The sequence below is a fragment of the Tasmannia lanceolata genome, unplaced genomic scaffold (genome assembly GCF_043159265.1).
Source record: "Tasmannia lanceolata isolate RefF3 unplaced genomic scaffold, GAP_Taslan_0.1 ptg000037l, whole genome shotgun sequence".
Classification (NCBI taxonomy): Eukaryota; Viridiplantae; Streptophyta; class Magnoliopsida; order Canellales; family Winteraceae; genus Tasmannia; species Tasmannia lanceolata.
In genome coordinates, this window is record NW_027518714.1 from 31866212 (window position 1) to 32135857 (window position 269646).

General features: G+C 39.6%; 5 protein-coding genes, 1 long non-coding RNA gene, 1 other non-coding gene and 3 pseudogenes across 11 annotated transcripts; 4 read left to right on the forward strand and 6 right to left on the reverse strand.

Annotated features, from left to right (window-relative positions):
• Positions 1-66674: 66674 nt before the first annotated feature.
• LOC143860700 (transcription factor bHLH128-like) lies at positions 66675-85599 on the forward strand. Of its 3 annotated transcripts, none has more exons than XM_077371482.1 (6): positions 66676-67205; positions 69844-70166; positions 83511-83642; positions 83991-84056; positions 85086-85154; positions 85374-85599. In XM_077371482.1, exons 1-6 carry the CDS (start codon positions 66836-66838, stop codon positions 85434-85436), a joined length of 1023 nt encoding a protein of 340 aa, XP_077227597.1. In that variant the 5' UTR covers positions 66676-66835; the 3' UTR covers positions 85437-85599. The 3 variants fall into 3 exon arrangements, with proteins under 3 accessions (XP_077227599.1, XP_077227597.1, XP_077227598.1); XM_077371483.1 differs by having other exon boundaries at positions 69847-70166; XM_077371484.1 differs by lacking the exons at positions 83511-83642; positions 83991-84056; positions 85086-85154; positions 85374-85599 and adding an exon at positions 70859-71026 and having other exon boundaries at positions 66675-67205.
• A 3193-nt stretch (positions 85600-88792) lies between these two features.
• On the reverse strand, positions 88793-118076 carry LOC143861394 (uncharacterized; annotated as a pseudogene).
• LOC143862652 (uncharacterized) lies at positions 92589-97728 on the forward strand. The gene is made up of 4 exons (XR_013240420.1): positions 92589-92867; positions 96914-96994; positions 97153-97210; positions 97378-97728. It is a non-coding gene; the product is annotated as an uncharacterized LOC143862652 (long non-coding RNA).
• Positions 118077-118750: 674 nt separating the features above from the next.
• LOC143862069 (uncharacterized) lies at positions 118751-125281 on the reverse strand. The gene is made up of 9 exons (XM_077373064.1): positions 124444-125281; positions 124290-124343; positions 123862-123935; positions 120972-121041; positions 120780-120857; positions 120488-120667; positions 120263-120399; positions 119801-119890; positions 118751-119729 (listed from the first exon to the last, which is right to left on the reverse strand). Exons 1-9 carry the CDS (start codon positions 125102-125104, stop codon positions 119352-119354), a joined length of 1722 nt encoding a protein of 573 aa, XP_077229179.1. The 5' UTR covers positions 125105-125281; the 3' UTR covers positions 118751-119351.
• A 1797-nt stretch (positions 125282-127078) lies between these two features.
• On the reverse strand, positions 127079-132545 carry LOC143861395 (secreted RxLR effector protein 161 pseudogene; annotated as a pseudogene).
• Positions 132546-138907: 6362 nt separating this feature from the next.
• LOC143862272 (uncharacterized) lies at positions 138908-145438 on the reverse strand. 2 transcript variants are annotated; one of them, XM_077373281.1, is made up of 9 exons: positions 145013-145438; positions 144440-144493; positions 144005-144078; positions 140887-140930; positions 140586-140765; positions 140372-140496; positions 139900-139989; positions 139562-139826; positions 138908-139463 (listed from the first exon to the last, which is right to left on the reverse strand). In XM_077373281.1, the coding sequence occupies exons 1-9, from the start codon at positions 145208-145210 to the stop codon at positions 139450-139452; spliced, it is 1044 nt and encodes a 347-aa protein (XP_077229396.1). In that variant the 5' UTR covers positions 145211-145438; the 3' UTR covers positions 138908-139449. The 2 variants fall into 2 exon arrangements, with proteins under 2 accessions (XP_077229396.1, XP_077229397.1); XM_077373282.1 differs by having other exon boundaries at positions 138912-139826; positions 140586-140759; positions 145013-145436.
• Positions 145439-156323: 10885 nt separating this feature from the next.
• On the reverse strand, positions 156324-158657 carry LOC143861877 (uncharacterized). Its single transcript, XM_077372831.1, has 5 exons — positions 157717-158657; positions 157557-157610; positions 157128-157201; positions 156720-156809; positions 156324-156645 (listed from the first exon to the last, which is right to left on the reverse strand). The coding sequence occupies exons 1-5, from the start codon at positions 158411-158413 to the stop codon at positions 156382-156384; spliced, it is 1179 nt and encodes a 392-aa protein (XP_077228946.1). The 5' UTR covers positions 158414-158657; the 3' UTR covers positions 156324-156381.
• A 19674-nt stretch (positions 158658-178331) lies between these two features.
• Positions 178332-204563, reverse strand: LOC143860440 (uncharacterized). 2 transcript variants are annotated; one of them, XM_077371087.1, is made up of 7 exons: positions 204357-204563; positions 196724-196846; positions 195860-195942; positions 195094-195264; positions 180138-180248; positions 179094-179160; positions 178332-178973 (listed from the first exon to the last, which is right to left on the reverse strand). In XM_077371087.1, exons 2-7 carry the CDS (start codon positions 196842-196844, stop codon positions 178696-178698), a joined length of 831 nt encoding a protein of 276 aa, XP_077227202.1. In that variant the 5' UTR covers positions 196845-196846; positions 204357-204563; the 3' UTR covers positions 178332-178695. The 2 variants fall into 2 exon arrangements, with proteins under 2 accessions (XP_077227202.1, XP_077227201.1); XM_077371086.1 differs by having other exon boundaries at positions 196724-196855.
• On the forward strand, positions 193947-194065 carry LOC143862821 (5S ribosomal RNA; annotated as a pseudogene).
• A 36365-nt stretch (positions 204564-240928) lies between the features above and the next one.
• On the forward strand, positions 240929-241035 carry LOC143862779 (small nucleolar RNA R71). Its single transcript, XR_013240488.1, has one exon. It is a non-coding gene; the product is annotated as a small nucleolar RNA R71 (small nucleolar RNA).
• Positions 241036-269646: the final 28611 nt, after the last annotated feature.

A 269646-nucleotide genomic window follows, 5' to 3' on the forward strand; every position in this document is an offset into this window, starting at 1 on the left:
GATGAAGTGTCACATCTTTGAAATTTGTTTTGAAGTGTGTATACCAACCCTCCTGTCAAAGTTGGTAAGTCTAACTATGTCAATATCAATTCTAAGTATGTTGTGTTTATTGGTCTCTCTCATTGTGAGCCAGTATCCAGTCTCTTGTTGAATTTGATGGAGAGCCTATCGTGGCGCGTCAAAAATCATTAATGTACTTCAAACATTCAAAGCAAGGAACATCTGATTCCAGTGTCGTCAATATTCTTGCATATGTTCACTCTTGGATCTAATGTTAATAAACAAATTAAGACACCCTCCTCGGATGAGGATGCCGATGAAATTCTCCTCGAGATTTGAAAGATGATCAAACGAGAGGAAGAGTGTTGAGCAAAGCCACTTGAAGATGAAATCGATACCGTGGATAGGGGTATCGAAATCCGAAACTCAGGAAATAAAGATTGAAAAAATCTCCCAAAGAGCGCAAAGAATCGATAAACCTATTTAGAGGGTTCAAGGAAGTGTTGCTTGGTCCTATGAGGATAAATCAGAAGCATGCCTTGGCACTGTTCGACGTAAGTCACCTTCAGCTTCAGACATCAGGTTGAAAGAGCGAAAATTTTGAATGAAGAATACCAGACATCAAGTGGAGTTAATGAAAAATTGAGAGAAGACTTTCGGACAACAGAGTCATGAGCATAGAGCATGAGCCCCCCCAAAAAGAAAAAAAAAGAATACTTGGGCTATACGTTCCGATGGAATTTCAAGTCAAAGTAATCAAAGAGTAAGGGCATTCCCTCATTTCAAGTGGAAAAAAGGAGAAAAATGAACAAAAAGAAAAAAAAGATAGAATCCAGAGAAGAAAGGAGAAGCGAGCATGCCCCACGTCAACTCTTCAAGAACGTCAGAATCGCAGGAAGCGGAGTTGATAAATAGATTGAAAATTTCAAAATCTTCAGCATTCAGAGAAGACCCAGAGTCGTAGAATCCCGAATATCAGTGCAAGATCCCAAAGACAAAGTGGGAATTCAATCAGTCGAGCTTGCACAGTGCAGATGAAGTCTTGCCAGGAAATGCCGCCAGACTCCTCAAAAAAAAAAAAAAAAAAGAGAAAGAGAAAAAGTTCAAAGCCATTGAACCTTAGCCATTCAAGAAGCTTGTATGCCAAAACATCAGAAGGCCATCCTTGGACGCCTGAGCCTTAAATGCCAAAATCCCAAGTTTAAAAAAAAAATCCTTTTGCAAACACCTTCGAGCCTCAACAAAATCAAACATTCTTTTCAAACACCCACAAACCAGGGACATTTTCGTCCGAACTACGTCTGACCTGAACCCTTTCTACATGGTACGTAGGCAACCTGATCAATTCAGGTTCGGTCAACCTTTGAAATAAAAGTCAAATTATTCCCTTTCAACCTTTGAGTTTAAAAGCCAAATCTTTCGGTTCCAAACCCCAGCGAACTACGCGGACCTGATCCTCCATTTTTGGAGTACTTAGGCAACCTGACCAATCCGGGTTCGGTTGAAACTTTGAAATCCAAAAGAAATATCCAACCCTTTTGAACCCAAGCCCGCCTAGAAAGTCCTTCTGGTGAACAAGCAGAGGTTCAAAGTCAAGAAGAAAAAACGATGGAGTCTGAAGACCCACTAGGCTGAAAACCCGAGAGGGCGGTCTAGGCAAAATTTAGGGTCATTCACCTGCTAAGTTGACAGCTGAAAAGTCGGCTTAGGCAAAAATTAGGGTATCAAGCCCGCTGGATTGAAAACCCGAAATGGCGAACCAGGCAAAAGTTAGGGCAAGCGGTCCGTCAGATTGAAAACCTAAAAAAGCAATCTGGTCAATGGCAATAACTTCCAACAAAAAGCGAATCATTGAGATGGAGAAATAGTCTTCAACCAGGGTAAAATCTCGGAGTCCAAGTAGTGCCAGCAAACTTACTTTTACAGTCCTCTAAACTAGGGGCATTGAAACCGAGCAATCCGAGAGGGATAATACCATGACATAAACACCGAAAGAGGAGAGTAGTGCCTCTTGACACGGTCTTCGAAATACTCTAAGAGTGGCTAAGCCATACCCTTAAAAAATGACACATCAGATCCAAGAATGAGTCGAAAGTGAGTCGAGTCCTTCGAACAACAAGAATCTTTTTTGATTGAGTCCTTGGAAATCTGTTCCTCTTTCATATTTGTGTTCCCTTTCCTTGCAAAGTCCAAACTGTCGGGTGCTGGAAGAATGGGAGTGTGTCCTCCAAAATGCGAAGAAAATTCAGAGTAAATCCTGGTTTAGGTATCAGAAGGGGCGGGAGACATCTTGTTCAAACCTACCAGAGACCTTAAGCCTCCAAAAGTGAGCAATGCGAAAGAAGGGATTCTCAGACTCAGCCATCATGGTGATTGTCCTACTCTCTCCACACAAAAAAATGTGCAACCTTAAGCCTTCATGAAACGATGCATCTTTCTTCAACCATCATTGTCCTGCCTCCTTAAAACTCCTGTCATGGAAACACAATATACTAGGGGCATCTTTTATGACTTGCGTCATAAAAGATGTCAAGCACACAAAGGCAATCAGTAATAATGTCTCCAGCAAGTTAGGATAAGAGGAGTACGAGCACATCTCAAGCCAAACCTCTAAACTCCTCAGCTGAGTCCACTCTTCAGAAGAGTCAAGTCTCCAAGAAAATCAGTTTCCCTAGCGGAGTCTAGAATTTGCTCGCGCAGCCTTCAATCTCCAGCAGAATTCAGTTCTCTCAGAAAAATGGTCAATACTCAAAACCTCGGCAAGTTACCTGTGTCTGGTTCTCAACAGAGATCGCGCACTCCTAAAGTTCTCGGCAAGAGACAATCAATCCTGTAATGGAATCGATCGAAATCTCGATTTCTTGAATCAAAATTGTTCCTTCTTGAGTTTCGTGTTCTTAATTCCTAGAGTGGTTTGATCATGATGATTGTCTAATCATTCCGCTTTGTTGATCTGTCAAGATGCTGTCTCCTCAGATCCCAATTTAGGTTTGATCATGATGCTGTCTAATCATTCCGTTCTCTTGATCTGTCAAGATGCTGTCTTCTCAGATCCCAATTTAGGTTTGATCATGATGCTGTCTAATCATTCCGCTTTGTTCATCTGTCAAGATGCTGTCTTCTCAGATCCCGATTTAGGTTTGATCATGATGCTGTCTAATCATTCCGCTTTTTTCATCTGTCAAGATGCTGTCTTCTCAGATCCCAATTTAGGTTTGATCATGATGCTGTCTAATCATTCTGTTTTGTTGATCTGTCAAGATGTTGTCTTCTCAGATCCCAATTTAGGTTTGATCATGATGCTGTCTAATCATTCCGCTTTGTTCATCTGTCAAGATGCTGTCTTCTCATATCCCGATTTAGGTTTGATCATGATGCTGTCTAATCATTCCGCTTTGTTCATCTGTCAAGATGCTGTCTTCTCAGATCCCAATTTAGGTTTGATCATGATGCTGTCTAATCATTCCGCTTTGTTCATCTGTCAAGATGATGTCTTCTCAGATCCCGATTTAGGTTTGATCATGATGCTGTCTAATCATTCCGCTTTGCTCATCTGTCAAGATGCTGTCTTCTCAGATCTCAATTTAGGTTTGATCATGATGCTGTCTAATCATTCCACTTTGTTCATCTGTCAAGATGATGTCTTCTCAGATCCCAATTTAGGTTTGATCATGATGCTGTCTAATCATTCCGCTTTGTTCATCTGTCAAGATGCTGTCTTCTCAGATCCTAATTTAGGAGTGATCATGATGCTGTCTAATCATTCCATTTTGTTGATCTGTCAAGATGCTGTCTTCTCAGATCCTAATTCAGGTTTGATCAAGATGCTGTCTAATCATTCCGCTTTGTTGATATGTCAAGATGCTGTCTTCTCAGATCCTAAATTCAGGTTTGATCATGATGCTGTCTAATCATTCCGCTTTGTCGATCTGTCAAGATGCTATCTTCTCAGATCCTATTCAGGTTTGATCATGATGCTGTCTAATCATTCCGCTTTGTCGATCTGTCAAAATGCTATCTTCTCATATCCTAAATCAGGTTTGATCATGATGCTGTCTAATCATTCCGCTTTGTCGATCTGTCAAGATGCTGTCTTCTCAGATCCTAAATCAGGTTTGATCATGATGCTGTCTAATCATTCCGCTTTGTCGATCTGTCAAGATGCAGTCTTCTCAGATCCTAAATCAGGTTTGATCATGATGCTGTCTAATCATTCCGCTTTGTCGACCTGTCAAGATGCTCTCTTCTTAGATCCTAATTCAGGTTTGATCATGATGCCGTCTAATCATTCCGCTTTGTCGATCTGATCAAGATGCTGTCTTCTCAGATCCTAATTTAGGTTTGATCATGATGATTGTCTAATCATTCCGCTTTATAATCTCCAAATCCCTGAGTGGCTTAATTAGAGGCTGTCTAATCATTCCATTCTGCAATTTGTGAGAGTCTGTCTCACTATCCCTTGAGAGTCCATCTCAGTTTTCTTTTCGAGAATTGGTCTCGTCAATTCATCTTATCATTCCTTGTCGATGAGAATCTGTCTCATCAACCCATCTCGTCGCCCCCTTGCATCCCTTTTGTTTAAAGCCTTGGGCCAGTCAAAATGTGTTGTCTGCTCGGCTTTGGCATTCGTGCGATACACACTCTGCCAAAGAGGGGCATCTGTAGACACCCCATTTTGACTAAGCCCTAAAAAATAAAAAAATTTGGAAAATCCCTGGGCAGCTGGGCTCGGATCAGTCCTCGAGTGCAAATACATATATATATATATGTAAATAAATAAAAATAAAAAAAATTAACAACTCAGGGCTCTGGGGTTAAATCTTGAATAGTTCGAGACCGTAAGTGGGCCCCCTGAAGTTTCGTCGAGATTCGACAGAATTTTGCCTGGGTAATGGGGTTTATTTCGAAAAATAGTGCAGAAGAGGGTCGAATTAGTCAAGTCGGGGGTACCCTGGGCAGAGAAAAGCCAGTGAAAAACTCCAAAAGAGGTTTGTCCCTGGGAAAAAGAAGGAGCGAAATTCGTGCACTCATCAAGGTTGGGTTTTGGTGCGCTTAGAGGGTATTGGTGTGCCAATATCTCCCCCCAAAACCTAACTATATATGGCAAAGAGAGGGGAGAGAAGCCCAAATGTTCCTTTCACCCTCATTAAAAAAAAAACGAGAGAGGGAAAAAGCTTGAGCCGCTGCCTCCACCACCACCTCTCCCAACTCCGGCCACTCTCCATCTCCTCCCTCCATCTCCTCCACTCATCTGCCAGTTCTCCACCACCATCTCTGCCGTTTCCCCTAAAAAAACCATCATCTCAAACCCATATCCACCGAACCCACCTTCTTCTCCGGCAAGCCTACAACCTCTCCATCTTCCTCCTCCATTCCTTTCTACCACCGCCTCCACCATCCGAACCTCTCCACGGCCAATCACAGCCGCCCACCTCCATCGGCCACAACCTCCACCACAACCCAAAACCCATGTTCGAAAAACCCACCATATCAAACCCATTTTCTGCCATTTCCACCTCCAATCCACCCACAACCACCTCCTCCTCCATCTTCCCCTTTCTCTGCAAATCCCACCACCATCCGGCCTCTTCCTCCACCCATTTCATCAAAACCCATCTTCATCTCCTCTTAAACACCATTTTCTGCAAACCCATTTCAAATCTTCATCTCAGACCCATCTCCACCATCACTCTCCTCCATTTCCGGCCCTACCACCATTTCCACCTCCCGAAACCCACTTCGATTTTTATCTTCTCTGCCATTAAAACCCCCTATTTGTATCAAACCCATTTGATGCTCCCCCATTTTCGTCAGCAGAGAGAGAGAGAGAGAGAGAGAGAGAGAGAGAGAGAACAGAGAGGGGGAGGAGAAGGTGCCGCCGTCCATCCTCTCTGCAACTTCCGACCACCATTCGAATCTCCTCCATTACAAACCCTCATTAAACCCTTTTCTGTTTAATTCAAAAATCCTATACCCAGCTTTTCTTGCCTTATAAGCCTAAGATCCGAGGCTCTGTTACTTAGATTTGAGCGATTGGAGAGAAGTTGTTGGTGTTTGCAAAGAAGAAGGCTTAGAGGCGTGGATATTTGGTAATCTCTAACCTATTCTTTGTCTCTTTCATCACATGCCATGATTTTGGAAGATGAAATTTCAGTTTGTGTTATGGATTCACTCCCCCTTTGATTCTCATGAAGATCTTTAGATTTTTGTAGTTTTACTTTAATTTACATGTTATAATCCTTTCTTGCTGGAGGCCATTAAAGCCATGAACGCTTCTTGTTGGAATCATCCCTGTTGGAAATCTGTCTCGGGAATTTATTTCATTGTCTAATTTCGAGTAATATCTGGAAGAATGTAATACAGATCTAACCTATGGTTGTTCGATCAGTTGTTGATAGAGCATGAGCTTCGTTTAAGTTCTCTTTCATTGCCCTAATATCTTGAAATGTTGAGATGATATACTTCCGTGTGGTTGAAATTTGCACGATTATTTCCATTGTCTTCTTTTGTCTGAGCTATGCTATTTGATTTGATTTGTTTATCTTCAAAGATAGGGCATTATTTCTAAAATGAGTTCCTTGTGTTAATGACATTAGTTTTGAATGAACCATATTATACTTAGGCTATGACAGAATGCTTCTTGAGCCAACCCCTTCCCTTCCTGCCTTGGAGTCTTCGCAGGTGAAGGGATTTCTTCCTCTTTAGAGTCAGTCCTAGAGAGCTTAGGAGTCAGTCCTACCACCCTAGGGTTTGGGAGTCTGTCCTACCCTTGTAGCGTTTAGGATTCCGTTCTTCCATCTTTCAGAGTCAGTCTTCAGCACAGGAGTCAGTCCTTCAGTCTTTCCGGAGTCTGTCCTATCATCATAGGGGTTAGGATTCTGTCCAACCTCTCATCAAATCACGTGATTTTTATCTGCTCTCGCAAGGTATAGGATGCTGTCCAACCCTTGCAGAGTCGTGATTCTGTCCAATTCCCCCGCAAAGCATAGGATGCTGTCCAACCTTTGCGGGATATCAGGAGTCTGTCCTCCCCTTGTGATGATAGGATTCTGTCCTCTTGTGTCAAAAAAATAAAAAACACTTCAAAACATCAAAAATCTAAAAAATCTCAAGTCATTAGAGTGTAGTTAGGAAAATCTGAGTCCGAACTACGGATGGCTTGATCCCTAGCTGAGGGTACGTAGGCAGCTCAGGCGTGCTGCTGGCATCCTGAGTCCAGTCACCTTTTTTTTGCAAATATCTTTCATAACTTCAAAACTTTTATAAGCTTCAAAATCTTTCAAACCTCTCAAAACTTCAAAGTTTCTTCAAAATAACCTTACCAGCAATTTTCAAAAGCTCTTCCCATAGAGTTAGGAGTCTGTCCTAGGCGTGTGGGGTGTCTTAGAGTTAGGAGTCTGTCCTGATTGTGTTGCTTTGCCGTGTCTGGTCGTGTGAGTGTCCCTAGAGTTAGGAGGCCTCGAGTCGTGGTCGGCTAGACACTTAGTCGAGCCGATGGCTAGACTAGGACGCGCTTAGAGAGCCCATGGTTTTTCTTAGGACACACAACCTAGTCACACATAGGGTGTAGGTTCCACTTGCATTAGTTAGGGCATATAGGGAGTCCTAAAAATTACCATTCACTCGAACTTAAGTAATGGCACAAGAAGCTTTAAAAACTAGTCGAGTCTAGTTGATCGAGTCTAGGATAGCGGTCCTAGAAGGTTAGGCATTGTAGTTTAGCATAGGTCGCCGAACTACGTTGGCTCTGATTCTTTCCGAGGCCGGGATACGTAGTGCAGCTAAGATGGATGGCCATCTTGGTCCGAGCCAATTATCGCATTAGAGTCTAGGGTTTGTCATATTGTATGTTTTGCTGTGTTTTCTTACTCTCCTGTACAGATCCTATACCTTTAGCTGTAGCATGCATGCGTTTGTCCACCAGAACATAGACACCAATTAGGCATGACACTCATAACCTAGCTATTCTTAGGTGTCATTTCTTTCGTTTCCTTTTTGTGTGTGCTTCTTATTGATCTCCGAGACATGCATGATTAGCTAGACGTTATCTCGAGGATATCCGTTCCTATTTCGCATGATTTTTGCCCAAAATTCTTCAAAGTTAATAATAAATGACATAAGAGACCAGGTGCTTGCACTTGGGCGAATTGGGGGCGCTTAACCCCTTCCCCATTCGTCATCAGGCACAGACCCTTTGTATCTCTGGTTATCTGTTGCGACAGAGCACAGCATGGGATCCAGGGCCCACTTCCTTGGATGGCGACTCTTTCTTTGTTCAAGGTGCGTCTCGAATCCGGGCTAGTCCCCGAATCGAGAGGTATCTCACTTTACATCGCCGCTCATGCTGTGAGAGGCACTCTTTCGAGAGTTCCTTGGTGGAGCTCTCCTTCGCGTGGACGATCTTGAGACTCGCGCGGGGGCTCGTCCCCCCGCCTCTCTCGGATCGGGGTCCACACCTAGTTACACATAGGATGTAGGGTCCACCTGCATTAGCTTAAGGCTAATCAACTTGCATTAGTTAGGGCATATAGAGAGTCCTAAAAATTACAATTCACATGAACTTAAGCAATTGTACAAAAAGCTTTAAAAATCAGTCGAGTCTAGTGGATCGAGTCTAGGATAGCGGTTCTAGATGGTTAGGCATCGTAGTTTAGAATAGGTCATCAAACTACGTTGATTCTGATTCTTCCCGAGGCCGGGATACGTAGATCAGCCAGGGTGGATGACCATTCTGGTCCGAGTCAAGTATTGCATTAGAGTTTTAGGATTTGTCGGGTGTATAGAGTTGAATTGTGTTGTGTGTTTTATTGTGTTTTCTTACTTTCATGTACAGATCTTATACTTTTAGCTGTAGCATGCATGTGTTTGCACACCAGAACTTAGACACCAATTATGTATGACATTCATAACCTAGTTATTCTCAGGTGACACTTATTTCATTTCTTTTATGTGTGCTTATTAATCATCTCCGAGACATGCATGATTAGATAGACGTCTTTTCGGAGATATTCGTTCCCATTTCATATGACTTTCTCCCAAAACTCTTCAAAATCAATAAGTAAATGGCATAAGAGACTAGGTGTTTGCACTTGGGCGGATGAGGTGTTCTTCGGACCTTCCAAATTCATAACCAGGCACAAACCTTCTTTTTATATCTCTGGTTATCCGTTGCAACAGAGCATAGTATGGGATCGAGGGCCAATTTCCTTGGATGCCGACTCTTCTTTGTTTGAGGTACGTCTCGAATCTGGGCTAGTCCCCGAATCGAGAGGTATCTCACCTTTCATCGCCACTCATGCTGTGAGAGGCACTTCTTTCGAGATTTCCTTGGTAGAGCTCTCCATTCATGTGGATGATCTAGAGAGAGACTTTCTCGTGGGGGGTCGTCCCCCGCCTCTCTCGGATCAGGGTCCACACCAGGGGGTAGTTATTGTCCACTCCCTGTAAGACTCAACTCGGTAGATGTTGACTTGGAGAAAGGATTTGCACATTTGATGTAATTAGGGGTATGATGATTTGACGGTTATCTTCAGGGTTACGTCTCGATGGAGGCCACTGACTCAATGCGATTGTAGTATTGGCTACAGAGCAATGATCGTAGTCAGGCCCACCTGTGAGTTCTGCAGGATCTACAGTTGAATCCTTGCTATGATCCAACTCACTACTCGATTGACCTATTATAATCTATTAGATAGACGTCCCGCATTTATTTAGTTGCTTACACGAACTAGTTTCATGACATTGGATGCATTGAAAGGATATACACAATGTATATAGTGTATATACACTATGGGATACATTGGGAATACCAACATGGATAAGTATCAACCATAAGGGTATTTTGGGAATATCATAAATTATATTGGAGCATTAATCCTAATGGATATGATTGGATTGCATTAATTTAATTGGTAATTAAATAAGAAATGAAATGGTAATTTGAATTGGATAAGTGAACCCACATGGCACGAATTTGGGTGGGATCCACTGCCACACGCCCCATGTGGTGTGCCATTATCAATTTGGAATTCAAATAATTCAAATAATATTTAGAATATTATTGCTTGATTTGTTTTCTCAAATTAAAGCAATACATGTGAAATTGGAAAGAGAGAGAAAGAATAAACAAACCAAATTAGAAACTTGGGAACTACATGGGCAACCAAGGGTTGCTTGCAAAGCAAGAAAACCCTAGGTGGACATCCCACAAGGGTTTCCATAATGGGGTTGGCTTGCCTTGCCCAATTGGAGCTTCCAATTGTGGCTAGTTTCCATATTTTGTAAGATTTCTCTAGAAACTTTGGATTGTGCATATGAAAATTGAAACTCTATAAATACAAGACATATGGATGGAGTTTTCATGAGCTCTTCCATAATCCCATGTGTTGAAAATTGGTAGAGGCACCCCAAAGTCTTGCTCTTCTTCTTCTCCTTCAATTCCATCAACTAGTTTTGTCTTTTTTAGATCAAAGACAAACATACAACCAAGCTCTATTGATCTAAATACATATTTCCACATTATAATCTGATTTAGATCAGGTTATAAAGTGAACAAAGAGTTGTACACAAGATCTTTTACGCAACAAAAGGAATCCATCGATTCAACTTGCGGTTTCGCATCGATTAGATCGCCGGTGAATTTTCGAGGAGTAGATCAAGCGGACGAGTTCTTTTCTACATAAAGGTATTTATATTTCTGTTTATTGAATCAGAATAAAATCAATTAGTCCCTAGGAATCCTAGGTTAGAGCAAAAATTTTGTTCTACAAGGTTTATTCTTCTGCAACGTGTAACAATTTTGCTCGGGGTTTCACATCCAATCTAACAGTATGCTGGGCTTATGCATTGTGATGAAGGCTTGAATGTCCCTCTCGTCAAATTGTACCTAATAACTCGTACCAGGAGCCCTAGCGTAGGGGGAAGTCCTATACATCATCGTTTTAACGCCACCACAAGGGGGGCGTGCAAAAAGGTAGTGCTTTCACATCAAATGGAGCCGTGACAAACAGCAATCCGGCTGATGAAATCCCAGGCGCCACCCATCCGTCCCAAGCACTAGTCACTCCCGAGGGTAATAGGTATGCAAAACATGGTGTGTGCAATGTTTAACATAAAATAAATGGGTGTAAGCCTAGGTGCCTCCCGGGGCATTTTTGCACAATCTGGTGGCAATTTAGAGCATTGGCTCAAGCAATCCCTGCAGAACAAGCGTATGGTACTGACAAGTAAATCTAACGCTTGTTTTATTTTCTCTCGTTAGGAGCATCCGCAACTTGCGAAGTGCTCATAATTTGCGAGTACCCCTAAAAGCTACATCGGGTTAAGGATAACCCTAATAAAGGCGGAAAAAGTCAAGTTATTTGATTGAATTTTTTGAAAATGCCAAGTCAAGTCAATATAGAGCTATAACCTTTTGATTTTCAAGTAATGCGGTCCCCAGCAAAGTCGTCAGTCTGTGGGGGCTAGTTCTTTCCCGTGCGCGCTGGGGCGGCGGGAGATCACCACATCGGGTACTCAAGGAGTGTTAGTTGATCTGCGTTTCTTGCGAACTCAGGACCACGATCCGGACTTCGCAAGAAAGAGAAACTCAGAGTCGCCACCTAGGTTAGGGCCCAGGATCTATGTCTGTTCTTCCGATTAAAAGGGGATATGTATCCGAATTTCATTTGGGGAACAGTAACCATAGGGATTCTTTTGCTCTGGGCCTAGAGCTTGTTATTTTGCTCTGTTTGTTAAGGCATGGTCCTTACAGATATCTGGGTAAGGGTTATGGCTACAATCGGGAAAGGTGTTTGGCACCCCTCTTGCTTGGATAAATCCAGTCTCTTGACTTGATTTGGCATTTTTGAAGAATTTAATCAGGATAACTTATCATATTATCCTTTATTTGGATTATGCTTAATTCCAGAATGTAAATAAAATGAATTTACAAAAGAACGAAAATAAGCAGTAGTTCTCCTGATTTTATGCTGTGGTATGAGTCTCAGAAGATCTCGCAGCTGACCACAATCAGGTTAACTTAAATCAAACAGAAAAGACAGTACATGAAGGAAAAGAAACTTTGAGTTTATGATTCTCTCCGTTTGTACAACACCGTGGAGCACCAGGGCTCTTGTCTCTGTCTCGTTTGTCTATGGTAGGACCGGAGACAGAGTGGTGGGATAAGGAGAAGGAACGTAGCCCTATTACAGAGAGGAGAGGGGTTTATGTTACAGGATTTAAGACAAAACAAGCCCTAAACCCTGTAACTACCCTGCACCGAGTTTTGTAATGAAATGCAGAAAGCCGAAAAATAAATATAAATTTACCGGTGGAGTGAGAGAGCTTGTCGAGAAACCTGCGGCGTAACGGTGCTGATTAGACAAGAAGGCTCCGGGTTTTTTGAGATTTTGGCAAAATAACGGTGCTGTTTGGGCGAAGGAGCTTCAGGTTATTCGATATTTCGGCAGAACAGCGACGTTATTTAGATAATATGGCCTCGTGTTCTCTGAAATTCAGCAAAGTAACGGTGCTATTTGGACGAAAGGACGTCGGGATTGCTGAGATTTCGGTAGAACAACGGTGTTATTTAGATAATAGGGCCTCACATTCTCCAAAATTCAACAGCACAATGGCGCTATTTGGACGAAGGGACTTCGGGATTGCTGAGATTTCAGCAAAACACCGGCCCTATTATAGAAAAATAGCTCGTAGTTCTGCGAAATTCGACAGAATAACTACGCTATTTGAAGGATGTCGCTCCGAGTCTTCCGAAATTCGGCAGAATGCCCGACGCCCAGTGTGAGCTACCTAAGAATCTCTCTACTTTCTCTCTTTTAAAGCAAAGAAACTAGGATTTTCTGATATTCAGAATGATTTTTGAACTGAAAAACCAAAAAAGGGAAAAACTTAGAGGTTAGAAAACTAACCAGAGAGATTTTTAAACCTTTAAAATCTAATTTTTACTCTTACCCCCGTCCCCCCTATTATAGGCGGTCGCCTCCCAAATTCCTAGAGTGCGAAATTTTCACACTCTGCGAAATTGGGAGTTATCCCAATCGCAGGTTGCGAATTGGGAACTGACACTGACATGTTAGTGTAAATATCAGGTCGACAAGATTTTGGAGAATATGATTTTTTGTCCTTTTTGGCTTCGAAAAACGCAATTTTTCATCTCTTTTGACGGGTTTTAGGAAAGTTTTGGCGGACCGTAACTCCTACATTTGGACTCCAAATTGCACGCGGTCATATCCTTTAGATTCCTCGTTCCGAGGAGATTCCAATGAACCTAATATCGGCGGTTTTTAGAACATGAAGTGTTTTTGGGTAAAAACGAATGTTTTTTACTCAAAGCTAACTTCTCAGTTGAAAGGCCGTATCGAAATTGACTGTTTGGCTGTGCCGTGGAAGGCGGGATACCGTATAAAGACGGGCTTTTGTTTCACCTCAGGGGTAAAGTTCATTTTTGAAAAATTATTCTAGTTTCATAACCTAGAGAGAGATTGAGAGAAAGACTACATGTGCTCTGGGACTCGTCGTGAGACTCTTCCTAGCGACAACCTATCATTAGGTTCCACCTTGACAAAATTGGGTGTCTACAATATCATATTTTGCATATCTTAGAATGATGTCTGGGTATGGTGGGAATGTTAATGCCGAGGCATGAGAGGTATTGGAGCCATTACTTGCTTCTATATTTGTATATTGATACATAACATTATGACTTGGATAATCCCTTATTTTCCCCTTCATTTCTGAGACTTGCCTAGTCTCTTTGCCATCCCATTCCTTTTCCCCTTTCTTTTTTGAGACTGACTTGGTCTCTTCGAGATATTTCTTTTTTTTTGCATCCTCACAAGGCAATGATATGGACACATGGAGCCCATCGTTTACGGGACTTGTTTAGTCTCTATAGCATCCCCTCCTTCCCCTTTCTCTTATAGGAGACTTGCTTAGTCTCTTAGATGCCTTCTTAGACATTTAGTTATTCTATTTATCATTGCAGGAGCAATGATAAGGTTACTTGGAGCCCATCTATATGTCTAGGAGACTTGCCCAGACTCATTAGCACCTCGGTTGTCTCCTATTCTTCTAGAAGACTTACTTTAGTCTCATTAGCAACTTCCCTTAGAGTCATAGTTGAGGAGTATGTCCTTTAGTTTAGGAGTCTGTCAGTTAGTCTAGGAGTATGTCCTTAGTTAGGGAGTCAGTCCTTTAGTTAGGGTTCTGTCATATAGCGTAGATATCCCCTTACTTAGAGACTTGCTCAGTCTTATTAGATTTTGTCATCTTGGGATCTTATCATTACTTGGGTCTCTAGTTCACTTGTTTAGGGATTCCCCTTAGGCTTCAGGGATTCTGTCCTTTAGTGTTGACATTCTGCCAGGCTATGGATCACGGAGTGTTGTCTTATAGGTTCCCTTTAGCTCAAAGGGTGAAAATACTTTTAAATACAAAATAACAAAAATTTAAAAAATCACAAAAAACTAAAAAATACTAAAAACGTATTTCGAAAAGCTGTTTTCGAACTACATTGGCTTGATGCCTTTTCATAGGGTACGTAGGCAGCTTGGGTCCTCCCAAATCCAGTCAAACCTTTTAAGCAAAATTCTTTCAAACTCTTTCAAACAAAAAAATATTTTCACAGCGTATTTTCAAAGTTAATAAAACGGTTTCCGAAAAATTAAGAAAAAAAAACAGTTTTCAACCAATAACAAGGAAGAAAAGGTTGTTGTTGAAGGCACTATGAAGTCAACACTCTTACGAGAGTTGATTTCATTGGACAGGTTGTAGGTAAGGACGATTGCCCTCTCGAGCCTATAAGCCCCTTTTCTTCCGCAAACTCTTTTTACTGATTCTTTGATTGGTTTGTTGATATGTTTAGCATTGACTTGTCTTGATTATATGCTTAGTTATAGCATTATTATTGCTCTGATTACATGCTTAGTTGTACCACTATTGTTATTTGATCACATGTTTAACTGTAGCATTTTTATTGCCTTATTCATGTGCTTAGCTGTAGTATTGTCTATCTTTTCATGTTTTGATACCCTGTGTAGCAGTAGCATTATCTGTTTTTATATGCTTACTCACATACTTAGCTGTAGCATTTACCTGCTTATTATCCCCTGATTATCTGCTTATATGTAGCTTTATCTGCTTGTCTTATCTTCTGATTATCTGCTTATTATCTCTTTATCATCTATTGATGTTATATATCTGCTTATCTGCTTAGCTGTAGCATGCATGTGCTTGTTTATTACTTTCTTAGATGAGATGAGTTAGGATATAGTGGAGACAGGTATCAAGGTTATCTGATTTTGGATTGGCACTAGTCTTCTCCGCCTCCCCATGAGTAATGTGAGGATATTTGATTCATATTCTGATGTATATGGCCTGTATATTGAGAGGAGGAGACGGCGGACTCTAGTGTTCATTCCAATGTCAGGTGATACTGATATCAACCTTCCTTAGGTCATGGATGATTTGATTTTATTTTGTAGATGTGATTGCCTATCCCCGAGCCATGCATGCTTTAGATAGGTCGTACTTCTTGGGGATGTAGGTTCCCATTACATGTTTTCGCTCAAAATTCTTCGTAAATAATAAAAGTGGCATAAGAGACTGAGTTTTCTTGGGCGAGTGGGGTGCCTAACACCTTCCCCACTCGTAACCAGGCACGAATCCTTTCAGTTTCTAGTTATCCGTTGCACATAGTACTTTATGGGTTTCAGGCCTAATTCTGGATGGCGACTCTTCTTTTCAGCTTCCCATCGGATCCTTTGATCTGTGGAGGGACATTACAGTCAGGTACGACTTTGTTCCGAGTTCTTACTCTGAATCAAGTGGTATCGCATACGTCATAGACTCATGCTATGAGGACACTATTTGAGAGAGCATTGCGAAGCTCTCCAACTCATGTGGAGATCGAGAGGCCGCAGGGTCTCATCCCGCCGCTCGCCTCAAGATCGGGTCCCACAATATAATTTCACTTTTACTTTATGTTTTACACTGGAGAGTGATATATTCACTCTCTCTTTTACCTGGGAGGCCCCATCTATTGTATTTATGAATTCTCTTGTCTAAATAAGTGGTTGTCCCTCTGAACCACTATTTGGAGCTTCTGAACCACTATTTATTTTGTTTGAACCACTATTTTGACCCTCTGAACCACTATTGGACCTATTTAGCCAGTTTGAACCACTATTTAGATAATTGAACCACTACTTAATTAGTTTGAACTATTGTTTATAACCTTTAAACCATTAGACCTATTCAAACAGTGTGAACCACTATTTAGACAGTTGAACCACTATTTGGAATCTCTAAACTACTATTAGACCTATTCAGATAGTTTGAACCACTATTTAGAAAGTTTGAACCAATATTTAGACAGTTGAACAATTGTTTGGAGCCTCTGAACTACTATTAGACATAGTCAGACAGTTAAACCAATATTTAGTTACTTTGAACCACTATTTATAGCCTCTGAACTACTATTTAATTAGTTTGGACCACTTACTAAATAGGTCTAATAGTGGTTCGGAGGTTCCAAATAGCGGTTCAAACTAACTAAATAGTGGTTCAAATTGTTTGAATAGGTCTAATAGTGGGTCAGATGATCTAAATATTTGTTCAACAAAGTGGTTCAAACTTTTTAATAGGTCTAATAGCGGTTCAAATGCTCCAAACAATGGTTCAACTGTTTAAATATTTGTTCAAACTGTCTAAATAGTGGTTCAAATTGTCTAAATAAGTCTAATAGTGGTTCAGAGGCTCCAAACAGTGGTTCAAACTGTCTAAATAGGCCTAATAGTGGTTCAGAGGCTCCAAACAGTGGTTCAAACTGTCTAAATAGGCCTAATAGTGGTTCAGAAGCTCCAAATAATAGTGCAACTGTCTAAATATTGGTTCAACTATCTAAATAGTTGTTCAAACTATTTGATGCAAGAGAATAGTGGTTCAAAGTGTCCAAGAGTGGTTCAAAACGATAAATTAGTTGTTCGAAGGGACCAATAGTGGTTCAAACTGGCATATAATGATAAATTAGTGGTTCAGAGGATCCAATAGTGGTACAAAGTGGCACAAAACGATAAATATACTAGATGGGGCTATTCCAAGTAAAAAAGTGGGCGAATATATCACTTCTCATGTAAAAAGGGAAATGATATATTCGCCCCTTGTTTTTACTTGGAACAACACCCTATAGTGCAAAGGAGAATTCATAAATGCACTAGAGGGGGTTGTCCCATGTAAAACATGGGGCGAATATATCATTTCCCCATGCAAAATGTAAAGAAAATTTGAAATGATATACCTGCCCCCTATTTTTACTTTGGACAGCCACATATAGTGTAAAAGGAAATTAATAAATACACTAGAGGGGGCTGTCCCGAGTGAAAAATGGGGGAAAACCTATCACTTTCTTGTGTAAAACTAAAGAGAAAGTAAAATGATGGTTGAAGATGACTTCAAGTTTAACAACGGTATTTCGGTCCTCAAATAGCAAATGTCGGTATAATTTACCCTTCTTTGGTCATTTCGAAAACACCCCCGACCCCATATTTTTTTGCAAAAGTCATTTTTTTGTCATTTTCCCAAAGGTTTACCAAGCATGCCGTAAAATAAATCCTTTTGGCTCAATTTCTTTCAACCTAAGCGGAGCCTAAAAACACATTTTACTCTAATATTTACTCTATTTTTTACTCTTAAAATGAGTAAAATATTTGTTTCACGGCGCCTAATAAAAACAGGGGATTTGCTAGGAACTGTCGCGCAAGGCAGTTTGCGGTTGGGCTGTCACATGTGAGAGCAGCGACATGAGCTGAATTAAATGAATAGATAAAATCTAAGCCTTTGTGGCTCTCTCACATGCGACAGCCCAACTGCAAAATGCCTTCTGGAATGGTCCCTAGCAAATCCCTAAAAACATTTTAAAGCTGATAATTTTTACACCCCCTAGTCTAATGAATCAGATCACACATGGTATTGAAGCTGGACCCACTGGGTTGCCCTAAGATGACCCATCATATCAACGGTCCGGATAACCAAGCTCATATGCCACGTGTGAACTTAATCATGGACCTTTGCTAGACCTAGCAAAAAGTGACCCGGACTCACAAGTCCACTTCTCCTGCCCGTACTTTACGGGTTTGGGTTACAAAATTAGCGGATCAAATGCTATTGGCACGTGAAATCTGACCTTTTAGTATAACAATATATTAAATTTTATTTAATTAAACTAACAATCAATTAAATTTTATTTGACACAACCTAGCCTAACCCGTCAAAACTGGCTTAGGCTGGGTAAACCCGCAGTTGCCCATGGGTGGCCGTAAAAACCCAAATGATCGAGATTTTAAATGGTGTAGGCCTTTTTAGTCTTGTATTTTTCAGAGTGTATTGTACGGATCACATCATAGGATAATCTAAACCGTCCATGTGTGATGGAACACAATATAAATAGATTGTGCCCCAAAAATTATTCCCATTGGCTGATCCTAGTCCTCCGATCTATAGATGTTTCCATAAATAATAATATGTAATTCCTCCATAGATCAGAGGGCTAGGATCATCCTATGGAAATGATTTTTGGGGCATGCCCGGGCCACCCCTTTGCCGGGCCTACCTCTTTTAACGTTTGCTTTGCTAAGTATAGTGTTAGCGGATCAAATGCTATTGGCACGTGAAATCTGACCTTTTAGTATAACAATATATTAAATTTTATTTAATTAAACTAACAATCAATTAAATTACTTCGAAAGGACAGCTGCTTTGGACATTATCGCCCGGAACTGTACACTTTCGACTAGGTTTCAGAACTGTCCTTTTTATTCGTTAAATTTACCAACATGGCCTCGTCCTTTTAATTTCATCATGTGTTCTTTTGCAACATTACACGGTGTGCACCTTTGTTTTTTCAACTTTAAACTATTTGAAAAGGGTGTATTGAAATAATACAAGGGGTTCTAAATATCAATTCAACTATCTTAAAATATACAATAAGAATCCTATCTGGATACAGTCACTATCGGGATCAAATTCTAATCTAATTATATATTGGGTCCCACAAGTATGTGTACTTAATATGGGAATTGCTAGGCAATTTCCCCAAGAGCCATTCCACACCTCACTTTTGCTAGAGAGAACGGCCGCACAGGCTTACTTTTTTAGAAGATCTTGTCTTATTCAGCTAATTCATTTGAGCCCGTGTTCTCTCTTGCAAAAGTGAGCTGCAGAACGGCTATCTCCAAAATTGCCTAGCAAATCTCTTATAAAATAACTGCTTTGAAAAATTAATGCTAATTTTTAAGAATTTGCTAAGAAGATATCTCATTAATAAAAAAAATGAAATTGCAGTGTAGAAACACCCAATTACTGACAAGAAAATGTCTTCAACAACCAAACTCATTAAAAAATTCATTAAAAATACATTCTTTTGTGAAACTGAGATTCAAAATTATTTCATTCATGCGGAATCTCCATATGTGTTCCACCAACGAAGGGATTCTACATAAATAGGGGTGTAAATAGATATTCGAAAATTCGATTACCGTCCGCATCCGAATCCGTTTAAAGCGAATATTATCCGAATCCGTTTCAAGCGGATATTATCCGAATCCGTTTATGAGATATCCGACTCTTAGCGGATGCGAATCTGGTAAATGGTATATCCGATCCGTTTAACATCCGAATCCGAGAAGTAAATCCTTTTTATTTATTATTAATAATATCATTAATATTTATTTTTAGTAATGACACACTATCTTTTGTTTCTATAAGAAAAGTGAATATTCTTTTTAGAAAAATAAAAATAAAAACAAAAATAGTCCAAACCCATTCCATCATATACAAAAAAAAAGGACAAACCCAAAGACCACTACCAACACTATCATCCATCCCCATCCCCATCCCCATCGCCTCCCTCTCTCTCTCTCTCTCTCTCTCTCTGCCTTTGTTTTAAAAGGAAGAAGATGATCTCATATATTTTAGGGTTTGAGAGTTAATTTTGTGAAGAGAATGTAGAGGTCTAGTTTTAGGGTTTGTAAAATTCATTCAAGTAAGTAGGAGAAAAAAGATAAAGTGCTGCAATAAAATGTTCGAATTTACCGGATAAATGGATACGGATAATATCCGAATTTGAACAATATCCGACGGATACGAATTCGGTAATAGATATTAAATATCCGTCGAATCCGAATCCGAATCCGAATTCGGATAGTGTATACTGTAATCGAATTCGAATATAGCCATATCCGCTCCAAATTCGATCCGTTTACACCCCTATACATAAAGAGAGACGGGTGGCAATATCAAAAAATTGAGTGGTAATAATGTAATAATGTAATAGCGTTGCTCCTTACTCAAACTTTGTGTTTAGTGGAAGAGTAATATTTTAGTATTATGAAATTAAATAATAATATATTCTCCGCATTCATTGGCTTCGGTCGTGCATTGTGGTTGAAAGGGGCGGAGCTAACTTGTCAGATTTTGATTGGCTGATTCTAATCTCCCAGACTTTCTGAATTTATCTTGCGTAGAACTAACGGAGGGAACCAGACAATCGGTTAAGTACCGTCATAGAGAAAGAGAAGTGTCAATGTTGAAAGAAAGCCCCATCTTTTTTTGATAATTACAAAGGGAACCACTGCTCTTGGCCAAGCAGTAAATGACAAAATATAAGAGAAATGACATAATTACCACCATCTAATGAAAAGAAAACTCTGCTTAATAATTACATTGATATTGTGAAATGATATTTCCGGCCTCCTTTTCTCATTTTAACCCTGATGGGGATGAAAATAACCACCCAATCGGAGAACCCCACGTGTAAAAGGGCCCTCAGATGCTAAAAGGGCAGCAAAGTAATTCCTCGCACTCAACAAGAGACCCCTGTAAAAAGCGGTACTTTCAGATCATTGCCACCCGCTCAAGGGCAATATGGTAATCATACCATAAGGGAAATTACAAGTTAGCTCTAGCGCACCCAACCACTATAAATAGGGGTAAAATCCAAAAGGTAAAGGACACGATTCCCAAAACTTACTATTTTGTATTGAGTTTCCTTATCTGTTGTTGTCACTGACTTAAGCATCGGAGGGCCTTCGTGGAGTACCCCCTCCGTGTTGCTCTTCTAACCGTTCTCTCGTGTGTGTAGGACAAGAAACGAGGACAAATCAACGGGGCGGGTCGGGGCCGGATGTTGGGGTCCCCTACCCCTTCCCCTTTGCGGGGAATTTCCCCCCTCCCCTTCCCCTCCCCTCTGCGGGGATGGTGGGGAATCCCCCTCCCCTCCTCGCGGGGAATATCTAATCCCCTTCCCCTCCCCGCATCCTTCGGGGACAAAATCCCCTCCCCTCCCCGCCCCGCCCCAACATCACCCCCTCTTTAGTCATTGATACACTAATGCTGGGTGTCCATAATCAACTTGATGCAATTTCAATATATAAAAATGTTATAAACTAACATACTTATAGACGAAGGAGATATATTTCTTACTCTTCAGAAGATAGCAAACCATCCCATAAGTTGGTCTATAACATACTTATAGACCATTGGTCCAAGACCACGGCGCTTTGATGATCCCAACCATCTCATAAGTTTTTAGATCAAGTGGTATCATAGCCACTTTGAGTACCCAACATCCAAACCCCATTTTGGATCATTAATTTTGGGAAATGTTATGAGCACTGCTGTATTCTGATGATCGCACTCCTGACTTTATTAAAAGTAAGGTATGGCCCGCACCATAGGATGATCCAAACCGTCCATTAGATGGTGCACACCCTAAATAGGTTGCGCCCAAAAATTCATTTCCTTAGGTTGATCCTAACCCTCCGATCTGTAGAGGTACTGAATGATCCTATTCCTCTATACATCGGAGGGTTAGGATCAACCTATGGAAATGATTTTTGGGGCACAACCTATTTAGGGTGTGCCCCATCTAATGGATGGTTTGGATCAGCGTATGGTGCGGGCCATACCATACTTTTAATAATAAAATGCAATTTATTTTGGCTACCAATGTTGGCACTACGATTTTTTGATAATTGCATACACTCAGCTTGTCTTTATTATTTCAACATCTGTCAAAAGGTTATTATAGTTCCCAAAATGCTCTCAGAAGCTAATTAAAATGAAAAGACAAGCTAAGTTTATGTTTGGGGGAATCTTGTAGCCGATCCATAGAGTTTCTAGTAGTTTTCCTAAAAAAAACACTTAAAAATATACAAAAAAATGGTATTGATTAACGGGGCAGGGCAGGGCGGGGACAACTCCATCCCCTTCCCCTTCCCCTCTCAAATCGGGGAATCCCCGCCCCAAACAGGGCGGGGCGTGGCGGATCCCCGCTTTTTTGGGTGAAATTGACAGCCCTAGCTTCGGTCGTGCATTGTGGTTGAAAGGGGCGGAGCTAACTTGTCAGATTTTGATTGGCTGATTCTAATCTCCCAGACTTTCTAAATTTATCTTGCGTAGAACTAATGGAGGGAACCAGACAATCGGTTAAGTACCGTCATAGAGAAAGAGAAGTGTCAATGTTGAAAGAAAGCCCCATCTTTTTTTGATAATTACAAAGGGAACCACTGCTCTTGGCCAAGCAGTAAATGACAAAAATAAGAGAAATGACATAATTACCACCATCTAATGAAAAGAAAACTCTGCTTAATAATTACATTGATATTGTGAAATGATATTTTCGGCCTCCCTTTCTCATTTTAACCCTGATGGGGATGAAAATAACCACCCAATCGGAGAACCCCACGTGTAAAAGGGCCCTCAGATGCTAAAAGGGCAGCAGAGTAATTCCTCGCACTCAACAAGAGACCCCTGTAAAAAGCGGTACTTACAGATCGTTGCCACCCGCTCAAGGGCAATATGGTAATCATACCATAAGGGAAATTACAAGTTAGCTCTAGCGCACCAAACCACTATAAATAGGGGTAAAATCCAAAAGGTAAAGGACATGATTCCCAAAACTTACTATTTTCTATTGAGTTTCCTTATCTGTTGTTGTCACTGACTTAAGCATCGGAGGGCCTTCGCGGAGTACCCCCTCCGTGTTGCTCTTCTAACTGTTCTCTCGTGTGTGTAGGACAAGAAATGAGGACAAATCAAGATTGTCCATCCGCTCTTCACCTCCAGCTCAACCTAACCAAATTTTGACCGCAACAGATTGGCGCCATCCGTGGGACCCAAGCATAAAAAGTCTCTATGGGTCCAGAAATGGCAGGAGCTCGGAGAGGTGCACACACCAGCTCTACTCGGGGGGCACGGTCAAATCCAGGAAGCAGAAACACCAGGCAACGTATAGCATATCAGATTGTCATCCCTCCAGAAGAGGACCGATCTAAACAGCTGCCGATTCAACCTCCGCCACCTGCCACCCCGACAGCAGAAGGCAAACCTAGCTGACCAATACAGGAGTTTGGCCTAGAACTTTGCCGCCCAGGCATGGCCAGATAGCAGACCTCAACAATCACATAGGACTTCTAATGCGCGGGCAGAGGAGCCCAGGCGAAGAAGCCGCCACTCCCCTACACCAGAGCGCCGACAAAGAAGATTAGCGCACTCCATAAACTCTGCAGTGGCGTGAAGAAGTAAGAGGTAACGGTCACGGTCCGCAGAATGCTACCCTCGCGAAGAAGTGCATTCCAGAGGACAAGATCATCAGAACCATCACCGACGGAGAAACTCGAACAGTCAATCAGGGTCGAGCTCAAACAAGCTTCGGGTAAATCCTCATAGAAGAGATGAGAAAGAGCATGACCGAACCAACAACGTAGATCAGAAGCTGGAAGAGTTCGATCACCGTCTAAAGGACCTTGCTAAAGAGTCCTCCTTAAGGTAGAGAAGATCCTTCAGCAACAAACCTCCGTTCACTGAGGAAGTTCTACAGGCCGTAGCACCACATGGGTTCAAAATGCCACAACTACCGTAGTACGATGGCACAACAGACCCAGTGGACCACGTCGAAACATTCAAAACAATGATGCTCATTCATGGCGTCTCAGATAATTTTATGTGTAGGGCTTATCCGGTGACACTGGTCGGAGCAGCTCACGACTTGTATTCGAGCCTCCAGCCAAGCTCAATAGGATCTTTCGAAGAGTTCGAGGATCAGCTGGTTAGGCACTTTATCAGCAGCAGAAAACCCGAAAGACAGCAACATCTTTAATGACCATCAAGCAAGGCAACGACAAGTCACTGAAAGACTTCATCACCAAGTTCAACAGAGAAGCCCTCCAAATCCTGAACTTGGACTCGTCGGCAGCCATGAACGCTCTCCTTTCGGGGGTGAGGTCTGCCGATTTTAGGATGTCCATCGCTAAGAAAGCTCCCACCAGCCTTGTCGATCTCATAACTCGGGCTGAGAAATATATAACGGCCGAGGAGACACTGACTACGCTTAATCTCATCCCTGAAGTAGACAATGAGATTAAGCGCAAAGTTCGGGAAGAAGAGAGGGGTACGTCAGCCCAAGGTCAGAAAAATCGGAGAGAGGACAAGTACACCCCCTCAATGCTCTGAGGAGTCAGATACTTATGGCCATCAGAAACGAGCGATACCTCAAATGGCCTGATAAGTTATTGACTAATGGGAGCAAAAGAGATAAATCGAGGTACTGTCGTTATCACAGAGACCATGGGCACGATATCGACGAGTGCTGCCATCTTAAAGAAGAAATTGAGAACTTGATAAAGAGGGGACACCTCAGAGATTTCATAGAAAAGAAAGATTGGCCAGCGTAAAGAGAATCATCTCGCAAGACCTCGGAACGCTCAAGTCCAGTGCATTCAAAAGCTCAAGAGCAAAGAAGTCCCACCAGAGAAGACTTGTCCCCCACAGCCTGATGGGGTCATTAACATGATAGTGGGTGGCCTAAAGGCTAGCGGGACCTCTTCGTCGGGACAGAAAGCGTATGCAAGGCAAGTTAGTTCTGCTCACCTCCTAGGAAAAAGGCCAAAGACAGACCGGACCATATCCTTCTCGGACGCAGACCTCAAGGGAGTTCTTTTGCCCCACAACGATGCAATGGTTATCGATATGATCGTATCCGACCTCCTCGTGAAGAAAGTATTGGTGGATAACGGGAGTTCGGCCGATATCTTATACTATCATGCATTCAAACAGATGGGCATCTTGGAAGATCGTCTGAAGCCTTTCGAGTCCCATTTGTACGGTTTCTCTAGAAACATCGTACCAGTCAAAAGTTCCATCGAACTCCCTGTTTGGATCGGCAGCACCCCTCACCACAGTTTTGCGATGATAGAGTTCTTAGTGGTTAAGACCCAGTCCGCTTACAAAGCGATCTTAGGGAGGCCCGGGCAAAACCTGCTAAGAGCCATCACTTCAAAATACCACCAAAAGATGAAGTTTATCACCCCTGAGGGCATCAGAGAAGTCAGAGGAAACCAGATCGAATCCAGGGAGTGCTATGCAACGCTCCTGAAGGAAAACCCCGCGGCCGAATCACTCCCAATCGAGATGTTCGACCTAAGAGATGAGGCCCAAGTAATAAGAAATGAGTCAGTTGAAGACTTAGAGAACATTATGCTCTTTGAAAGTGGAGATGGAGAGAAGGTCGTCAGAGTCAGATCCTCACTTCCAGACGACCTCAAGACAAGCCTGATCAAATTTCTAAGGCAGAATTCGGATGTGTTCGCTTGGTCACCCGCAGACATGCCGGGGATCAATCCAAAACTGAGCATCCATAAGCTCAATGTCGATCCCACCTGCAAGCTAGTGAAGTAGCAAAGAAGAAGTTTTGCACCAGAGAAGCAGAAAGCTATAAGGGAGGAAGTCGAGAAACTGCTCCAAGCCGAGTGCATCAAAGAAATACACTACTCGGACTGGCTGGCCAACGTCGTTATGGTCAAAAAGTCTAACGGGAAGTGGAGGATCTATATTGACTTTATCGACCTGAACAAAGCATTCCCTAAGGACAGCTACCCCCTCCCGAAGATTGACCGGCTCATTGATGCCACATCAGGACACGAACTACTCGGTTTGATGGATGCCTTTTCAGGATACAACCAGATCAGGATGTGCGAAGAGGACATCCCCAAAATGGTGTTTTATCATGGACCAGGTCTCGTACTGCTACAAAGTCATGCCCTTCGATCTGAAAGACGCTGGGGCGATGTACCAATGGCTAGTTAACCAGTTATTCAGAAAACATATCGGACGTAATATGGAGGTGTATGTGGACGAGATGCTCGTCAAGAGTCTTCATGCCAACCAGCACGTCACCGATCTAGAGGAATCGTTCAAAGTATTAATGCAAAACAACATGAAGTTGAATCCAACCAAGTGTGCTTTCGGAGTAAAGGCAGAAAAATTCCTAGGGATCATGGTTAGCCAGAGAGGCATTGAAGCAAACCCGAAGAAGATACGAGCCCGTGCTAGAGATGAGCTCACCAACCACTATCAGAGAAATTCAAAGGCTCATTGGACGGATCACCGCTCTTGGGAGGTTTATTTCAAAGTCCGCGGAGAAATGTCTCCCTTTCTTCAAAGCTCTGAAGGGGGTTAAGAATTCTCCGTGGACCCAAGAATGCCAGACCGCCTTTGACGAGCTGAAAACGTATCTCACTTCACCACCTCTACTTAGTCAACCAGAACCCGAAGAGCAACTCATTCCTTATATGGCCATCACAGCAAACACCTTGGCCACCGTCCTAGCAAGGGAAGATAGTGGACGGCAAAAACTAGTCTACTACTTCAGCCGGATACTCCACGACGCAGAGCTCAAGTACCACAGGATTGAGAAGATAGCCTACACGTTGGTAATGGAAGCTCGTAAGCTGAGACCATACTTCCAATCCCACACCACTGACGTCTTGACCGACCAACCACTAAGACAAATATTGCACAAGCCAGACAGTTCTGGAAGATTGGTGAAGTGGTCTGTAGAGCTTAGCGAGTTTGACATTTGCTATAAACCACGTCCTGCCATTAAGGCTCAGGTATTAGCAGATTTCTTGGCTGAATGTAGCACACTGAGTGAACCCATTGGAAGACAGGAAACCAATGCTCGAAGGACCAACAACAGAGGGGAAAGCACCTACCTCCCAAGGACCGAACTCGTACCGAGAAACGAGCCACATAGATAACAGCGATTGTGGCACAGTGTGGGAGCCGGTTTTTTTCCCGTGTTTGCGCAGGACGATAGGGGATCACCACAATCAGGTTATACAAAGAGGGATTAGGGGGTGTTATTTGATCTGCACATCTTGCGAACTCGGGACCGTAGTCTTAACTTCGCAAGTTAAAGAAACTCAGAGTCGCCACCTAGGTTAGGGCCTAGGACCCGTGTCTATTCTTCCAAGAAAATGAGTAATGACTCAAATTAGGTTGGAAGAATAGTAATCAGAGGTTCCTTTGCTCTGTGCCTAGAACCTTATATTTTACTCTGTTCGCTGAAGGCATGATCCTTACAAATATTCGGGTATGGGTTGTGGTTACAATTGGGGAAGGTGTTAAGCACCCCTCCTGCCCGGATTAATCTGGTATCTTAACTTAAATTGGCATTTTGGAAGGATTTAAAGTAAAAGGATTTGATTTTGTTTCCCTTGTTAGATTAGGCTTAATTCCGAATATAAATGAAGTGTATTTATGAAAGAAAAAAAAATGATTCTTAACCTGATTGATATTGTAAGTTGCTTACGGAAGATCCAGACATCGCAACTTGCTCACAACGTGAGTTAACTTAAATCAAACGGAAAATGACTGTACAAAAAGTAAAACAAAAGAAAGATAGCAGGGTTTATATAAGTTCAACGTGGGCCGTAGAACTTATTCACCACCACATACCTTACTTTCGTAAAGCACTAAATGCAGAAAGTAAAAGGAAGTCAGAGGGAATAATGTCTCAAGCGCTCGGCCGTAGCGGAACAAGTCTCTTTGACACCTCAACCTCGTACCTTACTTTGAAATGTAAAAGTACAGAAAGCAGTAAAGTGTTAGAATTAGTAAAAGGCAGGTAAAGGGGCTTGACATCTGGACGATGAAACCCACCCTAACAATTTCGTAAATGAAAGCAGTAAAGAGCTAGAATTAGTAAAAGGCAGGTAGAAGGGCTTAACATGTGGACGATGAAACCCACCCTAATAGTTTCGTAAGTGAAAGCTGTAAATAGCAGAAAGTAGTAAATGGGCAGGTAGAGGGTCTTGACATCAGAAATGATGAAACCCACCCTACCCGTTTTATAAATACACAACTGAAAAATAAATGGATTGCATTATTTACATTTTTTAGGGTTTATCCTTACCACTTGGAGAGTTGGGCAACGTAACCGCGCTTGTTTTATGAGGGAGGCTTCAGAGATTGCCAAAATTTTGGCAGAACCACGACGCTATATTGAGAATAGGGCGTTGAGTTGTCTCAAATTCGGCAATGCTACCGCGCTATGTTGAAAAGGAGCCTTGAAGGCTGCAGAGAAATCAGCGGCACAACGGTGCTGTATAGCCGAATTGCCTTTGAGTTTGTCGAGATATCTGTAGAAGAACGACGCTACTATGGAAAAGTAGCTCTTAGTTCTGCGAAATTTGGCAGAATAACGGCGTAAAAAAGAAAAGACGCTCCGAACCTTTGAAAATTCGGCGGAGTGCCAACGTCCGAAAAGAGCTACCTAGTGTTTATCTACTTTCTCTCTTCTAAAGCAAGCTAACTAAGGTTTCTGTCTGATTTTCTGCAGGGGTTCAGGGTTTGAAAAAAGGGAGAAAATACACCGGGAGAAGGTGTATACACCAAGAGGGAGAGAGAGAGAGAGAGGTAATGTGTAAAAAAACCTTTAGCCCCTCCCCTACTTATAGGGTAGGGGTAAAAAATATCTGGTTCGAACCAGATTTCTTCTCAGACGAATTCAAATTCGTTTGGGACAAAATTGAATTCGTTTGGGACGAAATTGAATTCGTTTGGGATGAAATTTGGGATGACACCATCCCCATAAAGGTGGATTATGTCGTCCCCGGTTCCCGCGTTAGTTCTTCTCTTCTCCGTTTTGTTTTGTAGTGTTTTTTGTCTCTTATCGATATGTTCGATCGTCCATATCTCTTCTGATTGGACTCCGATTCTCACGTGGTTAGGTCCGTTGGATTCCTTATGTTAAGGGCTTTCCAATGAGCCAGAAATCGGGTGCTTTCGGGAGACTGGGTGTCCTTTGGATGCCAAAAGAAGGTTTCAGACCAAAATTTAACCTGCTGATTGGGAATCCTGTGTGCAGACGGGCTTACCGGTTTATGTCGTAAATGACGGGCGTTGTGTAGACAGGCTTCTAGTTCGACGAAAAAGGCATTTGCATTATTAAAACAGGCTTTCGGGTGGCGGTGGTTTCGTCTCTTATCAATGCATTCGGTCGTCCATATCTCTTCCGATTGGACTCCGATTCGCACGCGGTCAGGTCCGTTGGATTCTTTGTGTTCAGGATTTTCCAATAAATTAGAAATCAAGTGCTTTCGGGATACAAGGTGTCCTTTGGGTGCAAAAAGAGAGTTTCGGATCCAAAGTTAACCTACCGATTGGGAATGCCGCGTGTAGACGGGCTTACTGGTGGATGTCGTAAAAGGCGGGTGCTGTGTAGACAGCCTTTTGGTTTGCCGAAAAAGGCGGTTGCTGTGTGGAAACAGGCTCTCTGGTGGTGGTGAAACAGCTTTCAGAAATAGTTTGTTGCCCTAAAGAGAGATTGAAAGAAACACAGCTGGTGCTCTGGAACTCGTCATAAGGTTCTTCCTCGCGTCACCTATCACTAATACTATCTTGACAAAATTGGGTGTCTATAGATGCCCCTCTTTGGTAGAGGGTGTGAAGCACCTGAATGCCAAAGTAAGGAGATAACAAAATTTTTTCAATGAAGGCTAATGATAAGCATGCAAGACTCACATCGGGTCCTTAGGCGTGCAGCCCTCTCTATGGAATCTTGCTGTCAGGTCATCGAGTGGAAACCTCTCGTTGACGGTTTTGGGGCTTTTAAGGTACGACCGTCAGAATAAGTCCTGGGATGAACGTTATTACTAACAGCTGGGAGGGGTATCGGGAATCAGGTTAAGGACACCTGATTTGGGGAGGGAACTCGGGGGATGTCATTTTGACATCCAGTTCGGACACTGATAACAAGAATGCCAAAGCGAGATCTGTTGATTAATACGATGGATCGTACGTAAGATTTCGATACGACACTATGTTTTAAATAGTGTCTGATTTTGATGAGCTACAGTGTATAAATGGACTTACTCGGGCTTTGATTTGATTTGCATGATCATTGTAGGAGCGAAACACTTTTGGTTTGGAAAGTGATTTGTGTAAAACAACAAACGCTTCCTAGAGAGCTACGACGTTATAATGGGTTTGATCGGAATTGGCTACCGTGTGATATCGGGTTCAAATTGGGAGGTTAATGCGTCATAATGGGTTTAACCTTGGAGAGCTAACGCGTCAGAACGAGTTTGCTCAGATAGGATACCACATGGAAACGGGTTTACGCTGGGTGGTTTGAAAAGGGCTACCGTGTGTAGACGGTCTTACCCTTGAGAGTTAACGATCCGTAACAGTTTAACTCAGATTCGATACTATGTGAAAACGGGCTTATTCTGTTTTGAAAAGGGTTACCGTGTTCAGACGGACTTACCCGGGAGAACTAACGCGTCGTAACGGGTTAGCTTAGATTAGATACCGTGTGGAGACAGGTTTATTTTGGTTTGAAAAGGTTACCATGCGCAGATGGATTTCATCGAATTTGCTGGGGAATTGAGTTGTGAGTTTATTCTGGTTTAAAAAAGGGCTACCGTGTTCAGACAGACTTACCCTGGAGAGCTAACGAGTCATAACGGGTTAACTCAGATTAGATACCGCGTGAAAACGGGTTTATACCTGTTTGAAAGGGCTACCGTGTTCAGACGGACTTACCCTGGAGAGTTAACGCGCCATAACGGGTTAACTCAGATTAGATACCGTGTGAAAACGGGTTTACACTGATTTCAAAAGGCTACCGTGTTTAGACAGAGTTACCTTGGAGAGTTAACGTGCCATAACGGGTTAACTCAGATTAGATAACGTGTGGAAACGAGTTTTTTCTGGTTTGAAAGGGCTACCGTGTTCAAATGGACTTACCCTAGAAAGTTAACGCGTCATAATGGGTTAACTTAGATTAGATACCATGTGGAAACAGGTTTACACTGATTTGAAAGGGCTACTGTGTTCAGACGGACTTACCCTGGAGAGTTAACACACCGTAACGGGTTAACTCAGATTAGATACCATGTGGAAATGGATTTACATTGGTTTGAAAGGGCTACCGTGTTCAGACGGGCTTATCCTAGAGAGTTAACGCGTCATAACGGGTTAACTTAGATTAGATACCATGTGGAAATGGATTTACACTGGGTTTGGAAGTATTTCGAAAGACTTTTGCTGGGAATGATGCCTCATGAGGCCGTTGCTGGTTTTGATTGCTTGATTTGGTTGCACTCTGTTGTGGACGGGGGTACAAACTTTATTGGGGGAAAAGTCTGCTGGGGATTTGATTGCAAACTCCGCTGGGGATTGGGTACAAAGTCCGTTGGGAATTTGGTTGCAAACTTCGCCGAGGATCTGAATAATTTGGGAGGTGTAGACACCCCATTTTGACCGTGCCCTGCACCTCCATGTTTTATGCTTAACTTCTTCAAATCAGTGTATTAGAACCCCAAATTGCACCCTAGGTTAGCTTAGGGTCCCACCAGGGTCCCTGTAAATTTTCGTCACAATCCGAGCCCGTTTGCTTGGCGAACGAGCCAAGACGATGTCGGGGTGCAAGTTTAGAAGGGTGGCGATTTAACCAGAAAAGGGGTTGTGCTGGAATCTGAAAATGCAGTTCAAATTAGCCATTTTGGGTTGTCCAGAGAGATATTAGGGGTATACTGATCAGTGTGTAGCAAAATTGGTTAGGGGGGGGAATCTTTGGAAGCTTCCTAGATATTTTTAGGGTTTTAATCCTGGCCATTGAATGAAAAGGGATTTTGAAGGGTTGAGATCAATTCTCAAGAAGATACTTCGCATAAATATTTACCCCTATTTTCTGCTTGGTCCCCCCCTGCTGGTATAAAAAGAAAGTATAAATATACTATAGGTAGTTGTCCAGACTAGAAAGGGGGGGGGCGAATATATTCCTTTTCTTATTCGCCATCAGTGTTGCCTGGACCCCCCTTTTTGTGCGAAAAAGGTATTCATAATTACACTAGAGTGGGTTGTCCATTAGGAAAGAGGGGGGAGGCGAATTTACCTTTTTCCTCTCTTCTTTAAAACCCATCGAGTTAGGTTTTTTGAGAGGAGGGGAAACCCATTTTTGAGCAGCCGCAAGAGGGAGAGAGAGACCGAGGAAGAAGAGGGTGGAGAAAACTCATCTCCTCCACTAGCCGCCGATCATCTCCACCATCTCCGGCGAGCTACCGTCAGCCACCTCTGTTGCTGCCTCCACCACCTTTTCCCAGCCACCGACTCCAATCGGAGATCCGACCACCGGTTAGCACCACCCTTTTTTTTCTTCCTCATTTTCTTCTTCTTTTCTTCCAACAGCCACCTCCATCCCCACCCTCGAAACCCCTTCTCTTCTCCCAAACCCATCTCCGGCCGATTACTCCTCCACCGACACCACCACCTCCATTAAAAACCTCCACCACCACCATTAGACCCTCCATTGCTCCTCCATTAAACCCTCTATATCTCCACCATTCTCAGCCTTCCCCCGTTTGCACTTCTCGAAATCACCCAAACCCATCCCAAGCTATCCATTGCCGCCATTTCCATTCCTCCAAACCCACCTTGAAACCCATCTCTACAACCCACCTCCGAATCTTATCTCGTGTCTAGCAGCCCAGCAACCAAACCCATTTCACTCTTTCTATGAACATATGTACCCCCAACCTGTTTTTCCGACGTCCCCTGTACTCTCCGGCAATCCCAAATCCTCTGCAACTTCCGGCAATCTTGTCGGAATCCAATCGTGCCCATCATCAATATCCGAAGCTCCCAACCTTATAGACAAGCGTGTTTTCCAGCAAAACCCAACGATCGGCCGGCGTCATCGGGATCCATATCAACGAAAGAGTCCGAAATACAGAGCCTCGTTCATCCCTGTTTGGGCCTTCAGGTAATATTCTTCACTCCACTTGTATTGTGGAAATTTGAGCGGTTGTTCGCCTTTTTGCTCGGAATTATGGCATTAATTTACGGGTTTGGTGTTAATTTCGTTTTTAAGTCCAATCTAATGCTTAATTTTCCTTGATGAATGGATTCTCAAGTCAGCTGTATTAACTGAAAAAGGCAAATCTTCTGATTTTGTTAGTTGGCCCCAGGTCGTAAATATAGTAGGGTGATTCAATTGATTTCCTGATTGATATACTTACAGGTTTGATCTTACTATATTCCGAATTTTTTGCTTCTCGGTTGAATTGATTGGTTGTTTTCACCTCTTGAAAAAAAATAAAAAATGGTTATGCTATTAAAATTTAGGATTCTCTTTCGATCTTAATTCTTTTGATTTTATCTAAGAGGAAAGGTAGCGCATGCTCGCCGGTTTATCAAGTATAATTTCAGCTATTTTATTTGAGTTTTGAGATTTATAGTTGAAGAAGAAATGCGAGGGGTATCGAATGGAGTTTCTGAGTGTTTGCTTTGTGTTTGAGCCCATAGATGGAGAATTTTCCTTTGGTAAATCCACTTGGCAGTGGGAGTGTTAGCTTATAGCCCATTATATATATCTCGATCACTTCAATTCGGGGCCATCTGCAAGTTTTCTCTAGTTCTATGTCCGCATGCATGGGTCTGTCTGTCAGATTGCGAAGCAATGGGCAATTTCTTAGTCCCATGATTATGGGTATATGAGCTTGTTGTCATTGAATTACCGAATTCGTAGGTAGTTACCTTTCCAGGAAAAATGTTTTGAGGACCCAACAACTTCATTTTAGATCCAATTATTGGTCTCATGTCCGTTTGATGGTACGAATGTGAGTGGGCCAGAGGCAATTACCTACCCCGGGTATGATCATTTCTTTTAACTTAGAAAGGATTCTCTTCATCAGGTCATTGTCAGGGTTTGGCATTATTATTGGGATTCAGAAATCTACCCTCGGGTATGGGCGATGAAGGCGATAGCCCAAGCCCATCTTCAGGGGACTCGCTCAATCCAAGTAGCGCTCCCCTCTTTTGTTTAGTAGGCCTACCCAACCTTTTGGATTTCTCTTAACCATTTAAAAAAAAAAAAAGAACCCTTCTCTGGGCTATGATAAGGTTACTTGGAGCCCGTCTTTGTGTTTCGTGGCTCACCATTCTTGCACTTGAATCTGCACAAGTTGATGCCCCCTGTTATGCACCAAAATTTATAAAAATCAGAAATATCATTGCATGCATTTGTATAATTTGTTAAAAATCTAAGCTTCTTCTTTTATGTTAAGTTTTTGAGTTAGGTTCTGAAGGTGAATGGACTGTTCAGGTGAGACTATCTTGAAAGCTTATCATACTTTTTTTTTTTAGTTGAATAAATTGTTTAATTGAAGAAGGAAATCAAATGACTACTCTATTCGATGTTATCGACATGAGTACTGTTTGATTTCAAGGCGGTTTGTAGAAATATTATCATGTGTATTATGATATCAGATGATTACTTTAGCATCATCTGATTTCATCCCCATATTGGGGTGGTATTTGTGGTTGGGCATAGAAGTGTTTGATATTGTTTTCTTTTACTTTATTAGGCTATCCAGCGGCTGGTCTGGACTAACTAATGTTGTTTATCATTTTATGATTGCTATAGATTGTGTATTTTTTTTATTTTATTGAAAATTCTTCTTTGCTTAGCACTTGATTTATTTTTATAAGAATAGAATGGAGTTTGCGATCATCTGGTAGCCTTTTCTTCTCTCTTTGATAGACTAACACAGTCTTACAGATTTTCTGTTAAATTTCCTTAGATACTAGAATCCCCTCTCATTGCGAGGGCGATGAAGGCGCCAGCCCAAGCCCATCCTTAGGAGACTTGCTCAGTCCAAGTAGCATACCCCTCCTTTGTATATAGGAGACTTGCCCAGTCTCATTCTCTTGCTAAACCTCCTCTTTGTGCGTCGTTTGGTTTTGGGAGAACACCCTACTCGGCTTGGCTTCATACCCCTATCCTATATGGGTATCTGGTTGCACATTTGTTGCACCCTAGGGCTAGGTAGCTGTCCGGCCCGGCTGGGTGTTTTACCTTTGCCAAATATGCGCAGGGTCTCTTATTCCTTTTACGTCATTTGTGTCTCGGAGACAAGCCTTGTCTCCTGTAGAGAGTTTCCCCTTTAGGAGGCTTACCTAGCCTCATGTTAGAATAACCCTTCCTCCTGGCGAGTCTTTGACTCATTTTTACCCCTTTCTTGGTAGTGTTTTTAGTGAGTCTCTGACTCATTTGTGCTCCTTTTTTTTTTAGTGTGTTAGTTAGTAGTTCGCCTTTAGATTTGTTGTCATTCATCCTTGTTTGAGACTAACTCAGTCTTATAGAGCCTTCCCTGCTTGGGATCTTAGATTGTTTTCTCTGTTCTTGGGGCACTTCTTTACGTGTTGTGGTTTGTCTCTTTGAGACGCTAGTTGCTTATCCGGGGTTTCCCCTTTTGCTTTAGGGCTTTGCCCTAGTTTGTGGTATTACTTGCGTGTTCCCTTTAAGATTGAAAACATTTAAAGGTCCTGAGCATTGGAAAAGCTTTAAAATCCAAAAACATTAGAAATTTAAAACTCAAAAACATTTGAAAACTTTAAAAATATCAAAAACATTTAAAAATATAAAAAACCTTAAAAAAATATAAAGTGTTGAGTGTTTCTTTTAGAAGCGTAGTTTGAGAGTTCGTCTTCGAACTACGTTGGCTTGATCCTCTTCCACGAGGTACGTAGTGCAGCTTGGGATCTTCATCCCAAGTCCAGTCAAACTTTTGAAAATAAACTTTGAAAATCTTTCAAAAACCTTTGAAAACCTTGTTTTTTCCAAAGATCTTTCTCTAGAGTTAGGAGTTTGTCCTAGATAGAGAGTTTTAGAGTTATGAGTTTGTCTTTGATGTGTTGTGTGGTTTGTTTGTGTTTGTGTTAGAGTTAGGGGTTTGTTGCGCCTCCGTCCGGTCAGTTGGCGATTCACATCGCCGACTGATGACTAGGTCTAAGATGCGTTAGCAATCCTATTGTTTTCCTTAGGGCACACAGCCTAGTTACACGTAGGTTGTAGGAACCACTTGCATAAGCTTAAGGCTAACTTGCATTTAGTTAGGGCATATAGGGTGTCCTAAAATCTACAATTCACTGGAATTTAAATAACCGTTCAAGAAGCTTTAATAACTAGTCCGGTCTTTTAGATCGAGTCTAAGATAGAGGTCTAGGTGTCTCAGGCATCCTAGCTTAGAATAGACGCGAAGAACTACGTTGCCTTGATTCTCGTGGAGGCGGGGATACGTAGGCTTCTTTGGATGAATATCAGACCATCCGAGGACTCGGGCTAAATCGTTTTAGAGTCTTAGGATTTGTGGTGTTGTTATATTGTATATTTTGTTGTGTTTTATTACTTTCTTGTACTGATCTTATACCTTTAGTTATAGCTTGCATGTGTTTGCACATCAGAACTCAGACACCAGTTAGGTATGTCACTCAGAACCTAGTTATCATTAGGTGCCATTTATTTTGATTCTTTTGTGTGTGCTTATTTTCATCTCCGAGACATGCATGATTAGATAGACGTTTTCTCGGAGATGCGTGTTCCCATTTTATATGATTTTCTCTTGAAACTCTTCAAGGTTAATAGTAAATGGCATAAGAGACCAAGTGTTCGCACTCGGGCGAATTGGGGGCGCTCTTCGGACCTTCTCCATTCGTCATCAGGCACAGACCTTCTGTATCTCTGGTTATCCATTGCAAACAGAGCATTTGTTTTGGTTCCATGGCGTGTCCATGGATGGCGACTCTGAGTTATTTTCGGATATATCTTGGTTTCGAGCCCTGGCTCCGGATCAGGATGTATCTCTTTCCTTTTTATATCGCCACTCATGCTATGCTGTGAGGGTGGCATCCGTTTTCGAGAGTTCCTTGGCAGAGCTCTCCTCCATTGTGGAGATCTTAGAGGATTGCAGGAGGGATCTCGCGTCCCTCGGCGCTCGTCCTCGGATCGGGTTCCACAGGCTGGCGACTCTGCTGGGGAGTTCTTGAAACATCGCCTAACTCTATAAAAATGCCATTTTTACTAACTTTGAAGAAATTTGAGCTAAAATCATTTTAAATGGGAGCTTTATCGTTAGAATCCAGGGGCACCAGACAGGTGCGTAATTAAAACGAGGGATTCACACACTGCACATCATGCATTGCCATATTTTTTATTTCTCTCATTGTTTTTCATTGGTTTTCATTATTGGCTCCACGGGATAGATTCAATGCGTGCATGACTGGGATGTTACTACATCCTGATGGTACTGTTGAATCTATTTCCAAGCTATGCGCCAGCGCTGCAGCCGTAAACACTCGGTGCACTTGTGTTTACAGCAGCCGATGAGCAATGAAGCATACTATGTATAACACTCGGTGCACTTGAGTTATACATATTAAGTATGTTTTATACGCATAGTACCCATTAGATTGAGTCCGGAGCCCTACTTTGTTTTATATATTATGTATGTACGTACTGACTTAGTGAAATCCAACTAGGAAGTACCCGTGTTTATATATGTATATTGCATTCATATGGGGTTGAACATGTGTTGCTCACACATGTGGAGCCTAGAGTTAGGAACTTTGTCCCATTAGTAGACTAGGGTAGCTCATTTTATATGGCTACAACACGGTCCCAGTACACTCATCAGTCTGTCTTGAGTCGAGACTTCCTTGACTCCGCTAGATTAGAATTAGGGCTGGTGCCCCTGGTTAGGATATATGTGTGTATATATATATATATATACTGATTATGTGTATTAGGGCTCTCCTCTTAGTTAGAGTTCCTTATTCCCTTCAGTTGGTTATATCCATTCCTTATTCAGATCTAGATCTAGTCAGTGGCTTTTTATCGCTATTACCTTGGTCAGGCTTAGTCCTTGATCTATTGATTTTAGGGGTTTGACCCGTTGTTGTATATTCTCACCTTTGGTTTGTCTATCAGTTGATCATCTTTCTCTGATAACCACCGTTATTCACATATCCTTTGGTTGAGCTGTGGGAATCCTTTGTATAGCCGTTATGTTGCGGGATTTTATCCAGGCAATTTTTGAGCATAACCGCTATCTCTTAGAGTTAGGAAAGCCATGAGTTTACCTTACCTTACTTTCTTGTCTAGCGCCGTTATGCTGCCGGATTTTATCCAGAATAATTTTTAGCATGACCGCTATCCTTTAGAGTTAGTTAAACCATGAGTTTGCCTTACCTCGATCTTCTTGTATAGTCGTTATGCTGACGGATTTTACCTGGAACATTTTGAGCATAACTGCTATTCTTCAAAGTCAGGGATAGACCATTGAGTTTGTTGTATCGTGATCTTTTTGTTTATTCCTATTTATTCATTTGTGGATTATCGTCAGATTCTTGACTTTTGTCATAATCTATTTTTTGATCTTTTGTGCATATAACTGATTCATATTTTCCAACATGGATTTACCTTTCTTATACCTTGATCATTGATGGATTAACTAAATCTTCCCTATCTGTCGCGAGTACAAGATTATTGCTGAGGTCCAGACTCATTTAGATTAGGGGTGTTTATCATTCTTAACTTTTTCATACCTCAAAAGAGAGCAGCCATATCTCGAAAAGACTTAAAGGGATAAATTGAAGGTTCCTTAAGATCCTGTTGGTGTAGGTCATGTTATCAATGCCTACCTTTCTTTGACCTTCATAGATTGACTTACCTGTTTTGTAATTCAAACATGTTCAGGATTATTTTTGTCTCTATTTGTAGAGGATATTTTATCTCCGTTATCATCCATTTAACTTAGTGTTTTAACTTCCATTTCAGTGATTCTTAAGGTGAGCAACTATCGTTATCACCCTCAAAAGAGATAACCAATTGAAACCTGCTTGGTCTAGATCATCTTCGATATCTAGACTTAGTTGATCCTCTCATTACATCGAGAATACCTTTACTCTCTTTGTCTGAGTTGTCTGAATTACCAGAGGTTCATTCAATGGCTGACCCAGTTGATCCTATGATAGCCATTCAAGAGATGCTGAAAAATCTTACTCGCGACATGGCAAGCATGAAGGAGGAGATGACCCATTTAAAAATTCAGAATACTGACAAGGCCCCCAATTCTAGAGAGCCGATATCCCAATCTCCTCGAGTTGCGTCTCCAGATTCGAACAGACCAACCGTTTCACCATTTGAAATCAATTTAGAGGATGGGCAGTATGCTGAGGAACATTGTGTACCTATTTTCAGTAAAGAAAAAGAGATGTATGACAAGTTAGAGAAGGAGATGTACAACAAGTTCAGAAAGTTGGCTCAAGATGTAGAGAATATGAAATCTCTGAGACCAAAGAAGTTCGATATTTCTGAGTTTATGATTCCCCCTGAGGCTATTCTGCCACCCAAATTCAAAACCCCTGACTATGATAAATATGATGGGACTGGGTGTCCTCGGGGTCATGTAGGATGGTTCATAAAGCTTTCCCAACAACATGGACTCAACCCCGAGCAGATGGCACAGCTATTCCCAGTGTCCCTTGTGGGAATTGCAAAACAGTGGTTCTTGCGCCTGAAACCTGAAGAAGTCAGGACTATGGAGGCCATAGCAAACAAACTTGTCGAGCAATTTTCAATGGAGGACGGAATAGAGGTTACAAAGAGGGATTTGAAGCAGTTGAAACAAGGGCCGCAGGAGACCTTTACCTCTTTTATCCGACGATGGAAAAGAATGTTAGCGCAATTGAGTCAGACACTCTCAGAGGCAGATCAAATCAAGCTGGTAGTAAAGAGCCTATCCTCCGAATATTTTCATTTCATGGCACCTCAGCACTACCCAAGTTTTGATCATCTGATAAAGACGGGAACTCAAATTGAAGATGCTTTGATAAAAGGCCTGAGGTCCAAGACTTTATCTGATATTAAAGAAGGGAAAAGACCTATGGTCGAGCTAAAGGAGGTACATAATGTCAATTCTGTTAGGACTCCAGCCAAAACAGTATTGGAAGGGGAAGAGACATCAGAAAAGAAAACAAGAAAATTTACTCCGCTTCCTTGCTCGTTATCCTATCTTCTCAGGAGATTGATCAAGGACAACAAGATTGAATTGCCTGAACAAAGAGTCCTCCCTAATCCTCTGCCCAAGAATTGGAGAAAGGATTTATTTTGTTCATATCATCGTGGCTCGGGTCATACGACTGATAAATGTTATACTCTGAAGCATAAAGTGCAAGATATGATCGATGAAGACAAGCTCACTATTGAAGAGCCTTTCGATGTTCATGCTGTCCTGCCGCTAGCTTCGATAAATGTCATTTCTACTGAAGGACCAATCTTGGACCCTGCATCTCTCATTCACCCTATTTCTGAGACCCAACTGATCCCATCAAGCACCCGATCTGTAGAAGAATCTGTTGAGAAGACTACACTTGTCAGAATGGAAAGCTGGATGGTCAAGCTCTTTGGTCAGATGGCTATGCTAACTGAGGAGGTGAGGGAGATGAAAATTCAGATGCAGCACTTGTCCATTAACTCCAACTCTGCTCCAAAGCAACTTGTTGATATGGGTACTATGACAGAAGAGGCCTCTGTTCAGAGTTTAATCCTTGATAGATATGTTGATTTGCATAACGGAAAAAAGCCTTACATTGCTCCGAAGGAAGTTAGAAGTGTTAGACCTTCTCGACAACCTCTTAAGCAGGCTTTCATTGCTCCGAGGGAGGTTAAGAATGTTGGACCTTCTCACCAACCTTTAAAGAAGCCAGTGATAGAGGAAGAAAAGATGGGTCAGAAACGAGAAAGAGAATTCACTCAAATGCCTTGTTCTCTTATAGTCATCATGAAGAAATGGGTCAGTGAAGGTTGTTTGAGGCTTCCAGATATTAAACCTGTGCCTGTACCATTCCCCAACAATTGGAGGATGGATCAATACTGCGAGTATCATAGAGGCCCGGGTCACCTGACAGAGAATTGTTTAGCTTTGAAACATGCAATCCAGAGCCGGATAGAGAAAGACTCTTCTGCTCTCGCTGAAATCTATGCTTTTGTGAACCAGGCACTTGAACGAACCATTCAACCTCGCAAAGACCCCGTCACTTATGTCACTCCAGAGCCAGAGAATAAGTTGAAGGGAAAAGAAAAAATGTCAGAGTTTGAATATCTTGAGAATGTTGAGGCAGAGAAGGTGCTGTCACCAGCAAGTTTTCAAAGACAATTTGGGCCAAGTCAACAGGACTTCAGAGGACCACCCTTTCCAAGGTTTCTGAACCAGGGTCGAACTCCTTAGCCAGCATTATCATGGAGGAAGGCGTGCTGCTTGTGATCTTCAGTGCCAATTCCTTGCCTATGTTCAATTGTTATGTCTCAAGAGTCTTATGTCAAGTATCTTGTTTCAAGATTTGTATTTTGTTAAGCTTTTGAAAGTTGGTGAGTCGTGTAGTGTCAATGTCAAAAAGAAAAAGAAAAAAAAAAGTGTTGTGTCTGTCAGTCTTCTCATTGAGCCAGTATTCGGCCCATAGAGGCATGTTTGTGAGTCATCAATGTACTTAAAAGTTTTCAATTCAATGAAAGTTTGATTTCATTGTTATCAATGTTATTTTGATTCACTCTTTGGATTTAATGTTTAAAACAACTAAAGACCCCCTTGTCGGATGAGAATGCAGATGAAATTCACCTCGAGATCTGAAAGATGGTCAAACGAGAGGAAGAGCGTCAAGCATAGCCACTTGAAGAAGAAATCGAAGCCATTGATAGTGGTATCGAAATCCGAAACTCAGGAAAGATGGAGTGGCAAAACTTTATCTCCCGAGGAGCGCAAAGAATTGATAAACCTGTTTAAAGGGGTTTAAGGTAGTCTTGCTTAACCCTATAAGGATAAACCAGGGGAATGCCCTGTCGTTGAGCAAAGCAAGACTTCATCGTCTTTAGACATGCAGTTGAAAAGTGAAGATTTTAAAGAGTGAAACATCAGACATCCTGTGGAGTTGATGAAATATTGAGAGAAGGCTTCCATGCAAGGAAGTCGTGTTATAAATTTGAGCCTTAAAAAGAGCAATTGGGCTGCATATTTTCAGTATGATTGCAAGGTGAAACATTTCAAGAGTAAAGACATTCCACATGTTAAAAAAAAAAAAAAAAAAAAAAGAGACAAGGAGTTGTGGAACTTTGAGCATAAATTTAAGATCTTCGAAATGGGAGTGGAGCACAGTGGTTGAAGCTTTGCCTGACATGCCGTCAAACTCCTAGAAATTTTTTTTTTTAAAGTCTTTTAGCCTTAAGCAAAAGAGCCTGTACATCAAATACATCAGGAGGCCATCTTTGATAGTCTGAACTTTTATAGCCAAAATCCTAATGTTTTAAAATCCATTTGTAAACCCTTTGGGCCAAAAAGTCAAATCAAACCATATTTTTTCTAACCATTTTATAAACCCGGGGCATTTTATGCACCCGAACTACGTCGGACCTGATCCCCATTTCTTTAGGGGTACGTAGGCAACTTGATTAATTCAGGTTCGGTCAAACCTTGGGATAAAATCCCTTTCAAAATTTTGAAGCTAAATGCTAAACCATTCTTTGAAAAATCCCAAAGCGAACTACGCGGATCTGTTCCTCCATTTTTGGGGTACGTAGGTAGTCTGGCTAGACCAGATTCGGTCCAAATCGTTTGAACTTTAAATATCCCACCCTTTTGATCCCAAGCCTTCCTAGAAAGTCCTTCTAGTGCAAGCGAAAGTTGAGACAAGTGGTCTTTTAGACTGAAAACTTGTAAAGCAAAAGTTGTGACTTCTTTTGAAGAGAGAAATCAAGAAGATGGAGAAGTAGTCTTCAAACAGGACAGGATCCCGGAATCCGAGAAGTGTCAGTGAGACTTGCTTTGATATCCTTTTTAAATTAGGGGCATTAAAACCGAGCAATTCGAAGGGGGTAATAACCATGACGGAAATCCCGATGGAGGAAATTAGAGCCTTTTGGCATGGTTTTCGAGAGTACTCTAAGAGTGGCTAGCCTTACCATAATAAAATAACACATTTTATCTAAGGGTGAATCAAAAGTGAGTCAAGTCCTTTGAGTAATTTGAGTCTTCTTTGATTGAGTCTTTGAAAGTCTTTTTCTTATCTTTATCATTTTTTCTCTCAATGTCCAAAGCATTTGGCACTGGAAGAGCGAGAGTACATCTTTTGAAATGTGAAGAGAATTCAAAGTGGATCCTGGTTAGGAATCAAAGAAGGGCAAGAGACATTTTGTTCAGACTTGCCAGAGACATCAAAGCCTCAAGTAGTGAGCAATGAAAGACAAAATTCTCAGACTCATCCATTGTGGATATCCTTTTACCCATATATTAAAGAAAAAAACCATGCAAGCTTAAACTTTTCTTACCTATCCTGGTTTTACTCTCTTATGAATCCTGTCATGGAAGTAATCATACTAGGGGCATCTTTTATGACTTACGTCATAAAAGATATCAAATACAAGATAATTGAGATAAATATTTTCAGCAAATAGAAGCAAGAGAAGCTTGAAAGCTCTTTTGAATCAAATTCAGAAATTGAACTCATTCTTTGAAAGAGTCAATGTTTCGGAAAATCTAGTACCCAATGGAGTCTAGAATTCACTTTTGCAATCTTTAAATCTTAGCAGAATGCTTTTCCTCTTTTTAAAAGAGTCAATATCCAAAAATCCCATCAAGTTTTTCGAGTCTGGTCTTCAGCAATGATCATGCACTCCCATTTATTCTTGGCAGGAGATAGCTATGCTATCAGTGAGCTCGATATAAGATCGATAAACCCATCAATCATGTTTGCAAGCCCTTTGGGCCCAAAAAAATCTTTTTCTTTGTTAAACCCAAACAAGGGGCATTTTTTTTAAGAAGAAAAAAATCTTTTGCTTGTTAATCAGTGAGGTGCCAAGTAGTGGCCTGTTTATTTGTTGCTTGGCGAGAAGTAGTTTCCCCGTTGATTGAAAGTTTCGGGCGAGAAGTAGTTTCCCCGTTTGTTTGGAAGATCGGGCGAGAAGTAGTTTCCCCGTGGATTTGAAAATCGGGCGAGAAGTGGTTTCCCCGTTGTTTGGAAGTTCGGGCGAGAAGTAGTTTCCCCGTTTATTTGGAAGATCGGGCGAGAAGTAGTTTCCCCGTGAATTTGAAGTTCGGGCGAGAAGTAGTTTCCCCGTTGTTTGGAAGATCGGGCGAGAAGTAGTTTCCCCGTGGATTTGAAAATCGGGCGAGAAGTAGTTTCCCCGTTGTTTGGAAGATCGGGCGAGAAGTAGTTTCCCCGTTGATTGGAAGATTGGGCGAAAAGTAGTTTCCCCATGATTTGAAAGTTTGGGCGAAAAGTAGTTTCCCCTTTGAATTGAAAGTTTGGGCGAAAAGTCGTTTCCCCTTTGATTTGAAAGATCGGGCGAGAAGTAGTTTCCCCGTTGATTGAAAAATCGGGCGAGAAGTAGTTTCCCCGTTGTTTGGAAGATTGGGCGAAAAGTAGTTTCCCCGCTGATTTTAAGATTGGGCGAGAAGTAGTTTCCCCTTTTGATTGGAAGATTTTGGAGAGAAAAGTAGTTTCTCGACATTATGAAGATCTTTTTTTTTGGAGAGAAAAGTAGTTTCTCATTTTTTTGAAGTTTTTTTGAAGAGAAAAGTAGTTTCTCAAGGGCAGAGTTTTTGGAGATAAAAGTAGTTTCTCAATTATTTGAAGTTTTGGGAGAGAAAAGTAGTTTCTCATGAATAGAGGTTTGGGAGAAAGGTAGTTTCTCGTGTTTATGATGTTTGTCGGAAAAGTAGTTTCCTTTTGATTAATGATGTTTGTTGGAAAAGTAGTTTCCTTCTGGTTTTGTTTGTTTGAGAGAAAAGTAGTTTCTTTTGATTTAGAATGCTTGTTTGAAAGCAGTTTCCCCATTGTTTTGATTGCTTGAGGTGAAAAGTAGTTTCACCAATATGATAGGTTTTGTCGAGTTAAGAGTTTCAAAAGAGGCCATCTCATTGAGATGTACCAATTGCAGAGTTAAGGGTCAGAGAGAGACTATCTCCCTATTGCTTGCAGTTTTAGAGTTTTGAAAAGTCTTTTTGTTAGTTTACCTTTGTTTTCAAAGTCAAAACCCAAAAATAAAAAAAATAAAAATTGCTTTGCTTTGTTTTCGGGTCGATCAAAATGTGTTGTCTGTTCAACTTTGCCATTCGCGTGTTGTACACGCTCTGCCAAAGAGGGGCATCTGTAGACACCCCATTTTGACCGTGCCCTGCACCTCCATGTTTTATGCTTAACTTCTTCAAATCAGTGTATTAGAACCCCAAATTGCACCCTAGGTTAGCTTAGGGTCCCACCAGGGTCCCTGTAAATTTTCGTCACAATCCGAGCCCGTTTGCTTGGCGAACGAGCCAAGACGATGTCGGGGTGCAAGTTTAGAAGGGTGGCGATTTAACCAGAAAAGGGGTTGTGCTGGAATCTGAAAATGCAGTTCAAATTAGCCATTTTGGGTTGTCCAGAGAGATATTAGGGGTATACTGATCAGTGTGTAGCAAAATTGGTTAGGGGGGGGAATCTTTGGAAGCTTCCTAGATATTTTTAGGGTTTTAATCCTGGCCATTGAATGAAAAGGGATTTTGAAGGGTTGAGATCAATTCTCAAGAAGATACTTCGCATAAATATTTACCCCTATTTTCTGCTTGGTCCCCCCCTGCTGGTATAAAAAGAAAGTATAAATATACTATAGGTAGTTGTCCAGACTAGAAAGGGGGGGGGCGAATATATTCCTTTTCTTATTCGCCATCAGTGTTGCCTGGACCCCCCTTTTTGTGCGAAAAAGGTATTCATAATTACACTAGAGTGGGTTGTCCATTAGGAAAGAGGGGGGAGGCGAATTTACCTTTTTCCTCTCTTCTTTAAAACCCATCGAGTTAGGTTTTTTGAGAGGAGGGGAAACCCATTTTTGAGCAGCCGCAAGAGGGAGAGAGAGACCGAGGAAGAAGAGGGTGGAGAAAACCCATCTCCTCCACTAGCCGCCGATCATCTCCACCATCTCCGGCGAGCCACCGTCAGCCACCTCTGTTGCTGCCTCCACCACCTTTTCCCAGCCACCGACTCCAATCGGAGATCCGACCACCGGTTAGCACCACCCTTTTTTTTCTTCCTCATTTTCTTCTTCTTTTCTTCCAACAGCCACCTCCATCCCCACCCTCGAAACCCCTTCTCTTCTCCCAAACCCATCTCCGGCCGATTACTCCTCCACCGACACCACCACCTCCATTAAAAACCTCCACCACCACCATTAGACCCTCCATTGCTCCTCCATTAAACCCTCTATATCTCCACCATTCTCAGCCTTCCCCCGTTTGCACTTCTCGAAATCACCCAAACCCATCCCAAACTATCCATTGCCGCCATTTCCATTCCTCCAAACCCACCTTGAAACCCATCTCTACAACCCACCTCCGAATCTTATCTCGTGTCTAGCAGCCCAGCAACCAAACCCATTTCACTCTTTCTATGAACATATGTACCCCCAACCTGTTTTTCCGACGTCCCCTGTACTCTCCGGCAATCCCAAATCCTCTGCAACTTCCGGCAATCTTGTCGGAATCCAATCGTGCCCATCATCAATATCCGAAGCTCCCAACCTTATAGACAAGCGTGTTTTCCAGCAAAACCCAACGATCGGCCGGCGTCATCGGGATCCATATCAACGAAAGAGTCCGAAATACAGAGCCTCGTTCATCCCTGTTTGGGCCTTCAGGTAATATTCTTCACTCCACTTGTATTGTGGAAATTTGAGCGGTTGTTCGCCTTTTTGCTCGGAATTATGGCATTAATTTACGGGTTTGGTGTTAATTTCGTTTTTAAGTCCAATCTAATGCTTAATTTTCCTTGATGAATGGATTCTCAAGTCAGCTGTATTAACTGAAAAAGGCAAATCTTCTGATTTTGTTAGTTGGCCCCAGGTCGTAAATATAGTAGGGTGATTCAATTGATTTCCTGATTGATATACTTACAGGTTTGATCTTACTATATTCCGAATTTTTTGCTTCTCGGTTGAATTGATTGGTTGTTTTCACCTCTTGAAAAAAAATAAAAAATGGTTATGCTATTAAAATTTAGGATTCTCTTTCGATCTTAATTCTTTTGATTTTATCTAAGAGGAAAGGTAGCGCATGCTCGCCGGTTTATCAAGTATAATTTCAGCTATTTTATTTGAGTTTTGAGATTTATAGTTGAAGAAGAAATGCGAGGGGTATCGAATGGAGTTTCTGAGTGTTTGCTTTGTGTTTGAGCCCATAGATGGAGAATTTTCCTTTGGTAAATCCACTTGGCAGTGGGAGTGTTAGCTTATAGCCCATTATATATATCTCGATCACTTCAATTCGGGGCCATCTGCAAGTTTTCTCTAGTTCTATGTCCGCATGCATGGGTCTGTCTGTCAGATTGCGAAGCAATGGGCAATTTCTTAGTCCCATGATTATGGGTATATGAGCTTGTTGTCATTGAATTACCGAATTCGTAGGTAGTTACCTTTCCAGGAAAAATGTTTTGAGGACCCAACAACTTCATTTTAGATCCAATTATTGGTCTCATGTCCGTTTGATGGTACGAATGTGAGTGGGCCAGAGGCAATTACCTACCCCGGGTATGATCATTTCTTTTAACTTAGAAAGGATTCTCTTCATCAGGTCATTGTCAGGGTTTGGCATTATTATTGGGATTCAGAAATCTACCCTCGGGTATGGGCGATGAAGGCGATAGCCCAAGCCCATCTTCAGGGGACTCGCTCAATCCAAGTAGCGCTCCCCTCTTTTGTTTAGTAGGCCTACCCAACCTTTTGGATTTCTCTTAACCATTTAAAAAAAAAAAAAGAACCCTTCTCTGGGCTATGATAAGGTTACTTGGAGCCCGTCTTTGTGTTTCGTGGCTCACCATTCTTGCACTTGAATCTGCACAAGTTGATGCCCCCTGTTATGCACCAAAATTTATAAAAATCAGAAATATCATTGCATGCATTTGTATAATTTGTTAAAAATCTAAGCTTCTTCTTTTATGTTAAGTTTTTGAGTTAGGTTCTGAAGGTGAATGGACTGTTCAGGTGAGACTATCTTGAAAGCTTATCATACTTTTTTTTTTAGTTGAATAAATTGTTTAATTGAAGAAGGAAATCAAATGACTACTCTATTCGATGTTATCGACATGAGTACTGTTTGATTTCAAGGCGGTTTGTAGAAATATTATCATGTGTATTATGATATCAGATGATTACTTTAGCATCATCTGATTTCATCCCCATATTGGGGTGGTATTTGTGGTTGGGCATAGAAGTGTTTGATATTGTTTTCTTTTACTTTATTAGGCTATCCAGCGGCTGGTCTGGACTAACTAATGTTGTTTATCATTTTATGATTGCTATAGAATGTGTATTTTTTTTATTTTATTGAAAATTCTTCTTTGCTTAGCACTTGATTTATTTTTATAAGAATAGAATGGAGTTTGCGATCATCTGGTAGCCTTTTCTTCTCTCTTTGATAGACTAACACAGTCTTACAGATTTTCTGTTAAATTTCCTTAGATACTAGAATCCCCTCTCATTGCGAGGGCGATGAAGGCGCCAGCCCAAGCCCATCCTTAGGAGACTTGCTCAGTCCAAGTAGCATACCCCTCCTTTGTATATAGGAGACTTGCCCAGTCTCATTCTCTTGCTAAACCTCCTCTTTGTGCGTCGTTTGGTTTTGGGAGAACACCCTACTCGGCTTGGCTTCATACCCCTATCCTATATGGGTATCTGGTTGCACATTTGTTGCACCCTAGGGCTAGGTAGCTGTCCGGCCCGGCTGGGTGTTTTACCTTTGCCAAATATGCGCAGGGTCTCTTATTCCTTTTACGTCATTTGTGTCTCGGAGACAAGCCTTGTCTCCTGTAGAGAGTTTCCCCTTTAGGAGGCTTACCTAGCCTCATGTTAGAATAACCCTTCCTCCTGGCGAGTCTTTGACTCATTTTTACCCCTTTCTTGGTAGTGTTTTTAGTGAGTCTCTGACTCATTTGTGCTCCTTTTTTTTTAGTGTGTTAGTTAGTAGTTCGCCTTTAGATTTGTTGTCATTCATCCTTGTTTGAGACTAACTCAGTCTTATAGAGCCTTCCCTGCTTGGGATCTTAGATTGTTTTCTCTGTTCTTGGGGCACTTCTTTACGTGTTGTGGTTTGTCTCTTTGAGACGCTAGTTGCTTATCCGGGGTTTCCCCTTTTGCTTTAGGGCTTTGCCCTAGTTTGTGGTATTACTTGCGTGTTCCCTTTAAGATTGAAAACATTTAAAGGTCCTGAGCATTGGAAAAGCTTTAAAATCCAAAAACATTAGAAATTTAAAACTCAAAAACATTTGAAAACTTTAAAAATATCAAAAACATTTAAAAATATAAAAAACCTTAAAAAAATATAAAGTGTTGAGTGTTTCTTTTAGAAGCGTAGTTTGAGAGTTCGTCTTCGAACTACGTTGGCTTGATCCTCTTCCACGAGGTACGTAGTGCAGCTTGGGATCTTCATCCCAAGTCCAGTCAAACTTTTGAAAATAAACTTTGAAAATCTTTCAAAAACCTTTGAAAACCTTGTTTTTTCCAAAGATCTTTCTCTAGAGTTAGGAGTTTGTCCTAGATAGAGAGTTTTAGAGTTATGAGTTTGTCTTTGATGTGTTGTGTGGTTTGTTTGTGTTTGTGTTAGAGTTAGGGGTTTGTTGCGCCTCCGTCCGGTCAGTTGGCGATTCACATCGCCGACTGATGACTAGGTCTAAGATGCGTTAGCAATCCTATTGTTTTCCTTAGGGCACACAGCCTAGTTACACGTAGGTTGTAGGAACCACTTGCATAAGCTTAAGGCTAACTTGCATTTAGTTAGGGCATATAGGGTGTCCTAAAATCTACAATTCACTGGAATTTAAATAACCGTTCAAGAAGCTTTAATAACTAGTCCGGTCTTTTAGATCGAGTCTAAGATAGAGGTCTAGGTGTCTCAGGCATCCTAGCTTAGAATAGACGCGAAGAACTACGTTGCCTTGATTCTCGTGGAGGCGGGGATACGTAGGCTTCTTTGGATGAATATCAGACCATCCGAGGACTCGGGCTAAATCGTTTTAGAGTCTTAGGATTTGTGGTGTTGTTATATTGTATATTTTGTTGTGTTTTCTTACTTTCTTGTACTGATCTTATACCTTTAGTTATAGCTTGCATGTGTTTGCACATCAGAACTCAGACACCAGTTAGGTATGTCACTCAGAACCTAGTTATCATTAGGTGCCATTTATTTTGATTCTTTTGTGTGTGCTTATTTTCATCTCCGAGACATGCATGATTAGATAGACGTTTTCTCGGAGATGCGTGTTCCCATTTTATATGATTTTCTCTTGAAACTCTTCAAGGTTAATAGTAAATGGCATAAGAGACCAAGTGTTCGCACTCGGGCGAATTGGGGGCGCTCTTCGGACCTTCTCCATTCGTCATCAGGCACAGACCTTCTGTATCTCTGGTTATCCATTGCAAACAGAGCATTTGTTTTGGTTCCATGGCGTGTCCATGGATGGCGACTCTGAGTTATTTTCGGATATATCTTGGTTTCGAGCCCTGGCTCCGGATCAGGATGTATCTCTTTCCTTTTTATATCGCCACTCATGCTATGCTGTGAGGGTGGCATCCGTTTTCGAGAGTTCCTTGGCAGAGCTCTCCTCCATTGTGGAGATCTTAGAGGATTGCAGGAGGGATCTCGCGTCCCTCGGCGCTCGTCCTCGGATCGGGTTCCACAGGAGGGAAAGGTCGACATCTTGTCGATGGATTGAAGAATTGATTCTGAAGGGGATGTAAACATCTGCCGACAGATCGAGATTGATCATGATTGACCCATGTTTTGATAAATCCATTATCAGGTGAATCGTTATGGAAAGGATTTTGCCATTTCCCGGCTTCACAGGGCGATTGATCGATCTGCTGGGTGAGAGATGTCCTGCTGTAGAACCTTGACTCTGCTGATGAGAAGGAATGCTCTGTAAGGGAGGCTTTGAGTGGCATAAGATTGCCTTTAGGATTTTCTAATAGGGGGTAGACATCGGTATACTCAGCTGGGGAGAAAACGGGATGCTCGTGCGTCCCATATTGAATTTGGCACGACGCGAGACTTGTTTTAGAAGTGGTTGGGTTCCGCCAGGAATGATTTAGGATGCTCTGGATTGTCTTCAAGAGTTTCAGAATTCCAAAGCAAAGGTTTAAGAGGCGGTTGATGCCCAAAGAATGCCCTATGCGAACGTCGCGAAGAAGGACTTGCGAATCCTTGTTTATTGGGGAGGCCTGATTCTGCTGAGTATACTCCGAAAAAATGCTATTTGAAAGACCTGGGGACTACCCAGAGAGTTGACTTGATCCAAAGTTGAAAGGTTGGTGGAATCCGCAGACGAAATGCAAGCAAAATAGGTGCAAAACGGTGAAAAACAACCGAATTGGGGGGAATATTCCCAAAGTCGGGGGAATATTCCCCCAAATTCGTCTCAAACGAATTGGGAATTCGTCTATGATGATTCCCAATTCGTCTGGGATGAAAATGGGAGGGTTGTACGGGTTTAAATACCCGTACAACCTTCATTTCTTTCATTTTCTGACGATTTGAGTTGGTTTCTCTTTGAGGTTTCTGAGGTTTTTTTAGTTTTCTTCGCGTTCTTCATGAGGTTTCTGAGGTTTTTGAGTTTTTTTCAGATATGGCGTGCCGGCCTCATATTCGGGGGAGAGACATTGGGCGGGAGTCCTCAGGGGACGAGGAGAGGGATTACGCTCCATGGTACCGGGGTACCCTTCTGAGAGGTACGGCCAGACACATCTCGTGGTTGTTTCGCGACGGAGAGGTATGCTCTTTGAACTTAGCTTTTTATAATTCCTAGGCTTAGGAATATAGTTAGCTTTTGGTGCTCTCAGTAGTGTAGCTCTTGAGTCGTTTCTCGTCGCCTTTGACACAGGCTCTTCCTCTAGATCCTCTAGATCGCCACAACGTGAAGGAGAGCTCTACCAAGGAACTCTCGAAACTGTTGCCACCCTCACAGCATAGCATGAGTGGCGAAATAAAAAGAAAGAGATACATCCTGATCCAGAGCCAGGGCTCGAAACCAAGATATATCTAGAAATAACTCAGAGTCGCCATCCATGGATACACCATGGAACCAAAACAAATGCTCTGTCTGCAACGGATAACCAGAGATACAAAAGGTCCGTGCCTGATTACGAATGGGGAAGGTCCGAAGAGCACCCCCAATTCGTTCGAGTGCGAACACTTGGTCTCTTATGCCATTTATTATTAACCTCGAAGAGTTTCGGGCGAAAATCATATGAAATGGGAACAATCCTCAGGAGTCGTCTACTTAAACATGCATTTCCTGCGGATAAAGTAATAAGCATGCACAAAACAAAATGAAAGATGTGCCACCTAAGCATAGCTAGGTTATGAGTGACATACCTAACTGGTGTCTAAGTTCTGGTGAACAAACACATACATGCCATAGCTAAAGGTATAGGTTTGCACAAGAAAGTAAGAAAACACAACAAAATATACAATATAACAACACAACAAATCCTAAGGCTCTAAACGATTTAGCCCGAGTCCTTGGATGGTCTGATGTTCATCCAAGGAATCCAAGGAAGCCTACGTATCCCTGCCTCCACGAGAATCAAGGCAACGTAGTTCTTCGCGCCTATTCTAAGCTATGATGCCTAAGACACCTAGACCTCTATCCTAGACTCGATCTAAAAGACCGGACTAGTTATTAAAGTTTCTTGTACGATCATTTAAATTCCAGTGGATTGTGGATTTTAGGACACCCTATAAGCCTTAGCTAAATGCGGGTTAGCCCTAAGCTAATACAGGTGGTTCCTACAACCTATGTGTAACTAGAATGTGCGTCATAAGGAAAACAATGGGATCACTAACGCATCTTAGACCTAGTCATCAGTCGGCGATGTGAATCGCCAACTGACCGGACGGAGGCGCTCCTAGCTAGGACAAACTCCTAACTCTAACACAAACACACAACCAGCACACAACAAAAGACAAACTCCTAACTCTAAAACTCTCTATTTAGGACAAACTCCTAACTCTAGAGGAATATCTTTGGAAAATAAGGTTTTCAAAGGTTTTTGAAAGATTTTCAAAGTTTATTTACAAAAGTTTGGTTGGACTTGGGATAAAGATCCCAAGCTGCACTATGTACCTCGTGAGAGAGGATCAAGCCAACGTAGTTCGAAAATCGAACTCTCCTAACTAAAACCTAACACTCCAAATGATTTAAGGGTTTTTAATTTTTTTTTTAAATGTTTTGATATTTTTAAAGTTTTCAAATATTTTTGAGTTTCAAATTTCTAATGTTTTTGGATTTTAAAATATTCCAATGCTTTTGGATCTTTAGATGCTTTCAATCTTAAAGGGAACACGTAAGCACAACCACAAACTAGGGCAAAGCCCTAAATCTAAAGGGAAAACCCCGAACAAGCAACTAACGCCTCAAAGAGACGATCCACAACAAGAAAGTTAGTGCCCCAAGAACAGAGAAAACAATCTAAGATCCCAAGCAGGGAAGGCTCTATATGACTGAGTTAGTCTCTAATGGAAAAAGTCATAACTAATAACACTAGGGAGGGAGTACAAATGAGTCAGAGACTCTCTAATAACACTACCAAGTCAAAGACTCGCTCTAAAAGGGGAGGCCACTCTAACATGAGGCTAGGTAAGCCTCCTAAAGGGGAAACTCTCTATAGAGACAAGGCTTGTCTCTGAGACATAAATGACGTAAACAAGGGTTCTGATGAGACTGGGCAAGTCTCCTATATACAAAGGAGGGGAACACTACTTGGACTGAGCAAGTCCCCTAAGGATGGGCTTGGGCTAACGCCTTCATCGCCCTCTCGGAAGCGGATGAGGGTCACGGGAACCGAAACAAAATCCGCATGCTGAAGCAAAATCCGCGGGAAGAGGAATGGGGAAATGACGGTGGGGCTGTGAATAGCCTCAACACAAATGAAGACCAAAATCTGATGGAAAGTGAGCTGATATGGTTGTCCTCACATATAACAACACAATTGCAAAATGCCATTCGCAGTGGACGCTAACGAACCTCCTTAAAAAAAAAAGAGATAAGGAAAGAAAGGGATGAGGTGGGGCTGCAATTAGCTAGATACCACGGGTTAGCTTCATCTGAGAAATGATGATGATGCAGCTCTCCCAAAGTTACCCCAACTCAATCCGCCTAATGGTATTCAAAGGATTGCCAAGTGGCTCTTACTGCTCCTAACAGGGATTAGCGCAAACTACATTCGGAAGTAGTAACAACACACCAGATTCACAAGCCAATATTGAAAGAAAAGAGGGTAAAGTTGTTGGATAGAGAAGCGAGAGTAACACTACTATGTTTTGATATTAACACTACGATCTCTGTCATCCATATAAATATTAAAACCTGATTGAGCTAGATAGGAAAGTGGCATGAATACAACCATGTCTTGACATTTAGCACTCCCATGCTGTGACATCAATACACTAGCCAACAAACAAGTTTAGACTCTGATAATTTCTTTTAGACAAAAAATAGCTTTTTTGAAGCAAATCAAATAAGCATTTGAACACATTTCAGCTAGTATCATTCAGTCATGCATAGGAAACTAATGGGAAATCTCGCATACATTACAACAACATCATCCTCAAGGGAGCCTATCTATGCTGTATGAATTTAAGGCTCCTTGAGCAACCTAAGGGTCATGGAAGATTAGTTAGGACAGTAGAAACACATTTGGCTTGTGCAATTATTCAACATGATAGTGTCTATATCATCAGCTAAAGCAATGACATGGGCCACACCCTGTTTTGATAATCGCATACTACCATTACAGATCAATGTGCTTCATGACATTTTCTTTAGGAACTAACTGCAACAGAGAACAGCAAGCAATTTGTATGCAAATAATAAAGCCTTGGTGGTATCAGTAATTCGCATATGAGGAAAAGAAAAGTTTTCTAATTACTCAAGGACAATGATTCAACTAACTCTTTCACTCCACAAGATTATTAAACAGCCTACTGAATAGAGAAGCCTAACTCTGGCCATGGAAACAGACAATAAAGATGGTCACGGAATAAAAAGCAATGGAAATAAGAAACGGGAAACGAGCATCATCCAACAAGCAGTGGACAGAAACAACCATCATAGAACCCACATTCTGATTAACGAATTGAAAAGATAGAAGATCACCTTGTGTTGGGCGATGGGTTTGGATGAGGCAAGTACGGTCGGATTCCGGCTCGATCCTCGCCGGAATCAATGGAGGTGGCTGAGATGACCGAAGCTCAAGATCTTGCTGGAATTAATGGTGATTTGATGGCCGGAGCTAGGGATGGTCGGAATCTATGAGATTTGGCCGGAGAAAAGGGGTTTGGGTTTTGGAAGTGGTGATTGGAGGTGGTTAGAGGTGGGGAGATGATGATGGCTGCTAGGGAGGTGAGGATTTGGGAGGTGGGTTTGAGAGGGTTTGGGTCGGATTTAATGGTGGCGGCCGGAGATGGTGGAGGTTGCTGGATTCCGATGGGTTTGACGGTAGAAATGAGTTTGGGTGTTGCAGGTGGTGGGATAGAGGTGGAGGTGGTGCGGCTGAGATGGTGGAGGTTGCCGGATTCCGATGGGTTTGAGAGGGTTTGGATTAGGGGTTTGTGAAAAATGGAGGTGATCGTTAAGAATCGCAAGGGTTTGGAGGAGATAATGGTAGGAAGGAGAAGAAGAGGGAGGAGGTGGGTGGAGGAAAAATGGTCGGTGATGGTAGCTTGCCGGAGATGAGGCCAGAGGTGGAGGCGATGCTCTCTCTCTGCTCTGTGCTGCCTCCTCTGTTTTGAACGAAAATGAAGCTTTTTCTCTAAACCCTAATCGATTTGGGTTTTAAAGAAAAAGGTAATGATAAATTCGTACCCCCTTTTTTCCAAAGGATAGCCCTCAATAGTGTAATTATGAGCATTCTCTTGCACAATAAGGGGGTGGTCCAAGTAGAAAATGGGGCAAAGATTCCCCTCTCTCTACATGATCCTAACCCTCTAACTTGATCCAATGGCCCTTACTCATTGCTTGTAGAGGAAGCAATAGAAATTTCCAACAATGCCCTCTTGTACATGGGAAATGACTTATTTCACCCCCCGAACTTGCACCACGACACTGTCTTGGCTTGTTCGCCAGGCAAACACGCTAGGATCTTGACAAAATTTTACAGGGACCTTGGTGAGACCCTAACCTAGCCTGGGAACAAATTTGGGACACTAAAACACTAGTTTGACAGGGTTTCTATCCTAACGATTCTATTAGGGTTCGGTCAAAATGGGGTGTCTACCGAGAGGGTCTGTGAGAGACACTAGGACTAGATGGGAGGCCCTAGACCCCCAGGCTCAGGCATATATAGTGGGGACAGGTTTAGACAAATTTGCCTACACCGATTCTGAGGGGCTGGGCACAGGCTTTTTGTTTGCTCTCGCTGAGAGATGGTGGGAGATGACCCACACTTTCCACTTCCCGATCGGGGAAGTCATGATGACTCCTACAGCCTTTTATGCGCTGACGGGACTCCCGATGGGAGGAATCCCCATTCAGCTGACCGATGTTTCAGAGGCAGATGTGTAAGCCCAATGGTTTCCACCATGGCATTCCCATCTTATTTTGATGATTCCAATACACAAGTGATTAATGATCACTAATGTGTTTGATTGTCTAAGTTATAGATCATTGGTGTTAAGACAACATTGCTTGGATTGAGGCCAAGAAGATCTCATTGGATCACATCATGAAGGCCAAAGACATCGAAGTCCAAGACAAATGAAGACTTGAAGAATCCATTGAAGATCAAAGTCATATTAGATTGTATTAAGATCCAATCCTAGTTTAGGATTTTGAAAGGCATAATTAAGTTAATCTCACACACCTTAAATATATAAGAGATTGTCCTTGTGGTGTTCCAACACCTTGGAACCCTCATAGCAATCCCATCTTGATTGAGAATTGGAAGCCCAAAAACAAGAAGTGAAAATCTGCTCAACATAGGCTTCTCGGAGCTCCGAGCTCGGAACTCCGAGAAATCCTCGGAGCTCCGAGAAATCCTCGGAGCTCCGAGATTTGGTCCAGTGGACTTTTTTCATCTTCTGTTTGTATTCCCGGAACTCCGAGAGAAATTCTCGGAACTCCGAGAACACTAATAACGGTCAGATTTATATCCGTTGGTGTTTTTTCCAGAATTACCACTATGCCACCAAACGGTCATATTTGGGTTTTTCTATATATATGGGCATTCTAAACTTCAAGATGATGAATCCTAACACTCTAAAACTTCATTTGAACATCCAAAGAGTGAATCAAACTTGATTATGCCTCTCATCCTCTAAAGCTTAGGATTTGGATCATAGGCTCAATTTGTACATCTTCTGCAATTCTTGTAAACCCTTGTGAGGGATTTTTTTGTTCTTTCTTTCTTATCAAGAACTTTGTATCGGGCGAGTGTTCGGAGAACCGTAGCCCACTCTCCGTGGTGAAGATTGCCACCAAGGTTAAAGGTAATCGAAATTTATAATCGGCACCGATCTTCGCCGAAGTTAAGAAGATCACATAGTGAAGCCATCAATGGGTTTGGTTGGTGGAGTGGAGTAGGCCTCACGTTTGGAGAACCGAACCACTTTAAATCTCGGGTGCAATCTCTCTTACTCTTGCTCTTTATTTGCATTTGCACTTTAGATTTAACTTGTGTGCTTGAATTTTATTGTTGATCTCTTAATTTCCAAAATTGGGTTTGAGTTTTCAAAAGAGTTAAAACTTGTTAGAAACCTAATTCTTCCCTCCTCATTTGTTGCCAATTCGGGACCACCCTTGTAATTTCAAGATGTCAAAGAGGTTTTAGGAGTGCCAGAGCACGATCATTTGGACCAGGATGGTAGACCTTCACATGCTTCCTTGCCGAGGTTCCAAATGAGCCGATTAGATCACTGGCCCATCAGACCAGCAGTTCCAGGGGATACTACTATTGCCAGTTGGCGAGGAGCTTTGTTATGGACCTTCTGGGCCGCACCCTGTTTAGCAACACAGGGAACACAGTCCGAAGAGAGTTCTTGAGCATCATCCACGACATTGACAGGCTTGCAGAGTATGACTGGGGAGGAGCGGCTTACACTTATCTGATCCGTGAGATGGATGCTTTGTCACGAGATAGATCACACTCTTTGTGTGGTCTCTGATACATCTAGGCGGTACACTTCCATCCCTTCTCTCTTTAAGTTTGAAAATATTCTAGCTCCTTCTTTTTAATTCATTGTTTATGAAATGAACTGTTTAAGCAACTGAAATGTTTTCTGATAACTTTGAACAGGCGTGAACTTACGAGTGCTTCGGCCTTCTTGCTCCTATACCGCATCCGACGAGGGTTTTCTTTTCAGTGTAGAGACGCTGGACAATAGGGGAGACAGGATCACACGCTCTGTACTCGGCAGATCAGGTTCGTCGGGCTATAGACCGGATTCAGCTGGACACCGTGAGTACTTTAAAGTGCTTTTATTTTCAGTGCTGCATCCTCTCAATTTGAATTATATCCAATGATCCTGATGCATGGCTTATGACTTGGTAGGTTCGGTGGAGACCCTTGGATGATCACCCAGAGATCATGAGAGATGCCACCATCCTAGCAAGGGAAGATATTGGACAACAAAAACTAGTCTACTACTTCAGCCGGATACTCCACGACGCAGAGCTCAGGTACCACAGGATTGAGGAGATAGCCTACGTGTTGGTGATGGCAGCTCGTAAGCTGAGACCATACTTCCAATCCCACACCATTGACGTCTTGACCGACCAACCACTAAGACAAATATTGCACAACCCAGACAGTTCTGGAAGATTGGTGAAGTGGTCCGTAGAGCTCGGCGGGTTTGACATTCGCTATAAACCACGTCCCGCCATTAAGGCTCAGGTATTAGCAGATTTCTTGGCTGAATGCAGCATACTGAGTGAACCCATTGGAAGACAGGAAACCAATGCTCGAAGGACCAATAGCAGAGGGGAAAGCACCTACCTCCCAAGGGCCGAACTCATACCGAGAAACGAGCCCCATAGATAACAGCGATTGTGGCACAGTGTGGGAGCCGGTTTTTTCCCGTGTTTGCACAGGACGACAGGGGATCACCACAATCAGGTTATACAAAGAGGGGTTAGGGGGTGTTATTTGATCCGCGCATCTTGCGAACTCGGGACCGTAGTCCTAACTTCGCAATTTAAAGAAACTCAAAGTCGCCACCTAGGTTAGGGCTTAGGACTCGTGTCTATTCTTCCAAGAAAATGAGTAACGACTCAAATTTGGTTGGAAGAATAGTAATCAGGGGTTCCTTTGCTCTGGGCCTAGAACCTTATATTTTACTCTGTTTGCTGAAGGCATGATCCTTACAAATATTCGGGTATGGGTTGTGGTTACAATTGGGGAAGGTGTCAAGCACCCCTCCTGCCCGGATTAATCTGGTCTCTTAACTTAAATTGGCATTTTGGAAGGATTTAAAGTAAAAGGATTTGATTTTGTTTCCCTTGTTAGATTAGGCTTAATTCCGAATATAAATGAAGTGTATTTATGAAAGAAAAAAAAAGTGATTGTTAACCTGATTGATATTGTAAGTTGCTTACGGAAGATCCAGACATCACAACTTGCTCACAACGCGAGTTAACTTAAATCAAACGGAAAATGACTGTACAGAAAGTAAAACAAAAGAAAGATAGCAGGGTTTATATAAGTTCAACGTGGGCCGTAGAACTTATTCACCGCCACATACCTTACTTTCGTAAAGCACTAAATGCAGAAAGTAAAAGCAAGTCAGAGGGAATAATGTCTCAAGCGCTCGGCCGTATTGGAACAAGTCTCTTTGACACCTCAACCTCGTTCCTTACTTTGAAATGTAAAAGTACAAAAAGCAGTAAAGTGTTAGAATTAGTAAAATGCAGGTAAAGGGGCTTGAAATCTGGACGATGAAACTCACCCTAACAGTTTCATAAATGAAAGCAGTAAAGAGCTAGAATTAGTAAAAGGCAGGTAGAGGGGCTTGACATCTGGACGATGAAACCCACCCTAATAGTTTCGTAAGTGAAAGCTGTAAATAGAATAAAGTAGTAAAGGGGCAGGTAGAGGGGCTTGACATCAGAAATGATGAAACCTACCCTACCCGTTTTATAAATACACAACTGAAAAGTAAATGGATTGCATTATTTACATTTTTTAGGGTTTATCCTTACCACTTGGAGAGTTGGGCAACGTAACCGCGCTTGTTTTATGAGGGAGGCTTCAGAGATTGCCAAAATTTTGGCAGAACCACGACGCTATATTGAGAATAGGGCGTTGAGTTGTCTCAAATTCGGCAATGCTACCGCGCTATGTTGAAAAGGAGCCTTGAAGGCTGCAGAGAAATCAGCGGCACAACGGTGCTGTATAGCCGAATTGCCTTTGAGTTTGTCGAGATATCTGTAGAAGAACGACGCTACTATGGAAAAGTAGCTCTTAGTTCTGCGAAATTTGGCAGAATAACGGCGTAAAAAAGAAAAGACGCTCCGAACCTTTGAAAATTCGGCGGAGTGCCAACGTCCGAAAAGAGCTACCTAGTGTTTATCTACTTTCTCTCTTCTAAAGCAAGCTAACTAAGGTTTCTGTCTGATTTTTTGCACGAGTTCAGGGTTTGAAAAAAGGGTGAAAATACATCGGGAGAAGGTGTATACACCAAGAGGGAGAGAGAGAGAGGTAATGTGTAAAAAAACCTTTACCCCCTCCCCTACTTATAGGGGAGGGGTAAAAAAAATATGGTTCGAACCCGATTTCGTCGCAAACGAATTCAAATTCGTCTGGGACGAAATTTGGGATGACATCATCCCCATAAAGGTGGATTATGTCGTCCCCGGTTCCCGCGATAGTTCGTCTCTTCTTCGTTTTGTTTTGTAGTATTTTTCGTCTCTTATCGATATGTTCGATCGTCCATATCTCTTCTGATTGGACTCTGATTCGTACGTGGTTAGATCCGTTGGATTCCTTATGTTAAGGGCTTTCCAATGAGCCAGAAATCGGGTGCTTTCGGGAGACTGGGTGTCCTTTGGATGCCAAAAGAAGGTTTCAGACCCAAATTTAACCTGCTGATTGGGAATCCTCTGTGCAGACGGGCTTACCGGTTGATGTCGTAAATGATAGGCGTTGTGTAGACAGGCTTCTGGTTCGACGAAAGGCATTTGCAATGTTAAAACAGGCTTTCGGGTGGCGGTGGTTTCGTCTCTTATCAATGCATTCGGTCGTCAATATCTCTTCCGATTGGACTCCGATTCGCACGCGGTCAGGTCCGTTGGATTCCTTGTGTTTAGGGTTTTCCAATAAATTAGAAATCAAGTGCTTTCGGGAGACAGGGTGTCCTTTGGGTGCAAAAAGAGAGTTTCGGATCCAAAGTTAACCTATCGATTGGGAATGCCACATGCAGACGGGCTTACTGGTGGGTGCCGTAAAAGGCGGGTGCTGTGTAGACAGGCTTTTGGTTTGCCGAAAAAGGCGGTTGTTGTGTGGAAACAGGCTCTTTAGTGGTGGTGAAACGGCTTTCAGAAATAGTTTGTTGCCCTAAAGAGAGATTGAAAGAAACACAGCTGGTGCTCTGAAACTCATCATAAGGTTCTTCCTCGCGTCACCTATCACTAATACTATCTTGACAAAATTGGGTGTCTATAGATGCCCCTCTTTGGTAGAGGGTGCGAAGCACCTGAATGCCAGAGTAAGGACATAACAAAATTTTGTCAATGAAGGCTAATGATAAGCTTGCAAGACTCACATCGGATCCTTAGGCGTGCAGCCCTCTCTGTGGAATCTTGTTGTCAGGTCATCGAGTGGAAACTTCTCGTTGACGGTTTTGGGGCTTTTAAGATACGACCGTCAGAATAAGTCCTGGGATGAACGTTATTACTAATAGCTGGGAGGGGTATCAGGAATCAGGTTAAGGACACCTGATTTGGGGAGGAGCCTCTGAGTCAGGTTAAGGACACCTGATTTGGGGAGGGAACTCGGGGGATGTCATTTTGACATCCAGTGCGGACACTGATAACAAGAATGCCAAAGCGAGATCTGTTGATTAATACGATGGATCGTACGTAAGATTTCGATATGACACTGTGTTTTAAATAGTGTCTGATTTTGATGAGCTACCGTGTATAAATGGACTTACTCGGGCTTTGATTTGATTTGCATGATCATTGTAGGAGCGAAACACTTTTGGTTTGGAAAGTGATTTGTGTAAAACAACAAACGCTTCCTAGAGAGCTACGAAGTTATAATGGGTTTGATTGGAATTGGCTACCGTGTGATAACGAGTTCAAATTGGGAGGTTAATGTGTCATAATGGGTTTAACCTTGGAGAGCTAACGCATCAGAACGAGTTTGCTCAGATAGGATACCGCATGAAAACAGGTTTACGCTGGGTGGTTTGAAAAGGGCTACCGTGTGCAGACGGTCTTACCCTAGAGAGTTAATGATCCGTAACAGTTTAACTCAGATTGGATACTGTGCGGAAACGGGCTTATTCTGTTTTGAAAAGGGTTACCGTGTTCAAACGGACTTACCCGGGAGAACTAACGCGTCATAACGGGTTAGCTTAGATTAGATACCGTGTGGAGACAGGTTTATTTTGGTTTGAAAAGGTTACCATGCGCAGGTGGATTTCATCGACTTTGCTGCGGAATTGAGTCGTGAGTTTATTCTGGTTTAAAAAAGGGCTACCGTGTCCAGACAGACTTACCCTGGAGAGCTAACGAGTCATAACGGGTTAACTCAGATTAGATACCGCGTGAAAACGGGTTTATACCGGTTTGAAAGGGCTACTGTGTTCAGACGGACTTACCCTGGAGAGTTAACGCGCCATAACAGGTTAACTTAGATTAGATACCGTGTGGAAATGGGTTTACACTGATTTGAAAAGGCTACCGTGTTTAGACAGAGTTACCTTGGAGAGTTAACATGTCATAATTGGTTAACTCAGATTAGATAACGTATGGAAACAAGTTTATTCTGGTTTGAAAGGGCTACCGTGTTCAAATGGACTTACCCTGGAAAGTTAACGCGTCATAACGGGTTAACTTAGATTAGATACCGTGTGGAAACATGTTTACACTGATTTGAAAGGGCTACCGTGTTCAGACGGACTTACCCTGGAGAGTTAACACATCGTAACAGGTTAACTCAGATTAGATACCATATGGAAATGGATTTACACTGCTTTGAAAGGGCTACAGTTTTCAGATGGGCTTACCCTAGAGAGTTAACGCGTCATAACGGGTTAACTTAGATTAGATACCATGTGGAAATGGATTTACACTGGGTTTGGAAGTATTTCGAAAGACTTTTGCTGAGAATGATGCCTCATGAGGCCGTTGCTGGTTTTGATTGCTTGATTTGGTTGCACTCTGTTGTGGACGGGGGTACAAACTTTATTGGGGAAAAAGTCTGCTGGGGATTTGGTTGTAAACTCCGCTGGGGATTGGGTACAAAGTCCGTTGGGAATTTGGTTGCAAACTTCGCCGAGGATCTGAATAATTCGGGAGGGAAAGGTCGACATCTTGTCGATGGATTGAAGAATTGATTCTAAAGGGGATGTAAACATCTGCCGACAGATCGAGATTGATCATGATTGAAACATGTTTTGATAAATTCATTATCAGGTGAATCGTTATGGAAAGGATTTTGCCATTTCCCGGCTTCACAGGGCGATTGATCGATCTGCTGGGCGAGAGATGTCCTGCTGTAGAACCTTGACTCTGCTGATGAGAAGGAATGCTCTGTAGGGGAGGCTTTGAGTGGCATAAGATTGCCTTTAGGATTTTCTAATAGCGGGTAGACATCAGTATACTCAGCTGGGGAGAAAACGGGATGCTCGTGCGTCCCAGATTGAATTTGGCACGGCACAAGACTTGTTTTAGAAGTGGTTGGGTTCCGCCAGGAATGATTTAGGATGCTCTGGATTGTCTTCAAGAGTTTCAGAATTCCAAAGCAGAGGTTTAAGAGGCGGTTGATGCCCAAAGAATGCCCTATGCGGACTTCGCGAAGAAGGACGTGCGAATCCTTGTTTATTGGGGAGGCCTGATTCTGCTGAGTATACTCCGAAAAATGCTATTTGAAAGACCTGGGGACTACCCAGAGAGTTGACTTGATCCAAAGTTGAAAGGTTGGTGGAATCCGCAGACGAAATGCAAGCAAAATAGGTGCAAAAAGGTGAAAAACAACCAAATTGGGGGGAATATTCCCAAAGTCGGGGGAATATTCCCCAAATTCGTCTCAGATGAATCCCAATTCGTCTGGGACGAAAATGGGATGGTTGTACGGGTTTAAATACCCGTACAACCTTCATGTCTTTCATTTTCTGACGATTTAAGTTGGTTTTCTCTCTGAGCTTTCTGAGGTTTTTTTAGTTTTCTTTGCGTTCTTCGTGAGGTTTCTGAGATTTTTGTGTTTTCTTCAGATATGGCATGCCGGCCTCATATTCAGGGGAGAGACATTGGGCGGGAGTCCTCAGGGGACGAGGAGAGGGATTACGCTCCATGGTACTGGGGTACCCTTCTGAGAGGTACGGCTAGACACATCTCGTGGTTGTTTCGTTTCGTGACGGAGAGGTATGCTCTTTGGACTTAGCTTTTTATAATTCCTAGGCTTAGGAATATAGTTAGCTTTTGGTGCTTTTAGTAGTATAGCTCTTGAGTCGTTTCTTGTCGCCTTTGACACAGGCTCTTCCTCATATGGTTACGAGAGGGTCTGTGAGAGACACTAGGACTAGATGGGAGGCCCTAGACCCCCGGGCTCAGGCATATATAGTGGGATCTGGTTTAGACAAATTTACCTATACCGATTCTGAGGGGGGGGGGGCACAGGCTTTTTGTTTGCTCTCGCTGAGAGATGGTGGGAGATGACCCACACTTTCCACTTCCCGATCGGGGAAATCATGATGACTCCTGCATCCTTTTCTGCGCCGACGGGACTCCGGATGGGAGGAATCCCCATTCAGCTGACCGATGTTTCAGTGGCAGATGTCAGAGAGGTTTTAGGAGTGCCAGAGCACGATCATTTGGACCAGGATGGTAGACCTTCACATGCTTCCTTGCTGAGGTTCCAGATGAGCCGATTAGATCACTGGCCCGTCAGACCAACAGTTCCAGGGGATACTACTATTGCCAGTTGGCGAGGAGCTTTGTTATGGGCCTTCTGGGCCGCACCCTGTTTAGCAACACAGGGAACACAGCCCGGAGAGAGTTCTTGAGCATCATCCACGACATTGACAGGCTTGCGGAGTATGACTGGGGAGGAGCGGCTTACGCTTATCTGATCCGTGAGATGGATGCTTTGTCACGAGATAGATCACACTCTCTGTGTGGTCTCTGGTACATTTGGGCGGTACGCTTCCATCCCTTCTCTCTTTAAATTTGAAAATATTCTAGCTGCTTCTTTTTAATTCATTGTTTATGATATGAACTGTTCAAGTAATTGAAATGTTTTCTGATAACTTTGAACAGGCGTGAGCTTACGAGTGCTTCGGCCTTCTTGCTCCTATACCGAAGCATCCGATGAGGGTTTTCTTTTCAGTGTAGAGACGCTGGACAGTAGGGGAGATAGGATCACACGCTCTGTACTCGGCAGATCAGGTTCATCGGGCTATAGACCGGATTCAACTGGACACCGTGAGTACTATAAAGTGCTTTTATTTTCAGTGCTGCATCCTCTTAATTTGAATTATATCCAATGATCCTGATGCATGGCTTATGACTTGGTAGGTTCGGTGGAGACCCTTGGATGATCACCCAGAGATCATGAGAGATGCATATGCTTATGCGAGGAGCAATACTCGGAGGACGGTGGCATTTGTTTGCCACATGAGACTAGCCATCTATCTTCCTGACAGGATCGCCCGACAGTTGCTAGGGCACGGGAGTCGGAGGATTCCCTACGATCCTGCTGGCAGTTTGAGGACTATAGACTGGGTGCCTGAGGCTCGGCGAGGGGTCCTATGAACACAGGGATTTATCGTCCCAGACGACCACTTCTGGTCAGGAGACTACAAAGCTTGGGCCTCTGTTTAGTTGATGAGTAATTTGGGCTTTATTTCTATGTTATTGATTTGTTTTCAATTTCTTTCTATTTTGGGGTTTACTTTTTTTTAATGTCATTCTATTTTGGGATTTATTTTTGTTGTTTTACAGTTTTTTCTTGTATTTTTTTTTTAATTTCTTTCTATTTTGGGTTTCTTGGTTGTATATTTATTTAATTTTTGTTGTATTCTATATTTTTTTTATTGTTAATTGCTCCCTAGACATTTACTTAAGACATTTAATTATTTTTCTCGCACGGGTCTCCAGCTGGTTGTTCCTAAACATATGATTTTCCTTCAGAAAAACATATCTCACGACTGGGCAATTTCGTCATTTCAACATTCCAAAACAATTTAGCTCGTGGCAGAGAACTCTCGTAATTTCAAGCAACTTCCGGGGCAAATCATTCACCAAGTAAGGATAAAGTAGCATAAATCCTCTGCACATTTCCACAACAAAGCAAAACCAACCACCAAAGAAAAAAAAAGAAGAAACCCATTAATTCCCAATTTTACCCCTCCCCCTTCGTCTCCTTCTCCTCGTCTTCCCTCCATAGACAAAACCCAATCTCCAAAAAGCACGGAACCAGCAATACATGTACACATCTCAGCGGCCCATGGGGTCAGGCCTGTCCCGCTATGGATCCGCCCCAAGCTCCCTCATCAAAAGCCTGGTCGATTCCATTGTCTCCGAAGAAGAATTCTCAGCCGTTGGATCGGAAAACATGATGGGCAGATTCTTCTCAGCCGATTCCTCGTCCCTCACGGCCGAATCTAGCTGTAAGACTGCCAACATGTCGCCCGATCTCGAAGGTGTGAAGACGGGTCTTGAGAGATCCTACGGCTTAAATCAGATCTCAGTTGGGGATTTCCCAACGGCTAGTAATTTTAAAAGTGGGCCTTCTCCGTTAATCAGGCACAGCAGTTCTCCTGCTGGGTTTCTCTCCAATCTCATGATCGATAACGGTTAGTTTTTTTTTTTCTTTTCTTTCATTCGGTCATTTTTTTTTCGGGTCTGATTCACTGCAAAAGTCGCTGGATTTAGTTCAGGCTGGAAAAGGGGGTGGAAATATCATTTTGGTTTCTCTTTTTTCTCTTTGCGTTGTCTCGAAATATCGATTTTTGCGTTTCGTTTCGTTGTTTGACCGAAACAGTTGTGTTTTCTGTATCGGGGGGGCGAAACAACCTATGGTTTCAGAAGACCAGCTTGAGAAGTTGAAAACCATGTCTGTAGCTGGATTCGGCTCTGGCCCACCACGATTACACTTTAGGGAATTGACTTCATTTTTATAAGATGCTGATATTTGCACTAACATGTTTTGATAATTAGGCGAACTTACCTTGTTTTTTGATTGGGTAAGCGAACTTACCTAGCTTTTTTAATTGGCTGCAGAGAGCTTTGTGGGAATTGTAATAGCTTAGAGTTGATTAAATAGTAAAAGGACAAGGTGACTCTGTCTCATTATTAAAACATGGTAGTCCGAATATCAAATGACGAAATTACCCTTTCATTAATTGGAAATAAAAATGCTTGAGTGCTTGACTTATGGGGCGACCTCATTGTAACATAGTAACACAACGCGACGTCCTCACTACGGCCCAGTGGGTCCCATCTTTGATTAATCTGAACTGCCCTCTTTGTCTTGCTTTTGGATACGAGCCCTTGTAGAAAACGGCTAGGAGGGCCTCACCATTGGATCCACGTCATTCTTGGTGCATTAAAAGTGGCCCTTGTATACGCTTTTGTTTTCACAAACCCAGCTTAAGTCAATTTTCAAAAAAAATAGTGGACCTTGTAGCCCTTTTCTACAAGTGCTCCTGTGAGTCAAGTATCCCTCCCTAAAATTGAGACCAATAATTGAATTTTAACATCAATAATATGTGATTTTTATTGTTGGACGTGGAAGGTCAAAAACTACATATAACCCATGGTTCGAATTCAACGACTAGAAATGCACGTTATTGGATGTTATAATTGAGTGATCAGCATCATTTTTGGGCCATTGGAGATCCAAAGCAAGGGATAGTAAGTGAACGAATCAGATTGGTCAAATAAAAAGGCTTTTTGCTAGGTAATTTTGCCAAAAATCATTTCTCGGCTTACTTTTCTAGGAGAGAAAGCCATTTAGGCTCACCTTTTGGCAGATTTTGTCTTATTCTTTTAATTTATGAAAGTTGGCTTGCTTTGTGAGCAATTGCCTAGTAAATCCCAAAGAAAGACTCTAAAGCCATGTAAAATGCTTAATCCCTATGTAAATTTATTGTAGATTTACTCATGGTTTTAAATTTCGGCCGAAACGACGTTTCGGCCGAAATATTTCGGTTTCGGTGGAAACCGAAACGAAATTCACTATGAGTCGGAAAAGTACCAAACTTCGCCGAAACGTTTCGGAAATTTCGGTGAAACGTTTCGGTGAAGTACAAAATTTCGGTGAAATTTAGGAAATTTCGGAAATTTGGTGAAACGTTTCGGAAATAGGTGAAATTTCGGTGAAATTTTTACAAGATTTCGTCCGAAATTTCGTACCGAAACCGAGATTTAAAACCTTGGATTTACTTTTTCAATGTACCTTAACGAGTGCCCCGTTAACAAAAGCCTTTAAAAAAAAAAAACGGAAATTCATTTTGCTGGGATTCCTCGAAGCCGCTCCGCTGGTCGAAGGCTTGGACCAATCGCAATTCATCACCATCTTGCCCGCTTCCAATTGATGATTGGCTAATATATAAGTGTTGACCTAAGGCCCTTGGGGCTCGGCTCTGAACCGTACGTGAGCTACCCCGTGCGGCTCTTCCTAAGAACTCAAAGCCCCCCCCCCCCCCCCCCCCCCCCTCTCTCTCCAAATTATATCTATATAATCTATTATATATAGGGAAATGATATCTGTGCCAAGTGTTTCAATAAACATGCGCTCCACTTGTTTGTCGTGTAGCATTTAAAGGGTTTTTGAGAACTGTAATATCCTCTGAAATCCCTTTAAATACTACACGACAAACAAGTGTAGCGCTTGTTTATCGAAACACCTTGGCGCAGATATCATTTCCCTATATATAAGACAAGACAAAAAAACCACCTTAGAAAAAAGCCTTAGATCTACACTTTGTTTGAGAAAAAAGACTCAAAAGCCATGTAAAACGCTTAATCCCTATGTAAATTTATTGTAGATTTACATTTTCAATGCACCTTAACAAGTGCCCCGGGGCACTCGTTAACAAAGCCCTTTTTCTAAAGGCTATTCGTATTGGCACTACCATGTTTTAATAATTGCGCTAGCTACTCTTGTCTTTTATTATTTAAACAGCTGTCAAAGGTTATTACAATTTGCAAAAAGCTTTGAGAAGCCAATTAAAACAGAAAAGGCAAGCTATGTTTGTGCAATTATTAAATCATGGTAGTGCCAAGATCAGTAGCCTTTAAGTAAAGCTTTTCTACACATGATTCTAGATGACTAATGGGTATATATTTGATTGATTAGGTTTCAAATAAGACAAATTGACACGGTAGAAAATTTTATGATTTCTAATACCAATTCCATTTGGATTTTGGTAAGGCTATCCTTTTAGTCTCTTAATGGAATCTGATGGATATCTTTTGGTAAATTAACAGCAGGTTTTTCTGCTGCCAGAGGAATTGAGAACAACTTGAGCTCTCATGATGGTGGGCATGGAATAGCAGGACGCGGAAGGTTGAAATCTCAACTGAGCTTCTCTGGACAGGATTCTCATTCTCAGCTCTATGACATCGGAGAGAGTGTCGCTGGCTGCAATGCTCCTGATGATACTGCCGGACAGTCTTACATGTCCGGCAGCTTTCAGATGGGTTCTTGGGACGATACCAATTCCATTGTATTTTCTCCTCCTCCTCCAAGTAAACGGGCCAAAGATATCAATGGAGACATAGTCAGTACTATCCATAACTTGGATTCACAGGTATTTTAATGATCCATGTAGACGAACCCAACTAGTGTCAGGATTAGACTTAGTCAATTTGAGCCGGGTAGAACCCTTCACTTTCTTCATGAAAATTTTCTAAAGGATTCATTAGCGGACCCCAACTAGTTTGGGACAAAGGCTTAGTTGTGAGTTGAGTTGTATATATAGAGTAATCTATGATTGCATATCGGTTATTTAATCCTAACATCTGATAATGTGTACTTTTTGTTGCTGAACATGAATTGTTTCTTCTTTCCTCTTTATGTTCGCTTTCTCCTCTCTTTTTTTTACTCTTGATTGAGCTCTTTGGCCTGTGTTTTTCACGGTCTGTCCCAAGCCAGGATAAAGGAGGAGGGTAGCAGCCAGCCATAAACTTTGCCACTTGTCTATGAAATGAATCCTATAGAAAATCTGCATGAAAAATTCTAAAGTATTCATTAGCCGACCCCAACTAGTTTGGGACAAAGGCTTAGTTGAGTTGAGTTGAGTATTGAGCTCTTCCCATTGAAGAAATACATTAAGATCATGGTAAATAAAGTTTTTCAAGACTCAGCATGAAGTTTTTCATGAAGGCTGAGGTGCATTGATTCAGAGATCTGATATTAGTTGCTGAATAGAAATGTTGTTAGATTATTTGAAGTAGTGTCTGCTTACCAAATATCTAATTTATTTCTCCTCCATGAGGTTTTTTTAGCCTACCCATATTTCCCTTTGAATCTTCCTGCTCAACCGTAATCCTAACCTTTTCCTTCCCATTTTTCTTGCAACACACCCCGAACCCATCACCCCATCATTCCTATATCTTGCTAGATACTTTTTGGGTTGTAGTTAGACTTTATTAAATAGTTCTGTTTTTTTGTTAGACATGCATTGAGATATGATTTCTATCATCGATTAGCTCATCTTTCCTTTGATTAGAATTTATTGTTTACACTTTACTTGGATGAGCTGATCTCTATTGATGATTGTTTTTAAAAGCCCTTGATCTTTATGAAAATTCTAGTTGCCAATCGATTATTATGTGTTGTGCATTTTATTGTGGGAATGTATGTTGCTATTAGTCTAAATTAAAAATCATTCTTTAGCTCCAAGGCTCCCAAAAAATAATTTGTGTACCCTAGGTTTGCATCATATAATTATCTGCTTGTCCTATTCACATGAACTAGAATGAGTTTGAGTGAGTTGTTAACCACCAAACTAGTTCATTCACAGAGATTAAGGGACTTTTCAACTCATGTTAGGAAATTACGTTTATGAAATATAGCGAGTAGTGGTTGGGCCAAATGAAAGCCCTACTTGGCTTAATTCAAAATGGCACATTTGATCGAAGGCAATGTGACGGCCAAAAATGTCTTATGCCCAAAGGTATTGAGATTTCACAAGCTGTTACGACTTTTTACTCTTGGCACTGTGATAAAGTTCTGGACAGGACCGTTGCTTGTTGCAATCTTAGCTCAACAGATGCGATAGGACTTTTAGTAAATTCTTAAGATAATTTGAATAAACATATGGATAACATATTTTTATTTGGGATTTTTATAATTTTGAATGCTTCATCTATATCTTGTGAACTCTCGCCCATAGAGACATTGACCAGGATGGACTTCAAGAGATGGAAACATGACCTAGATACTGTTTAGGAATCACAGATTTCGGCGTGGCACTGAGAGTGGATGAGCCTCCCAAACTCAAAAAGTATAGCTCTCATGATATAAATTCCAAATGTGGAAAATGGATGAGAGTCAATAACTTGTGTCTTCTGATCCTGCGAAGGTCTATGTCAGAGGCTATTAGGGGAGGTATTCCAGTGTATGATAGGCCCAAGGATTTACTAGAGGTCGTGGGGCGGAAATTTGTTGAATTTGAAATCTCTGAGACAAGGACTTTGATGAATACCCTAATGAGCATTAAATATGATGGAAATATGAGATTGAGCACATCTAATGAATTATAGACGTAGGGTTGAAACTGAAATCACTGGGAGCGGACATATCCGACTCATTCATTTTGCGTTTGGCTCTAAATTTACTCCCCTTAAATTTTGGACAGCTTTAGGTTACCTATAATGCATTGAAAGAAAAATGAGAGGTGAATGAGTTGATCTCCATATCCATTCAAGAGAAGGAATGACTGAGGCGAGAAAGAGGTGAGAGTGCACATCTGATACACCATGGGCAAGGTAAGTTCTTTCAGATAGAAATTCAAGAAGCCCTTCCATCTAAGCCGCCACAAACTCCTAAGATTGAGGAAAAGAAAGTAATTAATTGTTTGTTTTGCAAGAGGGGGAGGGGGGGTAGATGAAGTTGGAGTGTCACAAGTATCTGCCCTGGATAAAGAAAGGAAAAAAATCATTGGTAATCTCTTAGTCTGTTTTGAATCCAGTCTTGTGGCCGTTCCTTATGTATTAACATTGGTTCGTCAATTCATGTGTGTCATTCCTTGCGGGTCTTCATAATTCATAGGGTTGCAACTAGCGAGTCTTCATAATTCATAGGGTTGCAACTAGCGATGAAGTCATTGCCTACGTAGGAAATGGTGAAAAATCTGGTGTAATGTCGATGGGAGTTGTTAGGATTAGGTTGAGTCCAAGTTGGATTTTAGATTTAAAGGACGTTGTTCTTGTACCTTCTACGAGAAGAAATCTTATTTTACCATCGAGATTTGTTTCAGTTAGATAATTCTATGTTATTAAGGGATTTGCTAGCGTCCATCGCAGAAGGCATTTCGCGGATGGCCTGTTGCATGTGAGAGCAGCCGCATAGGTTCACTTTTTAGCAGATTTTTGTTGGAAGGGTTGTAACCCCTGGGCGAATTCGCTACGCGCAGCGGAACTAGAAATCACGTAGAACAAAAATTTTCTCACCGATTCACCCGTTAACCCAAGATCCTAGGGTCTAGATGATCTGATGGTGATTCAAATAAAAATATGACATAAAATACCTTTGTGACTGACCGTAATATCAGCCTCTACTTGATCAACTCCTCGAACGGCCACGATCGTTCCGAACGCCACAGACCCCCAAGTTGAACCGATGGATTCCTCCGAATAGCGTGAAGGGAAATAGAATAACTTTTATTCTAATATGTGTGCTGATCATATCAGTACCATAGATGGGAAAAACAAAATTCCATGATGGAGCTTTGGTGTTTTGTTTTGTTTTCAAAAAAAACAACTAGAAGTGGAAAAATAAAAGAGAGATAAGAAGTAAATACTTGGGCGATTATGGGAGAGAGAGGAGAACGAATGTTGCAACCCAAAAATCAGTGTAAAACGTCCATAATTGTTTAATGTATAGTGTTGTGCTATTTTTTAGAGTCCTATTATTTCTCCTTAAAACTAGCTCAAATAGAAACCTAGCTTTTTGCCTTTTTGAATCTAACTTTTAGCAAACTCCAAATTAATAGCAAGTGTTGGGTGTGTACCCATAATAAGGTTGGACGTTTTCTCTTTTTGAAAATATTACTTTTGTTTGCAAGTCCAATTCCAATAAATCTCCTAATAACTCTCCAATATTCTCTCAATCTTTACTTTTCCTATTTTCTCTCCAAAGAGAATATTAAATAGGATTTAGTTTCCTTTTAAAATACAAACACTAATACATCAGAGTAGAAAACGTTCTTCCTACCTTGGGTTGGGCGTTTTTGCATGTGGGGCCCACCCCAATGCAAAAACGCAAATCGTTTTTCCACTTTCCAAATTGAATTCCCGTTATAAAACTGCTGACCAATTTTCGACTTATCTTTTGGGCTACTAGATGGTCGAATCTAGAAAAGTCATAAACTACAAAGTTTTAGCCCTTTAAAAGTTCTTCGAAACGAGTACTTACACTCATTTTGGCCAAGAGATGAGAGAGAGATGATTTTTTTGTAAAACGAGTCTATAAGGTTGTTATTTTATTTTTCTAATTAAATAAACTTATTTCCTCTCATCCAATGGGATAAAAGCTCCATCCATAATATTCTATAATTCTCAAAATACCCCTAAGTTAACAATTAACTCTTTGGGTATTCCAAATGCATCCTACAGTGTGTATACAACAAAGGAACTACATAAATGTTCTCCCTCGCATCAAATGCGACGAATCTAGTCCATCCATGCAATCTAGTATATGCGGGACCCTTATCCAAAGGATATAAATGTGTCATTCGAGTTGTGAGTGGGATCGTTGCAAGGATCTGATAGTCAATCCTGCAGAACCCAATCATGGGCCCCACTGCGATTTTGCTCGGTAGTCAATGACTACAATCGCATTGGACCAGTGGCCTCCATCGAGATATAACCCTGAAGATGACCGTCAAATCATCGTATCCCTAATCACATCTAATATGTGCAAGTCCTTTCTCCATTCTTCATCTACTGAGTTGGGTCCTACGGGGGTGGGACAACTACTACCCCCCTGAACCCACTCATGGTATACCTTCAAGTCAAGCAGTTAGGGCCCACAAATGCATTTGTAAAATTATTTCAAAAACATGTTTTAATAAAACATTTAATAAACCATGTATCAAATCCGCTTGGCCAAGCTATTTTATAGGCCTACTAAAACTGTAGATAATATCCCCTTAAATGGGGCGAAGAATTCCATGTCGGGTGTCCCTCTTAGCCTCGTGGGTTTGTCCAAGACTCCAGTACTACCCTCTGATGACCCATAGAAGGATCATGGTTAGATAGACCAAGAATCTAGGCCGGGCCCACAAACCAATATGACCCCTCAGGTCTAAAGACATGTGAAGGGTCCTATCTGTTAGAATAGCCTTACAAACTAATGTCCACAAGCTATTCTGATGCAATCCAAAAATTTGGACGCTCTTCATTGTGCAGCAGCGGATGCAAGATTGATAAATGAAAAAGGGGCCCTTCGAACACCATCGTAGGGAATAGGATACTTCGATCACCGTCGAAGAGGATGCGATTTATTTCGATCCTGTCGAAGTCGAGTTTCTCAGAGCGAAACTAGAAAATACTCCTGCAGGTGCTAATCCAAGCAACCAAAAGTTCTCAAAAGCTTAAAGGCAAATTTCATTCAATAATCCAAAGTCCATTACAATGCTTACATAACAAATATTTATAAGAAAAGAAACCCTAAAAACTAACTTAATACCCAAGCAATTAATCATAGCTGTCCATCTAAAATAACATAACTAAAACCTAAAACTTGACTAAAACTTACCTAAAATAGTAATCTCATAATAAACACTCACCTAAAACTGCCTAAAACTGTCTATAACTTAGCCAAATCAAGTTTAAATTGCGTAATCTCGGGCTCTTTAGATAGGTATTAAAAATACCAAAATCAAGCTAAAAGAACAAGATTTGATGCCCTAAAAAATACTACAAATAAAATGACTAAAATACAAATTAAAAAATAAGAAACTTGTTCCATGCCAACAAACCGAACTGTTCTTTGTGATTTCCGTCCGCATCATACTCTCCTATTTCAAAAAAACTCTCCCTCGAGTTTTAAAGTGTTGAAGAACATTCATCAATTGAAACTGTCGAACATCAAATCTTTCTTCATAATCCCGAGGGGAAAATATAATCTATCTTGAACTTGAACGGCTTGAATTCATAAATATTCACTGTAGCTTTCGGCACAACCTCCAATAAAAACGGATCAATATAATTTGATGAAGAAATTGATATAATATTTTTCCGTTCGCCCATCTCTTCAACACTATCAGATCTAATTTCTTTTGTTTCTCCATTAAAGATTTCATAGGGCGCATCAATTAATTCTTCAAGTGATTCACTAATCACGTCGTCACCATCAAAAAATAAATTGCTTATCATCTGTACTTTTAGCAAGGATTAAAAATCTGTCTTCTAAATATTCATCATATATTGGTGGTGAGTCCTAATTTATGATATCTTCCTCTAAGTAATAAAACGATTTTAAGTCTAGTATTACCTCCCAATCTTGGCATTCGACAACTCTTCTCTGAAGTGATCGAAGATAATCTGTAGCCATAACGAATCCACACAAACTTTGCTACCAAATTTTTTCTTCAACCCAGGGAGGAGTCAGCTCTGATACCAATTGATGAAGTCCAAAAATCTAGACGCTAGTCATGTGGCCGAACAATATTTTCGTGAGATTGTAAAGTTACATGGTATTCCCAAGATCATTACTTCCGATCGGGATTCAAAATTTATGTCACTTTTGGCGTACACTTTGGCGAAAGATGGGTACTAAGCTGCAATTCAGTAGTTCTCATCATCCACAGTTGGACGGACAAACTGAAGTTGTTAATCGATCATTGGGAAACTTGTTGAGATTGTTGGTGGGTGAAAATAAGAGAACTTGGAGTGGTGATGTTTTGGCGAGCTGAGTTCGCCTACAACAAATCAAAGAATCGATCAATTGGTATGAGTCCATTTGAAGTGGTGTACGACCAGAATCCAAATAGCCCATTGGATTTAGTTCCTTTACCCGTGTCAGATTGTTTTAGTGGGGATGCAAATGATGTGGCCGAATATATCAAAAAATTGCATGAGCAGGTTCGAAAGAAGCTTTAGGAGAGCGATAAAAAATACAAAGAAGAGGGTAATAAGCATAGAAGGCATGTGGAATTTAAAGAACGAGATCTTGTTTGAATCAATAGCGCAAAGAGCGGTTTCCAAAAGGCAAGCATGGAAAGTTGCAAGACCGAGCCGATGGATCGTTTTGTGTGCTCAAGCGTATTGGTGAGAATGCTTAGAAGCTTGATCTACCTGGCGACATGGGAGTTTCCGCAACTTTCAAAGTGGCTAATTTGGAAGCATATCATGGAGATGATGGTGTCACTTGTTCGGGGTCAAGACATACCTGAAACAAAAAAAGAGTCGCCATCCAGGGAAGTCGGCCCTGGAACCCATAAGATACGCTGTCGCAACGGATAACCAGAGATACGAAGGTCCGTGCCTGATTACGAGTTGGGAAGGTCTTAGGCATCCAGCTCGCCCGAGCGCACTCGGTCTCTTATGCCATCTTTATTAACTTTGAAGAATTTTGGGTGAAAATCATGTGAAATGGGAACGGGCATCTTCGAGAAAACATCTACCTAATCATGCATGACCCGATGATGGAAATAATAAGCACATACAAAATCAATGAAAGAAGTGTCACCTAAGCGTACCTAGGTCATGAGTGTCATGTCTAATTGGTGGCTAAGTTCTGGTGGGCGAACACATGCATACTACAGCTAAAGATATAAAGTTTGTACAGGAAAGTAAGAAAACACAACAAAATACACAACACGATTCGACACCACACACGATACGACACGACAAACACACACGACAAGACACATCAAACAAGACTCTAGACAATCTAAACCCCCTCTCACACCATCCTAGAATCTAAGGGGAAGAGCTTTTCGAAAACATTTGATTTTTTAAGAGTTTTTCACTTTTTTTAGGGTTTTGAATTTTTAATGATTTTTAAGGATTTTTGGTTTATTTATATACAAAATGGTGAGAAATATTTACAAAATGGTGACCGGACCTGAGATGACAACCTCAACCTGCCTACGTACCTACCCCGTGGAAGGGGATCAAGTCAACGTACTTCGGTTTGAACTATCCATGTCCGCTCAAACCGAAATCTAGGGCTACCCTAGGAGATCCCTCTGAATAGGGAAAAACACATTAAACACATCAAATTTATTGGGCATCTTTTATTTTCAGTCTTTTAACTTCCTAAAGTGGAAGAGGACATGCCAAAGAAGACTCTCCCATCATGCACCGCATGAGGGTCCCTTGAGGAGAGAAGACACGACAAATGGTCACTTACAGAAGGGATCTCGACACCAGACCATGCAAGGAATGGTGGTTCCCTCATGGAGGGATGGAAGACTCGACAGGACATAATCGGACTCACATCTAAGAGAAGAGTCAAAGCAAACATGTGAATACATGTATCTCCCAAAAAGTGGGAGGGAATCATCAAACATATAAGAACTTGTAGGCTCCCTCACGGAGGGGGATACTCTAGACAAAGAATCCTAAGGAGAATGATCAAACCAGCCCTATGAAGATAAAATCATGACCAACCAAATGAAAAAAAGAGTCAAGGTGATCGATAAAGATAATCTGACAAGGCAAGGCAACATGGATGGAGAAATTCTCCATAAAGATATCAGCTTTGGTAGCCAAAGGAGAATGGATATACTCTTATAGAGTAGAATGAAATCAAAGAAGAGAGAAATGATGTCTCAAAGGAAGAAGAGACATGGTTTGTCTCGGGAGTGGAAACTCATCTAGATATGATTTGGTTTTATTAAGCTTAAGACCCTATGTGACCATGAGATCTAAGTTATATAAGCTCAATTTCAAGTCTCTATTGCAGCCTCCTAACATCTTTTAGTTAATCATTTCCACATTTTTTATTTCAGTTTTGATTTCCACTTGCATGCATTTAACATTTTTGCATCACAAAGCATTACACAGAGCATGGAATTCAAGGCACCCAAACATAGCAAGACTCAAAACAATTAACTTAAGAATGAGTGAAAGCATATAACATGTATGATATCAGAAACTAAACTCAGATCATTCAAAGAATTTAATTTCATGCATCACAAACTAGGTTAAGCATGAATCAAGCATCAAAAGTATGCATTTGCATTCTACATGGAAGCTGAAAATTTGTATGGAAAATTACACTATCCAAATGGCAAAGCTAGCAAAATTTATGCACATCAAAGTTGTAGGGGACACCTCAGGGAACATTTGATTAGTTATGCACATCAGCCGGTTCTCACCGAAAGTTGCTGGAAAATGGTAATCTTTGGGCTGATTTCATATTTCATTTATGCAGTTTTGTTTTGAAAAGTTCCAATCTTGTTTTGCAAAACAGAGAAACCAAAACACATTTTTAGGAAAAGTGTTCAACACCAAAGTTTGAGGAAATTCATTGAGGAAAACTTTCTGAGTTGACAACTCCGGCTTAGTTTGGCAGGAAGTGGCCGGAAAACGGCCATCTCCGGTCAAGCTGCAAGCTGGAAATAGGGTGTTTTTGGCTAAAATCTTAAAATGTCATAACTGTTTTTCATTCATTGCCCAAATTATGGCCAAATTAGGGCCATCATATGTCAAATTGAAGGTCTTGGAGTGCTCTACAACCCTATGTGGTCTATTCCTTTCAGATTTGACCGAAAATTGCGAAAAATGGTGAAAAACAAATCTGGATAGCATGTAATTTTGAGGTTTTTCAGTACATTTCAAAACCAAAATTCACATCTAAGAAGCTTAGCTTTAAACCTTTGCATTACATATGTTTCAAAACTTGAATCAATGAATATTAGGCTCAAATTCCAAGATTAAGATGATAGAAATGAGAAAAGTCAAGGAGATTTCCCATTGAGCCTTTGAAAATGGCCGAACTAGTAAAATCGCCATAACTTTTTCATTTTTAACCCGATTTTAGCTTCAAATATGTCAAATCGAAGGTCTTGAAAAGCTTTACAACTTTTACGTGTATCACTTCTGCAAATTCTAGCCGGAATTTAGCGAAAAAAAAACAAATACAAATCTAGACAGCATATATTTTAACATTTTCAACATCTTACAAGAGCATTTCACATCAAAACCCTAGATCTATCATGGATTTCACTAGATATTCGTAACACATCAGATCTAAAGATTTTCACAAAAATCTTTCAAGAATTCACCATTTTAACCTAAATTTTCAGCTGAAATCTTAAAATTAGCATAACTTCTTCGTTTCTTTACCAATTTTGGGCCATAATATGTCAAATCGAAGATCTCATAATTTTCTACAACTTTTTAAATGAGATTTTACTCAAATCTGGCCGAAAATTGATGAAAATGGGCAAAAACTATGCTGGACAGATGTGATTTCGCCATTTTTGCATCAACATTCAACTAAAACTCAAAATCCGTAGAGAATTTTCTTAGATCTTGTTATTGGACATGATTTTAGACATGTTTTGATGAATTTTAGCCTTAGGCTGTTAGATCTAACCATTTTCATGCTTATTTGGCCTAGATTTGTCATTTTAAGCCAATTTTCAAGAGAAAACTTAAAATAAACTCAAAATTTACCAACCTTGTATGAGAAACTTCAAATTCCAGCAGCTTTTGAGTAGCTTTAAACCACTTTTTAAAGAATTCCAACAGCTCTTGGACTCTTCTCTTGGATCTCTCTTTGAAAGCTTTTTCTCCTCCTTTCTCTCTCTAGATCTCCTTCTTTCTCTCTCTAAAATTCTCTCTCTAAAACTCTAGAATTCTCTCTCTCTCTCTAGAAAACTATATCTCTCTCTCTAGAATCTTCTCTCTCTCTAGAAAGCGCTTTCTCTCTCCCTCTCTCTAAAATAAGTTAGAAAACCCTAATTAGTCTAAAAATGAGAGGTTGGTCCTCTATTTATAGGAAAAACCTCTAATTTTTTGACCCAATTAATTACTAGAGCACCCCCAATGGTGGATTTCAACTTGTGTTTTTGTTAAAAAGTGGTGGTGGTCTTTATAGAAAATGATAATTAGATTAGCTGGGGATGATTCACCCCCCTCTGGAGGTAGCTTACATGCTAAGCTAAGGTGCTCCTCTATCTTGGCTAACTCACCCTCCTTTCTTCTCTAGTGTAAAAATTGACCGAGTAATTGGCTAATACACCCCCTATTTACACTATCATTCTAACTACACTTGTCTTATTGGGCAAACTTCCACGGATTTCGACGAAATTTTGCGAAGACCTATGGGGGACCCTAAACTACTCTAAGGTGAAACTCAAAGCTCTGGATCACCAACTGGATGGGGTTTTTGGTCAAACCAAGTCAGTTAGGGTTCAGTCAAAATGGGGTGTCTACAGACTCGTAGGCCAGCCTTGTCAAGCTATTGTATGGCATATTTGCAAGAAAATGTTTGTCGGAAGACTGTTAAGAGTCATCATGGCAATGTTTGCTAATTTCGACTTGGAATTTCATCAGATGACTCAACGAAAATGCTTATATGCTGCAACCATTTGCAAGTTGAAGAAGTTAATTTATGGGTTGAAACACGCTTCGAGGCATTGGGATTTAACATTTGACAAAATGATAGCATAGTGTGGATTTGTTGAGAATGTAGTTGATCAATGCATATATCTCGAGATCAAGAGGGGCAAATTCATCTTCCTAGTTCTATATGTGGATGATACCATATTACGTCGCAGTGATACGTGGTTGCTCCACGAGACCAAACGTCTCTTATCAGAAAATTTGGAAATGAAAGATCTTAGTGAAGCTTCTTTCGTTCTTTGGATTGAAATTCATTATAATAGGCAACGTGTCTTATTGGGATTATTACAAAGGGCATATATAGGTTGTATACTTAAACGATTAAACATGGATAATTATTCATCGAGTGATGTACCTATTGGAAAAGGTGATAAATTGAACGAACATCAAAGCTCGAGAGACGATATGGAAAAGCGTGCAATGGAAAATAGTCCTTAGGCGTCAACTGCAGAAAGTTTATTGTATGCACAGCTGTGTACCAGACCCGATATAGCTTTTGCATTAAGTGACCTTGGAAGATTTCAGTCAAATTCAGTTTTAGAGCAGTAGATTGTGGCAAAGAAAGTTTTACAATATGTGCAGAGAACGAAGGATTTCATGCTTACATACTGCAGAAGCAATGAAGATTTTCAAGTGGTGGGATATGCATTTTTGGACTTTGGTGGTTGTACAGATGTTCTAACGTCCACCTATGATTACATAGTCATATTAGATGGAAACGTCATTTCTGGGAAAAATGTCAATCAGTTACAACATTGTTCGCTAAGGCCCTTTTTGTTTGGGATTGTGGCAGCCGATTGTGATTATTGGACTCAAAATTAATGTAATTTTGAGTCCAATAATCACAATCGGCTGCCACAATCACAAACGAATTGGGCCTAAGCAAGCAAAATTATTGCTTGTTATCACTGCAAGCAGTGTGGCTAAAGAATTTCATTGCATGCTTACAGGTCATAGACTCCATTTTCAGACCCATGGTAATCTTTTGTGTCAATAGTGCAGCAATATTCTACTCAAAGAATAATAAAAGGTCATCAAGTTTGAAGCACATGGTCGTGATAGAAAAGAACAGAGGACTTACTATGATTGAGTACATAAGGATTGAGGAAATGATAGCTGATCCTCTTACCAAGGCTTTTTCGAATGTGGTTTTCAATACTCATGCAACGGGCATTGGATTGGTTGAATCCTTTGATGTACTTGGTTAGCGGAAGTTGTTCTTTTGATTTTGACATATTTCAATAAATAACAAGAACTATTTGTAGGCTGTCACACTTCCGGGTATGTAGGCATCTCTTAAAGTTACCTAGAGTGGAGCCATTTCAGTTTAATAAAATTATTTGCATCATTCTTGAATATGCATTATCATGGGATAATTATGTGAACATGGGATAATTATGCGAATATTCTTGATTAAGGAAATAAAGCAAAAGGAGACTTGAGATTGATCTTAAACATGACAACTTAAGGGGATTATGTCTTTGAGTTTCCATTGGGATATTATGCTAAAAGGCATAGAGTCTCATTTGATAAATAAGGGCTTCAGGTTTGAGGCATAAGGGGTTTCGTGAAAAATCATAATGGATGACCATTATTAGATTTAACGTAAACGATCACAGAGTACATTATTTTCATCCTAAACGTTCCACGTTTGTAGGCGATCCATGTGACTGAGATCACCAATAATGGTGACTATAATAAGTCATACATTATTTGATAGGAGTATTGGCCTCTATAGCTCATCATTGGGATCTTGTTAAACAGGATCATAATTTTATGATGTTATTCACATTAACCTTTGGCATAAAGTTTTTCTATATAGATATGTAGTAAAGTTAATCATACGGTCAATGTCTTCCCAAGTGGGAGAATGTGAGACCTTATGTGGGCAACCATTAATCTTTGATCAGCGGTCTGGATTGAAGAGAAATATTAAGTGTGAAATTACTAGATTTACCCATTAATTAAGTGATAAGTAACGGTTAATGAGTGATCAATGCATCTTAAGAGTCCTAATGTAACATGGATGTTTTAGTGTAGGCCAGGTTAACTACATGAGGATTAGTAGTTAATTAAATTGATCTAGATCAGATCCACTAATTGATTAAAGTTATGTTATGGGTAGAACACTAACCATTGGTTTCTGTTGTATGTGATCATAGCATTCTAGATTTACAAATTATGAACTTGAATATGATTTGAATGCCCTGATCCTAGATTCTCTTTTTATTCCTTTCAATGTTTATATTTGTACTCTCTGTTATCTTAAATTTCAGAATATTACATAAATTTTAATTTATCAGTTCTTCTATTTTGTTTTCCTAAAATGGTTTCGGTTTTATCAGTTTAGCCTACCCACAACTTCCATGGAGATGGCTACTGTGGAGAAGCTCTTTCAAATGCAGCAAAACTCTGTCCCTTGCAAAATTCGTGCAAGACGTGGCTGCGCCACACACCCACGAAGCATCGCTGAGAGGGTAGCAATATCAAAGCATATGAAGTTTACTTACATATGAATATGAATATAAATATCAGTCTGCATTCTTACAGCACTTATATCCATATTGTATCCGGGGAATGATATTTCCACCCCCTTTCCCAGCATTTCTACCCCATTTTGTGTCCTTTTCCTGAAATGACTTCATTTTCAAGGGCAGATATCCTAAAGGGGTTAGAAAGAGTCACTTTTAGGGAAAGACAAACAAAAGAGTGGAAATATCATTTCCTATTGTACGTACATTGATAAATTCCATGGATGTATATATACATTTATGGATGTAACTGTTTATGTATAGCAACCTATATTTTCTTTTTGACATGTACAGGATAGAAGAACAAGGATTAGTGAAAAATTGAGAAAGATAGAAGAGCTTGTGCCCAACACAGACAAGGTAATTTTTCTATTTAAAAAAATCAGCCTTAGCATTTCTCATATTATAAATGATTGCAGTTTCATCAGGTCAGAAAAACAAAAAAGTTTTGGCAAAAAATTCATGCTTTCAAAGCTACTCAAAGGTTATTTTTGTATTAAAAATATCTCCAATGTCTAATTGTAATTTTCACATAAGTTGAATTTAGTGACTTGAAATACTTTTAAAAAGCTAAGGCTCTGTTTGTTTCATATTGTGACAACCGATTGTGAGCCCCCCATTCAATTATTTGCTCAAAATTGATTGTGAGCCCCCAACCTGATTATTGGCTCAAAATTTAATTTTGAGCCAATAATCGGATGGGGGGGCTCTCAAGCGGCTGTTACAATCTGAAATGAACAGGCCCTAAACTTTTTGGCTAAATCATGATTCTCGCTGACTGATCAGAATATGTTTTACAGATAAGTGGTTTATAGTTAAAATCCCTACATTCAATTCCATCATACTTTGTTTAAATCTCTACAATCACATTATGAAAATATCAACTGTCTCAAATGATTTCCATTTGACTGAGCTCCATGCCTATACAGTTCTTTTGTATATATTTTGCTCTGTTAGCAGATAATTTACAACCATTCTCTTCATTGTCCGGGACATCTACTTGGGACTTGTAACCATAGTTTCAAAACTCTCTTGCATTATTGTCAACTCGCCTGAGTTAAGTAATTTGGTAATTTCTTGTCAGAGTCCGCATTTTTCCCTACAGTCAATCAAAACTCCTTTGATTCTCCTGAACCGAATCCTCAACCATGGTCAGCCAACTTGCCTAGGATTTGCTTTGGCTGTGTTTTGACCCTCATGCATTTTGAAACTACACTTGGAACAGTCGACGGGAGAATTTTTGAAACAAAGGGAATAGGTGTATCAACCCAAACAAAACCAAGGGTTGTGAATATCAGCTTACCTGTGCTTCTTGCATTTTACATTTGCCACTTGAATCATCATCTTGACTGTACATTTGAGATTTCCTTTGAACGGAACGTTTTGCAGCAAACAAACACGGCGGAGATGTTGGATTTAGCAGTTCAACACATCAAATTTCTGCAGAACCAGGTTCAGGTGTGTGTCCAAAGTATTGTTCGTTGACAGAAACACTCTTAAACTTCTCGTTATGACAAAAACCGCTGCCTTTCTGTCTAAAACTACAATAAATACCATAATTTTTCAACATTAATTCATTGGGAATCTTAAAGATCCATTCTCTAGACTTTAGAGCTGTTCAACGCTGCATATTTTTGAAGTATGATCGTCCTAAAACATGATTTTCTCTTCCTACAGACGCTGAAACAAGATCTTGTGAATTGCAAGTGTGAGAGCAAGCATGCAGTGGAAAGATTTTGAAGAAGAATGGGGAGATGAGTAAGTCAGACTAATGAAGGAACTAATTTGTATACATACAAGGAATCACTTGTTTCTGATTTTATTGGCATGGAAGGATGGGGGGGTGTGTGTGAAATTTTTGTTCTCAAGATAGAGCATGTAAAAGTGATTTTGGATTCTCGTCTTTTTATTTCATTGTGTTGAGAAAATCCGCCGGGCAATCCGATCCGACCGTGCACAAATATAACGGAAAAGTAAAATAAACAAGCAAATCAAGCCACAAGATGAACACCAAGATTTTACGTCGTTCGGCAAAGCCTACTCCACGGGCGAGAAAAACGATCTTCCACTATGAGAAAAAACAATATACAAGGATTACAATGGATTAATCACAAACCCACAAACCCGCAACCATTTCTTTGCTTCTCAAACCTAAGATCGTACCCAAGAGAAAACCCCAAGAGAAACCCAAGAGAATACCCCAAGAAGAAAACCCAGATAGAAAACCCTCTATTCTTCTTCTTCTCCCTTTGTCTCTTTCTCTTCACTTCTCTTTTTCTTTTTCTCTCTTTCCCTCTCTTGATTTTTCCACACTCCAAAGAAGAAAGTCACTTCCTCTTTTTAGTTGTTTCCAAGAAATCCAAATAAGATGGTTACTATCTTTGCCTCTTGCCTTCCCACCCAAGCCACCTACGGTAGGTGGGAAATAAGGCAACTTTCCAACAATTTTCACCTCGGCTTATTTCCCAGTCACCTGAAGATTTTCTGTTGATGTCTCCACCGGTTCACTATTACCACAAACCACCATTGGCCTTTTAAAGTACCAGCTACACACCCTCGAATCATCTTGGTTCTGACTCCTCCCTATTCGATCAACACGACCAATGCACATGTGTAGCTGTCAACCCGTTGACTCATCTAGTCAACCTAGGAGAGGGATCTCGATCCATCCTCCCCAATGTAGGTACTGTCATCCTCTCACCATCGTCTGCAACTTGGAAACCTGTCTCTGCATCAACTGCGAAAGAGACCATATGCGTGCGCACGCCATTACTTTGTTTCCATCTAGCCATTGAGATCTTAGGAACACTAGTCACCGTGTCCCCAATCAGACGATATAATCCACCACACTTCTCTCATTTCATCAGAACCATACAGCCGCGTGTGATTTTCATGGCTCCACCTGCAGCTGAAAACCTGCAACCCCTGGAGTCCAACCGGCCAAGCGATATTAGATTCTTCCGTAGCTTTGGGACATACGCCACACCACCCAAAGTACGAACCACTCCATCGAACATCTTGATCTTCGCCGTCCCAACTCCCGTGACGTCACAAGTGGACCCATCACCCAAGGACACTACACCAGCCCTTGTCTCTTGGAACGTATCAAAATATTCCCTCTTGGAGCATACATGAACAGAGCAACCTGAATCTAGAATCCACTCATCATGGGAAGTGTGATTACCTGAGGAGACTGTGAGAACGTCTCCAAACACTTCGCTCTATTCTCCCGCCACCACAGCGTTCGTAGCACCATTGTCCACCCGGTCAGCTTGCTTTGGACAATCCCGCTTAATGTGGCCATATTCCTTGCAATGGTAACATTGCACACCCTTTCCGCCGACCCTGGATCTTGACCTCCCCTTTCCTGATCCCCTGTCAGACGACCTTCCTCTTTGATTCCCACCATGAACAACCAACTCTTGTTCTTCGTTACACCAAGAACATGTTTCTTCCGCACCTCATTCGATAAGAGCGATGCCGTGATTTCCTCAAACTTTATCGTATCCTTACCATACAATAAAGTCGTCACCAAGTTGTCATACGAATCAGGAAGTTTGTCTCTCTCTTCACTTCTCTTGATGAGTGGATTCTATATTCAGGTTGCTCTGTTCATGTATGCTCCAGGAGGGAATATTTTGATACGTTCCAGGAGACAAGGGCTGGTGTAGTGTCCTTGGGTGACGGGTTCACTTGTGACGTCACGGGAGTTGGGACGGTGAAGATCAAGATGTTCGATAGAGTGGTTCGTACTTTGGGTGGTGTGGCGTATGTCCCAAAGCTACGGAAGAATCTAGTATCGCTTTGATACCACTTGTTGAAAAAATCCGCCGGGCAATCCAATCCGATCGTGTACAAATATAACGGAAAAGTAAAATAAACAAGCAAATTAAGCCACAAGATGAACACCAAGATTTTACGTGGTTCGGCAAAGCCTACTCCACGGGCGAGAAACACGATCTTCCACTATGAGAAAAAACAATATACAAGCATTACAATGGATTAATCACAAACCCGCAACCCTTTCCTTGCTTCTCAAACCTAAGATCATACCCAAGAGAAAACCCCAAGAAGAAAACCCAGATAGAAAACCCTCTATTCTTCTTCTTCTCCCTTTGTCTCTCTCTCTTCACTTCTCTTTTTCTTTCTCTCTCTTTCCCCTCTTGATTTTTCCACACTCCAAAGAAGAAAGCCACTTCCTCTTTTTAGATGTTTCCAAGAAATCCAAATAAGAGGGTTTTTATCTGCCTCTTACCTTCCCACCCAAGCCACCTACGGTAGGTGGGAAATAAGGCAACTTTCCAACACATTGTTTTAGACCTTAACTAAAATTCTAGCTTGAGTTCACATCAATTTTTCGGGTTTCTATCTGCCTCTTGATGTACATTTTACTAAGCAAAACGTTGTCTGCTTTAATAAGGGCATGAACCAGGCTTTCGATGTTTTGAAATAAATTTTTTTTAGTGAAATTAGTCTAGCCTAATTCAACCCTGGAGTTCATTATCAAATCAATTAAATCCCACAATTGTCATTATATAACTTTCCGGCCTCAAACGCCAAGAAATGTAGGGTCTTTTCAGCAACCATTATCCACTGTAATTCTTTCATTAACCAGGGCGAAGGATGAGGATTTTCTTTTTTTAGAAAAATCATGTTGGCAAACATGACTCGCAAAGCCCACTGCTCCAAATCCCATTAAAATAGGGCGGGAGAATCATATTTCCACCCATTTTTTTGAAGATTTGTGGAGTTGCTATGGGAGATTGTGATTCTCCCGTTCCTTCCCACGAATCCGAATAGTTGCCGAACATGCCCTTAGAGTTCAAAGACAGTTTCTAGCATTAGTAATGTTAAAAAAGGATTTGCATGTTTAGTAAGATTAAAAAGGATATTGTGACCAATTTATTTAAATCCTGGTACTTAGGTTTCAAGATCCCGAGTAAAGAATTTAACATAATTGTTCCAAAAGGGATCCATATTCATTTGCAAAAGTCCTTGCAGATGAAAGAATACATATAGTTCTCAAGAACACATCCATTCAGTTAAAACAAACTTTGATAAACATCTTTGATACAGGTATCAATGACTACCCTCCATAAAAACATTTCTTGATATTTCAAGGAGAGATACCCTATGAAGTCGGTGTTCAGCACACATTGTTAAGCAATTGAAAGACGAATTCCAAGCCATGCCTGTTCTAAGACTTTGTTTGGATGGATTGAATCGGCATTTGATACTGATTCACTATAGCATTGTGTTTGATTCTCCATCTTGGGGTGGTCTCAATGAGCTGATGAGGGCTAGCCTTCTCTCCTGTCTAGTCAGCTTACGAAATTTGCTAACTCTCAGTCTAGCTATGTCAGCCTCTTCATCAGCAGTAATCTCCCTTACTACCACTGTTAGCCTACATCCGGGTCGCACCTTAACCCCACTTCTCCTTTTGGCATGGTAAGAAACTCTCTTTTTAAAGAAGCCTTTCCCGACGAATGCTTCAGCTGTGGGTGAAAGAAAAATAAAGAAGAGATGGCAAGGGCAGAACAATCAGCATTTCCAGTGAACCACTAGTATAGAGTCAGCTGGAGAAAGAGGCACAGAATGTAAATTTACCAACAAGAAGATGATCTGGATCCAACCCATGATTGTGGCTTGCATTTGCACGAGCCGAGTTTATAACCTGCACCAAACAAAAAAAAGGTTCAAAATTGAAAGCTCTGTGTTGAAATTTTGCAACTGGAGGAAAATAAGGTAGCAAAGATTACAAAATCAATCTTAATTCATAGTGAGCCAGAAAGCATCTATGTACAGAAAACTAGAAAGGGCAATTTTTTAAACCACAGGGAGCTCAAGAACAGACGAAATGATCAGATCTGTCGATCCAGGCATTGACCATAAGGCAGCCCAAATATTGTTGAGAACACCCTATTCAGATGATCATAAGGCCCTTGATCCATCAACCCTCATTTAGGGTCTGCCAAGAGAAGCTAAACCATTGACTTTTGTACTCATTTATCTTATGCGTTGAATGATCAGTCAGGATGGGACCAATACTGTGTGGGTTGCCTCAAGATGCTGTACAAGATCAATTGCCTTGATCAACATACCCCCCCCCCCCCCCCCCCCCCCCCAAGAAGAAGCGAATTGTAAGAAGAATATAAAGTGCCAAAAAGAAGCAAATAAAATGTGAAAATTGAAATTTAGGGGTTGAAACATTTGGGTTAGCAAAAGAAATTGCAGACTAGGGTTCCTATTATTTATTTTTCGACAAATATGTTCTTTTAGAGCAGACTATATTTTTATAAATATCTTTGAGTACTTTCGCGTGTCATTCCTCTGATGACAGCCTGTGTTCAGTTTAGTTGTGTGACCGCCAAGAAAATATAGTGATCATGTCTAACATTTGCTATATGCCAAGAAAATAAAGTAGTGATCATGTCTAACATTTGATATATCAATCCATGAGGAATGAATAAAGTGTCACATCTGATAGACAGTTTTTTGCAGTACGCTTCACTATTACTTGCAACTGCAAAAGTGCATCTTCAACACATTCCACGAACCAAAGCAGCCACCAAATTGACCTTCTTAAGACTCTAAAATTATCCAGCATGTTAAAAGGAATTAGTTGCATAGATAAAATAAGGATACTCAGGAGTAAGACATGGAACAGAATAGGCATACGAGCAAACCCCGGCCTTTCAAAAAACTTGCTGCATTCTGAAGTACTATATATTCTCATAATCACATTTCAAAAAAAAAAAAAAAAATCCTAGAGATGCATAATTTTCAATGGGGTAGAGTATTATTATGATACAATTTACTTGAACAAAAGTAAACCGTAGAGGGTGAGGAAGACAGTTTAAAACCACGAATTGACACATCAACCTTGTAATTCGTGATACGAGTCAAGACAAATCTAGCCATATTGCATAATCAAAGCTACAGACAGTTTTGGATTTTCCTTTTCGTCTTCCTCGCTCTCGTTCCTACCTCAGTGGCCTAAGTGCATGTTTGGCGTACCGTTTAAAACACCGTTTGGCGTTTGAAACACCGTTTTGGAGCCAAACGGCCGTCTGGGAGTGTTTGGGTGCGCAGCCACCGTTTGAAACACCGTTTTGAATCCTCAAAATGACGTTTTGCAAACGGAGGTGGGAAGGTCCGTTTGCAAAACACTGTTTTGAACGGAGTTTTTAGGTTGTGCGTTTTTACGTGTTTGCCCTCACCAAAACCCATTTTTACATGATGATGCTTTTATGGGTCGGTTCGGGACCGCATTCGTGATGAATTATGTGCTGTTTAAATTACTCATTGTGCCACTTTTTAAATTTATTTTTTATGACCAATAGTATAACTATTTATGGCAATGATGTTTAATTTTAATTATGTTTGAATGAGATCCTAATGACCTTTTAATATTGGGCCTAATGAGAGAGTAGTTGAGTTACATTGAGGCCAACCAAACAATGCCCTTTTTGGTCAATTTACCACTAAAACTCCGTTTTGGGGTATTTTGCAACCAAACACACAATACCTCCGTTTGCCGTTTAAAATGCGGTTTTGATCTGGCCAACCAAACATGAAAACGCCATTTGGCAAAACGCCGTTTTGAACCAGAACACCGTTTTGCAAAACGGCGTTTCAGAAGCTATTTCAAACAGTATGCCAAACACACCCTAAGCCCTTCTCAACTTCCTCACTGTTGTTTCAGCTTTACTTCGGGGGCCCAAGCCCTTCTTGTCTTCCTGGAATCAAGCTTTTTGATTTCGTTTTTTTTTTCCGCATTCTTAGTCTCTTTGGGGTTCACCCTCAAAACTCCTTCCTTCCTGGAGTGAAGGTGATGGATCCTCATAAATTCCAAAGAGCCCTCAGGTGGTACAAACCTGAAGGCTTGCGAATAACTACTAGGACTTTAGGAGCTCAATGGGGCCAAATCTGCACATCCATACAACCATCCATAACCCATAAACAGCTGAAGAAACATTTAATGACAAAATTTCAGCACAAATAAAGTATGTACTGAACTGTAGACAACAAACCATCAATGGAAAATACTTCTACTTCAAGCAGTTATCGAACATATCAAATAAATAACTCAAGATGGGATTTAAGGCTCAAATAAAAAACTTCATTCAATGATTCATTGCTATCCACAACAACAAATAAAGATCTAGGGCCCCTAAGATTACTAAAAGATGGTAGAAGGCTTAAAAGTGGCTAGGGTAATCTACTAGTAAGGTTCCTAAGGGTTTCAAAGTATGCAAAATCTCACTGATAAACGCAACAGTCCTTTCACTTTGAATTTTGCTAGCAAAGAGGCCCAGAGACTGGGGGAGAAGCCCGTGGTTGCATTCCAAAACTACGAACAGCGGCAACCTCTCGAAATATTGTTGATGAGGAGGATTTAAGAGGAGTACAGAAGAAGAAAATAGTTGGAGACGAGGAAGAAGAAAACAAAGAAGGTAGGAGTTGAGATATTCAAGAAAGGAGAAAGATAGAGAGGGTAGCGAGGGCGAGAGAAAAATGAGAGAGACAAAGAGAATGAGAGAAATCAGAGAGAGGTATGAAAGACAGATAGAGAAAGAGGAAGAAGAACAAGGAGAGGAAAGAGGGAGAACTCACCTTGTAGAGGGTACGAAGGAGAGAGATAGTGATGCCATAGGGCGTGTTGGAGAAGGGAGGCCGTCGGCTCCTCTTTTCTTTCACAATGTTTTAAAACTAGGGCTCTCTTCCCCCATATCTCATATATATATATATATATATATATATATATATATATATATATATATATATATATATGAGAGAGAGAAGTGTTTCTCCGCAGCTGCGCATATAGCTATCTGCGCACTAGTTTCTTAAAATGCTTTCTATTGGTTATAAATGCGGGTCCCAACATTACGTTAAAATTTAGCAAACATTTACTAAAAGACAGTCGAGCCCCCCTACTTTTAATGTAGGAAAAAAAAATGACGTTCGTATCCTGTTTTGAAAACAAAATTCAATCGTGTGTGTCTCTCTCTCGAGAGAGAGAACAATAAAACCCAAACGAACAAAAAAACCCAAACGTAAGCTAGGGTTTTTTTAGGTTCTCTGGTTCTCCCTCTTCCCTCTTCCCTCTTCGTCCACGGTTCTTCTTGTTCGTCCATCATCTTCTCCACTCGCAAGGATCCAAACCAAGTAAGTTCAGCGATTTTATTTTCTTTTCATTTTTTTCCTAAATCTATTTTTCCTTTTAATCTATTTTTCTTCTTCACTTGGGTTTCTAATCTATTTGTTTTTGTTTTCCTTCAAAACCCTAATTTTTGGGAGTTCTTTAGGGTTTTTAGTTGAGGATGTATTTTGGTTGGTTGAGTTCTACAGAGCTTTTGTTCTAGGTAAGTTCAGTGATTTTTTTTAACCCTAACCCGAGAAAATCGAAAAAAATGGATTTAGGGGTTTTTCAAATTATGGATTTTTCAAAGCCTGCAGAAAGCATTTAGAGAGAGAGAGAGAGAGAGAGAGAGAGAGAGAGAGAGCTTGTGCTTTTATGTAGAATTGAGATCGAATTAGGATTCGAAATGTAGGGTTGGGATGGAATTATATGGTGAAGTGTTCTATTTTACATTTAATATTGGAAGTTTAGGAATTGTTCCTTATTTATGACTTGTTATTCATGTTATTACCAAATCGGATGTTGTGATTACCAACATAAACATCCTTAGGCCCTGTTTGTTTTAGATTTTAAGGATTAATTGGGAGTCCAAAACTGATTATTGGACTCAAAATTAAACGTAAATTTGTGTCCAATAATCAGTTTTGGACCCATAATCTGTTCTCAAAATCCAAAACAAACAAATAGATAGGAAGAAAAACTCACATTTTCTGAACTAGGAACGACTAAGAAATGAACACTGCTTACTGTCAATTTGGGATACATTTTCTAAACTAGCCTTGTACCAATCGGTTTTCAAAACAAACAAACAAACAGATAGAAGGAATCTGCCACAATCAAGTATTCCCAATTTACTTTCAATTTGGGATAGATATTGAAGCCACTGTTCTTTTTGTATTTTGAGAACTGATTGCAAATCCCAACTCCCAAAGACTCAAATTGGTTTGAAGGACTCACAATCAGTTCTCAAAATCCAAAGGCCCACTCCCAATAGGTCTTCAAAATACAAAATAAAAAAATGCTGAAACATATTGAGAGAGAGGGAGAGAAATGAACGGATTATGAGTCCCAAAGACTCAAATCTGTTCTCAAAATTCGTGGACCATCTCGGTTCCGTTTATTAATATAATTCGCCATTTTAAAATAAATATCCAAAATGATTACATACCTATACAGTAATTTTTCCAAAATGATTTTCTGGTGCTAGAGGGCATTTGGCAACTATGATTTTAAGCTCAAGTGGTTATCTGTTTTGCTAGTTGATGATATGAGGAAGATGGGTTGGAGTGTCTATGCACATATTTCTTTACTTGTAGTTTGTCTCTAAGGGGATAGGGATGGAATCATGTGTAAATGATATACTGAATTATGGAATTGCTAGTTATGGTTATTTTTTTTGAATAGTTGCTTCCATTCTTTGCGTATTAACTTCTTTTTTTTCTTTTTCTGACATATTTCTTCCTTTATGGCTGCTTTGGTGGTGGTTTATGGTTGGTTTGTGGTGATTTATGGGTGGCTTGGTGGTGGTTTATGGGTGGCTTGGTGGTGATTTATGGGTGGTTTGTGGTAGTTGGCTGGTTTGTTATCTAGTGTTGTGACCTAGTAAAATGGATGATGCTTCGTTGCTCGCTTCTGTGTTTGATGTTGATGAAGTATGTGGCACATCCTCAGGGTTTGTTGAGGACGCTGTGTCGCAAGTATGCGGCCTATCGATTGAACACGCCTTCATTTTAAGTGATCAAAGGGAAGAATTAAATAATGAAAACCAAGTAGAAGATCAAGGGGAAGATTTAAATGAAGGTAACCAAGTAGAAGATGGTGAGGAAAGGAATAATGAGGAGAGTGTAGACAAAAGGCTATTTGTTGGGCAGGAGTTTGATAGCTTTGAAGATGCCTACATATGTTATAATAATACCTATGGCTTGAGTAAAGGTTTTGGAGTGCGAAAATCTACTACAAACAAGTCGACCAAGACAAATGAAGTGATATTCAGAAAGTATGTGTGTGACAATGAGGGGAAGAAAAACCCTAATGACAAGAGACAGGCAGGTAAGGAAGTGATTCCGCGTCGCACTGTTAGGTTTGATTTGTCAGGCGAAGATGACGATTAACGTGAAAGGCAAGAAGTGGATAGTGTCAGTCTTTGAAGACGAACATTCGCATGAACTCACTTCTTCACTTAGAAGACACATACATCGTTCACACAACCGACTACATAAGAAAGAGACTGTTAAAAATTTGATGGATAGTTACCATGGAATTGGGTTGCAGGCTGTTGGAATTGCAAAAGTCATTAATGTCCAATCCGATGGTGCAGATGGTGTTCTCTCACCACAGCAAGTGCAGTCCCATTTGAGATTGAAGAAGAAAAATAATATGGGGTTAGACGCTGGGATAGTGGCCGACCGTCTCCAACGGAAACGAGCTGAAGAGCGTGACTTCTTTTTTTCTATTGAGTTAGACTCAGAGTGTACATTGAGATCTATGTTCTGGGCTGATTCGAGGGCCAGAGAGACTTATATGACCTTCAGCGATGTGATTGTCTTCGATGTGACTTATAGGACCAATATGTATTTGATGCCCTTTGCACCATTTACAAGGGTCAACCATCACAGGCAATCTACATTGTTTGGATGTGCGCTCCTCGCCGATGAGACTGAGGAGACCTTCACTTAGTTGTTTAGGCAGTGGCTGCAATGTATGCATGGAAAAGCTCCAGGAACTATTATTATGGATATGGATTTGGCGATGCGAAATGCAATTAAGAATGTCTTCCCCAATACACGTCATCGGTTTTGTTCTTGGCACATAACAAAGCACTTAGTTGAGCATGTTCCTGCAATGAGAGAGGCAGATGGTACTTTCCAAAGGATTACTACCATTGTTATAACACGGGTGATATAGATGAATGTGAGATGGAATGGGGAAGATTATGTTTGAAGTATAAAATTGATGAGAATGATTGGCTAAGTAAGATGTGGGAGCTAAGGATTCACTGGGTCTCGGCCTATTGGAAAGGTACTTTCACTGCAGGCATGACTTCTAGTCAGCGCAGTGAAAGCATGAATGCTTTCTTCGATGCTTTTGTTAACCAGAAGACTTCTTTGCATGATTTTGTTGATCAATATGAGAAAGCGCTTGCTGACCGTCGTAGGAAAGAAACAGAAGAGGATTTCAAGTCAAAAAATTCAAAGCCGACAATGACTACAGGGTAGCCCATTGGAAGATGATCCTGGAAAATACTATACAAGGACAATTTTTGGCCTTTTTTTGGCTGAGCTTAATGGTAGTAGATTATATTGGGGTAAGAAACATAGTAAAATTGGCAACGAGACTACCTTCAATGTAAGAAGGAAACGTGGGGATGATGAAATGTCAAAAGGGCATATGATTGTGTACAACGATTCCGATGGTGTTAGTGCAACTTGTGATTGCTTCATGTTTGAGACTTCAGGTATATTATGCAGGCATATTCTGGCCGTATTTGACCAGAAGCAATTAAATTCCATTCCCGAGCGTTACATTCTAAGAAGATGGACAATTGATGCTAGATATCAGTTGTTGGGTGGAGAACCTACAAGTCAAGTAGGTAACGAAGGTGCAACCCCGTTTAGAAAGTGGTCCGTAATGGCAAAACGACGAATAGTGGATGAGGAACTCGATAATGAAGACTTTATTTTAAAGAAGTTAGATGAATTTTACTCTAAATTGGTGGTTGAGATTGAGCACAGAAAGAAAGAGAGGCAAGTTCACATACCCGTATTGGCTAGCCAAGTGCAGTCTAACTCTCTTCCCACTCAAGTACCTGGGATATGTATTCGAGACCCCGAAGTTGTTAAAACCAAGGGCCGGCCAAGGGAAGCATCACGCTTGAAGTCTTCATTAGAGCTCTCCCAATCCAATATGGGGAAACGGAAGTGCGGAAGTTGTGGGGAGTTGGGACATAATCTGAGAACATGTAAAAAGAAAGCCAAGGTTTGACTTTGAATTCTTCTCTATATGCACATACTCTCTTCTTTCTATGTTGCAATTTTCTCTCCAATTATTACTAAATTTTTATTGGTTCTAATAGATGGGTACACTACACGAGGGGAAAGAGGAAGAGGAAGGGGAAGCAGAAGATATCGCTTCGTGATGTTGCTCCTTTCACTAGGTATGTGTTAGTATCTTTGTGAATGTTTTGTAAGTGAGTAGGACTTGTTTTGTTCATTGGGTTTGTTTTATACATTGATATTTGAACTTAGGTTTTTTTTCCATGTGTATTGACTATTTGTATATGGTATTGACTATCTGACTATCATTTCATTTCAGTTTGAGTATGGGGAGTATGCACTTTTATTTCATATGTTAAAGGGTTTCTGTTCATAAGGTGAGCATGGTATATTCTCATTTTAGAAATAATTAAGTTTCCTTCAAACTTTGTGAATGGAGTTTCTGTTCAGACTCCTAAGTGTCTCACTTTTGCTACCTATATGATAGATGAGTTTTCTACCTATTTCATTCCTGGTCTTACCTTTGCTTTTATTATATGTGCAGGGATCGTGACAAGTGTTCTTTGAAGCAATGCCTACTTGAAGCACTTTCAAGTTGAAGAAATCAACTGAACTGATGTGAAAATTTTGAACTTCTGTCTTGAGTTGTATGAACTGAAAAGAACTGCTTGTATGTACTAGTTGTTAATGAATAAAATGAAATGAAGCCGAAGTCTGTAATGTCATACTTGTTGTAGCTGCTAGGCGGTCACTTATTGAACTACAAGTATTGTTATAATAGCAGGGCAAGATTTCATCAATATTCCAATTTAAGGGAGAGTTTTAAGAGAGCAGCGAAATAAAATTTTTGTCTCCTGTATAAGTTTTTTTTGTATGAGAGTTCTGAGCATTATATTTGGTACTTGTATAGTTTCATATGAACAAAGACAGAATTACATGGGCACGAATTCGATGGAGTTTTTCTTTTTGAAATCTTTCTCCAAAGTGTGGACAAATGAAGAGGCAACTACTTTATGTAGCAGAGTTTGGGCTTGTTGTTGGATAGCCATTCTTGAGAATATCAACAACCAAAATACACTGAAAATAAGGAGAATTATATTAGCTAACAGATTCCACATATATTAGCTAACAGATATGTGCAAGATACACCATACTAAATTTTGATGGTTGCTCAAAAGAAAACCCAAGACCAACAGGTACTGGTGGCACTCTATGGCCCTCTTCGTTTCAGATTGTGGCTAATGATTGGTAGCCCCAAACTGATTGTTGGACTCAAAATTAAACATATTCTTGAGTCCAATAGTTGGTTTGGGGCTAACAATCGGTAATCGGTTGTTACAATATATAACGAACAGGGCCTGAGAGATATTCGTGTGGTTATTCTTTAGAATTGCAAAAGAATATGATTTTATATGTAGTACAATGAAAAAAGAAGGATTGCAGGAAACTAAGTGACACGAAGTTGCAGCACAAATGCTCCAATGTTAAGAGACTGTAATTGGGATACTACAGAACCATTAAAGAGAATAAGCAACAACACCACTCAAACCATTCATTGAAAATTTCATAAGGTTTTTCACATTTAGTTGGATCTTCACTTCTCTTTTACAATAAGGAGTACAAAGAAGATGATTAAAATCAACATAACAAATACAATGAGATATATGATCCTAATCAAATGCTTCTCAATGTAACAATCTGGCAGCCCTCTAGGCACATTTCGTCAACCCATTGGAAATGTCCGCAACCATCTTTGCATCTCGTCAACCCATTGGAAATGTCCGCAACCATCTTTACCCTGTAATATAATCCATTTACATTTCCGTTAGACAATATGGGGATGATGAAAGAAATAAAGTCAACACATACAAAATTAGCACTTACTTTCCAGTTGGAACAGGGTCTGCCTGGATTTTTTGTTGTTTTTGATATGTAAACTTCCATTGGACCTTGTTCTCTCGGACAAAATGGACAAAATACACGCCTTACATCAGTACTACCCACAAAGGAAGCCATGTTAATTCTTAATAACATGAATAACAAGTCATAAATAAGGAACAATTCCTAAACTTCCAATATTAAATGTAAAATAGAACACTTCACCATATAATTCCATCCCAACCCTACATTTCGAATCCTAATTCGATTTCAATTCTACATAAAAGCACAAACTCTCTCTCTCTCTCTCTCTCTCTCTCTCTCTCTCTCCCTAAATGCTTTCTGCAGGCTTTGAAAAACCCATAATTTGAAAAACCCCTAAATCCATTTTTTTCGATTTTCTCGGGTTAGGGTTAAAAAAAATCACTGAACTTACCTAGAACAAAAGCTCTGTAGAACTCAACCAACCAAAATACATCCTCCACTAAAAACCCTAAATAACTCCCAAAAATTAGGGTTTTGAAGGAAAACAAAAACAAATAGATTAGAAACCCAAGTGAAGAAGAAAAATAGATTAAAAGGAAAAATATATTTAGGAAAAAAATGAAAAGAACATAAAATCGCTGAACTTACCTGGTTTGGATCCTTGCGAGTGGAGAAGACGATGGACGAACAAGAAGAACCGTGGACAAAGAGGAAGAACCGTGGACGAAGAGGGAAGAGGGAAGAGGCAAGAGGGAGAACCAGAGAACCTAAAAAAACCCAAGCTTATGTTTGGGTTTTTTTGTTCGTTTGGGTTTTATTGTTCTCTCTCTTGAGAGAGACACGATTGAATTTTGTTTTCAAAACAGGATACGAACGTCATTTGTTTTTCCTACATTAAAAGTAGGAGGGCTCGACTGTCTTTTAGGAATTGTTTGCTAAATTTTAACGTAATGGTGGGACCCGCATTTATAACCAATAGAAAGCATTTTAAGAAACTAGTGCGCAGATAGCTATATGCGCAGCTGCGCAGAAACACTTCTCTCATATATATATATATATATATATATATATATATATATATATATATATATATATATATATCTCTGTGTGTGTGTGTGTGTGTGTGTCTTTAGTGGGCCCTCTTTGCTAGCTTCACTTATTATGAAGTGAAAAGACTTCAATGCCCCTAATCACAAAAGAACGGAGTTCGTAGCATAAGGGCATAACCATCAAAATTAACTAAAAATGAGAAATAAGGGGTAAAGTGGTGTGTGAAAAGGTGGGCCCTAGATGATTTGGACATCCCCCACATCTAGGATAAGCCAATAATGGCAAATAAGTCTGAATAAACCAAAATAAATAAGTGCAAAAAACAATAAAATGGTGATCCAACATTTAGATCATATCAGTTCTTTCCGGGTGGGAAGAAGTCGACTCCGTCGAGTAAACAACTGATGCATGCAGTGACACGTCATAGCGGAGTCGTTGTAGCTGCCCGGCATCCAACCACAAAACCGATCGTCGGCGCCAACAGATTATCTCCAATGAAATCCTCGACAGGTATCCACTATCCAAATGTGCAGGATGTGATCTCCACAAGATGTCGAGACGACGAGGAATGGCTCTGCAACCCTCCAAGCGATGCAAAATGAGTGGCTCTAATAGCAAAAAAATCATGTCGAAAGAGTGTCGATGACAGAATCCCCATGCTGAATATCTGGCCTCTCTATTGCTGATTTGCGACCGCCCTGTACTTCTCGTTGCTCACATGCAACCGCTCCAACACCTCATGTTGTACCTATTTTATATGCTAAACAAGATCCTAAGCTTCAGCACTGCTACGCTTGGTGTCAGGTATGGTGGTACGGTCAAGCGGGTAGGGAATGGAAAATCCAAGGATGGCTTCGGAGGGTAAAAGAAATCTACCAATTGTACTATCAAAGGAACTGTGATATGCGAATTTTGCTTGAGGTAGAATCAAGCTCCATTGATGGTGTATCTCACTAGCTAAGCACTTTAGTAAATTTCCTCAGTTGCAATTAACCATTTATGTTGACCCATCTGATGGGGATGGTAAGCACTACTGACATGAAGTTTTGTCCTCATTTTGCTCCATAAAGTTCTCCAAAGAACTGACACATCCGAAAACCTAATGAAACAAATAGACATGAAACGAGACACATCTAAGAACCTCTCAACAATAATAACGATGAACTCGCACCTCCTAGCAGTCCTAATGATAGGGAAATTTATGCCAATGCTTGGAGTTTGAGTTTTCATGGACTGGGTTATACGAGACTGGGTCATACAAGTTGTCCTCACATTTTTCCCATCAAATACAATTTTATCCTGCTCACCTTTACTAGATTGCTCCTTGCTTGCCTCATGTGAGGCACTATCATCATGGGGTTCATTTCTTCCTTCACGATCATTTCTATCCCCATCACCTACAAGTTCTGCTAGATTATTTTGAGGATTGAGCGGACAGTCTGTTGACCGCTGACCTTGTTCACCATATGGGATGTATTAGAAGGTAGTATCTTGTGGTTCGCGTCCTAGAAGTCCACGCCTCATGGTCGTACTATTAGGAGGAAGAGTGGGCTCGATGGAATATACGTTGGGCCTTTGTTGGTTGAGGTAAAAGAGACACTGTCAATGTCCTTTCGCCTCGCTTAGCCTTGCACATGTGGAGTGGCTAGCAGACTATCCATGGGAGTCATAGAATCCTTAGGAGCTTTAATACCAAGATGTTTGCTAATGTGATTCAGAGTAACTCTCATCCCGTCCAACATGTCCGAGTGTTTATCCAACGTAAAGTGAGTGTGTCGTTCCCAGGCTCCTCGAGCTTGGACTCTGCTTTGCCCATGAAGTGAAGCATTGGCCCTATAAGCCATAGCTTGGGCATGTGTTCTATATGCAGGACAATCCAATAAAGACTGAGTGATACTAGGACACCAAAATAAGAAAAATGATGATGCTACACTACGAGTTTGACACCTAACTATCCTAGGACAGATCCTACGACCTAAATATACCCAAACAAACAAGATTGGTTAATCTAGACTCTAACATGAATTTAACCGAACACTTGGTGTGCACTAGACGGGCTAACTAGGACCTACACTCAAAGAAGGTTTCTTTCAGGCCTTTTAACGAACACTTGGTATACTAAAGATGACAGACATGAGCCCTATGCTCTGATACCACTTTGGTGCAACCCAGAGGCTCGCGAATAACTACCAGGACTTAGGAGCTCAATGGGACCAAATCTTCATTTCCATGCAACTAGGGGTGTTCACTAGTCTGTTATAACCGACCGAACTGAATTATATTTCGGTTTCGGTTTCGATTATTTTTTATTTCAGTTCGGTTTCGGTTAACAAATCCTTCCTTTTTCGGTTATCAGTTTCGGTTTCTGTTTCAAAGCAAAGGTAAATCGATTAGACCGAATAACCAAATTGTATTGTTTACCCATAACGCCAAGTCGCTCAATTGCTTAAAATATCCTGTTGGATGTCTTTTTATTAGCCCTATGGAAAAGTTTGATGTGATTGGTCACTGGGAAATGTAATATCGAAGATAAAAAAAAGAGAATCCAAATAGTAGATCCTGTCTTTGCAAACTGCCAAAAAATATGGAAAGCAGGACCCTTATTTTTTGGCTTTGGGAATCGTTTGACTGTAAAACTTGAAATTTACACTGTTGTGCTCTGAATATAACTAGTTTTAGAAGTGACTCATGCAGTGAAGTGGACCATGTTGTAATTTACAAGTTTGTAAATTGTACATTTCTATTATTTCTAAACTAAAGTGGACCCAAGTCACCAAACCTACCCAAATACTAGATACTTCGATAGACTTGATTTTTCATTCAATCTCCCAGTCAAACCATCATAAAGGCGATAAGACCAAAGAGGCGAAGAGTCCTTAGGGCTTAGGGTTTCTTCTCTTTCAGCCTTATCCTTTCAGAGTTTCAGGCTTTCAGCAAAAGAAAAGACCAAAGAGGCAAAGAGTCCTTAGGGCTTAGGGTTTCTTCTCTTTCAACTCTATCCTTTCAAAGTTTCAGGCTTTCAGCAAAAGAAAAGACCAAAGAGGCAAAGACCTAGGGTTTCTTCACTTTCTTCTCTATGGAGTCTCGAGTCTCCACGGCATCTTCTCTCACCGAGACACCGACGGTGAATCTTCTTCTCTATCGAGTATCGACTATAGTCTATCGAGTCTCGATACTCCACGGCGACTCTCGAATCTCTTTAGGAGTTTGGGCTTTTTGACTTTTTTCTACTCTCTCGACTGAATGTCTTGGGGGGTTTTGCTAAAAATCTCTCTCCAACTCCGGCTTCAACAGATCAACTCAGAGGTGATTTATATTTATGTTTTATGATTTTAGACTTGGTTTGTAATTTTGTCTGTCATTTTTTGAAATCAATTCTCGTTCAGTTATACCGAACTAACTGATTAACCGAACTAAAAATTCGGTTTCGGTTAGGTTCAGTTATGAATAATTTCGGTTATAAGATTAAGATAACCGAATTTAATTCGGTTAGTATTTTTTGGCTAAATCGGTTCAGTTATAACCGAATAACCACCCCTACATGCAACCATCCATAATCAAGTGAAGAAACTGTTAACAAAAGGTTTAGAGAGAAAAATGAATGAGTTAGGGTTAATCTCCCCCTGACTCATATCTTTACACTAAAATATAAAGGAATGTACAAAGTCCTAAATGCCATTAGGCAAGTTACATATTCCAACACTCCCCCTGAAGCTGGAATGTAGATATCATACATTCTTAGCTTGTTACATATATCACTCAATTTTGACTTATTTAAGGACTTTGTAAACATATCAGCTAATTGGTCCCCTGACCAAGTAAACACAGTGCAAATCTCTCTTTTCTGGATTCTTTGACGGATAAAATGACAATCCACTTCAATATGTTTGGTGCGCTCATGGAAGACTGGATTGTTGGCAATGTATATTGCAGCTTTGTTGTCAAAATAAAGCTACGAAGGAGAAGATGAAATGAAGTCAATTTCATAAAGAAGTGAACGTAGCCAAATAAGTTTCGTGCTTGTCTGTGCCATTGCCCTGTATTCAGCCTCTGCACTGGACTTAGCTATAACATCCTGCTTCTTACTCTTCCATGAAACAAGATTGCCACCTACAAATGTACAATACCCAGTGGTGGACCGTCTATCTGCTGAGGATCCAGCCCAATCTGCACAGAGAAGCCTTCAACTTTCATAAGGCCATGTCTTTTGAACATCAATCCCTTCCCTGGAGCCCCTTTCAAATACTTGAGAATCTGTATCACCGCGGCCCACTGAGAAGTACGTGGAGAGCTCATATACTGACTGACAACTTCAACACCATATGAAATATCTGGCCGAGTAACCGTGAGATATATAAGTTTACCGACAAGCCTATGATACCTGCTAGGATCCTCCAACAACTCTCCTTCTTCTGGAACAAGTTTCACATTAGGATCTATGGCTGCAGAAGCTGGTTTAACTCCAAGATTACTTGTTTCTTTTAGCAAGTCCAAGACATACTTTCTCTGTGATAGGAACAAGCCTCTAGAAGAACGAGCAACCTCTATCCCTAAGAAATACCTGAGCTTACCCAAATCCTTAGTAGAGAATTCCTTTTGCAAGAAGGTTTTCAAACGATGTATACCTTGTGAATTGCTCCCTGTGATGATTATGTCATCCACATAAACTATCAACAAAATACACCGAGCTGAAGAGTGATAACTGAAGACTGGGTGATCCACTGCGCATTGTTTCATGCCAAAGCGCATGACTGCCTCACTAAATCTTCCAAACCACGCACGCTGAGATTGTTTGAGGCTATAGAGTGACTTGCATAGGCGACACACATAGGATGAAGTCTCCCCCTGAGCAACAAACCATGGTGGTTGCTCCATATACACCTTCTCAGTCAGGTCGCCATGGAGGAAGGCATTCTTCATATACAGTTGATGAATGGGCTAGCTATGATTAACAGCAAGAGACAGGAGCACACGTACAGAGGGAATTTTCACAACTGGACTGAAGATCTTAGTGTAGTCAACACCAAAAGTAGAGTGTATCATTTCGCCACCAACCGTGCTTTTAAGCGCTCGACAGTACCATCAGGGAGGTATTTGATGGAGAAAACCCACCGACAACCAACAGGACGGGCACCAGGGGTAGGAAAACCAGATCCCATGTATCATTGCTATGAAGAGCGTCAATTTCTAGGTTCATAGCATCACGCCAGCCAGGATGTTCAAGAGCCTCAGCCACTGACTGTGGTAAAGACATAGAAGACAAAGAGGAAACAAAGCTCTTGAAGGTACTGGTGAGCTTATCATTATAAACAAAATTCGAAATAGGATGTGCAGTAGAACAGGATCTCGTACGAGATGCAATAAGAGAATCGGAAACAACAGGGGAAGGCGGAAGAGAAGATACCTGAGAGCGGGAGAGAGGGATCATCGGCTCAGAAGATGATTGTGCGAGAGGAGGTAAAAGAGACATATCTGTAACTTGGCACCGCTGATACTGCTGTGTAATTTTAGGTGGAGCTGGCTTCTCCAACGTGGCAGAAGAAGTAGAATTTGCAGAAGCTAGCTGCACGGAAATAGGAGATGACAGAAGAGAAGCAGGTAGATCTGGTAAGAGAAGCGAGACCTCATACTCGAGAGAAGGGGTGAAAGATTTCGCACCATGTTTGAAGAATGCCTCAGACTCAAAGAATGTAACATCGGCTGAGACAAACCAGCGACACAGACGAGGGCTATAGCAACGATAGCCTTTCTGCGTACAGGAATACCCCAGAAAGCCAGGAGAAAAAATCTCGAAAGAAGAAGCACCATCTAAGACGGAGGAAGGAAGGCGATTTGCTAAGAAACACGCCGTGAGAAGGGCATCACTCCAGTATGCCTTAGGAACACTCATCTGAAAAAGAAGAGTGCGACCTACTTCAAGCAAATAACTAAGTTCCCTTTCAGCAACACCATTCTGTTGAGAGATGTACGCACATGAAGACTGATGTAGAATCCCATGTTGGGTGAGATAGGATTGAAAGCCATTAATATCAGAAAAGTATTCTCTAGCATTGTCAGTACGAAGACATTTAATATTGCAATTATATTGATTCTTAATTTCAGAATGAAATGTGCAAAAAGCAAAGAACACGTCAGATCTACTTTTCAGTAAATATAACCAGGTCATGTGTGAGAAGTCATCAATAAACACAATAAAATACCGAAAGCCAGTACTAGACGCGACCCTAAAGGGTCCCCATACATCAGAATAGACTAATTCAAATGGACTAGACACTTGACTAATGACCCGGGAAGGAAACGACACACGACGGTGTTTTCCGAGTTCACATGACTCGCACTGAAAACTAGAAAAAGGTCCGGGAACCAGAGAAGTCTGCTGCAGCCGCTGAAGTGAAGGATGCCCCAGGCGACAATGCCACTGAAATGTATGCACAAACCTATGTAAGACAGTAGGCGGCCGGCAGTCAAGAAGATAGAGTCCATCTACCTCACGACCCATTCCAATCGTCTTCCCAGTCGAGAGATCCTGAAACAAGCAGTAAGATGGGAAAAATGAGACAGAACAGTGAAGAGATTTAGTAATTTGGCTAACTGAAAGTAAACTAAATGGTGATTTTGGTACACATAAAACAGAAGATAAGGTAAGAGCAGGATGAGGGGAGATATGACCAACACCAGTGATAGGTGTAGTGGACCCATCAGCAAGGGTGATAGACTGAGAGGGAGACGAGACGGAGCGAAAAGAATGAAGCTGAGAAGAGTTACCAGTTAGGTGGTTGGATATGCCAGAGTCAATGATCCATGACTCTGAGCTAGATAGAAGGGTGGTGAGTGAACTACCTGGCTGGGCGAAACCTGCAGAGGGAGGACGAGAACTGAGCCTCAGACGCTGGAACTCCTCATAATCGGCACGGGATAATGTATAGGTGGAATCCGCTGGCGCAGCAACAGAAGTAGAGGAAGCGGAATCTGAAGCAGAAGCAATAGTAGCACCCATGTGAGCCAAGTGTGCCTGACGAAGCTCGGGATGCAGGGTATAGCAATGGTCAATATAATGTCCATCACGCTAACAGTGAGTGCAAAAAGAACGGCCACGGCCACCACCAGAACAGCCACCACCACGGCCTGCACGGGCACGGCCACGACCAGAGGAGGCCCCACCACGAGGCGGACGAGTACTGCCATCATAGGTCACGAGAGCAGAACCATCAATAGGAACAGATATCACTGGATCACCAGGAGAGTACTGCTGAACGCGGGAGTAAGCCTCAGTAAGGGAAGGAATATCGCAAGAACCGATAATCTGCTGACAAAGATGCATGTACTCTGGACCCAAACTCTCAAGGTACTGCACAACACGAATCTGATCCCGCTGACGGGCAGGCTCTGTGAGATTCGTGGTAAGCGGCATGTAAATATCAAGCTGCTGACATAGGCCAACGAACTGGCTGTAATGGGTGGCAAGAGAGAGAGCACCACGGCGGAAACGCACCCACTCGGAATAGGTAGAGCAGATCCGACTAATGTTTGCCACGCCAGAGTAAAGAAGACTAACCTGATCCCATATCCGTTTCGTAGTAGGCAGAAACATCAATGGCCCAGAGACGTGAGGGGCCATACTCTGCCACAGAAGGGTACAAACGAGAGCATCCTCCTGTTCCCATCGATCAAAGGTGGGATCCGTCCTAGGAGGAGGATCACGACGAATGACGAGGGCTTTCCCATGGGCAATAAGATACTTCTTGACGGCTGCTTTCCAAGTAACGTAGTTTGCCCCATCCAACCTAACAGTAGTGATCTGTAGGAATGATCCATCCACACAGAGAGATGATGACGAAGAAGATGCCAAAGAGGGTGTCGGACGAACACCAGGAGCCACTCCTGTGGAAGTATGGTCAATCACCTCCTCCATAACAACAAGCAAGAAAGAAACAGACAACCCAAACCAAGACGAATAACAGTAGATAACTGAATACGTGGGCAAACTAGGACACACCAAGAAAGCTAGACGCGGCGCCAAGAATTATGGTCATCGACGAAGCTTGACAAGACGGAAGCCATGGGCAGAAAGAGAAGCCATAAAGACAAACAAGAATCAAAGTAGAATAGGAGATGAAGATCTAACACATAGTAAGAGGGACAAAAGAGTTTTAGGTTTTAAAGAGGGATGAAAGGGAGAGGAGGAAGAATGATGTGGGTTGAAAAACTTTGGGGGGGGGGGGGTGCTTACCTGCAAACCCAGGAATTAGGGGCTGGAAAAAAAATCAAGGGCCTGGGTGGATGCAGCCCTGGAAACAGATTTCCGGGAAAGTCAATATGTGTGGGGACGGGGAGGGGGGGTCAGGAAAATATTTTCGGGGAAAATTTTGGGGGGGTGCAAAAATCCTTGTTCCTGGAAAAACTTTTCCTGGCCGGGCAGAAAATATTTTTCGGGAAAAATTTTTTTTGGGGGGGGGATGCAAATCCTCGTTCCTGGAAAAAGTTTTCCGGGCTGGGCAGAAAATATTTTTCGAGAAAAATTAGGGGGGCTGCAAATCTTAAATCCAGGAAAGAGTTTTCCTGGGTAGGCCGGGAGCCGCGACTGCCCCGCTGGAGTGGGTAGGTCGGGATGTGCTAGAGGCTGCAGGGGGTGAGCAGAGAGAGGGGGGGATGCGCAAGGAAAGAGAAGATGGGGGCGGAGGAGATGAAGGGGGGGGGGGGACGACGACTCCTTCTCAAGAAGAGAAAGACAGCATATCGTTTTGCCTCAAATGAAAGTTGGGTTTTCGCGACGAGAGGAAAGGGGGGTTTCGGCTATATGAGGGTGGCAGAGAAGGTGAAGGCTGATAGAGAACCCTAGGGATCAGAAAACCCTAAGGCTCTGATACCATGTTAACAAAAGGTTTAGAGAGAAAAATGAATGAGTTAGGGTTAATCTTCCCCTGACTCATATCTTTATACTAAAACATAAAGGAATGTACAAAGTCCTAAATGCCCTTAGGTAAGTTACATATTCCAAGAGAAACATTTAATGGCAAATTTTCAGCACAAATAAAGTATGGGCTGAACTGTAGACAACGAACCATCAATAGAAAATACTTCTACTTTAAGCAGTTATCGAACATATCAAATAAATAACTCAAGATGGGATTTAAAGGCTCAAATAAAAGACTTTATTCAATGATTTATTGTTGTCCACAACAAGAAATAAAGATCTAGGGCCATAAGATTACTAAAAGGTGGTAAAAGGCTTAAAAGAGGTTAGGGTAATATACTAGTAAGGTTCCTAAGGGTTTCAAAGTAGCAAAAAGGCCAAGAAAAGGACTGAAAATATGGAAAAATCTCACTGATAAATGCACGAGTCCTTTCACTTTGAATTTTGCTAGCAAAGAGACCAAGAGAATTGAGGAGAAGCCTGTGGTCGCTTTCCAAAACTCTGGACAACATCAACCTCTCGAAATATTGTTGATGAGGAGTATTAAAGAGGAGTAGAGAAGAAGAAAATAGTTGGAGACGAGGAAGAAAAAGATAAAGAATGTAGGAGTTGAGAGATTCAAGAAAGGAGAAAGAGGAAGGAAATGAAGAGAAAGATAGAGAGGGCAACGGGGGCAAGAGAAAAATGGAGAGACGAGAGAGACAGAGAATGAGAGGGATGAGAGACAGATAGAGAAAAAGGAAGAATAATAGGGGGAGGAAAGAGGGAGAACTCAGATTGTAGAGGGGAGGAAGGAGAGAGAGAGAGAGAGAGAGAGAGAGAGAGAGAGAGAGAGAGAGAGAGACGCCCCAGGGCGTGTTGGAGAAGGGAGGCCGTCTACTCTTCTTTTCTTCATTTCTTTCACAACTAGGGCTCTCTTTCCCCATATCTCATATCTCATATCTCATATATATATATATATATATATATATATATATATATATATATATATATATATATATATATATGTGTGTGTGTGTGTGTGTGTGTGTGTGTGTGTGTGTGTGTGTGTGGCTTTAGTGGGCCCTCTTTGCTAGCTTCACTTATTATGAAGTGAAAAGACTTCAATGCCCCGAATCACAAAAGAACGGAGTTAGTAGCATAAGGGCATAACAGTCAAAACTAACTAAAAAAGAGAAATAAGGGGTAAAGTGGTGTGTGCAAAGGTGGGCCCTAGATGATGTGGATATCCCCCACATCTAGGATAATCCAATAATGACAAATAAGTCCTAATAAACCATAATAAATAAGTGCAAACATAATAAAATGGTGATCTAACGGTCGGATCACATCATCAGGCTGCAGGTACGGGATGCTAAAAAGCGGGATCTTGATAAGTGACTCAAACTAGGTACTAATCTCTTTAAATTCGGCAACGAGGGATGGCCCAAGCGACAACGTATCTGAAGAGGAGAAAGAAAACTCTGAAATGCCACAGATTTGGAGCTAGGGTAATCGAGGGAACGAGAAGATGCATCCTCACCTCAAGATCTTGCCTAGAGACTGGGCCTGTAAGAGATGCGATTACCTAAACTTTCGAAGGAGAACAAGTTGTAGACAATGTCAATATCTAGTTATGGCATCCTTGCCGAAGCAGGAGGTTGACAAAGTATCTGTAGGTCCATGGCCTGACTCTGGGAAAATTGAAACTCAGGACAATGGAGACACTCCGGTGGTCTCTATTTCTGGTAAAGAGGTGGTTGAAAGGCGAGAGCTTCTATAGGCATGTCCTATTGGGAGACTAAAGATGAAGATTTGTTAACTAGATGATCTCTGGAACTGGACAAAATGGTTCGGGAATATCCCTTCTCTATTCCGGCCTTGCATCCTAAGTAGCAAAGAAGTCTTATTCATGTTCGATTGGCCTCAAATGGATTCGAAGGTCCTAAACTCAGGTCTTCAAGCTTTGGGTCAATAGTTGCTTTCCCATCTCCATGGAATCTGGGATACCAACACGGGGCGAGAGCTATATGGGTGATTTTCCAGGGAATCCCCATTCACATGTGGGCAACATCAACGGTGAAAGCGCTTGGTAAAATCTTTGGATCAGCTTTGGAAGTTAAAATGGAAGGTGTGCATCGTTCGGATATGAGCTGTGTATCTTCAAAGATCTTTACGAATGAATGGAGATTAAGGAGAAACTTTGTTTGTCTAAAGGTTGATAATAACTGGTTTACAATAGGAGTTGAAGCTGTTGGGGTGGAGCTGGCAAAGAATAATGCTAGATCACACCCTGATTCTGAGGACACTATGACTCAAAATTGTCCCCGGCAGGGGAGTGTGCGGGGATTGATCTGTACCATGGTTGGAAAGAGATTGATGTGCATCTAGTATTGAACCCAAAGTAATCCACGATTGGTCTCCTCCATCCCATGGGATTCTCAAACTTAGCTTTGATGGCTTGAGTTTGGGGAATTCGGGGCCTTTGGGTATTGGAGTCTTATTGAGGAATGAAGAAGGGGGTGTTTTTTTTTTTTTTTTTGAAATGGCAAGATGATTTCATTAAACAGGGAAGCATACCGAGATGGACCACCCTCAAATTACAGAGGACAGAGAAACAAAACAAAAACAAGAAAACACTCAAGGAGGAAGGAAATCGAACCACTCCAACTCCACCTGACTAACCCCCTCCTAGCCAAAGAATCTGCCTCCCTATTTGCCGATCTCAGCACATGGTTGAAGACAATAGAAGACCCCGCAATTAAGTCATCTATTTCATCAAAAAAATGAGAAAATCTCCAAGGAGGCTCTCTCAAACCTTTCAACCAACGGATCACGTTTAGAGAATCACCCTCCACAATAGTACGATCCATTTTTTCTCTATTAATCCTTTTTATGCCTTGATATGCCGCCTTCACTTCGGCCTCAGTGGCATCACATACTCCAAGGGGGCCAGAATAAGCCCATACAATGACACCAGCATCATCCCAACACAAGCCACCCCTCGCGGCCGGTCCTGGATTTCCAAGACTCGAGCCATCAAAATTAACTTTGAACATTCCACATTGCGGAGCTTCCCATCTCTGAACAACATTTGGGTGATCCTCCCGACTAAAGCATACAACCCTCCAACCCTTCCATAAGTTAAACGCCGATACAAACCGAAATGCAAGAAGACTCCCCACCCAAGAAATAGAAAGAACAATGATTTTCATATACAACCAATATAGAGATTTTGCAACCCCCTCGAAGGCTCTAGAATTTCTTTCTTTCCATATCACTCACCATGTAGCAAGAAGACAAATATTCCACAACATAATGCCTTTCTTTTTCCACGGCGCAAAGCTCCACCGATGCAACAAATCCGGGATAGAAAAAGGGAAAATCCAACTAATTCCTTATCTCAGAAATATATGGCTCCATACCTGACGAGAAACAATGCATGAAAAGATGACTCACAAATTCACCATCTTCCAAGCATAGAAGACAATGGTCAACAAGCATCTTGCCACGCTTTCTAAGGAAATTGATTGTTTGAATCCGATCGCGACTTACCGCCCATCCAAAGATACCAACTCTAGGCGGGCAATGGAAGTTCCATACCTTAGCTAAAATGGGGGATACACTGCAAGGCAATAAACAAAAATAGAAAGATTTAACAAAGAAAAAGCCGGAAGATGCCTTAGTCCATATTCTCATATCCAAACTTCATCTCTTAATATAGCACCCATCTACAAGCTTAAAAAAATTTGAATAGCGACTCTAACTCCCTATCAAAAAAGTTTCTCCTAAATCTAGGAGACCAAACTATGCTACCCCCACTACGACAAAGCAGTCGCACACAAAGGCCTCCTTCTCAATAGCCACCCTATACAAATCCGAGAATAGATTCCTAAGAGGCTCATTTGCACACCACACATCGCTCCAAATTTAATCCGATCTCCCGAGTAAACTCTAAACCTTACACTCGAGTTAAAAATATGTGACATTGGGTTTTCAGTGGTCCAATTGGTGTGGCAGATGCTAATGAGGCAGAAATTAGTGCCATTCATCAAGGAATTAAGATGCTCCAGAATGAAGATCTAAATAAGGTTGTGGTGGAAGCAAATTCTCTAAATGTAATTAGGTGGCTTATAGGTCCACTTATTGCTCCTTAGAGATTCGTTGCCTTTTTCGAAGAGATCCAAGATAGAATTGGAGCTTCTTCGATTTCCTTCCACCACATTAGGCGGTCAGCGAATGAAGTAGCTGATAAACTTGCTAGAGAGGGAATCTTTAGGGAGAGAATTGAACTATTTGATTTTCTTCCTCCTTAGTCATTGTCAATTTCTATTATTTCTTGGAACTTTGTTCCTTACTTTAATCTTCTACTTTTTGGGGCCTCCTCGATCTCCTTTGTTTTAATGAATTCTTATTTGCCATTAAAAAAATGATAAAATGGACTGATGGGCATGAATTGAAGGAGTTAACTTAATAAGAACAAGCAGCCTACCACAAATATAACCTTTGTTGCATCAGTAAGGATACTAGTGTCAGAATCCGGCATGGGTATCGAGCGTCGAATTCGGCAGACCTCAAAAATGACAATCTAATCACTTTTTCTATAACGGAGAAAAGACACAGGAAAGTCACAACAATGCCAGGAAGAAATATACTAACAAACATCATCATCTATGACTGGAAACCCAAAAAAAACAATTAATGGGGAAAACATGAACAACGTCTTGGGAGGAGTATCATTCAAAAAAAAGGTCTTGGGAGGAGATCAAGCTGAGCAGCATGCAGATAGAGGGTCCTCGACCAAGGTGGAATCCTTCTCCTAGGCTGAAGCAAAACTATGATGCGTCAAGTTTTGGCAACTCTAACTCGGCATGTGTTGGGGGCCTACTGAGAAACAATGTAAATGAAATTCTTTGGGCTTTATTGGGTTCCATATAGGTAAGAAGGGCTCCAACGAGGCAAAGGTTCAGATGTTGCTGCATGGGATTGAACTGATAAATGAGTCCTAGACAGATCGGATTATTATGAAGGGAGATTCTGTCAATGTTGTCAGATGGGAGAGACGCTTAAAATTCCTATAATAAATGGGCCTATTTAAAACCCTCATAGCTTAAAGAAACCAAGTAATATTGGTAGGAAAAGACAGCAGTACCCTTCCTATAACTTAAGGGACTCAAAAAGACACTTAAAAACATAGAAAATTAAAATACGAGCCTATGATGGTCCCCATTAGTTTCATGGCATATCTTCATCCGATCTACAAATCGGTGAGCATTTCACCCTCTAAGCCATCATAGTGATGTTCCAAACCGTAATTGGAATCCTTTGCCTCTGGGTCGTCTTCAAAGTTATAGAAATCTAGGGTCGCTGGAGTTGGTGGGATTATTAGGTACCATGATGGTATGCTCAAATTATCATTATCGGGTCTAAGAGGTGAAAAGAATTTTTTGTGAAGCCGAGGAGATGACAAGAAGTGGAGCGAAGCTCCTTGAGCCTTTTCCAGACCTTGCGGGTGTGAAGGGCGATTCACTTAATGTTATTAGGTGAATCGGTCGAAATTCTCAGATGCCACTAAAGAAGTGTTAGATTGGATCACCAACCATCAGACTTCAACATACTCTTTGTTTGGCTAAATCAGACATTGCGATTTCACTCGCAGTAAAGGGAGCACGGATTACATTGTAGTTAGAGATATTTTCCTTTTAGAGGCTTTTTTGAGCACTCAAACCTTGATCGCTGTTTTTGCTCCCAACAACGATTATCTCGGTCATCAGTGGGTAGTTGTTTGCTTCATAACTTCAAAAGTCCCCCGCATCAACACGGACCCCCCAATTCTACTCCCTTTTACTTAGGCCCCATTCTTGACCAAGTCCAGGTTTTGCAAAGTCATGACCGCGCCAACCAAGTACTCAGCTGCGTCAAGCGAGAACTCGACTGCGCCGTGCTGAGTCGACTAGCATTTGCTTTGGCCACGTTCTGACTTGCATCCACATTTTGAAACACTGGTTTGTTTACTTCATTTTTAATGATATTTTGCCATCATTCAGAATACATATAGTGGAGTAATAGTGGGTCTAAGAATAATAACTTGCGTTAAGTCTACTAAACGTCCATTTTGTCTTCCCTTTATCAACAAAGTAGCTTTTAATCGATATTTAACATACTGTGGGATAAACTTACTCAAGCATACACTTGAAGGTCCTATGTAGTCTTAACAAGGGCTGTAAATTATTAAATGGTTTGGTATACATAAAACGGGCAGTTGATGTACCCCCCAATATATAAAAAAACATATTAACAGTGCATCAGGTTTCCTATGAATATAAATACTAGCAAAGCAACTAGACAAGTAAATTTTGCAGAACTTTGATTTTTTATGACTTGTTTGCTTTAAGGTTTAAAAGAAATAGCAGCTTATCAGAAGGCTTTATTAGGCCATGGCAGAAATAAGGCAAGCGTAAGTAGGACGAACCTGTTTTATGCCCTTTAAAATTGCTTGGACTTTTGAAGGTTTACTAATAACAACCTGGTCTTCTGTTTTCCCACTATTTAGCGCCAAAACAGGTGTCAAAGGAGATGGGGCAGGCGTTACTTTTGCATCAGAGGATGACTCTGCTAGCAATTTCCTTGAACTGGAGATTCCCTGCAGTAACAAAATAAAGACCAGATTGAAAGGTAGAATTCACATGTAGAAAGTCATGAAAGCAAGACTACAGTGCAAGCATTTTCATGGTCCATTTGGGAAAATTCATGGATGAGAAAAACAAACAAAAAAATAGTTGTAAACAGTACTTCTCAGTAATGACCAGGTAGTAATAGTATATTGTCCTAAAGAGATGATAGCACATAAAATGGCCCCTAGTAATGATTTCAGGTGCATAACATGGGGGCCCGGGGTCCAATTGTCACATTCACTTACCAGGAGAAGAGTAAATAAATGGGGCCCTACGCTTAAAATTGACCTAAAAAGCAGGAAAACAATGCAAATTTATGCTGAAAATAGTAAATCATCCGATATAGGGACATAAGCTGAATTTTAAAATCACTACAAAGGGAAGACCAAGCAAAACAATGAGAGAATAACCATTTCCTAACATTCACTGAAAAGTATCTCAGATCAAGTATTACCGAGACTTGCAGATAATGATTAAAAGGCCATGGATTGATAACAGAAGAAAAACCGCATGCCCTCTGTGGAGTGAGAAATTTGCCTGCAATAAGAATGCACATTACTCAACAGTATACTTAATCCAGGGCATCTAAGGATGAACGAAAGAAGAACAGGCCGAAAGAACTTAAAAACCAGTTACTTAGGTCCCTAGATTTCATGTAGATAAAATCATTACACTGGTAAGAAATAGAAAAGCATAACTACAAAGTTTTAACATGTCACGACCCACAACGGCCTAAGAAGTCCTAAGATATCAATAGTCAAATTTCAACCTCGACTTTTATAGAAAGTCATTGAAGTCTTTTTCTTCTTTTAATAAATCATTGTCCTTTTTTCAAAAATATTTAAAGAGAATAGTACAGAAAAACTTTCAAGTCAAATGTCAACAGATTTCTCCGAATATTTATGAAAGAAAGGTTGCACAATATGCTTCTCATAAGTTCTTGAGAGTTATAGATTAAAGAAAGTCTCTGAAGTCTATCCTATGGTTAAACAGTGGCACTCCTCTTTGGCACTTGTATTCTAAATTTCACAAGTCATTGCATTCTCTCTATTTCTGTGGGCCATATTTTCGATATTAATCATGAAGCACAAAACAAGGCTGTCGGCTTGCAAATGTTTCTGTCAACTGTTATTCCTTAATGGTAAGGGTGTCAATTTTGGCTCGGGCTCGGAAGCGAGCTCGAGCTCGGCTCGAAAAAAGCTCGGCTTGAGCTCGGTTCGAATCCTTAACGAGCCGAGCCGAGCCGGCTGGCCAGGCTCGTTAAGCTTAACGAGCCGAGCCCAAGTAAGGTCAGGCTCAGCTCGGCTCATTAAGGCTCGTTAAGAATTTAATATATTTAAATATATATATTATATGTTAATATATACACTAAAAGGGTTGTCCAGGGAGTGAAAGGGGGAGGCAAAATATGTCACTTTTTTTTGGAACCCCATTTGTTACTTGGACCACCCCCCTAGTGTAAAAAGAGTAGTCAAATTACACTAGATAGGGCTGTCCAGGGAAGATGAGGGGTGTGAATTTAATATAACCCAAGCTCGATAAGGCTCGTGAGCCTGGCCGAGCCTGACCGAGCCGAGCCGAGCCCGAGCCGAGCTGCCGAGCCGAGCCTGGCCAAGCTCGGCTCGGCTCGGCTCGTTTACACCCCTACTTAATGGCATGACAGTCAACAATATAAGCTTCCATTAGAGAATTTTTGCTTCTTTTGTTCCAATAAACTATCTGTTTTCAACTAATCGAACAGAGTCTCTTGTTTCCTTTTTTTTTTCTTTTTTTTTGGAATTGCAAATCGAATATAATTTCTTAGTAGTTAAGAAATTGGTAGAGCTACATGCATGAAATAAAGCTTCATTACCTAATAATTGAGAGGAATTTGTCTGAGCACTAGAAAAGTTGAGTTTTGCTGTACTTTATTGCCCATATCATGAAGTATTGCCTGTAAATGCCTCTGCCACCCCACCACAACTACAAAAGCTATACCACAATTTTAACGAAAAAATCTCATTAAGAATTTGACATCGGATATTTCCATTTATGAAAAGGAAAAGTAATAGTAAGTTCACAATAAGAAATATAAAAATAACGTCGAAAAGCATGAAGCAACCTAGAGATATTCAAGTATGTAAAGCAAAATAACCTTTGTTTAGAGTACAATCACACGAGGGAGAAAATCACACAATAAAATCGTAAAATCACAATAACTAAAATGGTAGTTGCATGTGTCAATAGGGGGACTCATTGTGAGATGCCTGGATTTTGGAACAAAAAGGGGGCGCAAATAATGCCTGGATTTTGCACACTCGATTGGACACAACTTAAGCCCCAACAGCTAAAGAAGCAAACCTAACACCATTGCATAGATGTGGTGTCACATATCTTTCTGTCTCTCTCAAAATTACACTCGATTGGAAACAACTTAGTCCCAGAAACGGCAAATCTTTTCTTTCAATGGTACAGTAAAGTAACCTTTTCAAGTATGTAATGCGAGATAACCTTTGTTTAGAACACAATCACGCGAGGGAGCAAATAACACAATAAAATCATAAAATCACAATAACTAAAATGGCATCTGCATGTGTCAATAGAGGGACTCATCGTGACATGCATGTATTTTTGTGCAAAGAGTAGGGGCCATTATAAAAGGCTCAGATGCCCCAACGTAAATGTGACAATTACCAATTTGCACTCCCCTCTCTGAAACCAGAATTGAATGAAACATAAGCAACCCCCAACAGCCAAAGCAGCAAATCCCCAACACCAGTGCATCTCTCTTTTCTACAAAAAATACAAACCTACTGGAAGCTGCATTTTTTCCATTGAAAATTCTTTTTCCACAAATTTTAAAATTCTTTGAAACGGCTCCCTAGGCCTGTTCCCCTTTGGATTGCAGGAATTTTCTGGAAAAATTTTGGAAAGATTTTTTTTCGAAAATTTCGTATTTTCCATTGGCTTATTACACAAGAAAAAAAGTAACTTGAACTACCATGGTTCAAGTTTTTATTTACAAGGACCTTTAATTGATAATGATATCCCCAAAAAATGATAATTTCCCACTCAATTCTAGAAACAAAAAAAATTCTGGGAAAAATTCTTCATCTAAATTTTCCTGCAACCCAAAGAAGGCCTTAAGGTGTTAATGAGATTTAAAAAGTTCTTCATTAGTAGGGTGATGCAGCAACAAAACACCCCCCAAAAAATTCAGTGAGATCAATTGAATTTCAGTTCATGAAACAGAAAATAGACCTGCTGAAGAATGAAGATCAATGAGTGAAGGATTCTGAAGAAAACCCCTGTGTTCATGAGGTGCAGTTTGGTTGAGGGTGGTTGTAAGAACGCATTTGTTAAAAGCTACAAAGCACAAACATCCAATGCAATGGAGAAAAGAAAAAAAAAAAACCACCTCTGTTTTATTAGAATATTTCTTAAAACCTTCAAAACAAGAACACAAGATGCTGTTGGATTAACATATATGATTATAACAATTTTCTTTTCAGACAATGTAAACTTTTCTCAGCTCTGAATCTTCTTCCATGTAAAAAGGGAAAAGAGAAGGATGATATACAGTGTTTTCTCTTGATTCACATAGTATACAAAAAATCAAATACAGGGTTTTCTCTGGATTCACATAAGTGTACAAAAGTACAGTATTCAAAATTGGCACATACAAATTCTGTATATACATTTGTACAAAAGTATAGTATCCAAAATTGGGATATATAAATTCTGTATGTACTAATTTCTTGGATGCCATAGAAGCTCCAAACAAAATAAAGAGAGCAATGCCTTCGCCTCACTTTCTGTTCTCAGTTCAAAAACTTTCAAGGGTACTGGCACTTCCATCTCCAAATGAATAGATAGATTCTAACATAAAAACTTCCAAAACTTGAAATTCACCAGAAAAAATGTTGGTTCACTCAAAATGTAGCTTCCATCCAGAAGTTCACTCAAAATGAAGCTTCTGTCCTCCAGTATTATTCCAAAATTCTCTTGTATTACAAATGGTCAGCCAACTCACCAATAAGACCAATAAATTTGAGCCCGTTAGTAGATCTCGCCTTCCTCTCTGTCATCTTCATAGTAGATCTCGCCTTCCTCTCTGTCATCTTCATAGTAGATCTCGCCTTCCTCTCTGTCGTCTTCATAGTAGATCTCGCCTTCCTCTCTGTCGTCTTCATAGTAGATCTCGCCTTCCTCTCTATCATTTTCATAGCCATCATCCTCTTCTATTTTCATGCATAGCCCAAGTTGTTCCAATGGATTTCTTTCACTAGGTTTAAACAATCCAATATCATTATGGGAAATGGAAGAATTCATCTCGCTGGCCAACGAGCTGTGAGTGGGCATATACTGAACAATACCAAGCATCTCAAGATCCTTGAGAAATTTGTAATCGTCATATAATGAAATAGTGTCTTCCATCTGCAAAGCATGGAACTAGTAACTAAGGGTCCCAACATTTTAACATGTATACAATGCACAACTACACTTACCTTCTGCAGGGCAAGGCGTGCAGCTTCTCTCTCAAATTTCCTTTTTGGCTTCATTTCAATTGTTGCAGACATTGAGATTGTCTTTTGGATCTGAAAGAACGAAACAAGTAACTAAGTGTCAAACAAAAAATCACTCCAAAAGCTTAAGCTGTTGGAGAAGGCGTTATTTAATCTTTTATACTTTAACACTTCCCCTCAAGTGCGTCCCCTCGTTTTTAGGGCTGGCCTACACATGGCACATGTGGCCCCTCTTTTGGGTTTGGCCATTGCATGTGGATTCTTTTGCTATCAAGGAGGTCTGAACACAGGACCATTGCTTTGATGCCATGTGAAACGACCAATTACTCCAAAAGCTTAAGCTGTTGGAGAAGGCGTTATTTAATCTTTTATACTTTAACACTAAGCATCCCAAGATTGTGATAGCATTACAAGAATAGGAAATCCCAAACTATATACACTTACCTCCGTCAGAGCCAGGCTTGTAGCATTCCTATCAAGCACCCTTTTTTGCTTCCTTTCAATTAGGGATTCTGCTTTTAGCAACTTTTGTTCATTCTTGGCCTTGGCCAATTTGGCTTTTTCTAGCAGTTGGGCCATTTCTAACATCCATAATCATAAGAGCACTCAGTATAATACTTCTACCAAAGAAGGATGAAATAGATACAAACTAACATCGAAATATCTTACCTTCCTTTTGCGGTTGTTCAAATTCCCCTAACTTGCAACTTTGTTTTTCCATATCCCACCTTGTATTGTGTTTGGGTGTTGCTTTTTGAGCTTTAATAATGGCATCAACAGAATGGCTATGCAGTGAAGACACATGATTACGAATTCCAAGGGAAAGATGGTGCTTGAAAGCATTTGTACCTAGCAAGAGTTTGTAGCAGGTAAGCAAAGCACATAATTTAAAACTTCTCTTACGAATTAATTTGGTAATCGGAGAAGAATAAAAAATTAAAGGAAAAAGAAAAGTCCTTACCACCATAATAATTATCATTGGTTAGATCAGACCTCAAGGCAGAATAGCATTTACCATCAACTGAGTCATTTGAAAATCCTGCAGAAGTAGATAAAAATGAAACCATTTGACATGCTTAGTGGAGAATTCACCAAATTAATCAACCAACAGGTCCAAACAATTTCTTTTCCCTAAAAAGTGCACCAAACTTACTTTTCTCACAATCCGATTCAAAGCTGCAGCTTGTCTTCTTGTGATTATGTGAAAGCAAACAATATTTGTCCTGCAACAGCAAAAAAATAGAAGAATTTCAGATTGAAATGCACTTTTGGAAAGATAATCTGCAAACCATATATGATCAGTTTAATTAATTAGCACTTCCTAAAGGTCCCCGGCTCCATAAAAACCTGGACTAGTTGGCAAAAATAATAACGACTGAATTTAGAAAGCTACTATCAACAGAAGGTGACAGCAGGAGTAAGTAGTCATATTAAGATGATCTGAAGCAATAGGATGTCTTGTCTAAACCCAATTGGATTCATGACCTTGCTTACTCAATTTCCATGCCACTACTCCAATAATACAGAAGATGTAAAACAGATCAACAGTCTAAAAGCATGTTCAGGGATAAAATAAATAAATTTAGGCTATTGATATTACACTACCATGTTTTAATAATTCCGCAAACTCAACTTGTCATTTCCTTTTAAATTACCTTCTGGGAGCTTTTTGGGCACTGTAATAACCTTTGACAGCTATTTACATAATAAAAGACATGTTGAGTTAGTGCAATGATCAAAACATGCCAACATCAGTAGCCTAAATTTAAGGTTTTTTTGCAAAAGAAATCTTCTACTTTGTTTTATTTGTAAAAAGAGTCTTCCAGTTTGGCAATTTGCAAATAGATTCATCACTTTTGAGGGAATTTTGCAAATCATGTCGTGCCATAAATTTGTGACCAAAAAACCCATGGCATATATTTTTTTACTCGTAAAAAGACCTAAATATCCTTATACGAAAAAAGATGAAAATTACCTTGTAAAATGATTAAAAAAAACTGCGAGGCTCCCATCAAAACACGAGGTGTAAAATGGAGGGCCACGCCCCATCAAAACACGAGGTTCAAAATGGTGAGCCCCACCCCATGCATAATGCATGGTTTGAGTTGAGTTGGTGGGACCCATCCTATCAAAACATATCGTTGAGTGTCATGGGTCTTTTGGTCCTTTTACAAGGTAATTTTCGTCTTTTCACTTACATGGTTATTTTGGTCATTTTACTAGTCAAAAAATCTACATGGGTATTTTGGTCGCAAAATTATAGCAGGACCAGATTTGCAAAATTCACTCAAATGTGATGACTATTTGCAAATTGTCAAATTAGAAGACTTTGCAAATAAAGCAAATTAGAAGACTTCTTTAGCAAAAACACTTAAATTTGAATCAAGTAGGCAGGACATGCTTTCAGATGCCACATCACAATCCTTTGAAAAAAAACATCAAACGGAAAACAACTTACTGGACAAGATCCAAGCAGCCAAAAAAGAGGCCAATATAATTCATAAATCTAGGGAACCCATAGCAATGAAATAGAACATGAATAAGGGATACACAATTCCTTAAACCAGTAATGTCATTAAATTAATATGTTGCATAGGTATGGGGGTTACCAGTGCCAAGATCCAACATAGGTTTGGAGTGCAGGACTCAAAAAAATTTTAAAAAAATGGATTTGGGGATTTGGTTTTACATTTTAATTAATTGTAAAAGAATATAATAAGAGTTATAGCTGGTATATGAGAACTTTGACATGTGATATGAATTTAATGTTTCATTTTTCCAAAAATGATCCCGGTTAGAAATTAAAACAAATGTAAATCTAAATTATCATCATGTAAGATTCATAAATAAACTAGGAATAGAAATCTAAAACTTTCACACTTGAATCCATGAAGGGTCAGAATCGTAGTTCAAAAACTCGAAAATAAGACACGGCTCAAAAGTGGCTTGAGTCATGTGATCACGAACGAGTGGCAGTTGAGAGATTAGAAAAAATAAAGCACATTATCAAACTAAATTACTAATGCTTAGATATTTAACAGATATAACCATGTTTCTTATGTTTTAATACATAAAAGAAGCATAAGGAGGTCGTGGGTTCAATTGCAAGCAATCTTTCATTAATAGCAAGTCAATTCAACTCGGGTTTTAGTATTATGGTCAGAAGACAAATCGTGTCTATTACTAGTACTTCACTCATTTAGAAGAATTCTCACAACATAACCGTAATGGATTCCTAAGCTTGGAAATAGAAAACTTGAAAACCAAGGCTGGCTGGCATTACTTGGAGTTATGGGTCACAAGGATATCACCCACAGGGCTTTTTTAGTATGACACTCACCCTCAGGAAACTCCCAGCTGTCAATATCTATCTTTCTTCAATGATTTACAAATGGCCTACCTTTCAATATAAAGATCTCAATACGCTCTCCAAATCTCATTCCTAGCTTAATATAAAGAGATTACTTAGTTTTATATTTAAAAAGAAAGAAGGCCAACGTTCTGAAAGTTTCCTCCCAACCTGTTAAACTATGATGGGAGTAGAGTGAATCAATGAACTGAAGTTGTGGAAAGCATATAAGTAGATATAGAAAGCACCCGCATGAGAAATGAAAAAGCAATTCATAAAAATGTGGTTTTGTTTTAATATTGTGAGGAAGTTGTTTTAAAATTAAAAGTAAAATTACGTGTAGGACCCTAGTAGAATACCCATAATGGGAGACCAGGAAAGGATTCCAAATGCATAGCTACTAGCTACCAAGCACTGAGCAGGTTGAAACAAAAAGACATTATGTTGTCAACCGGCACAACGGTACCAATAACAAGGATTGGACACTTGAAGCCTTGATATAGGTTGATTGATTAGAAATATCTTTGATGCTGATGTTAATGATGTTTCTAAAAGATTAACCACCCATTACCAAATCAGTGCCTAAAATTATGATGGAACACATGTACAAATGATACAATTTCTTGTGTGGGCAAGCATTTATGTAACAAGAATTCTATTTGCAATAATTAAAGAAAAAGAATACTTATCTCACCTTAGTAACTGTTGTCGCAGAAACTGACTTAGCTCTCTCAGATTCTTCACCAGACGAGCATACGATCTCCAACACTGCAATTGAAAAGCTCATAATTGAGTTTCTTGACGATGAGCATAACATAATAATAGGTTCAGCCAAGTTCTCACTATAAGAGACTAATCCTAGAAAGAAACTTAGCAACAACACTGAGCAGAAGAGGGGAAATCACAAAGTACTAATATGGAAACAATTGACTTAAACAATTCATGATTGCATCAGATTAGGAAATTTTTTATGTAGTATTTCTCATAGATCAATGACATCCAGAGTATCCATGACAAAAAAAAATATTACAATCAACAGCATTTGGGTGATGATTCTGTCATATTACGAAGTGACCACCCAAATCAAGATTAAGAAAAGCCAAGAGAATTAAGAGGACCCACCACTAGATGGCGACTTAGAACCCTGAGAAGAGGCATTTGAACTCCTGAATTTCCCTGAAAAAAAAATTAAAAAGTCATCACCAGTAGTAATGGACAATTCATCATAAAAAAAATGGAAGCATGGATAGCATCGGCCAAGAAACAAAGTTCTTACCCTCTACCCTCCGGGCAGTCCTCAACTTGGCCTGCACTACGACCGAAGTTGCGGGTCTTCCGTTTTCAAACCCGGGAGGACAATCTTCCTTGTTCACCATGGGTTTTATATTTTCAAACCCAGGAGGAATATCCTCATTGTTCACCATTTTGCCCCTGAAACTGCAAATATTATCCACGCCCAATTTGTTTTCTCCTCCCAAATCGTAATCAGAAGGCATTTTCAGCATTGCCCTCTTTAGCTTTAATGGAAACGGGGGGAGGGATCCTTTGTTTCTGATTTGAGTTTTTGTTTTTTTAGACAATGTAGGAAGCTTTTTTGGTTTCAAATCCTTTAGGTCATTGGAAACGGGTTTCTTCTTCTTTAGAGCAGTGTTTTCGTTGGAATTCACTGGATGAGCCTTTCTCTTTTTAGGTTTTTGAAGAGGGATTTTAACACTGAGGTCTGTAATGAGGGATCTCACCTGTTGCAGCTCTGATTTGAGCTGATTGGCCATCTCCAAACGTTGTTGCTTTGACATGGAGGAGACACAGTAGACCCTCAACGGGAATTCAAAGAGGCCCTCATTCTTATCGTTCTCCTCCTTTATTTGGGGATTCTTCTCCACCTTCTTCTTAACCTCGGCAGAAACTCGAGGTACTGAGAATCCAAAGGGCGCCATTACAAAATGCGAGAGAGAGAGAGAGAGAGAGAGAGAGAGAGAGAGATGGGATTCTAGGGTTTTGCAGGAGAATCAGAATTCTAGGGTTTTACAGGGATACTTTTGGTTCTCAATGCCCAAAAGAGTGGGAGCACGAAATAGGAAAGTAGGACAGAGTTTCCTACTCAAATCCAAATACGCGCCTCTGCACAACGGTAATGTAATAACAGTATACCACTGTTTTTTATATTCTCACACCTTTCTTTTGTTGATAAATGATTTGGGCAGATGATAAATTCGCACCCACTTTAGAATAATTCGCGCCCCGTACAACTGAATTGTGGCAAACTTTGAACGCTTTTTGACGCCAAATCACGTTAAGAGGGGTGCGAATTATCCTATAGCGGGTGCGAATTTATCCTCACCCAAGACTTGTACACTTTTAAAAACAAGTAAGCAGCGGGTCACTTTTACAAGAGGGAGCATGTTTGTGAGATCAACTGATCAAGTTAGGTGACATATGATATTAATCCCATCCTCGACAGAGTACAAGAATCAACGGTTTAGATTTTCTTAACTGAACCGTAAACGAGTTTTGTTGGATTAAAGGGCCTGGGTCTTTCAATCAAGGTGTTCTCTATGGGGGCCCATTAAAATAATCAATGGATGCTGTGTAGGAATATTATTGGGGCCCATTAACTTCATCTTATAATCAGGGTTTTAAATTTCGACCGAAATCCTAAATTTTGGATCGGAATTTCATGCAAGAATTTTGGATTTCAGTCAAAACCGAAATCGAAATTGTTTATAGCCAAGTTGATACTTTATTTCGGCCTAAACCGGTCAAAATTTCGTTTCTCCTAAAATTTTGTCCTAAATTTAGGCCACATTTGGATAGCTCATATATTTGTATTTAGAGTTTTGGGTACAAAATACATCAATCATGCCCATGCTCATGTTGTACGAGAGAGGGAGAGGGAGATGTTGGGTATATAATATAACCCATGTATGTTCTAATATAAGCCCAATAAGATAATGGACGGGTGTAGTGAGCCTATTTGGGCTAGAGCCCACTAACCAATTAAAACCCTAGTGTATCTAATATATATAGGGGTTGGAGGCAACAAACTTGGTATTCCAAATTAGATACCTTGGGTGTAATGCTTCAAGCAACCTCTTGCTTGACCTCATTCCTCTAACAATCTTGAAGCATCTTTGTTCAGTCCCTTTGCGAGACCTTCTGCCTATTATCCTTCGATTTCGTATCAATTAAAGTGATAATCCCGTGTTCTTGAGATAATTCAGCATATGGCATGTTTCAGCCTAAGATGTCTCATCTTACCATTAAAGAGTGAGTTCTTCACAACCATTGTTGTACCTTGATTACCACAGAAGACACATAAGGAACTAATCCTTAACTGGGTCAGTGGAATGTCCATAACCATAATCAGAATCTTTATCTCATCTGCTTTCATTTGCAACTGAAGCTAGAGTATAAAGTTCCAATTCGACTTCCACACAATATCAGTAGAGTTGTTGTCCCCGAATTCTGATCCCCATGATGCATCAAAATATTCTTCCACGATAAGTGGATGGCCACCATAGTTATGAGCATACTCTTGAGTACACGAAAGGTATCTCAGCGGCCTCATAAGGGCATTTCTATGCTCATGGCCAGGATTGCTAGTAAAACGACTCAGCATGCCAACTATAAAGGCTATGTCTGGCCTAGTGCAACACAAATCATACATGAGACTACCAATCAGTTTAGAATAATCTAACTGATTCACACTGTCTTTTCCTTAGAGATCAGCTTTTTGGTATAATTAAAATGGTGTCTCAATCGGTTTGTACTCACTACATCCTCAAAAGGAAAGTAGTTTTTCATATAATGGGCTAGGCCAAGGATGATTCCTTGCCTTTCAAAAACTTACTTTCATACCAAGAATGGTGTTAACAACACCCAGGTCTTTTCATGTCGAATTCTATTACGCATCACATAAAGATATTGAAAACAAGAAGCAACATCTACATACAAGCAAATAATCATAACATAATTCAACACAAAACGATAGTAAAGGCATTTATCCGAGTAATTGATCAGAAAACCCAAAGCTCTTTACTACTTTGTCAATTGTCTGATGTTACAATTTAAGTGCTTGATTAAGACCAATACAAGGATTGTTAGAGCTTAACATCCATACGAGCTTTGTAGAATCACATACAAACAAATATCTACTTACAACCCATAGTCTTAGCCTCATTGGCAAATCGACTAGCTACCAAGTTAGATAACCAACAGAGAGCTCATTCCATCATGAATGGCTTCTGCCCATAATATAGAGTCCCTAGATCTCACCACTTCCTAACAGGATGATGGATTATTCTCCATATTGTAGGTCACATAGTCCTCACCATAACCCTTGGGTACTCTATCACATAAGCCATAACTCATAAAGAATGGATGAGCAAATGAGTTTGGCACTCTGATTGATGTGAGATCGAAGGATAATATGGTCGATGCTCTCACAAAAGGGACTAACTGAAGATCGAATATTCAAAATTGCGGGGGAGATGAGGTTAAAGACCATGTAGACATGTCTTAACCTACATCCATGTTATTTTGAATTTTTTGAATCTCCCTCTCTTGGCCAAGATAGGCACTTGATATGTTTCGATGATTACAGTTGTTGTATGTCATTCCACATTTGATGACATGTCCTTTTTGGGAAATGTTGTACATTCCAAACTTGATGATACATCTTAACTCAAATATGGATAAGATGATTGTAACATTCCAAAAAGAAATATGAAATGATTCTTTGCAAAAGAAACTATTTGGTCTTGTTCTTTATTGAAACTTGACAATTAGTAATAGTTCTTTGCAAAAGAAGCTATTTAGGTCTTGTTCTTTATTGAAACTTGACAATGATGCTTATGGTGAGAGTGATACTGATACTTTTTCAGCCATTTTAAAATTGTACTAAGTTCTTCTTCAGGTAGAACTAGATACTTTCGTGAATTATGAAATTGTACTAAGTTCTTCTTTAGGTAGAACTAGATACTTTCATGTTTATAATATTGGTTGGATTCATTTTTATGGGATTCATTTTTATGAAATCCATATTTGATAATTCACAGAGATTGGCGAAAAAGGAGGTGCTTGTCTTGATTTGGACTTTGATGAGGATGACTTACTTGATGAGTAAATCTTCTAAAGTCATAAAGACTATGCTTTCATTTCAGTATGTATCGAGTTCACTTTTTTGTGGAACTTTATTTTGGATCTCGATGAGAATCATACCCCATGAATGAATTTCTCTAAGATCGGTGAGGTTCACTTATATGTGAAACTACCTTTTGGTTGAGTTTAGCTTATTATATATCTAAAACTCTTGGTTTTTCATAAAATGATTCATGTTTTCAGTTGGATTACAGATCTTTTATGATATAGACCATATGGTGATGTGGATGATTCAATATTTTGTTTTGAACATTACATTATCTATCTATTGGATTGTGTTATATGTAGAACATAGGAGGAGATTGTTGAGTATATAATATAACACATGTATGTTCTAATATAAGCCCAATAAGATAATGGACCGGTGTAGTTGGCCTATTTGGGCTAGAGCCCACTAACCTATTAAAACCCTAGTGTATCTAATATATATAGGGGCTGGAGGCAACAAACTTGGTATTCCAAATTAGATACCTTGGGTGTAATGCTTCAAGCAACCTCTTGCTTGACCTAATTCCTCTAACAGGAGAGAGGTAGGGACATCTGGCTGTTGGTGTAGCAAGGTTGTGGAGCAGCGAGGGTGAAAGGTAATTTCCACAATTATTGATTTCCAAATACTGTCTTGCAGAGCATATTTGAAAATTGGATTTTTTTCACATTTGTAGCCAATTTGGAAATCTAAGGATCTGATTAAGTTCCAAATCTCAACTGCAAATGTGAGATATCCAAATGTAAATCTTGCGGGTATCCAAACGTGGCCTTAAGGAATTTCACCCAAAAATCTCAATTTCGTTTTTTTTTTTTTTTTTTCCAAAATTTTGGCAGAAATTACTGTAATTTCAGGTTAAATTTCATATGAGATAAAATATTTTTTTAATGGATTTTGATAGATTTTGACCGAAATTTGAAACCATGCTTGTAAGATTCGTATCTTTGATGGTGACTTGTTAGGCGAGTTTGGACACCTAAAACGGATTTAACTAACTAAACTGAGTTTTGGGAATTAAGCAACGGTCATATCTCCTAGTGTTGGAGAATCAGATACTGCCCTGCTTGGATAGCAGGAAAAATATTTCTCCATGAAATTTTTTTTCTTGAAATCCTTTTAATTTCAATAATTTAGAGGTCGTTCAAGTAGCAATTTATTTTTTCCTTCAACTGTGGTGGTTCAAGTAGCTATTTATTTTTCATGAGTAATCAAACATTAGAAAAGAGGAATTTGGGAAAAGTCTAGAAAATTAATGCGGCAAATGAATGATTCAAATCATCAAACCATGTTGACCCTTCTGCTTTAAAAAAGTAACGTATGGAAATAATATAGCGCCCCCGCCCCAAGAACACGGCTATCTAGTGTATTTATGACTACATTTTTTACACTGGAAGGAGGTGGCTCGGAGAAGAAAATAGGGCCAATATAACATTTCCCAAATATGCACAAGTAAATGCATACGTTGTATGTACAATATTAAAAGGTCCTCTATGTCTTGGATTTTGAGAATCGATTGTGAGTTCAAATCTGATTATTAGAGTCAAAATTAAACGTAAATTTGAATCCAATAATTAGTTTTGGATTTCAATCGGTACTTAAAATCCAAAACAAATAGGGCCTAAGGATGTTGTAAAAATGAGATAAGGGCACAAAGAACCAATAAATGAATGATTTAGATGATTCATGTTGGTGGGCTACATTGTACTTGCCTGTTTTGGTCATTTTCTATGGGTAAGGGCATCTTGGTTATTTTCTATAAAATAAGGACAATTTTTGGGAGGGAAATGATAAGTGCACCCCTTTTCATCATTTGAGACACCCAGCTGCATTGTACGTGGCAATCAGGCACTTCATTCCTTCAAATGGGAAGTACAATAGCCCCTTTGCAGTCATAGATACACTGTAGCTGGGTGTCCCAAGTAATGAAAAGGGGTGCATTTGTCATTTTCCTTTGGAAAAATGATATGGAGACTGTTAGGTGCCTCTATGGGTCCCACTTGGGCTGGAATAAATTATTTTAGATTTTTTAGTTGGTTGGATTTGCTTTGTAGTTGTTTGTGATGTGTATGATGTTAGAAAAATTGATGTGCAAATCTGTAATTTAAGATTGGAGAATACCTTATAACAAATTAATCTCACAACTTGAAGACAGAGATCAATAATACTATTTTCTACAATAATAATTTGTAAAGGAAAAAGAAATCGTTAGATCACTTATCGAGTTGAGGCACGAAGAATCTTCGCTGTCCTTAAGGCAAATCTCGCCCCCACTATGACGAATCAACGGTGCAGATGGGCGTCTCGGCGTATGCCTCCAGGATACAACAACTCTCGCTCCAGGGGTGTGCACTCACGCAGCCCGGATGCCTAAGAACTCGCTTATATTTGCCAAAAGCCTTGAGCAGAAAACCAGAGAGAAAACCAGAGAAGAGAAAGAGCAGAAGAAGAATCCGTCAAGGATATCTTTCTGTTTTCTCTAAAACCGATTTAAATAGAAAGTTAATCGACACGTTAGGGTGAAACGTCACACTCTTTTAGTGCGTGAGAGACGTTTTCCAAACGGTCACTAAACCACGATTAAGGAATCTCAAACGGTAAAAAAAAGAAGAGTTAAAACAAAATTAAATAAATTCTTGACTGTTAAAAGGAAAAATATATAAATAAAAAGAAAAGCCTTAGGTCCACGCGCGCGGCCGGCCGAGCCGCGCTGGGCCGAGCGGCGCGCGTGTGTGGTAAGATCAAAAGCCCACCGGACCCAAGTGGGCGATCCGTGCGCGTAGGATCCCCATGACCTCTTACTTATTCACAAGGTTAAGAGAGTGAAAGTATATATATGGCCACTCTCATCCTCTCACACTTCCCATCTAGGACTAAAGTTTTCTCATGACTTTAGTCTTTTTGGAGGGAAGCCCAAAAGCATACATATAAAGACTAAAAACACCCCATTGTAAGTTTGATTTACAAAAAGACTTTTTTCACATAAAAAGTCAACAATCCCCCACTAATTCAAAATTACAAGAAATAAATAAATCATAAATGTAAATAGATTTGATCAAGGCAAGATGTGTTATGCATCAGTAGAGGTGTCTTTTGGACTTGAACCTTTACTTAGTGTAGATATATCGAGTTTATCAAGTACTTGGTGAACATACGTCTTGAACCAAGCACTTTTAGTAATAAACTGAGACAACATACCACACACACAACACAGAAGGCATAAGCAAGTTCATACGGTGTTGCACTTTTCGGCCATGTGCTATGTCCTGTTTTCATGAGCGCTCTAGAGAAATTAGTCCATTCTCATAGGAAGCGGCCACACTTCCACACTCATATAGGTGTATCTATCAGGAGTGCCCTGTAACTACGCACCCCACTGACAATCAGCTAGTCAGCTAGTCAGCTATAGATAACATTAAGAGTCCTACAACTCATCCTCTTTTTGTTACAGGTTGCACCCACATCATAGGGATAGGCTTAGTGAACTTAATTCACATACAACTTGGTGCAAAACAGATCACTCAAATAACTTGTTTTTCCCATTGAACCTACTTCTTGGGATCTCCAGTCAGATAGGTTGGGTTCCTGTTATAGGTGATCTAAACAGTGGGCTTCAGCCCCATCCCCCTCGATGTGCTCATGACTAAATTTTTATTTAGTCCTTTTGTAAGACAATCTGATATATTATCACTTGATCTTACATAATCAATGGTTATCACTCCATTCTTTAACAACTGTCTTATGGAGTTATGCCTCCGACGAATGTGTCGGGATTTACCATTATATACATTATTACCTGCTCTTTCAATAGCAGCTTGACAATCACAGTGGATTGTAATACCCGGTACTGGCTTATTCCAAAATGCAATATCAGTCAGAAGGTTTCTAAGCCATTCAGCTTCCTCACTTGCTTTCTCTAAAGCAATAAACTCAGACTCCATAGTCGATCTGGCTATACACGTTTGCTTGGTTGATTTCCAAGACACTGCTGTACTTCCTAGAGTGAAAACATATCCACTCCTTGATTTGGTCTCAAATCCAGATACCCAATTTGCATCGCTATACCCTTCTAGTACAACAGGATATTTAGTGAAATGCAAACCATAGTCTATGGTTCCTTTAAGATATTTCAAAACTCTAATTAGAGCTTCCCAGTGATCACTACCAAGATTACTGGTATAGCTACTGAGTCTGGCATAGGCTATGTCTGGCCTAGTGCAGTTCATCAAATACATTAGACTCCCTATAACTCTAGAGTATTCAAGTGGATTTACTCCACTTCCTTTATTCTTACATAATCTTATACTAGAATCATATGAGGTAGCCACAGGTTTACAATTAAATTGATTAAACCTTCTAAGAATTTTTTCTACATAATGAGACTGAGATAGAATTATTTCTTCTGGGTTTCTTTTAATTTTGATACCCAGGATTACATCTGCCTTTCCCAGATCTTTCATATCAAAATTATTTGATAAAAATTTTTTAGTGCCTTTAATTACACTAATGTCTGTTCCGATGATTAACATATCATCTACATACAGACAAACAATAACACCACTATCCCCACTAAATTTGTTGTATACACACTTATCTGATTCATTTATTATGAATCCATTTGATAGCATCACACTATGAAACTTCTCATGCCATTGTTTTGGGGCTTGTTTCAAACCATATAGAGATTTTATAAGTTTACACACCTTTTGCTCTTGGCCTTGGATTACAAAGCCTTCAGGTTGATCCATATAGATCTCCTCATCTAATTCACCATTCAGAAATGCAGTTTTAACATCCATTTAATGGATTTCCAGGTTATAGATTGCAGCTATGGCAATTAATAGGTGTCAAAGAAGTCTATTCCTTCTTTTTGCTTGAACCCTTTAGCTACTAATCTAGCTTTATATTTATCTATAGTCCCATCAGTTTTTAATTTCTTCCTAAAGATCCACTTGCAACCAATAGGTTTGCAACCAGGAGGCTGATCTGCCAAGATTCATGTCCCATTACTCAAAATGGAGTCTATTTCACTCTTGACAGCTTCTTTCCAGAATGAAGAATCTGGAAGGTAGATTGCATCTTTATATGTCTTTGGATCTCCTTCTAGAAGATAGGCAATGAACTCTGGACCAAAGTTTTTCTCTACTCTTGCCCTTTTACTTCTTCTAGGCTCTACTGATTCTTCAGACACTAGATGGTCTTTATCTATAGATTCAAATGGTCTTTTAATTGTGTTCTCACTTAGACTAGTCTTATAAGGGAATAAGGTTTCAAAGAATTCAGCATCTCTGGATTCTATTATGGTGTTAGGCTGCATGTCAACATGATCTGACCTATAAATCAAGAACCTATATGCACTACTGTTTTGTGCATATCCAATGAATGCACAATCAACAGTCTTAGGACCTAACTTAGTACTCTTAGGATCTGGAATCCTAACTTTAGCTAAGCACCCCCACACTTTAAGGTATTTAAAATGAGGTTTTCTATTCTTCCATAACTCGTAAGGAGTTTTGTCAGAATCTTTAAAAGTTATCTTGTTCAGAATATAACAAGCAGAGAGAAGAGCCTCTCCCCATAAATTTTGAGGTAATCCTGAACTTCCTAACATAGAATTTACCATGTTCATTAGAGTTCTGTTTTTACGTTCAGCAAATCCATTTTGCTATGGAGAGTATGGTGCAGTAACTTGATGTATTATGCCTTGGTTTTCACAAAATTCACTAAAAGCATTAGAAGTGTATTCACCACCTCTATCAGATCTTAAAATTTTTATCTTCTTTTCTAACTGATTTTCTACTTCAGTTTTATATGTAATGAATTTATCAAAAGATTCATCTTTATTTCTAATAAGATAAACAGTACAATATCTACAGAAATCATCTATAAATGTAATAAAATATCTTTTACCTCCTCTAGATAAAACATTGTTTAAGTCACATACATCACTGTGAATTAAATTTAATAGTTCTGTTTTTCTTTCTTCTACTTTGTGAAAAGGCTTCTTAGAGTACTTTGATTGCACACATACTTCACATTTCTCTACTACTTGATCACTTTTAGGAATTAAACCTATGGTCATCATTTTCTTTAAAGATGCATAGTTAACATGACCTAGTCTACCATGCCATAAACAAGAAGAATCAGTAATATAAGCAGAAGAAGATGAAGCTTTATTCATAATGTTCTCAGTTACATTCAGTTTGAATAAACCTTCACTAGAGTAACCCTTTCCCACAAATTCACCACTTTTAGTGATTACAAATTTATCAGCCTCAAAAACCAGTTTAAAACATTTCTTGATCAGAAGTGACCCAAACACTAGATTCTTTCTTATATCTGGTACATGAAGGACATCACAGAGCTTCAGAACTTTTCCAGATGTAAGCTTCAACAGCACTATTCCTTTACCCGTCACAACAGATGAGGACGAGTTTTCCATGAAAAGCTGCTCTCCATCCCCTACAAGCTTGTAGGAAGAAAATACACTTCTGTCACTACAGATGTGTCTGGTGGCACCAGTGTCCACCCACCAGTCATTCACATTACTAACCAGGTTCACTTCAGATACTACGGCCGATAGATATTGATCTTCAGCCACATTAGCCTGAGGCGCATTGTTTCCTTGAGGGTTTTTCTTCTTATCATTTTTCCGACAGTTTTTAGCATAGTGACCTGCTTTCCCACATACAAAGCAGTTACCCTTCTTTTTCTTGAAATCCTTATTATTTTTCTTGAAATGACCTTTTCCTGATCCAGATGCAGGTTTATAAGAAGTTTTCTTTCCAGATGAAGATTCAGTGAGATTTGCCTTAGAGTTAAACTCATATGCCTTAGATTTCTGTTTTCTGAAACGATTTTCATCTTCAGTTCTAAGATAAACAAACAAGTCTTGAAGAGAAAAATCATTTCTGTCATGCAATAATGTGTCTTGGAATTTCTCCTATGAGGGTGGTAGTTTTTCAATAATTGCACCAATTTGTATCTGATCTTCTATTTTGATTCCTCTAGCAAGAATGTCAGAAACAATCACCTGGATCTCATTCACTTGATCCATAATGGATTTTCCATCTACCATCTGATATCGAAAATATTTTCCAATTAGATGTTTCTTAGAACCCGCTGCTTCGACTTGGTATTTCTTTTCTAGAGTTTCCCAGAATACTTTTGCAAACTCAATTCTAAAAAATACATCTAACAATTGATTACTGAGACAACTCAGTATATGACCTTTACAGAGATAGTTATCTCTTTTTCTTTTCTCAGTGAGATGAGTTCTAGCAGGTTCTTCCTCATCAGGTAATTAGTCAGGATCATTCAAGATATAGTCTAGGTTTAGAAAAGTCAGAAAGAATCGCAATTTTTCCTGCCATCTACCGAAATCTGATCCGTCAAATTTCTCCGGTCTTTCGGTTTGAGAAGCCATGATGATTAATTTTCAATAATCGAAATCTCAAAAATTACAGATCACAGATCGAAGGTTTGCCTTAAGATTGTTAGAAAATTGATGTGCAAATCTGTAATTCAGGATTCGAGAATACCTTATAACAAATTAATCTCGCAACTTGAAGACAGAGATCAATAATACTATTTTCTGCAATAATAATCTGTAAAGGAAAAAGAAATCGTTAGATCACTTATCGAGTTGAGGCACGAAGAATCTTCGTTGTCCTTAAGGCAAATCTCGCCCCCACTATGACGAATCAACGGTGCAGATGGGCGTCTCGGCGTATGCCTCCAGGATACAACAACTCTCGCTCCAGGGGTGTGCACTCACGCAGCCCGGATGCCTAAGAACTCGCTTACATTTGCCAAAAGCCTTGAGCAGAAAACCAGAGAAGAGAAAGAGCAGAAGAAGAATCCGTCAAGGATATATTTCTGTTTTCTCTAAAACCGATTTAAATAGAAAGTTAATCGACACGTTAGGGTGAAACGTCGCACTCTTTTAGTGCGTGAGAGACGTTTTCCAAACGGTCACTAAACCACGATTAAGGAATCTCAAACGGTAAAAAAAAGAAAAAAGAGTTAAAACAAAATTAAATAAATTCTTGACCGTTAAAAGGAAAAATAAATAAATAAAAAGAAAAGCCTAAGGTCCACGCGCGCTGCCGGCCGAGCCGCGCCGGGCCGGGCGGCACGCGTGTGTGGTAAGATCAAAAGCCCACCGGACCCAAGTGGGCGATCCGTGCGCGTAGGATCCCCATGACCTCTTGCTTATTCACAAGGTTAAGAGAGTGAAAGTATATATATGGCCACTCTCATCCTCTCACACTTCCCATCTAGGACTAAAGTTTTCTCAGGACTTTAGTCTTTTTGGAGGGAAGCCCAAAAGCATACATATAAAGACTAAAAACACCCCATTGTAAGTTTGAATTACAAAAAGACTTTTTTCACATAAAAAGTCAACAAAGGAGTCTTAAAGCAAAGGATTATCTAGATTATGTATTTTCTTCAAATACCTTGTACTTAGCCTTTCTTGAGGAATGAAGAAATTTATCCCCAAACTGTGTTTTGCACAGTAAAGGAGGAACGACCCTTCCCTCGAAGTGGGTCAAGAGGCTGATTTTCCCTCTAAGAAGATCAAATCATTTGCGAACCGATTCGGATTCGTAACAAGTGGTATCAGAGCCGTCGATCTTGAGTCATGGCAACGCCTTCGGAGTTTTGGGAATCCATATGTGGAGATCTTGAGAAGATCAGAGCACTCGTTTTGGAAATGATGGAAGGACATCGACGGTTTGTGGAATGCAGCTAGGTTCTTGTCACACTATCAAACGTCATCGAAAAGATCTTCACCCCCAGCCATCCGTGCGTCAACGTTCCAATCATTCCAAAAAGGCCAAAAAGACACAACGAAGGAGCTTTGATGAACAATACGGTAAGAACCGTTTGAAGATGGAGCTGTTGCGACCATTGGCGATGACATGCAAAATGATGACATATCGCAAGACAGAGAAGAAGTAAAGGAGGAAGACAGAAAAAGACTTTCAGAAAATGTGCAAGATCTGATTTTTCACCCATTGATCCGCGATTATTCTCCAACCTTGGGGACAAGGTTGATTCCAAGAGGGGAGGAATGTTACGTGCCTCTATGGGTCCCACTTGGGCTGGAATAAATTAGTTTAGATTTTTAAATTGGTTGGATTTGCTTTGTAGTTGTTTGTGATGTGTAGGAGTCGATTGTCTAGATTATGTATTTTCTACAAATAACTTGTATGTAGCCTTTTCTTGAGGAATGAAGAGTTTTATCCCCAAATTGTGTTTTTGCACAGAAAAGGAGGAACGACCCTTCCCTCGAAGTGGGTCAAGAGGCTGATCTTCCCTCTAAGAAGATCAAATCAGTTGCGAACTGATTCAGGTTCGTAACAGAGACCTAGAGTACAACCTGAAATGTGACCTGGAATGAGAATATGCCATGTGTTAAAGAAAGATCAAATGGAATGAGAATATACCATGTTTTCTACAAATAACTTGTACGTTTTGTTTTGTTTTGTTTTATATTTTCCTAAACTTAAGGGATTGCTCATGTCACTAGTGATGTTCTGGCGTGAAACAATTTGTTTGGACCCCTTTTAGGTCCTACTCTTGGTTTCCCTAGCATTATTCTTTCCCTTTTTGTTATTTTTTATGTGATAAGGATATTTTGGCCATTTTTCATGATATAAGGCTATTTTGGTCATTTTTTATTACATAAGGGCATTTCATTTCAATGACATAAGGCTATTTTAGGATTTTTGACTTTTTAACATTTTTTGGAGGGCGATGATATATTCACACCCCCTGTAGGATGATTCGCACCCCTTTTGACGTAAATTGGGGTAGACTTTAACGCTTTTCAACGTCAATTCACATTAAAAGGGGGTGCGAATTATGCTATAGGGGGTGCGAATTTATCATTTCCCTTTTTCTACTTCTTTATAAGGTTATTGTTGTGATTTTTCCGGAAATAAATGCATTTTCTTTTTTTTTTCTATGAGATAAGGGTATTTTGGTTATTTACAATGACCTTTAATTGATCATGATATCCCCAAAACTTATCATTTCCCACTAAATTGTAGAAACAAAAAAAAATTCGGAAAAATTCTTCCTCTAAATTTTTCTGCAATCCAAACAAGGCCTTAAGGTGTGCATGGGATCTAAAAAGTTGTTCATTAGTAGTGTGATGCAGCAACAAAACACCCCCAAAACAAAACAAAAAATTCGGAAAAATTCTTCCTCTAAATTTTCCTGCAATCCAAACAAGGCCTTAAGGTGTGCATGGGATCTAAAAAGTTGTTCATTAGTAGTGTGATGCAGCAACAAAACACCCCCAAAAAAAAATTCAGTGAGATCAATTGAATTTCAGTTCATGAAACAGAAAATAGACCTGCTGAAGAATGAAGATCAATGAGTGTAATATTCTAAGAAATACCCATGTGTTCATGAGGTGCAGTTTGGTTGGGGGTGGCTGTATGAAAGCATTTGTTAAAAGCTACAAAGCACAAACATCCAATGCAATGGAGGAAAAAAAAACCACCTCTGTTTTATCACAATGTTTCTTTAAACCTTCAAAACATGAACACAAGATGTTGTAGGATTAACATAAATGATTATAACAATTTTCTTTTCAGACAATGTAAACTTTTCTCAGCTCTTAATCTTCTTCCATGTAAAAGGGGAAAAGAGAAGGATGATATACAGTGTTTTCTCTTGATTCACATAGTATACAATAAATCAAATACAGGGTTTTCTCTGGATTCACATAAGTGTACAAAAGTATAGTATTCAAAATTGGTACATACAAATTCTGTTTATACATCTGTACAAAAGTATAGTATCCAAAATTGCGATGTATAAATTCTGTGTGTAGTTATTTCTTGGATGCCATAGAAGTTCCAAAGAAAATAAAGAGAGCAATGCCTTCGCCTCAATCACTTTCTGTTCTCAGTCCAAAAAATTTCAAGGTAAAAATATGCAGACAGTAGATCAGACTTTTTCCATCGACCAAACTCCATTCAATGCAAGCAAAAAGGAAAGCAGTTACTGGCACTTCCAACTCCAACTGAATATATGGATTCTAACATCAAAACTTCCAAAACTTGAAATTCACCAGAAAAAATGTTGGTTCACTCAAAATGTAGCTTCGATGCAGAAGTTCACTCAAAATGAAGCTTCTGTCCAACAGAATTATGCCAAAATTCTCTTTTATTACAAATAGTCAGCCCAACTCACCAATAAGTCCAATAAATTTGAGCCCATTAGTAGATCTCACCTTCCTCTCTGTCATCATCATAATAGATCTCACCTTCCTCTCTTTCGTCTTCATAGCAATCGTTGTCTTCTATTTTCATGTATAGCCCAAGTTGTTCCAATGGATTTCTTTCGCTAGGTTTAAACAATCCAAGATCATTATGGGAAATGAAACAATTCATCTCGCTGGCCAACGAGCTGGGAGTGGGAGTATACTGAACAATACCAAGCATCTCAAGATCCTTGAGAAATTGGTCGTCGTCATATAATGAAACGGTGTCTTCCATCTGCAAATCATTCAACTAGTAACTAAGGGTCCCAATATTTTAACATGTATAGGCAATGCACAACTACACTTACCTTCTGCAGGGCAAGGCGTGCAGCTTCTCTCTCAAATTCCCTTTTTGGCTTCATTTCAATTGTTGAAGACATTGAGATTGTCTTCTGGATCTGAAAGAACACAACAAGTAACTAAGTGTCAAACGACAAATTACTACAAAAGCTTAAGCTGTTGGAGAAGGTGTTATTTAATCTTTTATACTTTTAACACTCCCCCTCACATGTGGCCCCTCTTTTTTAGGGCTGGCCTACATGTGGCACATGCGGCCCCTCTTTTGGGTTTGTCCATTGCATGTGGATTTTTTGGCCAACAAGGAGGTTTGAACTCAGGACCTTTGCTCTGATGCCATGTCAAACGACCAATTACTCCAAAAGCTCAAAGCTGTTGGAGAAGGCGCTGTTTAATACTTTAATCATTTATACTTTAACACTAAGCACCCCAAGATTGTGATAACATTACATGAATAGGAAATCCCAAACTATATACACTTACCTCTGTCAGAGCCAGGCTTGTAGCATTCCTATCAAGCTTCCTTTCAATTAGGGATTCTGCATTTAGCAACTTCTGTTCATTCTTGGCCTCGGCCAATTTGGCTTTTTCTAGCAGTTGGGCCATTTCTAACATCCATAACCATAAGAGCACACAGTATAATACTTCTACCAAAGAAGGATGAAATAGATACAAACTAACATCGAAAATATCTTACCCTCCCTTTGCGGTTGTTCAAATTCCCCTAGCTTGCAACTTTGTTTTTCCATATCCCACCTTATATTGTGTTTGGGTGTTGCTTTTTTAGCTTTAATAATGGCATCAACAGAATGGCTATGCGGTGAAGACACATGATTATGAATTCTCGGGGAAAGACGGTGCATGAAAGCATCTGTACCTAGCAATAGTTTGTAGCAGGTAAGCAAAGCACATAATCTAAAACTTCTCTTACAAATTAATTTGGCAATTTGTCAATCGGAGAAGAATAAAAAAATTAAAGGAAAAAGAAAAGTCCTTACCACCATAATAATTATCATTGGTTAGATCAGACCTCAAGGCAGACCTGAAGGCAGAATGGCATTTACTGTCAACTAAGTCATTTGAAAATCCTGCAGAAGTAAATAAAAATGAAACCATTTGACATGCTTACTGGAGAATTCACCAAACTAACAACCAACAAGTCCAAACAATTTTCCTTTCCCTAAAAAGTGCACCGAACTTACATTTCTTTCAATCTGATTCAAAGCTGCAGCTTGTCTTCTTGTGACTAAGTGAGCAATAGCAAAAAAATAGATAATTTCAGATTGAAAAGCACTTTTGGAAAGATAATCTGCAAATCATATACGTTCAGTTTAATTAATTAGCACTTCCTAAAGGTCCCGGCTCCATAAAAACCCGGACTATTTGGCAAAACTAATAACGACTGAATTTAGAAAGCTACTATCAACGGAAGGTGACAGTTTGAGTAAGAAAAATAAGTAGTCATATTACGATTATCTGAAGTAATAGGATGTCCCCATTTGGATTCATGACCTTGCTTATTCAAATTCCATGCTGCTACTCCAATAATACAGAAGATGTAAAACAGATCAACAGCCTCTAAGCATGTTATAGGGGATAAAATAAATGAATTTAGGGTCATGATATTGACACTGCCACGTTTTACTAATTCCACAAACTCAACTTGTCTTTCCTTTTTAATTACCTTCTGGGAGCATTTTGGGCACTGTAATAACCCTTGACAGCTATTAACACAATAAAAGAAAAGTTGAGTTAGTGCAATGATCAAAACATGGTAGTGCCAAAATCAGTAGCCTAAATTTAAGGGTTTTTTTTGCAAAAGAAATCTTCTACTTTGCTTTATTTGAAAAAGAGTCTTCCAGTTTGGCAATTTGCAAATCAAGTCATCACTTTTCAGGGAATTTTGCAAATCAGATCGTGCCATAAATTTGTGACCAAAATACCCATGGAAGATTGTTTAACTCGTAAAAAGACCAAAATATCCATATATGTGAAAAGATGAAAATTACCTTGTAAAAAGATTAAAAAAAAAAAAAAAAAAAAAAAAACTGTGAGGCTCCCATCGAAATACGGGTAATAAATTGGTGGGCCCCGTCCCATCAAAACATGAGGTGCAAAAGGGTGAGCCCCACCCTATGCATGGTTTGAGTTGAGTTGAGGGGACCCACCCTACCAAAACATATCGTAGAGTGTCATGGGTATTTTGGTCTTTTTACAAGGTAATTTGCGTCTCTTCACGTACATGGATATTTTGGCCGATTCACAAATCAAGAAAACCTACATGGGTGTTTCGGTCACAAAATTATAGCATGACCAGATTTGCAAAATTCACTCAAATGTGATGACTATTTGCAAATTTTCAAAAAAAAAAAGAAGGAAACTTTTTTCAAATAAAGCAAATTAGAAGACTTCTTTTGCAAAAACACTTAAATTTGAATCTAGTAGGCAGGACACGCTTTCACATGCCACATCACAATCTTTTGAAAAAAAAATCAAACGGAAAACAATTTATTGGACGAGATCTGAGCAGCCAAAAACGCAGCAAATATTATTATTCATAAATCTAGGGAACCCATAGTAATGAAATAGAATCATGAATAAGGGATACACAATTCCTTGCATCAGTAATGTCTTTAAATAAGGTTACCAGTGCCAAGATCCGACATAGGTTTGGATTGCAGGACTCAGGAAAAAATTATAAAAAAAATGGATTTGGGGATTTGGTTTTACATTTTAATTAATTGTAAAAGAATATAATAAGAGTTATAGCTGGTATATGAGGAGAACTTTGACATGTAATATAAATTTAATGTTTCATTTTACCAAAACTGATCCCGGTTAGAAATTAAAACAAATGGTAAATCTAAATTATCATCATGTAAGATTCATAAATAAACTAGGAATAGAAATCTAAAACTTTCGCACTTGAATACATGATTCTGTGGAAGTTGAGACACGACTCAAAAGTTCAAAAACTCGAAAATAAGACACGACTCAAAAGTGGGCTGAGTCAAGTGATCTTGAACTAGTGGGGGTTGAGAGATTAGAAAATATCAAGCACATTATCAAACTAAATTACTAATGCTTAGAGATTTAACAGATATAACCATGTTTCTTATGTTTAAATACATAAAAGAAACATAGGGAGGTCGTGGGCTCAATGGCAAGCAATCTTTCATTAATAGCATGTCAAGTCAATTCGGGTTTTAGTATTATGGTCAGAAGACAGATCTTGTCTATCACTAGCACTTCACTTGTTTAGAAGAATTCTCGCGACATAACCGTAATGGAATCCTAAGCTTGCAAATAGAAAAGTTGAAAACCAAGGCTGGCTGGCATTACTTGGAGTTTTGCGTCACAAGGATATCACCCTCAGGGTTTTTTTTAGGATGAACTCACCCTCAGGAAACTCCCATCTGTCAATGATCTATCTTTCTTCAATGATCTATCAATGACCTACCTTTCTATACAAAGATCTCACTAAGCTCTCCACATCTCATTCCTATCTTCATATAAAAAAAAAATTACTTAGTTTTACATTTAAAAAGAAAGAAGGCCTGCGTTATGAAAGTTTCCTCCCAACCCGTTAAATTATGATAAGAGTAGAGTGAATCAATGAACCGAAGTTGTGGAAAGTATATAAGTATATAGAAAGCACCTCAATGCGTAATCAACAGGCAATTAATAAAAATGTAACATTGTTTTAACATTTGTAGGAAGTTGTTTTAAAATTAAAATTAAAATTAAAATTACATGTATGACCCTAGTAGAATAGCCATAATGGGAGACCAGTAAAGGATTCCAAATGCATAGCTACTAGCTACCAAGCGCTGACTGGGTTGAATCCAAAATACATTATGTTGTCACCCGGCCCAACGGTACCAATAAAAAGGATTTGACACTTGAAGCCTTGATACAGGTTGCTTGATTAGAAATATCTTTGATGCTGATGTTAATGATGTTTCTAAAAGATTAACAACCCAATACCAAATCAGTGCCTACAATTATGATGGAACACATGTACAAATAAATGATACAATTTCTTGTGTGAGCAAGCATTTATGTAACAAGAGTTCTATTTTGCAACAATTAAAGAAAAAGAATGCTTAATCTCACCTTAGTAACTGTTGTAGCAGAAAATGAGTTAGCTCTATCGGATTCTTCACCAGACGAGCATACGATCTCCAACACTGCAATTGAAAAGCTCATAATTGAGTTTCTTGTCAATGAGCATAACATAATAATAGGTTCAGCCAACTTCTCCCTATAAGAGACTAATCCTAGAAAGAAATTGAGCAACAACACTAAGCAGAAGAGGGGAAAAGTAGAAATCACAAAGTACTATTATGGAAACAATTGACTTAAAAAATTCATGATTGCATCTGATTAGGAAATTTTTATATAGTATTTCTCATAGATCAATGACATCCAGAGTATCCATGACAAACAAAAATAGTATAATCAATAGCATTTGGGTGATGATTCTGTCTAAGAACGAAGTGACCACCCAAATCAAGATTAAGAAAAGCCAAGAGAATTAAGAGGACCCACCACTAGATGGTGAATTAGAACCCTGAGAAGAGGCATTTGAACTCCTGAATTTCCCTGAAAAAAAAATTAAAAGTCACCACCAGTAGTTCACAAACAATGGACAATTCATCATAAAAAAAATGGAAGCATGGATAGCATCGGCCACGGCCAAGAAACGAAGTTCTTACCCTCTACCCTCCGGGCAGTCCTCAACTTGGTCTGCACTACGACCGAAGTTGCGGGTCTTACGTTTTCAAACCCAGGAGGACAATCATCCTTGTTCACCATGGGTTTTATATTTTCAAACCCAGGAGGAATATCCTCCTTGTTCACCATTTTGCCCCTGAAACTGCAAATATTAGAAGGCATTTTCGGCATTGCCCTCTTGGGCTTTAATGGAAACGGGGGGAGGGATCCTTTGTTTCTGATTTGGGTTTCTGTTATTTTAGACAATGTAGGAAGCTTTTTTTGTTTGAAATCCTTTGTGTCATTGGAATTGGGTTTCTTCTTCTTTAGAGCAGTGCTTTCGTTGGAATTCGCCTTTCTCTTTTTGGGTTTTTGAAGAACATTGAGGTCCGTAATGAGGGATCTCACCTGTTGTAGCTCTGATTTTAGCTGATTGGCCATCTCCAGACGTTGTTGCTTTGACATGGAGGAGACACGGTAGACCCTCAACGGGAATGAAAAGAGGCCCTCATTCTTATCGTTCTTCTCCCTTATTTGGGATTTTTTCTCCATCTTCTTCTTAACCTCGGCAGAAACTCGAGGTACTGACAATCCAAAGGGCGCCATTACAAAATGCGAGAGAGAGAGAGAGAGATGGGATGGGATTCTAGGGTTTTGCAGGAGAGTCAGAATTCTAGGGTTTTGCAGGAGAATCCGAATTCTAGGGTTTTACAGGGATATTTCTGTTTCTCAATACCCACAACAGTGAGAGCACGAAATAGGAAAGTATAAGGGAGAGTTTCCTATTCTGAAATCCTGAAAACGCGCCCCTGGACAACGGTAATGTAATAACCGTATGCCTCTGTTTTTTATATTCGCACACCTTTCTTTTGTTGATAAATGATTTGGGATGATGATAAATTCGCACCCACTTTAAGATAATTCGCACCCCGTACAAGTGAATTGTCGCAGACTTTTGACGCTTTTTGACGTCAAATCACATTATGAGTGGTGCAAATTATCCTACAGCGGGAGCGAATTTATCATCACGCACGACTTGTACACTTTTAAAAACGACTAAGCAACAAAACGACTAAGCAACTGGTCACTTTTACCAGAGGGAGTATGTTGATCTTACAGCTCATCATTAGGTGACGCTAGTTCCAGACCCGTATGTTGCACGGGGCGGCCAAAACAAAAAATGATTCATAAAAATACGTGGGAAGCATATTGAAAAGTTGATGAAGCAACTCATACCAACATCAATAAAGAAAAACAAAAGAGCTCACCTTTGCTTATGAATAAACCACCATTCAAAATCTTAGTTTTTAACTTTTTTGAAACAACCGAGAAATTGAGAGGCATGGGGCTACCAACTTCAATTTTTATGTATAAAACATGTGAAAAATTAAATGAAAAATTATTAGAAAAGAAAAATTAATGAAAAATGATTCTCAATGCCTAGGAAGTTTAGGAAAAAAGGCATCATCAGAAAGTCATATGTCCCAAGTGCAAAAGAAATGATAAAAAAGAAGAAGATGATTGGCCATTACAGTTCCTAGAAAAAAATAGATTAGCCATTACAGTTCCTGGAAAGTCATCAAACCCAATGAAAAAGAACACATTATTAATAGGGCGATGGTATTTTCACCCCCTGCAGTACGCATTCGTCCCCCTTTTAACGTGATTTGATGTTAAAAAGCATTAAAGTCGCCCGCTGTTCACGTTATAAGGGGGGCGAATGCGTGCTGAGGGGGTGAAATATCATCGCCCTAATAATATCTTGATAAAAAGAATGGAGGTTTGTATCATGTTCAATTGAAGCAGAACTCCAGCGTGGCAAAGGAATAAGATAACCAAAAGAAAAGAAAAAGAAATGGATAAAAAACACAAACTGGAAAAACTATGTACCTCATAGGTAGGAAAATATGAGCTGAAATGACTAAAATGACACAGAGGGGGAAATAACAGAAAAGTGTCCTACTCTTATAATCATTCGGAGAAGAGAAAAAAATTAAAGGATTGGTATTACTGTTCATCCTCACATTTGAAACCTTGTTTGATTTCAGCAATCCCATCATCCTCAAACACAAACAACAACGAATTTAGAGTTTGCAAAAGAATAATGCCTACCTACATGGTAGGCCAGAATAAGAAGTGTATTAGGCTATTAGCACACACAGAACACACACAAAACAATATTAATGTTGGACCTACATTCATAGTGGAGCAATTAGTGAAAGCATGTAATGCTTCTTGAAGTACCCATGCCTTATTTTTTGCGTGATAAAAGATCACTTTCTCCACTTCTTGCAAATCCAACTCTATCACTTCGATTAGATTGATCCTCTTCAAAGAATCCATAATCTCTGTTGCAACTCTTAAAAGGCATTTTTCATTGAGTAACCTGGATATTTGAAAATATATAAAATAAAAAGAAAGCCCCATTACAAAAACATAGGAAACCATGAAAGAAAGAAAAACAGAAAATATTGAGCTCCACAAAAAAAAGTAGTATACATATAAGAGATGAATAAAACCTTTAAACAACACTTCCATAACACCCAAAATTTGCAAAGAAGGATAAAAAAAGGAAACAAAAAGTAAGAAGAATACCTGGTTAGCTCAAGAGCCATTGCTTTTCCTAAACGACCAGTTAATCAGGAAATAAAGAATCAAAGGCAAAACGATAAACCCTAAAAGCAGAAAAACACGCATATTAATGGAAAAAATCAAAGCGAAAATGTTAAAAGGAAGAGGAATACGAACTAACGTCGCTTCGATTTATGGTTCTTATTGTTAACTGAATATTGATGGAAATTGGGTGGAGTTGAAGGGATGAGGGAGAGGGTCTCTTCACATTTAGAGGGAGGTATAAAAGATAAACCCAAAAGTACATAGCTGCAGGCAGATTTTTTGGGAATGAAAATTTTCTCTAAAATATGTTTGGAAGTAACATACATGTAGTCATGTACCATGGATAAAGACTAAGAAATCGTTCTTTTTAAAACATAACAAATAAAGAGGGAGAGAGATTATAGGAGATTTAATTGGTTGCTATGGGTAGTCCATGCGTCAAAATCTTCTTCCACTTTCTCTTTAAACGTAAAAAATAAAGAGGCAGAGATTATAGGAGATTTAATTGGTTGCTATGGATAGGCCATGCATCAAAATCCTCTCCAACTTTCTCTTTAAAACGTAACTAATAAAGAGGGAGAGAGATTAGGTTTTTTCTTAATGTTTTGTCCCCACTATTTAGGGAGGAATCTTGTTGAGGAGTGGGGAAGTACTTCTTTCTACTCACTTCCTGCCACACTTCATTCTCTTGCGGTTGGTGAGTTTGCTTTTCCTTTCCCCCAAGCTGTTCAGACTTTAGATTGCAACTTAGTGAAGCAAGAAAAAAGTAGTCTTATAGATTGAAATGACTTGTAAGAGCATAATACAAAGCTTAAATGAAGTGATGTTTATGAACTGGACAGATGAATTAAGCAAAATTAGGGAATCTAAGAGCAAAACCCAATAAACTGAGTTGACAAAGCCTCGAAGAGAACATCCCTTTTGTCTTGTACAAGTTTCTTCTTGATTATCCTTCTAATTTCCTTCAATGGATGAGGAGAGATGTCAATGTCATAATGGAAAATTCATTGGGAGGGCTCAAATTGAACTACGAAATGGTTAGCAAGGAGAGGAATCAAAGACCTATCTAGGACACCGGAATCTGGTCTCCTGGCTACCCCCAGTGCCTATGAATTACTAGCTGGGTTTCGGCACTTATCTACATCTCCATTCGCCTTTCATCCTTTCTAATTGGTGAACCGGTTTCCTGCGGTAATCCCTCGGGAGCTGATCAAATATGAAAAATTGAGAGAAGTTATATTTATATACTATATAGCAGAAGAGAAAAGCAGAGAATTATTTGAATTTCTCCCAAAATTCTAATAGAATTACACATCACTTTTTTTTTACTTTTTTTTAACAAAGGCACCCATTCAACCCACATATTTTCAATCCTACCCTCCTTCCTTTATGCTTTTTAACAAAGGCACCCATTAAAGGCACATAATTTCAATCCTACCCCCCTCCTTTATGCGTTTGTAATAAAAAAAAGTGGACAGTCACTTTGCAAAATTACGGATTGGGTACATATGTTACATATGCCTTTCAAAATATTGACGAATTCCTAGCACCTTAAGAGGCACAACATATTATGGAAACCTCTATAAATTGGAGGGCTAGGATCAGCCTATGGAAATGATTTTACGGGCACAACCTATTTCTGTTGTGTTCCATCACATGGACGGTTTGGATCAACCTATGATGTGGTCCGTACAGTTCTTTGTTGGCTCGTGCATCGCACGGGGTTTTTTACTAGTGTGTATATATAAAGGAAATGAAGTATGTGCAGCTGCACAGATAAGCTATCTGGGCATGGCTGCACAAACCATAGTGTGGGCCACATTTGTTGGGGGATCCAAAGCATTCATTCGGAAGGCCCTTTCATGGATAGGGTGTGTACCAAAAATCAACCCTATAGTATCATCCTAACCCAATCAAACTTGGAGGGGAAAATGGACAGACACTGTTTCTGCCCATTTTCCCTCTACAAATGGCAGGGTTAGGATGATCCTAAAGGGCTGATTTTTGGTACACACCCTATCCATGGAAGGGCCTTCCAAATAAATACTTTGGATCCCCCAAAAAATGTAGCCCCCACTATGGTTTGTGCAGCCATGCACAGCTAGCTTATCTGTGCAGCTGCACATACTTCATTTCCATATATATATATATATATATATATATATATATATATATATATATATAGAGAGAGAGAGAGAGAGAGAAAACGGTTCCTACACATATGTGTAGAGAGTTCTCTACACACTAGCTTAAAATACAGTGGGGGCCCACATTGTTTGGGTGATCCAAGCCATCCATTTTAAAGGCCCTCACATAGATAGGGTGTCTACAAAAAATCAGATCCATAGGATCATCCATTTTAAAGGCCCTCACGTAGATAGGGTGTCCACAAAAAATCAGATCCATAGGATCATCCAAACCATTCGAACTGTGGAGGCAAAAAAAGGACTAATTTGTGAAGGTTTAAAGACATCCATTTTACCTCCACAATTAGTCCATTTTTTGCCTCCACAGTTCGAATGGTTTGGATGATCCTATGGATCTGATTTTTTGTGGACACCCTATCTACGTGAGGGCCTTAAAAATGAATGGTTTGGATCACCCAAATAATGTGGCCCCCACTGTATTTTAAGCTAGTGTGTAGATAACTTATCTACACATATGTGTAGGACTGTTTTCTCATATATATATATATATATATATATATATTCAATGGAAGCTGTAGGACTCAAAAGTCAAAACTACTAACAATGAATGCTCTGCAGAAACTAATGAAAATCTACATAAGAAAATGCCTAGTAATTTTCATAGAATCATGAACATGAAAATCTCGCAGCTAATGATTTACTGGTACCATAGAATTACTAAGAAATATTAATATTGGTAATGGAAATTCAGTCCATACCATAATTATTCTAACAAAAAATAGGTTTCCTTCAAAATCAGATGTATAGGTAGGGCTGCAACTCGAGCCAGGTAAAACCCGACCCGCATCGACCCGACCCGAAAATAGCCTGGGTCGGGTTCAAGTTTCATGGGTTTCGGGTCGAGCCGGGTTCAGCATTCAAAAGCCCGCATGAATCTCGGGTCGAGCCGGGTTTGAAGGGGCCCGACCCGAGTTACATAAGTTATAGTATGTATATTTTTTTCTATTGTTAGTTAAAAGTTAAAGGGATAATTATATTTACACCCCTCTAGTTTCTGACACATCCACTTCCACCCCTATAGTTTAAAACGTGACAAATACACCCTTGTAGTTTCAATTTGTTTAAGGTAGGCCCCCTCAGCGGAAGGTTCGTCCATAGATTGAAGGGTTAGGATGATCCGATGGAGCTGATTTTTTGGGCACACCCTAACTATGTCAGGACCCATCAAATGAACGCTTTGGATCATCCAAACAATGTGGGCCCACATTATTTGGATGATTTTTTGGTAGTGTTTGGATTCGGGTAGGGCCCACATTATTTGGATGATCCAAAGCATTCATTTGATGGGTCCTGACATAGATATGGTGTGCCCAAAAAATCAGCTCCATCGGATCATCCTAACCCTTCAATCTATGGATGAACCTTCAGCTGAGGGGGCAAACCTTAAACAAATTGAAACTACAGGGGTGTATTTGTCACGTTTTAAACTATAGGGGTGGAAGTGGATGTGTCAGAAACTAGAGGGGGTGTAAATGTAATTATCCCAAAGTTAAAAGTGAAAACCCACGCACCCACTGTTACTGTATGTGAGTGTAATTTATGCTTCTATGAGTTGAGTTGATTCAAGTGTTTGATTCAGCATTGTTTGATTGTAATTACAACATTGTTTGATTCAAGTGTGATGTGAGTGTAATTATATCATTGTTTGATTCAAGTGTAATGTGAGTGTAATTTCTGCTTCTATGAGTTGAGTTGCCTTGCCAAACAAGAATTTTCTTTAAAAATTTGCGTCAACGTGAAAAAATCCGACCCGACCCGAACCGACCCGAGATTTATCATGGGTAGGGCCGGGTTTGGGAATCGTGGGTTTTCCGAAAAAAAACCCGACCCGACCCGACCCGAGATATTTCTCGGGTAGGGTTGGGTTCTCCAAAACCCGACCCGCCCGACCCGAGTTGCAGCCCTATGTATAGGTCTGTGAACTGAAGTCATTTTTGTATTAGAGCCAAGAAACTTCATTTCATTTCTTGAACAAAGAGAGGCACTCTCTTTCATCAAGTAGTTGGGCAACCTTGAAATGAATCAGGTGTGTTGTATGTCTATTTTCTGCTAAAAATAGTCATTCACTTGTCATCCAGTAATAAATATTATTTCCTCAGCAACAGATTAACACAAAAATGAACCTTTTGAAAGCAATCAAAACTGCAAGATCAATAACTTTATACCCAAAAATCAGAATCCAAAGCCAACGCATATGCAATAAAAACATTAAAGAGAATAACACCGTTTGAAATGTATACAAGAACACTAGGAGCTTCTTACCTGGAGGATCTGAAGAAACTAAGACACGTGTTTCCGAGGAGGCAGTAGCACTAGAAGGCTTCTGTTTCCACGAGGCTTTCTGCAAGTGGGTTTTCGAACTGTAGCTATGGCTTTGAGGAAGAGAGGGTATCTGTGGCAGTTTTAGAGGTATTGAAGTAGAAAGAGGAAGAAGAGCCGGGAGTGTCTCGTATTAAAACTGGTAAGAAAACCCATTACGAAACGCATGGTGTTGATGGTGATTTCGATTGGAGAACATGATGAAGGGTATCTTTGCGGGAGCTGCTGAAACAAGAGATCGCACAGACTTAGGTCAATTAAGTGCATGGTGAAAGAACTAGTAGCTGAAAATATTAACAAAGGAACTTCTTTCAAGTATCCAATGATCAACTAAAGTGGAAAGTCACGTGGCTCAGACACTGATTGCAATAATCTATGATGACTTCAGCTTACAAACCGAAAAAGTGTAAACAATTCAATCCTTTTATCAGACGAACAGTAAGCATGTGAAGTGGCTGTCAGTAACCATGCACAGCAGATTCTGTTTTCAGAGAGTGGCATGTAATACGTAGGTAATCGAGAATTACAAATAAGAGGAATGATAGAATGAAGAGCTCCCTTGGAAAAACCAGCTTCAAGGGCACCCCAATTGGTCAGCGAAGTCAAAGCCGGATCCATTTTTTTCTGCACCATCCACTTTTTTCGGCGCCATAATAAAAGCACTTTGCTGAAAACTGAAAAATGGGGATGCCCTTGAAGCTGGTTTTTGCAAGGGTGCCCTTCATTCTATCATTGCTCCACTAATAGTAGCAAAATTCGCTTCCTTCAGCAATCAAGTTTTCAAAAGATTTACACCTCTGGACAGAGAGACTGTATACAAGCAGGGGATATCATAGTAAAAGCTTGAAGGCAAAATATTTCTGAACAGCTCCCTAGAACCATAAACCTCAAGAATTCATGACAGAATTGTCTTGACCCAAGGCTCCTTGCAACACAATTTGATGTTCAAGAGTCTGTAGTAACTTCTTCCAAATTAATACCAATGAGCACTATAAGAAAGAAGTTATTTCCTACCCTTAATGTTGTCACTGAATGTTATTTCAAGCCTAGCCAAGAAGGTTATTCCAACAGAAATTGAGAAGGGTAGTGAAAACCAAGGTTGCCAGAGCAGGAATCGATACGGGAATCGAAAGCGGGAATCGAAGGCCTCCGGAATGGTCGGAAGCGAGAACCGTGAAGTTGCCGGAGACTCATCGGAGATTCGATAGGGAGTCACCGGGGAATCGCCAGGAATCGTTGGGGAGTTGGGAATCTCCAAGGAATCTCCGGGGACTCGCCGGAAAATCATGTTCCACATAATATTAAACCGCGGTTCCCGAAAGTGGGAATCGTGTTTTCGGGGAATCATAAACCGCGATTCCCAAAAGTGGAAATCGGGTTTCCGGCGAATCCGAACTGGGATTCCCAGTTTTTGGGGATTTAAGAAGATTCCCGTTTCGGATTCGAGAACCGGGGAATCGAGGTTCCCCACTCTCAGGGAAGAATCCTGCTTCCTTGGTGAAGACAGTAGTTCCAACAGGGATTCATTAAATGAAGCAAGTGTCGTTCAATTCCTTTCATAAATCAAACTGAACGCCAGATGCTTAATTCAAAAGAAAAAATGGAACATGTTTTAAACTCAAGTGGTCAGCTCCTAATGAAGCGTTTCCCACTTAACTGCTTCATACTCATGATTCTAAGCTCTCCGGAAAATTAAAAGGGCAAAAGCTTCTTTCAGCATTCAAAGAGGAAAAAACCAAACACTAATCACTCTATTTGCAAACCATGAAAGGCTAAATTTAAAACCCTGAAATCTCAACTCTCGTTCTCAAATGGCTGATTTATTCCCTTAAGAGCTACAATTTCAAGGATTACAGGATCAAGACGTCAGGGGCTTTCAGACCTAGGAGATTACATTTCTTGAGGTTCTTCACAAATGCAATCGCCTCAAAACTGATCCTTGAATAATTGAAGACCCGTGACAAGAGCCAATCCCTCAGCTTCATTGGCATCCATCACGCCACAAGGGCCAGAGAAAATTTGAGTTAGGTTTACAGCAATATGGATATAATCCTCGAAGGGCCTGCTCAAATTATCTCTTCTTCTGCTTTCCCTTTTTTTTGGCAAACTTGCAAGCGTAGCCAACTTTAATTATTTGGTGATTTGGTTAAATAATTTCCCGTGGTTAACTATCAGATCTTAACAGATATGTACTGCCTTGGTTCATTTAGTAACAAATTCAATGTTTTCCTCAAATTACGCCCATCTTATGCTTTTACTAGCTTTTCATTGATACATTTACAGTAGTAAACCATGATCTAATTTATTGGTATTGATTTCTCAATTTTACAGTTCAAATGTACGAATGAATAAACAGGATCTCTCATCTGTACAGTCCTGTTTTGCATACAAGAAACACGTTCAGGGGCAAACAGAGAGAGAGAGAGAGAGAGAGAGAGAGAGAGAGAGAGAGAGAGAGAGAGAGAGAGAAGAGGGGGGGGGGGTGCGAAGCAACAAAAAAAGGAAAAAATGAATCATATTTTGAGTATAGTTTGTTTCCCTTGGTTTAGAGCCTTTTCTCACCCTCATCTTTCTCATGCCCTCTTAGGACTCCCTCTCTCAGCCCTCTTTCACCCTTGAATAAACTAATATTCTGTGGAAAAAATTCATGGTTGCCAAACATGGCCTCATCATTAATTTGCCTCATCATTAATTTTTTTACTCTGCGGAAGTTTGGCCATAATGTTGAAAAGGAAGAGGACAAAAAAAAATCGACCTCGGATGTTATTGAAGTTTCATATATGAGCATTTACAAGGAAACAACCCTGTTTCAATTTCACATAGAGGATGCAGTGGTTACAAAAATGTCTACAATGCAATGTGATTATGTTAATTTCTAATATTTTTAACTTTAACTCTGTGTTCACCAGCAGGGCCCTAACCGTACTCGAGAAACATGCTGGAAATAGTTATATAGACAGTCACTGAGAGAGCTTTTGAAAGGGTCTGTTTGGGACACATTCCAGATTACATGGAATTGAGTCATCAAAGGTTTTTGTGCCATGGTTCATCTACAATAAGCCCACCAAATCAGTTGATCTCTAGATATTGTGCTATGTTTGATTTTGTTCAGAATGCATGGTAAGTTGCTTCTTCCCATTGCACCTTTACATGTCCCAATATCTCTCACCTTCTACTTATATTCATTTGTTTTTTTCGCAACAGCTACACCCGACCCATCCCGAAGTTTTACAAGAAAAACAGGTCAGGTTCGGGTTGATTCCACTTCAATTTTGAGCAAAAGCTCAACCCGACCTGAGCCATGTTGCACCTCTACTTAGAGGTGCCAATGTGGGTGAGTGAAGAGAATCGATCCATCTACCAACAAAAGATGGGTCTGTACAGAGCTGTTTCTTGATCCTACATTTCCATTATCAGCTCTAAGTTATTAACATCTTACAAGAAATATGTTACTTATCACTACAAATCTAATACATGATAAGTGTCTGGGATGAAATCAGTACAAGTTATGCATGTGGCAACAAACTAACATCAGATTACTGATTCAAAAGGGACTCCAATTCGAGAAATCAATTACTCTTAGACAGAACATAATTTTAGAAGTCAAGATCCCTAAGATCCAATAGTGGGTACAATAACATTTGGATGCATTCAAATGAGAATCAGAACGCATAAAGGTGAGGACTAAAACATGTATAAACAACTACTTTGAATAGAACAAAGCCAACTGAACTTACACAGAAGTTGTTTTCTGTTCATACTTCTGATAGAACTTTTAACTGAAACATTATTTCAACTGGTCCATATGTAGAGTCAATGCTACACCATACGAGTATTGCTAAACAACTATAGCTGCTAATTTTTCTTTCTATGCATAACAAACTCAGTATAACAGTAGTTATAAATCGTAGCAATTGATGTTGTTTTGTACTATTCAAAAGTGAAATTCAATGTTTTCCCTTGATTAAATGTACAACTGTATCCATTCAAAAAAATGTACAACTGTATGGTATTGAAAGATGGGAAAGAGAAATTCTGTGTATACATTTTTCTTGGATGCCATGGAAGCTCAAAGGGGAAAATAAGGAGCGACGCCCTCTGCTGTACCACATTGTTACCTGTTCAAAAAATTTCATGTACAACTGTATGGTATTCAAAACCGGGACAGAGAACTTCTGTGTATAAATTACTCTTGGACGCCTTGGAAGCTAAAAAAAAAAGAGCAATGCCCTCTGCTATATCACTTATTGCTATTTCTTCAAAAAATTTCAATAAAAAAATGTGCAGGCTAAATCAGACTAGCGCCATCCACACAGACTCCATTCGCTGCCAGCAGAAGGGGAGCAGCAACTGGTTTTTCCATCTTGCTCCAAGTGAATAGATAGATTCTTACATCAAAACTTCCAAAACTGAAATTAGGTTACTGGTTCACCAGAAAATAAGTCGGTTCACTCAAAATGCAGCTTCTGTCCTTTGGTATTATGCCATTGGTGAGTCTAGATGAGGTATTTGTAATAAAAGACTACCTTTTATTTTTTTCTTTTTTGTTTTACCTATCAAAAAAAAAAAAAAGGTAGTCTTTTATTACAAATACCTCATCTAGACTCACCAATAAGTTCAATAAATTGGAGCCCATCAGTACATCTCGCCTTCCTCTCTGTCTACTCCAAAATGATCAAAGACTTGATAGTCATCATCGTCTTCCACTTTCATGTACAAACCAAGTCGTTCCAATGGCTTTCTTCTGTTAGGTTCAAAGAATTTCAGATTGTTATGGGAAATGAAACAGCTCATCTCATTGGCCAACGAGCTGCAAATGGGCACAGACTGAATAATTCCAACCATTTCAAGATCCTTGAGAAATTGGCAATCATCATATATAGAGATTGTCTCTTCCATCTGCAAAGCAGAGAACTAAATAACTACGGGTCTCAAGATTTTAATATGTATAGCCAATGTCTAACTACACATACCTTCTGTAGAGCAAGGCGTGCAGCTTCTCTCTCAAGTTTCCTTTCCCTCTTCATTACAACTGCGGCAGTCATTGGGATTGTCTTTTGCATCTGAAATCATGCAACCAGTAACTAAGCTTCCCAAGTTTATTGATAGTATGTGCGGGGAACTTTGATAGGATATAAATGTAATGTTTCATTATCCTAAAAAAATGATTCTGAGCTTTGCAGGCACAACATTATCAATAAAAATTTGAAACTTAAAGCTCTGATAGATTGGTTGATAAGATTAACCATCCATTACCAAATCAGTGTCTACATTTATGATAGAGCACATGTACAGATGATACAATTTCTTTTGTGAGCATCCATTTATGTAACAAGAGTTCTATTTTGCAACAACTAAAGAAAAAGAATACTGAACCTCACCTTAGCAAGTATTGTCGCAGAAACTGACTTAGCTCTAGTGGATTCTTCATCTAATGGGCATCCTATGTCCGACCCTGCAATTGAAAAGCTCATAATTAAGTTTCTTCACCATGAGCATTGCCTAGTAATAGGTTCAAACAGATTAATTCTAGAAAGAAATTGAACAACAACACTGAGCCGAAGAGGGGAAAAGTAGACATCACTTTCAACTCAAAGTACTCTACTCTTATGGAAACAATCAACTTAAATAATTCACAATTGCATTTGATTAGGAAATTTTTAATTGTATTTCCTAAGATCAATGACATCAAGAGTAACCATGACAGACAGAAATACTATAATGAACAGCATTTGGGCGATGATTCTACATCAGTATTAAGAGGCAAATTAAGAGAATTAAGAAAATCCAAGAGAATTATGTGGGCCCACCACGAGAAGGCAAATTTGAGTCCTGAGAAGAGCCATTTGAATTCATGCATTTCCCTGAAAAAAAGTAATAAGACATCACCAATAGTTCACAAGCTATGGAAAATTCACCATAAGATGAACATCATCATAAAAAACTAGAGCCAAGAAACAAATTGCTTACCCTCTACCCTCTTGGCAGTCATCAACATGGGTCTTATGTGTTCGAACCCTAGAGGACAATCTTCATACGTCACCACAGGACAGTCTTCCTTGTTCACCACTTTGGCCTTGAAACTGTGAATATTACTCAAGCCCACATTGGATTCACTTCGGCCATTATGATTAGCTGCTTTTTCTGAAATTTTCCTCTTTGAATTCACCATTTTGGTTCTGAAACTTCCGATATTACTCGCACCCACATTGTAATATGACAGTTTTTCCGCCACAATCCTCTTTGAATTAACCAATTTCGGCTTTAATGGCAACGGCGGGAGGGATTCTGTCTTTTTGAACACATGAGAATGATTCTCACAGGGTTTTATTGACAATGAAGGGAGCTCTTTTGGGTTCAAATCCTTTTTCTCATTAGATTTGGTTTTCTGCTTTTTTGTAGCAGTGGTTTCGGAATTGATTGGCTCAGACTTTCTCTTCTTGGGCTTTTGAGGAGGGTTTTTATTATTAAGTTCGTCAAGGAGGGATCGCACCTGTGTTAGCTCTAATTTGAGCTGATTGGCCATCTCCAAACGTTGTTGCTTTGACATGGAAGATACACAGTATACCCTCAACGGGAAATCAAATAAGATGCCCTCCTTCTTATTTATCTTCTTTGTTGACAAATCCCCGGCACAAACTCGAGGAACTGACACTACCGTCGCCATTATCAATGCTAGAGAGAGAGAGAGAGAGAGAGAGAGAGAGAGAGAGAGATGTAATTCAAATTTTAGGGTTTTGCAGGAGAAATCAAATTCTAGGGTTTTCGAGGGAAGATGGAATTCTAGGGTTTTGCAGGAGAATTCAAATTCTTTTTAGAGGAAATTTCTGGAATTGCAGAGAGAAGAAGAGTGAGACCTGGAAAAAGGAAACAAGGGATCAGAGTTTCTTAATATTCGCACTCCTAGTTGTTGTAGAACTGGAAGAGTTTCTGAAAAGGGCGCACGTGTGTGATAACTAATAAGAGTGGAGGGGCCTGGGCTTGTACGTGAGATCAAGACCATTGATCTTACAGATCATCAGTACAAGAATGAGCTGTTTAGATTTCCGTAGCTGAATTCTAAGTGAGTCGTTTTCGATCAAAGGTCTAGGATCTCCTGATCAGGATTGGTTGCCGGAATTTTTTTGGTTCTTGGGATTATTGTGGAACAAAAAACTTCCGGAGATTGGTGGGAAAAAAACCTCCGTGGAAGTATCCCGGTAAAATAAAAATCCCATGTTTGGTTGATCTTCTGCAAGCTTATTTTTGGTTCTTGGGAGTTTTTTTTTTTTTTTTCCTTCCTGAGGTTTCGTGCGGGTTTATTTTGGTTCCTGGGATTATTTTGGGCCCACCAACTAAACGTGGGTTTCCTCATTCCTGCGGAAATTCCACAAAAGTCCCAAAGAATCAAAATAATTCCGGCAACCAAACGTTAGGAGGAGTCTAAAAGTGACTTTAAAAAATATCACCTAAGATCATTAATTTTTACTCAGTTGAAAATGAGTAATGTTAGATCAAGGGCCCGAGGTCATTTGCAAAGGGTTATCAACCGCATTTGGCCTGCATTAACTGATCTGATGACATGGAAGAGGCATAAGTGGTGTCCGATAAGAGTTCTTATACTGTGTAAGCCCGTACAGCTCAGTAATTTTCAAAAAGTACTGTGGGGCCTACAACATAGGATGATCCAAACCATCAATTTGATGGGCCACAATGTAAATAAGTATGTGCCCGAAATATCATTTCCAAAGAATGATCCTAGCCCTCCAATCTATAGAAAAGTTGTATATTATGGAAACCTCTATAGATCGCAGGGTTGGCATCATCCTATGGAAATGAATTCTTTGGGCACAACCTATTATGTTCACCCATCAAATGGACAGTTTGGATCGTCCTATGGTTTAGGCCGTACAGCACTTTTTGAAAAATAGGAGACCACACAGGCTTGCACCATATCAAATTTCCCACTGATTATCTTTTAGTGACGAATGATAAACTCAAGGGCACCCTGGCAAATTACAGCCCCAAGGGCGAGCCCCACTTTTGGCTTAACCTCTCTCTCTGTCTCTCTCTCACGCGCGTGCGCGTGCGCACTCCTATAATCTCTCTTATATATTTCTATGGTTCCTTTCAATTACGGTTCAAGTTAGTGGGGGTGGGGGACAGGTCACCAAGGTCTTTTTTTTTCAAATGAAAACGTTGATGACAAATTCTAAGTCAGGTGACACTTAAGCCATCACTCCTCATTTCCCCAAAGTCAGATGAAAGGATTTTAATTGTCTACATAAATACAACCAAAGAAGCTGTAAGAGGGAACCAAACTAACTAATAGAAGTTGACCAAAGTCGTCCACTCATGACAAAAAGGGTTTCTCATAAAAATTGTGGACACCAAATAGCAGATTCCAGCCAGAATCGAAGAAATTATTTGTGGTGGCTTTCTAATTGTCCTTCTTAGGATGATCCTAACCCCCTAATTTGAAGAGGTTTATTCAATGTGTCCTCAATATATGTAGGGTTAGAATCATTTTCTAGGCACCACTTATTTAAGTTGGGGTCAACATGTTGGGAAAGTTGCCTTATTTCCCAGACGTGAGGGGAAGGCAAAACAGGAAACTGTTTTAGGTTTTTTTCTTTCTTTTTTTCTTTTGTCAATGATGAATTCACACCCCCCTAGGATAATTCGTACCCCTTTAAAGAAGGGTATGCATGCTTTTTAACGTCAATTCACGTTAAAGGGGTGTGAATAATCCTAGAGGGGGTGCGAATTTATCATTTCTCTTTTTTTTTTAGAAAACCTAGACATAAATTCCAATAACGTGAAGTGGGTTGTAGCGAGAAGCTTGGGGTGTGTTCAGCAACCTCAATGGAAGAAGGGAGATGTCACGCCCTGGCCCCGCTGTGTAGATATTGTCCGGTTCTGGGTCGGAACCCTCCCCGATTTTGTTTTCCAGCAGTACTAACCGTGCCTGACCCACTCCGCAGGGCCTGCCCCTTGGAGATCCTGAAAACGCCTCTACACAAGGAGAGGGGAAATCCACATATATAGCCCAGGAACTTTTCCTCCCTTTCCGATGTGAGATCTCACAATCCACCCCCCTTAGGGCCCAGCATCCTCGCTGGCACACCGTACTGGAAGGGAGGTCCTTCTCTGATACCATTATGTAACACCCCAGCCCCACACCATGCAGATATTGTCCGGTTCTGGGTCACAACCCGCCCCAGCTTTGTTTTTCCCATAGGAACACGCGTCTACATAGGGAGAGGGGAAATCCACATATATAGCTCAGGAACTTTTCCTCTCTTTCAAAAGTTACTGGCCTATATATGTGGATTTCTCCTCTCCATGTGTATGACGTGTTTTCAGCATCTCCAAGGGGCAGGCCCCGCGGAGTGGGTCGGGCACGGTTAGTGCTGCTGGAAAACAAAACTGGGGAGGGTTGCGACCCAGAACCGAACAATATCTACACAGCGAGGCCGGGGCGTGACAGGAGAGAGAAAAGAGACGAAAGAAAGGAGAGAGGAAGAGAGAGAAGAAGAAAGAAGTGGGTATATTCTTCTTGGGTTTTCTTGGGTTTCTCTTGGGTCTTTTTCTTGGGTTTATCTCTTGGGTTTGTTGGCGTTTAGTTTGTGGCCAACATTGGTGGGACCCACACAAGGTTAGACATTTGGTAATTCTACCCCTTATCCTTATTGAGTTGTATTTTACAAAGGAGCCTTAAGGATAAATCCCAAGTGTTTAAGAACTCTAAAACTCATTAGTGTTAGAGGTGTGGAAGGACACAAACTCTTGTGGTCCGAAATCTATAAACATGGGTTGCGTTTGATGGAAACAACACTAATACGTATAGCTAAAGTTCCATCATCAAGAGGGTCCCTCTGAGAGGAAAACTTATGCTTGTGATTCCATCGATCGAGCCTGAAGGTCTTCAATTCTAATCGCCATGGCCGGAGGTATGTTCCTTATTAATTTAGAATTAAATAAAATTTTCAGGTATGTTCCGCATTAATTTAGAATTAAATAAAAATTTCAGGTATGTTCCGCATTAATTTAGAATTAAATAAAGTTTTCAGTTGGTATCAGAGCTGCCTTCGTGCTGTGAAGATTTATCGAGGTAGATCAATTTGTTTTGAGAGGAAAATTCAAATAATTTTTTCATAGATCTCCCCTTTTTGAATGATTACAATTCAGTTTATTATTTATCAGAGGGTAGATAATGAAGAATTCATTTGAATCATAAATAATAAAGATTCTGGGATAAAACAATCCCTTCTAGTGTATTTACGACAACAGTTCCATTAAAATCTGCAACTTTCAAGTATAAGGCCAAATTGTTGTTTCGTTAACCACCATCGATGTGACCGTCTGATCGATCTTCTGGTTGCATCAATAGAGACTTTGGGTCGCTACGGTTCTGACACCACTGACGGTCTCAGATCGGAGGTTGGAAACATCACCGGTGGCAATTTAAAGTTTTTCTAGAAACTTAGTCTCGAAATGGGTTTCTGTAAATATTATAGGTTGAAGACAAGCGCATTTCACGCTTGGTGACGCCGCATGGGTCACATAAAAGAGGAACAACAATTTTGATTTACTGAAATAAAAAGGAATAGTAACTAAACTAAAACCAAGGGGCAAAAAGTGAAAGAAAACAAACGAAAAGATGATTTTGACGTTGTCCCTTGTCATAATGACGAGCCCTCACAAGTTAGCGTCATACAAAAGACTTTTTGTCCTTTTCTTTGTTTTGTCCTTTTCCTTAGATTTACTTTGAGCACAAATTTCGACAATTAAATATGAGATTCGGGAAAAGTGTTAAACTGTACCCTACCTTTCCTCGGCGTTCTGGACGCAATGGTAATGGTTTCGAAACAATTTGAGACCTGTAGGTTGCTTTTCTGCCAATCTCTGCTTTCCTTGGGCACTAGATATTTCAACTTTTCTTGCGTTTAGGATCATAAACAGAAAAAATTCTACCCTAAGGTTTTTTGGCATCTGAATTATACCATAAAGTTTTTTGGCATTTCAAACATAATGATATAGTTTTCAGAACAATCTGAGATCATTAGGTTGTTGTTCTCTTTATTCCCACTATAAAAGGACTTCAGATTTTGTCCCTAGGGTTTGGAAAACACACCCAAATTTTGATAGAAGTTACCAGCACTCCAAGGTACTATGCGTATCAGTTTCGGACCAATTGGATTAATGGATTTCAGTTTTGAAGAGGTTTAAGCTATTTATGACCAATCTTGCCTACAGACTAAAGGCTCTTGAAAATTGATTTGGGTTTTCCATTAAGGTAATCTGATCAATCCAAAACTTCTACAATAAAGTTAATAATTGTCTTAAATTATACAATCTGCATGTAAAGTGTCTTTTGCTTAAGTTTCAATTTATACGCATATTTCTTTAAATTCAGTTGTGGTTGTCGTATGCCATTTCTTCAGTTGTATTGGATGTTTGCAATCAAGTTTATATACTCCATAAAGTAAAGTTGTTTTAATATGACATAAAGACCGGTCATATAGTCATACACCCATAGATACCATTATAAAGAGGTATTTGATTAGTCTAGGAGAGCCACAACATCTTATGGCTATGAGGATACCTGTGACAGCTGGTGTATTTATAATGCTCATTGACACACAAAGTGCAACGTTTTGGTTGCTTTGCTCTAATGGTATCTAAGATTGCAATGGATTTATAATGCATAGCCGCTTGGCTCACATGAAGGCGGTTGTGTATTGTAATCGATTGGAATCGTGAGATCAATGAGGTTAGATGAAGGCTCTTATCCTAGGCCCACAGGTATGGAGAAGGGACCAAATTCTAATTTAATTGATTGGTGCAATTACTAAGGGTAAATCTAATCCGTGCTGAAGCTCGGCCCCCACGAGAGTTACAGTAATGCGATGCATTTACAACTAGATATGTCAATATGGGTTGACATTCTGGTATTATGGATTAATTGGAATTTAGCACATAGTAAGCATGTGTTTGTCTTTTATATTTTGCAGCTAGTGAGTTAATATTTTGTCTTCTGAATCTGTTGGAATCTTTTCCATACTGGGAATAATTTTCTGAGTGGAAGGACAAGGTTATGCTCAATTTAGGCTGGATGGATATTAATCTTGCTCTCAGAGTGCGTGAACCACCCACTCCTACATATGAGAGTACGCAAGATGAGGATGACCTCCATAAGGAGTGGGAGAGATCGGACCGCTTAAGCTTGTTGCTCATTCAGAGCCACATTGCTCAAAGCATCAATACATCTCTCCCTATGACTACCAATGCCAAGGAGTTTATGCAAGCTGTTCAAGAACAGTTTGCCAGTTCTGATAAGGCATTGGCTGCTACCCTTATGAGCAAACTCATATCTCTGAAGCACACTGAGGATAAAGGAGTGACAGAGCACATCATGAAAATGTGCAATATTGTTGCGCAATTGCAGGCCCTGAAAGTCGAGATCTCCTAGTCATTCCTAGTATTCTTTATCCTCAACTCCCTCTCTGTTGAATACAACCAATTTAAGATTGGCTACAACATTCATAAGTGCAAATGATCTCTCAATAAACTCCTAACCATGAGTGTATAGGAGAAAGGGAGGTTGAGAAAAGAGAAGCTGGAAGCAGCCAATCTTGTCGTTCGAGGAAAGAACAAAGGAAAGAAAGGCAGAAGTGTTCCTATGAAGAAAAAAGCAAATAACTCGTCAGTTAACCAAACTGACGTTAAGGATATTCAAGTAAATTTCTTCTTCTGCAGAAAGAAGGGATGCGTAAAGGAAGACTGCCTCAAGTACGTAAAGTGACTCAAAAGAGAGATAATCTCATTTCGTTTGTATGAATTTAATATAGTTTACGTTCAAAATGACACGTGGTGGATTGACTCCGGTTTTTCAATCCATGTTACCAACACCTCATAAGGATTAGTTAGTCATCTGACACCGATGGAAAGTGAGCGGTTTATCTTCTCAGGAAACTAGAAACGCTCACGGGTGGAAGATATAGGGACCTACCAGCTTGAGCCATCTACATGATTTGTTTGACGGGACCTTTTACATACTTTTATTTTAGATTTTTGGACCATGATATGAACCTTAATTCCCATTCTTCTTCTCTTAATAGAATTAAGGATTCTGTTATTGATAATGGTATCTTGATTGATGACCTATATCATTTGAGCCTAAATATCTTTCCTCAAAATACCCTAACTGTTCAAGATTGTATTTGCATTAAACATGGTCATGAGAATATACAATCCTCTACATTGTTGCACAGAAGATAAGGTTACACCTCCATTTAGTGCATTAAAAGGATACTCAATGATGGAGTCCTAGAGACTCTTAATTTTACAGTCCTCGGACTTGTGTGGACTTCATAAAGGAATGCAATCAAACAGTCGGGAGCCAAGAGGAGTTCAAAAAACTTAGAGATCATACATACTAATATTTGTGGGCCAATTCCAACTCCTTATGTAAATGGTCTAAGGTACTTCATCTATTTTATCAATGATCATACGCGATACATGTATCTCTATCTTCTCATTGAAAAGGATGCGGCATTGACTGCCTTTAAGGTTTACAAAGTAGAAGTAGAGAGATAATCTAGAAAGAAATAAAGATCGTTAGATGAGATAGAGAAGGCAAAATTATAGTTGATACACTGAAATGGGATAAATGTCATGTTCATTTGTTGGATTCCTAAAGGAAGAGGGCATTATTGCCTAATATTCCATGCTGGAAACACTACTACAAAATAGTGTAGCTGAAAGGAGGAATCGCAAGCTAATGGATATGGTTAGAAGTATGATTAGTCACTCGACCCTCTCATTGAATTTGTGGAGCGAAGCCTTAAAGACAGCCGTATATTTTTTAAATAGGGTTCCTAGTAAGGTAGTTACTAAAACTCCATTTGAGTTGTGGACTAGTAGGAAACCTAGTTTAAAATACTTAAGAATATGGGGTTGTCCAGCTGAGGTTAAAGTATTCAATCCACATGAGAGGAAATTGGACCTAAAGACTGTTAGTGGCTATTTTAATGGCTATGCTGAAGGGTCTAAATGTTATAAGTATTACCGTCCTAATCATACTACTAAGTTTGTTGAAGGAAGGAATGATGTCTTTCTTGAGGATGGTAACAACAGTGGGAGCGAACAACCTCGAGACTTAATTTTTGAGGAAGTACGAATTTCAGTTACTATTTCTGCACCTTAGGATCAATTGGTCGGAATTCATGACCCTTCACAGGCTGTGGTTATGGAGGACGAACCAATAGATGGTTTGCCACTCCAAGAGGATGTTGTCATTGAAAATGCCAACCAAAATCCACATGAAGTGGAGGATGTAGTGGCACTAAGGAGATCCTCAAGAATAAGGAGACCGGCTATCCCTTCAGATTATATTGTGTATTTTCAGGAAGTTGACCAAGAATGTGCAAACGATAGAGACCCTTTGACTTTTTCACAAGCTGTGAGTGGTGAGGATTCTAATTTATGGCATGAGGCCATGAAGGATGAATTGGAGTCTGTGGCTAAGAACGAAGTCTGGATCTTGTCGAATTGCCTAAAGGGGTTAAAGCCATTGACTGTAAGTGAGTCTATAAGATTAAAAGAGACTCTGCCGGCAATATCAAAAGATATAAAGCGAGACTTGTGGCAAAATGATTCACTCAAAAGAAAGGGCATAGATTATCATGAGACTCTTTTCTAGTTTAAAAAAGGAATCATTAAGGATTATAATGGCCCTTGTAGCTCATTTTGATTTGAGCTTCATCAAATGGATGTGAAAACAGTTTTCATCAATGATACTTAGGAGGAAGAGGTATACATGAATCAACCTAAAGGGTTTCATTATGAAAGTAGTAGTCATAAAGTTTGCAAATTAAAAAAAGAGGAAACTGTTGGTGAGCTTAAGCTCACCAAACTTATGGTGAGCTAGCTTGCCCAATCACATGGGGGCCCACTTTGTTAGGATGATCCAAACCATTCATTTGAAAGTCCCTTACATAGATGGGGGGGGGGGGTGTACCAAAAATCAGCTCCATAGGATCATCCTAACCCCTCCATTTGTGGAGGACAAAAATGGACAGACACAAATCTGCCCCATTTTTGTCCTCCACAAATGGAGGGGTTAGGATGATCCTATGGAGCTGATTTTTGGTACACCCCCTATCTATGATAAGGCCTTGCAAATGAATGGTTTGGATCACTCCCCAAAATGTGGGACCCATGTGATTGGGCAAGCTAGCTCACCATAAGTTTGGTGAGCTTAAGCTCACCAACAGTTTCCTCTTAAAAAAATCTATATATGGAATGAAGCAGGCCTCCGTATTGGTACCTTAAGTTTTCTGACATGATTGAACAATCTTAAAGTCAGTGGGAGTGAATTTTATCTGTTGGTCCTATCTGTAGATGATTTTGCTGGCTACTAATAATTAAGGAATGCTATGAAAAGTGAAACAATTCCTAACTCAAAACTTTGATGTGAAGGATATGTGGATCATATGGGTCTTATAGTAGTTGGTGCTTAGTTACATATGCCGCTTTTGGTTGCAACATAAAGTCGATGATTCTGTTTATATGTTTTTACATATCTTCTGTCTTATATAAAGTGTATATACATTGAGGTTTGATAACACGGATTGTCCATGAGGACAGATAAAGTTGGACTCGAATGGGCATTTGCTGGCCTATTCAATAAAGTTTTAAACCACACATAAAGTGTACATTAGTGTGAATCGGTGTATGTGATACATAGAAGGTAACATTTCCGGTTGGAGGTGTATCCGCTATTATTCGTACATTTGAGACATGCTATAATGGTGTACAATAAAGGCAGAATTAAAGATATTTTGGATTGATGTTTTTCTTTAACAATGGCCATAAAGTTTCCAAAATAATTATCTTAAGACTCTAAGTTACTTTGTGAATATAAACCAATATGGACCAAGTGGGAGAATGTTGGTGTTTTAGTTTGTGGCCCACATTGGTGGGACCCACAAAAGGTTAGACATTTGGTAATTCTACCCCTTATCCTTATTGAGTTGTATTTTACAAAGGAGTCTTAAGGATAAATCCCAAGTGTTTAAGAACTCCAAAACACATTAGTGTTAGAGGTGTGGATGGACACAAACTCTTGTGATCCGAAATCTATAAATATGGGTTGCGTTTGATGGGAACAACACCCATACATATAGCTAAAGTTCCATCTGAGAGGAAAACTTGTACCTGCAATTCCATCGATCGAGCCTTAAGGTCTTCTTAAGATTAGAAGATCTCTCTTGTTCGTGTGCGCATCAGAGATCGTGTTCATGGTTCGTCGAGGTTGGAGGGAGTTGTGATCTTCAATTCTAATCGCTATGGCCGGAGGCATGTTCCGCATTAATTTAGAATTAAATAAAGTTTTCAGGTATGTTCCGCATTAATTTAGAATTAAATAAAGTTTTCAGGGTTTACTCTCGGGTTACTCTCGGGTACGGTCTTAGCTGTAAAGACAAAGGGTTACAGGTTTGTGGGTTTCGGTTTAATCGACGGTAATCCTTGTATATTGTTTTTCTTATAGTGGAAGATCATGTTTCTCACTCGTGGATGTAGGCTTGGCTGAACCACATAGAATCTTGGTGTTCATCTTGTGGCTTGTTTTATTTTCTACTTTCCATTTATTTGTGCATTATCGGATCTAATTTGCCCGACGGATTATCTAAACACCAACAGATAAATGGTCTGGATCACCCTACTATTTCGACCCAATAGATTTTTTCGAAAAAAATTTGCAAGTACATGAGGACACCATATAAAAACCTTGCGTCAACGCCATATGCAAGAACTGCACAAATTGCCCATCTTTGGATTGCAAGAAAAACATTTCTGATGAAAATTTTTTGTTGGGAGGATTTTTCTTTCCATTATTTAGAGGCAAACAATATTATGGCTAATTTAAAAGGATATTATCATAAGTTGAAGGTCCACAAAGTAAAAATTGAATAGGGTTGGTTCAAAATCATCTTTTTCACGGGTAAAAAAGTAGAAAATTTTAGAAATATATTTTCCTTTCCAAACTGTTTCCAGAAAATTCATGTAATTCAAACAGGGCGTTAGTTCATGCAGAGTTACTCCATTGTTATCTAGTGATACAAACCATTTGACATGGTTTCATATACTTCAAGTATATTCAAGACAATCGCAGATGGTATAGTCTTTGGGTGTGCCCACGCCGGTCAATGATCATATGTGTAAGTCTTTACTACAACAATATGTGAACGAGAATAAGACTACAATAATTTTATATCAAATGTATCAGAGAATGTTAAGTATTAGAAAATAAGACTATTGCCTCTACCCTTTTTTGGTCTAGAAAACACTTAATTTCCCTTTTGATTACGTGTACACGGATATTTTCTTTTGATTGTTTCTAGCAAAGGCTGGGCCAAGAGATGAATGGATTTGACCGGATTTTTCTTTGACTATAATAGTTACAAATATTTTGTAATCTGAAATTCTCTACAAATAAAGAAGCAGAAAGTTAACATCAATTCACCTCAATGCTTGTGCCTATCACAATGGCGAAGGTTTGACTCAAAATGAAGATTGTTGGAGAAATTTGTGTACTGGTTCAATCTAAGAAAAGATAAGAAGATAGGAAGATGCTTCAAGGCACGTAAACGCTCTCCTTAGGACGATATTCGCGCCCACCGTTAGCATGCAGAGGGGACCACGAACACGCCTCCAAGATACAATGAAGCCCGGTTCCAAACCGATTGTTTGACGACGTTCTGCACTGAACGGAATCAAGCCCTGAATCACTTTTGAATTTTGCAAGTTTTTGAGACACAAGTGTCTGTTTCTGCAGAAAACAGAACACTTAAACAAAACTTCTAAAACAGTAAAACAAAAACTTTGTAGCGGATTAGAGAGAGAGAGAATTGTGTTGGAAATAGCAATTTTTGGGTATACCAAAGTAGAAATCCGAATTCTTTTTGCGCCTAAAAAAGCGCTACTATGCGCCCTATAGCCCATTCCCCACGCCGCTCGTGTGCGAACGGTGCGTTGCACCGTCCCGCGGTTCAACCCAAGGATAAGACCCATTGTGCACCATAATAAAGAAGAGAAAAGAGTAAGGCTTTATAAGCCCAACTTTCTCTTTCTTATGAGTCGGTATGGGATTATCTTTTTCACACTACTTTTGCACTTTTCTCTTTCTCTTGCAAAAAGCAAATCTTTTCAAAGAAAAGTTTTTCCTTTTCCAAAACACACTTAGAAAATATTTTCTAAACACTTTCTTTTGACCAAAAAAATAAGATTTTGAAAATCAAAATCTAGCAAAGACCATCTGTGTTAGTACTTTAATACAAAAATAAGTTTATTTGGTATTTTAACATAAAAAGTGAGAGAGACTTGTTGGTTTTTCAAAAAGTTTGTTTTATTTACAAAACTGCCAATATGAATTTTCACTCTTTCCTCTCAAAACCAATAGTCTGGAGCTTAGTTGTAAATTCCGTTTCGGTCGCCATTTCGTTTTGGCCACCGAAACGGAATTTCGGTCATTTCGGTGCATTTCGGTCGAAACTTTTCGTTCATACAAAAAATATATTAAAAAATATGAGAAAAATCCAAAAAAATATAAAATCAATAGAAAAAGATGAAAAACTAATAAATAGTCCAAAATATGTGTCCCAAAAGGCATATTCATTACTTAAACACATAAAGTCTTGCACAAGTCCAACTGATAGTCTGATACATAGAAAAAAAAAAAAAGATACATGAAAGTGAAACATAGACAATAGCTAGTAGCAACAACTCTCAGTCATCATAACCCGGATGATCATACTCAATGTCTTCTTCGTCGTCGTCGACGCCGTCATCACCACCTGGACCACAAGTAGGGACATCTTCTTCAAGAGGCATGAGAAAGTTGTCGTCGTCGTCCCTGACCCCAACCACAGCAGTAGGTGCTTCAAGATTTTCCCATCCAATGTCTTCCGGCGTGAATATGACATCTTCTTCTTCTGCAACCCAATCCATCATGACATTCAGATGGTCTATGCTCAAAGGGTCACTAGTGGTAGATGATTTCCTCAACAAGTCCCTGAAAAGGAAAACATTAAGTTTAATGTCAAAGGTTAAACTTAAAAGCTTAAAGTGATGAGATGAGAGTTGAAAACATTATATTACATTGTATACCTTTCTCGAAACTTAAGATTGTAATGGACAAACACCAAGTCATCTAATCTCTGGTGCTCCAACCTATTTCTCTTTGCAGAGTGAATGTGTTCGAAGGTGCTCCAATTTCTTTCACACCCAGTCGCACTGCAGGTCTGACTGAGGATTCTGATCGTAAAGGTCTGTAAGTCTTCCACGTCACCTCCGAATTGATTCCACCATGCAACTGTAAAGTAACAAATAGTAAAGCATTATTTGTTGAGAAACTGAAAGTTAAAATGAATTATACTTAATTAAACAAACAACTCAAATATACCTGGTCCCAACTTCGTTCGGTTGCCGATTGCAAGCTTCATTCCAAACATACCCTTAGCCTCTCGATAATCCTCAATCTGATTGGTGATGAGGTCTTGTGTACCTTCATCAGGTACCAGTTGAGTGATGCATGCCAACAAGCCTCTGGCTACTTCACTGTGCCTAGAGAAGGTAGGAGTGAAAAAGAGAGCAGGGTTAAGAAAATATCTTGCTGCATGGAGGGGACTGTGGAGTTGCCTATCCCATCTTTGGTCGATGATCCTCCAGATGGGATTGTAATATGATTTTCTCTTCAACTTCTCCTTGATGTTCTCTTTGGCCTTATCCATGGCTTCATATAGGTAACCCATCGCCGGTTTGTCCTGCCGATCTACCAAACGCAGCACTCTCACTAAAGGCTCGCTGATGTTTAGAATGTACTTGCATTGGTCCCAAAAAGATTTATCCAACACAGTACTAACTACCCCTTCACTCAGTGGGTGTTGGACAAACCTACTAGTACTATACTCATCAGACACAAACATCTGCTGAAGTGCTTTCCGATTCAACACCAGACTTTGTATGCTAATGAAATTTGTAGCAAATCTGGTTGCAGCAGGGCGGCACAACTCCTTCCCACCTATGAACTTCTTCCTCATCAAATTCAAGAGGCTTCCATGGTTGTAGATGAACTTTGTAATCGTCCGAGCCCTCTCAATTGTGGTTGCTATGTGAGGAAATACAGTCGGTTTGCACAGATGCTCCAAGATGAGATCTAAGCAATGAGCTGCGCACGGAGTCCAGAAGAATGTACCAAACGTGGCTTCTAGTCTTGGACGTGGTTGGCGTGTTGATGCAGGAGCATTCCTTATCCCATCAGCATCTGATATTGTTACATCAGTGTATTGTTATTTGTCTCATTAGTTTACTTGCATCATTAGGATATATTGGTCATTTTAATAGTCTTTTATATCCTTTTATATCATTCTCTTTTTAGGTGTAGATTGGTTATTTTACTCACTGTTGTTTGGCTTTTATGTCATTTTACCATGGGTAGAGGTACTCGAGTCATTCTTGTAATTGGGGAGCCTATAAAAGGCCATTTGCCACCAAATTGTAAGGAGATCTAGAACTTTAGACTTGTAAACTTTGAAATTGAATTTTGGCTCCTAGATCTAGATCTAGATTCTAGAGTTTTGAATTTGGAGGTACAATTCTTCCCTTGGAAGTTTCAGTCATTGAAGGAAGATCTTGAGCTTGAATTTCAATTATCCTTCCTTCGCCTTCACTTGCCATCCTTGATTTGCAAGGAAGTATAATCGGGTTGTCTTGGTGTCTCTACACCAAGACCTACAATGTGTTCGGATCAACTCATCGGAGAAGAAGCAAGTCATGATGAGTTACTGTTTGTGCCATTCTATGGAAGAATTGTTGGAAATTTTAATGTGTTTTGAAGCATTCATCTTCAATTTTAATTGCATGAATATCACTTCCCGGTCGAATTGAGGAGAATCTCATCCCGGTCGAATTGTTAGAGATATTCAATTCCTGTTGAAGAACTGCCAAGAAAGATAAGGAATTGTAATCAGCAATGACCGATCTATGTTGCTGCATTTAATTGTTGGAAAGCCAGTTCGTGGATATGCTCTTTGCCCAATTCCCTTCTGCAAATCCAGTTCTATAAGTAATCTTCAAAGCCTGAGTTCTTCATTGACTTCTGAAGAGAAATTCTTATGTGTGTTTGGATCAGAATGTGGAAAATTAGATGAATACTCTGCTCTTGTTTTAATTTCATGAGAAGTGTGACATCGAAAAGCCAGATCTAAACTACTTCAATGGACTTCGTTCAGAGACATGGAACTTTGACCATATACTTTTGTTTTCTTTAGAGTAGAACTTTGATCTTGAACTTTGATCATATACTTTTATGAAAAGTGGCTGGAATTTTACACTTGTAACTCGTTTTCAGCAACTGCAAGAGTGCTACAGTTATCTTTTTGTATACACAAAATATGTTGCCCAATAACCATGCTTTGGATCACATTCCATTAGGTAATGACAATATTGTTGGATAATCTGCTGGTGATGGTGAGAAATAGAGAAGAGAAGAGATGCTTCAAGGCGCAATGTCGCTTTCTTTAAGACAATATTCGCCCCCACCAATGTGCAAGGGGTACCACGAATTTGCTTCCAAGATACACTGAAGCCCGGTGTAGTCTATACTAAAATGTTTGTTGACGCTTTGCACCAAGAGGAAACAAACCCAAGAACCACCTTTGGAAGGAACAAGTATTTGATTTGCACCCTTACAGAGCACCTATTTAGAGCGGGTTCGATTCTGGCGTTCGCGCCCATCCGTAAGTCTACGGTCCAGATCGATCCTGGGGTGACTGTTGGTTTGTGTAAAACCTCCCTCTAGCCCTGTAACCGCTCGATCAAAATCATCCACGATGCGGATCGAACCCATTGTGCCATAAATCATTCTAAAAGCATCCACTTTTACAAAACAAAAGCACTTTTCTTTGTAAACTACTTTCAAAAGCTATTTTGTTTTGAAAATATGCTAACAAATGTAATTGTCTAATGAGCTGTCTACCCTCAAAATACTCTAGTTAACGGTTCTTTTTAGTAACCTTATACAACAATATTAGAACTAGTAGTTTCTATTTTAGACCAAGTAAAATTCAACTTTTGGATCAACATCCTATTGGTCTAATATTCATTAGAGTGAGTAATTGTTCCTGTCCTTAGTTGGGATAGAAGCTTGGGCTTTTTGGTGCATTGTAAAGTCCTGTTTTGATGTTGGAATTACTTGAGTGACACTTGAATGACAAGGGGCTGTAAGCTATAGGATTCAATGAATTCTGTCACTCACGGTTCTAGTTGAAATTTTATAGCCATAATTATTGGTCTTTGATTGCTAGAAAGCCACTAGTACAGAATATTAGAGCATGAACAATCACCCTTGGTCATTGAAATCTGATCCATTGAGAGTTTTTTCTGCCCAAGGCCTGTGTGTTCCTCAGCTATAACAGGCTTATCATACGAAACATTTTCAATTGCATCAAAGTGGTATCAGAACATACGTGTGCCACTTACCTTGCATCACCTGTCCAGTATTGGAAGATTATATGTGGATCCCCTGCCTTTCTGGGCCGATGAATTCTGTTTATTCCTACTACGGGCAGATGATCCCGAATTGATTAGATGGGTTGATTTGAAGGATTCAAGTGGTGGAGGGAAGTGGGCTATTATGTCAGAATAGGGAGCTAGGCTACTAGATTGGGGGGATGGAGCCTGTGTATCCAATTGATCAGCTAGGAGAGAATCTGGGGGCTCAGTTGGGATAGGCATTGGGTTAGCCTGCTTGCTTGAGGGAATTTTTGGATCGGCAGGGTGGGCTGTAGGGCAAGCTGGCTTAAGGGTTGGAGAGGTGGACCGTAGGGTTGTCAATAGTCTTTGGCTTCTATGATTCATATCAAAGGATGAAATACAGTTCTGCATTCTCAATTCTGAATTCTTGCATTCTCAGTTCTGAATCTTCTTCCATGTAAGAGGGGAAAAAAGAAGGATGAAATACAGTGCTTTCTATTGATTCGCATAGTATACAAAAAATGAAATTCACGGTTTTCTCTCAATTAAGATGAGTGTACAAAAGTATAGTATCCAAAATTAGTACATACAAATTCTGTGTATACATATGTACATAAGTACAGCATCCGAAATTGGGACATAAATTCTGTGTATACAAATTTCTTGGATGCCATAGAAGCTCAAAACAAAATAAAGTGAAACAACTGTACAAAGGGGGAGTATTTCCATCTCCAAATGAATAGATAGATTCTAACATAGAAACTTCCAAAACTTGAAATTCACCAGAAAAAATGTTGGTTCACTCAAAATGTAAGGTCACTTGAAATGAAGCTTCTGTCCTCCAGTGTTATGCCAAAGTTCTCTTGCATTCCAAATACGTCGGCCCGATTTACCAACTAGTCCAATAAATTTGAGCCCATTAGTAGATCTTGCCTTCCTCTATTTCGTCTTCGTAGCCATCATCGTCTTCCATTTTCACTCATAACCCAAGTTTTTCCAATGGATTTCTTTCATTAGGTTTAAACAATCCAAGATCGTTATGGGAAATGGAACAGTTCATCTCACTGGTCGACGCGCTGCGAATGGGCACACACTGAACAATTCCAAGCATCTCATGATCCTTGAGGAATTGGTTATCATCATAGATTGAAGCGGTGTCTTCCAACTGCAAACATTGGAACTAGTAACTAAGGGTCTCAAGATTTTAACATGTATAGCCAATGCCTAACGACACTTTCCTTCTCTCTCAAGTTCCCTTTTCCGCTTCATTCCAGTTCTCACAGACATTGAGTTTCTCTCTTGCACCTGAAAGAATGCAACAACTAATTAAGCACCCCAATATTGTGATAACAACATCACATGAATAGGAAATCACAAACTACATACTTACCTTCTGCAGAGCAAAACGTGTAGCATTAGTATTAAATTCCTTTTTCTTGTTCGCTTCAATTAAGCATTCTTCTTTTTAACTTGGCTAATAACTGGAATTTCCCTCCCTTTAATCGTAAGTAATGCAGATAGCCCTTCATTCCAAAAGAAAGAAAAAATCATTCTTTTTTCCATAGATTCCAGGGATTTTTTTCCTAATAATACCTAATCTTCAAATGTTTTCCTATTAGTCATTGAAACTTATGAAATGGCCAAAATTTTAACTTTTTGGAAAATGTTTTCAGAGTCCGTTAATACTACAAACTTTTCTCAACAAGATTGCCTTTAAATCAATTCTGAGACCATGATTTTCTTTGCGAAGGTGGATGGAAGAATTTTTGAATAAATTAGAGGGGGAGGGGGGCTGGAATTGGCAGGATCATACGGGATGCTGGTGGAAGAACCCTAATGTCCTACTCAGGCCCCGTGGGTAGATGCGAGGCAAATGAGGCCGAAGTGAGAGCTTTGCACTTCGGCCTCAAATGGTATAAGCTCAATCTACATGATCCATTGATCATTGAAGGGGATTCTTCAAATACTATTTCTTGGGCTACGGAGAAATCGAAAAGCCCGTGGTGGCTACGGAATCTTATAGCAGAAATTAGAGATTTGGTAAGAGAATTGTGTCCAAAAATTGAGCACAGAAGGCGAACTGCAAATGAAGAGGCTGACCTTTTGGCAAAGGAAGGGGTTACACTGGAGGTGATGACTATTCGGCAATATCAAGTGGGGGTGGAGCTAGGGATATTTGGAAATATTCATATTTTTGCTTTATTAGGTGCTTCATCTGCCCACTGGGTGTAGAGATTTTATTTCTCTCTAGATGTAGGGGACATCTTGTCCCCGTTTTATTTTGACACTCGGATATATAATAAAGTAAATTTTCAAAAAAAAAGAGCGGGAGGTGGGCGGCGGGGTTTGAAAACTATGCTTGCATTTTACTATTTGCCACTTGAATCATCATTTTGACTGTACATTTGAGATCCTTTGATTGAAATGTTTTGCAGCAAACAAACACGGCGGAGATGTTGGATTTGGCAGATTCAACACATCAGGTGTCTGCAGAACGGCGTTTAGGTGTGTTTCCAAATTGCAAAAACTCTATTAACCTGCTCATTATGACAAAAAACACCTTATTTCTTTAGCTCTAAAACTATGAAAGATACCAAATTTTTTCCCCACACTTAAAGATCTGTTCTCTCGACCTTAGATCTGTTTAACACTGCATATTTGTGTTAAAAGTATAAAAGATAAATAACGCCTTTCTCCAACAGCTTAAGCTTTTGGAGAAGTCGGTAAGTTAACATGGTATCAGAGCCAAAGGTCTCGAGTTCAAACCTCCCGGATAGCAAAAATCCACATGCGATGGTCGGCCAAAGTGGGATCACATGTGCCACGTGTTTGCCAAGTGAGCCACACATGCGGGGGAGTGTTAAAGTATAAAAGATAAATAACGCCTTTCTCCAACAGCTAAAGCTATTGGAGAAGTTGGTAAGTTAACAATTTGGAAGTATGATCTTACTAAAACATGGTTTTCTGTGCCTACAAAAACTGAAACAAGATCTTGCGAATTGCACGTGTGAGAGCATGCAGTGGAAAGATGTTGAAGACGAAGGGGACATTAGCAAGACAGACTAATGAAGGACCCATCTGTATACATACAAGGAATAACTTGTTTCAGATTTTCTTGGCATGTAAGGATGGGGAGATGTGTGAAATTTTTGCTCTCAAGATAGAGCATGTAAAAGTGATTTTGGATTCTTTTTCTTTTTATTTATTGTTTTGGACCTTAACTTTAACTAAAATTCTAGCTTGAGTTCGCATCCAATTTTTTGTGTACTACAGGAAATCTTGATGTACATTTTAATAAGCAAAATGATGTCTGCTTTAATAGGGGCATGAACCGGGCTTTTGATGTTTTGAAATAAAAAATTTTAAGAAAAATTAGACTAGCCTAATTCAACCCTGGAGTTCATTATCCAATCAATTAAATCCCACCATTGTCACTACAAAACTTTAGGAGCTCAAAACCCAAGAAATGTAAGGGGTCTGTTCAGCAACCATTCTACCTAGTAATTCTTTCATTAACCTGGGCGAAGAATGAGGAAATTACAAAAAATCATGTCCGCCAAACATGACCCGCAAAGACCGATTCTCCATAGCCCTTCAAAATGGGGTGCGAGTATCAGATTTCCACCCATTTTTTCGAAGCTTGGTGGAGTTGCTGTGGGATATTGTGATTCTCCCGCTCAGCACTCTCGGTTGTCATAAACTTAAAAAGACTGTCCCTTTTACTTCAAAGACAGTTTCTAGCATTCGTAAGATTAAAAAGGATAAACTTAAAAAGACTGTCCCTTTTAGTTCAAAGACAGTTTCTAGCATTAGTAAGATTAAAAAGGATACTGACCAGTGAGGAATGCAAGACTGAAGGGAGCCTTTGCAAAAATGAGATGAAAGGGCTCTCCCATTGGCTGCACGTCACTCTTAAGTGTAAAAGTCAACTAGCGTTGAATGCACTTTGGTGATGTGCAGCCAATGGGAGAGCCCTCTCATCTCATTTTTGCAAGGGCTCCCTTCATTCTAGCATGTCTCATGACCAATTTATATAAATCTCAGCACTTGTGAAAAATTCATGATTCTGAGCAAGGAGTTAACATCAATTGTTCGAAAAGTATACATATTCATTTGCAAGTCCTTACAGATGAAAGAATACATATAGCTCTCAACACCACATCCATTAAGTTAAACAAGTTTGATAAGCATTTTTTGCTGAAGGTATCAATGACTATGCATAAAACAATTCTTGATATTTCAGGGAGATACCCTACCAACTTGGTGTTACAGCACACCTTGTTAAGCAGTTGAAAGCTGAATTCCAAGCCGTGCCTCTTATAAATGTGTTCGGATGGATTGAATCCACGGCATTTGATACTGAATTCACTATAGCATTGTGTTTGAGTCTCCATCTTGGGGTGGTCTCAATGAGATGTTTGGGTGGAATCAAGCCATGGAATTTGATACTGATTCACTTACATTGCGTTTGCGGCCCCACCTTGGGGTTGTCTCAATGAGCTGATGAGGGACTAGCCTTCTCTCCCGCTTAGTCAGTTTACGGAATTTGCTGACTCTCAGTCTAGCAATCTCCGCCTCTTCATCATCAGTAATCTCCCTCACTACCACAGTCAGCCTACATTCCGGACGCACCTTAACCCCACTTCTCCCTTTGGCATGGTAAGAAACTCTCTTTTTAAAGAAGCCTTTCCCGACGAATGCTTCAGCTGTGGGTGAAAAATAATAATAAAGAAGAGATGGTAAGGGACTAAGGGCAAAACAATCAGCATTTCTAGTGAAACACTAGTATAGAGTCAGCTGGAGAAAGACACGGAATGTAAATTTACCAACAAGAAGACGATCAGGATCCAACCCATGATTATGGCTTGCATTTGCACGAGCTGAGTTTATAACCTGCACCAAACAAATAAAAGATTCAATATTGAAAGCTCCGTGTTGAAATTTTGAAATTGGAGGAAAATAAGGTAGCAAAGATTACAAAATCAATCTTAATTCATAGTGAGCCAGAAAGTCTATGTACACAAAACTAGAAAGGGTAATTTTGTAAACCACAGGAAGCTCAAGAACAAATGAAATTTGATTCTTTCTATTTTCAAAACTTAATGCAACTATGACTTGGGTGGAAAATGCTAAAAAAGAAAGTCACTTTTACGCTCCTTTCTAAAAGATACTTATTGGGCCCCACTTTGCCTCATTTACATGATCAGATCCGTTGATCCAAACAGCAACCATAAGGTTACCAAAATGTAGTTGAGACTTGAGAGAACCCTGATCAGAAGATCCCAAGGCCCTTGATACATCAAGCCTAGTTTCGGGTCTGTCAAGAAAAGCTAAACCATTGATTTTTGTAGTCATTTATCTTATGCATGGAGTGTTGAGTCAGGATACCATGTTGTTCGCCTCAAGATGTCTACAAGATCAACGGCCTTGATCAACATACCCCCCTTCTTTCTTTTCCCTGTGCCCCGCTGTAGGACCAAAAATTTGTCTTTTACCATTGCTCGTAAAAGTGACTTTCGGCGTACTCAGTCTCGACTTGGATACAACAAATTGGAGCCACACAATATAGAAGTGAATTGTGAAAAGAATATAAAGTGCCAAAAAGAAGCAAATAAAAAGTAAAAATTGTAATTTATGAGTTGGCGAAAGAAATACAGCAGCAGAATAGGGTTTCCTATTAATTTTTTTTTCGACAAATATGTTCTTTTGAGAGCAGAATATATTTTCAAAACTAACTTGGAGTACTTATGTGTGTCATTTTTCTGATGACAGCCTGTGTTTGGTTTGTTTGTGACCGGCAAGAAAACCAAGTTATGATTAGGTCCAACATTTGGTATATCAATCCACGAGTGATGAATAAAGTGTGGCACCTGATAGACAGTCTTTGCAGCGCGCTTCACTGTAACTTGCAACTGCAAGAGTGCATCTTCAACACGCATTCCACGAACCAAAGCAGCCACCAAATTGACCTTCTTAGGACTCTAAAATTATCGTGCACGTTAAAAAGAATTAGTGGCAAACATAAAATAAGGATAATCAGAAGAGTAAAACATCAAACTGAATAGACATGTGAGCAAACCCTGGCCTTTTAAAAAACTAGCTGCATTCTGAAGTCAAATATATTCTCCTCATAATCACAATTCGAAAAATAAAACTAGAGATTTTCAATGCCTGGGTGGAGCATCATTATGATACAATTTACTTGAACAAAAGTAAACCGAAGAGGGCAAGGATGACAGTTTAAAACCACATATTGGCACATCAACATTGTAATTCGCCATACGAGTCATGACAAATCTAACCATAATGCATAATCAAAGCTAGAGAAAGTTTTATTATGTTCAAGAAGTCCATATAATCATGTGTCCAGTTAGAGACATGCTTTTGTCATTTTTTGCTCCCAAGGAGTACGTGAACATGCTCATTTTTCATCAAGTTGTATTGTTGTAGCAAATCATTAACAACTTACACAATGAAACTCATGACCGTATGTCAGTTCACTCATCTTATGGCACATTAGAGAAACTGATCTTATCTAGGCCATGAATGAATAGGTTACAGATCCGCCAAACATTATATTGCTGGATCCCATCCAAAGATATCACAAGTCCCAATCTTATAGGCATGAAGTCCATTTCATTGACAGGTTATTTCTATTGATTTCTTATCCCTGAATCTCAACCCCCATACAAACATTTATAGACAGATCGTTGTTAGAAATGGGTCGGAACCTTACCTCACCAAACAAGGCTCTAGCTGCAACCCTCAAACACAATCACTATGTCAATCATTCCCTCATCAAATATAGGAGAGTTTAGAGGCTGGGGATCGTTTGGCGGAAATCCTCGTGTGACTCTTTCATGTGTTCAGCCATTTCTTTTGCTTCCTCACTTGCATTCTTCGGATTAGGCAAAGGAATAAGTTGTAACAGTGACTTTATTTCCTTCCATAATAACATCAAATGGGCCATTCCCAGTAGGGTGGCCTCTTTAGCTGAATGCAAATTCAGATTTTGTATTTGGTAACATGGTTATAAGGAATCTTGGTCATGAAATTTTTTGTGGAGGCTGCGGGAATATCAACCAATGTTTTGAAATTATTAACGTACTAACAAGACAAGCAGATAATTTGATGAGACAGATGGATCGAGTTATGCTTGCAAAAAGGATTGGCTAGGGACACAATGACATAAGCCTAAATTGCTTAAGAGAATCCCACCAATCAACCTTGTTAGACAACCACATGGAGAATGGAGAATGGAGAATGGAGAAGAAGAAGCCGTGAATAGAGAACTTGGAATGCACGAGAGAAGAGAGTCGTTAAACCTCTCTAACGCACGCCCTAATTATATTTTTACCTTATAATAAGAAAGTTACAGAAATACACCTATTCATCTAACACTCCCCCTCAAGCTAGAATGTATATATCAGACAGTCCTAGCTTGTTACATGCATCTTTCAATTTTGCAGGTCCCAAAGCTTTGGTGAACACATCCGCAAGTTGATCGGCAGACCTAGTGAACATGGTGCAAATTTCTCCTCTTTGAATCTGCTGGCGAATGAAGTGATAATCCTCTTCAATATGTTTGGTTCGCTAGTGAAAAACAGGATTGTTGGCAATACAAATAGCTAACATGTTGTCACAATGAAACCGTGATGCTCCTGAAGGAGAAAAATTTCTGACAAGAAGGAACATAGCCAAATTAACTCTCCCTTTGTATATGACATAACTCTGTACTCGGCTTCTACACTAGATTTGGAGATAATATCTTGCTTTTTACTTCTCCAAGACACCATATTAGCACCGACAAAAGTACAATAACCGGTTGTAGATCTCCTGTCCGCTGGAGAACCAGCCCAATCAGCATCTGTGAATCCTTCTACTATCTCATGTCCATTTTTTCTTGAAGCATAATCCTTTTCCTGGCGTGCCTTTCAAGTATCGAATAATCTGAAGTACTGCAGCCCAGTGAGATGTGTAAGGAGAACTCATATGACTTACTATAGGATCTTGCTCAGTTTCTGACTCGGTTGCCTCTACCAGGTGATGTAGGGGAAGACGAGAATGGTGCCTTTGCAGACGAACAAATTTGAAGCCACAATAAGATGGGTTGAGCAATCAGGTGTAGGGAATGACAACGTCGTCATCCCATGAGTTTGAGTTAGTTTTGAGTTTTCTTTGAGTTTCAGTTACAGATGTTTAGTTATTATAGTGGGATAATATTCTACGTTTGATTTAAAATTATTTAATAGACATTTGAGGTTTTATTGAATAAGATTGCTCACCTTTATTAGGTTTATTTGGATTCCTCTCACATGTGTAGTTTGTTTTTTCAAAAAAAAAATCCTTGTATTTTTGTTTGTCTTTTCCCGTAGCGACCCAATGTGGAAATTGGGTCGTTACACCAAATCAGCCAACTCCATCTTCTGAAGTCTGAAGTCCTCATGAACTTAAAAAAAAAAAAAAAAAAAAAAACAAACATCATGTGCATTCTCCTCTCCTGATGTGGTTTGAGTCTTTTTTTTTTTAAAGATGATAATTTTATTAAGTAATGGTTGGGACAAGTTGTCCCCGCCAATATACATAAGCGGATAAAACCAAGTACACCATAGATGGTAACCCCAATACAAATTTCAACGAGATGTATCAAGTAGGCTTGTGGTAACTATGATCTCGCCCTTATGCACCCCTGACTTGGCAAGAACATCCACCTCCTCATTAGATGTTCTTCTCCGGTGCTCAATACGAGGTTGTAAGACCTTAATGAGGTCAAGCACTTCAGCTATTATGTTCTAAAGGTGCCATGGTCCCGGCGAACTACCCGACGCTCATCCAACAGCATTAGTTAACTCCCCCTCCACTATCAGAGACCTCAATTTTTTCTCATAAGCCCACCGCAGTCCAAATAATAGGGCCTTGATTTCTGCCTCATTTGCATCGCACTGACCTGCTGGTCCAGAATAAGACATAATGACCGTTTTGTAGTTATCTCTAATTAGTCCTCCGATCCCTCCCCTACCAGGGTTACCCACAGAGCTTCCGTCAAAGTTCAGTTTAAGCCATCCCATCGTCGGAGCCATCCATTTTAGTTTGGGTTTAGTTCGAATTGTTCTTTCCCAAATTATTGCCCACCAATTCCGTATTAAATCCCCCACACCATATGGAAGTTTCTTCTTATTCCTCGCCCAAGAGATCCATTCCACGTTTATGTCCGTACCAAGTCTCCCCATCGACCTTTCTTGATCCTCAAAAATTCATCTATTCCGCTCTTTCCAGATGTTCCACACGATAGCATAGGGAAAAGTGAGCCATAGTAGTTGTCTGATCTCTCCAAAAGGTCCCCCTATCTAGTTCATAAGAAGCGAAGAAATAGATTGTGCGCAGACCCAGCACATCTCAAAAGCTCCTATAGCCCGGATCCAGATTTGGTAAGCAAAAGGGCAGTGCAACATTAGGTGATCAAGGGTTTCCTCACTTTGTCGACAAAAGACACAAATACTAGCAAGACTGAAGTGTCTTATTTTCAAGAAGTCGCATGTATTGATTTTCCTGTGAACCAATGTCCACCCAAAAGCAACCACTCTTGGTGGGGCCACTGAGTTCGAGATGCGTCTCTTATCAGATTGTTGAGCAGAGTTCAGCTCAACGAAGAAAGATCTAGCCGAGAAGGTCCCATACGTTTTCGGTGCCCATACCAACTGATCATCTTTAGAGTTGGAGCAGTACTCCAACTCTAGTGTTCTAAGTAATTGCTCCAGATCCTGAATCTCCTCATCCTTCAGATTCCTTCGAAGACATATGTCCCAAAAACCTCTTCCAAGATCTCCTGCTCGACATAGGTAATCCGCCACCGATGCCTCCTGATTAATTGCAACTCGGTATAGTCTAGGATAATCAATCATGAGGGGAGCTTTCCCACACCACAAATCTTTCTAGAATCTGACCTTGTTACCCCTGCCAACCTTATATCTGATCCTCTGATTGAAGTCATCGGACACCGAGGCAATCGATCGCCATAAGCCCGATCCCTTCCTTTGGTTCAGACTTTGAATTGTCCAGTCATCCCCACAGAACCCATACTTAGAGTCAACTACCATCCGCCAAAGAGCCTTCTTTTCATTCCCATATCGCCAAAGCCATTTCCCTAAAAGTGATTTATTCCGTAATCGAAGCTTCCCTATTCTCAACCCACCATCTCTTCTAGATTTTGTAACTGTATCCCAGTTAATCAGATGCCGTAGCTTTTTCGATTCTCCTTTACCGTCCCAGAGGAAATCTCTTTGTAACTTAATCAGATGCCATAGCTTTTTCTATTCTCAACCCACCATCTCTTTTAGAGCCTCCACCACCATGATGAAAAGATATGGAACAAGCGGGTCACCCTGACGCAACCCCCTAGAACCCTTAAAGAATCCTTCCGCAGATCCATTAATAAGAATGGAGAAATTATTGTTTGAAATTAGCAACCGCGTCCACATCCTTCATTTGGTGCCAAAACCCATTTGATCCTGAACAAAATCAACCGCCTCCCAATCAATATGATCATAAGCCTTTTCGAGATCCACCTTGAGTAATAACCCAGCTTTACCACTTCGTCTTACTGAGTCAATAATCTCATTTGCAATTAGAAGCCCATCCAAAATTTGCCTGGAGTCCACAAAGGCAGCCTGAAAAGGTGAGATGATATTGCCCAAGTAATTTTTCACCCTACGGGCAAGTACTTTGGATACAATCTTCAAGATACTGTGAAGTAAACTAATCGGTCTAAAATCTTTAACCCCTAGCACCCCTTCTTCTTTCGGAATCAAAGCTATGAATGTTTGCTTTAGCTATCTCACTGATTACTCCTTTTTCTTGGAATTCCATAAAAAATAACATAATATCCTTTTTCAAAAGTTCCTAGAATTTTTGGAAAAAGGCCATTGGAAAACCATCCGGTCCAGGTGCTTTGTCACTTGCCATTGAGAACACTGCCTCCTCGACTTCCTTCTCTGTAAAGTCCCGATCTAACCAGATCCTCTGACCAAGAGAAATAGTAAGAAACTGAATCCCTTCTAACTTGGGATGCCGGCAAATTGATTGCGAGTAAAGGGATTGGTAAAATTCGACTATCGTCTTCTTGATTAAACCCATTTCCTCAATTGACGAGTTCCCCTCCTTCAAACTTGAGATAGTATTATTCCTTCTCCTAGAATTTGCCATTTTATGGAAGAATTTTGTATTCTTGTCTCCTTCTTTAAGCCAAGTAACCCTTGATTTTTGCCGCCATCGAAATTCTTCTCTTCTCAAAATTTCTTCGTAATTTTCCAGAAGCAGTAACCTTTCCGTTTTTTTCGGTCGAAGAAAGTGAGGTGAAGCTTTCTTTTCGGTCCAAAATTTCTAGTGCAGTAGCTCGCTTGGTTTACTCGTCCAATGATTTTTGCCAATCTTTTATTTTGAGTTTTAAGGCCTAAAGTTTTTACACAGAATAAAGCATTTCCATCCCTGTATCACGATGCCTTCCCACCATTGTCTAATAAGTTCTTCTATTCTAGGGATCTCCAGAATGTCAAGGCAGAAACGAAATGGTCGAGGCCCTCCTGAAAAATTCGAAATCTCTAGGACAATTGAATTGTGGTCAAAAAGAAATTTTGGGAAGGCCGGAGTTATCAGCAGAAAGCGATCCTCCCTACGCGAGGTGAGAAGGACCCGATCTAATCGACACATAACCAATCGGTCCTGATTGTTTGACCATGTATAAAGGGCGCCATCCAATGGCAAGTCCACTAGCTCCGTATCCTGAATAAACATAGAAAATTTCCTCATGCTGGTAGATATTGAGATTGCGGTGCTTTTCTCTAACGGATATCTGACTGCATTAAAATCTCCTCCAAGGATCCACTCTCTCCCTGATGGTTATCCTGCAATAACAACAATTCCTCCCAAAATTTCTCCCTCTCCCGAGCTCTTACTGGGCCATAAACTGCTGTAAAAAGCCACGACTCCTCCCATTCCACTGAAGCAAAGATGATATTAATAGAAAACCTACCAAGTGTAGTTCCTTGATTAACAAATTTCCCTTCTTTCCAAATCACAATAATTCCCCCAGCAGTCCCTACTGATGGCAAAGCAACCCATTCCCTATGATTCCGCCCCCACAGTTTGTTAACTAACTGGTCAGTAACATCCATTATTTTGGTTCAGTAATGGCCACCAAATCAAGATTCCGATGATACACAAAATCTCGAACAAGTCGTGTCTTTTTTTCCTCCCCCAATCCTCTTATGTTCCAGAAACCCAATCTCAACGAGAGCGAGGATTAGACTCCCGATTAAGGAAGAATGGGTTATTAATAAGAAAGAGACGGCCTTAAGGAGGGATTCGTGGGATGAACCTTCCCCCAATGCCGAAATGAAATTTTATCAATTGGATCAAGCTTTTGAAATGGCCTTTGCGAAGAGTTTTGGAAGCTCACTTTATCCGATTTATCCGTAGCTGTGTTACCCAAAAACCGAAAGGTGGAAGATGATGACTCACCTTTTTGTATCCATACGCTTGTATTATACGAGACTCTTTTCTTGAAACCGGTCCCACCACCGCTATTTCTTAAGATACCAAGGGCTTTACTGACTTTCTCTTCCAGATTCTTTGAACCTTGAGACCTGCTCCTCTCTCCAGCTGTCCTTTGATTAGAGTGTTTTATCGGGACCGGTTTTTTATTTTGAAATTTGAAATCTGACCAAACCGCTTCCTGACTGTCTCTACTGTTCCCTTTCTCCGAGCTGGGTCCCACTCTGAAAGCTCTCTTTTCAAAGTTGACTGTTGTAACAGGACTTGAATCAACGTGAAGATCTTCCCGGCGATGCTCTGAAATCGTCACCGGAGATGGGAGGGATTCTTCTAGCATCTCCCCCGATTCCGAAAGCGGATCTTTCTGAATCTCCAATCCAATTATGAAGAAGGAATCTTGGACCTTGAGACGGACAGATGGAACTCGTAATTTCCATTCTCATGTCAAAATTCGCGCCGATGCATATTCCATACTTTGACCATTGTTTTGCTCCATTTTTATTTCCAGCACCAGACCAAGACATTTTCCCAAAGCCTCAACGGTGGAGGTTGCCCACACATGGGAATGCCATAAAAATTAACCCAAAACTCGTCTTCGCCTTGTTGATAAGCCGGATTCCATTGTTGAAGAGATGAAAGGTGATCCCCATAAGCACCAGCTCCCTTTTTAAGGACCTTTTGAGCGATCTCATCACTATCAAACATGAAAAGAAATTCATTGCTGGCTAAGATACTAGGATTCGAGAGAGATGGAATACCCCAGCAGTTCTTGGCCCAGTTACAAAGGTTCCCAGCACTCCAATTATTTTCCTTCGTTCTTCCTATCAGACAAGCTTTCAAAAAGTGTCTCCTCTCCTCAATCTCCTTTCCAGAAATTGATAGCAGAGGAAGTCCGTTTACCATAGAAGTTTAGACCACCCCCGAGTCCGGCCACCCTCCCTTTCTGTTATCAAGACCAGCGTAGGTTACCGGTTCCATTCGCGAAGGATTCTTTCTCCCCTGAGCTTTAACACCCCATCTGCAACTTGTCCACCATTTCAAATTTAGGTACTCACAATTTGCACACCTCCAGTCATTTTTATCCCACCATCCCGAGTTTGAACGTTTCCCTACTTTTCCTTGGTTAAAACGCCTCCCTTCACCAAGAGGCACCCAATTCGTTCCAGTTGCCCTCCTCATTTTTTCCAAAGATGTCTATAACTTTGGGGTATGTGGTTTGGGTCTTCACTTAAATATTGTGGACAAATGCAAGCTTTGCAATTACCTGTAATCAGTGCCAGGCTGGTGGTTTTGAGAAGTTGGTTGATTTAAACAATTGCTGCAATTTCTCAACTTTTACACAGAGAACTTGATACCCAGTGTCTGCCTTGTCATGACCGAGGTACTGATGAGCAGCCTTCCCTTAGACTTGGGGGAACAAAAAAGCACAACTGAGAAATGCAGACAGAACAACTCACATACATACTCCTTTGGCAGTTGCAGTTGTGTTAATCAGTTAAAAGAGTCGCAACAAGTTTCCAAAGCAGGAGAAACTCATATTGATGCTTCCAAGGAACATATGGCTAGTGTTGACGGCCAAGCCTCAAAGATTCAGAGGGCAGAAGAAATGCTAAAGATCATGTTGACAGCTTCAAAAGATGTGTTCCCCATGAAGAATGACTCTCAGTCTGCTCAGTGAATAGTATGTCTGGGGCAATGTCAAGGGAAATCACAATATGAGTGGTGAGCAGAGATATTGGATGCCAAAAGAATGATTAAGGATCAACTTGTAGATACTGTTGCTGAAGGGTTTGATTGAACTTGTCAAGAAACCGAGTCCTTGAAATAGAAACAGATGTCTAATGTTTGACGTGGATGATCTGCCAATGTTCAAATGAAGATAACAGCAAGGATTCTGATACTGAAGAATCAGTGGCTGTACATTTGTGAACGGCCTTGTGTATGATTGCCTGACATTGAAAAATGTTGTCATCTGATGATGCACTTGGTAGTGTGACTATATACACTTCAGAAAACATTCAAGGAAAACATGGGACTGTATACATGGTCGGAAAACATGGGAATATATGGACTGTAAAAAAAGCCAAAGAAATATGACTAAGTGCTCAGAAATGCAGAATAACAAATATAAAAAATAATAATCCAAGCAGTACCCAAACTTGCCCCCCAAAAAAAAAACTGAAATGCATACGGTCCTTTTCTCCACCAAGACATGAAAAAAAAGAAGAACAAAAACAGTCCTGATCAGTCCCTAGAAATGTTGGAAAACAGAGAAATCAGCTCAAGAATTTCAAACATCCCAACGGAACTCACCGGTGTTTTCCATTCTTGGGGTTATCAAGAGTCAGAAAAGAAACACATTAGTCAAGATACTCTCTGCAACATGAGATCTGCATGATGACAATGTAGCAAAACATCTCAGAGTGCAACATCTGAATAGGACATGCCCTCAGGATGTTGATCCTGATTTGGTTGAATTGCCAACATCAGCACTTAGAAATGGTCTTGCTCAAACTGAATATGATGGTTCCTTGGTTGGTGATTCAAATACTCCAGAAAAGAAGCCCAAAATGTTATCATCATAGTAATCGCTCTAAAGCTACTACCACGGCAACTAAAGATGAAACTAGTCGTTTGGAATCTCCACGACAATCAAGCCAAACAAGCTATTGAGAAGAAGAGGGGATGGAAGAGGGGATGGAAGATTAATTCATCTATGAAATGTGGAGAACTTTGATTATTATCGATTTGACAGTGAAAAAATAAGCTGTTGAACAGACAAACCAAAATAATGGTTACATAAAAATGCTAATGTCTACCTACCAAGGAGACAACTGTGCCATTAGAAGAAAAAAAGTGGATTGAGCTTCATCACCAACAGGCTTACATGATGAAACTCTTAAATACTACTTCACAGTCCCGTAGCCAAAGCCATAACCTCTGCTCTCGATCCTCCCCAAATCACTATTCCGATCACAAACCCAACGTGACTTGCAGTATTACAGATCCATCCAGAACCATACCAAATCTTCCTTTAAGAAAGAAAGCGCACACAGTAGTTGGTTATGTTTGTTTCGTCAGTTCTACCCCAGCCCGCACTGATCTGGTTAAGGGCCATCAAATGTGGCGGCAGCAAGGTCATCTTATGACTTAGCAGCAGGGACACCAAATGCCACTACACGGGCACAATAAATGCCACAACAGCAACCCACATCAGCTCGAGCAGAAATTTCTACACTCCCACAACAGCTGGGTCGACAAAGTTTTTCTAATGGTGAACAACGAACAGGTGTTTTGTTGATTCAACTGCAGCTCCACATGCAATAAATGGTGGCCACCATAGTTAAAGGTTAGGCGGGGCCGACCAGCAATGGGTGCACCAGGAGAAGAGAATCTTCTGAATAAAGCATCACTCCGTGATAGCACCACCCCAGTATATTCACCTCCACGATCGTCTCTTTATCTTAAATTTTCTCTGACTATCCTTAAAGAAGAAGGAGAAAATATGAAATCAGGATAATAATCCAACAGATTAAATTAAATTCAAATCTGTAAATCCAAATGGCACGGTTGCCTAAAAAGGGGGCGCCTCAAAGGGTTCCCCTGCAAATTAAAGCATCATAAATTAGCGCAGCTTCCCCCGGAGGGCTCCCCTACCGAAAAGTGGCGCAGTTCGCCCCGGAGGGCTCCCCTATTGAAATGTGGCATAGTTCCCCCGAAGGGGCGCAATGCCGAAAAGTGGCGCAGTTTGCCCCAAAGGGCTCCCCTGCCGAAAAGTGGGGCAGTTCGCCCCAGAGGGCTCCCATGCCGAAAAGTGGCACAACTCGCCCCAGAGAGCTCCCCTGCCAATGTGGTATGGCACCTGTGGAAAGGCCTCACAAAGTTTATTTATCACGTGCAAAATGGCTTCCATTGCGACTAAAAAATCTCCTGCAAAATTGCTTGCTTAAAATCTTGAGATCTCCACTCCTCACAAAGATGGCCGATTTTGTGGAAATCTCTATTCGCCCTGCACAAAAACAACGATAGGTTATGCACAAAATAATGGTATGTTAAGTACCGGCATGAATAAAAATGGGACTCGCTACAATGGAATCCAAGAGAAACAAGAGCCTCAAAGGTCAATAGATCGTCCATTCACCATAAAGATTTTACATAAGGCAAGTTCTACATAGGTTCAAAATGAAACAAATGTTGTGAGAGCAGTGATCAATGACTGGTATGGGTATCCGGGCTATGAGCCAGTTATCCTCATCAATCACCCAGTTTTGACTCTTGGGAAGGTTGCTTACTATACCGTCTCCTAATGCCACATCTGAATTCATTGACTGCTCTCCATCTCTCAGTGAAGTTATCAAGATCGATCCATGGGGCATTCATGCAGTGTCTGATGCTATGACAAACTGTTTCTACTGACTTGGATATGGACAGTGAAATCCGTGCTGCTCGTTTGTCTTCTTCATCCCTCCCATTTCCAAGAAAAAAAATGCAATTAACAGAGAGCCCACTGGAGCAAAACCCAATGAAAATTCATTTATTTCTGAGGATGATGGCAACCAAAGACAAAATGTTTCAGAATCCATGACCAAGCCTGCTGCTGTAACCATATGTTGGTCTATAGAGATGACAAGTCCATTTGCAAGCTTTGAAGATTCTGCTTCGAAATTCTCATACAACAGGAACAGATTGATCCATGAATTGTGATCCTTCACGAGAGCTTAAAATCCAACCTCATCCTGATATTGTAGAACACAAACTAAGAGATCCAGGCTCCTGAACCTACATTATTTCCAACAAAATTATGGAAAAAAGGTGACTATCAGCAGGAAGTGTGAAGAAAACACAGATCACGCAGGCTAAAAAACAAAAACAAAGGCGCAAGGGCTGGTTTCAGAAAGAAACATTGAAACAAAAAGAAAGAAAGAGATCTGTTTACTCTTCTCACAAACCAATTCCATCTGATAACAAGAAAAAAGTGTATGGGGGAAATTGAGAAAAGAAGGAGATTACGGATCACAGCTAGTGATGGAGATCTTCTACATGCCATCTAGCTCCGCCACTTGCGTTCACCATATCTGCTTCTCGAGAAAAACAAAACAGGCAAGCACCAACTGACCTTGAGGCTTCAACTAAGATAAGAACAACAACGCACGGCTAAGGTTGCATTCAAACTTGTCTCAAGAGGCCTATGAATGCCTCTGGATAGTGAGAAAAGGGTGTCTATACCAAACCCACAGAAACATGATGCTTACGCTTCTTCCAAGGACTCAAAGGGCGATAGAAGGGACAATTTACTAGTTTCGAGTAAGAATCTGAAAGGCCAGGTTCAGGTTTCTTTGAATGTTGATAACAAAACACTATTTGGGGCCTCACATGTGGTGAAGTCTTATAAAATTGATTTCACTGCAAAGAAGAGGAAGGTGAAAGAGTGACATAAGAGTCGGTCTTACTCGGAGACCCTTCTGAGTAACCATCGAAAGCGGGCGTACGAAGGAAAAGAAGATAAGAGTGTCAAAGTCTGAGGGAAAACAATCCAGTACAAGTAATGCAGATGGCAAAACTGATAGAAAGAGTAGGGTAGCCAAAATTCTATTAACTGGAAGCAGAGACCCATAGCTGATGGAACAAAAGAGGAAAACATAGGTGGTGATGAGAAGGAGCACTCTGGGAATCCAGTTGCTTAACACACCCTGATGGAATGGATTCATTGAAAAAGGATTTGGGTTATGCGCAGCCTTCTATGGCAGCTTCAGAGCCTCAAAGATTCGTTTAGAATAGGATGGAATGAGTTTTGGAGGACTTATAGAATAAATAGATAAAGAAGAAAAACTCTGGAAGGACTCTTTGTGACTCCAGTTCTGCCAGGATTGAAATCCTAATCTGTTTCCTTCTATATCTCTATCTCTCCTCTATTTTCACCATTTTATTTTAAAGTAACTAACCCACGAATCTTGCAATGTCTGTCCATTCCCTTTTTATCTCTATGAGCATCAGATTGAAAAAATTGGAATTCTTTGAAGCCAAATTATATGCTATGTATAAAATGGTGGACCCCACCCTTTAAAACAGGAGACTCATACGATCTTATCACCAAGTCTCCTCTTTTATTAAAGCTATCTTCTCCCGATGCCTGTTAGATTTAATTAAAATGAAGTGGCCCACTACATTAATACAGAAGGTTTAAAATTGTGGATTTCATCATGATGGGCCTCAACAAGTTATGGGCCCACTCAACCAAAATTTGAAGAGAAGATGTCAGTCTGTATCTCCTCTCCTTACCAAAATCAAATTGACCATAAATCATGGTCTCCTAAGGTATGGAGGAATATTGAAAAATAATGGGCCCCATCATCAAAACATGGAGTAAAATGGGCCCCGTCTTTATATGTGGGTGAAAAATAGGGCTCTATTATTCCAAAATATAAGATGCAGATGGTAGTCCCCACCTTATGAATAGGTTTGGGAAGCTAAGGGCCCCACTCATCAATACATGATGCTCAAAATAGTGGACCACAGTCATGCTCTTCAAATATTGTACGGCAGCACAAAGTAATGGCTGCACACCACATGCAAAATAGCAGGCCCCACTACATCACAAACATTCTTGTAAAATACAGGGCCCACACATTGCCGGAAAAAAACGGGCCGCATAACCGTACAAAATATTTCGGACCCAAATGGGGTTTGATCCAAGACAACTCAACAATAGAAAAAATGGTTGGCCCACTCATACAAAATACAAAGTAAAATAGCGGACCCCATACATAAAAAACGTGGACCCTACCCATGTCTAGATCGAGTGGAGTTTGTGGGCCCTACTATGAATCATGATGTGCAAAATTTAGCACACATCAAAATAGTGGGCCCCACACATGAAAATATAAGGTTCAAAATGATGAGTCGAACATGTTATACCATGAGGGCCCCAAAGGGTGCGATCATATCAGCACAAATACACAGGATTCCATCAGAACTCCGAAGTTAAGCGTGCTTGGGCAAGAGTGGTACTGGGAAGTCCACATGTTGCACTTATGTCTCTCTTTTTACCATTTAAAATAATGGCCCCGCACATGAAAATATAAGGTTCAAAGTGATGACACGAACATGTTATACCATGTGGGCCCCAAAGGGTGCGCGTTCATATCAACACAAATGCATTGGATCCCATCAGAACTTTGAAGTTAAGCATGCTTGGGCGAGAGTAGTACTAGGATGGGTGGCCTCATGGGAAGTCCACGTGTTGCACCCCGTCTCTCTTTTTAAAGGGATGTGGTGGCAATTGCCAAACCACTTCAAAGGAGTTCTATAAATAAAGGGAAGACCCTTTTGGGGATGGGATCTGATCCAATCCTGGCGAGAAAAAAAGCTACACAAAGGGGAATCGGATCTTTTGGAAGAGAGAAAAAGCTATTCGAAAGGAGAAAAAGAATGAGGAGAAGAAAGAAAGATGAGAAAAGATTTGTGGCACTAACAGTTTCTCTTTCTTTTCTCTCTCTCTCTCTCTGTTTTTTTTTTTTACAGACTTCTTCTAAAAGGTTCCAGAAAGGAGATAAGTAAGAAGATCTTTCTCCTTCGAGAGAAAGGAGAAAATCCCTTTAAAATCTCTTCCAGAAACTTTCTAAAGGTACCTTTAGGATCTCTTATCAGAGACTCCCTAAAGAAAGAAGACCTTTCTCCTCCAGGAGAAAGATGATAAAGATGAAGGTTTCCCAAAAATGACAACGAAAGAAAATCCCTTTAAAATATCTTTCCAGAGACTCCCTAAAGGGAGAAGACCTTTCTCCTCCAGGAGAAAGAAGATAAAGATGACAGTTCCCCAAAGGGAAGGATGAAGAAATTCCCTCCAAGACAAAGAAATTCCATCTAAGAGGATCTGTTCACAAAAAATCAGATCTTTCAAAAAGTCCCTCTTTCTGGAGGATAATTTACCAAAAGTTGTCTTTAGGTAGGGAACCTCTTGATGGATAATCAGAGGTATTTTCTTTCTTCAAGAAATGTAATTAACGGCCAACAGAGCCGGAAGTGTACGATCCCTACCAGAATTAATAAAACCTCTTCTCGCGAGAGAGAAATTGATCTTAATGCATTTTATGTGTGTGATTCTCTTTTTCATGATTGCGAAATTTGTTGCCACAACTAGCAAAGCAACTAGACAAGGAAATTTTGTAGAACTTTAATTTATTTTGGTTATCACTTGTGTTCTTTAAGTTTTAAAAGAAATAGTCATAAGACTATTAGGCCATGGCAGAAATAAAGGCATGTGCAAGTAGGACGAACCTGTTTTATGCCCTTTAAAATTGCTTGGACTTTTGAAGGTTTACTAACAACAGCCTGGTCTTCTGTTTTCCCAGTATTTAGTGCCAAGACAGGTGTCAAAGGAGATGGGACAGGTGTTACTTTCGCATCAGAGGATGACTCTGCTAGCAATTTCCTTGAACTGGAGATTCCCTGCAGTAAAAAAAATACAATAGCAGATTGAAATGTAGAATTCACATGTAGAAAGTCATGAAAGCAGCAAAACTATAATGCAAGCATTTCCATGGTCCGTTTGAGTAAAACTCATGGGTGAGAGAAAAAACAAATAAAAATATAATTGTAAACACAGATTCTCAGTAACGACCATGCAGTACATTGTCCTAAGATATAATAGCACATAAAATGGCCCCTGGCAATGATTTAATGTGCATAACATGGGGGACGGGGATCAATAGTCACATTCACTTACCAAAAGAAGGGCAAATAAATGGGGACTGGCAATGATTTCAAGTGCGTTACATGGGGGTCCGAGGTTCAATAGTCACATTTACTTATCAGAAGAAGGGTAAATAGATAGGGCCCAAGCCATTTCCCTACACTTAAAATTGACTTTAAAAGCACGAAAACAATGCAAATTTATGCGGAAAAGAGTAAATTATCAGATATAGGGCCCTAAACTGAAATTTAAATTACTACAAAGTAGAGACCAAGCAAAGCAATGAGAGAATAACCATTTCCTAACATTCACTGAAAAGTATATCAGACCGACAGATCAAGTAAGTATTACCGAGACTTGCAGATAATGATTAAAAGGCCGCGGAATGATACCAGAAGAAAAACCCCATGCGCTCTGTGGAGTGAGAAATTTGCCTGCAATAAGAATGCATGTCACTCAATAGTACACTTAATCCAGGGCATCTCAGGACGCATGAAAGAAGAACAGGCCCAAGGAACAACAAAACCATTACTTCTAGGTCTCTAGATTTCAGGTAGATAAGATCATGAGAACACCGGTAAGAAATAGAAAAGCATTACTACAAGGTTTTAACATGCCACGACCCACGGAGGCCAAAGAACTCCTAAGATATCAATAGTCAAATTTCAACCTTTACTTCTAGAGAAAGTCATTCTAGTGTTTTTCTTTTAAGAAATTGTTGTACTCTCTCAAAAAAAATCTAACGAGAATAAATAGAGAAAAACATTCAAATTCAAATGTCGATAGATTTCTCAGCATACTTATGAAAGAAAGGTTACACAAAATGCTTCTCATAAGTTCTTGAGAGCTATGGAATATGGATTAAAGAATCTCTCTGAAGTCTATCATATGGTTAAACAATGGCACTCCTCTTTGGCACACTTGTATTTGTATTCTCTCTATTTCATATTTTGGATACAAATCACAAAACAAGGCTGTATGCTTGCAAATGTTGTTGCCAACGGTTGGTCCTTTATTTCCATTCAAAAAAAAAATAAAAATAAAATAACTGTTATTCCCTTATGACGTGACAGTCAACCTTCCATTGGAGAATTTTTGCTTCTTTTGTTCTAATGAAATATCTGTTTTCAATGAATTGAACAGAATTTCTTAGTAGATTAGAAATTGTAAAGTGAGAGCAAGTAGAGCACCGTGAATAAAATTAAGCTTCATTACCTAATAATAGAGAGGAATTTGTCTGAGCACTAGAAAAGTTGAAACGTGCACTACAATTTTGCTGCACATTATTGCGCACATGGCGAAGTATTGACTGTAAATGCCTCTGCCACCCCACCATAACTGCAAAAGCTAAACAACATTTTTAACCAAAAATCTTCATCAAGAAGTTGAGATCGGATACTTCCATTTATAAAAAGGAAAAGAAATAGTCAGTTAGAATAAGAGATATAAAAATAATGCACAAAAGCAAACCATCCTAAAGATTTTCAAGTATGTAATGCGAAATAACCTCTGTTAAGAACACAATCACACGAGGGGGCAAATAACACAATAAAATCTTAAAATCGCAATAACTAAAATGGCAATTGCATGTGTCAATAGCAGGACTCATTGTGGGATGCCTGAATTTTGAAACAAAAAGAGGCCGCTGTCAGGGGCTCAGATGCACCAACGTAAATGTGATGTTTACCCCAATTTGCAATCCCCACACTGATATCGGATTCTGATGAAACGGAAGCAAACCCCCAACACCATTGCATTAATTTGATATAATATACATACGATAAATATGTGTGTGCCTGTGTGTCTCAAAAGCACACTTGATTGGTCACAACTTAAGCACCGACAGCTAAAAAAGCAAACTCAACACGATAGCATTGATGTGCTCTCTCTCTCTCTCTCTCTCTCTCTCTCTCTCTCTCTCTCTCTCTCTCTCTCTCTCTCTCAAAAGCACAGTCAATTGGACACAACCGAGGTCCCAAGACGGACAAATCTTTTCTTTTAATGCCACAGGCAAATATTTTGTTACTCGGCTGATCCAGCCAAGACACAGCAAAACTCAACAAGTCTAGGAAAACCAGGCGAAGTTAGTATGGGTTAGAGTCATACAAGAACACGACCTGGTTTTAGGCTGAATTGAATCAACTCACCGGACTTGTCCAACTTTAAAGTTGTTATAAATTTTGGGATTTACTGCTTTATTTTATATTGTTATACGAGTAATTGTTAGTGCCTTATCATAATAGGTAAATATTAAGTGAAGTTCTTAGTCAACACAGTATATATCCACAGTTCTCTATACATAATCATTTGATTCTAAAACATTCTCATTTGATTCTAGAACATTCTCACGTGCTCAAGATTTCCCAAGTACTCCTTTGAAGGGCTTTGTGCATGATATTGATAACCATTCTTTCTTAGTAAGGAAGATCGTTAGTTTTGTTTGATATACATACTTATACTTGACGGAGAAAGCATAACAGAAGTATCATAATTCCCCTTTTCTTTCAAACAAAAATTCTTTCAATGTTTTCTTGTTTAATGTTTCCACGCCCATAAAATGCATCAAGTAGAAACAGTTAAATTTGTTTTCCTTAAGAGTATTTGACATTGCAAAGTAATGGAAAAAATGGTTATTTAAACAGTTAAACAAGTTGGAATTTCTTCCCCTTTAGCTCTTTGTAAATTACACAAATATTACAGTGAAGACAGAATTTAGCGAATCCTTTCTTAGCAGATGAAAATAGGACGAGCCTTGGCGCAACAGTAACGTTGCTCCGTTGGGTTCAAGTCACGGAAACAGCCTCTCTGCAAAGCAGGGGTAAGACTGCGTACATCTAGCCCTCCCGAAACACTGCAATGGCGGGAGCCTCGTGCACTGGGATGCCCTTTTTTTTCTTAGCAGATGAAAGAACCGTTGTAATTATTGTGATTTATGTTTCTATTTGTACAAAATCCAACAGAAAAATATTATAATCTTATACCCATTGTAATTATTTTGATTTATGATTTTATTTGTTGATAACAAATAAAATCGGAAAAATATGCAAAGTAGATCCTACAAAAAAACAAGAAACAAAAAACCCAAAAAACTGTAACTTCTAAGACCAATATTAAAACACAAAAATAAATCTAGAAAACAGTCATTAACTTGTAACGATAAATTCTCAGCAAAGAACATGAAACAATCTTCAAATATCTTTACAGTCACATAGCATAAATTCACTGTTAACTAAATTATAACCATAAATTCACAACAAAGAACACGAAACAATCTTCAAACACATAAACAAAAATAGAAAACAATCCCTAACTTGTAACCATAAATTCTCAGCAAAGAACACGAAACAATCTTCAACCATAAACTCTCAGCAAAAAACATGAAACAATCTTCAAACATCCATTTTTTTTTCAATGGAAACAATCTTCAAATATCCTTACAATCACCAAGAAGAGACCATAAAAAAGCTGCTGGAGTTATACAAATTGACACTATCCATCAAATATCTTTACAATCACCAAGAGGAGACCATAAAAAAGCTGCGGGAGTTATACAAATTGAAACTATCCAGCATGCTCACTGAGTAGCTGTCGCCCAAATTGCAAAAAACTGCACAAATTGAAAAAAAAAGTAGTGGTCGTGCAAATTGACAATGGCCAATATCCTGGCTGGAGTGGTGTCTTGAAACCATCCAACATGATCACTTCAAAAATGTCTTCCAAATTGCTGAATCAGCAGAATAAAATAAACGTATACGGACTTAGAAATAACAACTGCTTTTTTATCTGCGTACATTCACACCACGGACCATCTAAAATGGCAGCCACAAGAAAAATTAAGATTATCATGTGGATCGCTCAACCTCTAGACTGGAGATAGCACAAACTAGCTAATATAGTACACATACAACAGACAGCCTGTTAAAGCGCCCACAAGTACAAATAATAATAAGGGTGTTTGGACGCAAGTAAAACCTTTACGAAGGAAATAGACTTCTGTGGAATTTCATTTCATATATATTTCAGGCGACAAGAGGTCCACCCAACGCAGCTACTAGAAAAAGAACATCAAAAAACAAAGGACCCTTTCTTATGCCTAAACCCTAGGAAAACCATAACTTAAAGTTTGCTTCTACAAGCGTAAATGAGACTATGAATAGAAAACATTTTTTTTGAAAGTTGAAAATTTATTGTCGGGAAATCAAGACGTACAAAAGAGAGGGACAAGGTGTCCCAAATACAATAGAGAAGGGTTCTGCATACCCCTGTAAATCACCTAATAAATCAGAAACAGTTACAATGGTATTAAGAAGTTCAACCCCGTTCTTAGCTAAGCCATCCGCCATCAAATTGGCACTTCTCTGCCAGTGCACAATAATGGGGTGGAAGTCCCGAATTAAATCCCTAATCTCATCTAGAATTTGGTACAATCTCCATGGCCCGCCCCCACGGTTTGATGCCCATGCAATCACATTCGTCAAGTCTCTTTCTATGATCAGGGGCCCAATATTGTGAGATCTATACCACTTCAGCCCAAACAATAACGCATGCGCCTCAGCTTCGTTAGCGTCACACTCCCCCGCCAATCCGGAGTACGTCATTATAGTGCGGCCACGAGAATCCCGAATTACACCCCCTATACAAGGCCTGCCCGGATTTCCAAACGAACTTCCATCAAAATTCAGCTTGAAACAGCCATCAGCCGGCGATGCCCATTGGGGAGCTATCTGGTCACGACTCCTCCCTTCCGATATGACAGTGATGAAATTTCTGAGAACGATGCCCGTGGAGTAAGGAATGGCGGCTGCAGTTTTAGACCAAGAAATTATGGCAAGTTTGGTCAATAGAGCGACATGGTTCCACCTTCGTTCTTTCCCTTCGAAGATCCTGCGATTTCTCTCAGTCCAAATGTACCATACAATCGCGTAGGCCACATTGACTGGCCCAAACAGTCACGGAAGATGTCCCTCCAGTTCAGAACTACCTTATTAATTCTGAATTCAGATGCCGACGAGGCGACGATACACCAAAGAACCTTAAGATGTTAGACCATCTATTGTGCGAGTAAGTGCAGTGAAGTAAGATATGATCTAGTGTCTCTTCTGCCGCATGACAAAAGACTCACCAACTTGCCATTATAACCTATCTCTGTTTTAATCGATCACAGGTGTTAATACATCTGTATGTGACTGACCATGTGAAACCCATAATACGAGGTGGGATGAAAGATCGCCATAGCCAGGCACGTTTCGTCTTCATACAATGATACGCTGATAGTTTCACGAGGAATGAGCGAACTGAGAAACCCCCATCCGGTTCCGGCATCCATATGCATCGATCCTGTTCATGTGGAGAAATATAACATGTAGATAGGGATTGTAATAAGTTTGCATAGCTTACAATCTCTGTCTCTTTACGATCCCGCCTCAGCCGTATATCCCATACCATCGTTTCACTGTCATCCCCACGCTCCATATTGTTTGCAACAGCTGCTTCCAGATAGGATGCCAATCTAAAAAGGTCCGGATACGCATCACATAAGCGTGATTCGCCCAGCCATAAGTCCTTCCAAAAACGAACATTGTTACCTTTTCCCACCCTGAATCGAACCCATGGCAGGAAATCCTCTCGGACCGAATTGATAGATCTCCAAGCTCCCGACCCTTTACCGGCAGGTAGTTCACGGCTTACCCAATCACCCCAGCCCCGACCATACTTACCACCAATGATGCTATGCCATAGAGATTGTTTCTCAATGCCGAATCTCCAGAACCACTTTCCCAGTAGTGACCTATTGCGAAGTTTAATCTTGCTAATGCCAAGTCCACCTTTCTTCCTTGATTTGCATACCTTGCACCACTTCAGCAAGGGTTTGAGCTTCTTCTCTTCCTGTAACCCCTCCCATAGAAAATCCCTTTGAATCTTTTCAATCCTTTTTGCCACCTTAGCAGGAATTTTGAATAGTGACATGAAGTATACAGGCAAGTTTGATAGCGCAGCCTTAATTAAGGTGATCCTTCCACCAAAAGAGAGGTATTTCTTTTTCCAGGATGCTAAATTCCTCTCGATTCTTTCAACCACCGGATCCCACTGTGCATGATTTGGAATACCAAATCCTAAAGGTAATCCAACATAACTGATTGGGAGATTTGCTTCCATTCATCCCAACAAGGAATAGAAAACATCAACTCATGATTTTCATTTTTCCTTCCTCTATTGTCTGTATTGATGATGGTATTGATTGGGAGTGTCTATACTTCTTGTATCAACCATATCGGTCGCAGTCTTTCGTTTCTTTAATAAAATTATCTATCATTTAAAAAAAAAGATATTGATAGGATGGGTCTGTAACTGGATTCAGGTCACTACTATTGCTCTTATTAATTAGGTCAAGATTTTCTTTTTCTTGGAATTGCGTATTTGATTGATAGTTATTACTTTGTTGTTGTCCATGGAAAGTTTAATGCTAAATTGATGTGAATTTTGTTGTTTTTAGCTTGTAAGGCTGAATAAAAAAGGACTTCCGAGAAAAGTTTTTAATTTTGGGTAAATTCAGGATGAAAAAGAATTCTAGAAATATGGCTTTGTGTGTTAGATCATCCTCTCTGACTCCATTAAATCGAAATTAACTTCCATGTGATCCATACACTAATCAACGTGAAGGAAAAACACAGTAAAGATGGTTAACCGTTTCCAGAAAGAACCAGAACATCATAACAAAATATATCAATTTAAAGCCAAAATTCCATATCTTTCACCTTGTAAATATATAAAGTGGGGGATCTTCCAAATAAATGTTACAGAATCTATAAAATATGAGCAATCAAAATATTATTTCAACCTTAAACAGTATCCTAAGCCATTACATAAAACACAAGAAACAAGTATGTAAAGCAACTTAAAACAAGATGAAAAACTAGCTAAATAACAAATCAAACCAAAAGATTGCAAACCTTTAAGGCCTATAAAGTATAAATAACAGAGAAGAAAAAGAAAACCTAATGAGGCATATTTTAGAAGGTAGTCCATATATGTATGCATTGCAAACTTGCCAGGGAGGCATGAAGTAAGATCCTAAGAAGATTTGGTATTGCTTGGTTGTTCCCAAACAAGCTCATGGATTTGTTACTGGGTTTGTTGCCGGCTCCATGGGAGCAGAAAGGAAAAATATTATGGAATGTATCTTTCCTAGCAGTTATATGGGTCCTATGGAAAGAGATAAATGCTAGAATATTCAAAGGTTATTCTAAGCAATCTCATTATCTATGTTGTAAAGTGGTTTCCCTGGTTGTTTCTTAGGTTAGATCCCTTCCATGCTTTAGATTCGTTTCCACCTTTAATATGTGGAACGGATGGAAGGAGGTGTGCCTTGTGGAGAAAAAGTTGAAGGTTGTGCAAGAATGGGAACCTCCGCCTCATGGTCAGCTGAAATTAAATTTTGATGGATAAAGCTTAGTGCACCCCGGTCATGCAGGTGTTCTTCAGGGTGTGCTGAGAAACAATTCTGGAGGTGGTAAGGGCTTTTGCGGCTCCCATTGGGATCGCTGATGCCATGAGGCTGACGTGCGGGCAGTGCATAGAGGCCTTAAGCTTCTAGATAAAGAGTCCCTTGATAAAGTAGTGGTGGAAGGGGATTCATTAAATACAATTCACTGGCTTAATGGCTCCTCTCCTTATCCATGGAGATTCGCTCGTTTCTTTGATGGGATGTTTCATTGGATTGGGCCTTCTTCTATCGTTTTCCATCATGTCAAAAGATTCGCAAAGGTAGTGGGTGATAGCTTCTAGGGTGGGTGTGACTAAGGAAGCTTTGGAATTATTCGACTTCCTACCTCCCTGAATCTGTTCTTCGTGATTGTTTTTGTCTGGCATCTTTGTTTTTACTTTTTAATATCTGCTTGTACCGACCATCTCGGTCTTTTCCTTGTTTAATGAATTTTCTAGCCATTCAAAAAAAAAAAAAAAAAGAAGAAGAAGAAGAAGGTAGTCCATGCTCCATGAACTACCAAAGTAATTCACCCTTGTCCCTCGTACCATGTGCGCACAGATTGAAACCAGTCATCCAATAGTGCCCATCATGAATGGCTGATGATCTAAAAACCTCACAGTACATGATCCCAGCCATCTGATCGACAGACTACAAATTGGGATCTTTACAATGAAAATGACGAGTCGTTCAAATAAAAAAGCAGAAGTCCAGCCCTCAGACATCAGGGTAGCCGCTGCGATAATTAGGCAGTGCTTCGTGCATGAGAAGCACCACTTCAGTATGCACATTCCACACGTACAGATGAGATTGCATGGACTACCAAATTTGATGGTCCTAAATTTACCATCCATATTTCCACACTAAATATGCATCACCCATAGACATCGAATCAACATGCCAGTGAGCAAATAGAAATTTCAATTCAAATCTAACTGTAAGACTAACTGCTAGAAAACACAATCTCCGAAATAACTAAGCTGAAGAACTCAAAAAAGAGAGTGGGCAAACTAGATTAAAGAAACGAATCAAAAGAAATCATTGCAATTAAAGAAGGATCAATACAAAGAAACCCTAATCATAGAAGCTAAACCCAAAGAAATCTTTTGCATAGCTTAGGAAAAGAATCCCATTTTCAAGATTCAAGCGAGCCGCCGAAATCACTTGAAAAAGAAATAATAGATCCAAGAAAAATAAAAAATGGATAGCTCCTTCATTTCAAGGAAACGATTTGAACAGAGAAAGAATGCAATGAAACGAGAAAGAAAGATTAATACAAGCATACCCTTAAAACATATGAAATGTGTTACGAATCAAGGAAAAACAGAAATAGCAATGAGACAAACGAAGGAGATGGCCTTTTACCTTTCTGATTTCGTGAGATGAACTATTTAGGAATTCAAAGACTCCTAATCTTCCACAGTCTTTGCGATCTCCACAGCTGCAAGAGCACACGAGCCTCAGAGCTCCAAGGGTATTCGGAAGAACCCTAAACCCTGGAAAATGAACCCGCAATGGCAACCGTTGATAAGTGTTTTTTTGGAATGAGCCTGACAGCCATCATCGTCTTTTTTTTTTCTTAAAACCTGGACGGGTGGGGCTCTTCGGCTAAGGTCACGGGTTTGTTCACTTGAGACGAGTGTTCGAATCCCACCCGGGCTTACCCGATGCGCGTGGTCTACGGGTGCCTGCACCCATCCATCGGGAATAGTCCTCCTACCCCCGTGGGGTGGGGACACCCTTCGTCATAAAAAGAAGGGGGGGGGGGGAGCGAGGGAAGAATACACTTAGACCCCTTTTAACACATTAAATCTAGGGTTTAGATGTTACTTTAAGCCTATATACTCTAACCATGGTTTTAATAAAATATAAATACAAGAAAATGGTAGAGTTTACCAATCACCACAATGTGCAAGGGAAAAGATGAGAGAAAGCATCCACAAGGCACAAGATTTATAGTGGTTCGGTTTATCACAAGACCTACTCTACTCTTCCAAGTTTATCTCCTTGGGCGCTCCACTAAAACAATGAGATTCTTCAATAGGGTGAATCTCCAAGCCGTACACCTAACTCCTCCAACTCCAGAGGGAACAAACACTTTCTGCACGAAGCCTTGGCGAGGGGTCACACCCTCTTACAATATCTTCACCTTTTTTAACTGACCGAAGATTAGACCTTCTCAATGTCTTCACATTTCTTAACGTGCCGAAGAGTAGACCCTCAAATACAATAAAGAAAATACAAAATAAAAGAACTCTCTTGCCTTTTGATAGGCAGATTATCAACTTTGATAGCTCACAATCACTCCAAGGAAAATAAAATATAAAGCCTATGGAGTTCCTCTTGATAGAATGTGCAAATGCAAGTTCAAAGAGGTTTTGCTTTTGATAAAAAGGTTTTTGCTCAAAGAAATATGATTTGATCTTTCTCAAATGTTCAAAAGCTTGTTTAGATAGGTTTTAATGATGTATATATAGCTAATTTGAAAATATGACCGTTTGGGGGTAAAACTGTAAAAAACAGGGTTGAAAAAGTCAACCTGCGCAGACCCCAACGACTAGTTTTCCAAACCGTCGCGGTCGACCGGGCCAGAGCGGTCACCCGCCCCTATCGGGCGCCCTTTCTTATTTTCAAATTTCTTATCGTCGCTGTCGACCGGCCCCATGGCGGTCGACCGGTGAGGAATAACTGTTCGTTCAAAAATTTGGCTCAAAAACCTATCCGCGGTCGACCGACCCATGGCGGTCGCCTGCCCAAACCCATGATGGAATGATTCTGTTTCCACAGAACCATTTCCGCAGTCGCCAGGCTTACCCCGGTCGACCGGCCCGCTAAATTTCTGCAAGTACTGGATTTCCAACTACCTTGCCGCGGTCGCCCGGGATACCCCCGGTTGACCGGCCCTGTGTAAAATTTCATTTTTACTTTAGAAATTAAGGGATTTTGGGCCATGGTCTTTGAGATTTAGTTCTAAGTTTTCAAACACATTTTTGCGTGTATTAGTGATTTCCAAAGATATAAAAAGTTAAGTATGAAAACCATTTGAAAACCTTTTGAAAGTGCATTTTACAAAAATCAAGAGGACTCTAAATACAATCTAAAAATGTATACCATGAGTCTTCTTGGATGGTATCAGCTCCTTTGCACTTTCTTGGACTTCTTCTGCTTGTGAGTAAACATCTTGAACATTGTCTTGGCTTTTGTGACTCCCTCCAATCTTCAATACATGTTGTGAGGTACATGAGGTGTTACCAATGTATGTTCAACTCCAAGTTTCTTCTTGACACTTGCTAGGAACTTGTGGGATCTTCATATTCGAGCTTCTTGACTTGAACATCTTCAAATGAGGATGTCTTCACTGTAGGTGCAGGCTCTTGGTTCATTTGCTTCTTGATCCACAAGTCATGTGTTGAAATGAGTTGTGTAATGACGATTAAGACATGAAAATCTTATATATAACACAACACCCCAAAGTAACACATTATCCATAAATGCTAATAAATTTGGTTTGCTAGCATCAAAACAAGAAGGTAAGGTGAATGATTAACCCATGGGAACCCTTGGGCTTACAGTAGGCTAGTTCCCTCTTAGATGGTTTATGATGCACATGTGCATGGGTCAAATAAGCAATGCCAGTTTTTTAGTGTGAAGGCGTTTGGGCTACGTTCAACAACCATTGCCTTGATTCTCATTCAAGAATCAAAATGAAATTTTTTAGTGATCTTAGCAGCAAAATCATGTTTGGCAAACTCAATTGCATTCAAAACCCCTTCTCTTGGTTCTCATTCTGGAATCAAGAATCACAATGCATTTTTTAGTACCCCTGGCAGCAGAATCATGTTTGGCAAACTTGCATGCAAGAATCATTTTTTTTTATTTTTTTAGCATAATGATGTTTAGCAATGACAAAAAAATAAACGGATTCATTAGTTCACGTACTGATACGCCGGACACTGGTACAGTATATCGAACACGGATTCGCTCTAAAGAACTCTTGGCCTTACCCCTAGATTAACCCACAGATGCATAAAGTATACAAACACACGTGCACCACGTGTGTGAGCCTAGCTTAGGATATCCTACCCATTTGTGTCTAGATAAGGCCGTAGTCCATCTTCCATTGGCTACAATCGGTCCTTAGGTACACAAACAAAGTCATGAGTCGAGATCCTCTCTCCACTCTGCTAGATTAGGATTAGGGTTTGATGCCTTCAGGTAACAGTTGTTAAAATGTAAGAAGATTAAAAGCTTTTCCTTTGGGATTAGGATATAAATCCCATCTTTCCCAAGATCTCATAGGATTAGTCCATTCTTGATCTATCCGTTGAATGTAATCCTATACAGTCTCATCTCATCTTCCCAAGATCTCATAGGATTGGTCTATTCTTGACCTATCCGTTGAAAGCGATCCTATGCAATCTCACCTAATCTTGTGATCGTGTGTCTTTCATTCTTCTATCATACGATTCGATCATAACTTCATACAAATCTCACCATCCCCTAACTGGCAGGAACAGAGTCTCACAACCTCTCGATTATAGAATCTCAAGATCTGATCATACCTGGTCCAGATGATCCAACCTTGTTTATATCGTTTATATATCATTGGTCTCTTCTTACTCTAAGGGCAACCTTTTTCGAGATTAATTTGCTAAACCCTTCAGAATTTACTCTCATGATCCTTGAACTAGGGGCATTTCCCTATACGATTCTGTCATCATTGTCATGTCTTGGTCCTTTAGGATTCATTCTATTGTCCCAATTACTTGCTTAGCGTGTAATCTTTTTTTAGTCATTGAGAAGGAACGCTCCTTGAATGTCAAGCTCATATACCGTTCTTATTGTTTCCATGTCAGGACTGTTCATAACTGAAAATCCAGGAAAGCTTCTTGGGTTTGAATCTATTCGTGGTCAGTGAGGAAGCTAATTCCCCATTTTCTTTGAAAGCGTCTCTAATCCTCTCCTTCCATACTCATGGCAGACTCTATGGAAAAATCCCAGCTCTCTTACATCATGAAAGCCTTGACCCAGCTCGTCCAACAGATGAAGGAATTGAAGGAAGAAAATCAATTCATCAAAGCTCAACTGATTGAGAAATTTGGTCCAACCACTATTGTTTCTAAAGGCAAAGGTCCTAGCTTCTCCATGGTTATGGGGTCGGAAGAAATAATTATGAATCTCTCTAGACAAATGGCCGCGCTAACAGAAGAAGTTCATCAGATGAAGCTATAAATGCAAACCTGGCATTGTCAGTCCCAAAGTTTTGAACATTTCACTGACAAAAATATCAAAGTCAAGGATGTTGTTACCAGGAACTCCGTCTCTCGGCACTATCAAGATTCTGTTGGGCCCTTAATTCTTGAATATGACCAAGAGCCACCATCTGAGGCTCCTAAAAGAGAATTCACTGACTTGCCGATCTCGCGACCTGATGCTTTAAAATGGTTGCTCAAGGAAAGAATGATAACACTATTAGGACCAGAGCCTGTTCCTAATTCTCTTCCCAGGACCTCCAAATGAAAGAATTTTGTGATTACCATTTACGTCCTGGTCGTGCTACTGATAAATGCCTCAGTTTGAAATATGATATTCAAGATCTTATAGACATAGAGCTCCTCGACCCTCAAAATCTTTTCTCAAGCGGCGGAACTCCATCCTTTTCTGATGACCACAAACCATGGTTTGAGCAAATGAAGAGAAAGTCTTACGATAATCACGACCAGCAATGTACAATGATGGGTTGGACTATATTGAGCCCGGTCTCCACAGGTCAGGAAATCAAAGAGGCCACAACCCATGGGGCTTATAACAGGGGCAATTTTACTTCAAAAAATATCAAGGAGCTACAAAACCCTATAGTATTCAAATACGATCAGTCAGGGGCTACACCTAAGCAAGAGCTCAATAAGGAATTTACCCCTCTCCCATTTCCACCGTCTATCATATTACAGCGAGAATTGGCTTCAGGCAATATTTATTTACCTCCCATTAAACCTCCTCCTAATCCACTCCCCAAGACATGGAGGGCGCAGGATCACTGTGATTTTCACCGAGGACAGGGGCATAGCACTGATCAGTGCATAACTTTGAGGCATGTAATCCAGAAATTGGTTGATGAACATAAGTTGGCATGCCAACAAGCACGAAATATTATTGATAATCCCATGCAGAACCTTGTCTTGTCGCCTGCCAATCTCAATGCTTAGAAGGCACTATACTTGAGAAGCACCGGTCCAGGTGCAGTGAAGAAGAATAAAAAATTGAGAATACTAGACATGAATCAGCTTTCGTCAGGCCTCCAAAGCCAGACAGTTGCAGCAGTTGCAGTTTTAGTCCTTCACTTTTTTATTGAGTTGAGTCATTATGGTCAGTCTAGTTATTGAGTCAAGTCTTACAGTTCTACAGTTCAAGGTCAATGCCTAGTCCAGGCCAATTATCTTCGGCTTTTCTTCTTATTTTTGAGAGTTGTGAATTGTGAGCATGTTCAGGATAGGTCATGAGATGTAATAGCCTTTCTTTAAATGAAGTTTCAGTCCCAATAGCTCTTTGTGTTTATTTCTCAAGTATGCTTCTGATCTTAATAATAATAATAAGACTCCCTCAAATGACGAAGAGATCGACGAAATTCCACTTGATTCACAGCAATTGCTTAAACAAGTGGAGGAATGTCGATCTCAGCCTCTCAAAGAGAAAATTAAAATGATAAACATTGCCACTGAAACTTTGATTCAGTGAATGCCTATTGGAAATACATTAGAATGTGCGGAATTGATAAACCCATTTCGAGGATAAAGAGATGGTAAAGTAAGCGCTACCATTAATGCCAGGAGAAAGACCTAAAAAGAAGGTTCAAGAAAGAATGAAGGAAGTGAATGTCACATGCTATACAAGGGGCATGGATTGGAAACAACTTCCATATCTCCAGTTGTGGACCCCGATCCGAGGGCGGTGAGGGAACGAGTCCCTAACACCCTCTCTGGATCATCCACGTGTGTGGAGAGCTCTACCAAGGAACTCTCAAAACGGTTGCCACCCTCATAGCATAGCACGAGTGGCGATATAAAAAGAAAGAGATACATCTTGATCGGGAGCCAAGGCTCGAAACCGAGATGTACCTAAAAATAACTCAGAGTCGCCATCCATGGATATGCCATGGAACCCTAAAATCAAATCCTCTGTGCAATGGATAACCAGAAATATATATGAGTTCGTGCCTGGTTACGAATGGAGAAGGTCTGAGAGCACCCCCAATTCGTCCGAGTGCAAGCACTTGGTCTCTTATGCCATTTTCATTAACTCCAAAGAAGTTTGGGTAAAAATCATGTGAAATGAGAACAATCCTCGGGAGTCGTTTACCTAAGCATGCATTTCCTGAGGATAAAGATAATAAGCACGTATAAAATAAAATGAAAGATGTGTCACCTAAGCATAGCTAGGTTATGAGTGACATGCCTAATCTGTGTCTAAGTTCTGATGTGCAAACACATGCAAGCTATAGCTAAAGGTATAAGATCAGTACAAGAAAGTAAGAAAACACATCAAAAAAATACAATAACTACACAACAAATCCTAAGACTCTAAATGATTAGCCCGAGTCTTCGGATGGTCTGGTATTCATCCAAAGAAGCCTACGTATCCCCGCCTCCACGAGAATCAAGGCAACATAGTTCTTCGCGCCTATTCTAAGCTATGATGCCTAAGACACCTAGCCCTCTATCCTAGACTCGATCTAAAAGACCGGACCAGTTATTAAAGTTTCTTGTACGATTATTTAAATTCCAGTGACTTGTGGATTTTAGGACACCCTATATGCCCTAACTAAATATTAGGAAGCTGCACATTGCGGAACGATGATTAGGAAAGTCACTACGTGACATTGCACTACTAATCATCAGGGTACTAAATACCCGTGAGAAGGAAGAAAAGACCAATCCGTGTAACACAGGATCAGAAATATTTCCCCCATTAAAACCTTTCAAAAAGACCAAACCGTGTAACACAGGTTTGGTAATGTTCATCCTTCTTTTTCTTTTGTCATCGTATTAAAACTTTGTCAAAGCAAACAAAAGTCAAACACTCAAAGAGTACAAATCAGATATGTACACACTAATCACTCAAAGAGTTTTTTTTATTTTTTTTATAGCTGTATTAAAATTTTTTGTCAAAACAAGTGTAAACCAAAGCTTTTTTTTTTTTAAATGATGGAAGAAAAGATCAAACCGTGCAACACAGAATATAGTAATTTCTTCCTTTATTGAAAACTTTCTAAAACCATGGAAGAAAAAACCAAATTGTGGAACACGGAACCATCAATTTCTATCCTTATTAAAAACCTTCAAAAGGAATGAAGAATTTACCATTTTTGATCGATTTCACTAATGAGCCAGTCATCTCTTACCAGGAATAACTAGGAGCGCATGATCTTTGCTGAAAGCAAAACCCAAGTAGATTGATGAGATTTTCAGGCGCTGACTCTCTTTAATAGGTGAAAATCACTCTGATGAGGTTTAAAGGATGCAGGAGCAGATTCTATACTCCGCTGGGAATTGAAGTTTCTGAAACTGACTCCAAAAGGAACAATTTGATCAAGGAATTCAACTCAAAGAGTATGCTCAAGCTTCTCTGGTTTCTATTTGCTAAGAATAGATATCCCAGTTATCATTGTGTAATATCTTTTATGACGCAAGTCATAAAAGATGCCCCTAGTATGATGTGCTTCCATGACAAGGTCTTAAGAAAGCAGAACCAAGGTAAGTAGGAAAAATTTGAGTTTGCATGGGTTCTTTCTTTGGTATAGTGGTAAGACCATCTTCACAAAGGCTGAACGTAAGAATTCTTCATTTTGCTCAGTGCTTGAGGCTTTGATGTTTCAGGCAGGTCTGAACAACAAATCTCTTGCCCTTCTTTGATTCTTAAACCAGGATCTAATCTAGATTTTTCTTTACATTTCGGAAGGTGTACACCCATTCTCTCCAGTGCCAAACACTTTTGATTCTAAAAGAAAACAATGATAAACAAGGAACAGACTCCTGAGGACTCTTTCGAAGAAGACTTACAATATTCAAGGGACTTGACTAAATTTTGATTCACTCTTAGATCAAATGTGTTATTTTTAAATGGTAAGGTCAGCCACTCTCAGAGTAATCTCAAAAACCAAGTCAAGAGGCTCTAATTTCCTCTATCGGGATTTCCGTCATGGTTATTACTCCCTTCGGATTGCTCAGTCTTAATGCCCCTAGTTTAAAAAGATATCAAAGTAAGCCTTGTCGACACTACTCGAATTCCAGGATCCTACCCTGCGTAGAGGTTGCTTCTCCGTCTCCTTGATTTCTCTTTTCGGAAGAAGTCAAAATTAATGTGTTCCAAGTTTTCAGTCTAAAAGACCACATATCTCAACTTTTGCTTTCCAAGCTTTCAGTCTAAAAGACTACTTATCTCAACTTTTGCTTTCCAAGCTTTCAGTCTAAAAGACTATTTGTCTCAACTTTTTCTTGCACTCAAACTTGGGAATTCTACGTAACTGAGGAACTCCTGCTTCTATTCAACTCAACTTTTCATGGGAAGTATTTGCCTCTGACTAGATTGTCTCTTCAAGTTTTCAATCCAGCAGACCACTACGCTTACTTTCTGATAAGTCAATCCCTTTGCTTGTTGACTTAGCAAGAAAAACGACTATCACCTTTCTCTAGGCCACCCTTTCGAGTTTTCAACCTAGCGGGTCTTCAGACTCTCATTCTTTTCTTTCTGTTTTTTTTTTCATTCGCCTCGAACCTTTGCTTGTTTCACCAGAAGGACTTTCTAGGTGAGCTTGGGTTCGAAAGGGTTGAATACATAAGGTTCTAAGGATTTGGACATAATCTGGTCTAGCCAAACTACCTACGTACCCCAAAAATGGAGGATCAGGTCCGCGTAGTTCGCTTTGGGATTTTTTAAAGAATGGTTTAGCATTTAGCTTCAAAAAGATTGACAGGGAGTATTTTTGCTTTTATCCCAAAGATTGACCGAACCTGAATTGATCAGGTTGCCTACGTACCCCTGAAGAGTTGGGGATCAGGTCCGACGTAGTTCGGGTGCATAAATGCCCCGGGTTTATAATGTGTTTGAAAAGAAATTGTTTAATTTTGCTTTTGGCCTAAAGGGTTTATAAAAGAATTTTTAAACGTTGGGATTTTGGCCATAAAAGTTCAGACGTCCAAGGGTGGCCTCCTGATGTATTTGATGTACAAGCTCTTTTGCTTAAGGTTCAAAGACTTTGAATTTTTTCGAGGAGTCTAACGGCATATCAGGCAAAACTTCAACTATTGTACTCCACTTCCATCTCGAAGATCTTGAATTTATACTCAAGGTTCCACAACTCCTTGTCTATTTCTTCTTCCAATATCTCATCAGCTCCACAGGATGTCTGATGCTTATCTCTTTAAAATTTTACTCTTCAACTGGATGTCTAAAGCAGATGAAGTCTTGCTTTGCTCAACGACAGGGCATTCCCCTGGTTTATTCTTATAGGATCAAGCAAGACTACCTCAAACCCCTATAAACAGGTTTATCAATTCTTTGAGCTCCTTGGGAGACAAAGTTTTTCCAATCCATCTTTCCCGAGTTTCGGATTTCGATATCACTATAGATAGCTTCGATTTCTTCTTCAAGTGGCTATGCTAGACGCTCTTCTTCTCGTTTGACCTTTTCAGATCTCGAGGGGAATTTCGTCTGCAATCTCATCCAAGAGGGGTGTCTTTAGTTATTTAAACATTAGATCTAAGAGTGAATCATAGAGTATCAAAGATACGAAATCAACCATTTTATTGAATTGAAGACTGTAAGTACATTGATGATTTTTGACACACCTCAATGGGCTCTTCATCAGTTCTGATAGAAAATAAAACACTGACTCTATATAAGAAAGACTGACAGACATGACACTTTTTTTTTAACATCTACATAACTGAATTTTTTCAACTTAGAGAGAAGAAAATTGATGTACACTCAATGAAAGACAAATCTAAAGACACAGGACACTTCTTCAAAGGTAGTGAACTGACATTGGAAAGTTTATAGATGATACATCTTTCCTCATGATAATGATAACTATAAAGTTCGATCCCAGAGTAGGAATCCCAGAAAAGGCAATTCCACAAGGTCTAGGTTAAATGGGGCAACAAAAGGCTTATGTTGACAATGTGGGTAAAGCAATAGACTGCTGTATCGAATGAGTTCAGAAATGGTCAGTCTTTTGAAAGAATGGTCTTTCGCTAAACACAGACTGTTGACTTGGAAGCACACACACTAGATCAATAGTCATGGGATAAAGATTCTAAACAAATAGAGATATGAGTACTCTTGAACACATCAACGAGTATTTTATTATGAAAATCAAAGAAATACTGTCTATGAAGGTCAAGGAAAAATAGACAGTGATGATATGACCTACATCAACAGGGTCTCAAGGGATTCTCAATCCACTCCTTTAAATCTCATTTGAGTATAAATGCTCTTCTTTTGGGAATGAAAGAGTCAAGAACGAAAAACATCCCTAATCAAAATAAGTTTCGATCTCAGCAATGATCATTCACTCAAAGAATACAGGTAAGATCAAACTTTTGCATCAATGATTTCGATATGATCCAAAGGTAAAAGGTATATGATAGGTAAACATGGATCAATGGAAAAATCAATGGCTCAGATAATAGACCATGGCCATAAGAATGACAAAAGTAGGGTCAAGGACCAGATCTAAAATCTGAATGATGGATATCAACAACTGTACGATCAATATGATAAGAAATTATAGACCATGGCTATAAAGGCACCATATCAGCCATCAACCAGATCTAAGACATCACGAGTAGACAAAGACAAGGATCTAATCCTACTGAGTGATGTATACATAAGATGAGTTTATGATACAACCAAAGAATGGATACATAACCAAAGGGTAGCCCACAAATTGTGACCACGAGAACGACCCGTACAGGCCACTAACACAGTAAAACTGAAAGGGATACAAATACAACTGATCAAACCAGAGTTTTCACTAGAAATGGGTTTTAAGCTAGTCGAGACTATACATGGGAATTGAGGCAAGGTAAACTGACTCTAAAGAATATCAGTCATGCTCAAAAATATTTTGCGAAAAATTCAGCAGCATAACGACTAGACAAGAAACTCAAGATAAGGCAAACTCATGGTTTTCCTAATTCTAAGAAATAGCGGTTATGCTCAAAATGTTCTGGACCAAATCCGGCAGCATAACAGCGCTAAACAAGAAAGTAAAGTAAGGTAAACTCATGGCTTTCCTAACTCTAAGAGATAGCGGTCATGCTCAAAATATTCTGGATAAAATCCGACAGCGTAACGACTATACAAAGGATTCCCACAGCTCAACCAAAGGTATGTGAATAACGGTGGTAAGATAAGCTCGGAATATGGTTACCAGAGAAAGGTGACCAAATGAACGACCAACCAAAGGTGAGAACATACATGACAACGGGTCAAATCCTATAAGCAACAGATCAAAGGACAAAACCCGGCCAAGGAAATGGCAAGCAAAAAGCCACTGACTAGATCTAGATCTGAACAGAGAATGGATATAACCAATTGAAATGAAAAAGGAACTCTAACTAAGAGGAGAATCCTAATATATAGAATCAGTATATATAGGTATATACACATACACATATATCCTAACCAGGGGCACCAGCCCTAATTCTAATCTAGCGGAGTCAAGGAAGTCTCGACTCAAGACAGACTAATGAGTGTGCTAGGACCGTGTTGTAGCCATATAAAATAAGCTACCCTAGTCTACAAATGGGACAAAGCTCCTAACTCTAGGCTCCACTTGTGTAAGCAACACACGTTCGACCCTATATGAATGCAAATACTTATATAAACATGAGTACTTCCTAGTTGGATTTCACTAGGTCAGTAAGTATATACATAATATATAAAACAAAGTAGGGCTCCGGACTCAATCTATCGGGTACTATGCGTATGAACCATACTTAACATGTATAACACAAGTACGCCCCATGTTATACATAGTATGCTTCATTGCTCATCGGTTGTTGTAGACAAAAGTACGCCCAATGTCTACGGCTGCAGCACCGGCGCATAGCATGAAAATAGATCCAGCAGTTCCGTCAGGGTAATGACCTCCCAGTCTGGTACGCATTGTATCTATCTTCGGAGAGCCAAGAATAATGAAAAACAACGAAAAAAGTAAAGAATAAACAATATGATAACATATGATGTGCAGTGTGTGAATCCCTTGTTTTAATTATGCACCTATCTGGTGCCCCTGCATTCTAACGATAGAATTCCCATTTAAAATGATTTTAGCTCAAATTTCTCCAAAGTTAGTAAAAATGGCATTTTTATAGAGTTAGGCAATGTTTCAAGAACTCCCCAGCAGAGTCGCCAGCCTGTGGACCCCGATCCGAGGTCGGTGAGGGAACGAGTCCCTAACATCCTCTCTGGATCATCCACGTGTGTGGAGAGTGTTGGGTATGATAAATAGCCAAATGAATTTCCTTCTAAAATATGAATACCATTAATAAAACCAAAAACAAAGAGATGAAGAAAATGATTAAGCAAAAATATAACCTGCTGGAGGGAGAGGGGTATAGAAATCTCTACCGTTCCTTTGAAGGAGACGAGGATTTAAGGTATCAAGTCGCCGACTATCCCGAAGGAAAAGGAAGAGACTTGCTAACTTGTACCCCAAAGGCGTGAATAGAGAAATGGATCCCTCTCAAGAAATGTGTTGGCTTCCTTTTCCAACTCATATCTTCAACCAGCCATCCATGGTAGGTATTTATAGGGAGAATTTGACTCTTTACATTCATGATGCATTTACTCTCCAAGCTGGCCATCCTTGGAGTTAGCAATATACAATGAACGTAAAGGCCATCAAGAGTCCCCAAAACACCACTTACACGTGCATGGATTTTCAATGTTTAGGTCTCTTTTAACCAACATGTAAATATAATAAAGTGCATGTAATGGCATCTAAATTAACCATTGATGTGCATAAGTGCAAGTGCATGCACATAATCAAGCACATAAATGGTGAGACTTAAAGTATTGAAAATATCTAAATACATTTCATTGTACGTAAATTGGGTGAAGGGCATACAATGAACGGTCTAGATTAATTCATGTACATATAAGCTCAATTACTTCCATTTTGATCAATTAGGGGGTCCCATGAGACTAATCAGACATAGATTATTAATACGATCTCGATTGTTGCATAGGGTGTCCCTTGATTGCATAAGATCGCATATCATCACCATGTCAGGAATTAATTGATATCATGGTAGGTCGTGTCCTTTTATTTTATAACACAATGTGCAATGTGTTAGGCCCCAAAGACATTGCCTCTGTCCGAGAGTCCAGTTCCATTTCCAATGGAGACTGTGGGTGGTGGCCAACCATTAAGACAAAGGTGCATTAACCCCGTCATTCTAACTCTCGTTCGGTGATTCATTTTGGGATACATACCTGGTGAGATTGTCCCATTATAGAATCATTAAGGGATAAACCCATCCTCCTATACACAAAGTCTTTAGTTTATGGAGTAATATGCCACCTAGGCAAAGGGAAAGTCTGGCCATGCATAGTCAATATCCAACAATCCCCCGCTTGACACAAATGACCGGATATACTCCAACCACTTTTGGCCACCTCAACCTTCTTTAGGTACACCTAGTACATAAGTCGGGAAATTTTACAAGGATTTAAGAAGGGATACCAGTAGCCCTACCCCTTTTGGGAGTTAAGGACTATTATGGTTTTACATATTAACCCTTTAAGTCACTAATGCCAATACCACATGGCTTGACCATACAAGTGGACCCGGTACCTGGGCATTCCAAGTGGGCACACGGATATTTAGGAGAGGAATCATATTTGTCATAACTTCATTGAAAGAGTGGAGAGTCTCCTGAACTCTATCTTAGCTATAATAAGAAATAACCCTCTTGTCCCCTTATACCTTAAGTGCACTCCTCAGTTATCTTTCACCCTTGGGACAAAACTCTTTTTGAGTATGCCTGGTAACAAGGAGGTGTCATTCTCCCTTAGAGTAACCTCAATAAATGAGGAATTGTGTCCTTATGGGCTGCCCTAACTTTGAGTCTTACTCTCCCCATAAGATATCTTACTTTTATGTGAAGGGTTTGACCTCGAGGGTTTTCCCTTATATACATTTAACAAGAAAATGAAATAAATAAAAGTAATGTATTACATCAAGCCCATCCTGGGCAACATAAAATAAAGTCGTGAACACACTAGTGCCTTCGTAAGTGGATCAGCAACCATGATGTTCGTAGGCATCCACTCAATGATTACGACTTCTCGCTTGACCACGTCACGGATGTAATGGTACTTTCGTTTGATATGTTTGGTCTTCCCATGGCTCTTGTCATGTTTTGTAATCTTTATAGCAGCCTCATTATCACAATATAAAATGATAGGTTGTCCTTCAAATCTAGAGAGAGGTATCTCTTGAAGAAAACTCATTAGCCATTCAGCTTCCATGCCAGCTAAGCCAAGTGCGACATATTCAGCTTCCATAGAGTTGTGGGAGATGCATGTTTGCTTTTTACTACACCATGAGATGGCAGCCCCGCCATATAAGAAGATCCAACCACTAGTGGAGGAACTATCATCCACATTACCACCCCAATCAGCATCTGAATAACCTTCTAATAGAAGTGATGACTTACCAAAAGTCAGCCCAAGATCTTTGGTTCCTTTGAGGTACCTCAAGATCTTAATCACAGCCTTCCAATGTTCCATTCCAGGGTTACTTGAGAATTGACTTACCAAGCAAACGGCATAGGCGATGTCCGGCCTAGTACAAGTCATAAGATACATGAGACTACCAACAGCATTGGAGTAAGGAATATTCTTCATGGCGAGCCTTTCATCTTCAAGTGAAGGAGACATGTCCTTAGAGAGTTTAAGACCATGTTCCAATGGAACTTTAGAAGGAGATTTGTCTTCAATTTGAAATCTTTTAAGAATCTTTTCCACAAAGTGTTCTTGGGACAGCTTGACAGTTTTATTTTGCCTATCCCGTATGATTTGTATTCCCAATAAAAAGTTAGCTTCGCCAAGATCCTTTACTTCAAAGGTTCCTTTTAACCAATTTTTGACTTTAGCTAGTAGCATAGTGCATCCACTAACCAAGATAAGGTCATCAACATAAAGTGATAGTATAAGTGTTCGACCCCCGCTAATCAAGAAGTATATGCATTGGTCAGACCCAATAGCTTGAAAACCAAAGCTTCTTAATTTTCATCAAACTTTATAAACCACATCCGAGGTGCTTGTTTCAGCCCATAAAGAGATTTTTGAAGTTTGCACACAAGTTTTTCTTTCCCTTTTTCAATGATGCCTTCTGGTTGCTTCATATAAATCTCTTCATCAAGATCACCATTAAGAAAGGCACATTTAATGTCCATTTGATGAAGTTCGAGGTCAAGGTTTGCTGCAATAGAAACTAGTATGCGAATTGACTTAATCATTGCCACAGGAGCAAATGTTTCGAAGTAGTCAATCCCCTCTTTTTGGTTGAATCCCTTTACAACCAATCTTGCCTTAAAACGTTCAACGGTTCTATCTGCCTTTAACTTCTTTTTAAGGATCCATTTTGAATCCAAAGGTTTTATACCTTGCGGTAAATCAACCAAAGTCCAAGTGTTGTTATGAAGTATAGATTCCATTTCATAATTAATTGCCTTTATCCACATATCCTTTTCTGGACTCTCCAAAGCTTCCTTGAAGTTCTTAGGTTCAATGTTTTTGCCAAGAAGACCAATATAGAAATCCGGCGCACTCCGAATCCTAGTACTTCTCCTTAGGGAGGGAATTTCCAAAGGAGGTGAGGAAGAGGAAGGAATTGAGTCTTGTATTTCACTGAACGTAAATTCATCGACTCTCTTTCTTTTAGCAAGATGGCCAGGAATAGATTCAAGAAACTTAGCATCTCTGTTAATAATCAAAGAATTAGTGAGAGGATGGAGAAAACGATAAGATTTTGATCCGGGCTCGTATCCGATAAAAATCAATTTTTCAGTTTTAGGATCAAATTTATTTCCGTGTTGCGTAGAAATCACATGAGCTACACTACCCCAAACACGAAGATGATCTAAATTTGGCTTTCTATTTTTCCAAAGTTCATAAGGTGTCTTTAAAGACCCTTTAAAAGGCAACCGATTTTGAACATAGCAAGCGGATAGAAGTGCTTCACCCCAAAGGTTATGAGACAAACCCGAATCCAAAAGCATACATCGAACGGCTTCTTGGAGAGTTCGATTTTTCCTCTCAGCAAGACCATTTTGTTGAGGAGTATATGGAGTTGTCATTTGATGAACAATGCCATAAGATTTCTCAAATGCATCCCAATCATTAGACATGTACTCCCCTCCTCGATCCGTTCTAATGGATTTTATGCGCTTTCCCAATTGATTTTCTACCAAATTCTTAAATTCTATAAATTTAGAAAAGGCTTCTGATTTGTGTTTTAAAAGATAAATATTATAATATCGAGAAAAATCATCGATGAATGTGATGAAGTACTCATAGCCCCCACAAGTAGAAGGTGTTATCCTTCCACAAATATCCGAGTGAATTAGGGCAAGAGTCTCCACACTTCTTTCACGTTTACCAAAGGGCTGTTTTGTAAGCTTGCTAGAAATACAACATTCACAAGTATTTTGGTCTTTGAAAGATTCAATTCTAATTATACCATTAGAGGCTAAACTCTTAACTTTATGAAAGTTAGAGTGACAAAGCCTTCGATGCCATAATTCGATAGAAAGAGGTGACAAAGAGGAGTAAACCAAAATTTCATTTTTATTGATAAGAACATTCAATTTATACATATTGTTAATTCTAACACCATTCCCTACAAATTTGTCTGAGTGTAAAATCACAACCCTTCCCCCTTTAAATCGAAATTCGAACCCGGATTTTTCTAGTTGAGCAACTGAAATGATATTCTTTGAAAAAGAAGGGACAAAGAAAACATCTTTTAGTGGAAGATGTTGGCCAGATGAGAGAAGTAATTTTAGATTTCCTTTTCCTAGAGCAATACAATAGGAACCTTCACCCATGAAAAGATGAGCCCCATTGGAGGAAGCATAGGATTAGAGTAGTACCTTATTCTTAGTCACATGACATGTGGCGCCAGAATCAAGCCACCATTCCTCATCTTTTGTTCCATCAATCTGAATCATGTGGATTTGATTTGTGCTACCATACTTAATTTTATCTTCTTTTAATTTCCTACAATCCTTAATAACATGCCCAGGTTTCTCACAATAGAAACAGTTACGCACCTTTTTGGAGTCTCTTGATTGATTGAAAGTTTTAGATACTTTCATATCAGATGAAGAAGAATTCCCTTTCTTAAACTTTTTCTTGAAGTGGCTCTTTCTAGACTTGGAATTCATGAAGGGCTTGGGCCCATCAACACCTTTCTTCTTATCAAGAGCGGAGGAGATGGCATGCACTTGTTGTTTGGAAGATGGAGTAACTCCAATGAGATCTCTAGAGTTCTCTTCAATTTTCAAGTAGTTTCCAAGACTTTCCAACGATTCAAAGGTGATGTGAGAAAGTTGTACCTTAGCTTCATTCCAAGAGTTAGGCAAGCTTCGAATCACGGTAGATATTTGAGATTGCAAAGATGGTGCCTCTCCAACAATCTTTAATTGTGATAAGTGAATCTCTAGTTCTTCTAAATTCTCAGAGATAGATTTATTTTCATCCATTTGAAATGAATTGAATTTGGAATAGAGAGTGGATATTGAAACATTTAAGGTTTTAGAATACCTCTTGTCTAGTAGTTCCCATAACTCTTTTGCAGAGTTGATATCTTCGAACACTTGAAATAATCTCTTAAAGAGGTTATTGAGAATCATTTCACGTGCAATGAAATTGGCCTTGTTGTATTTGTCTAAGGATTCCTGTTGATTCTTACGGTCATCATCAGAAGCAGTGACATCTACCACTGGGGGTTCCTTATCAACAATATATGCAATATCAAGGGTATGAAAAATAAACAATAGCTTCCGTCGCCACAACTTAAAGTCAATGCCTTCAAGTTTATCGATCTGTACATTATCCTTGACAATACGTTCCATACGGCTATCCATGAGAAAAAAACGAGATTGATACCTTAAAATTGTTGGGTATGATAAATAGCCAAATGGATTTCCTTCTAAAATATGAATACCATTAATAAAACCACAAGCAAAGAGATGAAGAAAATGATTAAGCAAAAATATAACCTGCTGAAGGGAGAGGGGTACAAAAATCTCTACCGTTCCTTTGAAGGAGACGAGGATTTAAGGTATCAAGTCGCCGACTATCCCGAAGGAAAAGGAAGAGACTTGCTAACTTGTACCCCAAAGGCGTGAATAGAGAAGTGGATCCCTCTCAAGAAATGTGTTGGCTTCCTTTTCCAACTCATATCTTCAACCAGCCATCCATGGTAGGTATTTATAGGGAGAATTTGACTCTTTACATTCATGATGCATTTACTCTCCAAGCAAGCCATCCTTAGAGTTAGCAATATACAATGAACGTAAAGGCCATCAAGAGTCTCCAAAACACCACTTACACGTGCATGAATTTTCAATGTTAGGTCTCTTTTAACCAACATGTAAATATAATAAAGTGCATGTAATGGCATCTAAATTAACCATTGATGTGCATAAGTGCAAGTACATGCACATAATCAAGCACATAAATGGTGAGACTTAAAGTATTGAAAATATCTAAATACATTTCATTGTACGTAAATTGGGTGAAGGGCATACAATGAACGGTCTAGATTAATTCATGTACATATAAGCTCAATTACTTCCATTTTGATCAATTAGGGGGTCCCATGAGACTAATCAGACATAGATTATTAATACGATCTCGATTGTTGCATAGGGTGTCCCTTGATTGCATAAGATCGCATATCATCACCATGTCAGGAATTAATTGATATCATGGTAGGTCGTGTCCTTTTATTTTATAACACAATGTGCAATGTGTTAGGCCCCAAAGACATTGCCTCTGTCCGAGAGTCCAGTTCCATTTCCAATGGAGACTGTGGGTGGTGGCCAACCATTAAGACAAAGGTGCATTAACCCCGTCATTCTAACTCTCGTTCGGTGATTCATTTTGGGATACATACCTGGTGAGATTGTCCCATTATAGAATCATTAAGGGATAAACCCATCCTCCTATACACCAAGTCTTTAGTTTATGGAGTAATATGCCACCTAGGCAAAGGGAAAGTCCGGCCATGCAGAGTCAATATCCAACAGAGAGCTCTACCAAGGAATTCTCAAAACGGTTGCCACCCTCATAGCATAGCACGAGTGGCGATATAAAAAGAAAGAGATACATCCTGATCGGGAGCCAAGGCTCGAAACCGAGATGTACCTAAAAATAACTCAGAGTCGCCATCCATGGATATGCCATGGAACCCTAAAATTAAATCCTCTGTGCAATGGATAACCAGAAATATATATGGGTTCGTGCCTGGTTACGAATGGAGAAGGTCTGAGAGCACCCCCAATTCGTCCGAGTGCAAGCACTTAGTCTCTTATGCCATTTTCATTAACTCCAAAAAAGTTTGGGTAAAAATCATGTGAAATGGGAACAATCCTCGGGAGTCGTCTACCTAAGCATGCATTTCCTAAGGATAAAGATAATAAGCACATATAAAATAAATTGAAAGATGTGTCACCTAAGCATAGCTAGGTTATGAGTGACATGCCTAATGGGTGTCTAAGTTCTGATGTGCAAACACATGCAAGCTATAGCTAAAGGTATAGGATCAGTACAAGAAAGTAAGAAAACACATCAAAAAAATACAATAACTACACAACAAATCCTAAGACTCTAAATGATTAGCCCGAGTCTTCGGATGGTCTGGTATTCATCCAAAGAAGCCTACGTATCCCCGCCTCCACGAGAATCAAGGCAACGTAGTTCTTCGCGCCTATTCTAAGCTATGATGCCTAAGACACCTAGCCTTCTATCCTAGACTCGATCTAAAAGACCGGACCAGTTATTAAAGTTTCTTGTACGATTATTTAAATTCCAGTGACTTGTGAATTTTAGGACACCCTATATGCCCTAACTAAATGCAGATTAGCCCTAAGCTAATGCAAGTGGTTCCTACAACCTATGTGTAATTAGGCTGTGCTTCCTAAGAAAAACAAAGGGCGGATTAACGTATCCTACTCTAGTCATCACTCGGCGATGTGGATCGCCGATTGACCAGACGGAGGCGCTTCTATAACTCTAGGACATACCCCTAACTCTAAAACAATCACACAACAAACAAACAAACAAACAACCTATCAAAAAAAACTCCTAACTCTAAAACTCTCTATCTAGGATAAACTCCTAACTCTAGAGGAAGATCTTTTGAAAACAATGTTTTAAAAGTTGCTTATTCGAAAAGGTTTAAAATGCTATTTACAAAAATTTGGCTGGACTTGGGATATGAATCCCAAGCTGCAGTACGTACATCGTGGAAGAGGATCAAGCCAACGTAGTTCGAAACGAACTCTCCTAACTAAAACCTAACACTTCAAATGATTTAAAGGTTTTAATATTTTTCAAATGTTTTTGATATTTTTAAAGTTTTCAAATATTTTTGAGTTTTAAATTTCTAATGTTTTTGGATTTTTAAAACTTTTTCCAATGTTTTTGAAGTTTAAAGAGTTTTCACCATTTTGGTCAAAGACCGGAGGGAACATACAAAGCAAAACCCTAGGGCAAATAGGGAAAACCCCTAAACAAGGTAAACTAATGATCAAGGATAAAGACAACGATCTAAAATCCCAAAAGGTAAAGCTCTAATGAGACTGTGCTAATCCCTCACAAACAAGAGCGACAAGAACACTAAGGAGAAACTCCTAACTAACAACACTAAAGAAAGGGCGTAAATGAGTCAGAGACTCTCTAATAATGCCACCTAAAGGACGAATGAGTCGACGACTCTCTAACAATGCCATCCAAAGGACGAGTGAATCAACGACTCTCTAATAAAAACCATTAACGAAGACAAATGAGCCAAAGGCTCTCTAATACTACAACTTAAAGGAGGAATGAGTCAAAGACTCTCTAAAAGGAGCTGCTCTAATATAAGGCTGGGTAAGCCTTCTAAAAAAGGAAACCCTTTAAATGAGACAAGGCTTGTCTCCAAATAGGGGTCCATAAATGAGGCAGGGCATGCCTCCTATACACAAAGGTTGCAAACGAAGGATCTAACGAGACTGGGCAAGTCTCCTAGTCACAAAGGACGCAAACAAATGATCTGACGAGACTGGATAAGCCTACTAAACAAGAAAGGGGAGTGCTACTAGAAACGAGCGAGTCCCCCAAAGATGGGCTTGGGCTAACGCCTTCATCGCCCAACCCTAAATGACTGCAAGCATAGAGCAATGCAAGGAAGGCAACATGGTCCGACATCAAATCACTACATTTAATTGTATCAAATACTTTACATGAGTTATCCACATTTCCACACCTTGCATACATATCCACAAGTGAACTACCACGAGAGCCATCCAGGACCAAACCCTTCCTTATTAGGAATCCATGAACTTGTTTCCTTTTCTCATGGTAGATAAAGAGGCAATAGCTGAAAATACGCTCACTAAGGTTATTGTATCAGGTTCAATACCAGCCTCTAACATATCACAGAACAAATCAAGGGCTTCATTTGCAAGCCCACTATGAACATAAGAGGATATCATGCTTGTCCAAGACACAACATCTTTATATACATGCATGTCTATAAGACTATTTCCAACCTGCAAGTCAGAATCAAATCCATTTTTTTATTGCCTTAAGCGCGAATCCCCATTCCATTCAATAGGCTTCCTAACCGACCCGACGCAGAAATAACGCTTTAAAACTGAAACCTGGTCAAAGTTGAGACCTACATCTTGCATTTCATAGAACAAACTAAGTGCTTCGCCGTAAAACCCATTTTACACATAGCCAGAAAGCATTGAATTCCCCTAGACATAATCTCCATTATCAATCTCCTCAAACACTTTAACTGCATTCCTCATTCGTCCCGATCTCGAGTACATAACAACCAAAGCATTAGCCTAAAAAACATCAAGTTCATTACAAGATTTCAAAAGAGCAGCATGTATCTCCATGCCTAATTTTATAAATGAAAGCTCTTTCAAGTTGGTGAATACAAAACATATTAATACCAGTTTTACTCATCGACAGAAATAATCAAAAGATCCCCTTCTAGGTTTATGAAATCAACACTGCTATGCTTTGATAATCACATTAAACTTGCCCTGCCCTCTACTATTTATTGGCATAAGAAACCATTACAACTCTCAGCTCATTCACATAAGACAAACAAGCAGCCATGTAATTAGGGAATAGCCAAAAGAAACATTTCTCCAACTAAAAATAATAGGGTCAAATCATTCGGATCATTTTATCAAATCAAAATTTCACACAACAAATATTCCTGAATATTCTACAGATCAAAAATCATAGAAATGGAATCCACACTACAACCCAAAGATAGCTGGAGCATGATAACTCACGAAAATAGACTTGGGGGAAATGCTTACCTGAAACACCGCTTGAAAGAAATATTAAAAGATCTTATAAAATACAATCCGAAGCTCAGATGCTGAGAAAATAATCCTCCAAACAGAGCTCGATATTTGCCATTAAAATATTCTATCAAATCTTTAAAAAATTGCAAAGAAAATGAAGATCTAAGGTTTAGATCTAAGAAATGGTATTTCTAGGGCTTCAAGAAAGTTAGGGTTTAAGGAAAATGAAGCTCGACTACGGTTTCCATAGGATAAAATTTCAGATTTGATGGAATTAAGACCAGCTCTAGATTGGAATTAGACAGATCTGTTGAGATTTGAAAGCAAAGAAGACTAGGAGTAAATCTGATTAAAAATGTATAGATCTAAGGTTTAGAGATGGAAGAAATGGAATTAAAGAAAGAGATCTCAGATCTGACCTTGCTGGAGATGGCAATCCGGTCGGAATTCCGTCGGAATCTCATCGGAGAAGGCTCTCTCTCTCTCTCTCTCTCTCTCTCTCTCTCTCTCTCTCTCACAACTTCCGATCGGAGGTAGGATTTCCGGCAAACGGTCGGAGAAAACAATCGGCGGAGGAGAGAAAAGAAAAAAAGAAAAGAAAAACCCAAGTCCTTCTCTGCTCTCGCTCTCTTCTGCTTTTTTCAACGAAAAAAAAAATCCGAATGAACAGTCCCCTTTTCCTTTTGATTTTCTTTTATATATATCAAAAATAAAAGCTGATATCCGCACCCTCACTTGATGAGGCAAGCGGAAAATGATAGGGCGCGCCCGCCACTTTTGTCCTATTCGGCCCGGGCACGCCCTTCGCAGGATAATTTCACCCCCTTCTACATTCATACCACACCTCTTTCCCGGCTCGTCCTATTTGCCATTTCTCGGCAGATTTTGCCGAAACTTTACGGGGACCTCGGTGGGACCCTAACCCAGCTTAGGACAGAATTCGGGACCTCAACTCACTAATTTGATGAGGTCTCGCACGAACACTACGAACTTGGGTCCTGTCAAAATGGGGTGTCTACACCAGTCAATAGCCCTGGTCACTGGTTTCACCAGTGATAATGTAAAGCCATCGAATTCAATATGAAAAGTGCAAGAGCAATCATCTCAGAGCGATCATCAAAATATCAAGAGTCACCGATTCAAGGATGTCCAAAAATCAATATGCACTCTCAAAGTCAAAGTACATATCAGAATCTTGAAAGAAGAAGATCCATTATCTCTTACCTGGAAATGCCGTCAAATTTTGAAAAAAAGAGAGAAAATAATAAAGAGAACTCATCAACCTAGATCAATTCCAAACCTAAACATTGGAAGGCCTCATTTGGCCGAACAAATCCCAGAATCATAACCCAATGTCAAAAAGAATATTCGTTTGCAAACCCTTCGAGCCTGAATGAAATTTCTTCGAAAACCCATTATACTAGGGGAATTCCCCCGGAACTACGCTCAGCGTGATCCCTACACTGGGGTACGTAGGTAGCTCGGTAAAATCGAGTTCGGTCATTTCAAAAGAAAAGATTCAATGGTTCCAAAACCGAAGAAAAAAAAAGGAGGGACAAGGTTCCAAAAGAAAAAGAGGACAAAGTCCTAGAAGAAAAATCAAGCAATCAGAAGAAAAGAAAATAAAAAGGAAAAAATCCCATTTACCTTCAAACTAGGGGAATCCGCCCTGAACTACGCGCGACCTGATTCCTACCCTGGGATACGTAGGCAACCAGTTCACAGGTTCGGTCGAAATCTTTGTTGAACCTTAAGTCATTCTTTGAAAAGCCATATCCTACCTATAAAGTCCTTCCGGTGTTCAGAATTAATGATCTAGGTCCAGAAACACAAAAAGTAAAATAGAAAAAAAAATGGAGTTTGAATATCTGCTAGACTGAAAACCTGAAAGGGCGGTCTAGGCAAAATTTAAGATCATTCCCCTGCTAAGTTGAAAACCCGAAAGGGCGGCTTAGGCAAAAGCTAAGGGGATAGCCTGTTGGATCGAAAACCTAGAAAGGTGGTTTAGGCAAAGATTAAGGCTAACACGGTCCGCCAAGTTAGAAACCCCGAAGATGTGACTTGGTCATGGTAAGAGAATCATTATAAGAAGGCTACAGCTGGTATCAAGACTGAAGATCTACAGAAGTTAAGGCAAATTCAAGTGCCATCCTCAAAACTGGGGGCATTGAAGCTAAGCAATCTTAGGAGTCGTAATTAAATCCTTCAGGCATTACTGTTTTAAGGAAGAAGTCTAGTGTTTATCAATTGAGAAACTATTCTTCGAAAGGATAGACTTACCAAACGAAATATTAACTAAGTTAGAAGCATCACTCTATTTGTCAGTATAGTCAGTCAATCTTTGTTATTCTAAGTTCACTCCTTCAGAGCTCCTCAATCCTTTGAGTAGTGCATTTTATCTAAGTTTTCTCTTTAGAAAGAGTCAATCATCGTCCTTGTGTCCAAATGATGCAACTGTCTCGATGAAGGAGGCCCGGTGTCGTCAGCTCCCTGCAATTGTACCTTCGCCAAGTTAATCCTGAAGGAATGATCTGGAGAATCTAGTTAAAGAGCTTCGTTTTAAAGAAGATCAGCTTAGAAGCATTCCGAAGTAGAAACATCGGGAAGTGCAGTTTCCATAAGAAGACCATTCTCCAGAAAGGCACCTTAGGCTTGGAGGATTTCATATGTGATGATGGTTGAGCCAGTTTCTCAGAAAGATGAACCCTTAAAATTTTTAATTTCCTTCCTGATAGTTGAATACTATCCTAGTCAAAAAATATTTCTCTAAACACCTGTGTAGACACCCCTATTTTGCTATACTTTAAAAAGTAAAAGATTCGGTAGTTTATCAAGTCTTGAGTCCGCATTCCACCTAGGATTAGGCATCTGTGCATTTTAGGGTAGATTTCACCTCGTTGAAGGAGTTCTGAAGTTGATTCGCGATTCTAAAAGTTTCTAGGGTGTTCCAATGGTATCTAAAAGATGAAAATTCAAGTTTCCAAGCAACTGAAAAATCTGTTATTTTTAGAATTTTTTGGGTTTCCCTCATTTTTGTCCATTTTTACACTACAGGGGTATTTTGGTCATTCCCGATGTGTCTTGTCTGACCCCCAGTTATATTTGAGAAATCTTGAGTGATTTTACAAATTTTGAAAAAGCTGCTATTTTTAGAAACTCATGGGGCTTCCACATTTTCATCATCTTATGAATATTTTAATAATTTCTCATATATCCAAAACCACCTTGAGGGTACGGTTGATGGATTAGGAGTAATTTCGTAAGATTTGGGAAACCTGCTAAATTTAGATCTCTCAAGATTTTCTCTTAGTCTTGCATTTTGGGGGTATTTTAGACATTTTCAATATATCATATTTGGTCCCTAAGTTGTGTCTAAGAAATCTTGAGTCCGTTCATAAATTTTTGGAAATTTGCTATATTTGGAATTTCTCAGGGTTTTTCCTAGTCTTGCCAAATTCTAGCACCTCAGGTTAATTTGATCTTTTTCTGTGTAATTCTTTTGATCCCCGAAATATGTCTGAGAGATTATGAATGATTTCCTGAATTTTGGAAAACCTGCTAAATTTAGAATTTCTCAGAGGTTTCGCTTAATTTAGAAATTCTGAGTATTGAGGGCTTTTTGGGTATTTTCAGGGGATTGTGGACCCCGATCTGAGAGGACGAGTGCGGCGTGGGATGCGAGGTCCCCCTGCAATCCTAAAAAATCTCCACATGTGAAGGAGAGCTCTACCAAGGAACTCTCAAAATAGGTTGCCACCCTCACAGCATAGCATGAGTGGCGATATAAAAAGAAAGAGATACATCCTGATCCGGAGCCAGGGCTCGAAACCAAGATATATCTAAAAATAACTCAGAGTCGCCATCCATGGATACACCATGGAACCAAAACAAATGCTCTGTCTGCAACGGATAACCAGAGATACAAAAGGTCCGTGCCTGATTACGAATGGGGAAGGTCCGAAGAGCACCCCCAATTCGTCCGAGTGCGAACACTTGGTCTCTTATGCCATTTATTATTAACCTCGTAAAGTTTCGGGCGAAAATCATATGAAATGGGAACAATCCTCAGGAGTCGTCTACCTAAACATGCATTTTCTGAGGATAAAGTAATAAGCATGCACAAAACAAAATGAAATATGTACCGCCTAAGCATAACTAGGTTATGAGTGACATACCTAACTGGTGTCTAAGTTCTGGTGAACAAACACATACATGCTACAGCTAAAGGTATATGTCTGCACAAGAAAGTAAGAAAACACAACAAAATATACAATATAACAGCACAACAAATCCTAAGACTCTAAACGATTAGCCCGAGTCCTCTGATGGTCTGGTATTCATCCAAAGAAGCCTACGTATCCCCGCCTCCACGAGAATCAAGGCAACGTAATTTTTCGCGCCTATTCTAAGCTATGATGCCTAAGACTCATAGACCTCTATCCTAGACTCGATCTAAAAGACGGGACTAGTTATTAAAATTTCTTAAACGATCATTTAGATTCAATGAATTGTGAATTTTAGGACACCCTATATGCCCTTAACTAAATGCAGGTTAGCCTTAAGCTAATGCAGGTGGTTCCTACAACCTATGTGTAACAAGGCTGTATTTCGTAAGGAAAACAATAGGATCACTAGCGCATTCTAGACCTAGTCATCAGTCGGCGACGTGAATCGCCAACTGACCGGATGGAGGCGCTCCTATAACTCTAGGACAAACCCCTAACTCTAAAACAAACACAAACAAGCACACAACAAATCAAAGACAAACTCCTAACTCTAAAACTCTCTATCTAGGACAAACTCCTAACTCTAGAGGAAGATCTGGTTGAAAACAAGGTTTCGAAGAAAAAGGGTTAAAGCATTTATTTACAAAGTTTTGCTGGACTTGGGATAAAGATCACAAGCTGCACTACGTACCTCGTGAGAGAGGATCAAGCCAACGTAGTTCAAAACGAACTCTCCTGACTAAAACCTAACACTTCAAATGATATAACGGTTTTAATGTTTTTCAAATGTTTTTGATATTTTTAAAGTTTTCAAATGTTTTTGAGTTTCAAATGTCTAATGTTTTTGGATTTTAAAGCTTTTCCAATGCTCTGAACCTTTAAATGTTTCAATCTTAAAGGGAACACGCAAGTAACACCACAAACTAGGGGAAACCCTAAATAAGCAACTAGCGTCTCAAAGAGACAAACCACAACAACCAAACAAGCGTCCCAAGAAGAGAGAAAACGATCCGAGATCCCAAGCAAGCAAAGCTCTAATAAGACTGAGTTAGTCTCTAATCAAAGCGAAGTAATGAACGACTCTAAAGGAGAAACTCCGAACTAATAACACTAAAGATGGGGAACAAATGAGTCAGAGACTCTCTAATAACACTACTGAGTCAAAGACTCGCTCTAAAAGAGGAGGCCACTCTAACATGAGGCTAGGTAGCCTCCTAAAGGGGAAACTCTCTATATGAGACAAGGCTTGTTTCTGAGACACAAATGACGTAAACAAGGGTTCTGATGAGACTGGACAAGTCTCCTATATACAAAGGAGGGGTATGCTACTGGGACTGAGCAAGTCCCCTAAGGATGGGCTTGGGCTAGCGCCTTCATCGCCCTCAAGGCAATGAAGGGGGCTACTATGTCTAATGGTATATAAAAGGCTGGACTGACCCACTGAATAAAAGAGGGGACTGCTACTTGGACTGAGCGAGTCCTCTAAGGATGGGCTTGGGCTAACGCCTTCATCGCCCTGATGTGTATTTGGACCAAAGATTCAAGCTAGAGGAAAACTCTCTTCAAAGGGGGCATTAGTTAGCCTATAGACTTGCAGCTCAAACGCATCTAGAAACATCTAAAAGTAATGAAGCTGCTCTCCACAGAGATAGAAATCCTTAGATAAGCAGTTCCACAGATTAGCAACCATGCATGGACAATTTCAATTTGAATAAACCTCTAGGATTGGCTACCTTGGTTGTATAGGTTGAACTTGAAACCATCTTCTGTTCACCAATTTTGCTCTGATAATATTTTACCCAAGAGCGATGGTCCACACGAATAAAGGATAGCGAGTATATCCAAAGATAAAATAAATGCCGGTTAGCTATCAACTATCCCCATGCGGAGCAGCCCAAATATGCCCACAATAAACATCCCCCCATTGGAAATCATAACCTAAATATTTCAATCACCACATATTTCTCACAAACGAAATACAAACACCTATAGCACTAACAAAATATTATCAACGAGAATGACTACACAAACAGTGCCATAGGGATCTAGAGTGTTTATCAACTCTATGGTCCTACATGAAACATATATGCCCAATAAAAAAACATTGAACTTGCCCCATGCCAAACATGAATCCCATGCATAAGATAAAGAGCTACAAAAATCAATGGTTTAGCCTGGATTGATGGATCAAAGACTAGGGTGTCGTCCATTCAAGGTGCTCTCAAGGGTATGTAACTGGATTAGACATAGACTTATCTTTGTACATCTTTTGAGAGCTTATCATTATTGTAATCAAGCCTACAAGAGGCTATTCATTGTGCACTTCAAAGCTTCCGCAACGATCACGCGCTTCCGATTCGCCGCGTCTAAAGAAGGAGAATCCATTCTACGTGGGTCTACGCTTCGGCCCATCCAAGAAAGGTGAAGCATTGAGGGTCTACGCTTCGGCCTGTTAAGAAAGAAGAAGCCATTGTAAGATGGCTCACGATCCGGCCCGTTAAGAGTGGAGGATCATCCTTGGTGGATTTCTCCAAGGAGACCAAACTTGGGAAGAGTGGAGTAGGGGATCTCCCGAACCACTTTACATCTTGTGCACTCCCATCTTCTCTCTCCTTCTCTTAGTTGGTAAGATAATTCCACATCTATTTGCAAAGTAACAAGTGTGGGTGATTTGTTTGATTTAACTTATTAATTGGATTAATTAATTAATTAGTTTTTAAATTGGGATTAATTCTATAAATTTTTAATTAGGCCAATTCACCCCCCTCTTGGATTGCCTATCGGAATTTCACCCTCTTTTACCATAAAATTACAATTTTCCCAATTAAGGACCAAGTTCTTTTCCCTACTCCTTTCTAAGACCAACTTTAAGTGATGTAAACATTCGGCATAGGTGGAGCCATGAATTGAAAAAACATCCATAAAAATCTCAAGGAAAGTCCCTACCATATCCGAGAAGATACTCATCATGCATCTTTGGAAAGTTGTCGCAACATTGCATAACCCAAAAGGCATGCGTCTATAAGAAAACATTCCAAAGGGGCATGTGAATGTTGTTTTTTCTTGATCTTCAGGAGCTATGAGAATTTGATTATAACTGGAATAGCCATCTAGAAAGCAATAATATTCGTGACCTACTAACCTTTCTAACATTTGATCAATAAAAGACAAATGAAAGTGGTCCTTCCAAGTGGCGGCATTAAGCTTTTGGTAGTCTATACAAACCTGCCACCCCGTTTGAATACTAGTACGTATGAGTTCATTGGTGGCGGATTGTATAACTGTGACTCCCGACTTCTTAGGCAGTACTTGGACGGGACTTGGCTATCCGAAATGGAACATATGATCCCATTATCAAGGCATTTCAGGATCTCTTTTTGGATGGCTTCCTTCATCACAGGATTAGCCCTTCGTTGAGCTTCCCTTGATGGTTTGGAACCCTCAATGAAGTTGATATGGTGTTGCACAGTCGAAGGGCTAATTCCTTTAATGTCGGTCATTGTCCAACCTATGGCTTTCTTATTATCTTTTATTAATTTAATGAGTTCCTCCTCTTGAGTAGAGGTTAGGTCTGTGAAATACAGGCGTGACAGTCCAAGAAGGGGGGTGAATTGATCAATTAGAAATTTTAGGCTTAATTAAGGGAGATTAAAAATTAATCTAATTAATTAAGCACTAATTAGTCTAACCCTTGTTCAAATAGGTATATCAATAAAATCTAGGGTTTAGACTTTCTAATCATACACATTTAGCTAACCCTTGTTCAAATAGATATTATAATGCAATTTAGGGTTTAGACATTTAACTTAAATGCATTCACTAACTCTTGTTCAATTAAAGCATAAACATAAGTAAGGTTAGAGATTACCAATCACCACACATGCGAGAGAGAGAGAGAGAGAGAGAGAGAGAGAGAGAGAGAGAAAAGAGCAAGCATCCACAAGGCACAAGATTTATAGTGGTTCGGTCACAACTTGACCTACTCCACTATTCCAAGTTTATCTCCTTGGGATCTTCACTAAAATGATGAAGCCTTACACCCGACTCCTTCATCTCCAAAGGGAACAAACCCTTGCTTTTCCATTCTAAAGGGCCAATATGAAGCCCCTTGTACGAAGCCTTGACAAGGGAATCAAACCATTGCACATGATTCACCTTTCTTCACGGGCCGAATCGGAGACCCTTGTCTTCACCTTTCTTTACAGGCCGAAGAGGAGACCCTCACATGAAGAACAAATAAAGATAAAAACTCTCTTGCCTCTTAATAGGCGGATTACAACATTATAAGCTCACATTCAGTCCAAGAAATAAACAAATAAAAGCTCTATGGAGTGCCTCTTGATAATATGTAGAAATGGAAGATCAAAGAGGTTTTCTAGCTTTTGAAATAAAATGTTGAAGCTCAAAGAGAAATGGGATTTGATCTTTCTCTAATGTTCAAAAGCTTGTAGAAATAGGTTTTAATTATGTATACATAGAGTATTTGAAAATATGACCGTTTGGGGTAAAACTATAAATAAATGGCTTGAAAAAGTCAAGTAGAAAATGCCCCAACGGCTAGTTTGCTCGATCGCAGCGGTCGACCAGGCTACGACAGCCACCATTTGTTGAGATAAAATGGAACTTATGTTTGCGGCCAAGAAAGCCTTCTTGGGCACATTAGTTGTGCGCTTTTGAGTACACAAATCTTTCAAAACTTTGGCATAAGTAGGAACCTGTAAAATCGCATCTAACAAAGGAATATTAATTTACACTTGTTTAAACATATTTAAAATCTTATCCATAACATCCACCTTCTTATTAATGGCAAGTCTCCTTGGAAAAGGAGCCTTAGACACATTTTCTTTCTCCGGTGGTGAAACTACTTGCTCTTCACTTACCTTTTTGGGGTCCTGTGGGACCTGATCCCGCGAGAGGGGCGGCGCGGCCGCATCCCACTCTCAGTCTCTCGTACCCACGCGTATGGCGTGTGCCGTTTATTATTGATTAAATTAATCTTTTCCGTAAACTTAGGATCACTAAAGCAATCCAAATTTCACACAAAAGAGAATGACAGAGTCGCCACCTAGATGAGAGGTCTAGGACCCATAAGTGACCAGAAATCTAGATTCGTTACCTGATTACGAGAATGGAAGGTATGGGGAGTTACCACCACATGCACCATTCTTGCCCGATAATCCGGTCTTCAATTCCAAAAGTTAACTCTCTTGAATTTCTTTTAAATGGCTCATTTAACTCTATATTAATTTGTGAACTATATGACATGCATCCCAAGATCTAATTTTAATGTATTTCCTAATGTGTATCTTGATTTTCTTAATTCGTTTGGATTCAATCTATGTGAAAGTTCTCCTAAATTTTGAATTTGGGAAAAAGTCCTAAGTGATTTAATCAATTTTAATTTAAGGTTTTAAATGATGAAAGAAAATAAAAACTACCCTAAAAAACCCCACTGATTGTGTGTGGGGCCGACTCGTGATTGATATGCCATCAAGCATCCAAGCTGCCTACGTACCCAAGCCTCACTGGGATCAGAGTCGACGTAGTTTGGTGGCCTAAACTAAGCTACATGCCTAAGACATCGAGGACATCGATCTAGACTGGACTGACTGTTTTGACAGTTTAAGAGAGATTATTTAGTTCAAGTTGAGTAGATTTTTGTTATCCTAGGACTCCATCTAAGATGCTATATAGCCCTATCTAAGTACAAGACGCTCCCTAAACTAATGCAGGTGGGTCCTACATCCTAGGTTAACTAGGCTTGTCCTACAGGAAAAAGAGGGTTAACGAGTGAAACTAATCTAAAGGTCAATTGTTAATAATAGCAATCGGCCATGATGAAACTGGACTCCTAACTCTAGGACACCCTAAAACTTAGAACACAACGTGACGTAAATGTTCCTAAAGCGGCTCTAAAGGTTCCTACGAGGTGGGACCGTGATCCAACGGTTCCAAGATTGACTTGAACATGGGTTTACCCAACCCAAATTATTAGGTTAATGATTTTTAATTCTTTTAAGGGTTCCTAACACCTAAAATTTAGAACAATATAAGGCTCTAAGGGTTAGTTACTTCCCTACATAGATTGAATTCATGGAAGGGAATCGTGCTTTCTACCCTTACACAGTTCCGTAAATAAATCATGATACACTGTTGCCTTGTATTTTCTCAGGATTTTCGTGGACAAAGTCCTCGGAGCCAACAATATATTTAGATTTAGATGCTAAAAAGTCAAGGGTTGATCGCAATGAAGAAACGATTATGAATACAACCCTCTCATCTAAAATGACCTAGATTAGCCAGTTATGAAGGAACTTAATGATTTATGACTTAAGGATTACATATATTCTGGAACTTTTCGCGATTTTTAGAATTAAAGTGAATTTTTAATGATTTTAACAAAATCAGACCAGATTGATACTGTTACACAGCAACATATAGCAAACAATCTCCAATCATTCCACATTATCAATATAATATTCTCACAGTAATATAAAACCACAACAGAAATTTCACACATTCTCTCTTAAATTTACTATTTTAAATATATTTTTTTATGTTTTGTCCGATTCAACGATAAATCATAACAAATATCAAAACATGCACAACAAATCCAAAAAATTCATAATATGATTTTTCGGCGCCAATTCATCTTACTACAAAATTTCAGCTTTCGAGGAGTTCATTTGATGGTATCTCCTTAATACATGTGAAAATAAGTAATTTTTATTAAAAAATTCTAGTAAATATAATAAATGAACTCAAAATATTATGGAAACTTTTGTATGATATTTTAATATTAAAAGACTACTAAGAATAAAATTTCGTCCAATTTTGAATTGTTTAGATACATGAACGAAGTTTTATTCGTCAAATTTTTTTTTGCAGGTATTGTTTGGACGAATTTTAAAGTCATCAAAATAAATAAATTCTAGTGGAACTTTTAAATTTCTAGTGTTATTTTATCCCAATTGAAACTCAGAAAATATAGCTTTGCGAAAAATCCTTGGTTTTGAAACACTTGCTTTGTAAATCGACTTAAAAACTACTTGAAACCCTAATCGGTTGATCGAATTTTAAAGCCATCAATATAAATAAATTTTATTGGAAATTTTTTATTTATATTGGTTTTTAAATCTAATTGACACTTACAAAATATAACTTTGCGAAAAATCCTTAGATTTGAAACACTTGCTTTGTAAATAGATTCAAAGACTACTTAAAACCCTAATTGGTTAAACATTCAATTTTTCATATGTAACATGGTTCTTCTTCCACCAAAATCAGTAATAAAGTAAATTGACCATCATAAATCATATTAAATCATGCAAGACAACCTCTCATGAAATTCTCTACAAAAACCCATGAAGAAAACAAAGAAAAGACACCTCTAACATGTTACTAGTTCTAGATTACATAGAATAAGATACTAACCGTTGATCGCTTTCCTTGTCTTTAAGGTATGTAAATTCAAGATATACGCTTTGTCACAACTTGTATACGCAAAAGAAAACCCCAAAGATCGCCCAATATAATCCGATTTTGACGTTTGTTGAAGAAGAGACGAAGAAATCCAAGTGTGCTTTGAAGAAAAACAAGTAATAGAAGATGATCAAGAATACCACAATGGGGGAAGAAATTTTCTAGAGGGGGAAGACAAGGTGGGATGTTTTCCAAGAGAAGAAAAGTCTTGGGTGGGTTTGCTTTTATAGGCACAATGCTAAGTTTGAGTGAATTTGGAAGTTTCCAATGTGAGCTCTCTCCTTTTGGCTTGTTTCCAATTTGTGCTTTGACTTTTTCATCCTTTGATTTTCATATTGAACTTATTTCATGCAATCTAAGCAATGCTAAATTGCACAATGGAGATCCTTCAAGATTAATCTAGAAGCATTCTCACATAGGAAACTAGCTTTTATGAATGATTTTCGTCCAAAGAGGGCTGCCCATCGTTTGAGCTCATTTCTTTACCTATTTAAAGGCTGATTTAGGAAACGTTATAAATTATAAAGTTGTATATATTTTCAAGACGTTCGAAACAAGTATAATTGCAAATTTTTTGGACGAGAAGGTGAAAAGTTATGATCATTTTACTAACCTGACCATACTAGCACTTTCTAATTATAGCTCTTCCTTTCTTTATTATTTTTTTCAAAACAAATATGATGTCACCAACCACCTCATCCCATGTTGGACGTTTTTGCATGTGGCCTCCCCATGTGGGCGCCCACTTATGTGGCCGACCCACATGGGTGCATCCACATTGTCCCCCACCTTGTGGGCTTTAGCCCAATGTGCCTTATGACATGTATTTTGGGTTTTTTCAATGAAAATTCAATAAAATCCTTTAAATTCAAAATTTTTATTGATGAACCCAACCCATATGACATTTATGGTGCACCCTCGACATATGGTCGAACCATCCCTTTTAGAAGAAACAATCTTTTGGACCAAAATGCCCCTGTTTGATCATTACGCACCTAAAAGCGACTAAAATGACCTTAAATTGGATTGCCCCCAAAGGGGAAAGTTAAAAATAGAAAGTCATCTTGGTCAAACCTAAAAAATATAAAGTTTTTAAGTTTGCTTCTTTTGGTGAGTGATATCAAACATGATCACTTGGAATCCCCTCAAAATGCCCTCGACACACAAAATTTTCAAATCAAGCGAAACCCCTGAGAAATTCCAAATTTAGCAGGTTTTTCAAAATTCACGAAATGACTCGTGACTCCTTAGACACACTCTAGAGATCAAATGAAACACATTGGAAATGACCAAATTACCCCTGAGGTGCAAAAATAGGCAAAAATGAGTGAAATCCTGAGAAAAAAAAATAGCAGTTTTTCCTACTTGATTGGAAACTTGATTATTCATCTTTCGGAGGACAATGGAACACCCTAGAGACTTTCAGGATTGCGAATCAACTTCAAAACTCCTAAAATGAGGTGAAATTCACCTTAAAATGCAAGAATACCTAATCTAATATGGAAGACCGACTCAAGACTCGATGAAACTACAGACTCTTTTACTTTTTAAAGCGTAGCAAAATGGGGGTGTCTACAGTTCCGCAGTCGAACCTGTGTGAGGGGGGTCTTTACGTACTTCTTCGGTTGTCTCTTGATGATCTTTAAAGGGTTCGGATCTGACCTCCTTTTGATATTCTCGACCACTTCTTAAAGCATACACAACATTACATTGATTGGAGGGCTCTTGTGGCGATGGAATTGGTTGAATGGCATTTAACTGATTTGGCGGTACCTGTTGATTCACATTCACATTCATGTTCCTTGGATTAAGAACGGGTTGACTTGGCATCTTACCCTTTTCCCTCTCCTGCAAAGCCGTGGCGAGTTGAGAAATTTGTTTCTCCATGTCATGTTGGCTTGTCATGAAGGTACTCATAAGAAGTTCCATGCTTTTCTCCAAAGAAGCTATTCGGGCCGACTTCCCTTGTTTTTAAAAACCCAGTGGTTGCTGATTTGAAACATTATTTAAAATTGAGTTTTGAAAGGATGAGGGTGTGGCTAGGGGTGGCCGAACATAAGTGGGAGGAAAGGTGGGCCTAGGTTGGCCGAATTGGCCTTGACCTTGGAAATTGGATGGCCCACCTTGGTAGCTCCCTTGGCTCCAAGAGAAATTTGGATGATTTCTCCATCCCGGATTGTAAGTGCAACTATAGGGATTATTTGAAAACATAGCACTTACATTCTCATTAGAATTATCGAACTTTGACAAATTTGGGTATTCTTCCATGACATGATCAGGAACTTGGCACCAATTGCACATGGGGACACTTTGATTGATTTGATTTACTTGTGAGGGTCCTTTTACAACTATAGCCCCTAGTCTTTTGATAAGACTATCCAATTGGGCCTCCTTGGCCACAGTACCCTCTATGAGGAATCCCTTGCTTGATGTGGCCCTTTCATTTTCTTGAGTGGATTCTCACTCACAGGTCTTTTCTGCCAAATCAAGCAAGAACTTCCAAGCTTCGTCGTCATCCGTATAGGATGTGAAGCCCGTAGGGCACATGGACTCTAAAAGTTGTTTGGTTTGAAAATCGATCCCCTCATATATGATTTGGCACAAGTGCCACGTATCTAAACCGTGGTGAGGACATTCTTGGAGTAGATCTTTGAATCTCTCCATAAATTTTGAAAATGACTCATGAGGTTTTTGCCTAAATTGAAGAATATCGTTTCTTAATTTGTTAGTTATATGTGAAGGGAAAAACTTTTTAAGAAATGCTACTATAAACAACTCCCAAGTGGTGATGGAGTTTGTGTGCAAACCATAAAGCCATTTTTTGGCTTCCTCTTTGAGGGAGAAGGTGATAAACTACAACTTTACCGTATCATCCGTGAGTTGCTGTAGTTTAATTAAGGCACATACCTCTTCAAACTCTCGTAAAAATAAATAGGCATCCTCATAAGGGAGCCCGAGAAAATGAGGGAGCATCGTAATAAATTGCGATTTTAACTCAAAGTTATTGCCCTAAGCAGCTGGCAATCGAATACAAGAAGGTTGTGCTACTCGGACAGTATAGAAACGATCGCGAAGGGTTTTGGGAACTTCCTCTTCCACCATGGAAATTGAAATTGGTTGAATGTTCGTCTCTGTTTCTGATCGAATTACTCTCTCCAAGCGGTTGACAGAGTTCCGCACCCAACCTGCACTCATATACAAAAAATCGCCAAATTAGAACAAGAAGTGGCCAAAAACCAAAGTAAACAAACAACTAATTTAAACTAATTAACCAAAATTACTTCGAATAATATAAGAATTTTAAAGTAACCGAACTCTTCCCCGGCAACGGCACCAAAAACTTGATTGTGATATTAAATAACCGCAAGTGCACAGATCGCGTGTAGATACGGGTCGAACTCAAGGAAGAGAACAATGTGATTTCTACCCTTACACCATTTGGAAACTAAACTTATGATATATTGTTGCCTGGAATGTACTCAGGATTTTCGTGGACTACAACCTCGGATCCAACAATATATTTAAATTTATAAACTAAATAGATACGGATCGAAAACAATTAAGAAACGGTTACAAATTCAATCCTTATATTTACACAAAGTGAACCAATTCTTAAAGGAATTCTATTAATTAATTATTTAACCTAATTAGAAGACCAAAATCTAAAAGCCTAAATTGATTGGAAAATTCGATTGAAAAACTATTCTACATTGAATTGGAAATTAATTGCAAAAGTAATTAGAAATTGATTTTAAAAGCCTTAATTCAATTAAAAGATTACTTCGGGTTAGAATCTACCATGGGTTTGGATTCAATAATTAATTAAACCAATTTTGTATTGGATTGTATATTTGATAAATAGTCTATGGGAAATAAGATCAATCGATGTCATTGCTCATGAGTAATTGATCAAATACATTATCCAATTTCGAAAGTTATATAAGTTTTTATATTTGTTCATCAATGTAAGCCTAAGGGTTCCGATGGGTTAATCATTCACCTTACCTTCTTGTTTTGATGCTAGCAAACCAAATTGATTAGCATTTATGGACCAATGTGTTGCTCTGAGATGTTGTGTTATATACAGGATTTTTATGTCATAATCGTCATTACACAACTCATTTCAACACATGACTTGTGGATCAAGAAGCAAAGGAACCAAGAGCCTGCACCTACAGTGAAGACATCCTCATTTGAAGATGTTCAAGTCAAGAAGCTCGAATATGAAGATCCCACAAGTTCCTAGCAAGTGTTAAGAAGGAGCTTGGAGTTGAACATGCCTTAGTGACACCTCATGTACCTCACAACATGCATTGAAGATTAGAGGGAGTCATAAAAGCCAAGACAAAGTTCAAGATGTTCACTCACAAGCCTCCAAGAAAGTGCAAAGGAGCTGATACAATCCAAGAAGCACATGGTATACATTTTTAGATTGAATTTAGAGTCCTCTTGATTTTATGAAAAATACACTTTCAATAGGTTTTCAAATGATTTTCTTACCTAAATTTTTACATCTTTGGAAATCATCAAAACACCAAAAAATGTGTTTGAAAACCTATGACTAAAGCCCAAAGACCATGTCCCAAAATTCCTTGATCTTTTAAAGTTAAAATGAATTATTATACAGGGCCGGTCAACCGGGGTGTCCCGGGCCACCGCGGATGCAAGGCTGGAAATCCAGCACTTGCATTACAAGAGCGGGCCGGTCGACCAGGGGAACCGGGCCACCGCAAAAATGGTTCTGTGGAATCAGAACCATTCCGTCATGGGTTTGGGTGGGCGACCGCCATGGGTCAGTCGATCACGGATAGATTTTGAGTTTAAATTTTGAGCGGACAGGTAGTCCTCGCCAGGCGACTGCCATGGGGCTGGTCGACCACGACGGTAAGAAATTTGAAAATTAAAAAGGGTGCCCGATAGGGGTGGGCGACCGCAATGGCTCGGTCAACCGCAGCGGTCGGCAAACTAGCCGTTGGGGCCTACGCAGGTTGACTTTTTCAACCCTGTCTTTACAGTTTTGCCCCCAAACGGTCATATTTTCAAATAAACTATATATACATCGTAAAAACCTATCTAATGAAGCTTTTGAACAATTTGAAAGATCAAATCCTACTTTTTTTAGCTTAAACTTTTCTATCAAAAGCTATACCTCTTTGAGCTTGTATCTTCACATCTTATCAAGAGGAACTCCATAAGCTTTACATATGTATCTTTCTTTGGAGTGATTGTGAGCTATCAAAGTTGTAATCCGCCTATCAAGAGGCAAAGAGAGTTTTCTTTTTATTTATTCTTCATTATAGAGGGACTCCGATTCGGCTTGGTAAGAAAGGTGAATCTAGAAGAGGGTTTTCACTTCGGCCTTTGAAGGAGAAGCTTGATTGTAAGAGGGTCTCTGATTTGACCCATAAGAAAGGAGAATCATTGTAAGAGGGTGTGTCCCCTCTCAAAACTTCGTGCAGAAAGGGTTTGTCCCCTTTGGAAGTTGGAGAAGGCGTTTGTACGGCTTAGAGGTTTGCCATTGAAGAACCTCATTTTTTGTGGAGAATCCCAAGGACATAAACTTGGAAGAGTGGAGTAGGTCTTGTGATAGACCGAACCACTATAAATCTTATGCCTTGTGGTTGCCTCTTCTTCTCCTTCTCTTGCACTTATGGTGATTGGTAAACTCTAACCCTAACTTATATTTATGTTTTAATTTGAACAAGGGTTAGTAAATGCATGCTAAAGTAAGATGAAAATCCTAGCTCTCATTACTATGTTTATTTGAAAAGGGGTTAGAATATTAACTAGTGCTTAATTGGTACAGTGATTTTAATAATCCATCTAATTAAGCCTAAAATTTTTAATTAGCCAATTCACCCTCTCTTGGGTTGTCACACTTGTATTTCACTTGGTATTAGAGCTTAGGCTCTTGGATTTCTGAGCAGGTTTGGTTTTCTGCCCGAGCCCGTTCCTGGCCAGAAGTGTGCTTCCCGTCTTTGTGGAGACGAACCGGGGTGAACCAAGCAGTGAGTACCCAAGTTTTGGTGAACTGGGTTTCTGAGCAGGGTTGGTTTTCTGCTCGGGCCCGTTCCTGACCAGAAGTGTGCTTCCGGTCTTTGTGGAGATGAACCGGGGTGAACCAAGCAGCGAGTACCCAAGTTTTGGTGAACTGGATTTCTGAACAGGTTTGGTTTTTTGCCCTGGCCCGTTCCTGACTAGAAGTGTGCTTCCAGTCTTTGTGGAGACGAACCGGGGTGAACCACGCAGCGAGTACCCAAGTTTTGGTGAACTGGGTTTCTGAGCAGGTTTGGTTTTCTGCCCAGGCCCGTTCCTGACCAGAAGTGTGCTTCCGGTCTTTGTGGAGACGAACCGGGGTGAACAAAGCAGCGAGTACCTACTGCGGCTGCGTGCGAGCAGTCGATCACTTATTGCGGGTTTGACACAGCATGGTAGTTCACCTGCTTCTCTTCTCACTACCTCTAGCTCCTGGATTATTGATTCCGGGACCTCGAATCCCATGAAGGGTAATTCTACTTCCCATAGTTCGTTTAAGCCATTTCCCTTTGCATCTCATACTAACACTCTTACTGATGGGACCACTGCTCCCATTCCTGATCTTGGGGTTATTTCTCCCTATTCTGGCCTTACTATGTCCTCAGTTATTCATGTTTCTAAGTCTCTGTTTAATTAAATTGTTGTTGGCCAAATTACAAAAAAGTCTTAACTGGTCCGTCTCTTTTTTCCCTTATTGTGTTTTTTAATAGCTCTCGACTAGGAGGATGACTGGTTCGGGTCTTGAGGTGGATGGACTCTATCGCCTTGACTATGATCCTCCTCGTGCCGTTTTCAATAGCTTTGTCGATCCTTAGTAGTGGCATTGCCGTCTCGGCCACCCCTCCATCCAGAAGCTTCGACAATCATCTATTACTTCTTGTCATATTCAGTCGTTTCACTAGAGTCTTGCGAACTAGGAAAGCACCGTCGTGTGTATTTTCCTTCTATGGTTGTTAGTCAAGTCTCGCGTCCTTTTGATTTGATACATTTAGATGTATGGAGTCCCTCGCGGACTATGTCCCTTTTTGGATATATATACTTTATTGTTTTTGTTGATGATATTTCTCGTATGATATAGCTATTTTTAATTCAAGACTGTTCTGAGGTTTCATGCTTTTCACACATTTCATGCTGAGATTACTAACGAATATAATTGTACTCTTTGTCACATGTGTGGCAGACTTATCGCTTTTTAACGCCAAATCATGTTAAAGGGGTGCAAATAATCCTAAAGGGGGTCCGAATTTATCATTGCCCACATTGTTTGGGTGATCCAAGCCATCCATTTTAAAGGCCCTCACATAGATAGGGTGTCTACAAAAAAATCAGATCCATATATCATCCCAACCCTACGATTTGTGGAGGTAAAATGGATGTCTTTAAACCTTCACAAATTAGTCCATTTTCTGCCTCCACAGTTCGAATGGTTAGGATGATCCTATGGATCTGATTTTTTGTGGACACCCTATCTATGTGAGGGCCTTAAAAATGAATGGTTTGGATCACCCAAATAATGTGGCCCCCACTGTATTTTAAGCTAGTGTGTAGATAACTTATTTACACATGTGTGTAGGAACTGCTTTATATATATATATATATATATATATATATATATATATATTAATATGCGCATGTGGGTGTTGTACATAGAAGGGCTGAAATACCCCCAGTCAGAGAGTATTATTACATGAAAGCTCTCAACACTCCCTGTATGCCCAATGGTTCAACGATCACCCGTGTATTGATTGATCCCAAACCCGTATATCTAGCAATTTGCTTGTTAGTATTGTGGATCAAGTTCATGTCAATACGAAATTACTCCACAAGCAACTCAAATGGAAAGCCTCATGACAAGCACATCAAGGAGTGTCAAAGAACTGTCGACGATGAATCACACACACAGAGAGAGAGAGAGAGAGAGAGAGAGAGAGAGAGGGAGAGAGAGAGAACAACCTTATGAAGATTATAAGTCCAAAGCATTCAAGGCTCACAAGTTGAAGACCCTTAGACCTAGGATGTGTTTTCACATTTTAGAATGTAACTCAACCCTCCATAAGTCTTAGTGGTATTCCAAGCTCAAATAACATCTTAAATAGGCATAACACACCCTAAGGAATCACTAGAGGAACCCTAAAAAGATTGAACAAGTATTTAAAAGAAAGTTGTAAAAATGGTTTGTTTGGATGCCCGAAGTTTGAGGGTTGGGCACCCGAATATAAAGGGTAGAACTTATCCGAGAGGCCCAAATACTCAGAGATGACCGAAGCTCAGTTCGGGCGCCCGGTCGGTGCTCGAGAAAAATCTTGGGGCACCCGAAGACAGTATTTCCAGTTTTTTATTTTTGTAATGGCTGGTTCGTCGGGCTTCCGAGTGGCTTCCGAGAGACTTCCAAACTAACCGTTGGAAGTCAAAAGACAGCTAGCTTTTAACTTTCTCTATATAAATGCCTCTCCTTCCCCATTTATTCTACTTCCAACCATTAATTATCACTCAACAAGCCTACAAACAACTTGTGATTCATTAATTTGGCATTAAATACCTCACGAACCCTCTCGAGCCTTGACTTCACTGCTTTATTTTTAAGAGGATTTGAGCTACGATATTTGTAATCTTTTGAATTTTATGAGAGTGTTATCATTGTATTATTTGCTGACTAAGAGGCACAAGAGACTCTTTCTTTCATCTTCAAACACTTGTAAAGAAGGGTTGTCACCCTTAGAGAGTTTCAAGACTCAAGATTGTAAAGAGGCCTCGGATCCAGCCGTTGTGCGGAGTCCAAAAAGTGGAAGAGCCCAAGGAGATAAACTTGGAAGAGTGGAGTAGATCTTTGGAATAGACAGAACCACTTTAAACTTGGCATCTATTATGGATGATTCAATCCTTCCTCTCTTATCTTGGTGATGGGTAATATCTAACTTTGCTTGTTTTAAAGTTCAAATTAACAAGGGTAAAGTTGTTTTTCAAAAAGTAATTCACACTTGGCAAATTTTTAATTACCCAATTCACCCTACTTTTGGTTGCCTTTGGGATTTCATTTGGTATCAGAGCAAATGCTCTAACATATAGATTTTGATTTCAAAATCTAAAAGAGACAAAGATCCATGGCAACCTCTTCTTCCCAAATCTTGGAAGGTCAATGTAAATCTAGGCTGCCATTCTTCAATGGTACCAATTATGTTCATTGGAAGGCATTCATTGCTGAGATAATTTAGTTAATAATCTAACATCTTCTTCTTGGGATAATAAACTAGCATTTCTTTTCTTGTCTCTGGATCTTCTTGCGCCAACATGCATCCGAGAGACGTATACGTATTTGAAAGATACAGGAGAAATGGCCGACCAGGGACTGCTGGTGATAAAACTGGAGTTGATAACAAATATTCTTTGATCTTTTCAAAGGCTTGCTGACATTCAGAGTTCCACTGTTTGGACACATTTTTCTTCAGAAGCTTGAAAATTACTAATGTAAACCTACTTGTAAGTGATTTTGAAAAATTCAAGATGAAAGATGATGAATTGATTTTCGAAATCTATACTCGATTTTCTAACATCATAAATGAGTTGGAAGGTCTAGGTAAACTCTATTCTAATAAAGAAATGTTGAACAAGCTAATGCGATCAACTTGATGTCAAGACAGCCTTCCTGCATGGTGAGTTAGAAGAGCATATTTACATGCGTCAGCCAGAGGGGTTTGTTATCTAGGGAAAAGAGGACCATGTTTGGAGTTTGAAGAAATCCTTGTATGGCCTGAAGCAGATGCCAAGACAGTGGTACAAGTGATTTGACACTTTCATCCTTAGTAATGGTTACATAAGTAGTGAGCATGACAGTTACATATATTTGAGGAGGCTCTCAGATTGGAGGTTTATATACTTGTTGTATGTTGATGACATGCTCATTGCTGCCAGAGACATGTTAGAAATCAACAACTTGAAAGCCAAACTTAGTGACGAGTTTGAGATGAAAGACTTTTCTGTGGCAAAAGAAGATTTTGGGAATAGAAATATGGAAGGATAGGAAAGTAGGCAAGTTGTATTTGTAACAACAGAAATACAATGAAAAAGTGCTATAGCATTTAGCTATGCAGAAGTGTAAGCCTGTGAGTACGCAACTTGCTGCCCATTTTAGACTTTCATCAGCTTTATAACCACAGATCGAGGAAGAGGTGGAGCATATGTTATGCGTTCCATATGCTAGTGCAGTTGGCAGTATCATGTATGCTATGGTTTTCACACCCTGACATTTCACATGCGAGTTAGTGTTGTTAGCAGGTTCATGGGGAACCCGGTAAAGGAGCACTAACAGGCTGTGAAGTGGATACTTCAGTACTTGCGTGATACTTCAGATGTCAGTTTGATGTTTGACAAGAGTAGCAATATTGGCAGAAATATTTGTGGGTATGTGGATTCAGATATGACAAGTGATCTTGATAATAGGTCTTTGGCAGGGTATGTGCTTACTCTTTGTGGTAGTGTTGTTAGTTGGAAGGCCATATTACAGTCTATGAGACTGATGCTTTGCCTACCACAAAGGCTAAGTACATGGTTGTGACTGAGGCAGTGAAGGAAGCCATTTTGAGGAGAGGGCTACTTGGTGACTTAGGATTGCCAAAGGAGTCTACAATTGTGTATTTGCTAACCATCTGACCGAAAATCAGATGTACAGTGAGAGAACGAAGAATATAGATGTGAGGTACCACTTTGTTCAAAAAGTTGTGTTTGAGAGAGAGATTGATGTGAAAAAGATTGGATCTGCGGAGAATCAAGCAGACATGATGACCAAGGCTATCCCTATGGCTAAGTTCAAGCATAGCTTGGACTTAGTTGGTGTTAGCAGCTTGCGAGTGCCCCGAGGGGGCTGTTGCAGAGGTGATTGAAGAGAGAGAATTCAAACCAAGGTGGAGATTTGTTCAGTTGGGTGTCTTCAATTCAACACGGTTGGCGTCCACAATATTATGTGCGGCCTGGATGCGGTCCATTTATTTGGCCTGACCCATTTTTAAGTGAGTTCGGCCCGATAAGAGTAAGTTTTGGCCCGCTTTATATATAAAGGGGTTTTAGGGCTTATTTTTGTATTCTTGTACAAAAGAAAAGGGTTGAGTGCTCAAAAGGGGAAAAAAAGGGTGTGCTAGGGTTTCTAGGGGTTTTTGGTGAGAGACAACGATCTTCTCTTGTAATCTCATGTTCCTATAGTGGATTTTCTCGTTGCCTCTGTCGTGGAGGCAGGCTTTGCCGAACCATATAAATCTTTGTGCGATTGCTTGTGTTTGTTCTTTCGTTTTGCTTTGCCAATGAAATCGCATATTGCTATTGAGGGTTTTTTCACAACAAAAATATTAAATCAATGTGGTGAACGTTTATCCGATTGTACAGACTTGTGGACGTCCTCACGTGAAAAGGAGGGTCTACTGATATGGGTAGAACTCCCCAAGATTTTATAACTAAATTAGAGATGTTTCATTAGTTTATAAAAATTTGGACTACAGATGATCACATTCTTTGTTGTCTAGACTCTAGACCACTTTCAGTAGTTCATCAATGACTTATATAGCTATTATCTCCAATAATCTAGGCTAAAGTTTTCGTTGCTTAAAGGACCTTACAAACAATATATCATTTGGCTTTCCCTTTAGCTACATTTAACCTTCTAACTTCACATTTCTTTTTCTTTTTTTCCAGTAATCAATCTTTAATTACTACTGATTCTATTTTAAAATTAGAAAAAATATTATAAATCAGTTTCATACTTAAGAAGGGTTTTATAGCCATCCCCATGCTGAACGGTCCCTTTTGTTGTTAATCTCAGCAGGATTCACAAAAAAGTGAATTACTAATTTAGAGTAACAAAGCTTACATATCATAGACCACCACCTCTCTGATTAGTGGACTTAATGTGGTGTTGCATATCATTTCAGTTCTCAATCATCCCCATGAAAGCTAAGGCCATTGGTGTGTGATTATTAAGCATCTGTTTGATTGAAGGTCCCCACTGGATGGACACTGTAAAAACCACACCCTACAAATCTACTTATGTTGCCAAATAACCTTTTTCTTGTTGAATGTTAAATACTATCAGGTTAATTGAAGTTGAAAGCCACTTTCTTAAAAACGCTTATTGACTGAAATCCTTATTACAATACAAGAAACAACCCATTAATTGAAATAAATATATGGATAAGATGAGGGCGAAGTAGCTAAAAATCAGGAAACAAAATCCCGGAAACTAGTGTCTCCGGTAGTGAGATGTGGTTAAAAATCAGGAAAAGGTCGATCCGATTTGGTTTTGAGTACAGTCTTTTGGTTTCCCGATTTTTAGCCACATCTCATCACCGGATGCTAGTTTCCTAGATTTTGTTTCCTGATTTTTAGTGACTTTGCCCTCATTTCCACGTGGAGACAATGATGTATCATGAAAAAAAATTCATGGTAACCAAACTTGCCCTATATGTATGATAGCAAAAGTAAATTGGCTTAAATTAATTACAAAGAAGATAAATAAAGTGTCAAGGGAGAACAAATCCACACGAGGCAGCTCGTCGAAGGAGCTTCCTTTCAGATTCTATTCCCATTCGCAATCAAGTCAAAAGGAAGAATCTGAGGTTTTGAAATATATTTGCAGCCTACGGAAATAGGTGAAGAGGAAAAAGATAAACCAACATTTTTCACACCCGGATATATTGTAATGTACTGAAATTTGTCAGATGACATGCACAAATGAGTTCCTTGCCAGAAATTCAACATAAAAATATGGTGAACCTAGGTTTAGGCTTTTAGATTAACTGGCGTGCATGCAAATTGTTGCTTTAGAAGTTTTAACCTCCAGAAAAACAACACATGTATCCAGCATTTTTTTTTGACATGGATCAAGCATTTTTATGCATTAAAATAGACCACAAAACTTGCATCAATCTATCTTGTCTACTATTGGGACTTGGCATAATCATAAGACACGGAGGAATTATATGAACTCATCAACTGATATGTCACAGCCACCAAAGAACTCTCCATCATTTTAGAATTTAGGAATTGTCGTCCAATTTGAGTAGTCCTTCAAGCCCTGACATATTTCACTCTCCAATATGTTAATTGTTTCAAAGGGAACATTAAGGGGCTTCAATATCTTAACAATAGTGAATCCACATTGTGGAAAGTTCATGGTTCCATTCATAAAAAAGAACAACTTGGCGGGATGTGACAACTTAAAACAACCTGACGGGATGTGACAACTTTATCCAATGTAGACTTCGACTCGGGCATTAGCACTGCATAAGAATGAACATATTTGGAATACAAGTGAGGATGAAAAAACGTGTCATGCCCCCAAACCCCACACAACAAGGCCTGGGGACACAACAACGTCGTATACCTGCAAAGAGAACCCTACAAGTATACAAGGTTACAAAGCAATATAACGCAGAGGCGTATAGCGGAAGCTTGTATTTGAAATATTCAACAGCAGGTGGTTGAATTGAGGCGGCAAAACCAAGCAGCAGATGGCTTGTTGTAGAGATAGCAGCTGGTGGCTCTCTCATAGAGGGTCAAAAGAGTAGCAGATGGCTCTAGTGTACGTCTCCAAAAAGGAACGATAGGCAACTAAATTTTATTCCAATAAAGATAATTAAACACGTTTACATTAATGCCTATTTATAGGTGTAAGCCCAAGGGTCTACTCTCCTATCTTGTTTTGATGATTCTAAACATAATTGATTGTGTTATTGAATACTAATCAATTTGCCTTGAAATGTTGTGCTTAAAATAGGATTGATCATTGAAGAAACCAACACACTACATGGTCATGCTTGGAGATGTCCCATACAAGAGTCAAAGGAGCTAAGTGAAGCTCACCTCATCTCTCAAGCAAGCATACACAAGATGGAAGATCAATTGGAAACCAAGACTAAAGAGAAGTTGAAAGCTACATAGGTATCATTGTACATCCTTTCTCTTTAGATTTCCAAGTCAAGGCAAGGTATTTAAAAGAGTTTTTCAAAAACACTTAAGAACTTAAAATGGATTAGTGAATGGTTATGTGGTGGACCAACATGTTGGGACCCTCATAAACATTCCAAAATCATCATAGGACTTGAGTTCCAAAAGCCAAAAATCAAACAAGCAATAAAAAATAAAAATCTACTGATTTGTAGGCTTCTCGGAACTCTGAGAGTTCCCTCGGAACTCTGAGAAATGGTCCAGTAGCTTCTGGCCATTTTCTCGGAACTCCGAGAAATGGTCCAGTAGAAAAATTCCATCTTTTGGCCGTTCTCTCGGAACTCCGAGAATATTTCTCAAAGCTCCGAGAATGGTTCTCGGAACTCCGAGAACCTCGCGACAGCTCAAAAAAGAGCCGTTGGGATTTGATTTAAAAATTGGTTTTTAATTTTCTTACCCCCAAACGGTCATATTTTTGCAAGAGACTATATATACTCATACAAGAGGATTATTTCCTCTCTCTTGAACCATTGAAAAACCCTCTTAAGCATTCAAGCAAACTTGCAACCCTTTCAAGCTTAAGATTTTGTTTTTCCCAAACTTGCCTTGCAACTTTTAAATCTATTTGAGTTTGGATTTAGAGCTTTCACTTGCAATCACCATTGAAGAGCAATCAAGGGACTTCAAAGAGCATCAAGCTTTCAAGAAGAAGCCAAGCTACTTATCTTCCATTTCTTGTAAAGGTGTAAGGGCATCCTATCTTAATTCACTAGAGAAAAATCGCTTAGAACTCGGCGAAAAAGGAGAGTCGTTGTAAAGGTATAAGGGCATCCTTATTTAATATCCCTTGGAAGTGTAACCGCCTTCGAGCCGGGCATCGTGGAGGTCTCGCATAGTGGAAATCCTTAAGGACGATCTTAAGAAGAGTGGAGTAGGGCTTTGCCCGAACCACTATACATCGGTGTGTCTCTTCCATTATCTTGCACTTTTATTATTTTTGGTTTGGCATTTCATTTTGTGTTTAATCATATTTGCACTAACCAAAAATTTAATCAAGAGAAGAAAATTCAAATTAGGGTTCATAATTAATTTTCAAAAGGGCTAATTTAGTGTTAAAATCAATTCACCCCTCTCTTGTTTATTTCAATTGGTATCAGAGCCTCGTCTCTAATCTTTTAAAACCCTAACCGGTCTAGAGTAAAGATTCTAAAATGGCAAACCATCATCAACACCATGAAGGTTACTCAAACACTAGGCCACCCTATTTTGATGGAACAAACTATGGTTTTTGGAAAACAAAAATGAAAATCTTCTTAACCCAAGATTACCAAATTTGGAGAGCCATTAATAATGAATATACATTACCCACAAGAAATCTAAATGATTGGATCGAAGCCGAACAACAACCTTCAAATTATAATGCCAAAGCCATGAATTTCCTAATTTGTGCTTTGTCTCCCGGAGAATTCAATAGTGTCTAATTTGAATTCGGCTAAGGAAATTTGGGACACCTTAGAAGTCACCCATGAGGGAACCAACCAAGTCAAAGAATCTAAAATGAACCATCTATTTCGGCAATGTGAACTCTTTCAAATGACACCCGATGAAACAATTGCCGACATGTACACTAGATTCACTAACCTTGTAAATGGACTAAGAGGACTTGGAAAATAATTTTCAAATAGGGATTTAGTAACCAAAATCCTTAGGTCCCTACCATTGTCATGGGAATCCAAAACCTCCGCAATCACCGAAGCCAATGACATGAATACATTGAATCTAGATGAACTAATAGGGTCCTTGATAACGCATGAGATGATTTTCAAAACAAAAGCACCCGAAATTGAAACTAAAATTGAAAAAGAAAAAGGTGTTGCTTTTGCTTGCAATATAGGTGATAATGAAGATGCGAAAGAAGACATGGAAGATGAAGTTGCCCTCCTAACAAGAAGAATCAAGTTCTTGCAAAGGAATATGGGAGGCATAAGAAATAGAAGGACCAATCCTCCATTTAAGAAGAAAGAAGAACTCGGTAATGGATCCTCTCAACCCCGATGCTACGGGTGCAAGAAGCTTGGACACATCCGCTCGGATTGTCCACTCAGCAATGAGCCTACCTCAAATAATCGCTTCAAGAGAAGAGAAGGCAAGAAAGGAATGACCGCCACATGGGATGAGGAAATTGAAAGTGAAGGCGAACAAAATGATGGGGAAGATTACTTGGTAGCAAGAAACGTTTGCTTCATGGCCTCAACAAACAACAATAAAGAGGTAAACACTTTAAATGATGTCATTGTCTTAAAAGAAGTTCTAGTTTCCTTGCAAAATGCACATGATGAACTTGAGATTGAATTCGATAAAAATGCATCACTTGAAAATTCTCTTGCTAACTTGACAAAAGAATTTGGTTGGCTAAAGAAAGACCATGAATTTTTAGATGATGAAAATGAAAAATATAAAGTTGAAGTTCATGAGTTAAATGCTACCATCAAGATTTTGAATGAAAATCGACAAGAACTTTCCATTGAAAACAATAAGCTAAAGCATGAAAATGGTAAACTATCTTTTGAATATGATGAACTAAAGAAACTTTTTGAAAATTTTGAAAATAATTCATTAAAATTGGATAGACTTGTTAATATTCAAAGAATGTCACATGATAAAAGTGGACTTGGACATAAATGGAATACTACAATATCAAACTATAAAAACAAACTTGTGAAGAAGGCTTCTTCTAGTGGTACCAAAATTTATTTTAATTGTGGTCTAGAAGATCATTATAAAGTTGCTTGCATGCATGCTAAACAAGATAAAATCAAATTGAACTCTAAAGTGAAAATAAATGAACATAGCAAGATTAGGAAGATTTGGGTACTTAAGGGATCTCACTTGCCTATTCATATGTAGGTATGCCTTAAAAGCCATAACAAGAAGAACACATGGTACCTTGATACTGGATGCTCTAGACACATGACAAGAGACCTTACTCAATTCGCATCCCTATCACTCAAGGATGGTGGAGACGTTACCTTTGGAGATGATAAGAAAGGAAAAGTCAAAGGAGAAGGCACCATAGGTAACTCTACCACTCCCATACATGATGTACTTTATGTTGATGGCTTGTCCCATAATCTTATTAGCATTAGTCAATTATGTGATAATGGTTTTGAAGTAGTCTTCAACCCCGACAAATGCATTGTTAAAAATAAGATAGATGGAAAAGTTAAATTCATAGGTTCTAGAGACAATAACATTTACACTATTGGACTAGATGATCTTAGATTCCAAAATGTGACTTGTCTTAATGCCATTAGTGAAGACTCTTGGTTATGGCATAGGAGGTTGGGTCATGCCGGAATGGATCTCATTTCGACCCTCTCCTTAAAAGAAATTGTTAGAGGATTGCCAAAGTTCAAATACACCAAAGATCACATTTGTAGAACTTGTCAATTAGGAAAATAATTGAAGAGCTCATTTGCCCCTAAAAATATGATTTCAACCTCCTACCCCTTGGAACTCTTCATATGGATCTTTTTGGACCAATGAAGACTAGTAGCGTAGGAGGAAAGAGGTACGTGTTTGTAGTTGTGGATGACTACTCACGATTTACTTGGGTCATATTTCTAGCACATAAAGATGAAACTTATGAAAACTTCCTTAAATTGTGCAATCAAATACAAAATGAAAAAGGTATTGACATCTCTTACATTAGGAGTGATCATGGAACGGAATTTAAAAATATACATTTTGACACTTACTGTAATGAACATGGCATAAAACACAAATTTTCGGCTCCTAGGACACCTCAACAAAATGGGGTTGTAGAAAGAAAGAACCGAACCCTTCAAGAAATGGCTAGAACTATGTTGCATGAAAATGATCTCCCTAGATATTTTTGGGCGGAAGCGGTTAGCACCGCTTGCTATATCATAAATAGGGTATATTTAAGGCCAATTTCTAAGAAAACACCTTATGAGCTTTGGAAAAACTTGAAACCAAATATAAGCTATTTTAGAGTGTTTGGTTGTAAATGCTTCATCTTAAACATTAAAGATAATTTACACAAATTTGATAAGAAGTCGGATGATGGCATATTCTTAGGGTATTCTTCACATAGCAAAGCATATAGAGTATTCAATAGAAGAACCTTAGTTGTAGAAGAATCCATGTATGTGACATTTGATGAGAGAGAGCCAACACCTCAAGAAATGCCACATGATGAGGATGAACCTAATGAACATCTCTTACCTAAGTTAAGTGCTCCTCCTCGTGCATCTACAAGTCATACATTACCTAGTGAGGAAGCAGAAAATGAAGATGATGACTCATTACCTAGGGATAGGAGAATATTGGTAGATCATCCTGAATCCCAAATTTTAGGTGATGCCACATCACCAGTAAGAACTAGATCATACTATCGTAGTGTGAGTAACAATTTGGCGTTCCTATCCGAATTAGAACCTAAAACCATCAAGGAAGCCGAAAAGGATGAATATTGGTTGATGACTATGCAAGAAGAGTTGAGTCAATTCGAAAGGAACAAGGTGTGGAGGCTAGTGCCTAGACCTAGTGATCATCCAGTCATTGGCACGAGATGGATGTATAGAAACAAGTTAGATGAAAATGGAATTATCACTAGAAACAAAGCTAGGCTTGTAGCCCAAGGGTACAATTATGAGGAGGGAATAGACTATGATGAGACATTTGCTCCTGTTGCCCGTATGGAAGCCATTAGGATACTCTTGGCATATGCATCTCATAAAGGATTTAAATTATATCAAATGGATGTCAAAAGTGCCTTCCTAAATGGCTATATCCAAGAGGAAGTGTATGTTGAGCAACCTCCAGGTTTTGAGGACTACAAACATCCAAATCATGTCTTCAGGCTTGATAAAGCTTTATATGGATTAAAGCAAGCTCCTAGAGCTTGGTATGAGAGGCTTTGCACTTTCTTAGTGGAAAAAGAATTTGAGATGGGAAAGGTGGATAAAATATTATTTATCAAAAGGGAAAATTACGATATCCTCCTTGTCCAGATTTATGTGGATGATACCATCTGTGGCTCTACTAATCAAAAAATGTGCGATGAATTTATAACTCTAATGAAAAATGAATTTGAAATGAGCATGATGGGTGAGTTAACCTACTTCTTGGGACTCCAAATTAAACAATATAAAAATTGGATATTTTTAAATCAAGAAAAATATACAAATGAGTTATTAAAGAAGTATGGCATGGATAGCAGTAAGACATCAAGAATTTCCATGAGTACTACTGCTAAGCTAGAAAAGGATGAATTTGGCAAATCTATAGATCAAAAGGTGTATAGGGGTATGATAGGTAGCTTACTCTATTTGACAGCCAGCAGACCAGACATTATGTTTACTGTCTGTCTCTGTGCTCGATTTCAATCGGATCCAAAAGAGTCTCACCTATCGGTAGTCAAGAAGATCTTCAAATACTTAAGAGGAACCCAAAGTCTGGGACTATGGTATGAAAGATCATCTGCCTTCACTCTCATTGGATATTCAGATGCAGATTTTGCTGGATGTAGAGTGGATAGGAAAAGCACTAGTGGGACTTGTCAATTCTTGGGAAAATCACTTGTTTCATGGTTTAGCAAGAAGCAAAATTCAGTAGCTCTGTCCACAACAGAAGCAGAATATGTGGCAGCTGGAGCTTGCTGTACTCAAGTCCTATGGATGAAAAGCACATTGATGGACTATGCAATTAAAATAAAAAATATTCTCATCCATTGTGACAATACTAGTGCTATAAGTTTGACAAAGAACCCCATACAACACTCTAGAACAAAATATATTGAGATTAGGCATCATTTCATTAGAGATCACTCACAAAAAGGGGATATTTGCTTAAAATATATCAATACTGAGGATCAATTGGCGGATATCTTTACAAAACCCCTTAGTGATGATAGAATTTGTTATATCCGAGGTGCCTTAAACATTTGGAGTGCAGATCAAGTCAAAGAAATTGCCAAATAAATACTTTGTGCCTTTCACCAGCTTATTTATATAGTATTTATATATATCATCCTTGTTTGGTAGTATCTGCATGAATGAGATGTCAAATATTAATCTTAAAAATCACTCAATTGATACTCTTAGCCTTCTTAGTTTTTCTAAGTTGGAGAGGTATCTTCACTTTAATTAAAAATACCTAACAATTTGACTTATGTCAACATCTCGATCATGAACAGGTATATGTGTATTACTTGGTTAAATATTTTTATACCATAAGCATTGATTTAGGGGGAGTACCTAACTCAATCTTCATTTACTCCTAAATTGATGTACATTTTAGTTCACCCTTTCTGTCGATGACAAAAGGGGGAGAAGTTTGAAATTGATTATCTATTCAATTGACTATATGCACCATATGCTTTTAATTGTTATCATTTATCTGTGTGCATATATTGAGGGGGAGTTCTAGCAATCACTTGCCTACTATGTCACTCCACACACACCTCATAATCAATTTTGTTTGTCATCATCAAAAAGGGGGAGATTGTAAGCCCAAGGGTCTACTCTCCTATCTTGTTTTGATGATTCTAAACATAATTGATTGTGTTATTGAATACTAATCAATTTGCCTTGAAGTGTTGTGTTTAAAATAGGATTGATCATTGAAGAAACCAACACACTACATGGTCATGCTTGGAGATGTCCCATACAAGAGTCAAAGGAGCTAAGTGAAGCTCACCTCATCTCTCAAGCAAGCATACACAAGATGGAAGATCAATTGAAGACCAAGACTAAAGAGAAGTTGAAAGCTACATAGGTATCATTGTACATCCTTTCTCTTTAGATTTCCAAGTCAAGGCAAGGTCTTTAAAAGAGTTTTTCAAAAATACTTAAGAACTTAAAATGGATTAGTGAATGGTTATGTGGTGGACCAACATGTTGGGACCCTCATAAACATTCCAAAATCATCATAGGACTTGAGTTCCAAAAGCCAAAAATCAAACAAGCAATAAAAAATAAAAATCTGCTGATTTGTAAGCTTCTCGGAACTCCGAGATTTTTCTCGGAGCTCCAAGCTCGGAACTCCGAGAAATGGTCCAGTAGCTTCTGGCCATTTTCTCGGAACTCCGAGAAATGGTCCAGTAGAAAAATTCCATCTTCTGACCGTTCTCTCGGAACTCCGAGAATATTTCTCGGAACTCCGAGAATGGTTCTCGGAACTCCGAGAACCTCGCGACAGCTAAAAAAAGAGCCGTTGGGATTTGATTTAAAAATTGGTTTTTAATTTTCTTACCCCCAAACGGTCATATTTTTGCAAGAGACTATATATACTCATACAAGAGGATTATTTCCTCTCTCTTGAACCATTGAAAAACCCTCTTAAGCATTCAAGCAAACTTGCAACCCTTTCAAGCTTAAGATTTTGTTTTTCCCAAACTTGCCTTGCAACTTGCAAATCTATTTGAGTTTGGATTTAGAGCTTTCACTTACAATCTCCATTGAAGAGCAATCAAGGGACTTCAAAGAGCATCAAGCTTTCAAGAAGAAGCCAAGCTACTTATCTTCCATTTCTTGTAAAGGTGTAAGGGCATCCTATCTTAATTCCCTAGAGAGAAATCGCTTAGAACTCGGCGAAGAAGGAGAGTCGTTGTAAAGGTGTAAGGGCATCCTTATTTAATATCCCTTGGAAGTGTAACCGCCTTCGAGCCGGGGATTCGTGGAGGTCTCGCTTAGTGGAAATCCTTAAGGACGATCTTAAGAAGAGTGGAGTAGGGCTTTGCCCGAACCACTATACATCGGTGTGTCTCTTCCATTATCTTGCACTTTTATTATTTTTGGTTTGGCATTTCATTTTGTGTTTAATCATATTTGCACTAGCCAAAAATTTAATCAAGAGAAGAAAATTCAAATTAGGGTTCATAATTAATTTTCAAATGGGCTAATTTAGTGTTAAAATCAATTCACCCCCCTCTTGTTTATTTCAATTGGTATCAGGGTCTCGTCTCTAATCTTTTAAAACCCTAACCGGTCTAGAGTAAAGATTCTAAAATGGTAAACCATCATCAACACCATGAAGGTTACTCAAACACTAGACCACCCTATTTTGATGGAACAAACTATGGTTTTTGGAAAACAAAAATGAAAATCTTCTTAACCCAAGATTACCAAATTTGGAGAGCCATTAATAATGAATATACATTACCCACAAGAAATCTAAATGATTGGACCGAAGCCGAACAACAAGCTTCAAATTATAATGCCAAAGCCATGAATTCCCTAATTTGTGCTTTGTCTCCCGGAGAATTCAATAGAGTGTCTAATTTGAATTCGGCTAAGGAAATTTGGGACACCTTAGAAGTCACCCATGAGGGAACCAACCAAGTCAAAGAATCTAAAATGAACCATCTATTTCGGCAATGCGAACTCTTTCAAATGACACCCGATGAAACAATTGCCGACATGTACACTAGATTCACTAACCTTGTAAATGGACTAAGAGGACTTGGAAAACAATTTTCAAATAGGGATTTAGTAACCAAAATCCTTAGGTCCCTACCTTTGTCATGGGAATCCAAAACCTCCGCAATCACCGAAGCCAAGGACATGAATACATTGAATCTAGATGAACTAATAGGGTCCTTGATAACGCATGAGATCATTTTCAAAACAAAAGCACCCGAAATTGAAACTAAAATTGAAAAAGGAAAAGGTGTTGCTTTTGCTTGCAATATAGGTGATAATGAAGATGCGAAGGAGCTTCCTTTCAGATTCTATTCCCATTCGCAATCAAGTCAAAAGGAAGAATCTGAGGTTTTGAAATATATTTGCAGCCTACGGAAATAGGTGAAGAGGAAAAAGATAAACCAACATTTTTCACACCCGGATATATTGTAATGTACTGAAATTTGTCAGATGACATGCACAAATGAGTTCCTTGCCAGAAATCCAACATAAAAATAAAAATAAAAATGGTGAACCTAGGTTTAGGCTTTTAGATTAACTGGCGTGCATGCAAATTGTTGATTTAGAAGTTTTAACCTCCAGAAAAACAGCACATGTATCCAGCATTTTTTTTTTGACATGGATCAAGCATTTTTATGCATTAAAATAGACCACAAAACTTGCATCAATCTATCTTGTCTACTATTGGGACTTGGCATAATCATAAGACACGGAGGAATTATATGAACTCATCAACTGATATGTCACAGCCACCAAAGAACTCTCCATCATTTTAGAATTTAGGAATTGTCGTCCAATTTGAGTAGTCCTTCAAGCCCTGACATATTTCACTCTCCAATATGTTAATTGTTTCAAAGGGAACATTAAGGGGCTTCAATATCTTAACAATAGTGAATCCACATTGTGGAAAGTTCATGGTTCCATTCATAAAAAAGAACAACTTGGCGGGATGTGACAACTTAAAACAACCTGGCGGGATGTGACAACTTTATCCAATGTAGACTTCGACTCGGGCATTAGCACTGCATAAGAATGAACATATTTGGAATACAAGTGAGGATGAAAAAACGTGTCATGCCCCCAAACCCCACACAACAAGGCCTGGGGACACAACAACGTCGTATACCTGCAAAGAGAACCCTACAAGTATACAAGGTTACAAAGCAATATAACGGAGAGGCATATAGCGGAAGCTTGTATTTGAAGTATTCAACAGCAGGTGGTTGAATTGAGGCGGCAAAACCAAGCAGCAGATGGCTTGTTGTAGAGATAGCAGCTGGTGGCTATCTCATAGAGGGTCAAAAGAGTAGCAGATGGCTCTAGTGTACGTCTCCAAAAAGGAACGATAGGCAACTAAATTTTATTCCAATAAAGATAATTAAACACGTTTACATTAATGCCTATTTATAGGTGTAAGCCCAAGGGTCTACTCTCCTATCTTGTTTTGATGATTCTAAACATAATTGATTGTGTTATTGAATACTAATCAATTTGCCTTGAAATGTTGTGCTTAAAATAGGATTGATCATTGAAGAAACCAACACACTACATGGTCATGCTTGGAGATGTCCCATACAAGAGTCAAAGGAGCTAAGTGAAGCTCACCTCATCTCTCAAGCAAGCATACACAAGATGGAAGATCAATTGGAAACCAAGACTAAAGAGAAGTTGAAAGCTACATAGGTATCATTGTACATCCTTTCTCTTTAGATTTCCAAGTCAAGGCAAGGTATTTAAAAGAGTTTTTCAAAAACACTTAAGAACTTAAAATGGATTAGTGAATGGTTATGTGGTGGACCAACATGTTGGGACCCTCATAAACATTCCAAAATCATCATAGGACTTGAGTTCCAAAAGCCAAAAATCAAACAAGCAATAAAAAATAAAAATTTGCTGATTTGTAGGCTTCTCGGAACTCCGAGATTTTTCTCGGAGCTCCGAGCTCGGAACTCCGAGAAATGGTCCAGTAGCTTCTGGCCATTTTTTCGGAACTCCGAGAAATGGTCCAGTAGAAAAATTCCATCTTCTGACCGTTCTCTCGGAACTCCGAGAATTTCTCGGAGCTCCGGGAATGGTTCTTGGAACTCCGAGAACCTTGCGACAGCTCAAAAAAGAGCCGTTGGGATTTGATTTAAAAATTGGTTTTTAATTTTCTTACCCCCAAATGGTCATATTTTTGCAAGAGACTATATATACTCATACAAGAGGATTATTTCCTCTCTCTTGAACCATTGAAAAACCCTCTTAAGCATTCAAGCAAACTTGCAACTCTTTCAAGCTTAAGATTTTGTTTTTCCCAAACTTGCCTTGCAACTTGCAAATCTATTTGAGTTTGGATTTAGAGCTTTCACTTGCAATCACCATTGAAGTGCAATCAAGGGACTTCAAAGAGCATCCAGCTTTCAAGAAGAAGCCAAGCTACTTATCTTCCATTTCTTGTAAAGGTGTAAGGGCATCCTATCTTAATTCCCTAGAGAGAAATCGCTTAGAACTCGGCGAAGAAGGAGAGTCGTTGTAAAGGTGTAAGGGCATCCTTATTTAATATCCCTTGGAAGTGTAACCGCCTTGGAGCCGGGCATCGTGGAGGTCTTGCATAGTGGAAATCCTTAAGGACGATCTTAAGAAGAGTGGAGTAGGGCTTTGCCCGAACCACTATACATCGGTGTGTCTCTTCCATTATCTTGCACTTTTATTATTTTTGGTTTGGCATTTCATTTTGTGTTTAATCATATTTGCACTAACCAAAAATTTAATCAAGAGAAGAAAATTCAAATTAGGGTTCATAATTAATTTTCAAAAGGGCTAATATAGTGTTAAAATCAATTCACCCCCCCTCTTGTTTATTTCAATAGGCTTTTGAAAAGATCTCCTACCAAATCTAAAATTCCTAATATTCCTCTACACATGGGCCTCCAACCAAGATGGGAATTTCGTCCACAAAAAAAAAAAAAAACTAACTCAATCGTACCACTTCCCAAAACTTCTCTAAAACAAATCTTAAAAGATAACTCTACTTTACCTATAATTTCTCAAAAAAAGTCCTACCAAAAGTAAAACTTCTATCATAATCCAACTAAAAGATATTCCTAAAATTTCTTCTAGCCTTGGACCGCCAACTCTAAGAAACTAAATATATGAAATCTAATAAAATCTAAAATTCTGGAAATTTTGTGATCAACGTGGACCGTTGATTTGATGATCGTGCCAGATGCACATGCATCACAATACCAAAACCATCCATGACAAATCAAATATAAAACTAAAAGGTCATACATAATCCAGTAATTAAATTTTAAACTCTCTCTCATCCATCCCAATTTCCAGGATACTAAAATAACAATGTTCCAAACAATATCTAATCAATACTCATTGCCTATGTGCAGCTCTACAAAGGTCCCACAGATATGGTCATTTGATCTCTTATTTTGAAATGATTTGAAATCCCAAAGTTTTATGAAAAATTTTAGAAAATCAAATCAAGATCCTCATCAGAACCAAATCTGATAAGGATTATAAAGTCACCATCCAAGAATGGGCCTAGGACCCTTAATTGGCTCTGTAAACGGTTTAGATCTAACCGAAGCACTAGGTTGTGCTAGGTTACATGAGTGGAAGGTGTTAGGCACCACTCATGCCCAGGGAATCCTGGTCTTATGAATCAGATCTACAGGTTTCTAAAAGAATCTCCTGAAGTTCCACACTCTTTTGTTTCTATTTTTTGAATTTTGTAGGAATTTGGTTCCGCTTTGTAATTTCCTACAAAACATAAGAGTATTTTGTACAAAAATTTGTATAATTTTGAATTTTGAAAAATTCTCGGGAACCTGACTTTTCGTACAAATTTGAAATTTCATATAAAAATAAACGTACGAAAATATCAATATAATTCGTACGAAATTCCAGATTCAACGAATTTTTCATAATTCAATGGAAATTTTGAGATCCAAGAGCAAATGTAGTTATTAGAGATTATTGAAAACCTAAATTCTGTTGTAAAATCTGTTTTGGAGATGGGAGAAATAGAGTAGAGAGGAGATGCTTCAAGGCGCGATTTCGCTTTCCTTTAGACAATATTCGCCCCCACAAGTTAGTGTGCAAGGGGTACCACGAATATGCCTCCAAGATACAATGAAGCCTGGTGTTATCGCCACCAAGATATCTGTTGACGTTTTGCACCAAACGGAAACAGACCCAAGAATCACCTTTAGAATGGAACAAGTATTTGAGACCCCTAGTTACTGTTTCTGCAGAAAACAGTACACTAGAATTGTTTCTGGAATAAAATTGTAAACAGTAATTGTAAAGGCTTTTTGATGAGAGTTTAAGGCTCTTGAATTTGTAAAAATCAAGTCACACAAAGTGAATTCCGAATTCTCTTTGCAATTGTGAGATTCTGCTCTTTTTATAGAGCTACTGGTGTCTTTTCTGTTGAAAACACACCCCTACAGGGCACCTCTTTAGAGCGGGCTTGATTCTGGCCGTTAGATCGCGCCCATCCGCGACTCTGCGGTCCAGATCAATCCTGGATTGACCATTGGGTTGTGTAAAAACCCTTTCAACCCCATAACCACTAGATCAACCATCCACGGTGCGGATCGCACCCCTGGATGTCATGACCGTTGGGACAATGAGACACGATCTAACGGTCATCATCGCACCCGATCATCACTAGCCGTTATCACAATCCGACAAACCAGATTGCACCCGCTTCTACACTAGCCGTTGGAGCACTCTAGGCCCGCTGGGCCAACCGTTGGGTCCGAACTGAAAGCCCAACCCAACGAACCATTAGGTCCATTGACTTGACCGATCCAACATGATCTGGATCCAATGGCCCAGATTAAATCTGGAAAAATGAAAGGCTCCAATCGCTCATCGCTACGATGCGGCGTGCGAAGTGCAAAGTGCGCCTAAAAAAGCGCCAATAAAGCCCATTGCTCACGCCGCGCGCGCGTGCGCGTGTGCGAACGGTGCGTTGCACCGTCCCGCGGGTCCACCCAATGGCTAAAGCCCATTGTTTATTTAAAACAATAAAGAGAAGAGGGAAAAGCTATTTAAGCTCTTCTCCAACTTTTCTCCAATCCGATGTGGAACTATCTTTCAAAAGCAACTTCTCAAAAAGCAACCCCTTTTTACCAAATAAAAGCATTTTGTTCATAAAATACTTGAAAAACAACTTTGTTTTGAAAATTACACTAACAAATTCAACCAAATTACCTACCAAATCTCTTTAAAATTCAAATTATATTGGATTTCAATGGGACTATTGAGGATTATGAAAGAATCCTCCATAATTCCCAAACTCCGGCATTGAACTTCAATAGAGTCTGAATTTTAGAACCTTACTTTTGAAAATTCCAACCCTGATCTATTAGATTTGGGAGAAAACCTTGAGAATTAGGGTTGGAAACCCCAATTCTCTAAGTCCCCCTCAACCCTAATTAATTGAAACTAAAAATTGAATGAAAGAGATAGTCAAGAACCTGATTAAAGAAAGATCGGGCAGATTTGTGACACACTTCGACTAGAATTGCGACGAGCTTTAGTGGCATTCTGACACCTCAATCAATCTTTCTGGCCAATTCGATGGAGAATTCAAATGAGGAGACTTAACAAGGCCTTTAAATCCTTATTCTCTGTAATTTCTTCGGCGAAGTTTCCAGACGGATTCCTGCGAGCTCTGACAAGATCTTCCTCTCTCTCTCACTCTCAAAACGGAAGGATTTCCTCCAATTTTGAGAAGAAATTGAGTGAAAAATTAAAAAGGCCAAAAATCTCTGAATGAATAGAACTAGGGCCTATTTATAAGCACCAATGAGAGTGAAAATTACTGCTCAAATTCGAAAAGGTGGTTATAGATCTGATTTTCGTACGATTGAAATTTCTTATGAAAATTTCGTACATTTTGGGGAGATACGAATGTAAATTTCGCTCAAAACAAATTCAATCAAACTTCTGGAATTTTGTAGATTTTATATATGTACGAAATTATTTTCGTACACAATAAAACATATGAAAATTTCAACAAATGTTCACTGGGCTTAGAAACTGGTTAGCTTTCTGCTGTTTTGCTAGTTTTTGAGCTCGATCTCGAGGATCTCAAGTATTCAAGCTTAGGTCTATGATTGCAAACTTGTTTAGGTCAAATTTGTGCTGAGTTTGTATGATATTTGGGATCAACAATGGTTCTGAACTGGAAATTTTTTCACTTTTGTACCTACAATAGACCATAACTCTACCATAGTACCGAAACTTCTCGGTTCTCATGCTGGAGATACAAGATCACAAGGATATGCATTACCCCCCTAAACATGGATTCATCATTGGAATCATCATCGCGCCAAAGTATCATCAGTCTAATCTTGGAAAAATGGGGTGTCCACACTATAAAAATAGAAGAACCAACTAAATCTGACAATCAAGAAGCCTCGCCTCTACTCCCTCTGGAGCACCATGAGGGTCAAAATCTGAAAATGTTAAATCACACACAACCGAAGCCCGTTACATAATAACGCACTACAAAAGTGCTATCATGCATGCTACTAACAAGAGAATCAATAAGTGAACGAAGAATATACTAAGCTACACATGAAGTGGCTAACATAAGTACAATGAATAAATGAGAAGCAAAATCCACAAGGCCATACATCAAAAGTGTCACAACAAAGAGAGTCACAATAGAAGAAAGTCTCAATAAATGATAGTCACTAGTCCTGAAAGATCGTTGAAAGCAATCAAGCTGGGAACAATATCACCCCAAGGCCATCGGCTTAGTACAAAACGTGTGTCATTGTTTACATCGACCGCCCACAATGTAGGAACTAGTTCCTAATCAACATACATGTTGACGGAGTCAGCGTATCGACCACTAACGGGACCCAAAAGACATACTAGCCCCATTGGATCGGGCCCTCATAGTCCACATATAAACCTAAGCCTCCACAAAAGGTGTCCACATATACACAAGGTCAAAAGAAAGGTACAAAGGTCCAAAGGTAGTGTGATTCACATGAGTTCCACAACGGTTTTCAATATAGTTGGGCGCACGGTAGCCGAAAAATTCATATATTAGAGAGGATCGCAAAGGTTTCACAAAAGTCCAATGTCATGGGGAACACATTCAATATGAGAATCATAAGGTTAGGGAGTCGGCATGCAAGACCCAAATCAAAGTTCAAGGGTATATCAAAGGTTCTACATAAATTTTGAGTATTTTTTAGCTAATTTAACCAATAAAAGTAGAAAAGACAAAACTAGTCAAGTTTCCAATGTAAATGAGATTCTTTCTAACTAAGCCAACCAAGGGCTTTCTAAATTCAATTCTCATGCCCAAATTGGACGCGTGTTGTTGTCCAAGAAGGTTGCCTTCTTTGAAAAAAGAACATTCTAGTTCTCTTTACATCCCACCATTGTTTATCTTTCCAATTTTGGTTCTTTTAATCACAATCCTTGATTTTCCAAGGGCGATGATATTTTCACCCCCCTGCATTACGCATGCGCTCCCCTTATAAGGTGAACGTCAAATCACCTTATAAGGGGAGCGCATGCGTGATGCAGGGGGTGTAAATATCATCCCCCATTCCAAAGCCTAAACTTAGCAACTTCTCCCATCTAAATCCTAAATAGCAACTTCTCCCATCTAAATCCTATAAATACTCCCTCATTCCACTCTCTTGGGCTTTTGGAAAATTCATCACCCTCTCACATTGGAGAATTCAAAAAAATTCAACTTTATCTTCCTTTCACTTTGGCCGAACCATCTTGGAGCATCTTTTGGAGATCAAATTTGGTGGTGGATCTTCTCAAAAGCTTGTTTTGTTCCCCCTTCTGAAAAGGTATGTTTTTCATGTTTATTTCATTAATTTTATAGGATTGCATGCTCTAGGTTTCCTTGGTTTTCACTTCAATTCTCATGTTTTATTCTATGATTGATTATGGTTTTGATGATTAGAATTGCAAATCTTAATTAAAACAAACCTAATTAGGAACCCATTAGATTATGATTTTGAATTTAAAGCTCTAGGTTTTCTAGGATTGTCTGTGCAAAACCCCTAAAAATTAAAAAAATAGTTGAAAAAGCTAATAAAAATTGGTGTTTTGTAAAGAGGTTTCGAAATAGATTGGTTTTAGAAAAGAATTTTCGTAAAAATATTAGTTCGCAGAAAACAAGTTTTTTCTTGGTAGTATGGGTTGTATATACTTTTGTTTTATTTTGCAGATGTACTAGACTTAGACATTATGTATATTTGAGAGAGAGTTTTCTTTATATACTTCTGGTTCATTGTGGATATTATGGTTACCATGATTTTCTAGATAGTTATATATTCAGAGGCCTTGCAAGCTTGCCTTGTTCGCGAGAGTTATTTTGTTTCCTAATATTTAGGAATTTTTTTTTCGTTAATCGTGGGCTCCTTTTTCATTTCTTTTTCATTAAAGTATTTTAACTTTATGTTTATCCTTTTTACTTTAGGAAATAACATGATGCGTAACCATCCCTTTTCTCTCTCTTCTTATTTTACTAAGGGATTTTACTATTATCCCATTTTTATAAAATCTCGAGTCCAACAAATGCCCTCTCAAGTCTTGTAAGTGGAAGGGTCCGAAGGCATGCAAGACTAGATTTTGATATAAGGGTATTTTAGTAATTTTTAATTTTCCTTGACCCAAAGGTATTCTCGTCTTTTTATACTTGATTTGGTAGTACTTTGACCATTTTTTTTATCCGAGGGTATAGTTGTCTGTTTACCTGATTTCGTGGTAATTTGACCACTATTCTAAACCTGAGAGCATTGTGGACTTCCTTTTGGGGAGCCATCATCTTTATTATCCTTCTCCCAGAGGAGAAAGCTCTTCTCTCTTTAGGTTGTCTCTGGTAAGAGAACTTAAAGGGACCTTTAGAGTGTCTCTTTCCAGAGATTTTAAA

What these genes read in the sequence shown, in the direction of transcription:
- LOC143860440 (XM_077371087.1), bottom strand. Translation starts at nt 196,844, where the DNA reads ATGGTGGGGTGGCAGAGGCATTTACAGTCAATACTTCGCCATGTGCGC. An exon ending in AAATTCCTCTCTATTATTAG is followed by an intron (nt 195,943 to 196,723) that starts GTAATGAAGCTT and finishes TTCTTATTGCAG; the next exon opens with GCAAATTTCTCACTCCACAG. An exon ending in ATCATTATCTGCAAGTCTCG is followed by an intron (nt 195,265 to 195,859) that starts GTAATACTTACT and finishes TTTTTACTGCAG; the next exon opens with GGAATCTCCAGTTCAAGGAA.
- LOC143860700 (XM_077371482.1), top strand. Translation starts at nt 66,836, where the DNA reads ATGTACACATCTCAGCGGCCCATGGGGTCAGGCCTGTCCCGCTATGGA. An exon ending in CACGAAGCATCGCTGAGAGG is followed by an intron (nt 83,643 to 83,990) that starts GTAGCAATATCA and finishes TGACATGTACAG; the next exon opens with GATAGAAGAACAAGGATTAG. An exon ending in TTGTGCCCAACACAGACAAG is followed by an intron (nt 84,057 to 85,085) that starts GTAATTTTTCTA and finishes AACGTTTTGCAG; the next exon opens with CAAACAAACACGGCGGAGAT.
- LOC143862272 (XM_077373281.1), bottom strand. Translation starts at nt 145,210, where the DNA reads ATGGCGCCCTTTGGATTGTCAGTACCTCGAGTTTCTGCCGAGGTTAAG. An exon ending in TAAAATCAGAGCTACAACAG is followed by an intron (nt 144,494 to 145,012) that starts GTGAGATCCCTC and finishes TTTTTTTTTCAG; the next exon opens with GGAAATTCAGGAGTTCAAAT. An exon ending in CTGCTACAACAGTTACTAAG is followed by an intron (nt 140,931 to 144,004) that starts GTGAGATTAAGC and finishes TTCTGCCTTCAG; the next exon opens with GTCTGCCTTGAGGTCTGATC.
- LOC143861877 (XM_077372831.1), bottom strand. Translation starts at nt 158,413, where the DNA reads ATGGCGACGGTAGTGTCAGTTCCTCGAGTTTGTGCCGGGGATTTGTCA. An exon ending in CTCAAATTTGCCTTCTCGTG is followed by an intron (nt 157,202 to 157,556) that starts GTGGGCCCACAT and finishes TTTCAATTGCAG; the next exon opens with GGTCGGACATAGGATGCCCA. An exon ending in CACGCCTTGCTCTACAGAAG is followed by an intron (nt 156,646 to 156,719) that starts GTATGTGTAGTT and finishes TCTGCTTTGCAG; the next exon opens with ATGGAAGAGACAATCTCTAT.
- LOC143862069 (XM_077373064.1), bottom strand. Translation starts at nt 125,104, where the DNA reads ATGGCGCCCTTTGGATTCTCAGTACCTCGAGTTTCTGCCGAGGTTAAG. An exon ending in TGAATCGGATTGTGAGAAAA is followed by an intron (nt 120,858 to 120,971) that starts GTAAGTTTGGTG and finishes CTACTTCTGCAG; the next exon opens with GATTTTCAAATGACTCAGTT. An exon ending in CAAGCCTGGCTCTGACGGAG is followed by an intron (nt 119,891 to 120,262) that starts GTAAGTGTATAT and finishes TCGTTCTTTCAG; the next exon opens with ATCCAAAAGACAATCTCAAT.